Raw genomic sequence first — 288358 nt, forward strand, 5'->3', positions numbered from 1 at the left:
CACTTCCACCTATTCCGTGATCACGTAGTTACAGGGTACTAGTCACAGACCTTGATGGGAGGAGTGTCACAGAATTTTGAAATGTTTTAAACAGCCACAGTACTCTTCCTCATTCTTCAAGTAGCAGTTCCAATACCATCCCCTTTGAGAAGTTTCCTGCACTTCTTGGAAGAGTGCAAAATGCTCCTCCTTTGTATTTACCTACAGTGTGTAGAGAATTTCCTTTTTAAAATCAGCTTTACTGAGGCATAATTTACATACATAATATTCCCCTTTTGTAAGGCTATGGTTTGATCGGGTTTTGACGAATGTATACACCTGTGTAATCACCACCACAATCAAGACATAGAATATTTCCATTACGCTAAAAAGTTCCCTCCACCCGAAAGATTTCTTGAAGAGCTCTGTTGAGACTTTCGTTGTTCTTGTTTTTGCTGCTGCTCTTTTTTTGTTTATTTGGTTGGTTGGTTGGTTGGTTGGTTGGTTTGAGCTGTGCAAAGGGGAAGTGAAAGTTAAGAAAATCTATGATTAGAGTCTACTCTTCTGAATTAAGGGAAGTAGATGGAACGACACATTTGTCAGCTACTGTTAGCCACAAAAGTTTGGTAGTTCCAAGCATTGCTATGCTTTGCCTCACTAAGGAAGTTGGGTAAAGTGAGTAATGACAACTAAGTCCCCACCTCCACAGGCACAAGGCACATCATATCTCATTTCTGCCTAAGGTGCTCCAATGGCTTCATGCTGCCTTTAGAATGAAATTTAATCCCCTTGCCCCAGATGACACCACTGTGATATGGCCTCTGGGACTCTCTATGCTATGGTCACATGGCCTTCCTTCAGTTCCTCTAACTCAGTGTGTTCCTACCTCAGGGCCTTTGCACTAGCTGTTCCCCCTTTTTGGCAATCAGATAGATCTTTTCAATGTCACCTCCTCAGAGAAGCTGTCCCTAAATTCCTGACCCGAATACATTCCCTTGCGTATCACAATATCAATATGAAACCACTCCATATCTGAACAGGGAACGTAGAAAGATCTGGATCTCATGCCCCTTGTCTACAGTGTTCCTCTCCTGTGTGTTTTGGCAGTAAGCTGTATCTTAGGGCTAAGGATCCTTGGTGGCACTCTGTTAGTGAAATCAAATTTGTGACAAAACATGTGATTGTAGCTTTGATCATACAGTTTTTAAATTACTGATTTACTTGTCCACCTTAATTTCAGATGACATATCCCTTGGAGGACATGAACTGTTTCTTGTTTACCATGACCCTGGCACACCACAGATATGCTCATTAAATATATATTGAATGACTGAAGAAATAAATGAATAAAACTGTTGATACAAATAATCAATAATCGATCTATAATAAGGAACAGAAGAGAGTTTTATTTGAGCCAAACTGAGGACTATAGCCCTGGAGGCGGTCTTTCAGTAGCTCTGAGAAACTGCTCTGCTGAAGCATGGTTTTCAGCACAGTTTTATATCAGAACAAAGAACATACATCAAATGTGACAGGGGTACATTCCTTCAAGATTGCAAAAGAGATAGATTTGTAGGTACACAGAGGGTCAGTATGACCCTGGGGTCTGAGAAGCGAACCTTATCTTCAAGGGAACCCTAATATTGGATGCATAGGAAGGGAGTCATTTATTCTTATCTTCAAAGAGGAAATTCTTTACCTTAATGGTTAAGGCAGATGTGCAATGTATGTTTGACAGGACATAAGTCAGGCTGTTGAAGTTCACACAAAGTTCAGGCCAAATCATGTATAAGCCAGAATGACTTCCCCATACCTCAATATCTGAAAATTTCTTCCATCAAAACCTATAATTCTAAAACTGAGCAGTATAATGTGAGAAGCCACTGTCACTGATTGAGATTTTGAGTTACTTCCTAACAAGAATCTTTACAGTTTCCTTGCTGGTCTCTTACTCTAGTTGCTACACGTGATGGTTAATTTTATGTGTCAGTTTGACTGGGCTAAGGGATACCCAGATAGTTGGTAAGGTATTTTTTCATCTCTTAATAATCAATTTTTGGCCCCTTAGCCAGATATCTAAATATCTGGAAGTGGAATTATTGTGTGGTATGATAAACACGTTTAATTTTATGTGTATATATAATACTGCCAAGCTGTTTTCCAAAGTGGTTGTACCATTTTATACTCCCACCAGCAATATGTAAGAATCCAGTTGCTGCACAGACTCACCAACCCTTGGTATTGTGCATCTCTACTTTTTATTTGAAGTATAGTTGATTTACAATATTTCACATGTACAGCAAAGTGCTTCAGTTATACATATATGTATATATTCTTTTTCAGATTCTTTTCCACTATACGGTATTACAAGATATTGAATATAGTTCCCTGTGCTATAGAGTAGGTACTTGTTGTTTTCTGTATCTTTTACGTTTTCGACATTCTAGAGGGTATAAAATGACATCTTATCATGGTTCTGTGTGGCATTTCCCTGATGACCAACTATGTTGAGAACCTTTTCTTGTGTTTAAAGATCATTCTGAAACAGGCTGTACCTGGGACCTGAGACCCTTTGCTGCAGTGCTTGCACCTGGACAAATGTTTCCTTGAGCAACAAAATACAAAGAAACCATAGGGACTGAAAATAACTGCATACATTATCAATTGGGGCAAATTATGGACAACAAGATACAGAAAGACCAAAAAAGCCCAACAGCCAATTCTGAAGAGCCAGGAGAAAAACAGGGGCCTGGGAGCAAAAGCAGGGTACTGCATATGCACCCCGCACACACCACCACCAAAGGGGTTGGCAAGCCCCCTAAGCCGCCCCTCTGGCCTGACCTCTGGACCCGCCCCTACCCTCACCCCATATAAGGATTCAGCTCATCCCTCCTTGGGGAGCGAGCAAGGGAGCCTTTTACTTGTTTTCACTCCCTCCTGCTGCCACAGGTGTCCCAATAAAGCCTTGCCTGAATTTCTTGTCTGGCCTCTTATCAATTTCTATTAATTAAGGAGGCCAAGAACCCTGATGGGTAACAATTCCTAGGTGAAATGGGATATGTAAACTTCAACCCGAAGGCAAAAAAGGAACAAACAAGAAAACACAAGTTTCCAACTCGTGTCCCCGAAACCTCTAACCAATGGGTTTAAAGGTCACTTGCCTCTAATAGCTTCTCCCACTTCCTGAAGTTCAGAGGTGTGGTGAACCCCTTCCTGCTTCCGCCATTCTTAGAAATGACTGTGTATCTTCCACCATTCAGATAACACTATGGTACTGCTACGGTCCTGCACCCAAGTTGCTTAGCAAAATGAAACCAGATGTAGAGGAAACAACTCCCTTGTTCTTGTCCTGCTGCCTCACTACCATGTAGACCAAGACTTGAAAGCAACCTCTGGAGTTTGTCCCATTGATGTGGACGTTGTGAAAATACTTCACTAATTTTATTTCAGAAACTGATATCTTTTCTTGAGAGAAACTTAAGTGCTGAGATTTTTTTTTCATGTGCTTCTTGCATTTAATTGGCTGAAGATACATCCGAATTATTATTATTTATTTTTTAAGAGAAAAGAGAAAGGGTTTTCTTAAATCTGGAAAAACAAAGCACAGAGGAACCAACAATGTTTCAAACAGAAAGTCACAAAAATTATAATCATCCTCATCAGTTCATTCAGTCCCATGTAATTAATTTTTTTTCATCTTGATCTTTTGTTAGCACTTTTATGAATTCATCAGTTTTCCATTAGAGTTCTGAAAATGCTTATTTATTCAGTTCAGCAGTACAGTCAGTTACCAGAAACCTGTACTTGTCAGAGTCTTTTCCATGAATTCCTTGAAGATGAAACCCTTTTATAGGAACATTTTTGCAAAATCATCAGAGTACACCCAGAACTGTCTGTAAATGACAAAAGACGTAAGAATGACCACGGTTAAAGATTTGAAGATACATCTGAATTCTTAAGAAAAATTTCAAATGTCTTCAAAGAAGCGGGCTTTGGTTGGATTGATAGAAGAGAGGATACTTTTGTTACAGAAAGAGGAATGGTTATAAATCAACTAAACCAAAAGAAAACAGGAATTGCAACAGATTGATTCTTAACAGGAACTCCATGACTGCCAAATGTTGCAGGTTTTGGACAAACACAAGCCTGAGGCAGGAACCTGTGATGCAGAGCAAGTTATGGCACGATCAAACTTGCCATGTAATTGAACTTGATACATGCCTCACCTGAATGGATGCTTTGAGAGCTACCGTTTATTCCTGCCACAGGAATGACACATGCTAAATAGGGGCCACTCCTTCAGGCTGGGTCCAAGAATGGAAAGACACATCTGGCGGCAGTAGAGCCACCACTGACCTGCAACTGTTGTGGGTTGAATTGTGTCCCCTGAAAAGATAAGTCCTAGCCCCCTGTAACTGCAAATGGGACCTTATTTGGAGATAGGGTCTTTGCAGATGTAATTAGTTAAAATGAGGTCATACTAGATTAGGGTGTGCTGTCAACCCAATATGACCGCTGTCCTTATAAGAAGAAGAGAGAACACACAGAGACACACAGGGAAAAAGGCCATGTGACAAGAGAGGCAGAGGTTAGTGATGTAGCTACAAGATAAGAACTCCAAGGACTGCTGGCATCCATCGGAAGCCAGGAGAGGGGAACAGAATGGATTCTTCCTCAGTACCTCCAGAAGAAACCAACCCTATCAACATCTTGGTTTTAGACTTCTGGCCTCCAGAACCGTGAGAGAATACATTTATTGTTTAGCCACCCAGCTCGTGGTACTTTGTTTTGGTAGCTCTCTATAGCAGCCAATGTAAACATGAGCAAGTGAGTAACAAACCTTTGTTATTGGAAATCACTGAGATGTTGGCGTCATTTTTTAAATGGTTAAAAGGTAATATGTGCATTATGGAAAACTGAAAAACACAGGAAGCAAAGTATACAAACATCATCCACAATCATACTCACTTTATAGCTTGATGTGTCCTTCTAGGTCCTATGTTTGTATACATAGAACTAAGCAAATATTTTTATGTAGTTGAGATTATACAGTATGTATCATGCATTTCCACACATCATGATCATGCATATTTACCAATTCAAAGTCCAAAAACCATGAGTATTTTGATAACCAAAAATACCCTACACCAACTCAATCAGGAAAAAATAAAATCCTTATTCTCTTGGTGTGATGGTTAATTTTTTGTGTTAACTCGACTTGTCATGGGGTACCCAGACTAAACATTATTTCTGGAGCTAATTCTAATCAATCAATCCTACTGTTTCTGTTCCTCTGGAGAACCTTGACTAATACATTTGGGAACAAAAATGTCATAAAAGACAAAAATGGCAACAGGACTCTTACATAAAGATATTGAAAGAATTGTAATTAAAATACTACATTCCCTTATGCTCAATATTAAATGAGACAAAAAGTGATGAGTACAATGCTTTTAAGAGAATTTATTATCAGATATATTCTCTTAAAACATTATCAAGAAGGTATGTTTCCACTGAATTATTTAACAATACATTCCTACAGTACAGCCAAAAGAATTGTATATATACATAAATTGCTATCATCAAAATGTAAATATGAACACATTTGCCTACATCCCTCCCCACCAACAACCTAATGTACAAGTCCTGACATTCACTGCTCAGAGGTGGTTTAACAATGCCATGCCCAAGATGCTTCTTTTGTATTAATTACTTCTTTTAAGATATTTACAATTTGGTTAAATCACTAACTCTACTCTTTATCATACAGTGTTAGCTCAAGACATCCATAAAGCTTAGATAAACACAGGTGCTTTATAAAAAAATGCACATATAAAACTATGGATATAAGCCAAGACTATTTTCCAGATATGGAGACGCTAGCAGAGAGACCCCTCCCTCTCCCACCGTTTCAATGACCAAGTACAGAATGGTGGTAGCCAGATTGCTAGAGTGGGAGGTACAGACAAGCAAGGGGAGAAGGCTAGAATGTTCCATGTGATAATGATTACAGCAGGGGACATCAGTGTGAAATAATACTTAGCTTAATGCAAACACAGATGGTTACATACTGAAATATTTATAGATATGTGTATATATGTGAGTTAGTATACATATATATTTTCTTGTTCAGTCAGCTGAGAGGGTCTCTAAGGAATAAGAAACCAGTAGCAATCCAGCCCCCCAATCTTGGTTTCTAATACCATGCTCCAATAAAAGGAACCAGAGCTCTTCAGGGAAAAATGGCTAATTCTAGGGCAGGAAATATAAGATGAGCCTGGAATATCTTCTACTACCAGAAAGTATAGAAGAAGTACTCAAACAAAAACACAATAATGGGGTACATCAGGACACAGGAACCAGTTGAAAGTGCTCTATTTAATAACCAAGCTGAAACAATTTGAGCAACAAAATAAACAAGGTAGTATTGGACTATAAACAAAGTAAAAAATAACTAGCCATTAGTTCATATTGATATTAAACATTGACCGAGTTAACAAATAGACAAATCTCCTGTGCAGAATTCCTAATAGTATATGTGGATACTCCACCGTGAAGGAGGTGTAGCATAACTCCCCACTTTCTTCCAAAGGGTACAGTATGAAAACAGAGGAAAAAAGAATAATTTTGCAATGGAGAAAGTTGACCACATGACCTCAGGCACGTGATCGACAGTGATTCATCATCTGTTGAGAAATGAAAAGTCACGTGGAGAGCATTTACCCTGGTAAGACGTTACCAAATGACATTTTACCTCTGTGGTCTTTCTCCAAGAAAACAATTGCCCCAATATAATCACGAGAAAAACAGCAGACAATTCCCAAGTGAGGGACATTCTACAAAACACCTGTCTTGTACTCCTCAAAACCGAAAAGGTCATCAAAAACAAGGAAAGTCTGAGAAACTTTCACAGCCAAGGGGAGCCTAAGGAAACATGATGACTAAGTGAAATGTGGTATCCTGAAGCAGAATACCTGCATGGGGAAAAAAAAAAACCATGAGCAATCATCAAAAGACAAATGATATACCAGAAAATAATATTTTGTAACTCATATAAAAGACAAGCATTCGTATCCCTAATATACAAAGAGCTAACCAGACACTGAAAAAAAGAAAAAAGTCAGAAACCTAAGAGCAAAATGGGCAAAAGATATGAACAGATAGTTCCCAGAAATATAAAAACAAGACACCTTTTAGATGCATGAAAAAAATCTTCAACCTCTCTCATAGTTAAGATAATTACAGATGTAAACTACATAAAATACTAATTTTTACCTATCAGTTGCCAAAATCCAAAAGTGAACCACATATTTCTATGGGAGAAGCTATGGAGGAAAAGCACTCTCGTGCAGCACCAATGGAAATACAAAATGATACTATCTATAATCCCACCAAAAGGATCAAGTTTATGAATTGTATTCAACCCTTTGACCTGGCAATCTCACTTCTGGGAATTTATCTGATAGAATAAACCTACATGTACAAGGCTATTCATTAAAACATGGTTTGTAGTAGCAAAAGGTTGGAAATAGTTAATAACTAGTTTAATAAACTATGGAACATTCGCAATTGAAAAAAAAAAAAAGAAAGTAAATGAACAAAAAGCTTAATTACTAACTACTCTTTTTTTTTTTTCCTGTCTTCTTCCCACTTTCAGTAAACTATCTAGGGATTTTTTTTATTCAACCTTACAAACAAACAAACAAACAAACAAAAACAAAATATGATCAACCTGCAACATCTCTTGACAGGAGCATTATCTGGCTCTGAATGACACCTCTCTTGGCAGGATTTTAATACTAATTCCAAAAACTGTCAAGGAATGTCATTGGCTTGCTTTTACATAACTGATAAAGTATTGATTCGTGTTAGTAAACCAGAAGGCTTGAACTTAAGATGTGAGTTAATTGGGGTTATACTAACTCTACTCTTGTCATACACTAGCAACTTCTTTAACATCTAGAAAGACTAGATGTTATACAATTTTAACTTGTTTGTCCTTTATATACGCCATAGACACCACGAAATAAAGCCAGATGCACAGAGCGTAAGAGGATGATGGTTAATCTTGCCTAACTATAAACAGACTGGCTTCGAGCCCTTTGCCCTTTGTTCTCCTCCCTCCTCCCTGAACCAGCACAAACACCATGTGTTCTGCTCAGAGAAGTAGTTTGACCACTCCATTTACAAAATACATGATTTCAAATGAATTTTAACAAAAGGATATGTGCAAAATGTGTTATTTCACTACCTCCACTTTTAATAGATTTTATGTACTTCTAAACATCTAGAAAAGCCAGATGTTTCCAATAAGAACTTAAGTTTGTCCCTCATATACACAGTAGTGTGGAATAAATTATACTCGTGCAACAACAGTTGTATCTGAATGTGACTTCTGGTTAGGAACATTATAGTCTAGGATCCTTCATTTCTCTTGATTTCTTCTCTCCAAAAATGACCAGCTGAATGAGATGTGGTTTTATGATTTCATTCCCAAAGCCATTTTCAGAAGACAATCTTTCTCTGAATTTTAACACGAAGTGAACAATATGTGTTCATTTGCTAGCTCTACTTTTGTCACTGTTGGGGAAATATACTTAAGAACAAAATCTTCTCCCAACCCAGAAATCCTCTCCACAAATATAATAGAGAAAGAAAACAGTTTTATTATCGGATAAGGATTAAACCAGAATGTGATGCTCGTCACAGGGAAGCCACCAAGAGACTGGAAAGCCAGGAAGAAACCTCAGCCTTTCTTCAGGGCATCCTTCCTCATGCCAAGCAGATACAACCTATTACCCATGTTCTCAAGATAAGTGATCACTAGTGTGCAAGTGCAAGGACTTGACAGCACCATTCATCACACATCATCCATCTTAAGTTCACCTGGTAATTGAGGTAGATATCAGTGTTTGCTAATTGGCTTTATCCAAAGGAAAAATAAACTTATTTTGAGTATTCATGATGAAAGGTAGCTTTGCAACTTAGTAGGATCACACTGAACCTAGGCTCCTACTCCCTCACAGAAGCTGGGGGACAGGGGTTATATTCCTTGATAATTATACTTCAAAGAGATGGCTCCCATACCCTTGAAAAAGATATTCCTGGATTTATACACAGTACAGCTAAAGTTAAATGAAATGCACATAATATACCAGGCAATGTGTAATATGAAATCTTCCAGTACATGCCAGCAAAACACCTTTTGTAATTTTTTCCTCCCATCTCCTTCAACCCAATGAATGAGTACAAAAAGTATACTGTAGAGATGATTAACAATTCCATTTGCAAAGATGGTATTTCCCATAAATTTCTAAAAACCGTTTATATGGTAAAATATACATGTCATAAAATTTACCACTTAACCACTTTTAAGTCTACAGTTCAGTGGCATTAATTACATTCACATTCTTGTGCAACCATCACCACCATCCATCTCCAGAACTTTTTATCATCCCAAAGTGAAACTCTGTACCCATTAAACATTAACTCCACGTTAGAACACTCCCCCAAGCCCCTGATAACCAGTATTCTACCTTCTGTCTCTAAGAATTTGACTATTCTAAGTACCTCATATAAGTGGAGTCATACAATATTCCCATCAATTTTTAAAAGCTCTTTACAAAATGTCATTCTATCTCTAATTTTAGATATACCAAGCACTTCTAAACATCCTGAAAGATTAGAAATTTCAAATAAGAACTTAATTGTCTACTATATATACAATACTATTAAATAAAACTGCACACACACACACACATAGCACTGGTTATAATTGAGGTATCTTCTAAATATGACCATTTTGGCCTTGAACCATTCCCTCCTTACTTCCTTCTCTCTACCACAATACAGTGGGCAAGTATGGGCACATATAATGCTTAGAGGTGGTTGAACAAATTAATATTCAAAAGTCCCATATAGAAGGCAAGCTTTCCTATGAATTTCAACACGAACTGTGTAAAATATGATAATTTTTACTAACTCTATTTGTCATACATTGGCAACCTCTTAACCATCTAGAGACTTGATGTTATCAAATTAGGATTCATTTATCTATTATATACACTATATACACAGCAAAACAAAATGCATAAAGCTCACCAAAAGTGGTTTTGTCTGGAATTATGCAAATATGAACATATTACCATATTACCTTTTGCATTTCCTTCCCTCCCAGCTCCTCCAAACCATTGAACGATATAGACAGTAGTATACTTCTGACAAAGGAAAAATCAAAATGGAGTTGGTATTGCTAAGAGACCTCTCTAAAATGGAGCTGGGAGGCCATTGAAGAAGTGTGACTTACGTACATCCAGCCTGATGGAATCTGACCTTTGAACCACTTATTGTCTTAACGAAGGCTTCCAGAACATCTGCCCAATGTTCCAGAAACTCAAGATACTTATCAGACCCTCACCCAAAATAACTCATGATAGCCTATCTTTTAAGGACAATTATTTCCTTTCTTGTGTCAGAGTACAGCCTTTTGCCTTTATAAGCCCCTGATCCTTTCTCTTCCCTGGAACACTCTTTCAGTTTTACCCAAATCTGTGTCTTCCAAATTGCAAATTTTAAGACTCCAAATAAACTCTTTTCTTACATGCAGACTTCTGTGTTTTTTGGTTGACACTGCTCACAGAGGTGGTTTAGCAATTCCGTTTCCAAAAGACAGTACTTTCTATGAACTTTAGCACAAAGATATTTACAAAGTGATATTTCACTCCCTCTACTTTAAACATATGTCGGGCACTTCAAAACATCTAGATAGACTAGATGTTTCAAATAAGGACTTTGCCCACTATATACACAGTAGTCCTGAATAAACTGCACACATATGACAACAGTTATGATCTAAAAGTATCTTCTAAATATGAACATTCTGGCCTAGAAGCCTTCTTTCTTCTCTCTGTCCTCCACTGACCCAGTGAACTATAACACTCAAATTTTCAGGAGACAATCTTTCCTAGGAATTTTAACACAAAGCATACAAAATGTATTAATTTAACATCTATGTTTTTGTCATAAATTTGAGACAGGCTGGAACCTGGGACCTGGGACCCTTTGCTGCAGTGCTTGCACCTGGACAAACGTCTCCTTGACAACAAAATGCAAAGAAACTATAAGGGATTAAAAATAACTGCGTCACAATGGAATATTACTCAGAAATAAAAAGAAACGAAATCGAGTTATTTGTAGTGAGGTGGATGGACCTAGAGTCTGTCATACAGGGCTTCCCTGGTGGCGCAGTGGTTGAGAATCTGCCTGCCAGTGCAGGGGACACGGGTTCGGGCCCTGCTCTGGGAGGATCCCACATGCCGCGGAGCGTCTGGGCCCGTGAGCCACAACTACTGAGCCTGCGCGTCTGGAGCCTGTGCTCCGCAATAGGAGAGGCCGCGACAGTGGGAGGCCCACGCACCGTGATGAGGAGCGGCCCCCGCTTGGCACAACTGGAGAGAGCCCACGCGCAGAAACGAAGGCCCAATACAGCCAAAAATAAATAAATAAATAAATAAAGTGCAAAATTAAAAAAAAAGAAAGAAAGAAGAGTCTGTCATACAGAGTGAAGTAAGTCAGAAAGAGAAAAACAAATATGCATATACATGGAATCTAACACATATATATGGAATCTAAAAAAAAAAAATGGTACTGATGAACCTAGTTACAGGGCAGGAATAAAGACGTAGACATAGAGAATGGACTTGAGGACACGGGGTAGGAGGGGAAAGCTGTGGCGAAGTGAGAGTAGCATCGACATATATACACTATACACAAAATAGTTGGCTAGTGGGAAGCAGCAGCATAGCACAGGGAGATGGGCTCGGTGCTTTGCGATGACCTAGAGGGGTGGGATAGGGAGGAGGCGAGGGAGGCTCAAGAGGGAGGGGATATGGGGACATGTGTATGCATATGGCTGATTCACTTTGGTGTACAACAGAAGCTAACACAGTACTGTGAAGCAATTATACTCCAATAAAGATCTATTAAAAAAATAAATAAATAATAAGCCTGACCCTGGACCAACCCCCACCCTCACCCCATATAAAGAACCAGTTCGCTCCCCCTCAGGGAGCAAGCAGAGGAAACTATTATTTGTTTTTGCTCCCCTCTGCTGCAGCAGGAGCCCCAGTAAAGCCTTGCCTGAATTTCTTGTCTGGCCTCTTATCAACTTCTATTGACTAAGGAGGCCAAGAACCCTGGTCGGTAACAGACTGGCAACCTCTTTAACATCTAGAAAGACTAGATGCTGTAAACCAGGAATCATTTGTTCATTACATGCACTATTACATACACAGCAACGTAAAACTAAATATATGACCCTAGAGGACAATGGTTAATCTTGCCCAAGAATAAACACACTTGCTTAGACCCCTTTGCATTTGCATCTCCTCTCTCCTCCCCCAAACCAATGCACAAACACACACAATGTGTGCTCAAAGAAGTGGTTTGGCCATGCCAAACAAACAAGCAATATTTCTTGTTGATTTGAACAGAAAGATATTTATGAAATGTGTTATTTCACTACCTCTACTTTTAATATATATCAGGCACTTCAGAACATCTAGAAAGACTATATATTTCAAAAAAGCACTTAGCATTGTCAACTATATATAGTGAGGAATAAAATGCACACATGGAACAGTGGTTTTACTATGAAAATATCTTCTCAACGTGGCCGGTCTGGCATAGAAGCTTCTTCTCTTCCTCCTCATACCTTCTGCTCTATGTCCTCCAAACTACAGAACAAACATGGATGTGTGTGGCGCATGGTGTGGCTTCCAGAGGTCATCTAACAATTCCATTGCAACAGGTCATTCCGGAAGACATTCTAATGATTGTTTTAAACAAATGGTTCTGTACAAGTCATGTGATTTCGGGCAACTGCTTTACAGTCAGAAGGCCTAGATGTAGCAGAAGGTTTCCTTTGAAAGGTTGGGAGGGAAGTGAAGAGCAGCTTTTCCGTGATCTATGTACAAGCCTTCCATAAATGGCCAGCAAATCTTCCTCAAGCACGGTGGGCACTTCCTCTTGGCCCAATGTAGTACGTTATTCTACCATTTCTGGCTTCCAGTGTCAAGTCCTGAGGGCCACCGCCCCAACCTTAGTTGTCATGCGCTCCGTTCACTTCCCGGCCCTGACAGCATTCATCCACGTTGTTTGGGACCAATCGGTCGCGCCAGGTGCTGGATCTATGCGACAACTTGGCCTGACGCTGAGGTGGCCAAGCTCAGGCCAGCCTACACCAGCCTTCTCTGCCCTGCTTACCCTTTCATTGGTCACCGTTGCCCTTGCCCCACCATGCAAGCCACCCCAAGGCCACGCGTCCTCTGCAGCCTGGTGGGGGTTCACTGCGGCCCAACCCAGACAGGGCAGCCTGTATGGCTGGGGCCGGGCTCAGACAGGCCTACGGTCATCAGGTCATGGGGGTGGAGGGAGGAGGGATCACGGGGGTGGGGGGGTAGGGTAGGGGGAGAGTGGGGGGGTGGGAGGAGCTGTGGCTCTAGTTGTTGCCAGGCTTCTTACCTGTGGTCTGCCAGAAATTGGGGCAACAGTTTTCCTCCTTTTAAACCACAACAGAGCTAACACAATCAGCTGAGGTTGTTAGCACTAAATAACCTTGTGTTTCCACCTCAAAATTTCAGGTTACTCTGAATCCACAGGATCTTAGTCACGGCACTGGGGAGGTGAAAGGAAACACTATTTTGCAACTACTACGTTTTCCTAAATGTTTGGGCTACTTTGGGTTTTCTGTTATTTGCAAAATATCCGAACGGATAAAAGTCTCTCCTTTCTTCCTGGAACAACTTCCCTTCTAGACCAACTTCCCTGTGAAGCCACCATTTGGCAATTCGTATCAAAATCTGATATATAGATACCATTTAACAAAGTACTTTTTTCACTTCTGGTTCCTTAGTTTATAGAACTAGGGAACAAGACAGAAAGATATTCACTGCACAATGTTTATAAAAGAAAATAGGAAGGAACATCATGCTATGTCTTCCAGTTGGGAATTGGTTAAATAAGTTACTGTACATCTACACAACAGAACGTGGTGCAGTTTTTAAGAAGAATGAGCTGGGTCTATGCTCACATGGAAAGAGCTTCAAGATATTATGTCTTGATTGATAAAGAGAATGGTAGGATGGGCCCATTTGTGTAATAATAAAAACTCTAAAATTATACATGCATATGTATAGATGTGTGTGTATGTGTAAGTATATAGGAAAACGGCTGTAGAGTCATGGTAGGAAGGTTAGAGTGGGAGTATGGTTAAGTTTAGTTGTGAAGAGGGGATTTCAATTTTTACTGAGAAGAATATGCTTATATATGGTTTGTGTTTCATAAGGATGCATACAGATAATCATTGGGTACATTTAAAAAAATCAAAATCATTTAATGGATTGGTGGTGGTGGTTTTAAAATCAGTCCATAAATTCTAGAATATTCCTCCATTTAAGAGGTAAAATTTACGGACTTCCCAGGCTGTCCAGTGGTTAAGACTTCACCTTCCAATGCAGGGGGTGAGGGTTCGATCCCTGGTCAGGGAGCTAAGATCCCACATGCCTCCCAGCCAAAAAAACAAAATGTAAAACAGAAGCAATATTGCAACAGATTCAATAAAGACTTTAAAAATGGTCCACATCCAAAAAAAAAAAAAAAATCTTAAAAAAAAAAAGGTAAAATTTAATTCTCCCCCTCTTGAATGTGGGATGCTGCAGGTTAAGTTGTACTTTCCTGCTCAGAACTGGAATCAATTATTTTTCTAAGAAGCTCTAGTTTCTTGGAGTGGGAAATAACACGTAGACTGAACCCTGGGGGGGGTCCATTACCATTAGATTGGTTATTATTTCTTGGCTTTTTCAGTGGGTAAAGTTAGAAATACATATTTCTTTTGTTTTCAAAAGAGAAAATAGACTATGAATTCACAGTGTACGAAAAAAGAGTTATTTGGATTGCCTTTTTTAAATTTAGTTGCTAAGGACACACCATCAGATAATTTTTTCTTTTGGTAATGAATCTTCTATTTTAGTTAGAAAGACAGAAACAATTATCTTCTCTTTTTCTAATATAGTTACTTGTCTCTGAATCATTCAAATTAAATTGAGCTGTTGCATAACCAAAATTAGTATCTTTTTTGGTCTAGCTAAATATTTTTAAAATAATATTTTTGAGACAGAAAAGTAAAAAGAACAAAAATATTTTATAATCTCAGCCTTCAGAGGATTACTATTAATGTTTTTAATAAAAATTATACATATACATGTCAGAGTGTTACCTGCTCATGGATTGGAAGACTCAATATTGTCATGGTGCCAATTGTCTAGGTATGCAATACAGTCAAAATCAACATCACTGCAGTTTTTTTACGTAAAGTGACAAGTGGATTCTATAATTTATATGGAAACGAGAAGGACTAGAATAGGCAAAACAATTAGAAAAAGAAGAACAAAGTTGGAGGATTTATACCCTCTGAATTAGAGGCCTACTATAAAGCCACAGTAATCAAAGCCATGGAATATTGGCATGAGGATAAATATATAAATCAATAGAAACAAATAGTGAGTCCAGAAATAGATATGCATATGGTTAAATTGCTTTTTGATAAATATGCCAAGTAATTCAAAGAGGGAAAGAACTGTCTTTTCAACAAATGTTACTGAAACAAGAAAAACAGTATGAACAAAAAAATGAACCTTGATCCTAACTTCACACCACCTACCAAAATTAACTCAACATTGATCTAGACCTAAATATAAAAGCTATAGCTATAAAATGCCTAAAAGAAAACATGGGTGTGAATCATTGCAAAGTTGGTTGCCAGGGTTCAGCAAACAATGGGCTGCTGACCAAATCTGAGCCACTACCTGTTTTTGTGAATAAAGTTTATACAGACATGCTCGTTCAATTATGTATCACCTATGGTTGCTTTCATACTACAGTAGCTGACCTGAGTAACTGTAACAGAGACCCTATGGCCCACAAAGCCTAAATTATTTACTTTCTGGCGAGAGAAAACATATGCCAAGCCTTGAAGTTAAGCATATGCTTATTACGTGCCTTCCCAGGTGGAAGAGAAACATACGATCTCTGAAAGACTTCCGCACAAATGTTCAGAGCAACTTTATAGACATAATAGACAAAACTGGAAATAACCAAAATGCCCATCAGCAGGTGAATGGATAAACAAAGTGTGGTCCATCTATACAATAAAACTCTACTCCCCATTCAAAAGGAAAAAACTACTGAACACAAAGCAACATGAATGGATCTCAAAAACGCTGTGCTGAATGAAAGATATAAAAGAGCATATGCTGTATAATTCCATTTATATGAAATTCTAGAATAGGCACAACTAATATATCTTGATTAAAATCAGATCAGGAGTTTCTTGGGGCTGAGAACCAGAGGTTGGGGGTGATTACAAAGGGAACAGGGAATTTTGGGGGGGTGATCTTGACCATGGTGGTAGTTACATTACGCAGAACTCATTGTTTGCTTAAAACGTGTGCATTTTATTTTAGGCAATTTTTATACCCATGAAGTCGATTTCAAAGTAAAAAAGAAAATTATTTTTTTAGATGTTTATTTATTTATTTTATTATTTATTTGGCCGCACCAGGTCTTAGGTGTGGCACGCTGGATCTTCGTTGCCACGTGCTGGATCTTCATGGTGGCATACAGGATCTTGTTTCTTTTTTTTTTAGTTGTTACATGCAAACTCTTAGTTGCAGCATGAGGGATCTAGTTCCCTGGCTAGGGATCAAAACCGGGCCCCCTGTATTGGGAGCGTGGAGTCTTAGCCACTGGACCACAAGGGAAGTCCTGAAAAAGATTTTTAATGAATCAAACTTGAACTCATAAAATAGAAACAAATAGTAAAGCAAAGTCTCACTTTAGGACAATGTTGAAATAATCTCTGCAGAAATGGACCACAGGTTTGAAGCCTACTATTGACATAAGCACCTTGGAGACTAACCCTTGATCCCATTAAGTAAATGGTCAGGAATGTGCTGAGTTGGTTTGTGCTTGTTACCAACTGACAAGCATAAAATAATGTAAATGTGTTGCATTGCGCTGTATAGATTTCCCATCAACACGCTGGAGACCAGAGACTTGTGATAAGCATATGGTAAACGAGCAGATATATAATGTAAGTCTTCCCTCTACGGAGGGACCATAAATGTATACAGACCCTCAAATCAGGAGGGGGAAAAGCATCTGTAGCCTGCAGAGCCCTCACTCTAGTTGGGCCTTATCACCCACAGCCATACAACCACTGGGGACGTCCAGGGAACCAGATCCTAGTACCTTTACCTGTTTACATATTACCACCCTGTGGATGTTTCCATAAACTTTGTTACCAGAGTGTAGGTTCTTGTTTCATTACAGAAGGTATTCAGAGATAAGACATGGAGACCAAGTAGGCAAAGCAAGCATTTATTAACAGACGGAATGCTCTCAGGAGGGAGAGTGGGCAGGCTGAGTTCCTTCTGGCAAGCTGGTTATATGGGGTGTGAAAATGACTGGGCAGAATATTCACTGAGGAGGGTTTGGGGGGTAATTTCCTGGGTTTTGTCCCAGCTTCACCTTCCCGAGGGGAGGAGGAGTTTTTGTCCTTAGTCGGTCTTGCTCGGATCTGTCATGGTGTCAGTGCATGACGGGTACTGCTCTGGTTGCAATGTGAATTCTATTGAAATAAGGGCATAAAGAGCAAAAGGTTACTTTCCGATGCTAGAGATTCCCGCTGTTCTTTGTTTGCCTCTAGGACCCCTGTCATCACAAGATGTATGGTTTCCTGTCACATGACTCGTGCCTCCCTTCTCTGCGCATATCTGGCTAACTGCCTGCTCTACAATTTTGCCATCAATGACACCTTATATCCTGTAACACTATCTGTGGGCATCTTTTAACCACATCACAGTCCCCAAATCTGATACCCATGTGGTGTGAATCCCCCAAAACTAAGCCTTTGACAAAAGTGGAATAATTTCAGAGTTGGCGGACTGAGTGCATTCTAATGTATATTAGCTCTTAATATTTCAATTGTTAAACAGACACATCATCCTTTATCAAGATTAGACTTGAAACATGTATGCTTCCTTGTCTGCAAATTCGTCGGGAGAGCCTAAAGTAGGGCAATGTCATGGTCGTAATAGCCCTCACCAGCCTCTGTTTTCTCACAGTTCTGCAGGCTGGGAAGTCCAAGATCAAAGCACCAGAAGATTTGGTGTCTGGCAAAGTCCTGTTTCCTGGTTCATAGTTGGCTATCTTCTCACTGTATCCTTACAAAGCAGAAAGAGTGAGAGAGAGCCCTCTGGGGATTGTTATATAAATGCTCTTTATCATGTTGAGGATGTACTCTACTATTCCTAGTTTGTAAGAGTTTTTATGATGAGAGGGTGATGGATTTTTTTTCAAATGGCTTTTCTGCATCAATTAAGTGATCAAGTGGTTGTTTGTTTTTTCTTCATTCTGTAAATGTGATGCTTTACATTCACTGATTTTCTTATGCTGAACCATCTTTGCATTCCTGGGATAAATGCCAATTGGTTATGGTGTCTCATCCTTTCAATATGCTGCTAGATTTGGTTTGCTTCTATTTTGTTGAGGATTTTGCATTTACATTAATAAGGTATATCGGCCTGTAGTTTTATTTTCCTGTGCTGTCTTTATCTGGCTTTGGTATCACAGTAATTCTAGCTTAACATGAGTTAGAACATGTTCCACATCTATTTGGGGGGAAGGGTTTAAGAAAGATTGGTGTTAATTCTTCTTTAAATAACCAGTAGAATTCATCGCTGAATCTATCTAGTCCTGGTCTTTTCTCTTTTGGGAGGTTTTTGATTATCGATTCAATTTATTTACTTCTTATAGGCCTGTTCAGATTTTCTATTTCTTCTTGAGTCAGTTTTGGTAGTTTGTGGATTTCTATGAAGTTTTCCATTTCATCTAGGTTATCTAATTTGTTGGCATACAGTTTTTCATAGTGTTCTCTTATAATCCTTTTTATCTCTATGTGGACAAAGAATGTTGCCAGTCTTATCAGTAAACAAAGGATGTTGTGACCATCAAGCCATCAGCCACTACAGGCACCCCAGAAGGTGTACCCTGAGGGGGTTTAGGATGGAGAAAAATAGGATACTGGCCCTAGATAGTTAAGGTGGATATCAAAGGAATAATTTCATTAAGCCCAGACTCTTGCATCTTCCCATACTTGGAAAGTGCTAAATTCATTAACTTGAGCTGTCTGTTTTTTCCTTAATTAACAGTAATCTTTTGATGTTTGACTATTTGGTTTTTTGTAAAAACTCCTATGTATCCTGGCTCTTCCCTTACCTCTTTGGAAAAGTCCCCCAGAGCTACCTGAGAGGCTGTATCCAGGCTTAAGTCCTCAGTAAAGCTCCAAATAAAACATACTTCTCAACTTTCAGGTTGTACATTTTTTTCAGTTGACATCTGTAAGGGTAGTAGTAATGTTCCCACAATCATCCCTGACTTTAGTAATGTGAGTGTTCTCTATTTTTTCCTTGGTCAGTTTAGCTAAAGATTTGTCAATGTTGTTGATCTTTTCAAGTAACCAATTTTTTTTTACTCTGTTGATTTTCTCTATTTTCTGTTGGTTTTCTATTTTCTATTTCCTCTATCTCTGCTCCAATTTTTATTATTCCCTCCCTTCTGCTTGCTTTTGATTAGTTTTAGGAACTTTCTCTAGTTCCTTAAGGTATAAAGTTTGGTTATTTATTCAAAACATTTTATCTCTTTTAATATAGACATTTACAGCTATAGATATCTCTTGCAGCATTGTTTTTGCTGCCTCCCATAAGTTTTGGTATATAGTGTTTTCATTTTCATTTGTCTCAAAGTATTTTCTGATTTCCCTTGTGATTTCTTCTTTGGCCCACTGGTTGTTTAAGAACATGTTGTTTAAATTCAACATACTTCTGAATTTTCCAGTTTTCCTTCTGTTACTGATTTCTAATTTTATTCCATGTGTCCAGAGCATATACTTTCTGTGATTTCAATCTTTTTAAATGTTTTGAGACTTGTATTGTGGCCTAACATATGGTCTACTCTGGAGAATTGTTCCAGATGCACTTGAGAAAAACGTCTAGTCTGCTGTTTTGGTGGGAAATGTCCTGTATGTGTCTGTTAGATCTGGTTGGTTTATACTATGGTTCAAGTCCTCTATTTCCTCATTGCTTTTCAGATTAGTTGTTCTATCCATGTTGAAAGTGGGGTAGCAAAGCCTTCGACAATTATTGTAGAATTATCTGTTTCTTCCTTCAATACTGTCAATTTCTGCTTCATATATTTTTAGCTCTGTTGTTAGGTGTGAATATGTTTATAAATGTTATATATTCTTTAAGGATTGACCCTTCTGTCAATATACAATGGCCTTCTTTTTCTCTTGCAACAGTTTTTGACTTAAAAACTATTTGTCTGACATTAGTATAGCCACCCCAACTCTCTTTTGGTTACTATTGGCATGAAATATTTATTTTTATCTTTTTCATTTTCAACTTACTTGAGTCCTTGGATCTAAAGTGAGTCTCTTTTATTATTTTTTAAATTAATTAATTAATTTATTTTTGGCTGTGGTGGGTCTTTGTTGCGGTGTGCGGGCTTCTCTTGTTGCGGAGCACGGGCTCTAGGCATGCGGGCTTCAGTAGCTGTGGCATGCAGGCTCAGTAGTTGTGGTGCACAGGTTTAGTTGCTCCACAGCACGTGGGATCTTCCTGGACCAGGGCTCGAACCCATGTCTCCTGCATTGGCAGGCGGATTCTTAACCACTGCACCACCAGGGAAGTCCTAAAGTGAGTCTCTTATAGAGAGGATATAGTGAGATCATGGTTGTTGTTGTTATTTTTAATCTATTTTGTCACTCTCTGTTTTTAATTGAGAGTTTAATCCATTTACACTGAAAGTAGTTATTGATAAGGAACTCCTTACTCTATTATTTTGATATTTGTCTTCACTGTCTTTTTTTTTTCTGGTTGTGCCTCAATTTTTCCATTACTCCTTTCTTCTGTCTTTACTTTTTTTTTTTTTAATGGTGTACCATTTTTATTCCCTTCGCATTTCCTTTTCTGTGAAAATTTTAAAAGTTATTTTCTTAGTGGTTACCTTGAGGGATTACAATTAGACTCTTACCCTTATAACAATCTATTTTGTATTAATACCACTTTAACTTCAATGGTATACAGACACCCTGCTCTTTTACAGCTCTTTCCCTCCCCCTGTCTGTTGTTGTTATCACAAATTTCATCTTTACACACTGACTTCACTTAAAGTCAATTTATTTGTAGCTGTTAATCATATCTACAAAATACCTTCACAGGAACATCTTTTATAGTGTTTGACCAAACAACTGGGTACCATAGCCTTGCCAAGTTGACACATAAAATTTAAGCATCACAACAATCACACCAACAAAAAATTATTCAAGATAATAATAGTTGTATCATATAACTTAATGTTGTATTCATAATCAGCAATAATGTTTTAATCTGCCATTTTCCCTTAAATAAAATTTAGTTGTTCTGTTTTGATTTATGCTAACAGAAATGATACTATAAATGATATGCTGAAAAATTCCTTCTGAATGAATTCATTCATTTGCTTTCATTTTATGGACTTTAAATGAGCACTTATTATGTACCAGATAATGGAAATAGGAATATATAATGATAATGAGAGGGTGGCAATGATGATTTTATTAGTAATAGTAGTTTTAAACTTTTATTAAGTACATACTATGGGTCAGGCACATCTTATTTAATATAATACATAAAAGATCGGTCACTGATCTCAAGGTGCTCATAAGCAGTGGGAAAAGACAAATGAAAAAAGAGACAACACAGTATAATAAGCGTTATGCTGTAGATAAAGATGGAACCACCTGACAACATGTGAATAGACATTAGCCAGGTGAAGAAGAGGAAAAAGACTTTTCCAAATAGTTGGAGCAACTATGCAACAAATGCAAATTCCCAAGTCTTGATTTAATATGGTATTATTATCTCAATAATAATATAGCCTCTGGAAAGGCTGGAGATCAAGGGGATAGAAATAAGAATGGTTAGCTAGGCAGGGGTTACTTCCCTGGAAAGTTACCACAAAAGTCTTTTTTCTCTCTGCCATTGCAGGCTTCCAGACTTCTCCTATGGCTTTTGAAAAAGATCCAGTAAAGACTGGTATAAAATGAACTGTCGGGCTTTCCTGGTGGCGCAGTGGTTGAGAATCTGCTTGCCGATGCAGGGGACACGGGTTCGGGCCCTGGTCTGGGAGGATCCCACATGCCGCGGAGCAGCTGGGCCCGTGAGCCACAACTGCTGAGCCTGCGCGTCTGGAGCCTGTGCTCCGCAACGAGAGAGGCCGTGATGCTGGGAGGCCCGCGCATCGCGATGAAGAGTGGCCCCCGCTTGCCGCAACTAGAGAAAGCCCTCGCACAGAACGAAGACCCAACACAGCCATAAATAAATAAATAAATTAAAAAAAAAATTATTTGGAAAAAAAAAAAAACTGTCTAACCCCAGAGTTGTTTTTCACAGTTGGCAGTGCTGAGAACTATATATAATCCTGAGTTCTTATGTTATAAGGTACTTTGTGGCTGCTAAAACCCCTCAATAGGTAAAGTAGTGACAATGTGTATGTGTTTTCAAGATAGGAATGTTGATGATAGGTTTGGAAAAAGGTACAATAAATTGGCATTTGGTAGTGTCAATTTTGTTAATCATATGAATAACCCTTTAGATAAAATAGTAAAAAACATTTATTGAGCACATACTGTGTGTTCAATATTCAGCACTTAAAATGGATTTATCAATGTAATTTAATCCACACAGCAATTCTAAGAGGCTACTTTTTACTCTGTCATGCATTATTGGTAATTTCACTTTATAGATGAGGGAACTGAGGCATGGAGAAGTCTGTACGTGGGTTCAATCATGAAAATAGAAACTGCTCCAGGTATTTCAAGCATAATGGTATTTAGGACAGAGAATTAGGTGCTTAAAAGCCTTTGGAAGGGCTGAAGGAGCTAATGTCACATTAATTTTCATCTGTGCCACTGCTTCTATGGTTGGCCCAGAGAATAGAGAAGTTGCTGCTGCTGCCACCCAAAAGCCAGAAAAGTTCAGAAAAGCACTGTTGACTGTCTACTGAGGCAGAAACTGGCAGGCAAGCAAGCCAAAGCCCAAGCAAAAAACACCAAGCAATAATTTATGTCTTTCTGCCACTTTCCAGATCTCAGGAAATACATCCCACTTCACAAAATGTAAATGAATCCAGAACACTGGTGGTAAGGGCATCTGGGAAATGTAGTTCCCAGGATTCCAGTATGCCTTGGGGAGAGCTGAGAAGGATATGAGAATGAATGCTATTATTAGTTTTCTATTGTTGCCATAAAGTTACCACAAACTTAGTGGCTTAAAACAATACCCACGGGGCTTCCCTGGTGGCGCAGTGGTTGAGAATCTGCCTGCCAATGCAGGGGACACGGGTTCGAGCCCTGGTTTGGGAAGATCCCACATGCCGCGGAGCAACTGGGCCCGTGAGCTACAACTACTGAGCCTGAGCGTCTGGAGCCTTTGCCCCGCAACAAGAGAGGCCGCGATAGTGAGAGGCCCGCGCACCGCGACGAAGAGTGGCCCCCACTCGCCGCAACTGGAGAAAGCCCTCACACAGAAACGAAGACCCAACACAGCCAAAAATAAAAATAATAAATAAATAATAAATTAAAAATTAAAAAAAAAATACCCACTTATTATCTCACAGCTCTTTAAGTCAGAAGCCTAGTGGACTCAGCTGGGAGCACTGTTTAGGGTCTCATAAGACTGGAATCAAGGTGTCAGCCAGCCAACACTCTGGGGAAGAATCTGCTTCCAGGCTTGTTCCAGGTTGTGGGCGAATTCATTTCTTTAGTGTGGTTTTCATGTGGTTCCTTCCGTCTTCAATCCAGCACCCGTGGTTTGGGTCCTTCTTATGTATGAAATCTTTATGAATTTCCTTTCTGCTGCATCTCTCTGACCTGCTGTTTTGCCTTTAGGGGTTCATGTGATTATATTGGGTTCACCTGAAAAACCCAGGCTAATCCCTCCATCTTAAGGTGAGTTGATTAGTAAGCTTAATTATATTTGCAAAATCCCTTTTGCCAAAGATGTAACATAACCATGAGAGGAATACCAGGGGACAAAGATCATGGGAGTCAAAATTCTGCCTACCACAATTCTCACTGGAAGAAACTATCAACCAAAAAAAGTCCAACACAAAAGGCTAAGAGATTTGCTCAAGATCATCCATGTTATTCAGCTTTATCAATTTTAATAATAATACCTACAATGTACCAAGTGTCTACTATAAGTCTGGAAATATGCAAGGAGGTGTCTCCCTACTATCCCATGTATTTTTTTAAATCAAATATAGACAATATTTTATAAGAACTGTAAATGGAGTATAACCTTTAAAGATTGTGAATCACTATGTTGTACACCTGTAACATTTAATACTGTAAATCAACTATACGTCAATAATAATAAATAATATAAAAATCAAATAGCAAATTGAGAGACTTCATAGTACTTCATATATTGAGTTATGATAATTAATTTAAATAACATGGATAAGTGCTTTGTGCAGTGTCCGGGACAATTAAGAACTCAATAAATCCTTTGTTGTTATTATTCCCATTTTAGAGACAAGATCATTGTGGCTCTGAGAGGTGACCTAACTTGTCCAAGACTACATGGCTAATAAGTGACCCAGCACAATTTTGAATACAGATTGTCCAATTTCAAATGTGGAAATAAATGGGAAAAAATGCATGTAATGAACTTAATTGACATAATGCCCGGTAAATATCGATTGTTATTAAAATGGCACACTAGATACCCAATCACCCTAAATAGACATGATATTTCTAAAGGCTACTTACTCACTATTGACTGAATTAAGTCTAAATTCCTTATCTGGCTCCAATTTACTTGCCTCACACTCCCTCCCATACCATCCTTCTCTCTCAGCAACCCTATACATACCCTTCAATTATATTCAAAATTGTTATTTTCTCAAGAGATCAGATTTGTGGTTACGAGAGGTGTGGGGGGGGGGGCGCTGAGCACGGAGGGAAGCAGTGGAAATCAGATGAAGCCGGTCAAAAGGTGCAAACTTCCAGTTATAAGATTAATAAGTACTAGGAATGTAACATAACAACACGTTAAACACAGTTAACACTGCTGTACGTTATATGTGAACGTTAAGAGTGTAAATCCTAAGATTTCTCATTACACACAAAATTTTTTTTCTGCTTCTTTAACTTCGTATTTATATATGATGAATGTTCACTAAACTTACTGTGATAATCATTTCATGATGTATGTAAGTCAAATCATTATGCTGTACACCTTAAACTTAAACAGTGCTGTATGCCAATGATATCTCAGTAAAACTGGGAGAAAAAATTTTTATGAAACAAAAAAATTGTGCAAAGATTGGCAACATTTTACATTTTCCCTAGTGTTTGATGTAAAACAGCTGGATTCTCACATCTGTTTCTGCATTCAATCTGTTGCAAAAGACGTCAATTTTCTAGAAGCTTCTGGAAAATTCCATTGAACACTTGAGACTATAAGAATGAAAAAGGCCAATAACATCTTCCTATTGTTATGAAAATAGAGTGACCTTGTAGACCTCCAGGGATCCCTGGACCATATTTTGGGAACAGACTGGGTTAGAGTATGTTTTTCTGTTTATGACCTACTCCTAGATCGTCCGGCCTTGGCTCATTTTTCTAGTAGCCAGTAGTTACAAGCAGGCAGCTCCACCCTCCATGGTGAGGAGGCCTTAATCAAACTAGCTGATGGTGATATTTCCTGCACCGGCTACAGTGAGGGTACTTAACTATTCAACGAACGCAGGATAATCACCAAAAGTGTGGTTATTCGGTCGCAGAGTAGGTCTCATGAAGTCTGATGCAGCCTAGCGTGGCAGATCCCTGGGTCGATTTAGGAAACTCGAGAGAACACAATGGGGCCGTGACCACTCGCCTGGGTCGCAAAATTTAAGGCGTTGTCACAAACCTCCGAAACCAAGATCAATTATATTTTATTGTAGTGTTTTAAAAATTCAAATGGGCTAGCCAGTGCTTGCGGACGGGCCGCCTGTTTTTGTAAATACAGTTTTTTTAATAGTGATTTTCGGAAAACTTTCAGTCGCTCAACGGAGAGGCCCACTCAGGCGGTCAAAGGAAAGGCCCAGCTCAGGCGCTTGGTCGCGTGACCCGCTGGGTAGGTCTAACGGCCTGACAGAGAGTAGCGCGGAAATGCGAACTTTCCGCACCCCACAGCGGACTTCCACTTCCCCGCCGCGTTCTCCCCTCCCCCTCCACCCGGTCGTCTCTGATTGGCTGGGCTGCCGCAAGTGCGCGCTGCCATTGGCCGGAAGTCCATCGGGGCTGGGCGCAAGGGATACTTACCTCAGCTGGTCCGCGCGGAAGCGCTATTGTGATCGGCGGCAGCGTCCTCAAAGGTTGTGGAGAACGAAGCGGCCGGCGCGGCGCCGCTCTAGGTACGTTGGGGCCGGGCGAGAACCCCGCGCGAGCGACGGTTGGCCGGGACGGAGGTTTCTCGCGCGCCGGGCGCCTCTCTGAGGGCCGGCCCCCGGAGGCCTCGGAGCGCTGCGCGAGCCGGACGGTTGCGGCGGGGTTGATTCAAAGGTGTCCGCGGAGTCGTTGGGGCTCTGACCCGGCCGGCAAGACAACGGCGAAGGGCGAAAGGACGTGTCTCCGCCCGCTGTCCGAGCGGGCGGCGGGCGAAGCGGGAGTGGTGGGCGGCGGCGCGGGCGAGTCGGGGCCGCGGAGGGACGTTGCCTCAGGGTTTGGTACTCGCCGAGTAAGTAAGTGGAAGTGTGGGGCCCGACCGTACTGCTTTTACAAACTAACGGAGAATATGTAGTCCTCCCCTCAACTTTGGGATTCCGTCGCCAAATTTCCAGGAGTTTCAGTTATAATTTGTCTGAGGAAACCAGGTGCCAGAACAGTTAAGTGATCTTCATCAGGCGGTGGGGCGCTTTCCTTGATGTACATTTTATGCAGAAGGCACTAGAACATCAGGGAAAATAGAAAATTCCGAGCCTTTATGACCACATGCCTTTTTAAAGGAAAGCGCCTGGAGCACAAACGTGTAATGTACACCTGTGGAGCTCACCGGTGTAGGGATGCTCTGATTGAAGGATGAAAGCCGTGTACCGGCAGGCGTGGTTCTTTAACACAGTTTATTTTTGAGGAAGTTAAAAAAAAAACCATTTCCTGCTTGTCGCCCTTCCCCCACCTACTTTCAATTTTGGCAAGTTCAAGAATGTGTCCTGTACAGAGGAAGCAATTATTTTGCTTTGTCTCTCTGATTACAACCTTGCTGTGCTTGGAAAACTGACTTCCACCTTTCCGTGATACTGTGTTGAAGATGAAGTTTCCAACATTGTAAGCCAGCACATGTTGCTTGCTTTGTGACGAGCCGGTATTTACTGCTCTGAAGACTCATAGATGGTCAAGACCTAGAAAAAGATGATCGTACTGAGTAATTCATTAGGAATAAAATGTTAAAAAATAGAAGAATTATGTGAAACCCGCTTAAACGGGCTGTCACGCTAGATTGGAATTTAATACTCTTTTAATTATGATTTTGTCATATATTGTAGCCAGTAAATGACTGGCGACATAACTATTTGCAAAACAAATGGGGAAGAACATTCAAGATAAAAATAATTTATATCACAGGAAAGCTATTGAAAATACAAAATGAAGCGTCCGGCTGAAGGACTGATTACACTGAGTTCAGCTCATGTGAAGTATGTCTTCTTAGTTTGTTCATCCTTCAATACATTTTTGGAAATGTTGAGTCTGACCCTAATCAAATTAATCTACTTAACTCTCAGTCTTATCTGCAGATTTGTACAGACTACATCCTAAGATTGACTTCTGCCTCAACAGAAATGCATGAACAGTGTCTTAATAGAAATGATTTGCGTCTTTTAAGAACTGGTGTATCTAGGTGCATCTTGAATTTTCAGCTGTTTATCTTATTGACGCTTGTACTTCACCTCAACCTTCAGTTCTACTGTATTTCCTTGCTACTTAATATCTTGAATTCTGGTATGAAAATATTGCATGATCCCTGCATCTTTGCCTGTGCAAATCATGTAGTTCTCTTATAGTGGGTGTGTACAGATGTATTTCATTTGATATAATCAAATTTTAAATAATATATTGGATACTTGTTAAAAATAAAAATAAACTATGATTTTAAATGCACAAGAGTACTAGTTCTCATTAAGTTGAGTGAGATTATATTCAAATACAAAGAAACATATTCTTCTATCATACTTTGTCTCATATCCTTACATTGTTTAAATACTTATTCTGTTCTCTGAGGCTTAATTAAACCTTGACCCATACCTTTAAAATGCATTACTATAGACTCAGGTAATGTCGTATCCCTTTTTTATCTTTACCAATCTAAGTAGGACAGAAAGATTGTAGTCAGGCAATATCTAGAGGGAAGTAAACATAACTGTTTGGGTAGGGGAGATAACTGGATATAATGTGAAGTTTTGAACTTCTGATTAAATTTCTAGGGATATAAGGGGCATTTGTATACAGATCTTATTAAATTTAACCATTAATTATATTAGAGGCACTATATCTACTAAATGTGGTATCATTAGTATACCTTTGAGGTTCTACTGTGTATAGTGCTGCTGATATGAAATAGCTTATGTTAAAGCTATGGCAAAAATTGCTGAGGCCTGTTCTGGTACTCTTTATTAAGGAAAAAATAACCCTGGGTGGCTTTCCAGAGGTTCATTTTTATAAGTTGAGTATTCATTTAAGCAGCATTTAATAAAACTTCTACATGAAAAGCATCTCACTGAGGATATAAAAGTAAGACAAGTCTCTGCCCACAAATATCATGACTAAAATATAAATTTCTAATGGGAAATTCAGATAAGGAAGTAGTTCTCTTGGGGGAAGGCTTTCTCTGAAGAGATGATCTTTAAACGTGACCTTGAAGGAGTGGAGAATAAGGGAAAATGTTGGTATATGACCGTTCTGATGAATTTGAAAAAAAAGTGAAGGATAGGTTTATAGGAAATTTGGAGATAAAATTTGATAGCTTCAGGAAAAAGGAAATATAAAAAAGATAATGCAGTCGTGATTCTCTGGTTATGTATTTGCTTGTAACAACTCAAGTATTGATTTAATTACAAACGTGATGAAAAGGTGTATAGGGTATAGAAAAGAGCTAAATCCTCATCTGTATGTATAGGACCTTGATAGTGGCTAAAATTTGTAATTCAAGAAATACTACTGTGAATGTATTTTAAAGTACTGAGATTTTTTTAAAAAGTTAAAAATGATTGTTACTAGGCATTGAGTGTTGACGAGCAACTACTTTATTTCACTGTGAGCATTTTATGCTGCTTAATTTTATACCATTACATCGATAAAATTTTTTTAAGTGAAAGCAAAATTCTACTAGCACTTAGAAGATGCTAATGCTGCTGGTCCATGGACCACACTTAGAGTAGTAAGGATTAGTTCGTGCTCATTATAAGATTGTCACCTGGCATAAGTTGGTCATGTTTTGTCCTTTTGTTGACCACTATATATCCCTTAAAGGTAACCTTGTTACTTCATAATATCTGATTTGTACTTGTGATATGAGATTTCTTTGAGTCTTAAGATCCTGGGTTTAAATACTGGCTCTGAACTGTGTTTTTTTGAACAAGTTATACAACCTAGCTTAGGTTTGTTTTGGTGTAAATGTAAAATATAACAGGAATTGTGCTTTATTTAGTATTGATATTTATAATGTATTAAGGTAATATCTCAGCAACAAGCATCACTAGAGATAGAGATATTTTGTAATGAGAAAAACCAGTCCACCACCAGGAATAGAGAAAATAAACTCAGTCAGTATGTACCCATGGCTTCAAACTATATACTGTAAGGGGGGAGAGACAGTGATTCAGTTAAAAGAAATAGACAAGTTGTGGAATCATAGTGGATCACTCTGAACACACTCCTGTTTTACTAGCTGGAAGATTATAAACAGCTAAGAAATTTGAACTAGTTGGCGTCGACATAGAATAACACTGTACCCAACAGTGTTGGAATACAGGTTTTGCTCAAATACACATGGAGCTTTTGAAAAAATTGGCTGTGAAACTAGCCTCAACAGATAATACAGGATGGAAATTATTCAGAGGATATTCTCTGATTACAGTGGAATTAAATTAAGCTAACCTTCAACAACAAAACTGCAACTTGGAAATCTGCAATTGCCTGGAAATAAATGTATTTCTAAATAATGCACAGATTATAGAAGGAATTACAATGGAAATTAGAAAAGTATTTTGAACCAAGTAATAATCAAGAGGGCTTATCAGAATTTGTGAGACTTGACAAAGACAGGACTTAGAGGAAATTTTGTAGCTTTAAATGCAAAAAAACAAAAAAGGGACTGAAAGTTAAAGATTTGAGTTTTATCTCAAGCTGGAACAAAAATCAAGCCTGAAGAAAATTGAATCATAAAACTAACAGGAAGTGATGAAATAGAACACTACATACAATAGAGAGTCAGGAAAGTCAGAATGTCAGTGCTTTGACAGTATTGATTAAATGGATAAATTTCTAGTAAGAGTGACCAAGAGAAAGAAAAACAAAACACGTCAGTAATATCAAGAATAAAGAGAGACATCACTACAGATCCTGCATATATTACACATGTAATTAGAGAATATTATGAAGAACTTTATGAACTTGAAATTCTGTTAAATTTTGAAACTTTGTGTGAAAAAAAAACAAAAATAAAATATGAATGATTCCTGTATCTATTTTTAAAAATTCAATCATAATTGAAAACCTTTATCACTAAGTTAACTCCAAGCCCAGATGGCATAATGATGAATTATTTCTAACATTTAAGGAAGGAGTAATACTATTTGCAAACAAAAACTCTTCAGAGAATGGAAAAAGACTTTCCAGTTTTTTATATGAAGCCAGAATAACCCTGATTTCAAAACCTGATAAAGGAAAAGAATGACTCATCTTTCTCATAACATTGATACAAAGTCCTAAACGAAATGTTAGCAAGTTGAATACAGAAACATGAAGCAAAAAAAATGGGCATATTATGACTGACTGAAGTTTCTTTCAGAAATAAGCTAGGTTTAATATTTTAAGAGATCAACCAATATGATAGAAGTTAATTGAAAAAATGAGATTATATTATCATCTAAATATACATGAAAAGGATAAAATTGAAAATGCATTAATGATAAAATCTGGGAATAGAAGGGTATTTTATTAATCTAATATAGAGCATTTGTAAAACGTATAGCAAAAATCATACTTAGTTGTGTTAGTAAAACCCCACACCCCTTTCAAGATTGGTAATGAGTGAAGGATACCTGCTAACAGTATACCCATTCATAGCATACTGGAGGTTCTAACTAGTGCAATAAGAAAAATAAATAAGGATTAGCAAGAAAATTATGACACTACGTAGAAAGTTCAAAGGAACTTATTTGGTTTAATAAGTGAATTTAATGAATTAGTTGGAGATATGATCAATAAAAAAGCACTGATTGTATTTCTATATGATACTAGGCAGAAAAATGAAATTTTAAAGTGATACCACATAGAAAGTATTAAAAAATGAATACCTATGTCAGTAATGGAATAGAGGAACAAAAGACATGAAACATATAAAACAAACTAAAATGGTAGCCAGAAATCCAACTATATCAATATTAATGTCAAGTGTGAATGGATTAAACAATCCAGTCAAATACCAGATTGTCAGACCAGAGGAAAAATAGCATCCAGCTATATGCTGTCTGTAGGAGACACACGTAGATTGAAAGATACAATTATGTTGAAAGTAAAAGCATAGAAAAAATCATGTGAATAGCAACCATAAGAAAACTAGAGTGGCTCTACTAATTTTAGACAAAATAGACTTTAAATATTAGAGGTAAAGAAGGACATTTTTAAATAAAAGGTGCAGTCCCTTAGGAAGTTATAACAATTACAAACATGTCACTAACTAGCACCAAAATATATGAAGCAAATATTGACAAGAATTGAACAGAGAAATAGAAAATTTCAACAATAATAGTTGGGAGACTTCAATACAACACTTTCATAACGGAAAACTAGGTGAAAGATCAATTAGAAAAGACTTGAATAACACTGTAAATCAACTAGACCTAAGAAACATCTTTTGAACACTCAACCAAACAAAAGCAGATTATATTCTTCTTAAATGTACATAGAAGAATTTCCAAAATAGACATTATGCTAGGCCATAAAACAAACCTCAACACATTTTAAAGGACTGAAACCACAACAAACTACATTCTCTGACCACAGTGGAATGAAATTAGAACCTAAGAAGAAGAAATTTGAGAAATTCACAGCTATGTGGAAATTAACACACTCCTAAATGACGAAGAAGTCAAAGAAGAAATCATGAGGGAAGTTAGAAAATACTTTAACATTAATGGAAATGAAGACGTAACATACAAAACATTTTGGGTGCAGTTAAAGCTTTTCTTAGGAAATTTGTAGTGATAAATGCCTATATTTAAAAAGAAGACTTCAAATCAATAAACTGACTTTTAATCTTAATGCAGAAAGAGGAAACCTATGCAGAATGAAGGAAATAATAAGAATTAGAGTGGAAATGATTAATAAAATCAAGAAAGAAAAAGATAAAATAAATAAAATCAAAATTGTTTTTCAAAAAGATCAACAAAATTGACAAACCTTTACCTAGAGTGACCATGAAAAAGTCTCAAATTACTGAAATTTGGAATGAAAGGGTGCATTACTACTGATCTTGCAGAAGTTAAAAAGATAATAAGAGATCCTATAGATCGATTCACTTATATACCGATCAGTTTTGTAGATGAACTAGACAAATTCTTAAGAAGACCAAAATGAACAAAACGGACTCAGGAAGAAATAGAAAATCTGAAAGCAAGTAAAGAGATTGAATTAGAACACAAAGAAAAACTCAGATGGTTTTTATTGTTGAATTCTACCAAACGTGTAAAAATACCAATTTCTTACAAATTCTTCAGAGAAATAGAAGAGGAAGGCACACTGCCCTGATCATTCTGTGAGGCCAGTATTATCCTGGTAACAAAATCAAAGACACTGTAAGGAAATGATAGAACAATATCTCTTATGAATATAGGTGCAAAAATTGTCAACAAAATACTAGCAAGTTGAATCCAGCAATGTCATGACCATGTAGGGTTTATTCCAGGAATGCAAGGTTGGTTTCACATCCAAAAATATATTAATGAATGTACCATATCAATAGAATAGAGAACAAAGCCATATGGTCATGTTAATGCTGAAAAGGCATATTCTGACAAAAATCCAAGGTTCCTTCATGGTAAAAAAAAAAAAAAAAAAAATCAAAGAAGTAGGGTTAGTTGGGAAATTTTTTAACCTGATAAAAGGCACCTGTGAAAAATCCACAGTTAACATCATGCATAATGATTAAAGACTGAAGGTTTTCCTCCTAAATAGGGAGCAAGACAAGGATGTCCACTCTTGCCACTTCTAGTCTACATTGTACAGGAGGTTGTAGTTAGGACAATTAGGCAAGAAAATGGAATAGATTGGAAAGGAAGAAATAAAGCTATTGACAAATGACATGATTTTGTGTGGAGGAAATCCTAAAGAATCTGCAAAAAACTATTCTGAGATGAGAACAAGATCAATATAGTTGCAGGATACAAGATAAATATACAAAATTCTATTGTATTTCCATGTACTTGCAGTGAAAAATTTTGAAGTTTCATTAACAATAGTATCAAAAAGAAGTGTAAAACTTTAACTCTGAAAAGTAAACATTATTGAAAGAAATTAAATATCTAAATAAATGGAAAGACATCCCATGTTCATGGATCAGAACACTAGATAGAATGAAGGTAATTGCTCCCTAAGTTGATCTAAAGATTCAACACAATCCCTATTAAAGTCCCAGCTGGCTTCTTTGCAGAAATTGTTAATCTGGTCCTAAAATTCATATAGATATTCTGAGAACTCAGACTAGCCAAAACAGTCTTGAACATTGAGCACTCACACATCCTGAATTCAAAACTTAGAAAGCTATAGTAATCAAGACAGTGTGGTACTCGCATAAGGACATACCTATGTATCAGTGGGATAAAATTGAGAATCCAGAAATAAACCTTCACATTTATGTAGGCAATTGGTTTTTGATGAGAGAAACAAAACAATTCAATGGGGGAGAAGGAATGGCCTTTTCAAAAGGTGCTGGAGCAGCTCTGTGTCCACATGCAAAAGAATAAATGTGGACCTTCTCCCTCACTTTATTATTAACACACATAAAAATTAACTCCAAATGTATCCAAGAGGTAAAATGATAAAATTTTTAAACAGAGATAAATCTTCATGACCTTGGATTAGGCTGTGATTTTTTTTTTTTAGATATGACACCAAAAGCACAAGCAACAAATGAAAAAGTAAATTGGGCGTTATCAAAATTTAAAACTTTAGTTTCTCAGAGTATACCATCAAGAAATTGAAAAGACACCCACAAAATGTGAGGAAAAGTTTGGAAATCATGTCTATAGGGACTTAGATCTGGAATATATGAAGATCTCTTACAAGTCAACCATGAAAAGTCAGATAACCCAATTTTGAAGTGGACAGATGAGCTGAATAGTCATTTCTTCAAAAACAATATACCAGTGGCCAATAAGCTCATGAAATGATGCTCATCATCATTAGCCATAAGGGCAGTGCAAATTAAAATGACAGTGAAGTCATCACTCACACCAAGATGCAATACTAAAACAGACAGATGATAATGAGTATTGATGGTTGAAGAGGTGCTAAAATTGGATCCCTCATACTTTCCTGGTGTGAATGTAAATTGGTCCAGACCCTTTGGAAAACAGTCTATTTCTTAGAACATTAAATGTAGAGTTACTGTATGATCAGTAATTCCATCCTTGGGCATATATACCCAAGAGAAATGAAAACCTGTTCACACAAAAATTTATACGTGAATGTTCATAGCATTATTGATAATAGCGAAATCTGGTCCTTTAGCAAGATGTGAATATCCAAAGTTATTCTTGAAAGTACAGTTTACCCTTGAACAACATGAGTTTGAACTATGCAGATTCACTTATGTGGGTATTTTTCAATAGTAAATATTATAGTACTACATGATCTGCAGTTGTTGAATCTGCTGATGGAGAACTGTGGATATGAAAGCATCATAACCACATATGTGGAAGGCCAACTGTAAGTTATACGTGGCTTTTCAACTGCACGAAGAGTTGAACCCCAACCCCTGTGTTGTTCAAGGATCAACTGTGTGTGTGTGTGTGTGTGTGTGTGTGTGTAAATATAATGTAAGAGTAAAGTAAAACCTGGGATATAAAATTCTAAATTCAGTGAAAATAAATCTCTTGACCTCAGTTGTTAATGAAATGTTGGCTGAAAAATGCTTTTAGGGAATGTTTAAATATACTAGGCTCCACGGAATTGTAAAGCTTTTGTAGACCTTAAAAAATAGGACATTTTCATACTAAAATGACATGGAGATAAACATAATAACAAAATGTAAAACATAACAACAAGTTATAAAAATCAGGGGGCATAAAACCAAATGTAAACTAAAGCTTTAATGAGTTGTTTACAATAAATGTAATTGGATTAAATTCTCTTATTAAAAGACATTCATTAGTTTAAAATATTTTCAATAGGTTTTACAAGAGACATCTAAAAAAAGTTGGTGGGATGGACAACAGTATATTCAGCATGAGTTACATCACCAGATAAAATAGAATAAAAGGGACAGATTAGATTATGTTTTTAAAGTTTAAAATTAATAGGATGCTTTCAAACAATTACAGGCATACCTTGTTTCATTGCGCTTCTCTTTATTGTGCTTCGCAGATAGTGTGTTTTTTACAGATTGAAGGGTTGTGGCAGCCCTGTGTTGAGCAAGTCTGTGGGCAGCATTTATCTAACAGCCTTTGCTCATTTGTGTCTCTGTCACATTTTGGTAATTCTTACAATATTTCAAACCTTTTCATTATTATATTGCTATGGTGATCTGTGATCAGTGGTCTTTGACGTTCCTATTGGACTTGTTTTGGCATTTTTTGGACAATAAATTATTTTCAAATTAAGGTATGTACATTGTTTTTTTAGTCTGTTGTACACTACACTGCAGCATAAATAGCTTGTATATGCCCTGGGAACCAAAAAATTCATGTGATTCACTTTATTGTAATATTTGCAGTGTCTGGAACCTAACCTGCAGTATCTCCTAGGTATGCCAGTATACATCTGAGGGAAAGCAAAATTAGATCCCTTCCTATAACTATATCCTAAAATCTAGATGGATTGAGGATGTAAATTATAAATGACAAATCTTTAAGACTTGAGAAAATGTAGATGACCTGTCTTTCTGACCTTGTGCTGCAGGACAGTACCATGATTCCAAAGACCTCTGTGAAATGTGGCTTATTTGCAGCAAAGGATTCAAGCCTAAATGTCAGGATGGTGATGCCAGTGATCCCCCAATTAGACTGAGTTGTTGCTTTTTATGCTCCCAGTAATAAATTTCACTCACCCTCTCTACAACATGTAAATTATTTCTTCACCTTTTAGGCAGTTACCAGTACAGTTGACCCTTGGAATTATTCTCTCTTTTTTTTGTACTCTTTTATTTCTATAGCTCTTTTTTTTCAGACTTCATTTTTTTTAGAGTAGTTTTAAACTCACAGCAAAATTAAGAAGATACAGAGATTTCTCATATATCCCCTGACCCCCACATGCAAACCTCTCCCATTATGAATATCCCCCACCAGAGTGGTATATTTGTTATAATTGATGAATCTATGGATCATTCTCTTCTTGATCTTGATTCTGGTTAAATGGTTTGTGAAAATTCTTTTAACTGAACACATGATATGTGCACTTTTCTGTAGGTACTTCAATAAAACGTTTGAAAAAAAAAAAACCCAAAAAATAAAAAAATTAAAAATTGATCAACCTTGCTAGAGAAAAGATTTGGTTTGTCTTTGGGGAATATTACAAATATTGTATTCATGAAAAGGCTATCAAATATGTAGTCATATAGGGAAAATAGAGTTCTATCTTGTATCAGGCCCTTAATGAGAATGTGCTATTTTTCTGGATTTCCTGATTTTTATGTATACACGACAGGTTTTTGCAATTTGAGTTTGTGATTTTTTTTCTTCTTCTAAATAAATATTCACTCAGCCTTCAGGTCTAACAAATCCTGGAACTGTTCCTGATCAAATGATACAGTGAATGAAAAAAATACAGTAAATGAAAACTAAGTAAGAAAATAGATAAGGATAAATCAAATTATTCAGGTAGCTTTGACCAGGTTATTTGCACCTTAAAAGGTCTTAGATTCTGTCTTCGAGTTTAATAAGTGCTCTATAGTTTGTTAGGTAACTGGTCTATCATGTATTATATAATTTTTTTTTTTTTGCTTGTATTATACCTTTAATTGCCTTGTAATTTGGCAGTTTTTCTTTCTTTTAAACCATTTACTTACCTATGGTTCAGATCAGGCTTGATGTGGATACTGAGAGATAAATACTAAAATATTTTTCCCTGCTATGTAGTAGATTTTTCTTAAATTAACAGAAATAATTCAGAATTAAGGATGTATTGAAACCTAACTTGGCTTTCTTATTTGAACTAGCATCACGTTGTGTATTTTAGTGCTCATTTCATACTGATGATTGTTGAGAATTACTCGTGCAGTACCATTAATTTGGAAATTTGAACATTAGGAGGGCTTTAAAAAGATGCCACGGTATGTAGAAACTGGAGTATTCCACACAAAACATTGTTTTTTGTTTTTATGAAGAAATGCAACTTAATCTTTAGATTATCTAAAGTATGGCCTACTTGGATTATTTAAATCAGAACTTAATGGTTATAGTAGTGATGTGATATAACAAAAAGTGGCCAGATAAATTATCAGACTTAGTATCAAATAGAGGCTTACTGACAGTATAAATTTTGACTTTATATAGAGTTATAGAACAAAATTAAAATTATCAATGACAGATGAAAATGGGTATATTTTTCAATAAAAATAATTATCTAAATCTGGAAAGATTAGTCTCAACATTATTTTAATATTGTAAGTAAATGTTAACTTTTGTCTGCTAGAGATATTCATTTAAATATGGTATCTTAAATTCTAGGATATGAAAGATGGCAAGTCCAGATAGAAGTAAACGGAAGATTTTAAAGGCGAAAAAAACAATGCCTCCAAGTTGCCGGAAGCAAGCAGAGATCCTGAATAAGTCAAAGAATGTTGAAGCACTAAAAACAGCAGCAATTGGGAATAATGTATCAAGTGGTAATCAGAATTCAAGTACTGATGTCATAAGTAGCAAATGTAGACATTCTGAAAATGATGCTTCCTCTTTGGACTCTATCAAAAATTCAGTATGTGCACCAAAAAGTAAAGTATTTTCTCAGAATTTAATAAAACCACTAGAAATTGTTGATTCCAAAACAAGATTAGAATACACTGAAGAACAAGTTGTGTACCCTTATTCAAAGCCAAGTAAAACAGTAGTATCTCCCAGGAAACTCTTTACACAAGACGCAAAAGATTCACGAAACACTTCTGAAAACCATTTTGAATGTCAAGCAAGTGTAACACGATCCTTTTTTGAACATGAAGAGGATGGTAATCTGAAATCCATTTGCTCTCCATCCAGTGTATTGAGTGGTGTAGTTCAAATGTCAAAGTCTACAATAACCAATACCTTGGATGATAAGAGAATTGACAAGATAGTTTCCTATTTAGAAATAAACTCCAAATCTGAGTTACATGGTAAAAGACAAAATAACACTTTAATTTTAAGTTCAGATACCTCTTTTGTGCCTGTTGATAAAATACCTAAGTTGGTAAATTCAGTCATTTCTAGTAACTGTGCTACTGACATTTTGAAAAGTGAAGAATCCTGTAGAACCTGTCATTCCAGCATTTTAAGTTGTGAAAGTACAGATGCAAAGTGGCTGTCCTCATTTGACACTGATAGTAATAACAGTAAGTGCATACTTATGTATCTCTTGGAGAAGTTAAAATAGTTATTTTGCTTTGGGCGGTTTCATAATCTCAGAAACAGTAGAGTACACATAGACAGGAAAACAGTAAATGATAATTATTTCAGAGTATCTTATTTCTGAACCATTCTTGGCAGGGAGGGGGAATGGTATCCTCTATGTCCAAAGGGAAGTAAATTCTGGCAAAGAAGGAATCAATCACTTTCCCTTGAAAGTACAACAAAATCAAAAGGTGGTTTATAGAAATTGCTTGGTTTATTTCATTTACACCTTTTCTTTTTTTTGAAGTTTTATTAAGTTAATGAGGCTAGTTGAAAGAGAGAGTGGGTTTTTTAAATAGTTGGTGAACCCATTTCTTTCCATAGAATTGGCCTGTATATCACATGCCAAGTGTAAGCGGATAGATAATAAGAATACATACAGGTTTGTGTGTAGAGTGAGAAACACATCAAATAACCAATGAAGTTCTAGGGTTATAAAGTTATTAAAATAGCACAAGTAAATTTCATTAAAAGGGTGTTTTTGTAGGTTAATGAAATATAAGAAAAACTTGATTTACTAGGATAAATTGTGTTTGTTTTCTTGTGTATGCTACAGAGTGATCATTTAACAAGGTGAATTTTAAATTGCTTAAAAATAATAGTAGGATCACCTATTAAAAATATGTAGGACTGCCTAAGTAACTCTAAAAATAATGTAAGACCACCAAGTAAATAACTGTAAACAGAAGATCAAATGCTGTAATTTATTGTTTTTGGTAGTATTAAATAAGTATTAAATGTGTATTAAATACGGTGGAAGGAAAGTATATCTGAGACCAGGACTAAGATATTCTTCTTTTTAAGGATTAGTTTGTCAGAATTTTTTATACAATTACATTTTCTAAAAAATGCTGCCATGGTCACATTTTAGTTTTTTAATTTGCTTAGGGGTCCCTAAATTAGAGAATTCCCCTCTTTCCTTCATTAGAAGGAACATTTTTCTCTCTGATCTTTCCATCTCCCCAAGGCCATAATCAAAAGAAGAGGATGTTTTCAGAAAACAAAGAAAATGTTAAGCGTGTGAAAACTTCAGAGCAAATTAATGAAAATATTTCTCTAGCTCTGGGAAAGCAAACAGCATTGCTGGAACAGGTAAAATATTGGACTTAAATATTTGCTTCAGAAACTTTTACTTTTGATTAGTAAAAAATGGTAAAAGTTAATTGATCTAAACAATGAGTACAGATAACTTTCATGATGCAGGGCAGGTATATGAAAACTGAATTATTAGCAGGTGGAGGTATTAGGGAAAAATAATTGCTTACATCACCAAAACATCTCTAGATCCTTGAAAATGATCCTATGCAGTGTAACCTACAGAATCACGTGAAGGTAGAGTGCTGTGGTAGAAAGAGAATGGGCTTTTTAGTCAATATTATGCTCAAATCTCTTCAAGTCAGACACTACATGACCTTGAGCTTTGTGAACAATTCTGTCTCTTTTGTACTGGTTATGGGGTTCTTGATCTGCAGCTATAGCTGTTAATTATCACAATTGACCACTACTTCATAGACCCAGGCAACCCGGAAGTTCATTACAAAGTCCTGCTACATTCAGGTTTACTTGCCCTAATTTCCAAGAAATTAGGGAAAGGTTTACTTACCCTAATTTACACAGATATGGTGCATTATCTGACGTTTTGCTTTTATAGCGTCAAGTGTACTTTTCTTTTTGCCCCATTTCATCTCATTGTACTACAGTTTCCATTAATGTCTGATCAACTCTGAGTTTAAGTGTAATGAGCTTCAATTTTAGTAGGTCCTGTATCAGGACTTGTTTTGATGATCATGTTTTGCTATTTTATTACCACTGAAATGCCACAACTAAAAGTCATTATGTGATAGATTAATGTCTGTCGTCAGCTATAATGGACCAAAAAATGTCCCAATCCAAACTATCCTGCTGTTTCAGAAACAAAAACACTGTTTCTAAAACAGGCCACTACAATTACATAGTTACATGTTATATGAACATATATTCACATAATAAATGGAAACCATTGAAAGACTCATGCAGAATCAGCTTAAAAGGTGAGTCAACACTTCCCCTTTCTACCTCTTATTTTCTTCTGCAAGACCAAAGGAGACATTAATAAAAAATATGTAAATATTCTATTGTTTGCAGGATGGGGTAGCGGAATTATGTTAAGCATGGATCTAGCTTAAGAGGTTGGGGATTGCAGCTGTGTTACTCCCAGTGATTAGTAGCTGAATTCAGAAATAAGTTCTGATATTGACATATAAATACAAAATTTAATCTTTGAACATTTTAATTTCACTGGCACAGAAAAATCAGTGTTTTCATTCACTACTATTATGTACCTCACAAAATACTTGGTCCAAGTTGACGCAGAATATGGTCCTTCCCAGTGAGGTTTAAGGAATGCAGTTTATTTCTTATCCTCCCTCACCACTGCCACCAGAAGTTTCTTACATTGTCCGGTGACAGCGTGGGTTTTAGCTAATTCCTATCTTTTATCTATCTCTCAGTAACTAGCTCTCCCTCACTTGATATTTTAATTCCTGTCTGAATAGTTAACTCTCTAAACCACATCTGTTTGTTTTTCTTGTTTGAATCCCAGTGGAATAGGGCCTCCCATTCTGACATTGTTCTTCCCTACTGAGAGAGTCCCAGAGCTGTTGACTCTTTATCTTTTGAGGTTTCAGAAGGATCTTGGCCTGTTTGATTCCAATTAAATTACTGAAGTAGAGGGGTTTTTCTTCCGAAGTCCAAGTTGTTCACCCTACCCATCATTGCAGAAAGTTGAGGCAGATAGGGGAGATATGTATATATATATATATACACACACATACACACACACAGAATTTCCAGTTTTTCGCCAATCTTTAGGCCGCTTTGCCTACCATCTGCAAATTGTAGGTAGGACTTCATGTGATTCCATAATTTTTGACACATTCCCATCTGCAGAAGATATTTATGAGGTATTTGGTGGAGGTTATTGTGTCTTCCTTCTGTATGAAGAACATAACCACTAAATGAGAACAAATGTGTACTCTACACTAGAGGACTCATGCCTTGGTGGGCAGTTAGTCCAAAGTAACCAAGTTTTAAGAGTCTGCCTCCATCTGAATCACCAGGAGTACTTGTTTAAATTGTGGTGTCTTCAGCTCACTACTAATTGTTTTAAGGTTCTCTTTTCTCAGACTTAGCTGATAAGAATCATTAGTGGTGCCAGGCCTCTTGCCAGGCCTCTTTCCAGGCCTCTTTTCAGGAAATTGTTTGGTGAATCAGGGTAGGTCCTAGGAATTTGTGAATTTAACAAGTATTCCATATGATTCTTCCTTACCAGGGAAGTTTGACGAACACTGTATGGCTTTTGCTTCTTAGCAAAACAGTATTTCCATATTCAGAACAGTTAAGTATGTATTCCAAGATTCATCAGGGTATGAACTTCACGTATTGACCTCAGCCAGTGAACTGGCAAGCATGCAATAATCCATAAAAACACACATGGGGACAGGTAATGGCTGTCAGTAAAAATAGTATGATTTTCTGAGCACTTATTTACATAATACATATGTTTTGAGCAGTTATTAATCAGATATTTAAAAGTTGTGAGAGTACAAATGACAGTCATGTCTAATAATGTTGAGAAACCACTGAAGAAATGTTAATGAAGCGTTACAGAAGAAATCGAGTAGATGATAATGTTGAAGATCAAGAACAGTTGGGAATGAAAAGGAAAACCCTTGGGAATAATCAAATAAAATTACTGAATTTGACTAATCATCTAAGTGACATCAGTATAAAAGAGTTTAACATAGAAACTATGTGTTCCAGTTTTGAGCACTAAGAAACAAGATATTATGGGAAGATATAAATATTACTAATAAATACCTTAAATATATCATGACAGATTTTGTTATTAAGAGAGACTATGTACTGTGTTGTGAAGATTGCTAAAAGGGGCATATACATTGAGCAAACACCTGCAGTGGATATTTCTGAATGTATGGCTCAGCAGAGCCGTTCATATCAGTAGGCATTGAGATTAATTATGCTCCCTGAAAATAGGCCAACCTATTTTCTGAAAACTAGCCAGATAATGAAATTCATTAATGTTTCATGTGCTAACTACTATAATCTGATAGAATAGCATGCATTATGCCAGATAGCATTAGTCACATAATTGCTTTTTTCAATTTTAACAATAAGTCATCCCCTCCCCCTGCAAAAAAAAACTAAGTAAAGGAGATTATCTTGCATATTTATTTCTTTAATTTCAATTCAGTATTTTCCATTTTATGGAGCTCTTATGCATATTATCTTTTTATGTTCTTATGAAAATCCTATGAGCATCACTTTTTCAACATTGTATGACATCTGCCCATTTGTGGACCAGGCAAATGAAGCTCAGAGATGTTGTGACTTCCCGAAGGTCATATAGCTTGTTAATGGTGGGGTCAAGGCTCAAATTTTCATAATTTCCTTTCTGTCTACTACAGATCAACCAGCCATTTTCACTGGGCTCTGATTTTCAGATAAGTGGAGTCCGTTTTTATGGAATACTAGGTTTCAGTTACGGTCATTAAAAAGTATAAATGGGGTATATATATAGACTTTTACTATTCCTTTAATTTGTATTATGGAATTCAACCAAAACTGTAGGAAACTAAAATTAGCACTAGGAGAATAAATTTAATTTCTGACTTACCCATATATTTAAATATTAGATGTGTTCTGCTGAATTTGCTATTTAACTTTTATAAACCTTATTGACATAGTAATATAAATATATAATTAAAGTACCTTTTATTAGTTACACTAAATCCAGAAAAGAGCAAAGCTGTTTTTAAGAAGTAGAAAATAAAATTGCTTTTAAATTTGAAACGTGGAGTGTTTTGGTTTTTATTTTAAAATTCTAGGTCAGACATTTGATTCGACAGGAGATCTGTAGTATAAATTACAAACTATTTGATAACAAACTGAAAGAATTGACTGAACGCATTGGGAGGACACAGTGCAGGAGTAAACATGAAGCAATAGCTGATGAACTCTTTGTAAGTTTCTAATTTCATTTTATTTCGTTTGAGTCCCTTTAAAAAGTAGAATTTAATGATATTTTACATATTAGGAAAGGAAAACAGTAAAGGTGGACCCAAATCTGATCCCTGGCCACAACCCTCATATGCTATACCATCGGTAATATAAGTTATTATATCTCAGCTGTATTGGCCCTTGAGAAATACTTGTAGAACTATCAGCCATTCTGTGTCAGTTCAAAATATATTCTGTATTAGAGCTTGTATAACCTGTTTCAAACTTTCTTTAGGTTTTTTGTTTTGTTTTACTCTTCTAGGGTTACTTGCTAATTGGTGTTTCTACCAACATTAATTTTATTGTGAACCAATTAGAAGATTGATTTTTTTAATCTTCTATTCTTGAACATCTTATACTAGATCAAACCTGATTTAAATGTTTGGATTACATAAGAATTTCTCATTTATTTGGTGGATGCCTAAGTCTCACAAAACTACATTGGCAAATAGTTTTCTCTCCATCTCTATATGATATATTATTTGGTACTCTGGTTTTGTATTTATTTGTTTTTCTCTTCTAGACAAAAATAACAAAACTTCAAAGACGTATTAAAATGGTAATGTTACCTCAAAGGAATTGTGTGGAACCAAACGTGGTATCCAGCAATACAGCTTGTAAGGTTGGTATAAATGTATAGGAGTTTTAATAACTTACTTGCCCCACATTATAAGTAGTTGGATTGTAAGAGCAGAATATGCTTCCAACGAAGACACAGGTTTAAAAGACAGTAAATTTATACTTAGAATGTTCCTCTGACTCTATCTCTGGAGAAGATACCCTCAGATAGCCAAAAGTAAATGCCACCTGTATTTCTTTCATAAAGTGAGTAGAGAGGTGATTTGTGATTGCCTATACTGCCTCCCTCCCCACCATTTTATCATGATGAAAAATTTCAAACATACACAGAAAAACTGAGAGAATTTTACAGTGAACGCTTGTATAATCAACGTCTAACTTCTACTTTTACTATTTTAATATATTTATTTTTGTCATGTATCTGTCAGTCTATTCATCCCCTAAGCCATCTTTATATTTGGTACATTCATAAGTACTAATGTATTTTGTATCAAAATACACTTTGCAGTGTACACTTCCAAAATATTTCAGCATGGGTATCATTAAGTAGAGTTTAGTATCTGTTTATATTTTTTATGTAAAATTTAAAATAATCATAAGTATACATTCACTGAATTTTTTCTTGTGTCTTTATTCCCTTTAGTATCATATTTGCGCTAGCCTCAATAAATCAATTGGGAAGCATTTCCTTCCCTGTTTTCTGAAAGTTTGTGTAAGATTTTTATTACTTCCTTAAATGTTTGATAGAATCCACCTCTGAAAACTATCTGGGCAAGGACCTTTCTTTGTAGGAAGACTTTTTCCTGAAAATGTAATTCTTTCATAGGTATAAAGCAATTCAGATTTTCCTATTTTGTTTTGTGTATTAGTTTTGTAAGTTATCTTAGCAAGGAATTTGTCCATTTTATCTAAGTTGATGATTTTGTTGGCATAAAGTTATTGATAAAATTCCCTTGTCCTTTTAATCTTTGTAGATCTGTAGTGATATACTCTATTTCATTTCTGATACTAGTGTAATCTATGTTTTCTTTTTTTCTTGATCAGTCTGACTTTGGATGTAATTTGTTCTTCTTTTTCCAGCTTCTTAAGAGAGAAAGAGCATTAATTTTTAACCTTTTCTACTAGAAAACATTTAAAGGTATAAATTTTCTTCTAAGCACTGCTCTTTCTAAGCACCTTCTAAGCATCTTCTTAATGCTTATATTATGTACTTCTCAGTGTAGAGAGTATAATATAATCTGTATTATATTGTATTTTTGTTTTCCATCAGTTCAAAGTAATTTCCAGTTTCCCTTATGGTATTGTTCTTTGACCCATGGGTTATTTAGAAGGATATGTTTAATTTCCAAACATTTCTAGGTATCTTATTTTTATTGATATCTAATTTCATTTTTTTTAAAGGAATTCCTTTATTTTTATTTTTTATTTATTTATTTTTATTTTTGGCTGTGTTGGGTCTTCGTTTCTGTGCAAGGGCTTTCTCTAGTTGCGGCAAGCGGGGGCCACTCTTCATCGCAGTCCGCGGGCCTCTCACTATCGCGGCCTCTCTTGTTGCGGAGCCCAAGCTTCAGACGCGCAGGCTCGGTAGTTGTGGCTCACGGGCCTAGTTGCTCCGTGGCATGTGGGATCTTCCCAGACCAGGGCTCGAACCCGTGTCCCCTGCATTGGCAAGCAGATTCTCAACCACTGCGCCACCAGGGAAGCCCCTCTAATTTCATTTTGGTCGGAGAACATACTGTGTAAAATTGCAACATTGAGAGTTATTGACACTTATTTTATAGCCCAAGATATGCTTTCCCTTGGTGAATGTTTCATGTACACTTGAAAAGAATATTGGGTATAATATTCTATAAATGTCACTTCTGTGCTAATTGTGTCAAGATGGTTGATAGTGGTGAATCATGGCGCCCAAAAGATGTCCACGACCTAATCCCCAGAACCTGTGAGTATGTTACTTAATGTGCTAAAAGAAGCTTATAGATGGGAAGATTATCCTGGTGGGCTCAATATAATCACAAGGGTCCTTATAAAAAGGAGTCAAGAAGGTTAAAGACAGAAGATGGAAATGGGACAATGAAAGCAGAGGTTGGATGATTGCACTGAAGATTGAGGCAAGGGCTACAAGCCAAGGAATGCTGGCAGCTTCTAGAAGCTGGAAAAAAGGAAACAGATTTTTCCCCTGAAGCCTCCAGAAGGGATGCAGCCCTGCTAACAACTTGATCTTAATGAAACTGATTTCAAACTTCTGGCCTTCAGAAGTGTGACGGAATAAATTTCTGTTGTTTTAAACCACCCAGTTTGTGGTAATTTGTTATCGCAGCCTCGGGAAACTAATATAGAATGTGGTACCAGGAAGTATGGCATGCTGTTGTAACAAATACCTAAAAATGTGGAAGTGGATTTGGAATGGTAGAGGCTGGAAGAATATTAAGGAGCATGATTTTTCAAAAGCCTGGATTGCCTTGAACAGACTCTTAGTTTTATAGAAATATAGATGGTAAAGTCTGCAAGTGAGGGCTCAGGAGGAAATGAGGAACATCGTAGAGAAACCCTGTATAGTCTTAAGAGAATACCTAAATCTTCATAAACTGTTGGTAGAAATACGGACATTTAAAAGCACTGTTGGTGAGGACTCAAAGGAGGAACATGTTATTGGAAATTGGGGAGGGGAGGGGGTTCTTGTTACATAGTGGCAGGAAGCTTAGCTGAAATGTGACCTAAGTGATATGGAAAGCAGAATTTGTAAGTGATAAACTTGCATGTTTATTAGGCTGATGAGATTTTTGAGCAAAGTGTTGAAGGTTTGGCTTGGTTTCTTGCTTCTTACAGTAAAATGTGAGAGAGAAGAAATAAATTGAAGGAGAAACTGTTTAGCAAAAAGGAACCAGGATTTGATTTGGGAAATTCTTAGCCTATCCAAAACTCATCACCTAGAAGAGCAAGTTGGAAAATTGATTTATTTCTGGTCTTCACTCATATTAGAAATATAACAAAAGTAAAAGTTTCCTTGTTAAAGTCTAATGTTTATTAATTCCTAAAATTTAGTATAATAGGAATAAAATGTTGTCTAAGTACTTAGGTATTTGTTTCTCCTCCTTTTCGTTCAAGCTAGGAAGTTGATTTGTGCTGTCATTATTTTTATTTCTTTTGAAGTATTTTTTTAAATTCATTTTGGCAGAGTAACTGCAATCATGGTCATCAGCCATTGATATATATATAATTTAATATATGTTTTATTGTGTGTATGCAAGAATATTTTGAGAACACTTTCCAAGTGGAATTTTAACCTATTATCAATTTTGTTGGAAGAGCACAATTGGTAACCCTCCCCTCAACTGCTTTTTCCTCACCCAACTAACAGGTTGCAAATTCAGAGACTATGAATTTGGATAAGAATCCAGAGTCAGTTAATAGTCCACAGGAAAGAAAAACTTCTGTGAAGTCTGAACCTTCTAACCCTTCAGAAAAAGCAAGTGAAAAGATTAATTTGTCACGGGAACATAATGAGGCTGTTTCTGAAAGGTAGGCATTTCTATAAAAATGCATAAACTTACTTATCTAAATATGTTTGTAAATACATATACTCAATTAAGCATAAAATAGCTTAACGCTTCATATTTATATGAATGCTATTTTTGTCCATTATGAAGAAATTGGTTCTTAAAAGCTTTTATTGTTGTTTTAACTGTACTAAATAAAATTTTGAATTGGTTAGGTGATCAGGTTTTTCATTGTGATGCTTTCCATCGTTGGTATGGCAACTGGAGTGATCAGCTGGATCACTCCAGTAGTTTCCACTTCTACACATGGAAGAATCAAGGCCCTGTGAAACAGTGGTTTTAAAGAATTACACAGAGGAGTAAGACTAGGAGAAAAGTGTCTAAAATTAGTTCCCTGCATGTTGAAAGTAGTATCATGATAACTTCAAACTAGAGTGAATAGGTTAACTTATTTGTCTGATTGATCACAAAGCAGCTGAGACACCTGATCTCCAATCTAGTCTAATAGAAGATTTGGGGCTGGTAGGGAAGAAGTAATTTAGTTTAACAAAGACGCTTGATTGGTGATCCTGGCCTGCATTGATGTTCAAGGATAGGGGGATGGGGACATTTTAATGAATTCTCTTGACTGGTGATTCTCAACAGTTTTGGAGCTTTATAATATCATTTATTTATTCTTAACATTTCACTCCTTAAAATGTCCTATGGTTTTGCTTTTATATGTTAAATTATACGTCAGCTTTTAAAAAGAGGAAAATTTATAACCAAAAATAAGTGAATTAAATGATGGCCATTGTTTGAAGAACACCACTCTTTCCCCCAAATAACTATGCATACTCAAGGATGCTATAAAACGAAAGAGAAGCATTACAGAGCTACACCATTTACAGGAGATTCTTGGTATTTGGGAATTCACATGTAGTTCTGGCTCTTCAGAAGAAACCCTAATATTCCATGATATTGAGGCCTGCATTTTAGTTTTTTTGGTTTTTTTTTTTTAATTAATTTATTTTTGGCTGTGTTGGGTCTTTGTTTCTGTGCAAGGGCTTTCTCCAGTTGCGGTGAGCGGGGGCCACTCTTCATCGTGGTGCACGGGCCTCTCACTGTCGCGGCCTCTCCCATTGCGGAGCACAGGCTCCAGACGTGCAGGCTCAGTAGTTGTGGCTCACGGGCCTAGCCGCTCCGTGGCATGTGGGATCTTCCCAGACCGGGGCACGAACCCGTGTCCCCTGCATTGGCAGGCAGATTCCTAACCACTGTGCCACCAGGGAAGCCCCTGCATTTTAGTTTTGAGCCAGGAAGCTGCTGTGAAGAAGGCATTTATTTAGTTGACAAGGGAAAGAGTCACATTTCAGTGAGTGTTTGTTGTTACCACTTCTTGATGCCTATGCTGAAACTCAAAGTGACAAAAAAGAAAAATGCTGTTGATGGAAGTGAAAAAGTGAAGATGCCATTAAAATAACATTTTATAGACTGATATGTTAACTTTATCAGTGGCTTATACCCATGATATGAACAATTCACCTCATGCTCTATAATGAAGGAAGAATGTGCAATTAAGAAACTGTGTCAGGCAGCACTGTCAGCCCATGGTGAGTGTGAGAATAGGTGTAACAATTGTGTAACTTGACCCTGATGAGTAGGTTCAGTGGTGAATTTTATAAAACATTTAAGAAAGAATACCAGTTTTAAACAAACTATCCCAAAGAATAAAAAAAGAGGGAATATTCTTCATTTTATGAGACTAGATGCTGAAATTTGATATAACTCTGATACTTTGATAATAAAATCAATTTTAAAATTTTACAGAAATGGAAAATTACAGTTTACTTTTACCCACAAAATAGATGCAGATATCCTAAACAGAAACTAGTAAACCAAATTCAACAGTCTATAAAAGTTGAATTTGTTCCAGGAATGCTGCAACATTGGTTTAACAACAGCAAGTCAACTTACGTGATGTGCCAGGAGAATAGTCATCATTAGCTCAAAATAGATGTAGGATTTTAGAAAATATATGTTTAAAAGAAATTCTTGGAAAACTTGGGATAGGAGGTACCTTCCTTAATCTGATAAAGAGTATCTATAAAAACCCTAAAACAAATCTGATAGTGAAATATTGGAAATATTCCCTTTGAGATAAAAATAGAAGGATGCCTGCTGTTACCACTTTAAGGTTATACTGGATATCTTACCTAATGCAAAAATGCAAAAAAACAAAAGAAAGGAAAATATAAAAGATTCAAAAAGAAGAAACAATAAATATTATTACTATTCCTAGATGATTGGGGGTATATATGTAGGAAATCCAAAGGAATTTACAGATAATTTATTAGGATTAATGAGAGTTTAGCAAGATTGCTAAATTCAAACATATAAGAAATCAATTGTATTCCTATAAGATATAAAAAATTAGGAAATGAAAAATTTTTAAACATATAATAGTATTAAATGTATGAAGTACCTAGAAATACAATTAACGAGGCATGTAATAACTGAAGAAAATTACGAAACTTTGAGATATCGAAGAAGAATTCATTGGAGAAATGTACTATGTTTATGGTTTGGACAATACAGTATTATAAAATGCTTTTACTTTTGTTCAAAATAATTTATAGAGGACAGTTTCAATCACTTTCCCAGTGTGCAATTTTATGGAACTTGACAAGCTGATTTCACTCGAAAATGTATATATAAATGCAGTGGGTTAAGAGGCCAAGATACCCTTTAAGTAGAGAAACAGAATGGAAGGAATTTGCCATCAGATGTCAGGATTATGAAACTGCAGTAATTAGGATAATGTGATACTGGCAAATGCTAGACAATAAAGCTGTGTAACAGAGAGTCCGGAAACCTATACCTATATGTATATGTGATTTGTGTTGGAGATTGTATGGCAGATCATTTGGGAAATAATTGACTTTAGTAAATTCATATTGCTATTCATATTGTGAGAAATATAAAAGAAATTGGATCCCTGAGTCCAATCACTGTACATCAGTCTCAAGTGAATTAAGGAACTAAATATCTAAAGGAAAATTATGAAGCTTTTAGAAGGTAACATAAAATGTCTTCATGAACTTCGGATAAGGAAAGATATCTTAAGACACAAATACCCTTGCCATAAAAGGAAAAAAATGATCAATTTTACCACATTAAAGTTAGAAACTTCTTTTCTCAAAAGGCACTATAAAGATAGAAGACAGGCCGTCAAGTGGGAGAAGATACTCGCAGCACATATAACCTATAGAGGACACTAGTACCCAGAATATATATAAAGAACTTCAACAAATCAATGAGTAAAAGCCAGATAACGCAAAAGAAAAATGGGCAAAAGACTTGTACATCTACTTCACGAAAGAAGAATTCCAAATGGCCAATAAATATATGAAAAGGTGCTCATCTTCACTAGTAATCAGGGAAATGCAAATTAAAACCACAATGAGGGCTTCCCTGGTGGCGCAGTGGTTGGGAGTCCGCCTGCCAGTGCAGGGAACACGGGTTCGAGCCCTGGTCTGGGAGGATCCCACATGCCGCGGAGCAGCTGAGCCTGTGAGCCACAACTACTGAGCCTGTGCGTCTGGAGCCTGTCCTCCGGAACAGGAGAGGCCGCGACGGTAAGAGGCCCGTGCACCGCAATGAAGAGTGGCCCCCGCTCGCCTCAACTGGAGAAGGCCCTCGCACAGAAACGAAGACCCAACACAGCAAAAATAAATAATAAATAAAACCACAATGAGATACCATTTCATATCAGGTAAGGAAAAGTAACACATTTTAAAATCTGACAATACCAGGTATTGGTGAGGTTTTGAAATAAAGGGAATTGGTTTTATTTAATATTTTGTTGGGTGAGTAAATTGGTATAGTACTTTAGAAAAAATTTAGCATTATCTAGAAATATTGAAGATCTGAATATCCTTTTACCTAGCAGTCCTATCCCTTCGTATATACCCTAGCTAGAGACATGTTCACATGTGCAATAGGACATATCTAGAGGAATGTTTATTAGCAGCATTTTCCATAATAGCCAAAAACCAGAAGGAAAAAAGTCCATCTACAGCTGAAAAGAAAAATAATTGCTGTAAATCCATATGGTAGAATTTTGTACATTAATGAAAGTGAAGGAACTACAGTCACATGTAACAGTATGTTGCTCCCACAAAAAACATTGAAAGGCAGACACAAGAAATAGTATGATTCCATTCAAATGAAGTTCAAAAATAGCCAGCAAAAAGTACATTATTTATTCATTCAAAGCTAGATGGTAAATCTAAAGTGTAAAACAAGGGGATTAGTACCACAAATGCTATTTATGAAGGAGATTAATGATTCAGGATGGAGGCACGTGGGTTTCTGAAGTGCTGATAATTTAAAATGTATTTATCTGAGTAGTGGCTACATGGATGCTAGCTTTATAATTATTTATTAAGCTGAGCATGTATTTTTAATCCTATTTGAAAATAATTATTAATTGGAAATTTTAGATTATGTTTAATTAATCTTACTGATATATGTGGGTTCATAACTATAATCTTAATACTTGTTTTCTATTTGTCGCATTATTTTATGGTCCTTTTCCCTTATCTGTGTCTGTTTTTTCTCTACTTATTTTAGCCTTCTTTTAGATTTCTTTTTCCCATTCCCCATTACCTCATTAATTATACATCTTTCATTGCACCTTTTGAAGTTACCCTAAAGATCATGATATGGATTCTTGACTCTAACATTAGAGTCTAATATGAATTGCTACTTTTACCATTTTATAGGCAATGCTTGACCTTAGAACACTTTTAACTCCATTTAGTGCGCCCTCCCATTGTTTGTTTCACGCATTTAAGTTTTACATTATTTTAAATCTCATAAGACAATATCATTACTTTGTACAGTCATTCATTTAGAGTTAACCAAATACAGCTGACTCTTGAACAACAAGGGTTTGAACTACTCGAGTCTACTCGTATACATGGAGTTTTTTCAATAAATATAGTACCTATAAACAAATAATTTCTTTTTCACATTTTCTTTTCATTTTTGATGTCTAATGTTTGTCATACATATAACATCTATGGTATTTGTATCATTAGGACAATATTGATGTAGGTACTGACTGACAATTCATCTTGTAAACAGACAACATAAACTTACAGTATCAATAAATACAGGACACTACTGTAACTGTATTTTCCTTATGATTTTCTTAATTTTTTTTCTACCTTTATTGTAAGAACACAGTATATAATATATATAACATACAAAGTATGTGTTAATCGACTGTTTATGTTACCAGTAAGCCTTCTGGTCAACAGTAGGCTATTACTAGTTTTGGGGTGAGTCAAAAGTTATACTTGGATTTTCTAATGCCCTCATTGTGCAAGGGTCAAGTGTATTTACCCTTTCTGTTGCTCTTTATTTCTTCCTGTATTTCCATCTGGGATAATTTTTCATCTGCCTGAAGAATTCCATTTATTATTTATTTTTTAAATTCTGCTCAGGATAAACTGTTTGTTTTTATTTGTCTGGAAATAACTTCATTTTGTCTTTATTTTTAAAGGATATTTCAACATGGGTATTGAATTATAGGTTGGCAGTTATTTTTAGCACTTTCAAGATGTCATTACATTGTTTTCTGACTTATAATTTCTGTTGAAAAGTTAGATATCCATCTTCTTGTTCCTTCTTTGAGGATGGTGTCTATTTCTCTAGCTGCTTTCAAGATAGTCTATATATTTTTGTTTTTCATCAGTATATTCTATGATGCTGGTGGTGGGGGGGATTAATTTATCCTAATTGGGGCTCATAGTTTTTCTTGAATCTGTGACTTCATGTCTTTCATTATCTTTGGAAAATTCTTGGCTATTATCTTTTTAGATATTGCTTCTGCACCATTCTCTCTCTTCTCCCCTTCTGGTATTCCAATTATACTCTTCTGTGTACACTCCATCTATTTTGTTCTCCATGCTTTTGTCTGGATATTTTCTACAATTTTCTAGTTTATTCTCTCTTTAACTGTAACAAAGTGGCTGTTAAACTCTTGTATTTAGTTCTTAGTTTCAGTTTTTTTAATTTTCCAGTCTCCTCTTTTCATTGGATCCATTTCCTCTCCATTATTATAACTCTAGAGAAAGCCAGGAGGCTTTATAATTGTGTCTTCTGATACCCCAAGTGTTGAAGGAATTAGTGCCACTACTAACTTTCTATGTCTATAGTCATGGTTCGATTTAGAAGTTTAAGCATTTTCTTTTTAGAATGTGAAGAAAATAGGAAAGGCAGTAACAGCTGAGCTGAAGAAGCTCATAGAAGAGAAGGCCTGTGGACCAGAACACATATTTGATGAAGAAGGAACTTGCTTAAATAGAAAGAAAATGCTTTCATATGCAATCTTTTCCAAAGAGGAAAAGTAAGCATCAAGGTCTAAGGCACCCAAGAACAGACCACTTCACCAGTGTTGATGGAATGAAACATTAATATTGTCTGAAAAATAAGTCTTGCATTGAATTTCATGTGAAGAAATGTTTACAGAGATACAAAGGAGAAAAAAGTACTTACCAGCCATAGTATTATAAGAAATTTTCCACTGTTTTTCATGTGCTCCTTCCTACTCATTATTAACACTTATTTAATCTTATGTTTCTTACATATCCCTCTTTAACAGATCAGGAAACCAAGTTTCCTGCCCCCCAAACACTGAGCTAGTAAATGGCAGAGCCAGGATTTAGACCTAGACAGTTTTGTCTCCAGATCCCATGTATTGAACTATGTACTACATTATAACGTTACCTGGAGAATTTTAATTACTGATTTTAGACACAGAAGTTTTTCTCCAAGGTAGAATACAAGTAGAAATATAGGTGCATCTAGAAGACCATGAAAATCATCAGTGTCCTCAGTTTTCCTCCCAGATATGGTTCATTAAAAAAAGAGCCATCATTGGAAGCAGTCAGTGGAACAGTTTCATGAAAGTTACGTATCATTAAATGCTCGTGGAATTCCAATCTTTAGTGTGTAGATGTATAAATGAATTTCTCAGGATAAGCATTAGCAGCTTTACATACATACATACACAGACACATAATTTTTAAAATAAAGTCAATTGACCTATAATACCTACTGAAAACTGCACAAACAGTAAATGTATAGTCTGGTGAATTTTGACAAAGTAAACACATTTTGTAAATGTCACACAGATCAAAAAACAACACCAATGGCATCTGTTCTGCCTCATGCCAGTCACGAGTCCCACCCCTACCACACTGACTTCAGTAAACATCATCCTAACCTCTAACACCATAAGTTGTTTTTGTTTACTTTTCACCTTTATATAAATGGAATCATACTCAATGAACTCTGGTGTCTTGCCTCTTTAGCCCAACTTTATGTGTTGAGAGATTCATCCATGCTGTTGCTTAGCAACAATAATTTGATCATTCTCATTGCTATATAATGTCCATCATATGAATATACCACAACTTATTCCATTCACAACTGTTGATGGACATCTGAGTTATTTGCAGATTGGGGAAATTATGATTAGTGCTGCTATGAACATTCCTTTATGTGTTTGTTGGTGAATGTACATAGATACATTTCTGTTGGACCTTTGACTGGAAGTGGAATTGGTAGGTCATAGGGTATGTGTATTTTCAGGTTTAATAGATACTACTAAATACTTTACCAAAGAAGTTGTACCAAGTTACACTCCCAATGAGAGTATATGAGGTTTTTGTTATTCTGTATCCTTGCCAACACTTGGTATTACCTGCCTTTTTCACTTTAGCCACACTGGCGTGTTTATAGCATCACATACAGGCATGCCTTGTTTCTTAGTGCTTTGCTTTACTTTGCTTCACAGATATTGTGGTTTTATACAAATTGAAGGTTTATGGCAACCCTGCATCAGTTCTGTTGGCACCATTTTTCCAATAGCATTTGCTCACTTTGTGTCACAGTTTGGCAATTCTCACAGTATTTTTTTTTCCTCACAATATTTCAAACTTTTCCATTATGATTTGTCATGGTGATCTGTGATCAGTGATCTTTGATGTCACTATTGTATTTTTGGGGGGTTGCCACAAACCACACCCATATAAGATAGCAAACTTAATAAATGTGTGCATTCTGACTGCTCCACTGACCCCATCTGTGTCTCCCTTTCTTCAGGCCTCCCTGCTCCCTGAGACATAACAATATTGAAATTAGGCCAGTTAATAACCTTACAATGGTCTCTAAATGTTTAAGTGAAAGAAGACCTACATGTCTCTCACTTTAAGTCAAAAGCTAGAAATTAAGCTTAGTGAGGAGGGCATATTGAAAGCTGAGATAGGCCAAAAGCTAGGCCTTTTGCACCAAATAGTTAGCCAAGTTGTGAATGCAAAGGAAAAGTTCTTGAAGGAAATTAAAAGTGCTACTCCAGAACATGTGAATGATAAGAAAGCGAAATAGCCTTATTATTGATATAGAGGAAGTTTAAGGTCAAACCAGGCACAGCATTCCCTTAAGCCAAAGCTTAATCCAGAGCAAGGCTCTAACTCTTCAATTCTGTGAGGGCTTAGAGTGATGAGGAGGAAGCTGCTGAAAAAAAAGTTTGCAGGGGTTGGTTCATGAGGTTTAAGGTAAAAAGCCATCTCCATAACATAAAAGTGCAATGTAACGCAGCAAATGCTGATGTAGAAGCTGCAGCAAGCTATTCAGAAGATCTACCAAAGATAATTAATGAAAGTGGTTACATTAAACAAAAGATTTTTAGTGTAGAAGAAACAACCTTACATAGCAAGAAGATACCATCTAGGACTTTCATAGCTACATAGAAGTCAATGCCTGGCTTCAAAACTTCAAAGAACAGGCTGACTCTCTTTTTGAGGGCTAGTGCAGCTGGTGACTTTTAGGTTGAAGCCAGTACTCATTTACCATTCCAAAAATCTTAGGGCCCTTAAGAATTATGCTAAATCTACTTTGCCTGTGCTATATAAGTAGAACAACAATGCCTGGCTGACAGCATATCCAGGCTTGAATTACTGAATATTTTACTCAATTGAATGTTTGAGACCTACTGCTCAGAAAAAAGATTCCTCTCAAAATTTACTGCTCAAAGGGGACTTCCCTGGTGGCGCAGTGGTTAGGAATCCGCCTGCCAGTGCAGGGGACATGGGTTCGATCTCTGGTCTGGGAAGATCCCACATGCCACGGAGCAACTAAGCTCGTGTCCCGCAACTACTGAAGCCCGCGTGCCTAGAGCCCAGAGCCCATGCTCCGCAACAGAAGAAGCCACCGAAATGAGAAGACTGCACACCACAACGAAGAGTAGCCCCCACTTGCCACAACTAGAGAAAGCCCACGCACAGCAACAAAGACCCAATGCAGCCAAAAATAAATAAATTTATTTAAAAAAAAAATTTACTGCTCATTGACAATGCACCTGGCCACCCAAGAGCTCTGATGGAGATATACAATGAGATTATTGTTGTTTTCATGCCTGCTAACACAGCATCCTTTCTGCAGCCCATGGATCAAGGAGTAATTTCAACTTTCAAGCTTATTATTTTAAATACTTTGTAAAGCTGTTGCTGCCATAGATAGTGATTGCTTCAATGGATCTGAGCAAAGTAATTTGAAAACCTTCTGGAAAGGATTCACCATTCTAGATACATTAAGAACATTCATGATTTGTGGCAAAAGGTCAAAAGATAAACATTAACAGAAGTTTGGAAGAGGTTTACTCTAACCTTCATGGATGACTTTGAGAGGTTCAAGACTTCAGTGGAGGAAGTAACTGCAGATGTGGTAGAAATAGCAAGAGAACTAGAATTAGAAGTGGAGCCTGAAGGTGACTGAATTGCTGTAATCTCATGATAAACTTTAACGGATGAGCAAAGAAAGTGGTTTCTTGAGATGGAATCTATTCTTGATGAAGATCCTGTGAAGACTTGAAGTGACGACAGAGGATTTAGAACATTACATAAACTTAGTTGATAAAGCAGTGGTTGGGTTTAAGAAGATTGACTCCAACTCTGAAAGAAGTTTTACTGTGGGTAAAATGCTATCAAAGAGCATTGCATGCTGCAGAAAACCAATCACTTGTGAAAGGATGAGTTAATTCATGCAGCAAATTTCATTGTCTTATTTTAAGAAATGACCAGAGCCACCCCAGCCTTCAGCAACCACCACCCTGATCAGTCAGCAGCCATCAGCATCAACACAAGACCATCCGTCAACAAAAAGATTACAACTTACTGAAGGCTCAGATGATGGTTAGCATTTTTTAGCAATGAAATATTTTAAAATTAAGGTATGTATTGTTTTTTTAGACATAATGCTATTGCACACTTAATAGACTACTGTACAGTATACAGCACAGTATAGTATAGTAAACATAACTTTTATATGCACTGGGAAATCAAAAAATTCAAGTGATTCACTTTATTGACATATTCGCTTAATATTGTTGTGGTCTGGAATCAAACCTGCAATATCTCTGAGGTATGCCTGTATTTGTTTTAATTTGTTTCCTTCTAACAATGAAATTAAGCCCTTTTTTATATTTGTTAGTCATTTGGATATCTTCTTTCATAAAGTTTCTCTAAGACTTTTGCATGTTTTTCTTTTGAGTTGCCTGTCTTAAGTTTTTTATCAGATATATTGACCACAAGTATCTTTTCCCATTCAAAGTCTTTCCACTTTCATAATAGTGCCTTTATATGTATTGACTCTTCTTAATTTCAGTGTAATCTTTTTTTCATAGATTTTGCTTTTCTGATGAATGTTCCATCTGGTTTTGACTATTTTCTCCATCTTTCCTCAGTATTCTTAAAACTATTCATCATAGTTTTTTTTTTTTAATGTCCTTGTTTTATAACTCCAGTACCTCAGTCATCTGTACATATGTTTTTATTGTTTTTCTCTGTTCCTAGTCATTTGATTCTGTCTGTTAGTGTGCTTGATAGTTTCTGAAGAATTGGTGAGGCTCTGAATAATATCTTTCTATAGACAAGATTTATTCTGTTCTCTGGCAGGTAGAGTAGGGCCTGGTCACCTGATCTGCTCAGGTAATGATATAAATTCAGGCCTGTTGTTATTTTGGTAAGTCTCCTTCTATATCTACTTCACTCTGGCTTTTAAGATGTAGCCCTTAATGGATTCCAGCTGAAAGCTTGGAGTGTTCACCAGGGCCTCTCCGCCTTGGTGGCTTCTAAATCTTTACCTTACCTCCTCAGCCCAAAGTTCCAATGAGATTGCCAAAAATTTCACTCTGATTTGTAAAGTCTTTCTGCTTAATGTCTTAGACTCCTTAATAACATTATATTTGATATACTGTAGCAGCAAATAAAGATATTGAAAACATTAGAAATATTAAATGAAGAATTTTGAGATTGATAAGAGATTTTGACTATAGTGTAATGAAAAGAATTGCTTATAGTTGTCTTGTAGTTAAGCAGCAAAATAAATACAGCTATTAGTGTTTCATCCACTATATGACTATTATTGAATACTAGTAGAAGAAAGTATATACAAAATAAACTTTGTAAGTTGTGTTAAAGGCCAAAAATGAGTAGAAGAGTAAAATATTATTGATAAAATTTAGATCTGAACTTTTTTTTGTTAATTGAACTTAGAAATAATAGCTTTTGTCAGAATCTTTTATTGATAAATTTGATATTGAAAAAATTATTGAATTAAATCTGTTTAAAAGTGCACATGAAAAACAGTTGATTTCACAAAATGGAAATCAGTGTGTGGGAAATGTATCCTTCTGCTCATGAAGTATTAACTGCACAGGAATTGTTCTTTTGCTGTAAACAACCAGAAAACTAGACTAAAGAAAAGAAATTGTGTTTAGACATTGTTCAACAGGGAGCACACAATTATGATCCCTGTGAGAAAAGAAACAAAAGAAATGCACCCTACCATTGTGCCAGTTCTGCCTGGAGGCATTTCCCAAGTTGAAAAGCAGGGATGGGAGGAGCCCAAACAGCCTGGTGGTCTTGGTGCATTTAGATCAGATATTGGAGAATATGAATTATCTAGAATTTGTGAGGCAGAGCAATGAAGAGAGGTAATTGCATAAAGGTAGAGCTCTGGAGATCTGCAAAGGGAACCCCTTGAATCATTGGCTGAATACAGATCTATATGTGCAAAGCATGAAACTACAAGAGGCTGGGGCAAGAACCACTGAAAAGAAGAAGGCCATACATTTTTTGGGAGGTTGCACAGGGCTGGGAACATTTTGCTTTCTCACTGGCTATAATGAAGAGACTTAAAATGCACCAACAGGTAGAGTCCTTGGATGGGTATAGCTGTAGTGAGGCTAAATTAATTCTGGACTAAAAGACTCCAGTGGACCTACCCCAGAAAGCTAAAAGGACTCAAAGGAGTCAAAACTAATCATGGGTAATTTAACTGTATGCCAGAACAAAGTCCAGCACTCTGATGAAATGAAACATCATCCAACAGTGTGAATTTTACAATGTCTGACATCTAAAAAAAAATTACCAAGCATGCAAAATATGAAAAGTAACCCATAACAAGGAGAAAACCAAAATGATAGAAACAGACCTAGAATTAATATGGTTGTTGGACTTAGCAGACAACATAAAATAGCAATTATCAGTATATTCTTCATATCCAACAACATAGAGGAGAAGGTCAACATGATAGAAATGGAAGATGTAAAAAAAAAGACCCAAATTGTACTTCTAGAGATAAGAAAGACAATAAAGTGAAAAGTCGTTGGATAGGATTAATAACAGAATAATTACTGGCTTTTTAAATATCAGTGACATAGCAGAAACTGTTCAAACAAAAGCATGGGGAGAAAAAAGACTAACAAAAAAATGAATGGAGCATCAGAGACTTGTAGAACAGTATCAAGCAGTCTAATATATGTATATATCATTGAAGTCATCACTAGGCAGGGGGCAGGAAAATATGATATCTAAAATCTGTCCAATTCTAAACCCATAAATAGAAAGGAAGAAAGAAAGGTTAACAAAGCTAAGCAGAAGAAGCATAAAGGAAAAGCACATCATAACCAGATTGCTAAAAATCAATGCTGACAAGAAAATCTTAAAAACAGCCAGAGAGAAAAGACACATTACATAGAAAGGAACAAAAAATAAGATGAGAATTCTCACTGTAAACTATTCAAACTTTAGAGATGTCAAAAAGGAGACATCTCTAAAGTACTGAAATGGAGAGACATCTCTAAATTATTAAAAGAAGAACTGTCTACAGTTTCTGCAGTTCTACACTCAGTGAAAATATCTTTCAGACGTTTACAAGAAAACGGACTTTTTCATACTCAAAAAAAGTGAAAGAATACATCAGCAGCAAACTTGCACTACAGGGAATGCTAAAGGAGTTTCTTCAGGTAGAAGGAAAATAATATCAGATGGAAATTTGGATCTATGCAAAGGTAAAGTTATGAAGGGTGCTGGAAATTATAAATATGTGGATAAATATAAAATATTTTATTGTTTCTATATAGGGAATATATGTGTGTATATATCACACTATTCCTTTGTACTATGTGGTGTGTATATATATGTTATATATATAATACTGGTTGTCTATAGTATTTCTGTGTACAGGCAACAAACAGTTGGAATTTTAAATTAATACCATTTACAATAATATCAAAGAGTATGATATTCATAGGGGTAAATTACCAAAATACATATAAGACCTAACTTCAAAACTACAAAGTAGACTTAAGTTTTCTGGTCCAGCCTGTAAGGTGTCATCACTCCATACTAACAAGTAAAAGCTGAACAGACTGAAAAAAACCGCTCTTCTTTGATCCACCAGAGAAGTAAGGTCATAGAGCAAACTACTGCCACCCAAATTGGAGAGAGAAACAGGCGGAAACAGAATCAAAACGTCCTGGAAGTGGAGCAAAAACCTCCATGGCAACCACTGCTGGGGTAGGGAAACCTAAATTGTAATTGCTGGAGGCTCAGAGTAAATAAATCTCAGAGGCAAAAACTCCAAGGGGTGGGGGGCGGTCCAGGTAAGGGCAGGGCACAATTTTGTGAGTTTTCCCTCTAGAGCTCTACTGATCTTCACAGTGAATATTGAAGAAAAATCCTCTCATGCTTCCAGGAGGGCGCAAGGTAAAAAGAAGCTTTTGAAATACACCAGAGCACTGTGTTCTTAACAGGCCTGTCCTCCGGAGAAAGTATTACCAGAGATTCACCTACCTGGGAGAAAGGAAATATCTAATACCTATGCCCTCCAGCCTCCCACTTGGAGGAAGAGAAATACCCAACTCTAGCCCCCTCTAGCCATCCTGTCCCACCTAAGAGGGGTATGGGGACTGAGAGGCATTAGTGAATTTCATGCTCTAGGGGCACAGGCTCATTAAAAGACTGAGACCTAATCATAGGACTAGTAGAATGCTTCCCCTTCTGCCACATTTTACCACTGCATTACTCAAGGCCTGTTTACCATAGTTCCTTTTACCCAGTACGTCATGTCTACCTTTCAACAAAATGTTACAAGATACATTAAAAACCAGAAAACACAATTTGAAGAGACTGAGCAAGCATCAGAACCAGAGTCAGATATGGCAGGAATGTTCAAGGTACTAGACCAGGAATTTTTTTAAACTATGATTAATATGCTTTAATGGAAAAAGTAGACAGAATGTAAGAACTGTTAGGTAATGTTAAGAAGAGAGATGGAAATTCTAAGAAAAAGAAATGCTTGAGATCAAAACTACTAACAGAATGGAGAAAGCCTTTGATGGGCTCATTAGTAGAATAGACATGGCTGAGGAAAGAATCACCAACCTTAAGAATATGACAATAGAAACTTCCAAAATGGAAAAGCAAAGAGAAAATAAAAGACAAAACAAAAACAACCCAGAATATCCAAAAACTTAGGCCAACTACAAAGGGAGTTATATATGCATAATGGGAATTCCAGAAAGAAAAAAGAAAGGAACAAAAGCAATATTTGAAGTAACAGTGACTAAGAATTTCTCCCAAATTAACGTTAGACACCAAGCCACAGATCCAGGAAGCTCAGAGAACACCAAGTAGGATAAATACCCAAAAGAGTACACCTAGACATATCATATTTAAACTTCAGAAAATCAAAGCTAAAATCTTGAAAGAAGCCAAGGAAAAACACCATACCTGTAGAGGAGCAAAGGTAAGACTTACATGCAACTTCTCCTTAGAAACTATGCAAACAAGAATAAAGTAGAGTGAAATATTTGAAGTGTTGAGAGAACAAAACTTACCAACCTAAAATTCTTTACACTGTGAAATTATCTTTCAAAGGTGAAGGAAAAATAAAGACTTTCTCAGGCAAACAAAAATTTAGGATATTAGTTGCCAGTAGATCTGCCTTGCAGGAAATGTTAAAAATTCTTCATGGAGAAGGAAAATAGTATGTCAGAAAATCAGATCTACATAAAGAAAAGGAAGATCATCAGAGAAGGAATGAGTGAAGATAAAATAGAATGTTTTATCTTTCTTATTATTAATTGATTTAACTGACAAGAGTTTGTTCAAATTAATAGCAACAATGTATTTGATTATGTATGCTTTGTGTGTGTGTGTGTGTGTGTGTGTGCGCGTGCTGCATTCACGCACTTATATATAAGTGAAATGAATGGTAGCAATGATTGAAAAGGAACAGGAAAGAGGAATTAGGAATATTTTGTTATTATAAGGTACTTGTACTACTTGTGAAGCAGTATAGTATTATCTGACAATTGACTTGGATTAGTTATCAATGTATATTGCAAACTCTGGGGCAACCACTAAATACAGAAGTATAGTTTGCTAAGAAAGGAGAGAAAATGGAATCATATAAAATGTAGTTTTATTCATAATTGCCAAAACTTGGAAGCAACCAGGATGTCCTTCAGTAAGTGAATGGGTAAACAAATGTGGTAGAGGGTTGGCCAAAGTTTCCATCAGTTTTTAAGTAAAAATAAAAGAAACATTTTTCATATTCACCAAGAACTTTGTTGAACAACATATTCAGCGTTTTGTTCCACTACCTTCTGACATTTTTCAGGCAACTTCATAATTCCATCTTCCCAAAACTTGTTACCTTTTTGAGCAAAGAACTGTTCCAGGTGCCTTTTACAGTCTTCCAGGGAATTGAAATTTTTTCCATTAAGAGAATTTTGTAAAGACTGAAATAAATGGAAATCCAAAGGTGCAATGTCTGGTGAATACAGCAGATGAATCAGAACTTCCCAGCCAGGCTGTAACAGTTTTTGCCTGGTCATCAAAGAAACATGTGGACTTGCGTTACCCTGATGGAAGATTATGCATTTTCTGTTGACTAATTCCGGATGCTTTTCATCGAGTGCTGCTTTCATTTGGTCTAATTGGGAGCAGTACTTGTTGGAATTAATTGTTTGGTTTTCCAGAAGGAGCTCACAATAGAGGACTCCCTTCCAATCCTACCATATACACAACGTCACATTCTTTGGTTGAAGACTGGCCTTTGGTGTGGTTGGTCGTGGTTCATTTCATTTGCCCCATGATCTCTTCCATCCACATTGTTGTACAGTATCCACTTTTCATCACCCGTCACAGTTTGTTTTTAAAATGGAATGTTTTCATTATGTTTCAGTAGAGAATTGCATGTGGAAATGCGGTCAAGAAGTTTTTTTTTGCTTAACTTATGTGGAACCCAAACATCAAAGCGATTAACATAACCAAGCTGGTGCAAATGATTTTCAACGCTTGATATATTTTGAGTGTGTCGGCTATCTCTTGCCTGGCATAATGTTAATTATTCTCAATTAATGTCTTGATTTGATCTCTATCAACTTCAACTCGTCTACCCGACCGTGGAGCATCGTGCAGCAAGAAAATCTCCAGCACGAAACTTTGCAAACCACTTTTGACGTGTTCAATCAGTCATAGCACCTTCTCCATACACTGCACAAATCTTTTTTTGCATTTCAGTTGCAAATAATAAAGCATAATGTGTCGAAAATGTTGCTTTTTTCTTCCATCCTCAATATCAAAATGGCTTCACATAAATTTACCAATTTTGATAAGTTTTTTAAAAATCGTGCTGATATGGCAGCTGACACAATACAGTCTAACAAAATTGTTTTGAATGAAGTTAAAGACAGCTAAGCACTACTAGATCCATCTTACAGAAAAAAACGAACAAACGTTTTGGCCAACCCAGTACATTCAGGCAATGGAATACTGTTTAGTGCTAAAAAAAGAAATGAGCTATCAAGCTATGAAAAGACATGGAGGAAACTTAAATGCATATTATTAAGGGAAAGAAGCCAATCTGAGAAGGCTGTATACTGTATGATTTCAACTATATGACATTCTAGAAAAGGCAAAACTGTGGAAATAGTAAAAAGATCAAATGTTGCCAGAGGTTGGTGGGGAGGGATGAATAGGCAGAGCACTGGGGATTTTTAAGGCAGTGAAACTATTTTATATTATACTGTAATGGTGGATACATGTCATTACATGTTTGTCAAAATCCACAGAATGTCCTAACACTAAGAGTGAATGTTATTGTAAACTATGAACTTTGGGGGTAATGATTACCCCCAAATGATTGGGGGTTGTTAACGTAGTTTCATCAGTTGTAACAAGAGTACCCACTGGTAAAGGATTTTGTGGGAGGTTGTGTGTGGGAGGGATAGGGTGTATATGGGAAAACGCTGTAGTCAATTTTGCTGTAAACCTAAAGCTGCTGTAAAAAAAACCCCACTTATTTAATAATTTTTAAAAGTACAAAATATTGCTGAGAAAAATTAATGGAGATATAAATATATGGTGAGATATGCCATGTTTACAAATCAGAAAATTCATTGTTAATGTCACTTCACCCAAATTGTTCTGTATATTTAATGCACCCTTAAACAAAATCATGGCATCCTTTCTGTAGAAAGTAACAAACTGATCATAAACTTGTATGAAATGCAAAAGACCTAGAAGGTGAAAACAGTGTTATAAAAGAACAACGTTGGAAGACATACACTACCTGAGTTCAAGACTTACTATAAAAGCTATAGTAATTAAGAGAATGGTGTTGGCATAAGGATAGAAATATAAATCAATGGACAAATTAGAGAGTATATATAGAGTCCATTGGTTTTCAGCAAAGATGCCAAGGTAATTTAATGGGGAAGAGAGAGTTGTTTCAACAACTGTTGCTGGAATAACCAGAAGGGAAAAGTGAACCTCAACTCTTACACCATACACAAAAATAACTTGAAATGGATCATAGACCAAATACAAAGGCTAAAAATTAAAAACATCCATAAGAAAATGGTACAACCCTGTGTATAGAAAATTCATGTAGCAAATTAAATGGGCTTACTGAAATTTGTGTCAATGTTTTCTTAACAAAAATTCTGATTTTAAATGTCAAATTCAAAAAAGTGGAGTCGGGGTCAAATGGGAGCAAAAGACGGTCTCATGACTCAGAATATTCTGTAACCATAATCAGCATCATTTATCATCATTGCCTCAGTTTAGTAAATGCATAGTAAATATTGCTACTATAGTGATATAATGTAGAGTAGTGGCAGAATTAATTTTTTAATATCTTTATTTTTTATAGTTCTACATCAGTAACAAAGTTTTAATCAGTTTCTTTTATACATTGTTTCATTTTCAAGAAGGCAAGTATATGTGCTAGAGTGACTTTTGTATGTTTTGTACATTTATGTATGTTGAATACTTATAGTTCATACATTTGGATTTATTGTAAATGGATTTCTATTAAGTTTTTTTTTAATAAATTTATTTTATTTATTTTTGGCTGCATTGGGTCTTTCGTTGCTGTGCGCGGGCTTTCTCTAGTTGCGGCGAGTGGGGGCTACTCTTCGTTGCAGTGCACGGGCTTCTCATTGCAGTGGCTTCTCTTGTTGTGAAGCACGGGCTCTAGGTGTGCAGGCTTTCAGTAGCTGTGGCACATGGGCCTAGTTGCTCCGCAGCATGTGGAATCTTCCCGGACCAGGGCTCGAACCTGTGTCCCCTGCGTTGGCAGGTGGATTCTTAACCACTGCGCCACCAGGGAAGCCCTCTACTAAGTTTTAAGGGTCTGTGTTTATTGTATATCATGAACTTTTGGTCATATAAATAATTGGCTATACACAGGGTTTCTTGGGTACTTGGTTTTATCATTTTCATTCCACATCCTCCCCATTGTTAGATTAAAACATATCAGTTATGAAATGTTAAATTAGAAGAATTAAAACCATTGATTGCACGTCTCAGCATAATCACATTTATTTAATTAATTAATTTATTTATTTCAGTAATGATGATGTCATGTTGATTTCTGTGGAAGGTCCTAATTTGACAACTCCAATTACATCAGATCCAACAGGTATCTTAAAATATGACCTATCAAATCAGAAAGCCTCAAATCAGTATTTGTTTAAAATAGAGAATTGAATATTATCTTTTAATAAAAGTTTTAATTCTACTCTCAAAAATGTTTAATTTATATCTGTGATTAATATTACCTGAGTAAATCAGTGATTGCTTAATAAAATTGAGGTTTCTTATTAACCTTGTGTTTATCAATTTATGGCCTTTTGTTTCTTTACTGTGTTTAATGGCTTTGTAAATTATAAAACTACTTACCTTTCATATCCGTTATTTGTACTTGTTTACTCTGGTCTTGTTGCTGATAGTGATGGTTTATTTTTTGTTTGTCTTTTGTTTTATCGAGTTAAAGTCTACTTAAGATTTAAAGTTTGGCTAATCTTTAGTATCTTTGATTTTTTTAAACTTTTAAAAATAATACTTCTGTTACTCTTTAGAGTTTCTCATTACACTTAATGTAAAAATCTTTAACCTTAGATTTCCAATAAATTTCCTTTCCCTTAAAATAGCTATCTTTCTTGGCTCATAATTTCTCCTTCAAAATTCCCCATTTCCTTTTCATTTTTACTATATATTAGAGAGTTTAATTTGCATCTTAATTTCAGAAAGCTTTGTCTGCACTTATATAGCTACTTAATTGCCACCATGATTTGGGCTGTTAACATTGTAAATCAAATAGTTAAGAGATATTAAGCATTTATCTGAGGCTTTTACTGGTTCTGTGAAGAATCCTCCTCAGCCATCTCAGGTGGTCTAGTCTAAAGATACTATGAATAAAAAATGTGTAAATTTCCAAGTTATTTCCCCAAATGCTATAGTAGTTTACAGATAGATACTCAAAAAAGAGTTACTAATATAGCTGTAAAGTTACAGAACGAAAAAATCTTTTGAACCAAAATTAGAGTTTGCTTTTTTTGGACTGGTTCATTGGTTTTTGGAATAAGTAAAGTCGATTGAGTTACATTTTTTATGATTATATAATGGTTAATTAGCATCCCCATTATTATTGTTTCAGCATTCACATATTACAAAGTCCATAAATATTTAATAGTTAATAAACTTGTCAAATGTTCATATTTTAATAATTTTCTTTCAGATACTGGAAAAATTACATCAGGAAATTCTAACAGTTCACCTGATGCTGAAACTGAAGCTATGGTAGGTTCTAAATATTGTCTCTGAATATTGTTTATTTGAATATGTTAGTTCTAGGAACTTTAGTGTTGCTACCTGTTGGATGACTCATCTTTGTCATTCATTCTTTGGGAGATTCATTCTCTGAGAGATTAATGTCTCCTAGTTAGCGTGACCAGGTTCCAGTCCAGCTTAAACATTAAAAAGCAAACAGCTAATGATAAACATATTTCACAACCATATTTATTACCAAATTAACTCATTTAGACTCTGCTTAGTTATATTCACAGAAACCATATAGCATTTCACGAGCTTCTCTTTCATAGTAGAGTTAAATTAAGCTGTAAGACTTTTAGAATGTTCAGTCTCTAGCTTCTAAATGGTAATTTTAAATGATATGTGTTTTATTTTTAAAAAACATTTTCTGTTGAGGCAGTCTTATTTTTTTAACAACTTTTCAGGCTAAAGAGAAGAAGAAACTTGATTCTGTGATTGATCTAACGAACGAAGGCCTGTCAAACTGCGACACAGGTAAAGGATTTGTCTTTTTCAAGAAAGAGGGAAGGGTAACAACTCAAAATACATTTGACGCATTTATGAAGTTTTTTTGTGTGTTAGTGTGTGTATTTAGTAGCTCTATGCAGTTTTATCACGTGTGTAGATTTGTGTAACTGCCACCACACTCAAATTATACAACTGTCCTATCACTACAAGGTTCCCTCATGCTACCCCTTTATAGGATGTTTTTTAGAGTTTGCTCCCAGTCCCTAAACCCTGGCAACCACTAATCTGTTCTCCACTATTAATATGTTTTTTCATGGATGTTATATAAATGTGATATAATATGTATCCTTCTGATATTGGCTTCTTTCCCTTAGCTTAATTTCCCCCAAGGGTCATCCAAGTTGTTTAGTAACTATTCCTTTTTATTGCTGAGTAGCATTCCATGGTGTGGATGTGTAATAGTTTATCCATTCGCTCACTGAAAGACATCTGGGTTGCTTGGGACTATTAGAAATCTCTTTTCTACCTGTGAGACACACCTTTTTTCCTTAACCATAGCAATACTGGCTGTGACAGGATGCTAGGGCATAACATGAAAATGCAGAGGGAGAGTGACAGCAGTGCCCTCTTTCTCAGATTTAAACAAAAAGAAGTAAAATAGAGTCTTCTGGGGCTGGTAATCAATCATAAGGTTTCATCTCTTAATTGCACTTGAATGTTTATGGTACTCTTTTGATGAAATATTTGATTCCATTTATTAGCATTAGTAAATTAATATTAAAAATTACTACATTATTATTATTATTAAAGATTACTACAGGAACTATATAGTCCAGTTCATTCTCCGATCTCAGCTGTGGATCCAAACAAAGGTTGGAACCACTGGAATCTTTAGGCACCCCGTGATAGAATCAAAAAACCCTTCAGTTTCCAATTTCATGAAGATTAGAATGAATTAAAAAATGAAATTGGAGTCCATAATGAAGTATCATTAATGATTAACAATTTTAACATTAATTTTAAGGATTAAGATTACTAAATATTTTTTAAACTACACGATACAGGATTCGAGTTGCAGTAAAATAAAAACACAGATTCATTCAGTGCTTGATAAAATAAGTTACGCCTGTAATGGGGTTGGGGGGGGCTTCACTTTGAAATCGAGCAGTTGGAAAGGTAGATCATGCCAATTCATGATGTTAACTCACGATAATGTGAATGTGAATCTGTCTTGTAAAATGTTCAGTTCTGAATAAGGGTATAGTTAGTCAGATGAAACTTGGACTGTTTCTCATATTCCCAGGCTTGATGAATGGTATCACCAACTCATCCAGTTTCTCAAGCCAGAAGTAAGAGTCACTTTTGACTCATAGATATGCCTCATTCCACTATGTAGTCAGCTTTCAAGCTCATCAGTTGTCTCCCGAAAAGCTAACAGATGTAGTCCATATATTTCCTTATTTCAGAATTCTATTATCTTTAGTCTATTGCCATAACTTAATAACTAATATTTCTGCCCTAACTTACTGCTTTTAATGAATCTTCTAAGTTGACACTAAAATATTATTTCCTTATACAAATCTGGTTATGTTTTTGTCTTTAGGATAAAATCCAAATTCTTTAACAAGATATACAAAATTCTTAATGACTTAGACCCTGAAAACGTTTCTAGGTTTATCTTCTACAGATTCCTTACCTCTTCCTTAATGGCTTCTCAGTAGGTAGTGCTTCTTCTCTCCTTGCCATCACCACATATCCTCTTCTCTTTGCCAGGAATGCTCTCCCTTCTGTACCTCCCCAGGCTTGTCTGATGACCCCACTTCTCATCCTTCAATATTCAGTTTAGACACTTGTGACAAACTGTTCTGGCAGAAATTGTCATCTTTGCTCTCCTTACCCTTGGTATTTTGTGCATGCCTATATTATACCTTTATTTTATTGTTTCTGTACATATCTGTTTTCCTAAAAGGACTTGAAATTCGTTTCAGCAGCATTAATGTCTTTATTAATCTGTATGTTTTCATCTTTTTAGCACAGTGCTTGGCACACAACATAACATTCCAAAAAAAAAGGTTGAATTAATGCAGATTTTCTACTAAATAGTTTTAAAAGAAATGTAAATTTATATACTGTGAATGGGAGTGTAAATTAATCTTTCTGGAAGACATTCTGTCAATATCAAAACTTTACAAATATGCAAGCCTTGTGACTCAATTCTTTGAATAGTTACCTGAAGAAAATAAAGTATAGGGGAAATATGAAAATGTTCATTGCAGTACTATTCATGAAATATAAAACTTTGGAAACCCTTAAATTTCTAGGAATAAGGAATTAATTACAAAAATTAGATTTATATGGTACAACCATATTCAACCATTAAAAATAATGTTGAGGAAGTATATGTATTGATGTAAACATGTTAATAATATAACAAGAGAAGTTATAAAAGTATATATTTAGAGTCATGGTGGAGTAAATGGGCTCAGACTTAACTTTTCTTCAGTAAACAAGTAGAAGACTAAACAAGATATAAGAAAAAAATTTTTAGATATTGCAGTACAGGACTGCAGTCCCTGAGAGAAGGGAAATGCATGAGATGAGCCCTATGGGCTGCCCCAGCTTTCTTCCTAGATTGCGGTGCACTGATGGAGATCCCAAGCAGAGAATGGCTGTCTTGCTGAGGTAAGAGAGATTGGCATTCAGAGAGCCTGAGGCAACTGGAATGAGGGGAAGAGTACTATCAGATGAGGAAGCCACTCAGAGAAAGAGCTCCAAGAGGTTAGCATAGGAGTCCTTTTGAGTCTTTGCTGAAATATTAAGTCACACATGCAGAGTGAAATTGCATGAGTCTGGGCAAAGAATGACCAAGGACCTTTACACTAAACAATTTCCAGAGCTCAAACAGCAGTGGGAAATGTTTCAGGTCTGACCAGCCATCATGGTAGATTCTTACTGAATATACGGGTGTAAACTCATCTTAGAGCAAAGGCAACTCTAGCATTGCCCTAATAAAACCGAACTCAGAATTCAACTCACAACCATGTAAAATTCATAATATCCATCATCCAATTTTAAAAAGTCACTCGAGATATGAGGAAGAAAAATGGAATCCATAACCAGGAGAAAAATCAGTCAAAAGAAACAAACTTAGAAATGACAGATGACAGAATTAACAGACAAGGACCTTAAAAGAACTGATAGAAGTACACTCAGAGATTTAAAGGAAAACATGAACATAATAAGAGAAATAAAAGATATAAAAGAGAACCAAATGAAATAAAAATACTTGAAGTTCAGTGGATGGAATAAATAGCTTATTAAACACCAGAGAAAGAAAAACAAATTGGTATACTGGGATAAATAGTACCTGACCATATAATTTGGAAAGAAGCTATACAAATTAAAGAAAGAATATGAAAAGAAAAGAAAAAAGACTGGGAAAAAGGAATCGGACCTTTAGTAAACTGTGGGACAATATTAAGTGGTCTAACATAGATGTATGGTCAAAAGTTTTACAAATTTAATGAAAAGTACGAGCCCACCATAACCAAGAACTTCAGTACTCTGCATGCAGGATAAATACAAAGAAAACCATATCAAGGAACATCATAATCAGTTCCTGAAAACCAGTGATTAACAGCAACAACTTTAGAGCAATCAGAAAGACACCATATATATAGGATATATAGGGAAGAACAAAGAATGCACAGTTTTCTCAATTGGAACTATGCAAAACAAATCAAATGGCATTATTAAAAGGCTGGGGGAAAATAATTGTCAACCTAGAATTCTATATCCAGCTAATATATCTTACAAACATGAAAGCAAAATTAAGACTTCTGTTTATTAAGATAAACAAAAGTTGTTGCCAGCAGACCTTCACTGTCAAAAATAAAGGAAGTTCTTCAAGCAAAGGGAAAATATCAGATGGAAAGTGGATCTACACAGAGGAATGTAACAGTATGTTGTGGAGTTTATAATTTATGTAGAAGCTAATGTATGCCAACAGTAGTGTGAAAGATGGTCAGAGCAATGGAAGTATGCTGGCTATAAGGGTGTTACATCATGAGTAGTATAATGTTACTTGAGGATAGACTATACGTTATTAAAGATACTAGATACGTACATACGGCAGTGCCTAGAGCAATATTTTTTTAAGTGTAAGTATGGCTGATAGACCAATAGTGGAGGTAAAATGGAATTTTTAAAATACTCAATCCAAGAGAAGGTGCAAAGAACAAATGACACTAAATAGAGAACAAATTACAGGATGGTAGATTTAAACCCAACCATATTGATAGCTAGAATAAGTATAGAAGGGTCTAAACACTCCATTAAAAAGCACACATTGGGCTTCCCTGGTGGCACAGTGGTTGAGAGTCTGCCTGCCAATGCAGGGGACACGGGTTCGAGCCCAGGTCTGGGAAGATCCCACATGCCGCGGAGTGGCTGGGCTCGTGAGCCACAATTACTGAGCCTGCGTGTCTGGAGCCTGTGCTCCGCAACAGGAGAGGCCACTGCAGTGAGAGGCCCGCACACCGTGATGAGGAGTGGCCCCCGCTCGCCGCAACTGGAGAAAGCCCTCGCGCAGAAACGAAGACCCAACACAGCCAAAAATAAATTAATTAATTTAAAAAAAAAATTCTATGAGAACAAAGTTTAAAAAAAAAAAAAAGCACACATTGTTGGACTGGATAACAAAACAAGACCCAACCACATGACAACTACATGATGTACGTTAAATATAAATATATGGATAGGTTAAAGTTAAAAGGATGTAAGAAGATAAGCCATGCAAAAACATACAAACACTAATCATAAGAAAGCTAGAGTGACTATATTATCAGATAGACTTCAGAACAAGAAATATTACCAGGGATAAAGAAGGCTGTTTCATAACAGTAAAGCAATCATTTCATCAGAAAGACACACTAAACCTACGTTTATGCATATAATAGTAGAACTTCAAAATTCCTGATATAAAAACTGATCGGACTGAAATTATAAGTGGACAAACAATTACAATTGGAGGTTCCAACACTCCCTTCTCAGTAATCGATATAATATGTAGTCAGTAAAGTTTTGGAAGCCTGGGCAATACTATCAACCAACTTAACCTACTTGACATTTATAGAACACTCAAACCCAGCCACAGAAGAATACACATTCATTTTAAGTGCATATGAAACATATCAGGTTCTGGACCATAAAACTAGTCTCACTATATGTAAAAGTTTAGAGAACATACTCTGTATGATTACAGATACAATTAAATTAGTAATAACAGAAAGCTAGTTGGGAAATCCCTAGATATTTGGAAGCTAAAGATTACATTTCTAGATAACCCATGAGTCAAAGAAGAAATCAAAAGGAAAGTTTAAAAATATTTTGAACTGAATGAAAATGAAAACACAGCATATCAAAATCTGAGGAATGCAGCTAAAGCCGTGCTTAGAAGGCAATTGCTAGCATTAAATGTTTATAGTAGGAAAAGTGGAAAGTCTAAAATGAATAATCTAAGATTCTACATTAAGATGCTAGGATAAAAAGAACAAATTAAACCCAGAGCAAGTAGATGACACTTCACTAGAGAAGATATGGGGGTGGCAAATAAACACAAGACATCCTCAACATTGTTATTCATTAGGGAAGTTAAGACCACAATGAGATACCACAACACATCCACTAAAATGGCTAAAATGAAAACAACTGAAAATATACAAAGTGTCGGTGAGGATGTGGAGTGACCTGGAATTCTCATGTTTTGCTGGTAGGAGTGTAAAATGGTGAAACCACTTTGGAAGTGGTCTGGCAGTTTCTCAAAACATTAGCTATACTCTTAGCAAATGACACTATTATTCCACCTTTAGGTATTTATCCAAGACAAATGAAAACCTACATCTACACAAAGACTTTTACACAAATGTTCATAGCAACTTTATTCATAATAGCACTGAACTATAAACAGTCCAAATGTCCATCAATAGATAAATAGGTTGTGGCATATCTATCTCTACAGCTAAGTACTACTCAACAATAAAAATGAACAAAATATTATTATATGCAACAACATTGATGAATCTCAGAAACAAATGTTGGGCAAAAGAATTGTACATACTGTGTGATTTGCTTTATGTCAAATTCTAGAAAAGGCCGATCTAATCTTTAGTGACAACAGACCTGTGGTTTCATGGGGCCAGTGGTGAGAGAGGGATTGAGAATGTTACGAAGACCAAGTTCATACTGCTCGCTGCACAACAGGCCAATAAATCGAGACATGAGTTGTTGGGTCAAGGAATGGAGAAGATGGTGGACTAGTGTCCCAAAGAACCATCTTCTCAGAATTCGAATTCAGGCTCCTTTTATACTAAAAGAGGAAGGGTGTGTGGGTGGTTGCTGCAAACTTCTTGGGGCTGGAATCCTTTTTTCTTGGCAGCCAGCTGTCCACGTAGGTCATTTCACAATGTTGCTATAAACCTCCAACAAGACAAATGTTATTGTCTGTTCTACAACTTTTTATCTCTATTTAAATGGATAAGTGTTATACCTTTTAAGGTCAGGGCCTTGAGAATGAGCTATCCTGTGTATTTCAGGCTACCGGCAACATTTTTAACTTGTAGCAAAAGCAATAGAATACAAAGGTTAAAGTAAAACAAACAGATCCAATGTGGAGTCAGATTTGTTCTTCCATATTACCAGAAGGGACACTATTTGGGGTAATAAAAACATTCTGTCTTGATTTTGGTGGTGGTATCACAACTGTACATTTGTCAAAACCCAAAGAATGGCACATTTAAAATGGGTACATTTGGGGGACTTCCCTGGTGGTCCAGTGGTTAAGACTTCACCTTCCAATGCAGGGGGTGTGGGTTCGATCTCTGGTTGGGGAGCTAAGATCCCACATGCCTTGGGGCCAAAAAACCAAAACATAAAACAGAAGCAATATTGTAACAAATTCAATAAAGACTTTAAAAATTGTCCACATCATGGAAGCAACCTAAGTGTCCATCGACAGATGAATGGATAAAGATGTGGCACATATATACAATGGAATATTAGCCATAAAAAGAAACGAAATTGAGTTATTTGTAGTGAGGTGGATGGACCTAGAGTCTCATACAGAGTGAAGTAAGTCAGAAAGAGAAAAACAAATACCGCATGCTAACACATATATATGGAATCTAAAAAAAAACAAAAAATGGTTCTGAAGGAATTAGGGGCAAGACAGGAATAAAGATGCAGACGTAGAGAATGAACTTGAGGACATGGGGAGGGGGAAGGGTAAGCTGGGACAAAGTGAGAGAGTGGCATGGACATATATACACTACCAAATGTAAAATAGCTAGCTAGTGGGAAGCAGCCACATAGCACAGGGAGATCAGCTCGTTGCTTTGTGTCCACCTAGAGGGCTGGGATAGGGAGGGTGGGAGGGAGACAAAAGAGGGAGGAGATATGGGGATATATGTATATGTATAGCTGACTCACTTTGTTATACAGCAGAAACTAACACAACATTGTAAAGCAATTATACTCCAATAAAGATGTTAAAAAAAAAAAGGTCCACACCAAAAAAATCTAAAAAAATAAAATGGGTACATTTTATTGTATGTAAGTTATATCTGAATAGTTAATTTTTAAATACAAACTTTAAAAATCATGTCTATAATGTAAATATTTACATAAGTGAACGTGCGTCTACATGTGCATATACATGCAGCAAAGGATCTGAAAGGTCAAACACCGAAGTGGTAAGTTGAGACCAGAGGCCACAATTCTCACATAGCAGTTTAGTGAGGAGGAACCTTAAAATAATCGGGTACTGGCTCCTGTTGCTTTGAGAATACAAAGTGCTAAAGTAACCATTCCTGGGACTTCCCTGGTGGCGCAGTGGTTAAGAATCCACCTGCCAATGCTGGGGACACGGGTTCGATCCCTGGTCCGGGAAGATCCCACATTGCCACGGAGCAGCTAAGCCTGTGCACCACAACTACTGAGCCCGTGTTCTAGAGCCCGTGTTTCACAACTACTGAGCCCACGTGCTGCAGCTACTGAAGCCTGCACGCCTAGAGCCTGTGCTTCACAACAAGAGAAGCCTCCGTAATGAGAAGCCCGCGCACCACAACAAAGAGTAGCCCCCACTCGCTGCAACTAGAGAAAGCCTGCGTGCAGCAACCAAGACCCAACACAGCCAAAAAAATAAAATAAATTTTAAAAATGTAACAATTACTCATTTTTATATAGATAAGGATAAAAGCTGCAGAGTATTTACAAGACATTAACATTGGTGACACAAAGGATCTAAACGTAAACTGGTTTGGGATAAAAGTCCTGTTTTGTCTCTTATCATAAAGTTGAGTTTCTGTCTTAGCCTGTTTTAATTTGCCAAGGGCTTGTTGACTTACTACCTTGAAAGAAGGAATGTTAGTTATGGGAAGTTATATCTATTAGAATTTTTTTTTGTATGAAACTATTCACTTGAAAATTTAAGGGAGGTTATTTGTATCAGCTCTTGTGCATTGATTAACCTGCAGATTATGATTTCACAAATCTAGGTCTAATTAACAAACCAGTTTAAAAGGGTGTATAGATTCTCTTACAATTTGTAATTTTAAAAATTTATTTCTTATACAGCAGGTTCTTATTAGTTATCTGTTTTATACGTATTAGTGTATATATGTCAATCCCAATCTCCCAGTTCATCCCACCAGCCCCTCCCCCCCACTTTCCCCCCTTGGTGTCCATAGGTTTGTTCTCTACATCTGTGTCTCTATTTCTGTCTTGCAAACAGGTTCATCTGTACCATTTTTCTAGATTCCACATATATGCGTTAATATATGATATTTGTTTTTCTCTTTCTGACTTACTTCACTCTGTATGACAGTCTCTAGGTCCATCCATGTCTCTACAAATGACCCAATTTCATTCCTTTTTATGGCTGAGTAATATTCCATTGTATATATGTACCACATCTTCTTTATCCATTCATCTGTTGATGGGCATTTAGGTTGCTTCTGTGACCTGGCTATTGTAAATAGTGCTGCAATGAACATTGGGGTGCATGGGTCTTTTTGACTTATGGTTTTCTCTGGGTATATGCCCAGTAGTGGGATTGCTGGGTCATATGGTAATTCTATTTTTAGTTTTTTAAGGAACCTCCATATTGTTCTCCATAGTGGCTCTATCAATTTACATTCCCACCAACAGTGCAAGAGGGTTCCCTTTTCTCCACACCCTCTCCAGCATTTGTTGTTTGTAGATTTTCTGATGATGCCCATTCTAACTGGTGGAGGTGATACCTCACTGTAGTTTTGATTTGCATTTCTCTAATGATTAGTGATGTTGAGCAGCTTTTCATGTGCCTCTTGGCCATCTGTATGTCTTCTTTGAAGAGATGTCTATTTAGGTCTTCTGCCCATTTTTTTATTGGGTTGTTTGTTTTTTTAACATTGAGCTGCATGAGCTGTTTATATATTTTGGAGATTAATCCTTCGTCCGTTGGTTCGTTTTCAAATATTTTCTCCTACTCTGAGGGTTGTCTTTTCATTCTGTTTATCGTTCCCTTTGCTGTGCAAAAGCTTTTAAGTTTCATTAGGTCCCATTTGTTTATTTTTGTTTTTATTTCCATTACTCTAGGAAGTGGGTCAAAAAAGATCTTGCTGTGATTTATGTCAAAGAGTGTTCTTCCTATGTTTTCCTCTAAGAGTTTTATAGTGTCCAGTCTTACATTTAGGTCTTTAATCCATTTTGAGTTTAGTTTTGTGTATGGTGTTAGGCAGTGTTCTAATTTCATTCTTTTACGTGTAGCTGTCCAGTTTTCCCAGCACCACTTATTGAAGAGGCTGTCTTTTCTCCGTTGTATATCCTTGCCTCCTTTGTCATAGATTAGTTGACCATAGGTGCGTGGGTTTATCTCTGGGCTTTCTATCCTGTTCCATTGAACTATATTTCTGTTTTTGTGCCAGTACCATATTGTCTTGATTACTGTAGCTTTGTAGTATAATCTGAAGTCAGGGAGTCTGATTCCTCCTGCTACATTTTATTCCCTCAAGACTGCTTTGGCTATTCAGGGTCCTTTGTGTCTCCATACACATTTTAAGATTTTTTGTTCTAGTTCTGTAAAAAATGTCACTGGTAATTTGATAGGGATTGCATTGATTCTGTAGATTGCTTTGAGTAGTATAGTCATTTTCACACTATTGATTCTTCCAATCCAAGCACATGGTATATAGCTCTCCATCTGTTTGTGTCATCTTTGATTTCTTTCATCAGTGTCTTATAGTTTTCTGAGTACAGGTCTTTTACCTCCTTAGGTAGGTTTATTCCTAGGTATTTTATCCTTTTTGTTGCAATGGTGAACGGGATTGTTTCCTTAATTTCTCTTTCTGATCTCTTGTTGTTAGTGTATAGGAATGCAAGAGATTTCTTTGCATTAATTTTGTATCCTGCAACTTTACCAAATTCATTGATTAGCTCTAGTAGTTTTCTGGTGGCATCGTTAGGATTCTCTATGTTAGTATCATGTCATCTGCAGGCAGTGACAGTTTTACTTTTTTCTTCCAATTTGTATTCCTTTTATTTATTTTTCTTCTCTGATTGCTGTGTCTAGGACTTCCAAAACTATGTTGAATAATAGTGGCGAGAGTGGACATAAATTTCTTGTTCCTCATCTTAGAGGAAATGCTTTCAGTTTTTCACCACTGAGAATGACGTTTGCTGTGGGTTTGTTGTATATGGCCTTTATTATGTTGAGTTTCCTTCTATGCCCACTTTCTGGAGAGTTTTTATCATAAATGGGTGTTGAATTTTGTCAAAAGCTTTTTCTGCATCTATTGAGATCATATGGTTTTTATTCAATTTGTTAATACGGTGTATCACACTGGTTGATATGCCTATATTGAAGAATCCTTGCATCCCTGCGATAAATCCCACTTGATCATGGTGTATGATCCTTTTAATTTGTTGTTGGATTCTGTTTGCTAGTGTTTTGTTGAGGATTTTTGCATCTGTATTCATCAGTGATATTGGTGTGTAATTTTCCTTTTTTGTAGTATCTCTGGTTTTGGTATCAGGGTGATGGTGGCCTTGTAGAATGAGTTTGGGAGTGTTCCTTCCCCTGCAGTTTTTTGGAAGAGTTTGAGAAGGATGGGTCTTAGCTCTTCTCTAAATGTTGGATAGAATTCACCTGTGAAGCCATCTGGTCCTGGACAGTCCTGGACTTTGGTTTGTTGGAAGAGTTTTAATCACAGTTTCAATTTCATTACCTGTGATTGGTCTGTTCATATTTTCTATTTCTTACTGGTTCGGTTGTGGAAGGTTATATCTTTCTAAGAATTTGTCCATTTCTTCCACGTTGTCCATTTTATTGGCATAGAGTTGCTTGTAATAGTTGCTTATGATGCTTTATATTTCTGCGATGTCCGTTGTAACTTCTCCTTTTTCATTTCTAATTTTATTGATTTGAGTCCTCTCCCTCTTTTTCTTGTTGAGTCTGGCTAAAGGTTTATCAATTTTATTTATCTTCTCAAAGAACCAGCTTTTAGTTTTATTGATCTTTGCTATTGTTTTCTTTGTTTCTATTTCATTTATTTCTGCTCTGATCTTTATGATTTCTTTCCTTCTACTAATTTTGTGTTTTGTTTGTTCTTCTTTCTCTAGTTCCTTTAGGTGTAAGGTTAGATTGTTTGAGATTTTTCTTGTTTCTTGAGGTAGGATTGTATTGCTGTAAACTTCCCTCTTAGAACTGCTTTTGCTGCATCCCATAGGTTTTGGATCGTCGTGTTTTCATTGTCATTTGTCTCTAGGTAATTTTTGATTTCCTCTTTGATTTCTTCAGTGATCTCTTGGTTATTTAGTAACGTATTGTTTAGCCTCCATGTGTTTGTGTTATTTTACGTTTTTTTTCCCTGTAATTTATTTCTAATCTCAAAGCATTGTGGTTGGAAAAGATGTTTGATATGATTTCAGTTTTCTTAAATTTACTGAGCCTTGATTTGTGACCCAAGATGTCATCTATCCTGGAGAATGTTCCGTGTGCACTTGAGAAGAAAGTGTAATCTGCTATTTTTGGATGGAATGTCCTATAAATATCAATTAAATCTATCTGGTCTAATGTGTCATGTAAAGCTTGTGTTTCCTTATTAATTTTCTGTCTGGATTATCTGTCCATTGGTGTAAGTGAGGTGTTAAAGTCCCTCACTATTATTGTGTTACTGTCAATTTTCTCTTTTATAGGCGTTAGCAGTTGCCTTATGTATTGAGGTGCTCCTATGTTGGGTGCATATATATTTATAATTGTTATATCTTCTTCTTGGATTAATCCCTTGATCGTTATGTAGTGTCCTTCCTTGTCTCTTGTAACATTCTTTATTTTAAAGTCTGTTTTATCTGATATGAGTATTGCTGCTCCAGCTTTCTTTTGATTTCCATTTGCATGGAATATCTTTTTCCATCCCCTCACTTTCAGTCTGTATGTGTCCCTAGGTCTGAAGTGGGTCTCTTGTAGACAGCATATATATGGGTCTTGTCTTTGTATCCATTCAGTGAGCCTGTGTCTTTTGGTTGGAGCATTTAATCCATTCACGTTTAAGGTAATTATTGATATGTATGTTCCTATTACCATTTTCTTAATTGTTACGGGTTTGTTTTTGTAGGTCCTTTTCTTCTGTTGTGTTTCCCACTTAGAGAAGTTCCTTTAGCATTTGTTGTAGAGCTGGTTTGGTGGTGCTGAATTCTCTTAGCTTTTGCTTGTCTGTAAAGCTTTTGATTTCTCCATCGAATCTGAATGAGATCCTTGCCGGGTAGAGTAATCTTGGTTGTAGGTTCTTCCCTTTCATCACTTTAAATATATCATGCCACTCCCTTCTGGCTTGTAGAGTTTCTGCTGAGAAATCAGCTGTTAACCTTATGGGAGTTCCCTTGTATGTTATTTGTCATTTTTCCCTTGTTGCTTTCAATAATTTTTCTTTGTCTTTAATTTTTGTCAGTTTGATTACTATGTGTCTCAGCATGTTTCTCCTTGGGTCTATCCTGCCTGGGACTCTCTGTGCTTCCTGGACTTGGGTGGCTATTTCCTTTCCCATGTTAGGGAAGTTTTCGAATGTAATCTCTTCAAACAGTTTCTCGGGTCCTTTCTGTCTTCTCCTTCTGGGACCCCTATAATGCGAATGTTGGTGCATTTAATGTTGTCCCAGAGGTCTCTTAGGCTGTCTTCATTTCTTTTCATTCTTTTTTCTTTATTTTGTTCCATGGCAGTGAATTCCACCATTCGTCTCCCAGGTCACTTATCTGTTCTTCTGCCTCAGTTATTCTGCTATTGATTCTTTCTAGTTTAGTTTTCATTTCACTTATTGTATTGTTCATCTCTGTTTGTTCTTTAATTCTTCTAGGTCTTTATTAAACATTTCTTGCATCTTCTCGATCTTTGCCTCCATTCTTTTTCCGAGGTCCTGGATCATCTTCACTATCATTATTCTGAATTCTTTTTCTGGAAGGTTGCCTATCTCCACTTCATTTAGTTGTTTTTCTGGGGTTTTATCTTGTTTCTTCATCTGGTACATAGTCCTCTGCCTTTTCGTTTTGTCTGTCTTTCTGTGAATATGGTTTTCGTTCCACAGGCTGCTGAATTGTAATTCTTCTTTCTTCTGCTGTCTGCCCTCTGGTGGATGAGGCTATCTAAGAGGCTTGTGCAAGCTTCCTGATGGAAGGGACTGGTGGTGGGTAGAGCTGGGTGTTGCTCTGGTGGGCAGAGCTCAGTAAAACTTTAATCTGCTTGTCTGCTGATGGGTGGGGCCGGGTTTCCTCACTGTTGGTTGTTTGGCCTGAGGCAACCCAGCACTGGAGCCTACCCGGCTCTTTGATGGGGCTAATGGTGGACTCTGGGAGGGCTCATGCCAAGGAGTATTTCCCAGAACTTCTGCTGCCAGTGTCCTTGTCCCCACGGTGAGCCACAGCCACCCCCCGCCTCTCCAGGAGACCCTTCAACACTAGCAGGTAGGTCTAGTTCAGTCTTCTGTGGGGTCACTGCTCCTTCCCCTGGGTCCTGATGTGCACACTACTTTGTGTGTGCCCTCCAAGAGGGGAGTCTCTGTTTCCCCCAGTCCTGTTGAAGTTCTGCAATCAAATCCCACTAGCCTTCAAAGTCTGATTCTCTAGGAATTCCTCCTCCCATTGCCGGACCCCCAGGTTGGGAAGCCTGACGTGGGGCTCAGAACCTTCACTCCAGTGGGTGGTCTCCTGTGGTATAATTGTTCTCCAGTTTGTGAGTCACCCACCCAGCGGTTATGAGATTTGATTTTATTGTGATTGCGCCCCTCCTACCGTCTCATTGTGGCTTCTCCTTTGTCTTTGGATGTGGGGTATCTTTTTTGGTGAGTTCCAGTGTCTTTCTGTCGATGAGTGTTCAGCAGTTAGTTGTGATTCCGCTGCTCTCGCAAGAGGGAGTGAGCACACATCCTTCTACTCTGCCATCTTGAACCAATCTCTCATGCATCGATTCTCTTACAATTAAAAGCGTAAAATAATTACCTTTACAAAAATGTTTTTTAACACCAGTAAATAAAGCGATTAATAAGTTATCTTTGAAACACAGTGCAGAATTTAATTATCCTTGTCAGTTAAAAGAAAAATACAAATAAAAAATTTTATTGGGGGAGATTCATAAAGTATGTTAAACAGTTATATCACTGCACACACAGTGGATTAAAAATGATTTTTGTTGCTTGTTAGATATGTTCAAACTTCTGAAATTTTTAGCTGTCTGGCCCTATTACTTTCCAACATGGAGCCCCTTTTCTTACCACCCCCATGATACTTTCCCCAGTTGTCCTCAAACCATTCTTGCGCCTACTAAACCTTCTTTCTCTCCCTCACACCCACATTTTCTCTATTTTCCTCCTTTTCTTCTTCTAACCATCTCTCTTTCTTCCATTCTCTCTTCTGTCTCTCCTCCCTCCCCCTCCCTTTCAACAGTCCACAATTGATGTCTAATTCCCTCTAGGCTACCATGAGATACCTCCAACCCCAGCCTGCATGAGTTTTAGTTTGAATTCCCAGGCCTTGTTGGTATCACACATTCTTATAGGATTGTAAACAGTTCTGTGTTTGCAAACATCCTTGTTGACCTAACAGAGCAAAATCTGCCTCTGAGACTGCTAAGCAGGAATTCCCTCTCCCATGGGTAATTTTTCCTAGTTCCCAGTTGCATCATGACATTAGTGTTTACCTTAAGTGAGGAATTTTTGTCACATTAAAGAAAAATTCTCTATATTTGATACATTTGCATATCAAAAGTTGTCTTCTTATTTCACAGTTTTATAATTTTACTTCACATTTAATTACTACCCAAGATGTAAACTACTGTTTGCTCTAAAGGCTATGGGATTGATTATTGCAGATACATTTTACTTTTAAACCTTCTGTTGTTCACAGAAAGTCCAGTATCCACGCTTGAGTTACCTACGAAAGCTATTTCAATCTCAAAAGAGACAACCCCAGTGGCACAAAATGCAGCCCAGGTACTGATATGAAATGTTCTGTAAGGGATATTCATTCCAAATTGAGTGGAAGTACCCATTTTACTCATAAAGAAACATTTGGGTTACATTTCATCTTAGAAAGCACTTTAATATGCTTTTTTAAATGTGCTATTGTGAGTCTACTTATTTACTCAATTAAACTAATTTAATTGAATTTTCCAGAAGCTACAGAATTAAAACAACTACATTTTTTTAGGCCAACAACAAATTGGAAAAGATTTTTAAGAGTAATAACCATTGTTGATGAAGGTGGATGGAAATGGGTGTTCTCCTACACTCACACTTTTCATGTTTGGGAACACAGGTTTGGAAATGAGATGGAATATTTCTCCAGAATGTCTGGGACCTAACCCATTCTGGATTAGTGATATTCCAGAGTGTAGAGATCTTAACTCTAAAAGAAGCTTATGCTTGAAAGAAACTGGATCCAGCCTCACGTGTCCTTGAAGCATCCTTTTGTTCTTATGATTTTGATAAATGGATTGAGGAATGGGAAATATATATTGTAGAACAGCAGTTGACCACTTAAAAAAAATCAGACCCCACCGATTCAGCTTGCTAAACTTTTTATAAATGTGTTTTAGGTTCTTGAGTCCTTTGAGCACCTGCCACCTCTCCCAGAACCACCACCACTATTACCCGAACTGGTAGACAAAATCCGAGACACACTTCCTCCCCAGAAGCCTGAGCTCAGAGTAAAACGGGTGCTGAGACCCAGGGGCATTGCCCTGACTTGGAACGTAACCAAAATCAATCCCAAGTGTGCCCCCGTGGAAAGCTACCACCTCTTCCTGTGCCATGAGAACCCTGATAATAAGCTAATCTGGAAGAAAATTGGAGAAATTAAAGCTTTTCCACTCCCAATGGCCTGTACTTTATCTCAGTTTTTAGCTTCCAACAAATATTATTTTACTGTCCAGTCAAAAGACATTTTTGGGCGATATGGACCATTTTGTGATATAAAATCTGTTCCTGGGTTTTCTGAAAATCTTACCTAAAAGTATGAAAAGTATTTGATAATTATATATTGTAGTACATTTTGTTTTTTCATACTTCAGTTGTTTACAATGTTTCTCTAACGCTATTTGATGTCTTAAAGGGCCAGTTCAGATTGTGAACCCTTTATACGGGGACAGTCCTCTTCCCTGTGTTGTAAGTGGCCTGTAGTTTCATGAATTTCTGATTTGCATTCAATAAATACTTCCAATGGATATGTTCTAAGAAATACACTATCATGGACCCATGTCGCTAAGCTGTGTTAGGTACAATACGTTTGGTGACCGTGGAGCTACTGCTTCTATCAGAAGCCCTAGGATGTAAGCAACCACCATTTCCTCTCTTGAAAATCAGCTTTTGGTGACCTGCTTGTGGTCAGTATAGGTACAGGAAAATTCAGCTCTTTACTGAGGCCAGATCATCCTTGGGGTGCATCTCCACCAAGATTTTATGAAAATAGATGTCTTCCCATTCTGTTCAAATTCTAAGGGCTATTAATTTGTGCCCCTCCCTACTCCCCCCCCTTTTTTTTAGGCCATGTCAATCATTTAGGGAAATAGTCTAGGTTTTCCCGAAATCGGTTTGTATACTTACATACATAATAAAACTAGTTAAACGTTGTGTGCTGTGTACACAAATAATACAGTATCTCTTGTAAAATAAAAAATTACTCAACCTGCTATTTCAGTTGAGGAAAATGGAGTTGTCTGCCTTAGATTTAAGGCTTTAATTTGCTGATTCCCTAATGAGACCCTTTGCTTATTTCCTGGCTACCATCATTACTTACAACATAACACTAAGGGGCTCCCATAGATGTCCTGCTTACCTCTGTCTGAGGGAACACTGATGTGAGCTGTGGCTCCTACAAGTAGCCCAAGAAACTTGACGGGTGAGCAGACTGGGTAAGTGTAAGTCAGGCCCTGATGGGACAAACCGTGGATAAGTAATACTAGGACACTGAGAAAACAGAAAAATAACTGTTAGTGTGAACGTCTGTTCAAGAGAGGCATTCTTTTCTGGTATATAGTGAAAGTTCAGGCCTCAGAGGCTCTGAGATTTAAAAAATTGAACAGGAATGGCTTTCCTTGGCATTTTGTGAATGCTGTCACATCTTCAGTCATCAATGAAGATGTTATTCTTCAGTCTCCTGTGTCTACCTTTTAAAACACTATGACTGAAAGAGCCAAATTCTGAGCTGAATTTGCAGAGATGAGCCGCCCTCTGTGAGGCCCTGTTTCAGGCTCGGAGCCGTGGAGCGTGTTCTGCAGCACAGGACGAGGCTTCACTTGAGGACACCTGCACCCGTGGGCTGCCGTCAACTAGCCATTCACTCACTAAGCGAAGCCGAAAGCCTTGATGCCACAACAAGACTTCGGTGTACATCAGCAGAGCGAAACTGCATCCTAACCAGCAGATCTTCTGGAATGTTGGTAGGTACACAAGTCTTAAGCAAAAGAGCTCTTCACAATAGTAGAATGAGGAGGAATGCTGATAGCAAGCAAGCATCTCACAGCTGGTGGCCCAGAAAGCATTAATGTTTCTTGCCTTTTGGAGGGGCAGGAGCAAGATCTTCAACTGTTAACTATCAGGGACACCAGAAGAGAACCGGCCTGAGAACAAGACCCAGGACTGTACAGTTACATAGTACAAGGTGAACCCCCCACCTCCACCCAGGAAACGTTTCATGCGCTTTTGGTGGGAAACCTTTATGCCTCCTTTAAGCAACAGAACCAAACTCTTGATTGATGAGCTAAAATTGAATATATTGAGAAAAGCCTGTGGGGCGGTTCCTGGAATCAGCAGGGAGCTGAGAGACTCTCGCTTGGAAAACAGGAAAGGGGAAAAAAAGATACTTTGCAACAAATTCCCATGAGGATTCAAACCTGGGACAGCTTATGCAATTTATACCCCATAATGATATGTTAAGATATTTTCTGCCCATTTTAAAGATGTGGAAACAGGTCCAGGGAGCTTGGTTGGCTTGCCCGAGTCACAGAGACCCAGCCCATTCACACATGGCACCCTGGTCCTGGGTTCCGGCTGTACACACAGGCTGTGCGGCCTCGTGGGGACAATGGGCAGAACAGAAAGCCTTCCCCACTGTCCTTGCTGCCTTGTGGTTCCAGAATCAAAACCCAGACATCAGATTGGCTTATCCTAGGGCATGTGTCAAAGCTGCAAGGTGAACAAGAAAGCAAACCTCTGGCATTTTTGGTCAGTGAGAGGTATACTCCGCTACTCTTGACACTCAGGGTAGGTGTAGTGGCTTTGGATGATGTCCATGTCGCTAAGCTGGAACTACCTTTCCCAGGATGTCCTTCCCTGGCTGGTTCAAGTTTAGCGGTGGTCACGAGACACTGCGTGCAATTTGGAGCAGAAGCGAAACATCAGTTCTGTGTTTTATGTTCTGAAGATAGATACAGGGCATCAGAGCGTGGAGGCTTCCATGCTCTGCTGGCTCACAGACCCACAGCTCCTGCCAAGTGCCTGGCGAAGTGAAGGGCACCTCTGTTTGCTGCTCTGTGCCTTTCCTATAGGCCATGTTTCCTGTGGCTTCGAGGCTGGAGGTAGTCACACACAGACGTGCTTCCAGTTTGTACTTGCTCTTGTCCGCTTCCTTCCTTCCTTCCTGACGGCCACCTGGCTGACCTCGCGCGACTCCAGACTCAACACTAGACCCAGAGGGAACAGGTTGCATAGGCTTCTCCACCAGCTCTCCCACACTGGGCCGAGTCTAGCCCCTCTGATCAGTTCCAAGTTCTATAGTTTTGATGGCTTCCTCACCAAGACCACAGGGCCCCCAGACAGAGGAGGCGCATCCTCACCCCGGGAGTTGAGTATCAGGGCAGTAGCTTGTCCAACTGTCCTGGACACTGAATGTCTCATATGTTGTTCTCGTGGGATAAGGAATTCACAGACAGACCCTGAGTCTGAAAGCCAGTTCCAACACTTACTATGAGGTCGGCATCTCTCTGAGCCTCCTTTTTCTCAATGTGTAGAATGCAGTGCTGACTCCTTCCTTCTGCCTCTTTCTCCCTCTCTTTCCTTGTTTAACTGGTTCTGCTGCCTGAGCTCAAGAGCCCTGATTCAGGGTCATTGTAAGGAGTTAACGATGTAACATAGAATACCTAGGATGAAGCAAGTCCTTTATTAGTAAATGGTGGAAAGCAAAAACATAAAACCTTTGCTGGGGATGGGTAAATTAGAAATACCTTGTTTCCGAGGTAACTGCTAATTTACTGGGCCAAAGGGTCAGCAGGAGATGGCATGTCACTCAGAGGTGGCCATGGAGATAGAAGAAAATTCTTCTAAAAATCATAATGTGAACACGTTTCCAATATGGAGATAGAGGCAGAGATTGGAGTGATGCAGCCACAAGCCAAGGAACACTGGAGCCACCAGAAGCTGGAAGAGCCTCTGGAGGGAGCACAGCCCGGCCAACACCTGGATTTCAGACGTCTCTAGAGCTATGAGAAAATACATTTCTGTTGTTCTGAGCCACCAAGTTTGTGGTAATTTGTTACAACAGCCCTAGGGAAACTAACACAAGCACTCTTCCCTGGGACCACGATTTGTTCAAAACGTGGACACCTGGCCCTTACCCCATATGCTGCGGAGGTGGGGCCTCCTGTGTGTTCCTAGACACTCATGTTGGCCGGGGGGTGGTTTTATGCCCCCAACATGGAAGATGCAAAGCCTCTGCCAATCATTTCACAATGTCTTCTGTCAGTGAGATGTGCCCGACATCGTGAAATCAGATGGTGGCTTTAACTGGTAGATGGCAGCTGTTGAAGAATAATCAGTATCAAGGCTTCAGAGAACCAAGAACCTTATTTGGGGTCCTAAGAATTGCAATTCGGGAGTCACAGATTCAGGTAAAACCAAAAGACTGTTCTGGGGAAGAGGGAGTCAGGGGCTTATAAAGGCAAAAGCCACTAGATTATTGTCTGGCGAGAATTATGACTGACGCAAAAAGGAAATATTTGTCTTTAAGGGATAGGCTGAAACGAGTTATTTAGGGTAAGGGTCTAATAGGTATCTTGAGCTTCTGGAACATTGTGCAGATGTTCTGGATGCCCGCATTAAGATACTAAGTGGTCGAAGGTCAGATTCCACCCGGAATGAGAGGTGCGTGAGTCCCACTTCCTCAACAGCCTCCTGGCTTCTTTTCAGAGAGCTCTCTTAGCAATACTCACTCCATCTTATTTTCCTTTGACACAGCTGAAGTGGCAAATGCTCAGAGATAGATAGACTTACATTACCTGTTACCACAAATCCAGAGGATAGAGTTAAATCATTGAATTTTAAAAATCAGGAGTCCTATAATGCAGACAAATCTAATTCAGTCAGTTCCTACCTTTCAGCCTCCTGAGATTTTCTCGGGGAGGATGTGGCTATTTGATTTTTTTTATCCGTGTTGAAAGGGATCAGAACATGCCACCACAAAATATGCCACTTTGGCGTAAGGATTATGTTGAGCTGAACGCATTTGAGAAAACCGAAGACACAGGAAGAGCTCGCTTCACTCCCCCTTTCTGCCTAAAATCAAGGCATAAATTTCCACTTGTAAAGGTGACATAAATTTCCCTCTGTAAAGGGGTTTCCCTCTCCAGTACCTGGAAGACCTGAGATGAATCTGCATAACAAACCCTATTAAGCAAACCTTTATCTGCTATATATTTCCTAGTCAACTTCCCACAATTTACCACCTCTAGGAGCCCCAATCCCTTTCCTTTGTCACTTCCCCATAATTTAATCGCCCTTTGTTAAAGCCCTCCAGGTCTAACCACTTCTTTGGGGTTTCACATGTTTTCTCTGAAACCTCTGTGCATGTAAAAATATTAAAATTTGTATTCCTTTTCTCCTTTTAATCTGTCTTTTGTCAGTTTAATTCACAGGCTCCATTCATAGCCCCTAGAAGGGAAGAGGAAGTTTTCTTCCTCTACAGTGTGAACTATGGGTGGTAGAACTGTGTTGGGGTAAAGAGTCCCACCCACTGGGATCTAATCCTCCAAATGCACAAGCAAAGTCTTGAGACGACAGAGACCACAGGAATTACGATGGGTGGTGGGAGAACTTAATAGATTAGCTATTTAGATGGTGGAAAAGAACAAACATTAGTTAAAACTCAAACCATCACTGGTCAACAAGCAACAACTCTTAATACATAGACAATGAATTAATCATCCATATACCAGGATGTTTTTCTCAAATTTCTTTGAAAGGAAAATTTCTTACAATTTTAAAACTAGGGCCAGGGTTTTGTGAGATTGAAAGCGAGCAGGACCCTGCAGGGCCTTCCTGGTGGCAGATCCCTCTGTGTCTCCTGTTTCTTGTTTGTAGGAGAAAGGCTTCAGTCTCCTAGGCCTTCCCCAGGATCCAAAAAGCAGACTCAAGCAGTTACTAATTAGAGAAGTAAGGGAATGCAGAAACAAAGGAAAAGCAGTCCAGCAAGAAAAGTAATGATAGTTTAAACGATAGGTCAGCCATAAAACAGAGTCACAGGACCCCAGTTCCTCCTCAAGGGATATAGATAACAATCGGACACATATCCTTGAGTTGTTTTACAGAAACCAGGGCCTCACTGGATAGAAATTGCTGACCACAAGCACGTAGACCCCAGATTGGTTGGAGTCAGAAGGCTGATGGTTAAGATTGCCCAAACACCTCCCTGTTACCTCACCACCGACTAATCAGAAGAACATCCATGAGCTGATCATGTACCCTGCAACCCTCACCCCTAACGTTGCCTTTAAAAATCCTTCACTAAAAGCCATCGAAGAGCTTAGGTCTTTTGAGCATAAGCTGCCTGTTCTTCTTGCTTGGCACTGTGCAATGCACCACAACCTGGTGTCGGTAGATTGGCTTTGCTGTGTGTCTGGCAAGTGAACCCGAGTTCAGTTCAGTAACAAGATGGACAACTGTTTGTCAATGCCAGTGAAATAAAACACCTTAAAGATTGCAGTAAGTTGGATCAGTAAAGATGATATCAGAAAACATATCTGTAGATGCTATGACTAACCACAGGGGCAAAGACACCTGAAGTTTCTTTTCCTTACTTTGACAGAGGGAAGTGACGTCTGATGTATGAAGAAAATATTTCTACACTCAAGATTTATTTAAAACGATTTCTAACCCAATTATGTTTCCCTGGATTTTGGCTGTAGAGGAATATATTAAATGCAGTTGGACAGGTTCGGATGGAATTTGGGCCAAGATAGTACAAAAGGCAGATCATATTTGATTTTTGCCATACAGAGTTTTAACTATTCACATTAAAGAGAGTATTGAGTTTTGGGGGGTTCCTAAAGATCTGAGTAATCTGTGGGATGGATGTCCAGAGTGCCTGTGAAGGAAGGATACAGATGCAGCACAGCTGGTTCTGTAAAGATAGCAAACGGCCAATTCTGGCCATGGCAAACTCTGCCACCATGGAAACCACACATGGTGGTAAGGATCATGGGGAGTGTGAACTACCCACAAATTGCCCCCATCACCTCCACAGCTTGAGGTCAGTTCCTTTTGAGCTAATTGTACTTATCTACCACTTCTCTCTCCATGAAAAAAAATTATCCCTTAGCCTGGGGATACTCACCCATGTCTTGCTCACAGACTGGGACCCATGTGCAGCAAGCAGAGATATTTGGGGTAGTTTAAGAAGTAAGATTGAGGGCCCTGTTTCAGGCCACATAGGCTCTGTATAAATGCAATTTGGTAAATTTGTGGGCAGGGGTTATTCGTCTGAGCGAAACAGAGGCCAAGCTTAGGTAGGCTGGATTGTAGCCCAAGACACAGGAGAAATTCTTAGCAGCTGTGTTAAGAGGTTTACGACATGGTAAAAGTTTGGTAAAGACATCAGCCCCGGCAACCCAAAACTCTATTTTCACCCATTGGTTACAATTTCACAGTGAAATATTCATGTGTTCATTCATCAAGGGATCTACCAGATTCCAGACACCGTGCCAGGTGCTAACATGGAGAACAAGGCTTATCACTGTCTCTGCCCTCTTGGAGCTGACCTAGTGGGGGGCACAGGAGACAAATGGAAAGTACACACATGAGATTTTCAGGGAGCAATGTGATGTGGTCCATATGAAAATAAGGAGGGAGATATGATGGGGGCAGTGGGGTTATGTGAGACAGGCTGGTTAAGAAGAGCTTCCTGGACGAGGAAGCACTTAAGCTGAGGGATGATAAAGAGAAAGGCATGAGAGTGCCTAGGGGAAGGGCTTGTGCCTGACCAAGAAGATTAATGCACATGGGGAAAGTCCTCTGAAGAAAAAGGATTTGGGTGTAAGAGCGGATCCCACAGGACAATGAAATGCAATGCATGACCCACAGTGGATCCTGGATTTAGAGGATATTATTTGGACCTTGGTGAACTCTATGGATAATAGTGTTAAATCACCTGAAAGTGATCATCGTATTCATCGCATTGGGCTTACGTGGGAGGACAGTCTTGTTCTTAGGAGATACTGCCGACGTCCTTGGAGGCAAAGTGTCTTGATGTCTGCAGCTGACACGCAAATGGCTCATAAAATATTTATACACATACACACATACAAAGAGAAAGATAAAAGCAAATGTGACAAAAATGTTAATAGTCAGTGAATCTAAGTAATGTTATTCTTGCAACATTTCTGCAGGTTGAAAATTTTCAAAATAAGCAGTGGGGGGACAAAACAATGGATCATGGACTCTTAGAGTCCACGTAGGGTCAGGTGAGACTACCCTCTAGAAATCCTGATTTAGCTGAAATCTGCAGAATGGGTAGAACTCACCAGGTTAAGTACATAGGGAAGGACATTTGCAAGAGGCAGGTGGTTCTGGACAGTCTGGTTTGGGGCCTGTGGGAGGAGGCTAGACCTCCTAGTGCCTCCTAGGCCACTTGCCTCTCTCCCCTGCCTGGAGGTGGAGTCTCTCTCTCCACCTCCTTGATTCTGGGGAGATCTACGATTGCTTTGATCAATAGAATACAATGAAAGCAATGCTGGGCCAGCTCTGGGAGCCGGCCAGGCAGCTTCTACTTCCTGCCTCTTGGACACCAGCCACCACGTAAGAAGTGCAGCCACCCTAAGATTACCAGGCTGTGGGAAGCCCAGGCCATGAGACCCTGGAGGACAAGATGCCACATGGAGAGAGGGAGAAAGAAAGAGACAGGCCAGGGAGCACTAAGATGGCAGACCCGTGAGTGAAGAAACCATCTTTGGAGCAGATCCTGAATTGCAAATGCCCCAGCTGAAGCCACGTGGAGCAGACGAATAGCCCAACTGAGTCCTACCCAGATCTGGACCCACAAAACTGTAGGCAAAATAAGTTATTTTAAGCCACTATGTTTGGGGTTTGTTTATGAGGCAACAACAGCACCTGGGACACTGCTAGAGACTGTTGTCCATGTTAGGAAGTTTGGTCATCATCTTGGGAGTAACAGAGAGCCATTGAAGCCTTCAGGCCCGATGGGTGACAGGACCAGAGTGGAGGCTGTGGTCACTCTGGCTGCCACGTAGAAAATGGGCTGGGGGCTGGGGTGGGGGTGATGGGTAGGGGGGAACCAGGATGACAAATTACAAGTCCATCGCAATGGTCAGGGTGACACGACAGCAGCTGGGACTGGGTTTGTGGAAGTCATGTCCAGAGTCAGGGGAACTGAAGAACAAATCCTTTCCAGGGAAACATCAATGCACATACCAGCCCCAGACCCCAAGGTCCAGTTATTCTGTCCTGATGCCACTAAGGAAGCCAGAATAAATGTGCACACCCTTCTTCCTCCGGGAAAAAAATAACATGGCAGAAGGAAGTGTAGAATGACCACAAAAGGAATCACTGTAATGATTTCTCTTCTTTGGGGAATATCCGATTTGGGAAAAAAAAAAAAAAAAGATGGAAATTTTATCTGACCAGACCAAACCAAATTGTTTTGGTTTATGATTGGGATTGTAATTGAATATAGAAATGTATAATATCCAGGTCAGTAGCCAAATGTTGAGGCTTTGGAATGTTTGCGGTTTACTGCCTGCCTTCAACGTCACAAATTTCATCCCTACAAGACCTGAACGAACAGTTTGGAAAATTGGCCACCAGGTGGCAGTAATGCCCATTCTCCACCTTTCTGAAATTGAAAATAAACCTGCTTTTTGTCATGTTTGGTGTTGAAACCAATCGATTGTCACAAAACTACCAAACAACATATTTGAAATACGGTGCCAGTGTAGCGAGACTTTAGCTAATATTTAGGTATAGCACAGTCCTTTCTTCCCAGACCTCCACATTGATTCTCAGTTGATTTTGAGTCTTGAGTCAAAATTTTTAACTGGAATTGCTTCTCTAAACTTAGAGTCAGAAGCTCTTCCTTGACTGTGTTCTCTGCTCCAGAGCTTCAGTTCCATTTAGAAACAAAAGCCCTTGCAGGTGGATTTTATCATCCTCACTTCATTTCATCAAATTGGAATTGATGTAGATTAGAGGCAATTAGTTTAAGCTGAAAATCCAATGCAAGTCAAAAAAGACTCAGATCTCAATGAGACTTTGGAAGCAACTTACCCTTAGTTGTCTGTGATGAAAATGTAAAGCTTTTCTGAGGGACTGGATTGAAAGTGGCAAAATGTATAGCATAGAAACGACTCACATTACCACCCCATCTCTGCTCCTCCCCTCTCCCCATGACAAGTCAAAACAGGACAAAGCTTTCCAAAACTCTGCAGCAGCATGTGGACATAGATTAAGAGAGAGCCTGGGACTTCCCTGGTGGCGCAACGGTTAAGAATCCACCTGCCAATGCAGGGGACATGGGTTCGAGCCCTGGTCCGGGAAGATCCCACATGCTGCGAAGTAACTAAGCTCGTGAGCCACAACTACTGAAGCCCGCGCGCCTAGAGCCCGTGCTCCGCAACAAGAGAAGCCACCGCAATGAGAAGCCTGCGCACCGCAACGAGAAGTAGCCCCGCTCGCCGCAACGAGAGAAAGCCCGTGCACAGCAACAAAGACCCAATGCAGCCAAAAATAATTTAAAAAGAAGGCAAAATATTAGCATCTGTTTAAAAAAAAAAGAGAGAGAACCTTAGTTCCCAGAGTTGTCTAGTGGACCAGAATTTCAGCAGCAGGGGGGTTTATGGGAGGGGCCTGGGGTAGCCCACAGAATTGTGCTGTAGGCTAGAGAAGGCTCAGAAAGGGGCACAGAGAATAATCAAAGGGACAGGAGCTAATGGAGAGAATAAGATGCAGCTGCTTGAGGGCTGGGTTTTCCACCCTCACAAGCCTAGGAGAGAAATGTTGATTGACTTGGTTTGGGTCACGTGCCACCAGACACCCTGATGGATCGACCTGCCCACCCACTGGGAGGGAGAGATAATTCCAAAAGGAATTTGGGGTGTTGCTACCAAAGCAAGGGGAACTGCATATTAGGTGACCAGAAAGAAAGCAATCTGTGTCAACATGATTCACAGGTATTTTGAAAACCCGTAGACCATGAAGTGAGATTTCCTTTCTTTTTAAAATTTATCATTTTTGATTGGACTGCAGGTCACTGCATTTCCAAACCACCTCTGAGGTCTGTTTATCCTGCTCAGTGAGACAAAGAAGAGAACCAGCAGAGAAGAAAGGAAGTTCAGGTTGGATGGGCCAGGACCACCTCTTAATTTGGGCTGTCTGGCCTGGTTTTCAGTGTTAAGCATCCCATGAAATACTCCCAGCTGTGATCCACCAACATCGTTTGGTCCAAATCCCTGGAGAGCTCGATAAGATGGCCGATTCCAGGGCCCCACCCCTTGAGGGTCCCACTCCACAAGTCTGGGGTGTGACCCAGGAATCTGTATTCTCAACATGCTGCCCAGGGAATTCCAAGGCAGCAAGTCCTTGGACTAGACTTTAAGAATCAGCCCCCTACCCCACCCCTTCCCCACCAGCAAATTATAAAGACTTTTTCACGTACAAGGAGACAGAAATTTAGGCTGAATTTGAAATCAGTTGAGCTGCTGGCAAAATCTGGCAAATCACACATTTTGCTCACTGGCTCTCTGCCTCCTTTGCCAGAAAACAAGCCAAGCAAGACGGAGGCTGGAACTGGAGGCTGAGTCATCCATCCTTTAAATAAGCACTCTGGTTACTGCGTCAACTCAGCCAGGGGCAGGGAGGCTGCAGGCCACACCTTGCTAACAAGCGGAGGCAATTCTCCGAGGTTGGCTGTGTGCAGTTCACAGTGAAGGCTCCAGATCCCGGCTTGGAACTCCTATCAGCCCATCTCTCCCATTAATCCCTTGGGAAAGCCTTCCGCTCCAGCAGCTGCTCCGCATGTTGGGTCCACACTTTCCGCCTCTTCCTGGAAGAGCCTGGAGGCTCCTCCTCCAGGAAGCCCTTCTGATTCAGTCCCCCTGTTTTCAGCCTCTGCCCACCCTGGAGCCTTCAGCACTTCCCTGAACCACCCGTTTGAGCCTGTCTTTTTTTTTTTTTTTTAAGTTGTGGTAAAAAATTTTATTTTTTTCATGACATAACATGAGATTACCCTCTTAACAAAGTTTAAGTGTATGGAACTATACCGTTACTTATAAGGACTATATTGCACAGCCTCTCTAGAACTTTTCCATCTTGCAGGACTGAAACGCTGAACCCATTGAACAGCAACTCCCATCCCCCCTCCCCAAGCCCCTGGCAACCATCCTTCTACTTTCTGTTCCTATGAATTTGACCACTTTAAATACCTCTTGTAAGCGGTATCAGATGATGTGGAGAAAGAAATGACAGATGAGTGGAGAAAGAAAACGTGATACGTACATAGGATGGGATATTATTCAGGCACGAAGAAGAAGGAAATCCTGTTGCACGCTACAACGTGGATGGACATTATGTTCAGTGAGAGAAGCCAGCCCTGCGAGGTCAGCTTCTGCCTGAGCCTGAGTGTCGTTCACCTGAGTTATAAGGCGGCACATTAGAATCACCTGGAGACCCTCAACAATCTCCACACCTGGCTGCTCCCCAGACCAAGGAGATGGCAACCTCTGCAGGATCCAGCCTTCAGAAGCCTCCCAAGTGATTCCAGCATGTGGCAAGGTTGAGAACCCAAGATTTGGAGTCAGAAAATCTAATTTTAATCCTCAAGTTTGCCGCTTACTTGGTAGGTGGGCTGGGCCCAGTGACTTGATGATAATAAAAGATGAATAGCCCTCACCGAGCGCTGGGTGTAGGCCCCCTGCTGTTGCTGTCACAGCTGTTCCCATTTTACAGGCAGCAGAGCCCCAGAGAAGTCAAGCAGCTTGCCTGAGGTCACACAGCAGGAAAATGCCGAGACCTGGTTTGAAGGCAGCCAGCCAGCTCACCGGGAAGAGTTAGCCCTGGCGTGCAGGTCTCATTGGTCCTAGTGAGATATTTCCAGACATCACACCTTATTCTGAGAACGTCTGGGGACCTTTCAGGGTCCTTTTTCTCAGGACAAAAGACCATCCACCCCAGGAGACAGAGGGTAACAAAGAAGGAAAGCGGGCTTCAGGAAAATGCACACCTAAGCACAACTAAGAGGACAGAGGCATGGCGGCCACCTTGTTACACCCCGTTCCCCATCACCATCTCAGCGTCAGACTAGGCATGTGGGTGCTTTCCTGGCCGGGCTCTCCTCTCCAGCAGCACTCATCTCTGGACGAGGCAGCAGCACGTCATTGCAATTTGACTTCCCCTCCTGGCAAAAAAGAAAAAAAAAAAAGAAAGCTGTTATTTAAGGGAACCCTGTGCCAAGGTCAAGTCACACCTCTCTTTCCTCACATGTGTCCAAGTCCCCCGTGAAATTACACTGTTGTCCTTCTACAAACGCGGAGAGGCAAGTCTTTCCTGGTTCCTCCGGTCTCTGTTTGTTCTAGTTGATGACAAATATTGAGCTAATATGCAGTTTAAGCTTTGGACCAGGAACATCCTGTGCTGTTCAGAGACGGGCCAGGGGCCACGGTGGGGTGGGCTGGCACTGGCTTCTCCCTGTTTCCTCTCCCAGTGGCCTGACCTGCTCTGGACCCTAGTGGCCGCCTCATGGTTGCCAATCACCGTATTTCCTGGTATATAAAGCCCTACCAGTGGAGGTTCCCAGCTGCGGGCAATTTTGCCTCCCCTCCCCAGGGGACATCTGGCAATGTCTAGAGACATTTTGGGTTGCCACATTCGAGGGGTGCAGTTGGCATCTAGTGGGTGGAGGCCAGGATGCTGCTAAACATCCTGCAGTGCACAGGACAGCCCCCCACAGCTGAAAACTATCTGCCCCCCATGTCAATTGTGGCAGCGTTGAGAAACCCTGACAGATAATATGAAGCTCTTTCAAGGAAAAATTTTGAGAAAAAACGTTCACAAGTACTTTTCATAATACAATTATTCAAAATGCCTTCAAAGTGGTTTTGCACTTAAAATATATTCTTCTTCTCATGCAAGAATAGTAAATTCTACACTGACATCCAGCTGCAAACTGTAAATCCCTCTCAATGTTGTAATATTCTACTAGCTGAAAACAAGAGTACAAATTTTAAAACTGAGCTGAAAATTAATAAATTGAGCTCAATGAAAATAGCTACATAGCCATGTCTGTAGTAATAGATTAAACTGTAAAGCAGTGAGGAATAACTCACATTGGCTTTTATCAGCTGTCTTGTATTTGGCTGAATTGTATGTGAAAGAAAAAAATCTTTGCTACGGTGCTTTATTGCTCTGTTGTGTTGCCACACACCACCACTAGGAGGTGGTAGTATTACCTTCTATTTCACTCCCTGGCCACTTGGCCTGTCGATGCCCATAAAGCAAATGCATTGGAAGCAGGATAATTTTTGGACACATATGTTTTGGAGGGAGGAGTAGAGATTCATATTCATGTCTATACATAATATACTTCTTGTTCCAGTGTTTACCTCCAAATGTAAAATGAAAACCCATCTGTACATAGGTCTGATCCCTTAAAAATGGTTTGCAAACTTTTGTGATCATCAGAATAAACTGAAAGGCTTATAAAATTCAGATTCTGGGTCATGCCCTTAGAGATTTAACAGGTTTAAAATCTGCACTTTCACAAGTATTCCATCTGTGCCCTAAATGGTTCAACTGTTTCACACACACATGTACACACACACATTGTTCTCTATTGCATGGCCCTAATTGGAAGCCTGCAGTAATAGATTACATCAATGGCCCCAATCTGCTCCCACCCTCACCTCCCCATCTTCATCCTTGTATTCCTCTCACTGAAGGAGGGAGTTGATTTCCCCTCCTGTGAACCTGGGTAAGATTTGTAAACTGCTTGGCCAGTAGAAGGCAGAGAAGTAATGGTATCTTAATTGCAAGCCTAGCCCTTAAGAGGCCTTATGTTTCCACTTGCTCTCCTGCATCTCTGCCATCATATGAGACTATACCTGAGTCAGTCTGATACAGGACAGGAGACATATGAACAAGGTTGAGTTGCCCCAGCCACTTCAGTCAAGGGCATTATCAGCCAACACCCAGACCTGTGAGCACATCCAGCCAAGGTCAGCAGGGCTGCCCATCCAAACTCCAGCTGATCCCAAACACGTGAACAATGAACACTGATTGTTGTATGCCACCATGCATTGTGGCTATTTGTTACCCAGCAGTAGCTAACTCACCAGGTGCTGTCTTGCAAACATCTACTGTAGATCAAAGGAGGCGACTTTTGGGGATCCGAGATACCAAAGGAAAAGGCTTTGCCTCCTTGCTCTACTTAACCGTTCTTCCCATCACTTTCCCACCAATAAACTGGGCACACCAGTGTCTGCTCTCTCTATTTGGTGAGTGGTCATGAGAATCAAATTAAATGATACAATTCATATGAAGGTGCTTTGTAAACTGGAGTTCTGGGTATCTCTGGAAGCACAATGTTCCCTACGTGGTGCCAGGTCCTGTATATGCATTACCTTACTTAATCCTTACAACCGTGTATCCTAACTGGCCCTGCTGCCCAGTCCTTCCTGCCCTCAGCCCTCCTGATACAGGTCTTAGCTTAAACGTCATTTCATCAGTGACTCTGTCCCACATGGCCTAGGTTGCTCTCTTTACATGACAGTATTTCCTTCGCAGATTATATGCCAATTTGTAATTTTATTTATCTTTTTTCTTGCCTATTGTCTGCTCCTCTCCCCCACTATAATGTAAGCTCCGTGAGCACATGGGACTCTTCTGTCTGGTACATCTTTGTGTCTCTGGTGCCTAGCCCAATGTGTGGCACATAGTAGGTGCTCAACAAACATTGGGTGAAGGGGAGACCAATGGAGTAAGCATTACCCTGGTTTTGCAGACTAGGACACGACGTTTAAAGAGTCTAAGTAGCTTACTCAAGCCTCTTGGCTCCTAATTGCAGAGTTGGATTGGAACTGTGGTTTACACTGCCTCCCAGGGAGGGTTTGGTTGGTCGCAGAAGTCCTGGGTCACGGCCTTGGGTGGGGGCAAGAAAAGCAGCGATCAGAACAGAAAAAGGCAAATGAAAGCTCCTTCCCCCTGGGCGATGAGTCAGAAACCTCAGCTTCTTAAAGCCAGGCAGGCTCTGTAATTAGCGTGATCCAGACACCTGGCAGAGACGCCGCTGTGTGGGGTTACACAACGCACCTCATCCAGCCCCTTCCACCCGGGTCCCTGCAAGCCCAGAAGCTCAAGTGGGAATTGTGCTCAGAACGGGGTGAGAGGATGGGGCATGATGGGCTTTCTTGGAAGCTGGAAGCATCTGATGATACACCCAGGTGTGGCTAAACCAAAGTATATATTTCTAATCTCCTGTTGGATTGGGATGTCCTACAAGGTCATCTTGAGAGAGGAAACCCAGTTCAGAGAGACGAGACTCAGGGGAAATCTGACACGGGAGGAACGAAGCACACATGTGAATTCCCTTGCACCAGTGAGGACATCAGCGTTCACGCTTTCTTGTATTACATATATCCTCCCCCAATGCACCCATATAAGAAAGACAAGATTGGCGGGGGTTGTGGTAGGTGGAATCACGGCCCCCCGAGATGTCCATATTCTCATCCCCAGAAGCTGTGATGTGTTACTCTACATGGCAAAAGGACTTTGAAGATGTGATTAAGTTAAGAATCTTGAGATGGGAAGATTATCCTGGATCATCATGGTGAGCCCAGTGTAATCACAGGGCCCTTCTAACAGGGAGGCGGGAAGTCAGAGAGAAGATGCTTTGAAGATGGAAGGAGGGACCATACACCAAGGAATGTAGGTGGAAAAGGCACATACTCCCAAAGGAAAGAAATGAATTCTTCTCCTGGAGCCTGTAGAAGGAACCAGCCCTGCCAACGCCCAGTGAAACTAATCTGAGACTTCCAACCTGAAGAAATGTGAGATAATAAATTCACGTTGTTTTAAGCCACTGAGTTTGTGGTCATCTCTTAAAGCAGCATCAGGAAACCACTACAGGGTTAAAAGTAAACTGCAAGGCAAATACTCCCAGTGGTACCCAACTGATTCACGTGGTACCTGAAGTCATATCACGTAAGAGGAATATTAGCCATAAAAAGGAATGAAATTGGGTCATTTGTAGAGATGTGGATGGACCTAGAGTCTGTCATACAGAGTGAAGTAAGCCAGCAAGAGAAAAACAAATATTGCATATTAACGCATATATGTGGAATCTAGAAAAATGGTACAGATGAACCTATTTGCAGGACAGGAATAGAGACGTAGATGTAGAGAACAGACATGAGGACGTGGTGGGGAAGGGGAGGGTGGGACGAATTGGGAGAGTAGGGTTGACATTTATACACTACCATGTGTAAAATAGCTAGCTAGTGGGAACCTGCTATAAAGCATAGGAAGCTCAGCTCGGTGCTCTGTGACAACCTAGATGGGTGGGATGGCAGGGGGCGTGGGAGGGAGGTCCAAGAGGGAGGGGATATAGGTATACATATAGCTGATTCACTTCATTGTACCGCAGAAACTAACACAACATTGTAAAGCAATTATACTTCAATTAAAAAAAAAATGAGGAAGTGATCGTCTTCTCCGTTCTCTGACTAGCTTTCTGATTAGGTCAAGTACGTATGGTCCTGAGCATTTTTAACACCTACACATCTGCTACTAACCTCCTTTCTGAATTAAGAAAGAGCAGTCCTCAGGCTCAAAAAATCCTGCAAACAACCATTTACAATATGCATTTAATAACATTCTTGTCTTTAATCGTATCTCATTTTTAAACTGGGTCACTAATGACAACGGATGCTAATCTCCAACTTACTCTAGAACTCTGAAATTTCAAAAAATCATAAATTTAGTTTTTCTTCTGAATAAATGTACTTATATAAAAAGAGTTGATTTAAGGAAAAATATTCAGCGAATAATAATGTAGTATGTACATACATATGAGCAAAGAGCATGTGGATGGGATATGGATCAATAAAGTTTGGGAAGCACTAGCTTGGCTGTGGGTCAATAGGGAACTGGGCTTCTGATGGGATTTAGCAAGCATTGGCCTTTCTGTTTGCCCAGTATCTGAGTTTCCTTCCTTCGTTTGGGGCATTCCCTTCCTTCTGAGTCTCGGTGGGCTGCAGAACTTACCTCCCACTGTAGAAACTGAAGATGCTTGCTAATCATTCCCAGCCTCCCTTGCAGTAAAGCCATGGTCACGTGACCCAGCCTTCACCAATCAGATGCACCATATCCGGCTCTGAATCTAAAGAAGTAGGGGTAGCACAGATACTTTCCATAAGATCAAGTTCTTGGTGCAAGAACTTGGTGTCATGTTGTGGTGACAGCAGTGGTTTCCTCAGCAAACTGTGCTCTGTGGGGGGGATGGCTACCTGATTTCCTTTTAATGAATTCCTTTTCTATTTAAATCGACCAGTCGCTATTGCTTGCAACTAAGAACCCTGATTTATACAGAATGTGGTGCTACGAGCAACAGACACAGGTGGCAGAGCAGAGGGCAGCTGTGACCCGCTTCCCATGCTGGGAAGCAGTGGCCCTGACATTGCTATTGCAAAACTTTTGATTTACACCAAGGTTTGGCAAACTTTCTGTAAAGGTTCAGCTAGTAAATGTTTCATGCTTAGGTCATATGGTCTCTTCTGCCGCTACTCAGCTCTGCCTTTGAAAGCAGCCTTGAACAATATATAAATCAGTGGTTGTGGCTGTGTGCCAATAAACCTTTGTTTACAAAATCAGGTGGTGGGCTGGGTTTGGCCCTTGGGCCATGGTTTAACCCTGGTTTAAACTGTCACCTGTTTTACACCAACCATGTACCCATGGATGTTGTGAGCATCAGAAAAACTTGTAGAAACACATCAGGATGTTGCCATGTTCAGCTTCTTAGAGCCTTGAGTAAGTTCCTACAAGAAAAAGTCAATCTTGGGTCAAAGATGGTCCATTTAACAACAAAAATGGAAGAAAATATGGCTTTATTGAAACTCTTTCTGCCTGAGGCCTGCAATCTAAATTGGTGGAGAATCCAATGATTTGGAGATTTGCAGGGATAAGCAAGTCAAATTCTGAAGCAGGGGCTGGTAAACTTTATTTGTAGAGGGCCAGACAGTAAATATTTTAACTGTTACAGGCCACATAAGGTTTTTGTTGCATATTCTTCTTTGCATTTTTAAAAATAACTCTTAAAGAATGAAAAAGCATTCTTGGCTTGAGGGCCATAAAAAAGGCAGGGCTTTGGCTAGCAAGCCAGCAGTTTGCTAAGCCCTGCTCTAGACTAAGGGTCCATGGTGTGGAGGCAAAAAGCTTAGCAAAGACATATGGGATGACAGGAAAAGATATGCCAGATCCTCAAGCATTCTTCACCAGACAAAGGACAAGCCTGGGGACATAGCTTGGATCGAGGGCTTGAAGAGACAGAGTCATAAGACTGGGAGGCAGACAGAGAGAACAGACTTGTGGTTACCAAGGGAGAGGGGTGGGTGGGGGAGGGGTGGAGTGGGAGTTTGGGATTAGCAGATGCAAATAGTATATATAGGACGGATAAACAACAAGGTCCTACCCTGTAGCACATGGAACTATATGCAATACTCCGTGATAAATCATAATGGAAAAGAATATGAAAAGGAACGTATATATATGTATAACTAAATCATTTTGCTGTACAGCAGGAATTAACACAACATTGTAAATCAACTATACTTCAATAAAATAAATTAAAAAAAAAAAAAAAGACTGGGAGGCAGGAATTCTCAGGCTCAAAGATGAGGTCCACCTCATTCATATAAGACTGTAAAGCAAAACCACCCTAATACACTGCTACTGGATTCCTGACTGTCAAAATTCGTGTGAAGGGGCTTCCCTGGTGGCGCAGTGGTTGAGAATCTGCCTGCCAATGCAGGGGACAGGGGTTCGCGCCCTGGTCTGGGAAGATCCCACATGCCGCGGAGCAACTAGGCCCGTGAGCCACAATTACTGAGCCTGCACGTCTGGAACCTGTGCTCCGCAACAAGAGAGGTCACGATAGAGAGAGGCCCGCGCACCGCAATGAAGAGTGGCCCCCGCTTGCCGCAACTAGAGAAAGCCCTCGCACAGAAATGAAGACCCAACATAGCAATCAATCAATCAATCAATAAATCTTTAAAAAAAAAAAATTCGTGTGAAAATAAATGTTTGTTGTTTTAACAAAAAAAAAGTCCAGATAAGAGCTCTGGTTGGCTTGGCCTTCCATGGCCAAAGGAACCGAGAACCTCCTGTGACTATCCAACCCTGAGGTGCTTCTGAGACCCTAGGCTTCATGCCCACAGGAAGGAGGGAAGGGCGTCCTCCCCACTGCCCGTCTTAGATACAACCCTGGAGGACTGCGGACTAGAGAGATGGTCCCTCTGAGCGGAACCAAGGGCCCTGCATTGACCACGCCCGGATCTTACTCCCCACCAGGGAAGGGCGTTCTTGGTGTTGGTAACCAGCACTAAATGTGCGCCACTGGGCATTGATGTTCATTCTGCTCATCCGGTTTCCAAAGGGGAACATTTATGGTAGGGATCCTGTTCCTTTTCCTCCATTCTATATTGGGTGCCTTTGGGAGTATATGACAACTTTTACTCAGAGGTTGCTGGGCCATGAGGAGACACACTGGGCCTGATGAGAGGATATTAACACATCACCAAGTGACCCTGGAGTGCTTGTGACTTCAGGGTGTGTACCTCCCAGGAAGGGGTTGGTTCATTTCATGAATGTATAAGAATTTTTAAACCTCTTATAACGTTGTGCATGGATTTAGACAGCAAAGGGATGGACTTGAGCAGATAATTTGGTTGCCCAGCTCACAGTCAATCCCCTCTTTTCTTTCCTAATAGTGTGGTTCGTAAGTCTATCCCTCACTGAAGGAATCTGACCCCCAGCTCGGAGGCCAATGCTAAGCGTGGTAATTTAATTACCTCTGCCAGTGATTGGGTTAAGCGTGAAAACTGGAATCCTCAAGCCAATGACACCAGGGAGAGTTTGCTAAAGGGCTTCTGGGAAATCTCTTCTTGTTCCTAAAAAAAGACCTAGAAAAAAGACAGTTCCTTCTTACCTGATTAAACCAGGGGATGGATGGCAACATTTTCTACTAGCCAGAGAGTACTGAAGGCTTTGCAGGCCATGTGAATTGTGTGGTAACTCTGCCACTATAGCGTGAAGACATCCATACCCAGTATCTAAACAGACGCGTCTGTGTTCCAACAAAACCTTCTTTATGGACACTGACATTTCAATTGCATATAATTTTCATGTGTCACCAACTACTATTTTTCTTGTCACTTCTTTGGGGGGGAAATTGGGACTAAAATAGTCTAGATCAGAGCAGGGACTAAGTTTATCATGATGTACCTGACAACTAGCCCAGTGCTTATGCCATAATTTGTACACAAATGTTTGGTGAATAAATATTTACAAAATCCTTGTGATGAATTGACCCCTTTATCATTATAAATATTTATGTACCCAACATCGAAGCACCTATACAAAGCCAATATTAATAGATGTGAAGGGAGAAATTAGACAGCAATACACTAACAGTAGGGGACTTCCATACCCCACTTTCAACAATGGATAGATCATCTAGACAGAAAATCAATATGGAAACATTGGATTTGAGCTACACTTGAGAGCAAATGGACCTGATAGAACATTCCATCCCACAGCAGCAGGATACACTTTCCTCTCGAGTGTACATGGAACATTCTCCTGGATAAACCATATGTTATGCCACGAATATTTGGTGAATGAATGATAGGTTGATTTCCTGACTGGAAGAAACATAAAACTGAGTGCTCTGGGGTGAACAATATCCACTTGCCACATGGAAAAAAAACAAAAAAATTTAGAAACACGAAGAATATAGACAGCAACCCCTGTGTGGAGACAAGGAAATGTGGGTTCCCGAGATAGAGCGCTTTTACTACTTTGGGCATTCCTTAGGTTAAAATGAAAGCGCTCTCTCTCTGGTTGAATTTTTCTTCCTTCCTTCCTTCCTTCCTTCCTTCCTTCCTTCCTTCCTTCCTTCCTTCCTCTCTCTCTCTTTCTTTCTTTCTTTTTTCTGGAGAGTGCGCTATTACAATAGTCTTATTTTCATCATCACCAAACTCTTTAAAGCAAAAGTCTTACTAAATACAAACTGAAGAACAGGACCGGCTACATAACGTGCGGAGACCATCACAAAATGAAAATGTGGGGCTGTTTTTGTCCAAATATCATTAAGAATTTTAAGACAGGGCTAGCAGATCATTAACCAAGCATGGGGGCCCTTCAAGGTGTTGGCTCCTGTGCCACTGCCACTCATTCGTCCAGGAAGCTGGCCCATGAAAACCGCAGAGGGAGTGGGAAATTGTCCTATGACCAATCGTCAGACATCCCTGGCTCACTGTAAAAGCCACATGTTATGATCTTGAGGAGAAATCAAATGACCCCTTGCCACTCCAGACAGCAGCTTCTTCCTCTAGATACTGGCACCGCTGGGAACATTAGAGTCTGTTGCTCCGGGCAATTTGGTTTTAAACTTTATTTTTCAATGTACAGTTTCAGATTATACAAAACATAGAAAATGGACTACTTTAAAGGCACATTAAGTAGAAAGTATCTAACTACCCTAAAATCACATTTGTCCCCCGAACAAGATTCAAACTTAATCTCTACGCCTTTCCCTAGCATCTCCCCATCACCACTGCCCCCCAATATACAAAACTATCCAACTTGCTGTATTGCAAGTAACCTTTCAACTATTAGCAAGTTTAGTAATTCCCACCCAGGCAGATTTTAAATGATGCTACAGCTTCTATTCAAGCTACCGTGTTTAGTGTGCTTACGTATGGGCTTGGGGGTCTAGGTTTCTTCATCACCAGTGAATATAGAGCATCCTAGGACTTCAGCTTGATTAGGGATGCGCACAGGCACACAACCCATAGCACAGAGTGTGTGGCAGGGTGGGGGGATGTCTCCAATTTCCCTGTATTCGGGTATGCGCAACATTCACGCAGAGCAACAAATCAAGCATTCTCCAAACTCATTTGAACAGAGACCCGAAGTAATTTTAATGCAAGTAACAAAAATGAGTTAGTCTGTCTCCATCCATAGCCCCTCAATGAACGAATTACAGTACTTTATAAAAATGTCCTAAAATATGCAAACTATAGTTCCCTCAAATGCAGTTGTTACCAGTACTATATTTGGTCCTAATATTCGCTTCTTGGATGTCTTAGCTAATTGTCTTTGTTGTTGTCTGTGAATAACTGATCATAAGCACCAAGTAAGGGCTGAACCTACTGACGGGTAAGAAGGCTGGGTACTTTCTCACTCATGCCATCCCCTCTTTCCCACCTCCCCAGGGCACGTCACACCACAGGGGGAAAGGCAGCACTCCTGTTTCGCAAAAAGCCCCGGCATCACAGATGGACGTGGGCGCTGAATGCTAAACAGTAGTGGAGACCAGCCAGGAAAATCCATGGGTCATTTCAGATACCCACTCCCGAAGTTTTTTGGGGAAGGAAATTCATGCATTGCTTGGGGATAAGGCTTTCCAGATTTCTGGTTCTAAGGGGTTTTGTTTGTTTCCATTGTGACTACCAGGGAATTATAGAAAAGCCGCCTGAGCAGAAAGCTTGGGGCACTTAGACCCACCTTCCTCCACGAGGTATACGAAGCATCCTGCCAACCCCAGGGGTGTGACCCGCACTCCTACCCAAAACAGGACTAATGAGTTTTCCATTGAGGCAAGAAGTGACCATTTGTCCTGCCTCTGGCCCCATGTCCCCCTGTACTGTGCTGGTGGCCTCCCTGTGGGAGGGGCCCTGTCTCAGGCAAGATGTCTGGATTTGCTTGCCCCTGTGTTTTCAGAGCCTTGCACAGTGCTTGGAACACAGTAAGCATTTAATACTCTGTTGAAGCCGAATGAATGAATGAGTGAATGGGTAGATGGAGAGAAAACCCAGTCCTGCACTAAAGAGGTATCCACGGTGGCCCTAAACGACTCAAAGCAGGCATTTCCCCAGCTCCACTGGAACTGCACTGAGGGCAAACCACTGCCCCACGTAGCAGAAGGTCATTTACATGGTGCCAGTGCTGACATGCGCAGACGGGTCCCAGGCGCACCTCCCCACAGCAGGCTCACGACACACAAGGGAAAAGACAGTGAGGTGCAAAGAGCTTCTCCCGTAGGCACTTCCCGAGGCCCCCGCATTGCCACACACCTCACAGCACTGAGGACCAGCTCCCCAGAGCCCTACCCCTCAGTACAGTCTCTGAATCCCTGGCGGCACTTACCCAGACCCTAGCAGGCAGCATCTCCCGAGAGGCACTTGTACCCACTGAAGTTTGAGAACCACGGCAATCTGGGACCCTCCCAGGGCTTCGTTCGCTGTCAGGACCCTGGGCCCCTCCAGGGAAGGAAGTGTTCTCCGGGTGTAACGCACACAGCACCGCCCCATCAGTGCCACCTTGCTCGGGCTGAGTGGAGTGATATTTAGGCTGATCTAAATCCTAAATGCTTTTAACAGGCAGGCATAGGGCAGGTTCCCTCCCGCCCACCCCACGGGCCTCTCTTCTGAATCCTTGGTTGTGTTCTCTGCAGCCTTGACTGCTCTTTGTAATTCGTTTTCCTAATTGGTTTTTAATCTGTCTCCTCCGCTAGACAATGAGCCCCACGAGGAGAGAGACTGTCTCGACATGGTTTCCCCTGTGCCTGGCACAAGCATCCCATCATTTATGTTGACGGATGAACGAAGGAATGGTGAATGGTCCTCTGAGGCTCCAGAAATGGGGGTTAGTAGAGGCCAGGCAGTCTTGAAGGCAGGCCAGGGAGAGAAGGAAAAGGCCTTCTGAATTCGGGTAGGGAGGAGGCTGCACCCCCATCCCAGGGTGTCTGGCTATCGGGATCAAGGCCTGGGACTGGAGTTTGGGTGGTCCAGATGTGAGCAGCGGTGCAAGAGACAGTGAAGAATGAATAGCTGATGGAGGCCAAGGTTTGGGCCTCCAGTGGCGTCTAGACCCACCTCCCCATCTCGACATGATGAGATCTTTAACATTTGTGAGGCAGCTCTGCTCACCTGGCCCTGGGACCGTGGTCTTCAATCTTAAGGCACCTGAGCATCACCAAGGAGCTTGTTAGAAATGCAGGTTCCCCGGCCCCATCCCTGAAGACTGATTCTGTAGGTCTAGGGAGGGACCGTGATAGCCTGCATTTTACAAGGTGCCCTAGGGGTCACATGCTGAGATTAGGGTGAGCCTAAATCTGAAACCCAGGTTAAAACTCACCTTCCCTAAGGCAAGCAGGTGACTTTGTCAGCAAATCTGGTGGCACTTTCTGGACCCAGCCCATTACAGGAGGGTCGGGGCTCTGGTCTGGATGTAGACAGAACACCAGGGGCTATACCTGTTTCTCATGTAGAACGTGGCTAAACATCTGAGGAGGTTTCCTCCCTTACCTGGACCCCCCTCACTCCACCTTCTACCACTAACACAGAGAGATTCAGGAAGGGAAGCTGAGGTGAGGGGGGCTCAGCGTAGCCCAAACCTAGGGGAAGATGTCCCCCGAGACCTGGCTTTCTTGGCCTCTTGTCACATCACATGACATCCCCATGGTTAAGAAAGATCCTGCTGAACACTTTTGGATTTGAGCATTGCTGGATTTTTGGCTTTGTTGTGTTGAGTCTTTCGGATGGGCAGGATTTCTGAATTCCAGCCTTCATAGTCTATTCTCTGATCTCAAGAATGCAAAAATTCTTCTCTTCTTTTGGCTTTTAAAGGAAACAATGTGTTTGCTAGAAAAACCACAAAAAAAATTGATTATATACAAAACGGTTATCTGAACGTGGATTCTGTACGCAGCGAAAGCGACCCAGCTCCTGGGCTCTATTTGCGCTTCCTCAGTATCAGGTACATGAGGCCGCTGATGAAGGTGAAAGCAAATGCCACCCAGGCCAGGATGAAGGAGTAGCCATAGCTGCCGTCCGAGGTCAGGGCGTACAGTCTTGAGTTGTTCTTGTGAATGTCTTCGCGCTGGTCTGTATAAATGGAAGCTGCAATCATGACACACAGGCCTGTCGGAAGAAAGCCAGGGTCCAAATAAATCACAGACCACAGCATGCACCAGGGACCTGAGGGGACTATGGTCAGAGCTGAAGACAAACTTCAGTTTTTGTTATTAGTAGGTATTTATTTTAGTCTCTTGGAAAGATTACAACTAATATTTTGTAGCAGAATATTGCTGCCTACCCTGTAGCCATTTTGCTTCCCATTCTTGCTAGCTGAACTCAATGTTGTTTGGGCAGCCAGCTACCCAGCCCAGAGGGTCATAATTGGTCCAAGCCATCGGTCAGCCAGGCAGGAAGTAGTCTGCTTTGCAGGCCACGTACGGTCTCTGTTGCAACTACTCAACTCTGCTGTCACAGCGTGAAAGCAGCTATGGGTGATACATAAATGAGCGGGCGGGGCTGTGTTCCAATAACATTTTATTTGCGAAAACAGGCAGTGGGCCAGATTTGGCCCATGGGCCATAGTCTGCCAACCCCTCTTGGCAATCCTGTTCCTGTTTACTTGCTATAGTTTATGGTTCCATGTGTCCCAGTTCTGGCCACAGAAAATCCTTCAGTGAAAAATATAATACCCTTGGTGTCCATATGTCCATGGACACCAAGGGGGGAAAACTGCGGTGGGGTGGGGATGGTGGTGTGCTGAATTGGGCGATTGGGATTGACATGTATACACTGATGTGTATAAAATTGATGCCTAATAAGAACCTGCAGTATAAAAAAACAAACAAACAAAACAACTAATACTAAACTTTCATTGGGTTATTTGTATGGAAATATGTTAATATAAATGTTTCAGACATTACATGAAATTTCTAAAAATCTAAAAAAAAAAAAAAGAAAAATATAATACCCTGAAAAGAGGGAGATGTGGGAGGAGAAAGCATTTTTTTTGTTGCTGTTATTTTCCCTTGCTTACTGTTTTAGAAACTGTGAGGCCAGGATGAATGTCTGGAGCTGCAGCAGCCTTTTGGGGGCCATGAGGTCATCACTGACACTCTGAAGATGACAGCATGGAAGGATGGAAGGAGTGGGGCTTCTTGATGATGATGCTGAGCTGCCAAACCAACTCTGACACCTTCCACCTTTAAGCGATTTGTTATATAAAAAAAGTAAAGGTTTTTGTGGCCAAAGTCATTGTTACTGGATTTTTCTCTTACTTGCAGCCAAAAGCATCCTCACTGAATCACCAACACTAACAGATATTAGTGGTAGGATGAGGTTAAGTACCCAGATTTTCCTTGGGGGACCTATGCTTCTCTGTACCAAGACAGCAACTCCTACTTACCCTAGAGATCCCAGCTCAGGCTTCATGTCTTCAGGACGCCTTTCTTGACCCCCTAACTAAATCTGAAGTCTGAAGTATAAAACATCCCACCGTGGCACAGCTGCCAACCTCTCCTTTCCAAGTCCTCACCTGCCACACTCCTCCCGGCTTCTACTCATGATTGGCTGGGAAGAGAGTGTTTACTCCAGGAAGTCCATCATTTTACTTACATGACATAAGCTGGATGATGGAGGTTAAAACAAATCTCTCTCCCTGCTTGAGGCGGAAGAGCTGGAGCACGAAGATCAGAAAGGCAATGCAGCAGAGAATGGTGGACAGGATCATGGTGGCCTGGACTGCCTGCACTGTGGAGAATTCTGTGGGGAAAGGGCAAGAGCTCATGACTGAGGACCACAGACCACCCGGGCCCCTGGGGTGCACAGTGACAGCTCCAGAGCAGGGATGATGGGAAGCAAAAGGGCACCAGGCTTTCATCTGCACAGAATGAGCACAAGGGCAGCCAAGGAGTCTTCCTGACACCCCCTCCCTCCAGTGTCCATTTGTGCAATTGACCAGATGATCTCCAACATCCTTATCTGGAAAATGGAGCAAGAACCACCCACTCTGCAGTCTTCCTGCTTTGGGTATTGCCCCCAAGTGCCTGGCTCATGGTCAGGTTTTTTATTTAAAGTACAAATCCTCAGGTTCCAACCTGGCAGATTCTGGATCAAGAAGCTGGAATGGGATGGGTTGCGTCAGGATTGGGGGTCTGCACCGTATAAAGACCTCCAAAGGCATTCTTGGAGATACAGGGCTCATGGGGCTGAGGGACCTTCTGGAAGTGTTCTGTGGACACAAAATACCCTCTAAGAGAGTGAGCCTTGTGATTGTTATTTAGGAAAAGGGAAAGTGAGGGCTTTTTCAGATTAGCTTTAGTGAGTGGGGCATGAGAGCCTGGGGCTCAGCACCGGGAATTTTCAGGGAAGAAAGGAGCTGGTCTTGGGTGGAGGGCACTGCATGTGGGAAGGACACAGGTGAGGCTATGAAGGGGTCAAGTGCAGGGACTGGAGCCACCTTGTGTGGGTCTCAGTTTCCTCACCTGTAAAATGGGGATAGTAATAGCTCCCACCTCATCGGTGGGGGAACATGGAATGAACTCAACTATGTAAGGGTTTCAGGCAGTGCTAGCAAAAAGGGAGTCCTGTGTAAGGGCTGGATGTTATCACCAGGATGCAGCTAAGACAGGTGAGGGAACAGCGCCCAGAGCTGCAGAGGAAAACCTAAGGACAAATCCTCTTTTTTTCTTTTTTCAATTTTACCTGAAACTGACTGGAGGGAAGCATGATTTGTAAGTACTTAATCCAACATTTACAGCAATGGATCCTGGTCCATTGGATCTCTCAGAGAGCATCTAGCCCCCTCGCCATTCCCTACGGTGAGAACAGAAGCCAGACCCCCCCCCCCCACACACATACACACACATGATTTCATATGAAGCCCATGAGCAGGAGAGAGAGAACCATGGTGACAGAAGTCAGAAACCCTGTTCCTTGGGGCAGGGGGTGGTGGGAAGTGAGTGGAAAAGGGCTCGAGGAAACTTTCTGAGGTGATGGGAATGTTCTCTATCTTGCTTTGGATGATAGTTACATGGGTGTATATATAATTGTCAAAACTTTGAATTGAGCCCTTAACAAGTGTGCATTTCCTTGTTTGTAAATTATAGCTCCATTAAAAATAAAAATCCTGCAGGCTACCCTGAGGTGAAATACATCAGAATCTCTGGTGTTGGGATCAGACAAGAAGGGGGACAGGGCATGTAAAGTCCTCCAGGGAATTCCAACATGGGGCCAAGGTTGTGACCCTCTGGCTTAGAGCAGAGCTTCCCAACTTTGCCCAATCCCAGGAATCACCTAGGGGCTTCTTAAAATAGATTCCTGGGCCTCTTCCTCTGAGATTATGATACAGTCATTCTGGGATGGGCACCAGGAATCTGTATTTTTAGCAAGTACCCCAGGTGATGGGGCAAATATGGAAAACATGGCTGCTGCTGTAGACTGAATGTTTGTATCCCCCCCCAAATTCATATGTTGAAATCCTAACCCCCAATGGGATGGTATTAGGAGGTGGGGGCCTTTGGGAGGTGATTAGGTCATGAGGGTGGAGCCCTCATTAATGGGATGAGTGCCCTTATAAGAGACACAATAGCTTGTCTTGCTCTCTGCTCTCTGCATGGTGAGGACACAACAAGAAGGTGGCTGTGTGCAAACCAGGAAGGGAGGCCTCACAAGACACTGGATCTGCTGGCACCTTGTGAGAAATAAGTATCTGTTGTTCAAGCCACCCCATCTATGGTATTGTCTTAGCAGCCCGAATGGACTAAGACAAAGGCTTTAGAGAAAAAGATGGATTCATTTTTTTTAGAGCAGAGTTTCTCAAAGCTGGGGGGTGGGTGCAGCATGTACCACTGTTGGCTGATGAGATGAACGTAGGTGGAACCTAACCAGGTCACCGAACAACCAAACCTCACCTAAAGAGAGGAATGTTCCCTTTGATCGTGTTTAAATTCGTCCAAGGACCCCAAGGAGGAGGAGGAGCTCTATACCTGGTGCTTTTGCACTTTTGTAACACCTGCCAGTATCTGGGTGTTGGTGGTGGTTTTGGTTTTTAACCAGGAAAGAATCAGAAACAGATTCAAAGGCATCAAAAGGCAAGTGAATCTGTTCAGAATTTAATAACATCATTTGGTTTTCAATGTAGTTTTTTTTTTTTTTAATGTTTTCTTTCTTTTATGGTAAGTCATACCAGTGTATCACTTACAATAGGCAGATAAAGTTCCCTTTAAAATAAATTTATGTAGGGAAAAAGGAACTGTTTTAAAGCAGGTGTTGGCATGGTTTTTCTGTAAAGGCCAGACAGTAAATATTCTAGGCTTTGTGGCCATACAGTCCCTTGTTCATTGTCTTATTTTGGGGGTTTTTTTGCTTGTTTCTTTTTACAATGCTTTAAAAACATAAAAACCATTCTTAGCTCATTGGACTGAATCTGGCTGGTAGTTTGCCAGCTAGTTATTTTAAAGGAAAATAAGGGACTTCCCTGGTGGTCCAGTGGTTAGGACTCCGCGCTTCCACTGCAGGGGGCCCAGGTTCAACCCCTGCTCAGGGAACTGCAAGCCGCATGGCGCAGCCAAAAAAAAATTTTTTTCAATTTAAAAAAATAAAGAAAAATAAGAGGTAAGACATGCACATAGGGGATGTTGTATGCAAACGACAGAAGCTTGGAAACATGGCCTCAGAGCACAGCCAGTGCTCCCAGCTGACGAGGCACCCTGGCAACGATGGGGCTCCAACAGGGAAGAATGGCTGTTTCCAGGTTCAAGGGTTAGCACAGCAGAGAAACAGACCCAGAGCGGAGGTGGCGTGGATTGCATTATGTGTTTTAGAATGCAGGCTTCAGAGTTGGTCATGTCTAGACTGGAATCCTAACTCCATCATTTACTCCTGACTTTGTGAACTTGGGTTTCTTCTCTGTGTCTCAGTTTCCCCATCTTAAAACAGGGCCAACAGTCACTTATGTAAAGGACTTAGCCCAATGCCTCCCAGTAAACCTTCAATAAATGATGCCTTCTATTGGTATTTTTGCTTTTATTATGAATGTTGACATTGTTATTGATGGAATAGCGAGACTTTAGGACCCAGTGATCAAGGTCCCTTGCTCTCTAAATAGGATTCCAGGAAAAAATACGTAAAAACAGGATGCTCGTTAAATTTGAATATCAGGTAAACAAAAACTATTTTTTTAGTATAAGTATGCCCCATGTAATATTTGGGACATACTTATACTAAATTATTAGTTGTTTATGTGAGATATCAAATTTAACTGGGCATCCAGTATTTTATCAGGCACTGGGAGCCAAAATGCATCTTCTATCAGTTCTACAACAGAAAACCAACCCATTCACTCCACAGTGAAGGAGAGGGGTTGGCACGTTTTTAGGTGCGATTTTCTGTATTTGCAAAGCCCTTTTGTCTACTGTGGCTCCTGTACAGGGACAGGCATGGCAGGTGCATTGCTGTCACCTGCATGTACAGCTGAGGCTATTGAGAGTCTGAGCACTCACATGACCTGCCCAAGGTAAGGTCACATAGCTCTTAAAGGAGCCAGCTCTCAGGTTTCTGCCCATTAGGCTGCTCAGATGCAGGGAAGTAACACAGATGTCTCTGAGCCTATTTAGAGGTGTGGGGAGAAGATTTTAGATGAGGGCGGAAGCTGAGAAGGGGTGAGGGAGGGAAGCTCTGCTTGGCCAAGAAAGAGAGAAGAGAAGGGTGGGGCCCAGCATTCCTGGAGTTGGTGCCCTCTGGCCTCTGGCTTCCCCACCCCCTCCTGTCCCCAGCTTATGCTGACCCCTGCTCAGCATGCCCTGAGCAGCAGCCAGGCCCCTCTCTGCACAGGCTGTGTTGAAGGAGGGGTGAGGAGTCAGACAACAGGGAAGGCTTTCTCCCGAGGGATCTTTTGTCACTCAGTGCTTTCCCATCAGCTTCACACCCACCTTGAATGGAGTCATCGATTTCTGTACAATTCGTGTTGTTCACGCATACTCTCCAGATATCTGCAAAAAACTCCTCTCCTACCCACCAGGCCTGTAACACGAAATGGAAACACAGGGAAAGGCTGTTCGTTCATTATGAAAACACAAGCCCCTAATCAGGTGAGGCACAGGAGTAAATGAAAATTCGGGACCGGTGCTTCTCAACCTGCGGTGTGCACACAGGTCACCTGGGGATCTGGTTAGAATGCGGATTCTGATTCAAGAGGTCTGGGGTGGGGCTTGAGAGTCTGCATTTCTAACAGGCTCCCAGGTGACACCCATTCCACTAGTCTGCTGAAAGGGAAGGTCCAGGCCCTCCCAGGATGTGGGCGAGGAGGTGAGGCTCAGCTGGTGGTGCTAAGAGCAGCCAGTGGTGAATTCCACCAGAACTGCAGGGGCGATGCGGGAGGGGAGGAGGGAAAGGATGAGATCTAGCGGGCAGAGCCTGTTACGGGTGAAATAATCAGACAGAAGACCCCCCTGCTTTCCATCCAAAGGCTTCCGTTTCTCTCTGTGTTCCTGCCGCTCTTTTGCCCCCAGATGGGCCTCCTTCTGCTTTCCGTCCACCCGAAGACTGGAATCTCCCCCCGACCCCACGCCCATCCAGGCAACAGTCGGTCACTGAGCTCCCACTACGTGCCTAATGACAGTGCCAAGCGCAATTCCTAACTCACAACGAAGAACCGCATGACTCACCGAATGGCCAAAATGCCCACCTGTGTCTTCTCAGTAAGGGCCATGGTAACAGAAACACCCACAGGATTAGCTGGTGCTGTGGCTGATGGCTTTTCTGCCCTTAATGTTAATCTATCCCTTTCACTATGTCTGGGACCTTTTCAGGATCCCAAGGGACTAGATGAAAGCAATAGAAAAAGATTCTAAAAGAACATTCAAAACCACTTAGTTCACAGAGAGTGGGCCCTTTGGATAATGGTAGGTCCCCGGGACTTTAACTTACAGCATCAACGTGGTCCCTGCCCTGGCCACTCATGACAGCTCTTCTAGAACCTCCAGGAACCCAAACCCAATCACTGCACTCCTTACAGGATCCTTACAGGATGTAGAGCCAGGAGCCTCTGGAACGCTTCAAATCCCAGCTCTGCCACTTCCTGCCATGTCAATTCCAGCAGGCCCCCTAAACGCCCTGAGGCCCATTTTCCTCATCATAAAATAGTGCCAGGAGAGGACCTACCTTGTAGACCTGAGAGGGGGATCAGATGAGATGACGCACATAAAAGGGCCGCGCATACGCACTGCCAGAGTAAGTACTCCCTAAGTGACAGGTGTTGTCCTGGTCCGTGCTGTTGTTATTTTGATGATTAATTGACAGGAGTCTATATGTAGCCAGACTGGATGGTTGCTTGTAGGTGCACTTTTTGGCTTTCTGAGCAGACTTTCTGACTCTAAATGTCTCCACAATCTGAAACCATCAGGATTGAAGCCAGGCCTTTGGATCAGGGTGTGGGCCATAGGGCATCTCTGGTAAAAAGCTTCATTTCCTGCCAGGAGGGATGTTAATCTATGCCCATAGGTTATTTATCAAATGCTATACGGCTGTGAGCTGGACACTCAAGGAAAGAACTAAATTTTTCATGGGCTCATGGGCAGAATGGGGAAAGTTCCAAGCATGAGCTCTGCTGGGAAGGGCATGGCCGGGTGGGCTGGCAACAAGGGATCCTGTCAGTAAGGAGATGTCAGAGACAGGAGGGGGCAAAGATCACCTGGGATGGGTCATCTGGGAGATCTAGGGCAATGGTCCTCAACCAAGGGTGATTTTGCCTCCCATGGGACACTTGGCAATATCTGAAGACATTTTTGGGCATTACAACTAGGGGCTAGAGTGCTGCTGGCATCACGTGGGTAGAGACCGAGGATGCTGCTAAACATCTACAAAAAGAATGATCCAGCCCCAAATGACAACCGTGCCACGGTTAAGAAAATGACCTGCAGAGAGCTGAATTTAAGCCACATCCTCATAGGGCTTCCTACAGCCAAGGCATCTTCCCAGGCTCTGTGGGGGACTCAGGGATGAGAGGACCAAGGTCCCTGCCCGTCCAGACACATGTGATGCTTCGAACCGCCACACTTAGGCCAAGAGTCCTCGGGCCCGGGCTGAGGAGATGGGTGTGCTTGGTAGAGAGGATAACCCCAAATTATAATCACCTTGGGGGAGTTCTCAATCCTACTTCTACCGACTCTAGGATCCAGGGGTTCTGGGATGGTCAAAAGGAAAGGGAACTTACGTTGTCGATGGTGGCAATGAAAAGCAACGCCGCAGACGTGATGTGGAAGAGGATGATGAAAGCCAGAAGCACCAACATTTTCACGGGGCACGGTGGCGCACGGAGTAGCGTTTAAAGCCCAGAGGAGATGTGCTACAGAGGGTGAAAGAAATTCAAATTTGTCAGTGACAAAGCACGAGGAAAATGAAAAATAAGCAACTTTTCATGGGGTTTTAGACAATCTTAAACAGCTCTCCCCATCTTTCCTTTGCCTAGAGACTTTACTGGACAAAGTTTTGCAGGAGAAGCTCTTCTCTGTTGCATCCAGATGACAGATATTCCTTGTGGAGGAGAAGAGGTGAGGACCACTTAAAATCCCTCATTTAGAAAAGCATGGCAAGTCTTCGAAGCAGCACACGGCAGGCACCAGGGCAGGAAAGAGTAGCTGTGTGTGTGCTAAAATGCTGTTCCGGATCCCCCAGCCACCAGGCAGTGCCCTGGGGATTTCACAGCACCAGAGTAAGCCCACTGTCTGAGTAGTCATTAACACAGTCCCTGCTGCCCTGCCGCGTAACAAAGCAAACGTGATCAAACAGGAAAATATTTCCTAAGGATCTGACCATTTATAAAATTAATCCCAATGTAAGTTGGTGCAGCCACTATGGAAAACAGTATGGAGGTTCCTGAAAAAACTAAAAATAGAATTGCCATATGATCCAGCAATCCCAGCCCTGGGCATATATCCACAGAAAATTCTAATTTGAAAAGATACATGCACCCCAATGTTCATAGCAACACTATTCACAATAGCCAAGACATAGAATCAACCTAAATGTCCATTGACAGATGAACGGATAAAGAAGTTGTGGTATATATGTATACATAATGGAATACTACTCAGCCATAAAAAAGAATGAAATAATGCCATTTGCAGCAACATGGATTGACCTAGAGATTAACATACTGAGTGAAGTAAGTCAAAGACAAATATCATATGCTATCACTTAATGTGGAATCTAAAATATGACACAAATGAATTTATTTACAAAACAGGAAGACTCACAGACACAGAAAACAAACTTATGGTTACCAAAGGGGAAAGAGGGTGGGGGAGGGATAAATTAGGAGTTTGAGATTAGCAGATACAAACTACTACATATAAAATAGATAAACAACAAGGTATAGCACAGGGAACTACATTCATTATCCTGTAATAAACCATAGTGGAAAAGAATATGAAAAAGAAAATGTATGTATATGTGTGTGTGTGTGTATATATATATATATATATATATAAAACTGAATCACTTTGCTGTACACCAGAAACTAGCACAACACTGTAAATCAACTATACTTCAACAAAAAATTAAAAAATTAATCCCCACTCAAACACCCCTCAATATCTAACCCCATCTGAATAACATCCAACCACAAAAGGCAAACACAATGTGTGGCCGACAGCCGCAGTTTCATTTTCCTCTCTCTGCACATGAAAAGACTGCATTTCCCAGCCTCGCCTGCAGTTAGGTCGGAGCCTTGTGACTAATTCTGGCCAATGGGCTGTAAGCAACATTGGCTTATGTCATATCCAGGCTGAAGCATTTCCGGGCTGAAGAGCAGGTGTGAGTTCTCCATGCTCCATCTCCTTGATAAAGTAGCTGGGATGGTGGAGCCGTGATATGTTGAAGCCTCACACTTTGGACAGGTACTGTGATTGGGAAATAAGCCTTTGGAAGTTAAACCACTGAGATTCCAGGGTAAACTTTTTTTTACTATGGTTGGATAGTCTTAATCATAGAAAACAGAAAGCGATGACAAAGTGACATTGGAAATCTTGCAAAAGAACTAGGGTTGTATCAAGTTGATGAAAGTGACACTGAAGAACTGGTCAAAAGGCACCAAAGGGGTTAATACATGAAGACCTGTCCAAGCTGAACTAGTTAGCAATAAAAGAGGAAAAAGATAAACTTGAATGATGTGGAAGAAGAAGAAAAAGGAGAAGAAGAAGGAGGAGAAGAAGAAGAGGAAGAAAGCAAAGAAAGAAAGCATTCAAAAGAATGCTTTGAATATCAAAGGATAAACAGCGACACTTGGGAAAACTGATGAAGTCTTTGAACATTTTTGCAAAAATGACCATCGTCTTGGTCAAACGACATGCAAATGTCAAGCAAAAATGTCACATCAACCAATCCTGTTGGACGAGTGAATGCTATTAACTCCCCAAATCAACACTTGATTCATTCTTCTTTCATTCCAATAATTTGTGACCAGTTACTATTACTAAAATTTTGTGTAACATAAAATTAAGTTTTAGTTTCACTTTTGAAAACCAAATCAGACCTTGTTTTCACTATTTATGATAACATTATAGCACCAGTTTTAAGTGGATTGATTTTATTTGTTAACAGTCTCTTTCTCTCCCTCCAAATACTCCACTCCCCCACACACATTTTTTCTGAACCATTTGAGAGTAAGTTGCCTATGCCATAATTTATGTCTAAATATTTCTGTGTGCATCTCTGAAAAACAAGGACATTCCCGTACATAACCACAGCATGATAATCACAAAAATTTCACATTTTACAATATTTTATCTCACCTACAGTCCATATTCAAATTTCTCCAATAATCTCAGTAACGGCCTTAGCTATGTTTTTGGTCCAGGACAAATCCAAGATAATGCATTGCATTTTGTTATCACATCATATTAGATTCTAATCTAATCTAATCTAATCTAATCTAGAATGGTTCCTTAGCCTTTCTTGGCCTTTCCTGGCATTGATATTATGTAAGAGTACTGACCATTTATTTTGTAGAAAGTCCCTCCATTTGTTTAATGCTTCCTAACGATTAGATTCAGGGTATGCTTTCTTGACAAGAATACTCCATACTCATGTGTCCTTAGTGTGTCCCACCAAGGGGCATAGGATGTCAGGTTGTCCATTATTGGTGATGTTAACTTTGATTAACATCACCAGATTTCTCCATCGTGCATTTTTCCTTTGTAATTAAAAAGTAATCACTGGGGAGGTATTTTTTAAAGTGTGATAAAATGCACATAATTTTAAAATGTACTATTAATGACAATTAGTACATTCACAATGTTGTACATCCATCACCACTATCTAGTTCCAGAACACTTCCTCACCTTGAAAGGAAACCTTGTACTCATTAAGCAGACACTCCCCATTCCTCCCTCCACTCGGCCCCTGGCAACCACTAATCTGCTTTCCTTCTATGGATTTGCGTATTCTGGATATTTCATAGAAACGGAATGACACAAGATTTGTCCTTTTGTGTCTGCCTTCTTTTATTTAGCAGTGTTTTCAAGGTTCAGCACATGTAGGGAGATATTTTGAGATGATGTAAAGATCTAATCTCTCATCAAAATGTCACCCCAATAGTTTGAGCATCCACTGATATTTCTGAAATAGAATCATTTAAAAATAGACTTTTTGGACAAATACCATACGATACCACTTATATGTGGAATCCAAAATACGACACAAATGAACATATCTATGAAACAGAAACAGACTCACAGACATAGAGAACAGACTTGTGGTTGCCAAGGGGGTTGGTGGGGGAGGGACAGATTGGGAGTTTGGGATTAGCAGGTGCAAACTATAATGTACAGAATGGATAAACAACAAGGTCCTGCTGTATAGCACAGGGAACTATATTCAATATCCTGTGATAAACCATAGTGGAAAAGAATATGAAAAAGAATATATATATGTATGTATAACTGAATCACTTTGCTGTACAGCAGAATTTCACACAGCATTGTAAATCAACTATACTTCAATAAATTTTTTAAAAAAAGAATAAAATAGCCTTTTTCTGATACCAACTCTCCCACTTAGAGAGCTGCACTGCACAAACCCCTCCAAACCCTCCACCCTTTCTCTGACCAGGCTCACTCTCACTCGTGGGATGCATTATTCCCTCGTGAGACTGAACAAGGCTCGTGAGCTCACACAGGGGCCCCTCTTTGAGACCCAGGACTCATTAACCACGAGCCAGAAGCCATGTGGCTTCAGAGCTCAGCCTGGGCGGTCCCAGCCGCAATTCTGTGCATCATTTGGAAGAACCCAGTGAATCAGCTCAGAGATTCTTCCAATTCTTTTAAAAAGGACAAATTCCCCTTTGTTTAGGCCTGCATCATTCTTAGCTTCCATGCCATGCTGCCTCCAAATCGATGCGTTTCTGACCCTCACAAAAAAAGGTGCATTACCACACTGAATGCCACGTTACTTTAATATCAGCTGGAATGCCAAAGTGCCAGCATCACAGGCAGTGCCAATAACTACAGGGTGATAATAGCTTTACATATTGTCCAGCTCAGATGACACAAATACGTAAGGACACATAACTAAAACTTTCTAGAAAAGGAAAGAAAGGCTTTAACTAACTCTTTCCTAAAGTGTGGAATTCAAATGTTATAAGGCATGATTTTGGATGGTGCATTGATATGGCATTAAATAAGTGAACCACTGAACAGTGAACCACTGAACAGTGAACCACGTAGTAAGAAAGTCCCCATCCTAATCCTTCCAAGTCCATCAAGGAAAAAGACCCTGGGGTGCTCGACTGTCTCTAACACTTAGCAATTTTCTTTCAAACAAAAAGAAAAAGCAGAACTCTGGATGGGCCACAGTGCATAGCCAGAATTTAACAACGTTGTTTAGATTTTATTATATTTCTTTTTGAGGTTCTTTCTTTTTATAAGAAGTAATACCATTTATAGTAGTGATAGAAAGTCGCCTTTTAAAACAACTTTATTGAGGTTTTAAAAGTCATTTAAGAAAAATATTATGTAAATAAAAGGGCAGGTGGTCTTCAAGGTCAGCAAAAATCCTGAAGGTGGTTCTCAAGTGCCTAGTGTCTGGGCAACACTGCTTTCACACCTGGGAGTGATTTCAGTTGGAATTCCAGGCATTAGAAATAAACTCCTGCAGAGAAAAGAGTAAGTTTTTACAAGAGGTCAAGTAAGGTCTTGAGCCCAGTGTAAGAGAAAAGTCTGGAGGCATACAAGGGTGGCTATGGCTTGGTTTCAACCATTAGGAGTCCAGGAAAATTAGAGAAAACAGACATGTCACCTACTTAGTACTCTCCCATGTTGGTGTCTGGAATTCAGATCCCCAGTGAAAAACAAAATGAGGTAAATCAGTGACAGAACTTTCAGACCTAAGGCATTGCTTGGTAACCTCACCAGAGGCTTTGGAGTCAATCGTTCACAAATAGAGAAGACCCCATGAACTTTTAAGAGACTAAAAATGATCCTCTACCCTTGCATCTCTATGCCGAAAGAAGTTCCCCTTCAACACTATCCCTGACTCACTCTTCAAGTTCCTTTCCTTTAGTGACCCACTCTTCCCAGTTTCCTGTGCATTCTTCCAGAAATATTTGTTAGGTGGGAACACTTACTCCACACTCTTCAGGTTTCCATGTTGGGGGAGCTGCCCCAGGGGAACACTCCTGGCCTCAGGTCCCGCCCCTCACTCACTCCTTTGATCCTGATTGGAGGGTGCATCAGTGTCCACTTTCTGGATTGGTGGAGCTCAACCATTGAGAGGCCACCTTGCAGCGCTTTTTCTTTGTCCTTCCCCACACCTCCTCCCTAGACAGCGAGTGGGTGTGTCTGTCCCCCAGAGCCCCAATTTCCCTTGGCTTAGGGGTCCAGGGGCTCATGGGGGGCAGGGGTGTGGAGCTAAGAGCCCATCCTCCAGCCCAGCTTTTCTCACTTGATAATATCCCTAGAGATCATTCTTCTCCAGCATATGGATCCACCTCATTCTCGCAATGGTCGCCTGGTGTTCGGTTGGGCGGCTATGCCACCATCTACTCCACTAGGTCCCCACTGATGGCCATTTAGGGCGTTTCCAGACTTTTTGCTACTCCAAACTGCACTGCAGTGAGCATCCTTGCACTTATTTCTTTGCACGCTTGTGTTAGTATTTCTTTTTCTTTTTTTTTTAATTTATGGCTGTGTTGGGTCTTCGTTTCTGTGCGAGGGCTTTCTCTAGTTGCGGCGAGCGGGGGCCACTCTTCATCGCGGTGCGCGGGCCTCTCACTATCGCGGCCTCTCTTGTTGCGGAGCACAGGCTCCAGACGCGCAGGCTCAGTAGTTGTGGCTCACGGGCCTAGTTGCTCCGCGGCATGTGGGATCTTCCCAGACCAGGGCTCGAACCCGTGTCCCCTGCATTGGCAGGCAAACTCTCAACCACTGCGCCACCAGGGAAGCCCTGTGTTAGTATTTCTGAGGGGCAGATTCCAAGAAGTAGAGGTGCTGGGTCAAAGGATAAGTACATTTAATTTACTTTACTTTTAATTTTTCACTTCAATTCAAACTTAATTTACTGCAAAGCATACTGGACACTGTTAGTGCTGTGCCAGCCTTGATCTGCAGAGGGTTTTCAAAGGGTATAAAGTACTGGACCAACTGTTATGTACGGACTGGGTAGGTAGACAAGCCTTGATGTCATGTTTTTTGAGTTAATAACATCCCTTAGTTCCCCCAGAAGTATAATCCTGGCCTATACAGACTAGCCTCTGCCGTCCCCGAGGCTCTTCCCAGCGGTGCTCTCTCCTTCCCGTGTTTTCTCCTGCACTGGGACTCTGGGACTCTCCCTCTCTGGAGACACTGAAGAACAGACAGTTCCCTGGGCTATAGATGTTGCATGAAGGCCAGCCCAACAAACCCAGGGTGGCATCACATTCGTCTTTGCCATTCACAGAAATTTATTTTCCCTTCCAAAAATGTCATACTGAACGCTGATCCCTCTGGCCTCCCCTTGTCCCTGTGGGCTTCAGCGCTCTGCCAGCCAGGTCCGGCCTCAGCTCCTTGGAGCAGAGCTTCCGGAGCACCCTCAGCCGGCTCTCTCGCGCGCTGTCCGGGTCTCGACTCGAGCATCCCCTCCTCAGAGAAGCGGCCCTGATCACCCAGTAGCCGCGCCCCTCCGGTACTGTGTATCCCATCAGTATCTATCCCATCCCCCTGGCTTATTTTCTTTGGAAGATTTTCACTGTCAGAAAGCATCTTATTTGTTCACTTGATTATTATCCATTCCCCCTCTTTCTCTGCTGTGCTGGGTGCACAGAAAGCTATTTGCTGTCATTTCTAGTTCTAGGAATGTAGAACTATAAAGGCTCTGGGAAAACTCAAAGCCCTGATTGTCCAGAGGCAGGAACTGAGGCCAGAAACGGCCATGACACGCTCAGATCCCACAGCAAAGCGGGAGCAAGAGAAGGACTAGGGGGTCTCCTGGCCCCCACTCCAGTTGCCCTTTTGACCTCAGTGGGAGACCCCTCACAGGGTGCACAGCAACCTTTCAATAGTCAACAACCATTTCCCAAAAGCCTCTGTCACTTTCAAGCACAACTTTCACCGAGCAGTCCAAATCACGTTGTTTTTCCTTTGGTGATTTCTTCAGGGGCTGAGCAGGACATTCTGAGAGGCCACCTGGGTTGGGGTGTTTACCTGTCTGAAGGTGGGAGACTGTACTAGATGAGCTTTAAGTTCCTGTCGAGAAATCAAAGTCTTATGATTTGCAGAACTTCTCTTTTAAAAATATGTTTTGATCTACATAATACATGTGATGATTAAGAAAAAAGAAGGTAATAGAATCAAAGGCATATGATGAAAACCACAGCCTCTGCCCTACCCCAGTCCCGATCCCCGGAAGCAATCTCTCTTAACACTTTCAGCTGTTTATTTTCCCCGTAGTGCCAAATGTCCAAACAATATTCATACATTTCTCTTCCCTGATTCATCTGTTATAAACATTACTGACTTCCTGCCTAAGGAAGAGTTTCTTTCACCATCATCACCGTCATCTCCCTACTCCCACCATCCCAATACAGTCTTATCACACATCGATAATTCTCATTTACGCTATGACCATGCAAATGTTGCACACTGCAGGGCCAAATAGTGTGCTATGATTGCACTTTTTTCTTAAAAACTCTTCTCTTCCCTAGCATTACTAACTGTCTTTTCCCTGCTCTCTCTGTGGCTCTGTCTATTTTCCCCATTTCTTCGGTTCTCTCCAAACTTCTTATCACTCCAAGACTTCTATTGCAGAACCCCAGATGCAAAGCAATGCACAGTTTCAGTTGCCAGCCTGTAATTAGACTCCTCCTTTGCAGTGTACTGTCTCGAGCCAGAGTCCCTCTCTTCCAACTCTGTCCTCCCCTGCTCTCTGCCAGGCGCAGCCTCAGCAACTGCTGCTGTCACAGGACAAGCAAGACAAATATTCTTCAGGCAAGACCAGCAGATCTGCTCCTAACTGTGACCGGGGCACAGGATGCCAGCACAACCTCAAGACATGTAGGAGACAAAGCAGATCCCTGGGGAGGGGGTGTGCTCAGAGGGGGTTATCCCACATGAAATGAGACTCCTCATGCTTAAAGGTCGAGTTGCAGTTTACACAGCGTATCTTGTGTTGGATCTTCACGTCAACCCTGTGAAGCTGGCAGGGCAAGGTATCGTTATCCCCATTTTACAGATGAAAAACTGAGGCTCACAAAGGCATCACACGATTCGCCAAAGTTCACAGAGTTGGGACTCTAACCTCTGGTTTTCCAACTCCAAATCCAGGACATTTTTATACCACCCGCCTTCCTGCTCCCGTGCTTAGAGCCTAATGAAAATCAGGCGAGAGGGCACAGGCAGCATCAAGTCATCTTCGTATGCTTCACCTTTGGCTGCATTTCCCTCAAGCTTTGCACCAGGCAGGGGGGATTTGGGAAGGCAGCGTCTCTCTGCCCTGGCCATTAGCTAAAGTTGAGATATGACTGGGCTAATTAAGAGAGGACTTCATTAAAATCTATGCTTTAGTCATCATTTGTACCAAAAATAGAATTTCTTGCATTTTTAATCCTATTAGCTCACTGGCCCAGCTGAAGCATGTGTTGTCTTTATTTACTCTGAGATTGGTTTGGACTTTGGATAGAGTTTTTCCCTGATCACTAAAAGGATTTATTCAGACACAGTAGAATGGACTCAGTTCTGTTTTCTAAATTTATCACAATGAGCCCCCTTTCCACCCAGAAACTCAGGTGGATCTCGCCACCTTGATTTAAGTGCATTGTAGGAATCATGATAAAGACTGAAGGCCTCAATACTCCCTATTCTATAAAATACCCATAACAATAATCACATAAAATAATAGAGAACACAGAATATTAGAACTTAAGATTTCTTTTTAAGGCAGAAGAATCAGTAGCTGGAATAGAAGGAGCAACAAATGGGTTTCCTTGCGCAGGAGCAAGAATCCCCTGGGGCTCAGACCTGGAGCGAGTAGGGAGGGGGGGAGGAGGGGGCGAGGCACCGGGAGGTGTCAGTGGGGCTATGGAAATTCTGCACACAGAATGCAGTGTTCGTGGTTCAGTGAACTTCAAGTTCTAAAGGCTGATGGTTAAAAAAAAAAAGGCTGATGGTTTGGGATAAGGGATGGTACTCCCAGAAATGTCCATCCAGACCTCCGATGACAAATAGGATATGCCAAGAACTGGCATCTCCTCGCTGCCTCCTAAGTAGCGGTGCTGTCCTACTACACCTTGGTCCAATGTTTGCTTGAAATGTGTGTGCGCGCGTGTGTGTGTGCGTGTGTGTGCTGCACGTCTAGCACTGGGTGTGGAGAAAGTCCTGCTGGTGACTCACCGGCCCTCCCTCCCCCAGAAGCAACTTTTGATCTGTCGTTGATGGTGGGACTTCACCAGCAGGGTCTTCCAGGTGAAGAGAAGGCCAAGGGACCTTCCCACGGGTGATGTGAGTGTCCCCTCCTCTCCTTCCCTTCAGAAAAACACAAATCCCCACCACAGGGAGCCCCGGCCCCCGCCTGCTGTTGCGAAAAGGAAGCTGCTTTGGCCACGTTCCATTACGTGCCGTGCCGGGGAGCGAGAGAGCGAGCCAGCAGCTACCCGCGGCTGTTAGGATGACCGCTCGACCACCTGATCCTAACCCCACCCTCGGGAGTTCTCGCTACAACTTAAACCACGGCCCATTCTCAGCTGAGTCGGAGCCTCTTCCCGGAATTATAAGCGAAAGGACAATCCTGAGGTCTAGAACCTTTCAAAACAGACCTGAGATGTTTGGTGTCTGAGGTTTCCCCAGCCCAGAAGGGCTCCACCCACGGGCCCCGCTCAGAAGGCCAGGGAGGCTCTGGGCGCTGGGCCCCGGGGAAGGCCAGCTGGTAAGCAGTCTCCCGGGCCCCACGGCCAGAGGGACTCCAAGGCCCACTCTGGAGCTGGCGGTTCTGCCCCAGGCTGGCTGAGACCCCGCCCCTCCACCACATACCACCCACGGCACTCAGAAGGGACAGTGGCTTTGGCCTGTTTTCAGGAAGGCAGAGGTCAGCTCAGCCTCCTTCCTGCCCTGGTATCTGGACACCAACCAGCCCGAACGGCCAGGCGTCCAAGATGCCCTGGGGATGATGGAAGCCCTTCGCCCTGGGTGGCCCAGCTTTGTGCTCACTGGGTCTGGGGCTTCTAGGCACAGAGCCAACGCTTGCCTCTGTCCGGAAATGAACACTGGGATTTGGCAGTGCTCCAGGGCAGAAGCCACTGAGGACGATTCTGCCTGAGTCTTTCAATCCACTGTAATAATAATAACTACTATATCAGCAATAATGATAGCCAACATTTATTGCCTAGTATGTGCCAGGCACATGTATTAACTTATGCATTCCTCACAAAAACACTGTGCTATAGGTGCTATAATTAGCCTCATTTTATAGGTAAAGAAAATAAGGCTCAGAGAGGTTAAGCAACTTCTCTAAGATCACACAGCTAGTAAAGGCTGGAGCTGGGATTTGAAGTTAGACAATCTGCCATCCGAGAAGCCACCATGTTGCCCACCTTAAATCTGAATTTCTCTTCCCTTTTGGGATCCTGTCATCCTCCAGCCTGATCAGGAGATGGGTCCAAAGTCCTGGGGCCACGTGTGGCTTTGGATGCTGGCCATCATTACATGTCAGGCAACAAGCGTTCATTGAGCACCCACCGCTTACTGGTCCCTGGTGACACGCGGGTGAGTAAGGCAGGCTCCACGTCCCGTGGGAGCTGCCAGGTACATCAAGAACAAGGGCGTATAAATAAATAAACATGACGTGATGACATGCGTGCTATGAGAACGTAAAGGAAAGTGTGACTAGCCCCGTGCTGGGGTCGGGGCAGCATCAGAGGCTTCACAGAGGAAGCGACATCTGGGCTGGGTCTCAAACGATGGGCGGTTTGCCAGGCAGAGCCGTGGGGACAGGGTGTTGCAGGCAAAGGGAACGGGACGCTCCGAGGTACAGAAGCATTACCAGTGTGAGCAGGGGGTGAGCTGGGCAGGGCCCGGGGCTGAGCCAGAACTCTACGCCGGGTGAGAAGCTTGATGGGGCTTGGAAGTTTGAGTGTTATCCTGGGGGCAGTGGGGAGAGGGGGAAGGCTTTGAAGCAGGAAAGGAATAAGATCTGCCTCTAGAAGAAAAACATCCCACAATCAGGAGGACGGATTAGAAGGAGACGAATTGGGGGAAGTGTCAGAGAAGCCCTGGTGAGAAAAGGAGAGGGTCCAGATGAAGGTAAAAACTGGGAGGTGAGCAGAAGGGAGGGAGGGAGACTCTTCAGAAGGAGAATCAGCAGGACCCAGGGACGGGTGGGGCATCGGGCAAAGGATTCTGGGGGCTCAGAGCGGCCGCTGGTTCCACTCACGTGCTTGGCTTAGAGCAGGAGAAGCACATTTGAAGGGTGAGGGAAACAGTTCATCGGTGTTAGAAATGTCTGGTTACCAACGGCGGAGATGCTCCCGGGCAACTGGAAATATGGGCGGCACTGTCACCCAGGAGGAGACAGGAGCTGGGCACAGAAATCCCTGTGTCGTGGGTGTGTGGATGGGAGATACAGCCGCTAGTAACTATGAAACAGCACCAAGGAGAAAGGGCTGGGAGAGAGGAGGGGTCGGGGGAAAACCAAGAGCGGATGGTGGGACCCCAAAGCCGAGAGAGAGAGAGACAGAGTAGGAAAAAGGAATCAGGATGGAAAATTAGCTCACTGGCAAACTTGGTAATAACAATTTTAGTGAAGTAAACTAAAGCCCTTCCTTATTTTTCTCCTCTTAGCACCTCTCATGGCCCGATGTTATGTTGTAGTTGTCATTTGGGGGTTAACTTTCCCCCCGGCCACAGTGTCAGGCATCTGGCAGGTTCTGCAGGTCGGTATTCTCAGCACTAACAACAGTGTCTAGTTTATAGATGGTGCTCAACAAATGTGCTGAATGAATGAAGCAAAGAAAGAAGGAAGGAAAGAAGGGAGGGAGGAAAAGAGCCAGATTTCAAGGGGCTAAAGCGCTAAGAAGTCAAGAAATGTTAACGAACATTGTAAATCAACTATACTTCATTTTTTAAAAATATTGAAAAATAAATTAAAAAGGAGTCAAGAAATGGAGCCAGACTTTTCCTTCCAGTTTGGCAATACAAGAAGAAAGAAATATTTATCAAGGCTCTGGAGTCCCTTCCCAAAGAGAGAACTCCAGGCCCAGATGGCCTCACTGGTGAATTCTGCCAAACATTTAAGGAAGAATAATACCAACTCTACACACACTCTTCCAGAAAATCGAAGAGGAGGGAATGGCTCCCAACCCATCCTATGATCCTATGATCATCCTATGATCACCCTGATCCCCAAACCAGGCACGGCATTCCAAAGACAGGAAAAATACAGACCAGTAGTTCTTATATTCATACATGCAAAAGGTTTTAACAAAGTGTTATCAGCAAATCGAATCCTCTTATTAAGAAGTGGAATCTATTTCCCCACCCACTGAACCTGGCTGCCCTTGTGATTTCTTTTTATCAATAGAAGGCAGCAAAAGTGCCAATTCTGAGCCCAGGTCTCAGGAAGCCTCACACACTTCCTGTCTGCTCGGCTACCACGCAAATGAGCCCAGCCTGGCCTGCTGGATGGTAGGAGATTACATGGAGCATAGATGAGCTTTTCTCCAGCAAGGGCCACCTAAGACCAGCCAGCCCCCAGCTAACCCACCTGCTGGCCACAGAGACGTGAGAGAGACCAGCTGAGCCCAGCCCATATTGCCCACCTACAGAATCATGAACTAAATGTTTTCTCTTTTAAGCCATTACAGCCTCGGAGATACTGCAGGCTCAGTTCCAGACCACTGCAATAAAGCGAATATCACAATAAAGTGAGTCATGTGACTTTTTTGGTTTCCCAGTGCATATAAAAGTTATGTTTACACTACACTGTAGTCTATGAAGTGTGCAATAGCATTATGTCTAAAAAAACAATGTACATACCTTAATTTTAAAATACTTTACTATAAAAATTGCTAACCGTCATCTGAGCCTTCAGCAAATTGTAGTAGTAACATCAAAGACCACAGATCACATAACAAATATAATAATAATGAAAAAGTTTGAAATATTGTGAGAATTACCAAAATGTGACAGACATAAAGTGAGCAAACGCTGTCAGAAAAATGGTGCCAGTAGGCTTGCTTAACGCAGAGTAGCCACAAACCTTTAATTTGTAAAAAACGCAGTATCTGCAAAGTGCAATCAAGAGAAGGGCAATAAAACGAAATGTGCCTGTGCATTTCAGGATGGTTTGTTATACAGCAAGAGCTAACTGATACAGGGGAAACTCTGCATTGTTAGATTCAGAGTTCCTCAAAGACAGAAACCATGTCTTACTCATCCCCAGTGCCCAAGGTTACTCAGCAAACACTTGGTGAATGTCTGCTAGTTTGCACGGCTTTGGCGGAAGACCTAAAAACCGCCATTCTGCCAATGACTGCTGTCTGACCCCCTCAATTAAAGAGCTCCCTGATGGCTGCTGTCATCCAAGGAGCTCCCGATAATTATGCCACCCACTAAACCCACTAAACCCCAGGCCCAGAGAAGGCTGGGACCTGCAGGCACTCAACATGTCATTCAGATTAGGTGGCTGAGGTGAGGCAGGTGTCAGACTCAGGGTGTTTGCCATCCTCACAGCCATTAGGTTAGGAATGTTCTTCCCTTCACAGAGCATCTCGTATTAGTGACTTTCAAGTAACCTTCAGGAGATCAGTGGCACTCACTTTAGCAGCCTTTTCATCTTTCCTAAACTGTCATTTCTGTGGGTGAATTTTGTCAGCAAGTTAGGGACTGGGAATCACTGCCTACAACTCAGCCAGACCCAAGGAGCCCCAGGACCAGGAAGCCAGGCCTCCACCTCCAGGTAAGTTAACCCATGAAGGGGACAAAGGCGAGAAGACCAGCAGGAAGTAATACGTGCAAAACACAGAAGAGCACAGACAGAGCCAGACTGGACCGCAGTCTAGCAGCCTAACAACTCAGTGCCTCAGTTTCCTCATCTATACAATGGGGATGACAATGGTATGCCCACCTCCTAGGACCATTGGGAGATAACAGAGTGAAAGTGCTTAGAACAGCATCTGGCACAAAGCAAGTGCTTTGTACATGCACCGATCATGACCAGCATCACGGTCAAGGAGTTTCTTAGAACTGCCACCCCCAGACCTTTCCCCTCCCCACAGAGTTCTCTCCTTGTCCACTGCCACTTTCAGGTGGCAGTCATCAAGTGGAAATAAATCACCCAGCTGTCTCCAGAGGGGAAGAAGGGCAAACAGACAACCGGCAGCTCAAGGCATGTGGACAGTTAGGGGATATTTCAGGCACCACCCTCACTGTGCTTGTGTCAGTGTTCCCCCAATCAGCCATTCCTGCACCACCTGCAGAATCTCAGGTATATCCGTGTACCACCTGTGTTACTAGTAGCCTACTCACTTTTTAAACTTACATTTTTATAAAAAGAAACCTTATATCACAACCGAAATGGAAAGTTAGCAGTCGCCTGCCATAAATAGAGGGTGCTGGGAAGAAAGAAATACAAGGAAAACAGAACAATGTTATTCAATTCCAGCTAGAAACTGTTGCTGCTCAAGACTCTGAGTCCAAGGCCAGCTTCCTTTCCCTTTGCTGAAGCAGGATGTCACGTGTGTTTGGGAAGTTTTATTAAAGACATATTAGCACAAAACTGAGATTTTCTCCTTGGAGGGTTGGGAGGGAATTTAAAAGAGGATGATTTAAAAGGGATTCTATCTTACTTAATGCTGTGTATCTAGTCCACCTGAAGTATCTGTGATCGTTAATTTTCTGTGTCAGCTTGGCTGGGCCACAGAGTTTCTGTGAGGGTGTCTTTGTGGATGAGATGAAGATTTAAATCAGTGGGCTCTGAGTAAAGCAGATTGCCCTCCATAATGTGGGTGGGCCTCATCTGATCAGGTGAAGGTCCAAATAGAACAAAACACTGACATCCCCCTCACCCGTGAGCAGCCTTCGGACTTGAACTGCACCATCAGCTCTTCCCTGGGTCCCCAGCCTACCAGCCTAGCCTGCTGATTTTGGACTTGCTAGCCTTCATAACTGCGTGAGCCAATTCCTTAAAATAAACCTCTCTCTCTCTCTCTCTCTATAAACACACACACACACACACACACACACACACACACACACACACCCTATTGGTTCTATTTCTGGGAGAACCCTGACTAACACAGCATCTCTCCATTGGGGTACCCAGCCCATACAGACTCATTAACCTGAGAGCTGGCAGGTCATGTCCTTTAACTAGGGGTTTGGGGGCAATAACAGGAAGGGATGCCCTCTATTAAACACCCAAGATCAGGCAGATGCTGAGCCAGCTGGGGAACCATCTCCATGAACTTGAAGTGACACTCTAACATTTCCCCACCAGCATGACCCGGGGGACTGTGAGGTTGCCCTGCTGGAAAGAACGGCAGGCCCCCAAACCTCTTGCCCTTCCGACTGGGGAACCTCTGATGACGTGCGTCTGCAGCTATGACACAGTCCAGCCGTGGAGCTGGGAAACAGACCCCACACAATGAGAACTGCAGACTCATGCAGTCTTAGCTGAAAGGCGCTGTGTGATCATGCAGAACCACCCCTGCCCCAGCCTCTGCCTGGATTATTTTTATAGCAACCAGTTTCCATTTGTATGGGTCCCAGGAATGGAGACCTCACCACTTCCTGACACGGCACCTGATAATTGGGCCCTAAACATTGGAAGAAGGTTTTCCAAACTTCAGTCACTGGCTTACCTCCTTCCTGAGTACCACCGTGAGATTTTACTTCATATTTGTCCTTAAATAAACCCACTCTCTAACAGAAATACATGTATTTCAGGAAGAAATATTTTGCTCCTGGGAATGGAGAATCAGCATGACCTGCCACAGAGACTGATTGTGAAAATTAAGAGCCACCCCCCGCAAAAAAGTTCACAAGTTCTGGTTCAATGCTGTTGTCCACCAAAGGGCTGAGTGAAGACCTGCTCTGTCTGGTTAAAGGAGGAAAACTAGAGTCGAAGAGATGTCTTCTCCTTGATGGAATCCCTGGCGGCCAGTGGTTAGGACTCAGTGTTTTCACTGCCATGGACCTGGGTTCGATCCCTGGTCAGGGAACTAAGATCCCACAAGCCATGTGGCATGCCCCCGCCCCCACAAGAAAAAGGAAAAAAAACAACAGAGTGTGACAGCCATAAAATGGAATACTACTCAGCAATGAAAAAGGAACAAAAGGAACAACATACTACATGTACAACACCATGGATGATTCATAAAACCTTATGCTGAGTGAAAGACGCCAGACACAAAGAGTGCATACTGCCTGTGACATTGTGACTTATAATAAAAAATATAGCTTTAAAAAAAAAAAAAGAAAAAGGAAAACTAGAGTCGAAGAGGTATCTTCCCCTTGATGGAATCACAAGAGCTGAAAGACCATTGAAAAGGGAACCACTTTGTCATTGAGTGATTTAATGTCATTTAATGTCATATCCAGCAGCACCTAAAATCACTCTAGCATTGTGCAGAAAACAGCCTTATGGAGGGCTCTGCCTTCCACGGATTCCAATTCTCTCTCAGGTGGTCCCCATGTGCCCTTCAGTCCTTCCCACCATCCCCCAGCCTACTCAGGTGGGCCCAGCCTGTCCCAGACCTAGAAGCCTCGCTTAGCCCCAGGGGCCCTGGCCCCCAGCAACCTGCTCCAGATCTATAGGAATTTCACCAGTGGAAGTTTCTTAGGAGCCAGAAACTAGGACAGGACTGGACACTGAATTCAAACCTGGGGAAGCAGAGAAACTGGAGCCCTCGTCCACTGCTGCTGGGAGTGTAAAACGGTGCACCCACTTTGCGAAACAGTCTGGCCGGTCCTCAAACGATTAAACATAGAGTTATCATAGGAGCCAGCAATTCCACTCCTGGGTAAATACCCAAGAGAAATGAAAACACTCGCACAGAGAACTATACTCACTATCTTGTAATAACCTATAATGGAAAAGAATCTAAAAAATTATATATATATATATATATATATATATATACACACACACATATATATATATACAATAACTGAATCACTTTGCTATACACCTGAAACTAACACAACATTGTAAATCAACTATATTTCAATAAAAATTTTTTAAAAAGGAAATGAAAACACATGAGCAACAGAAACGTACAGGAATGTTTACAGCAGCGTTATTCACAATAGCCAAAGGGTGGAAACCACCAAAATGTCCATCAACTCATGAATGGATAAACCAAACGGGTTATATCCACACAACAGAGTATTATTAGGCCATAAAAAGAAATGAAGTACTGATAGACTCCACAACATGGATGAACCTTGAAGACATTATGCGAAGTCGAAGAAACCAGACCCAAAAGATCACCCAGAGTACGATTCCATTTATACAAAATGTCCAGAATAGGCAAATCAATAGAGACAGAAAGCAGATTTGTGGTTAATTAGGGCTGAGGGGGATGGGAAAATAGGAGGGTGATCTCTAAAGGGTATGGGGGGGTTCTTTTGGCCGTGGTGAAATGTTCCAAAATTGACCGTGTTGATGGTTGCACATATCTGTGGATATACTAATATACACTGAACTGTACACTTTTAAAAACTCATTAAGAAAGAGATTTTAAAAAACACAGTGAGAGAGCTCTGAGTTCACTGGAGGCTGGTATCTCAACACCCCCAACCCCCTGGGTCTGACACAAGGACACCTAAGAGCCCTCCGTGGCCCCTGAGGTGGGAGGGAGGGTAGAAACCATGGGTCAGGACCCCAGGCCTTGAGTTGGTCTGAGCGAGAAGTCCCGCCCCACCCACCATGGCGCCCAAAGTTGACCATCCCACACCTACAACTGACCACCCACCCCCTAGGGCTGGAACTGAGCCAGCCCCTCACTTTCCAGGACACCCCAAGAGGTGGGGAACATGTGACCCCATTTCCCAGCCATCTGTCCCGAGCATACAGTAGGTGCTACTCGAGGACATGAGGACATGGACCACTCACTCAGTCCTGACCCTCACAGAGCGCCCCAAAGAACCAGCGGGATGAGTCAGGACCCCAAGCTGTGCCCTTCCTTCCCCAAGGCGGGGGGGGGGGGGAAGAAGACTGAGCTTGCTTCCCCCCCACCCCGCACCCAGGGCACCAGGATGTTTGCACGAGCCGTTCCCTGTCTAGAAAGTTCTTAGATCCGGGGGTGAATGGCTCCTTCCCTTTATTCAGCCTCAACTCCAAAGACCTGTCCTCAGAGAAGCCTTCCGAGACCATCCAAGATAAGTGACCCCGTTTTATTTTCCTTAAATCACTGCACATCATCTGCTGTTTTCTTCTTGATCTCTAGTCCCTTCTTTTGTTCTGTCTCGTCCCTCTAGACTGCAGGCAGGGGCTTATGTCTGTTTTGTCCCTGCTGTGTTCCCAGTGCCCAGGACAGTGCCTGGCACGCGGTGGCTCGAGGGATGGTGCCCTGTCAGGCGCTCTCCTCTCGACTCAGGCCTCACCCGGAAGGCCCAGAGCAGCGAGGAGGTGACGACCGGGAGAGTGTCCGGTGCGGGGCCCTCACTGGTGATGACGGCTCAGCATCCTCCTATCCCTTGGGATTGTCACGGCCTCCGGCTCGCCTCTGAGTGCAGGAGCATGAAAATTCCAAGGCTCCTCTTCCCCTGCCTGGAAACTGTACAAAAAGCACCTGGGACAACACAGGTGAGGTTGAGAGGGGCTCAGGCCAGGCTCCGGGACACACCTGGGGCCATGAGCCCAGGGAATGGGGAGCATAACTTGCCAGGCATCTCCAGACTTCTCGAAATTCCTGGGGAGAAGGGGAAGCTGCGAGTCCTTAGCAGCCAATACTCACCGCAGCTGGGGGTGGGCACATCACCCAGTAAAGGGGACCTGGATGGGTCACCAATGGTGTCAACACCACCACCATCATTCTGCCCTGCGTCCCACCTGTACTATTCATGACCCACACTGTCTTTAAAACACGAGTCTCAGACTTTCCTGGTGGCACAGTGGTTAAGAATCTGCCTGCCAATGCGGGGGACACGGGTTCGATCCCTGGTCTGGGAAGATCCCATGCATGGAGCAACTGAGCCCATGTGCCGCAACTACTGAAGCCCGAGCGCCTAGAGCCTGTGCTTCGCAACAAGAGAAGCCACCGCAATGAGAAGCCCGCGCACCGCAACGAAGAGTAGCCCCCGCTGGCCGCAACTAGAGAAAGCCCACGCGCAGCAACGGAGACCCAATGCAGCCAAAAAAAAAAAACCACGAGTCTCACTTGATTAATTTTTCAATGTGTATTATACCATAAATGGAAAATCAGTATCACTTGCCAAGCGACTGACATTTTACTAATACACTTTAAAAAAAAATGAGCGTATTACAGTTTGTAACCTTGCCTGTATGCTACAGAAATCATCTCCAAATGCCTGTGGGCGTGCAGACCACACTCTGGGCGGGAGGATGATTAAGTCTCTTTTGGGTTCCGGCCTAGAAGAATGTGACCCGGTGTCACGCTGACATAAAGGGACGCTGACCATGCCACTTGGGCCTGATGCCCTCCAGGCAAGACCAACTGCAGGAGGGGGAGGGAGCCGCTGCCCGAGCCCTGAGCCCCTCTCGTCCCCCACTCCACCCCTGCCACCCGTCCCTGGGGTGGGCTAAAAAGCAGGAGGCCGGGAGGACACCCTCTCTCAGCTATTCATGCAACAGATTTATTGAGCACCTACGGCACACTTAGCTCTGTGCTGGATGCTGGTGTTACCCCAGGGAACTCAACAGATCTGGTCCCTCAAACAAAGACCATCAGAAGTAATGGAAGTGATTACCGATTAGACAGAGGGTTCCTGTCCAAAGCAGGGTTCCCAGAACACCCTTCTCCATTCCACACACATGTGAAATACAGGAATCAAGATGGTTTTGCCCAGGGGAGGGGTGGGCGTGGGTTCTGTTCTCTGTGATCAGGCTGTTAAGGGCACAGGACCCTCATGTGGTCCAGCACCCTTAGGACTGACAAAGCTGACTTGGAGGAAGAACACTGGTGTCCAAGACACCCACCGGCACATCTGCAGCAAAGGCACTTTGTTGGCCCAAAGGGGCAGGATTGTTTCAAGAGGACGCATATATCTGTATTGAAAAAGAGGGATGTTGATGGGCTATATCCATCCAATAGAGCAGGGTCTGTGGGGTCCATGAGACTTGGGTTCAATCCTAACCCCAAATTTTTAAGACTCCATTTCTTCATCTATAGGGCAGGGATAGTCCTTACCTCATAGGGTTGTTGTTCATCTTAAATGAGATAGAGGATGTAATGCACATGGCCCAAGCTACTCTGCACCCTATAAATGCTATACTGATAGCAATGGTAAATTATTGCTACTAAGACTGGCAAAATGAAAGTCATTTTCTCCTATTCTCAAACACCAACCTAAAGCACAGTTCCCGACCCAGGTCTTTATGTGTCTCTCTGAATTCTCTTCAAAGGCCCAGACTCCCATTCCCAACGGTCTCCTCGATACCTTTCCAGGGATCTCATAATGGCCCTATTAGCACACCTTAAATGTACCACGTTGCTCCCTCCCCAAACCACCACTTGTCTGTTAACAGCACCCAGACGGGAAACCCATCACGCCTGTGAGGGGGCCACAGAGGGATGTTTCAAGGGGCATGTTCCATGGGGGCTGGATGGCACACGTCCCGGTTACCTTGCCCCTGAATTACTGCACTGCTGCCACCCAGTCTGTCTACCATGCCCCCCCATCTCCTAAAGTTCCCCACCCCAAAACCTACAAAGCTCGCACTGCTTACTGAATTCAGGGAAGACTATTTCATCATTATTGAACTTCATGTACACACGTAACCCATGAATATATTCTCTCTGTTACAAACAAGACCGGAGTCCCGTGGCCCATTCCTTCCTCTCCCCTCTCCCCACGCCAGCCACACTGATCGATTCGGATGTATCCTTCCAGACACTTTTCTTGCATACATGTAATAGGTATGAGGCCATAAGAATGCAGCGACATTTATAAATAGCCTATTTTTCCATATATTGTTTTGCTACTTGCTCTTTTTTTTTTTTTAGCTCAATAGTGTCTTATAGATTTTTCTACATTGGTACACAGAGATGAACCTCGAGACTTTTTTCTCTGCGATCCAAATTTTTAAAAAAATTTTTATTGAAAATATAGTTGACATACGATATGTTAGTTTCAGGTGTGCTACATAGTGATTTGACATTTGCACACATTTTGAAATAATCTCCGTAAGTCTAGTAGTTCAATATATTACATCCCATGGCTTATTTAATAACTGGAGGCTTGTACCTCTTAATCTCCTTCACCTATTTTGCCCCTCCCACCCACCTTGAACCTTGTTCTTTTAAACTTCTGTAACATGACTGATGGATATTTAGTTGCTTCCAGGTTATTTCCACTTTTTTCCTTTTTCTCTCTCTTTTTCATCCCAACATTGCTGTGGGAACATCATCATGCCTGCCTCCCTAGCCAGGTTCATTGGGATGTGGAGGGAAGCCCCCTTCACCTTCGCCCTCCCAGCTCTACCCCCCAGCCCTGCCCTCCCTTCCAGCACCTTGCACTGCAGGCTAACTGGACGCTCAAGGCTTCTCAAGCAGGGCTCCTGCCTGCAACCTCTTTCCTTTTCTTTCCCTCCCTTCTGCAAACCCGGAACCATCAGTGCCCAGGGAAATTCTAGGGACTCTTCCAAGTCCATCTCCAGTCCTACAGCCTTAAGGAAACTCTTGAACACCACGACATGGGCTTCCCTGAAACCCCATCTCGTGACCCCGGTCCTGGTGCGTACACCCTTGGACCCACCATCCTCTTCGCTAGACTGTAACCTGCTTTGAAGAGAGGGAAATCCCCCTTTGCCTACACAGCTCACTGCCCAGAGTCACTTAACAACAGCCATCAAGATGAAAGTGGGCAAGCCAGCCCCTCCCTCGGCTTTCCTTTGGTTCAAGCAAACCACAAACATCTCAAGTCACTTCCATGTATAATACATCAACATACCGACTCCTCCAATCCCTGCAACAACCGGCCAAGGTCATCCAGGCGGCACGATGACCCTCATCAAAGATGGGGAGGACTCCCTTGGAAACTGAGTGGCGGGTTTGGTCTGAAGCTGAACATCGGGGCCTCTTTGCAGAAGACGAGCTTGGGTGGGGAGCTTACAGTTATTTCAGGTTTAGTCATGTCAAAAGGATGAACATCTCAGCCCCAGTTATGCGATCTCCCAAAAGGCAGTCACTCCTGCATTAAGATTTGTGCCAAATCCAAGGATCACCTGTGCTTATTAATTATATCCTTCCATTATTTAAAAAAATGCTTTAAAGTTTAAAATATCAACTCAAGTTTCACCCTGCACAGTACTGAAACTATGAGTCTGTGTGCTGTTTGTGTTTTTTTCCCAACTACCAACTGAGAAAAAGACATAATTACTCTTTTTCGTTTCATGTTCAGCTGTGAACTTTTAAAAACGATCTTGGTTACCGCCAGTGATAACACGCTTTGGGAAACGTTCATTAGAATAAGATGAATGAGACTTTGGGTCATATTTATTCACTGCAAAATTTTTAAACTAATTTCATTTTAAGGAAAGAGAGCCCTCCAGAGAAGTTTGTGATCAGAAGCACCAGAAAGAGAAATCTTCAAAGAGAGTTCTCTATCAGGCAAACTTACTTGGTCTTAGGCTACAAGCAGTTTTCACTGAGGGACTTAACTTGTCCCTCTCTGCATCCTGCAGGGTGATAGATGTTTCACATCCAAATTTCTCAGAACAATCTTGACGCCAAATATCACACCGGCGACCGCTCCCTCAGCTCTAGACCCAGGAGTGCTAGGAAGCTTCTAGAAGCTGATGTCATCCAACCTGTCCGAGGAGGGCAGGAAGCTGGGCAATCTCTTCACCCTCAGTTCCCTTTTGGATCAACAGAAACCCAGCCTCCCCAGGAAAGTGAGAGCCCTAGAAATTCAACTATTCAGGTCAACAACTCCTTGTTAAACCCTTGAGATACCATGTGAACAAACCAAGTGTCTTCAGACGGGAAGACGGTCCTCCTCCAGCCTCCGTCTTCCTACTCACCCCCACCCCCAGGATGGACGACATCCCCAGAGCCCGACAGCTGTGGCCGGGAGCGACCCAATGCCAGTGGGAAGTGACCCACTGCCTGAGCATGGCTCCTAGCCCACTTTTCTCTGATCAGCATCCCAGATGGATGACACATGCCATAAGGGTCCCTGACCCTGGGGACCTGGCCTGGAAACCCACTGACCACTCCCAGCCATCGAGCTCCTCAGCAGTGAGTCCCCAGACCCAGATCTCGTCCAGGTACTGCCGCCAACTTGCTGAGCGACCTCGGGTGAGTCACTCCACCTCTCTGAGCATCCTTAGCTGGCAAACTGGGACTTTCTAAGGCCCTTAGGTCCCTGAAAGTCTTAGTCCACGGCTTCCCTGAATGCAGAGCGCTCTCACCCCTCCCACCCTCTGCCCAAGGCTTCGCTGCCTGGAAGAGTCCCAGTGACCGGAGCAGAGCAGAGCTAGTGCTGCCGTGGGTGTTGGGTTACCAGGCCGGCACTCTCCCCGGGTAGCAGCTCTGCCTCGGATATTTTTAGACTCCCCCCTCGGCCTGTCCCTAACAAGAGCCAGATACATCTGACAACTCGCCCCATGGGTCAGTCCTGCCAAAACTGCACTTTTGGGTCACTCCTGCAGGGAGCCAGACTCCATCGCTCCTGGGGTGAGAAAGGGAGCCTCCTCTTCCCACCGCCCCTACCCCTACCCCCATCCTTCCCTGGACGAGATGAAGCCAACATCCAAGGGTCGGGCCCCAGTTCTGTCTAAGGTGCCAGCTGCCCTCGCTCCCTGTTCCAGCTGCTGCTGCCAATCGCCTACGCCCAGTAAGACGTCCCCGGAGCCCATCCTCCTGCACTGGAGTCCTGTCGCCGACCTTTAACTGCCTCTTCTGGAAGGACTCTGCTCCGCAGTCCCAACGCCTGGGACCTCACCGCACCTTTGGGGGATGACTGCCACCACCCCGTGGCTGGAGAGCCCACCCTCATCCCGCCTTAGCCCCCGAAGCCCATGTCAGAGGCCTCACTTGTCCACAGAGCTGGGCAGCGGCCGCATGTTGCGACACACACACACACACACAGCTATCTGCACCTCCCCAGGACAGTGGCTGCACTCCTGCCTTCCAGACAAATCCCGCCAAGCAGCCAGCAATCTACCGCCACCCCATCTGGCCTGGGAAGGCATTCATGTATTTTTGTCTCGACAGACTTCCCTTCCTGGTCATGTCTGGCAGAGTTTACTATGACAAAGAGGCGGCCTCAGCTGTGCCCCCGTCAACCAGGAAGGCCGCAGAGGGCAGGAGAGTCAGCACGGGCCTGGAATGAGAAATCAGCCTGTTGAGCCTCCCCGTGAATCACCTGTTGCTGGAAAATGGAGAGTCCGTGCGCACACGCTCGTGGTTTCAGCTCCTGCCCTGCAGATATTATGCACAGGGCAGAGAAAGGAAATCTAGGTGAAACACTCACTTCCATTCCAGTAACAAAGGGCCTTAGACATTACTTGTGTGTGCAGGGGAGTGGCGGGGAGGGCTGCATGGTTGTGCCCTGTATTTACAATCAGCGGCCACAGACCCCTCAGCCCCTCAAGAGCTGTGCCCTAAACTGGGGCCGGGAAGCCAGAAGAGGGCTCGGCCCCTCCCCTCTGGGTGGGGCAGTGCAGTGTCAGCCCCACCCGCTGGCCCTGCCCTCACCACCCCCCACCGTGGGACACCTCTGCGGCTTCCAACACGAACACCTGTCCCCAGATTTCAGGTGAATCTCAGTTTCCCCACTGGAGGGACAGAGGCGGCTACAGGCTATGCGGCCCACGCCCGGCCTCCCCTCCCCCATTCCCGGCGGGGCTGGAGGCAGCTGATCCTAAAACCCTCAGTGGGAAAACAGGTTCCCCACGCCCCTCCCTCTGCTGTGGCCTTGGTATCTGCCAAGGCCCCCGTGGGTGTCTGGGCCCTGATTTCCCCAGGAGGGTCTCCCCCTGACTCTCCAAAACCCACCAGGGCATCTCCGGGTGGAAAAAAGGGGAGGGCTTGCGGGGAAGCAGACGGAGGTTCAGAGCCTGGCTCTTGGCACTTAACTCGCTCAGGGACCTTGAGAAACTGACCTAAGGTCTCTGACCTGGCTCTCCCCACCTGCAGCCCAGGAGTGGGGATGGGCCGGCGCAGGGGGAGGCTTCCAGGAGCCCTGGAGGGCACGGGGCAGCGCGCTCCATCAGAGGCTGACGGAGAGTCAGCACGGGCCTGGGAAGAGAAATTGGCCAGTTGAGCCTCCCCGTGAATCACCTGTTGCTGGAAAATGGAGAGTCTGTGCGCACACGCTTGTGGTTTCAGCTCCTGCCCTGCAGATATCATGCGCAGGGCAGAGAAAGGAAATCTAGGTGAAACACTCACTTCCATTCCAGAAACAAAGGGCCTTAGACATTACCTTTGTGTGCAGGGGAGTGGCGGGGAGGGCTGGATGGTTGTGCCCTGTATTTACAATCAGCGGCCACAGACCCCTGTGGCACCTCCAGCAGCTGCGGCAGCTCTGTCAGAGGCTCCATCAGCTTCTCTTCCCTTCCTTGTCCCTTCCAGGCTCCTGGGGAAACCCGGCTCGTGTCCCTTCCTCATCCGCCGTCCACTTCCTTACTGAGGCCAAATTCTGGGGAGAGGTGGCCAGCAACCGTGAGCGGATTCTGGAATTTCTAACTGAATCACACTGAAGCACAGAGGAGGCTGCAGACTCTCTGTTTAATTGTGGTAAAATATACATCACAGGATACTGATCATTTTAACCACTTTTAAGTGTAGAATCCAGTGGCATTAAATACACTTACAGTGTCGTGGAACCATCACCACTCCCTATACCCAAAATGTTTCCATCCTCCCCAGCCCTGTACCCATTAGCAATAACTCCCCATCCCTCTCTGCCAGCCCCGGGTACCTCTGCTCCACTTTCTGTCCCTCTGAATTTGCCTATTCGAAGTGCTTCCTGTCAGTGAAATCATACAATATCGGGGCTACCGGCTTCTTAAGACCCTCTCCAAGCCCGTTACCTTACACCTCACTCTGCCTGGCACTTTTTAGACTGGCCTCTGCATTTCAGACACAACTCAGTTAAAAGATCGCCCCACCTCACCCCACATACACATCTTTGCAGCTCGGGATGGGGCACTGCCCCTTTTCCCAAACCTGAAACGGGGCTGTCATTCTTGTTCCAAAGCAAGAGGTGGGTCCTGTGGTCTGGAGGGAGGGCTTTGCTCTCTGTGGTCTCCCTCAGGCACAGGTGCCCCCAACTAACCCCCATTTACGAGCTTCCCATGTCAGTCCCAAATTAGGGCCTCCCCGGGGTATATTTAGGACGCTGGATTTGGGGAGAGTGTAGAGTCCTCCTGTATACGAGCTCTAGGCTCCCCCTTCTCCGGACCCATGGATGGGGCCCTCGTAGCCCCCCAAGCCCAACCGGAGTGGAGCGGGGACAGGCGTCATGCAAGCAGTGCCTCCAGCTCCTCCACTCGTCCAACCTAAGGCAGTTGCTCCCTGCCGCTGGGGGGCGCAACGGAGCCGCGGCCGGGGCCGAGAGGGACCCCAATGACCCAGCCAGGGCGCAGCGGGTCCCGCGCGCTCCGTGAGGCGGGGGACCGTGCGCCGAGGCGCCGGAGGCCTTCACACGACGAGAGGGGGGCTACCCGGGACTCCGAGAACCCTGGGAGTGGAGCTAGCGGGGGCGAGGGGAGTCGCCCTGACTCCTCCCCAAACTTTTCCCGCCCGCCTCGACGCAAAAGGCGAAGGAAGCAGTCCGGGGGTGGGGAGGTGGAATTCGGGGTCCCGAGCGAGGTCGGCGCAGGCGGGAAGTCCGCGCCCTCGCAATCTGGCAGAGGAACAGTGGATTTTCGGCAGGGAGGGGCCTCGGCCCCTCCCTGTCCCCCACCAATTGCAGGGACCTCTCTGGGTCCGGTACGTGCAGGGGCTGGCGACCCCGCTGCCCCGTCGCCCGCAGCCCGGAGCCCCCCGCTACCTGCGCGCGCCTCCCGGGCGAGACCCCGACTCACCGGACGCTGGCGGCTGGACAGACAGTCGGGCTGGGGCGCGAGGCGAGGCCGCCGGACTGTTTTGAAGCTCTGGACTGGGACTGCGCGCCCTCCCTCCTCCCTCTCCGTGGCGCCGAGCCGCCTCCCCACGTCCCCCCTCCTTCCCCGACCCCGCCTCCCGGGTCGTGATGTCAGGAGACCGGAGAGCAGAGTGGGAGGGGCCGCGGGAAGCGGGTGGGGGACACTGGGGAGAAAGGCCGGAGCCTGGGGAGCGCCCCCAGCCCCAGCCCGCCTCCCTGCGCTACTTTGGCCAAGTTTAGGGCAGAGCTGGTAGCGCAGTTCGGGGGAAAGAGGGAGAAATCCGAGCTTCCTCGCAGCTGGAAGGCTCTCCGCACTGCGCTCGCCCTTACGGGTTTCCAGCTCCCCCTCCTCTCCTGCCCTTCTTCTCCCCCGTTCTTCTCTTCCCTTCCGATAAGGGTTAAGGACGAGTGTTCTGGAATCCGACTGCCTACTTTAGAACCCCTTCCCTGGCACTTTTCTTAACTTAGTGATCTCCTTACTTTTGCCTGCCTCAGTATCCCCTTCTGGAAGTGGAAGTCACAATAGGACCTCTTTCCTTGGGTTGTTGTAAGACCTGAAAGTGTCATACCTGCGCAGTGCCTGGTACATAGTAAGTGCTCAGTTAATCTTAGCTACGGTTATTTTTATTTTCCGACATAGAGTCCCTGGCCTTGGTGACAGGGCAACCAGGGACGCAGTCTTAGGACTCCTCCAGAGTCTGCCTCGCACAAACCACCACCCATATCTTCTGACCCCGCAGCCCTGGAATTTACTGTCCCTGGCAATGACATCAAAAGACAAGGAACTGTCTTTCTCTCCGGCCTCAGTTTCCCCATCTGGGAACTGAGAGGGCTGATCTGCCCTGGAGGTTCTTATGGGATGGGGCAAAAGGCCAGAGGGGCCTGAGCCCCATCTGTGGGGCTGTGGAGTAGGGAGGGAGGATTTACTGTATTGAAACACTGAAGCAATTCCAAAACAGGACCACAGCATGTTACAGTATATTTTAAGCTTTTAACTGAACACATTAATGTTATTTGCACACACCCCGAAATGTAAGGCAATGGACTTGTGCCACTAACAAAAGAATTAGAAACCCTTTTAAGAAATGCTAACTTATTGTGCAGTAGCTGGTCTGGCTGGGACGCCATGCTTAAACTTTCTGATGCGTCTCTTTTCAATCCTGTTGGGGGAGTCTGCAAGGGGAGAGCCTCCTTGGGTCTAAATTAGAAATCCTTAGGCGATTTGAGGCCCCTTCCAAAGGGCCACCCCACACCCCGTCTTGAGGTTCCCCAGCTGGCCTAGTGTCTGACCTGCCACATCTCTTTTAATTTTGAAATTCTATGGCTAATCAAGACTTTCATCTCCCAAGCAAGAGATTCTTTGTAGGGCTGGAGAGGGGGTAGGAAGGTGTTCATTTGAACTGAGGTCCCACATAAAAGGGGAGGAGAGTGGGGTCTGGCTGCTGCCGAGGAGGGCCATGCAGGGCCCACCCACCAGCAGGGACAGTGACGCCTGCCTGTCCCATGGCCACCTGGAGGACAGAGAAAACCCAGAAGGCTCTCCCAGAACGGACAGTCCAGGTAGAGGCTGGAGCAGGTAGATTTCTGCCGTTTGCTGAGCCCTCACTCTGTGCCAGTTAGTTTACAACTACTGTCATCAATATAACACAACAGTCCATGAAGGAACTAAGTTTCAGAGAAGCTTCCTAAGTAACTCGCCCAAAGGCCCTATTCAAGGGATGGAGTGTGGATTTGAAGTCAGACTGACTGTAGCAAACCCTGCTCTCCTCCTCCCACTATATCCCTATTTACAAAATGCTCACCAGGGTCAAGCCATAATTTCTACCATACCCACTAGCCACCTGAACTAGTATTCACTTAATATTTTTCTTTAAATCAACTCTATTTATTTAACTATATTCATTTTTAAAAAGGAAGCCCTATATCATCACGGTAAACAGGAAACCAATTCCAACCACCAAAAATAGAAGACAAACTTACAAATATAAACACTACCCAGAGAAAACAGTGTGAGTACATTCTAACCAGATACTGTTGCTTGAAAGAGTCCATGAACCTGAGGTTTAGGATCTATTAAAAAGGGAGAGCAGCCAGTGTAAGATGGGTGTTAGACTCATGCTAGCACAGAAGGAGACTTTCTCCTTCTTCTAATCAGAACTATTGCAAGATCATTAGAAAAGGGAATTACTTTCTCACTCCATGATTCAAGGCTGGGCAATGCCTCCTCCTCCAAAAATCACCTCCCATTTGCCTTCTGGTGGGGCATGCCCCACACGAGGAAGAACCTGGCCAGACACCAAGATGCCTCTCTAGGACCCAGAGAAAGGAATGATTGATTGCATCTCTCATTTGTTTCCAAACCTTCTCCGGAGCCCCACCTACCTGTGCAATTCACCTGCTACTTGCACCTCTTAGTTTTTGCTCTTCAAATATACACCTGTCTCTCCAGGAAGATTGGAGGCAGAAACCTGCCTTATACCCACTGTATCCCCACTCCTGGTGTTTCAGTAATAAGTTTGAATCCTCAACATGGTGTGGGGGAAAAGTAAGAGTGTGTTCAACTGAGTTCTGGGTCCCAATTCTTCACCCCGCTATATAGTAGTATATATCCACACCGCAACTATAATCTCCTGGCTAGGAGAGCATACTTACCCCCTTGGCCTTGAGTTAAGCCATGTGACTGGTTTTGGCCAATGAGATATTAGCAGACTTGACCCATGCAAAGGCTGGGAATGTGCTTGAGCGGTAGGGCTTGCCCTCTCGTGCTTTTGCCACTTGTATAAGCAGAATAAACCTCCACTAGTCCATTGGCCCCAGAAAAATGAGACATGGGAGCAGAGCTTCCCTACATGACCCACGGAACTTCCATATGGGGCTCAGACTGCTCCAGCCAAGCTGCAGACACATGAGTAAGAAATGATGTCTATTCTTGCACGTCACTGAGGCATCACGGTTGTCTGTTTCACACCTGTAGCTGGTCGATAAAAGGATCATCTCATATGGGGAGAGAGAACTGTAAGGAAGGCATCTGAAGGCATGGGAGGCCATGGAGAAGGCTGGGGCGTTCGTTCAGGGTTGGAAAGAGAAGTTGGTTGAGAACTCAGTGATCTCTTGTGTGTCCTTTCCGGCTTGAACGTTTTAAGGTTCTGCCAGTTTCTTATAACCTATTCCTGTTGACTCTTTTCTGTTCTCAGAAGGAATGACTTGGGATGTCCATGCCTGGGGGCAAATCTGATCCCCAACCTCAAGGCAGCCCAGTAGAACTTGGAGTTGTAGAAGAAGAGCTGATGGAGAAGAATATGTGGGCTCTGGTCAAAAAGGATGGAGATCTAAAAGAAAATGTGACCTAAATTCATAGAGCGATGATGGGAGTGGATCAAATATGAATGTGATTCAACCAGCGAAAACTGCTTTTGGTTGGTGGGTCAGTTTCACAGATGACAAGGGTTTTACTAACTTCCATTTAATAACCATTTCCTTTGAAAACAAACTGGTAGATAAGATGGCCCCGTGGGATCTGCCACCTGGTGTTCACAGTCTTGTGTACGCTCCTCCTCCCTTGAGAGTGGGTGGGACGTAATGACTTTTCATGACTAGAATAAAATGAAAAAATGATGGGATGTCACTTCCATGGTTAGGCTATAAAAACTATGACTTCTGTGTCACCAGCACATTCTGTGGCCCTCTAGGCTTGCATGCTTTCATGAAGTACACTACCATGTTAGAGAGACCCACATGGCAAAGGACCAAGGGAATTTCTGGCCAACAGCTGGCCAGGTACAGAGATCTTCAGTCCAACAGCCCCCAAGGACCAGAATGCTGCCAACAACCATGTGATCTTGGAAGCAGATCCTTCCCCAGTTGATCCTTCCCCAGCTGTGGCCGACACCTTGATGGCCACACCCTCTGAAGCAGAGGGCCCAGTTAAGCCATGCCCAGCTTCCTGACTCACAAAATCTGTGTCAAATGTGTGTTGCTTTAAGCTGCTAAATTTGAGGGGGGTGGGGTTGGGTTCTATTGTAGACTTTGTATCAGTCAGGATAGGCTAGGTTATGGCATGATAACAAATGATCCCACGATCTTTGTGGCTTGCAACACAAGTATTGATATATCTTGCTCACAATATATGTCCATTATGGGTTGATTTTGACCATGTGTCCATATCATCTTTACTTCAGGAGGCAGGCTAGTGGAGCAGCCTCTATATGGACCATTGCTGGTCTCAGGGAATTAGGAAGATAAGATGATGAACCACTCACTGGCTATTAAAAGCTTCTGCATGCTCACATTTCATTGGCAAAGCAAGTCATGAAGCCAAGCAGCAAAAAAATCTCCCACTAGCCATGTTATCTTGGCAAGTCACTTCACCTCTCAGGGGCCAACACTATCTTTGCATTTTGCTTACCGTGCTAAGTGCTTCTGGGTGTAGGAATATAGCAAGCACATCTAAAGGCCTGGCAAGCAACATCTCCTCTTGGCTACTCTTCCAGATATGGAGCAGGATCCTCCAAACCAAAGGCCCTGCCATCAGCACTTCTAGACGGGGCTTAGCTGGTTTCCCATCTTGCCATCGAGAGACATCTGGGAAAGCCCTTAGTGCCTGCTGTATGGAGAGTCAAGAAATCTGAATTCCCAGAGTGGGAGCTGAGAAGTATGCTCTCTTGAGACCATTTCCTCCCTGTCGCCCACCTCCACAGATGGGGTCGGAGGGCAGGATGGAGACAATGGTTTCCAGCAGAGAAACGAGCCCTCGTGTCCTCCCACTTAATGCTTGGAGCCCTAGGTCTCACCGCTTCTCTCTGTCACAAAATTTCCTGCCAGTGCAAGAAGAATTCACAGCACAAATATTGTCCATTTGACTTATGACTGATCACCAAAGACAACAGCCACAGAATTTCCAAACCTCTGGAGATTCCAGCCATGCCCATGCTGTTTGGGGCTTTCACTTCTTTTTTTCCTCCCCCCTACCTCCCCCCACCCAGGTATGAACACAAGTGTACTGTGAGCAGAGCCTGAGGGGTGAGTCTGGGTTTTTCCCATTATAGAAATGTTTGGCATCGAGACCCAACACATCTGGCTGCTTGACTGCAGTTCTCAGTTTGCATCAGGAGTTTTGGCACCATAGGGACAGAGCTTCAGAGCACTCCCAGATTTGAATCTCCCTGAAATACAGTCAGAAAGAGTAACAGGAAGCGGGGAAGTTTGCTCCTACCACCAATGTCATTACCACCCAAACATCTGGCTCCCAGGATGGCCCATGGGATGTTCTTGGCAAGTCACAGAAGAAAGTCCCCAGGTGTCTCCCAGCACGCAAGGTGGATAGAGGCCAGTTCTCTTGGCCCATCTTCTGAAAAGATGGAGTCCAGTTTGGCACCGAGGAGGAGAAGGAGAAGAAAAAATTCCTGTTGTTAATAGTGTCCCAGGGTGTGCTCTTGTTTTCCTGGGATCTTAAGTACAATCATAAATATTATTCCTCCAGTCTATGAGAGCATCCTTTGTACTTTTCTAAATATTTTAAATTTTTCAAAGAAAGATCCTTTCCTTCCTTCCTTTCTGCCAAACAATTGCTCAGGGAAATAATAATTTTCCAATCATTCACTTAAAGTATACTTACTGGGACTCTTCTGGGTGACAGGCACTGGGGAAACAGCAGTGAACAAACTCGTGAAAAAACCTTTGCTCTCTGGAACTTACCAGCCACCACTGGTCAGTTCTACTCATTATCCTGCTTGATACTGATACAGGTTTTGTTTTGCTTTGCTTTCTAAGATTCCTGGATATGTTTGTGTATGTGGGTTGTCTCTTAGGCGATAAAACCAGGGAAACAACCCTCTAAGCTGAGTAAACTCTCAGTCCAGCCAGGCAGCCCCAGCCTCAGGACTCAGGCCAGACTCACAAACCCTTAGAATCTTTGGGTATAGGGAAATACGGATGTCTTCTATTTCCAATGGAAGACACACACACACACACACACACACACACACACACACACACACACACACAGACACACTACACTCATGGCCTCGCAGTTTAAAATTCAAAGAGTGACGGGGCAGGAGGAGACCCAGAAATTCCTGTCTGTTCTGTGCTTCTGGGCAAGAAGGTATTTAAACCATTCTGGGCATTTCTTGATCTTAAAGTCCTTATAATACCTGAACAGTCTGGAACTCCCTCCTTATATGGGATTAGAATCCTTTTGGACACAGCCCATTTCTGTTTGCTCCCCTGCACGACAGCCCCTGAGAGGTGGTAGCCCTGGATAAGGCAGCCTCAGCCTCCAGCGACCAGCACAGAGGAGGTGCTCAGAGGCAGGCCTTTTCTCCCGTCATGTTATTTACAATCTGTAATTATATTTGTTAATTTTTTATGTGTGTGCTTTCTCACTCATTGTCTTCACTCCCCAGTAGAACACAAGGTCCCCAAGAGCAGAGGCTGCCTCTGTCTCGCCGGGACTTTTTCATCCACGTCTGAGCCATAACAGGTGATCAGTCAGGGTTTCTGTCAGTCTTTAGGGTGCCTTTATCAAAATTAGAAAAACATACCCCTTCCGAACTCGTTATTCAGAAAAAAAAGCATCCTTTTAGTGCATACAGCTTGGTATAAAGATGGCACCTTCCTGCAAAGGAAAGAAAATGCCCCTTCCTCCAAGCAGACACAACCCCAAGCCAGGCGTATGGCTGGATGTCACCCCTTACCTCTGAGCTAGGAATTCTTGTGCCCAAACTATGTGACAAGAGACAGGAGCACAGGAATCAATAAATATTTGATGAATGAATTAACAAATGAAATTCAAGTCTTTGAGGATATGTGGTGTTTTTAAGACATGTCTGCAAATTCTTTGATACTCAGCCCACTGAGAGCTTGCGCTCATCAACTGGTGTCCAGTCGACCAGCAGGAAACGGTGGAAGTGATGCTATGTCACTTTCAAGGGTAGGTCATCAATAGCCAAGCAGGATCAGCCTCATTCTCTGGAGCCAGGTGCTGGGAATGCAAAGGTGAGCAGCGTCCTCGTGGGGTTTACAGCCTGGTGGGGTGGGTTATCATGTGGATGGCCATATAATTTATCATCCAAAGTAAGACATTCTTAAGAGTGAAAGGGGTGCTATTAATAGTTGCAGTGGGAAAATAATCATAAATAGGAACTGTCCCAGGGAAACTGGGGTGCACAAGCACCCTAACAATAGTGAATTAATGAATTAAGTAATCATTCAGCCAAATGTGACAAGTGTGCTATGAAGGACAAGGAAGCCGGTGCTCTTTGAGCCTGCAGTTACGGGATTTGACCCAGGCAGAGACATCAGGGAGGGCTTCCCTGAGGAGCTGGTGCTGAAGGATAGCTAAGAGTTGGCTTGGCAAAAGGGGAGGGAGGAAGCAGCATGTTCAAAGGCCCTGTGGGTGGGAACGTGGTGGGTAGGAAGGTCTGAAAGAAGCCAGTGTGACTGGGAAGGGAAGCGTGAGGACGAAGTTGGGGAAGGCAGTTGGGCTAAGTTAGGTTTGGGACTTCATTCCAAGAGTGATGGAGCACAGTTGAAGTTTTAAGGCCGTAGTGACATGGTCTGATAGACTGTCATGTGGGAAGGTTGGGAAGGGTGAGCGTGGGCTCAGGCAGAGAAATTAGGAGGTGAGAAATAATAGTAACTTGGAATTCAAGATTCTACTCACACTTTAGAATGATGCTGGGTCTGGGAGAAGAATAACCCAAAGGAGACTCAGAAGTCCCTTCAGGGAGAGGTGTAAAGGAAATAACCTTATACAGAGGTCTGAGGGCTCTGGGGCTCACTTGTAATGGACACCTTTCTTGACCCATTGTGAAGGGCTTGATTTGGTCCATTGGTGTGTCCGAGGGGGCCAATGTTTCCTAAAGAGCTGGGGATGTTTCCTAAAGATACAGGGACCAGTTGGCTCAATTCATGTATTAAGGAAGGGTCATTGGGCAGCTTCTGTGTGAGCTGTGCTTTGATGGTGGATTCATTGACAAGAAGAGCATCAAAGGGGCAGTGTGGTTCCCTAGGACACCCAGTAACATTTGAAGCCTCAAGTATTTACTTTACTATCTGACTCCCAAAGGGATTTAAGGCAGCTGACCATCGAAGACATGCACACAATAGAGCTGACACAAAAGGAAATAAAAACTACACAGACTGACAAGGAAGCAAATATATGAGCCCAGAGATTTTGAAAGGTGACAGCACATATGAATCACCTGGGAGAACCCATGAGCCATGCAAATTCCTGGGCTGCCCCTTCTAGAAGTGCTGGAACAGTAGGTCTGGGGTGGAACCCAAGAATCTGCATGTTTTTTCAAGTATTTAATTTATTTTTATTTTTTAAATTTTTTAATTAATTTTTATTGGAGTATAGTTGCTTTACAATGTTGTGTTAGTTTCTGCTGTGCAGCAAAGTGAATCAATTATACAGATACATATATCCTCTCTTTTTTAGATTTCCTTCCCATTTAGACCACCACAGAACATTGAATGGAGTTCCCTGTGCTGTACAGTAGGTTATCATTAGTTACCTGTTTTATACACAGCAGTGTATATATGTCAATCCCAATCTCCCAACACATCCTACCCCCCCTTCCCCCCTTGGTAACCATAAGTTCTCTACATGTGTGACTCTATTTCTGCTTTGCAAATAAGTTCACCTGTACCATTTTTCTAGGAATCTGCATATTTAACAAGCTCTTTCCCCAGCCCCCAACTGCCAAGTGTTTCTGATGCCGGTGGTGTGCGGACCACGTTTTGAGAAACACTGCATTAGTCCTTTAACCAAACGTGATTATAGTCATTGAACACTTAATTTAACATTGGATTTCCTGACACCCTAGGCACGTGTGAGTTGACATCCTTTTTTTTTGTTTGTTTGTTTGTTTTTTTAAATTAATTAATTAATTTATTTTTGGTTGTGTTGGGTCTTCGTTTCTGTGTGAGGGCTTTCTCTAGTTGTGGCAAACGGGGGCCACTCTTCATCGCGGTGTGCGGGCCTCTCACTCTCGCGGTCTCTTGTTGCGGAGCACAGGCTCCAGATGCGCAGGCTCAGTAGTTGTGGCTCACGGGCCTAGTTGCTCCGCGGCATGTGGGATCTTCCCAGACCAGGGCTCGAACCCTTGTCCCCTGCATTAGCAGGCAGATTCTCACCCACTGTGCCACCAGGGAAGCCCCTGACATCCTTTTGAGAAAGGTTTTCTTGGCTGCTGGAGGGCCATCTTATCTTCCCACAGAGGTGGGCCCCAGGAGAGCATCATTTGAACCACCGTGTCCTGCAGTTGCATCTGTCTGCTGCTAGAGAGCATTTTGTGAGAGTGCTTGGGTGGGTGGGGGACAGATATTGTCACCGAGACAATGTGGAGCACCCACCACTGGAATACCTAGGCCAGGGGTGTTATACTGCTGGGATATACATGGTGAACTTGGCTTTGAGAATGTTGACAAGCTGGTGAGGAAAGGTTTAAGTTTTCCAGCCCTGGAACAGCCTAGCTCCTTGCTGGGAGTGATCCTGGGCAGGCAGAGTGGGACCATCCTTGTCTAGCTCCCCCAGGTCTAGACAAACTGGGTCATGTAGGCTGCAACACCTCTGCAAGCCCAGTGTGCTATGCTCAGCTAAGCTTCTGCAGCACCATTAGTTCTGTGTTTCTTGCAATTTCTCCTACTTCTTTATTAATCCTTTCTTGGGTTTCAGTAGCCCCTTCCAGCTTCTCAAATGTTTGAGACCTCTCCTTGGGTACTGAGCAATGAGGAAGGGGACAGTGGATGGTGGGCTGGTTGGCTGATTAGGACAGACTTTCTCTAGGTCATTGCTACTTAGGGCTGGTCCACAGACCAGCATTCTCAGCATCCTTACATCTTCTGTGAAAAATGCAGACTCTTAGCTCCCCCCTACCCAGACTTATTGAATCAGAATCTGCATTTTAACAAAATCCCCAGGTGAATCACATGCATGTTAAAGTTCAGAAGCACTGGTCTCCTTGTTTCTTCAACAACTATTTATCGAGGGCCTCCCAAGCACCAGGATCTATGCAGTGCTGGGAGATGAATGAAATACAGATGAATGAAAATGACGTGGTCCCCAACCCAGTGGAGGGTACAATTTGGTGGAGGAGGTATGAGATAAATAAGTAAAGAAACAAACAAACATGTAATTACAAGTTGTGGCAATGGCTATTAAGGAAGTGAAAAAATATCAGTGATCACGGTATAAAAATGTTGTAAGACAGTCTGAAAACAGACTGGGGGAGGGAGTTGTAGCAGACAGAATAGTCACAGGGCTCAACAGAGGAAGGCCTCTCTGAAGAGGTATCTTTTGAGCTTGGAAGGTAAATGATCCTTGAGGAAGGAGCTGGAAGATTTTAGAATGCCCAAGTCTTGTCCAGAATCACATGGTGAATTGGAGACTAGAATGTCAGAGCTCAGGTTGTAAGATTCCTGGAGAAGAAGAAGGCATTGACCATTCATCAGTTGGTTCACCCCCTCCCCACGCAGCTATAGGGGCCTCCCCAACTCACCCCAATTCCGCATCACACTGCAGAGCCTAAGCCAAGTCTCCCGGGCTTACTCTTTGCTCCAGGATCATGAAAGTCTACCAGACACTGGTCCGATGGCTTAGAAACAGTTATCCCAGGACCTCCTTCATGGCAGATCCCAGATTTGGAGGCCAGAAAAGTGGCAAATGAGCCTTTGGCTAAAGATTAAGTAGGGAGATATTTTGGTTTTTCCTGAAATGGGCTCTAAACATTCCTGCTGTCGGGAAAACTAACCACCTCTCCAACCCCTGGCTTCCTAGGCATGGCGGGGACCACAGCGTCTGTTGAAGTCCTCCCCTGAGCCCAGCTCCTGAGTCACCCTCCCTCCCTGCCAGCAACGTCAGCATCGCCTGGGAGCTTGTTAGAAATGCAGCATCTTAGGCCCAGCCCAGACCTACTGAATCAGAATCTGCATTTTAACAGGATCCCCAGAAGGTGCACATGAACATTAAACTGAGAAGCCTGGCCCTACACCGTGAGGTCACAGAGGGGTCTGTCCGCATGTTGGGCTCCCAGAAGACGACTTAACGGTGGTCAAGTCCACGCAGAGCAGTAGAGCTAATTGCTGGCCTGGAGAATCTGAAGATGCTCAGCTATCCTGCAAAGGCCTGGGAGAGCTGACCGTGGGCAACTAGGGCCTATGGGTTGTCAGGGACCCAGGCTGGTCCTAACTGGTCCAGTTTATACTCCCCGAAGTGAGGGACATACACCCTGGCAGTCCTGGAGATGGTTTCAGCGGATACATGGGCATGTAATTAGTAACACTAAATCATGGATTAAGAATGCTCTTCTCGGGCTTCCCTGGCGGCGCAGTGGTTGAGAATCCGCCTGCCAATACAGGGGATACGGGTTCGAGCCCTGGTCTGGGAAGATCCCACATGCCGCAAAGCAACTGGGCCCGTGAGCCACAACTACTGAGCCTGCGCGCCTGGAGCCTGTGCTCCACAACAAGAGAGGCCGCGATAGTGAGAGGCCCGCGCACCGCGATGAAGAGTGGCCCCCGCTCGCCGCAACTAGAGAAAGCCCTGGCACAGAAACGAAGATCCAACACAGCCAAAAGTAAATAAATAAATAAATTAATTAATTAAAAAAAAAAAAAAAAAAAAAAGAATGCTCTTCTCTTTCCAAGTCCCATTCAGTCTCTCTGATGATCACAAGGAGAGAGGCTCATGTGGGTGCTAGGATGCCTTCAGCACCTCTGGATGGAGCTTGGTGATTGATAGGCATTCCAGGCTCTGCACCTCTGCGTTAGTCTGCTCAGGCTGCCATAACAAAGGAACACAGATGGGCAGCTTACACAACAGAAATTGACTGTCTCACAATTCTGGAAGCTGGAAGGTCCAAGATCAAGGTGTCGGCAGTGTTAGTCTCTTGTGAGGCTTTTCTCCTTGGCTTTTAGATGGACATCTTCTCCCTGTGTCCTCATACCATCTTCCCTCTGTATGTGTGTCCTAATCTTCTCTTCTTCTAAGAAAACTGAAAGACCTCATTTTTATTTTAATTACCTCTCTTAAGACCCCAACTCCAAATAGTCACATTCTGAGGTACTGGGGGTTAAGACTTCAACCTAACCTATATGAATTTGGGGAGAATACAATTTAGCTACTTGTGGAATTTTCACAAATTTCTCAACCTCTCTGTACCTCAGTTTGCCTATAAAAGAGGATGATGGTACCCACGCTATAGAGAGAGTTGAACAAATTAGTGCACATGAAATGCTTAGAACAATAGTTGGCACCAAGTAGGTCCCACAAGGAAAGATTCAACAATTACCTGTTGCATGAATGTGTCAGGGAAGAGGAAATTTTGCTCTATCCTTCTACATTCTTTTTGCTGGTCTAAGAATTAAACTGACATGAGACAGATTAACAGGAAAAAAATCAAACAAATGTTTAATAACATGTATACATGGGAGAGACCCAGAAAAACCATGTTACTCCCCAAAATGGCCAAAGCCCTCACTTGAAATACTGTTTTCAGCTAAAGACAAAAGAAGATGTTTAAGGTGGGGAGAGTCAGTGCTGGGAGGTGACCAGGAAAAGCACAGCAGACAAGAGTACGGTTGCTATGCAAATTCAAGTCATTGCTTTCTCCACTGATAAGAGTTTCTAGAGATTTGGTCATCCTCCTCTTCGAGATGCAGAGAGGGAGACACCCTTACAAACGAAAATTCCCCTTACAAATATAAACGTTTCTTGCAAAAGGGTAACACTTACTTTCCAGAGTTTCCCCCATGTTTGCGTTTTCACAGAAAATAACCAGCTTAAAATAATTAATATGCCAAAGAGACATATTTTATGGGGGCAAATTCTGCTACCCTACAGATGACAGTAATAGCCCTTGGCCCAGCACCTCCCTGGCTCCTGGAAGGATGCCAAGGAATCTTGAGGCTTCTTGAGTTGAGAGCCCCAAACCGAGAGTCAGTGCTGACGTGGTGCTGGAGAGACTGGGAGACGAGCTGTCTCCCTAGAGTTTACTGGCTGGCACCCTCACCGGCCCACACCCTACCCTCGCCCAACCAGTCAGACCACACGGCCCACATGCCAGCCGATGCGTTAGGACGGGCACAGGGCAGGACCCAGCCTGTCCGCCTCCTGTCCTCCCATCCTCCCGCCTCCCAGGTGCCTCAAGTCCAGGTGTTCAAAGGTTCCTCGGGCCACATGGGGATTCCCTGCCCTCGGGTGACTCTGCTTGTAATTGTGGGAAGTGACCTCAAAGCCCAAGGATCGAGGTGGAGAAATTCTGCTCCCACAGGGAAGGGAGAACAAGTTGAGTGAGTTCTGATGTGGCCACCTCTTCTCCTACTGTGCCCCAGTTTTCCCCTTTGAAAATAGGACAAAGAATTTCCTCACTGTCTCTCTCCTTGAAGTATTATTCCCTGTGAGGATTCCCTGGGGTTAGACTTAATCCAGTGTCCCATTCATTCATTTAAATGTTATTTACTGAGCACCAACCAAGTGCCTGGGGCTCTGCCAGGGGGGAGGCAGTGGGAGGTGAGACACTCAGAGAAGGACTCTCGTGGGGCTTATGTCAAGTGAGGGGAGGCAGAGAGAAATAAGCCAACAAGTAAATCAGCAAAATAACCTGAGCTATGATGATGTGCGTCATGAAGAAAACACAACAGGAGGTTGTGGTAGACACGGACCAGCTGTGTGGGTCAGGCTTCAGCCAGGTGTTCTTGGAAGGCCTCTCTGAGGACACTTCTGATGGAGGCTGAAATGACGAAAAGAAGCCAATCGTGCAGAGGAAGGTCTGGAGCTGAATGTTCCAAGCAGAGGGAACAGCAAGTGCAAATGTCCTGGGGTGAGAAGGAGTTTGCCTTGTCTGGGGAACAGAAAAGTGATGGTGTCGCAGGAATGTGGCAAGTGTTGCGGAAGTGGTAGGAAATGAGGTCAGACGGACAGGCAGGGGTTTCCGAGGAATATGAGTGTGGCAGGGGCTCCCCAGCCACGGAGGATGTGCACGCTTTGGGCAGAGTCTGGAATGGGCATCGCCTTCCTCCTTCCCTCCTGCTTCCCTGAGCTGGGACTCCCCAGGTTGGAGACGGGATTTGATTGGCTTCAGTTGGGTCACATGCCCACCCCATGGCCAGGAGAAGCCCGTGCACCTTGTTGGACAGCCCCCTCCCCCGGGCCAGGGCGTGGTTCCCAAAAGAGAATGGGTGCTGCTAGCAGAGGAAGGGGGCCTGGACACCGCGCAGGCAAAAACTGCAGGTGTGCGCTGCACTCCACCTCCCAGGTTCTGACCTAGATCCTCATGCTTGTCCCTGCCTCCTGCGCCCCACTCACTGTCATCTCCCCCGCCTGTCCCATCCTCTTTGCACTTTGGAAATGGGGAAACTACGTCTGGGGTGGCAGGAAGCAGTGGGGCTTCTGATTTACCCCACTATAGGATTCTTCTGCTTCTTTTAGGGAATCCCTCATTCCCCTGCCCCCTGCCCTCTGCAGCCGGATTACACCCACGTGGGGGTGGCCACATGTAGCGAAATGGATTTTCTCTGTCTTGTGCAACCCATCTAAGCAATTTGCATCACACCTCATGTTACCCCATAGATGGTAAGGCATAGAGAGCTGGTTATGTGCCTGGGTTTGACCAGCTGTGTGACCTTGGGCACGTCACTTAACATCTCTGTGCCTTCATTTTCTCATCTGTAAAATGTGAATAACACTTCTACTACCTACCTCATAGAGTTGTTGAAAGATAAGTGAGTTCATATACTTAAAGCATGTAGAACAATCCTTGGCGTGTATTCCATTTGGGATGGTGATGTATTCATTTCTAAACCACTATGTGCTTTGAAACTCTTTGTCTATTTCTTTCATTCATTCATTCAGCCAACACTTACTGAGCATTTGCCAGGCCCAGGAACTCACAGCAAACAGACCAGACAAGGTCCCTGTCCTTGAGGAACTTACTTTCTGGGGGCAGAGATAGACCATGAAGAAAAAAACCAACTCAATAAAGAAGACACTTTTAATAGTGATATATGTTGGGGAGAAATAAAACAGAGTGACAGAGACAGTGATGGGAGGGCTGTTTTAGGCAGGGTGATCGGGGAAGGTCTCTGTGAAGGGTAACAGGTAGAAGAGAAGACCGACCAGCCACGGGAATAAAGAGTAAGTGCAAAGGCCCCGGGGAGGAAAACGCTGAGTGTGTCTGAGTAAAGGAGCGGCTGTTGAGACCGGAATGAGCTGGGAGGGGGTGGGGGGGGGCGGGATCAGAGAGGCAGGGACCACACTGATCAGCTCTCACAGGACACGGTAGGAGTTTGAATTTGCTCTTCGGGTCGACAGGAAACCCATGAAAAGTTTCAGCAGGAGAGTGATTGATCCCACCCATGTTTTCCAAAGATCTTCTAGCCCCTGCGAGGAAGGTAAATTGCAGGGGCCAGGTTGGAAGGGGAGAGACCAGTTGTGAGGCTTTTGTTGAGGGACCCATCCTCAGGTCCCTGCAGAGCATTTAGACAGGTACCTGGGCAGCTGCCGTCGAAGAGCACGGCTCACCGGCCAGCAGGCTTGTCCTTATTTACAAGGCTGCGTTATTCCAAGACTGAAAGAGAACTCCCTACATCCCGGGTGCCCTGAGCAGACAGCTAGACCTACAGCAGCCCCGCCTGGAACTCTGGTCCTGAATCAGCCCAGGGCCAGTCAGCCCTGCAAGGGCCGCATCCTCTGGTCCTTCCCACCTCCGGGGAGTGCCCAGGGCAGAAATCCGGCCCTGCCCACCCTGGACATGCCCTGATGACCTCTGCGAAGGGGAAGCTGTTTGTTTAGAAGGAAATGGTGCAGAATGAGGCAGTGGCCACCCTGAAAATAGGGTTGGGGCCTGCTTCCAGGGCTGAGCTGAGAGCACAAGGGCTGAGATTCTAGTGGCAGAGGAATCGGGAGGCCTTCCCGGGGCGGGGGAGGTCTGATTCGGTCAGGCACCTGCTCCACCTTGCCCCATGGAGCCCCCAGGAGTTTTCATTATTACCATTTTTGGAGCAACTGTGCTCAGCAACCAGGGACATGATGGCTTTTTAACCCTCAATCCTGTGAAGGGGGCTCAGGAGGAAATCACGATCCCAAGGAGGGGTCTTCGGGGCTGACCCAGAATGCAGGTTTCCCCTCCCTGTCCCTCATTCCACCTTCATTCTGGCATTTTCTCACCTCCATCCCATCCAGTGTAAAGGGGGAGAAGACAGGATGTTGGAAATTACAATCGCGTGCCTGCACTTGGCAACCCCTGGGGAGATTTTAAAAGACGCAGCTACCAGGACCCCACCTCCAACCAATTCAGTTAGGCTCTGGGTTGGGGCCTGGGCACTGGGGATCCTAACGTGTCACCAGGGTTGAGAACCTCCACTTTAGAAAGTTTCCAATTCTGTGCTTCTCAGCACTGGCTGAGTCCTGACCCTCACAGCCAGGCTTCCCCCAAAGCACCAGGAACACCGGAAACTCCAAGAAGAGAGTGAGGATGAGGTTGGAGGTCTGTTGCCCAAGAGGCCAGGCAGACAGAACAGCCAGGGAGATGGTGCGACAGGTGGGCAGGGAGCACGGCCCTGCTGGCCCATCCCCGGTTCAGCGCATCTCAGAACTCACGTGGGCACGCGCTCAGGAATGCCATGATCTGCAGGTAGGAGGGGATGGCGTGGGGTTTGGGACAGATCAATACCATTCCATAGAACCCCCCCAAGGCCTTGGAGAGATCTGGGGACCCTGGAAATGTAACCCCCTTCGGGCAGAACGTCGCCTCCTCTTGCACTTCGAAGGTGGGAGCAGGTAGAGGGGATGCTCGCTTGCCCTGCCTGCACCCCTCCTGACAGAGGCGGCTGGGCCCCTCCAGCCTGTGAGCAAGCAGAGAGCCCAGGCTGACCTTGAACTTGGGCAGGGCAAAGCCCTCAGCACTCAGCTCCTCCCTTCTGTCCTTCTCTCTTTCCTTGAGGGTTTCTAGGATGACTCCTTGTGCCTGGTTAAGCTGTCTACAATCCCACCACCCCATTTAACATACTGCACCGCCCCCAAGCCCACCCCATCCACTCCCTATCACATCGTCCTGTTTTATTTCCACCTGAAATTGCCTGGTTTATCTACTGGTTTGTTCACTGTCAGTGCCACCAACACCTCCTGCAGCTGTGAGAGCTGGGGCTTTATCAATCTGGTGCCTGATGCAGCTCCTGGGGCAAAGCTGTGGGACTGAATGATGGCGTTACAGGGAGAGCCCCCATGAGGCTCCAGAGGGAGGGGAAGGGACTACTGGTAAGGAGGAGACCCCATAGCTAACTGCCTTCCGGGACATCCCCTCTGTATCCTGCCCCAGGCCCCCAGAGCGCAGCCTGGCTCCCCCAGACTTTAGCCGAGCCCTGCCCACTGCCTGCCCCCTGGGGGAAGCTCTGATGGCCCCGATACTCTCAGGGATCTGAGCTCAGAGAGACAAAGGGAAGGAGCGTGACGCTCATGGTCCTGCTGGCGCCCAGGGAGGCTTTCTACTGCTCTGCAGTTCCCGGAACTGGGTGCTTGTCAAATTCGTGGCGAGGGATCAGTTTGATGGCTTATTTTGGATTGCAGATTCATCCTGGGCCAATACTTTCATAACATGAGACAATAATCATCACGTGCCTGCAGGTTGCAGCTGTGTCTGGAAAGGTCTCTAAACCCTCACTCCCCGTGTCGGGCTCAGCTTTTCAAGGGAAGTGGGAACACGTTTCGGACCACACTCTGAGCTGCGTGGCTCTGGACGCACTGAGGACGGGATGCGTGGGTGGCTGTTGGCTGTTCTAAGGCTCCGGAGACCCACCAGGGACTCGGTGTTAGGGTGATGGGGGGCCAGCCAGGTGAGACCCTGGCATACACAGTCTGTGTCCCCGACAGAAGAGAGCTGGGGTGGGAACCAGGAGAAAACCGCAGCAGCAAGGAGGGCAGGGGTGGGGAGGACTCCCCCAGGCCAGGATCTATCTCCTGGGCCCTCCCACAGTTCAGGGGAACTTTCTGCAGGGGGAGAGAAGAGTTTTGCCCAGCTCTGCGCTCGTCATCACCACACCACCTTGGTCTGGGGTCCTTACACTTCTCTCGAGGTATTCGTTTTTTACCTTCTAGCTCAGATTCAAGCCCGAGAGGAATGCACAGTAACGATAGGGCCGAGGGACAGCTGGCTCCGGTCCGCAGGCGGCAGGCTCTGCTGCCAGGGTGGGGTGGCAGGAGATGCAGTCCCGGCCCAGCCTCCGAGGAGATGGCAGCTCCGACGGCCCCACCCTGCCCCTCTCCGAGCTCTCCAGAAGCCGGAGAGGCAGAGGAGAGGCCAGATCGAAACTCTCCCCACTCCTTCGAGCGCAGGCTGACCCTGAGCCCGTGGGCCGGCTGCCGCAGTTTCTGGGCAGGGAGCTCAGGAATGCCGCCCCCCCAGGTCTTGCACACAGTAGGCACTTGGAGTATTTGCGAAGGCCACTGCAGCTGGGCCTGGATGGAACCCTGCCCGGTTCCTGTCACCTCCCTGCTCTCAGCCCCTGGTGACAGATTGTTACGATTCCTCCAGGTTTGGAATGTCTCTGTTTACCATCAATGTCAACCTGGCTCGGAGAGCATCCAGCTCGGAGAGGCCTGTTGGCTCTAGGGAAGGGGGAGGGGGGCGGGGACGGGGCGGGGGACACGGGGCTGAGTGATGGGAGCAGGCCACACATGGAGCCCCAGGTCCCCTTCACAGTCCCCTGTGTTGGAGACCCCAACACAGGCATGTGGCCATTCTGGGCCCTGGAATCAAGTAACCTGATGGGTGTCAGGCAGCGGGAGTTCCATGCGTCCTCAGAGCTCTCTACCTAGACTCCCAGCCCCTCTCTCATTGCCCTTTTCAGCAGGATATGAGGAACGATGGGTCCTCCTCCAAGGAGCAGCCCTCTCCTCTGTGCCTTTGATCACACAGGTCTCTGCACCGGACATGACCTCTTCCACGGCCCATCTTCCCCTGTCCAAACCCTCCCTGTCCATATGAGAGCTCAGCCCTATAGTTAAACAGCTTGGATGTGAATCGGACCGCTACAATTTCTTAGCTGTGTTACCTTGGGGGGAGTCACTCAACTTCTCTGTGCCTCTGTTTTCTCATCTGTAAAGTGGAGGATTGGGGGCATTTTTCACATTTGTGGCTGCCCGTCATCTTCCAATTACCTTGTCTTTGGAGAAGTACACATGGTATGAGCCACACTCGTTAATGTAGGAATAGAACTCAGTTTTGCAAACAAACCAAAAAAAAAACCCCGAAAAACTCAGTTTTGCAGCCCCTTGTATCTAGGACCCAAACCCTGGATTATAAACCAGATGCAGCCATGTAAGATTTCCATGTGAATAGGGGTGTTCAACGGGGGCACTGTCTGCTTTTGATGCTCATGGTGGCAATGGCAACTGGATCTTTGGAGATGCGATGGCAGGGCTCGTGTGTCTGCAGGAGTTCTGGTGTCAGGGCAGTTGCGTGTTTGTTAAAGTACACCTCCCTCCATAGCATGTGTTATCTGTACCCATCTACCGTACAAACCCGGTTTTGTTTCCCACCCTGAATATAGAGAACAACCTAATATATTTTTTTTGTCAACACTTTATTGATTTAACCATACAGATTCTGTACATTTTATTGAAGTATAGCTGATTTACAATGTGTTAGTTTCAGGTGTACAGCACAGTGATTCAGTTATACATATATAGACATATCTATTCTTTTTCAAATTCTTTTTCCTTACAGGTTATTACAAAATATTGAGTATAGTTCCCTGTGCTATACAGTAGGTCCTTGTTGTTTATCTACCTAATATTTTTTTAAGAAAAAGATTTTCTAGTTAAGTTAGCCAGAGTAGATTCTGTTTTATGCAACCAAGACCTTTAATAAGTTCATGGGGTAATATTAACAGCTACCTCACAGGGTTGCTGTGAGGATTAAATACCCCTGCAGCCTTGGTGGGAATTCCAGAGGAAGCCAGCCCAGCAACTTGAGTGTCTTCCTTGTATCTGGGGTGTCCAGCTCCATGGTTTGGGGACAGTGTGCTATGCCTGTGTCCCCAAGCACACCTTCCTCACAGACGAGCTGGTTTCCCCAGCCCGAGCCTTTCTTCTCCCTTCAGAAACCCAAGAAACACACCAGGTCCCAGGGTCATTCTGAGCTACACTCACCTCCCAGAGATAAAACCTGGATGTCTGACCCACATGCCCCAGGGTCCCACTCTGAGTCCAGCATTGAAATATGACAGGTCTACCACAGGGATACTGGGACTCCTGCAGCCGGGAGCAACCCCTGTCCCCGTGGGGAGTTTGATGGAAGTTGGGCGGCATGGAGGCTCCTGACCCAGGGGCATGTCCCCAGCCCCTGAAACAGCTGACTAGTAATACTGGAGTAGATCTGGGATCCCTGGCTCCCAGCTAGTTAGTGACTCAGCCAGTCCTAGCTGTGATTCCCATGCCCTGGGTCACTTCCCCGGCTCAGCAAGCTCAGCCGTTGGGGGATTGGTGGGGGCAGGTCTCAGAACCCACTGCCTTGCAGTCCCAGAACTAATGTCTCCCAACTTTCCACTCATGGGGAGCTGCCCCCGCCCAGCCACTCTGGGGCAGGGCTGGCTTCCCCAGCATCCTGAGAGTAACCTATTGGTCACTCAAAGAATTGATACAAACCCACATCAGGGGCTGTGACCATGATGCGCTTCATTTGCCCCCCACTTTTGCCTACTTTAGTCATCAAGACAGGTCACCACGAAGAAGACCTCTTTTGCCCAATCGAGTAGGTCCCTGTACTGGAATGAACAGCACCCACACCTCCAATTCAGGTCTACCTGGAACCTCAGAATGTAATCTTATTAGGAAATAGGGTCTTTGCAGTTGTAAGTAATTAGTATTTAAGACGAGGTCACTCTGAAGTAAGGTGAGCCCCAATCCAATGGCTGGTGTCCTTATAAGAAAAGGGAAAGTTTGGACACGCACACAGAAGGGGGAAGGCCATGTGATGATGAAAGCAGATTGGAGTGATGCAGCTGCAAGCTGACGAATGCCAAGGAAGCTGGCCACCCCCAGAGGCTGGGAACAGATTCTCCCTCAGAGCCTCAAAGGAAACCACCCCTGCAGACACCTTGATTTCTGACTTCCACCTTTATTCTCTTCTGATGGGACAATAAATTGCTGTAGCTTTAAGCCACCCAGATTGTGGTAACTTGTTATGGTAGCCTTAGGAGACTAATACGGTTCCTTTTTTTATTAATATGGTTATGAGCAGAAAAGAGGGGATGAGAGAGAGAGTGCTAGTGATATTTTTCTGAGTTGGGCTCTGTAGGCAAATGAAGATGTCACCCATCTCTTCCTTCCGTGGTGATTGTAATTGAAAGGTGGCTAGGATACAGTTAGGAAATTTTGATAAAAGATACAGGGGCCTTCTGAATGGGAAACAATTGAGACACTGTCCAGTGAAAATAAAACAGGAGTCATATATATACTTTTATATTGTCTAGTAGCCACATTTTTAAAAAATGGAGAAACAGATGAGTGTAATCTTAATATTTTCTTTAACCTAGTATTTCAAATATTATCATTGCAGCATGCAGTCAAGATAAAACAGATGAATAAAGATATTTTACACCCCCCCCTTTTGTATTACATCTTCAAAACCTGGTGTGTAACGTATGGACACCAAGGGGGGAAAGCGGGGTTGGGGGAAGGGGGGAGGGATGAATGGGGAGATTGGGATTGACATATATGCACTAATATGTATAACACAGATAACTAAAAGAACCTGCTGTATAGCACAGGGAACTCCACTTCACTGTACAGTAGAAACTAACACAACATTGTAAAACAACTACACCCCAATTTAAAAAAAAAATAAATAATAATAAACAACCTGGTGTGTATTTTACACTTAGAGCCCATCTCAGTTCCCACCAGCCACACTTCAGGCGCTCAGTGGCCACCTCTGGCCTGTGGCCCTGTATTGGACAGTGCAGCTGCCATCTTGTTAAGTTCAATGTTACTCACACCTGCTGAGACGTACAGGGCGGTTTGACCAATTCTGGGTGTCCAGGAGGAGAATGAGTCTCACTGAGACACAAAAGAGTCTCCATTCCTTTAATTAAAGAGCCAGCGCCACCCGCTGCGGGGCCTCTGGTGAGCTCTGAGCCTCCACTTCCTCGTCCTGAGACGAGGCTAACTGCACTCTCTCGGGATGCTTACGTGGGGATTCGGATTAGGTGGAACTTGGGTATTGAGCACTAAGGAGCAGAACGCATGTGGTTTATTTGCGGTGGGATTTATGCCTGCCCATGCGGAGCAGCCAGAGTGAGAGAAGCGCTAAGGAGATGTGGCCCTATGATACCGTCATTCTCCTTCGCAGCTGGTGGCCAAAACACACGCCCGGGAGAGCACTTCCTCATCCACAGAGGCTTTTCTCTTGGTGACGGGTGGTGACCGCATGCCGGGACCTTGATGCCGAGGGCTGATCTGGACCTTTAGGGAGCACGTTGTGTGTGAGAGCCCTGCCCGACCTCTCAGGGAGTTGGCAGTACGCGATCCCTCGGCTCAATTTGATTCCTTGTTGTAAACGCAGTGTGTTTTGTCCAGGGGTGAATGGGACAATTCCCTTACCCATTGCTTGTCTACGGGATCACCCCAGCTGCCGGGGGGGTGGGGGCCGGCTGGTAAGTGTGACTGCTTATCTGCAAGCCTTTGTACGTGATCACACACCAGCCCTTTGTGTCGTTAGACGTTGGAGCACTCTGTAGCCAGGCCCCCTCCTCTAAAACCCATCCCACCCCAAAGCCTGTTTCATCCAAACCTGTACAATGAGAAGGGGAACAGGATCCACAGGGACCTGGCACCTTCAGCTGTAGGTGGGAGGACAGGGAGGGGCTGAGGAGCCCTTAAAGCCCGAAAATGCAAGTGTGTGAGCCTGGACGGGACGGTCCACGAAGAGAAGCCCCATGTACGGCCCTGGTGTTAGAAGACATTTTTCACTGAGTAAGCTGAAGGTGGATTTGTCCATGGTCACTCAGGATAAAACCTGAGCCTTTGGACTCCTGTATGCTAGTGTGCCATCCAGTAATTCTGAGTGCCCAGGGACTAAAGCAACGTTTCTCTAAGTATGGTCCCAGGATCACCCCTGAGGGAATCCCTCAGTGTGTGGCAGGGGTGGGGTGGGTGCTGCTTGTTAGAACGTAGATTCCTGGACCTCCCGGAAGACTTAATGAATCACAACCTCTGGGGAAGCGGCTGAGGAGGAATCTGCATTTTAATACTTCCCCAAGTGATTTTTATAGACAATGACATTTCACATACGAAAATGCATAGATTCTGTGTCATTTTTTTAAAAAAAATGAAGTATAGTTGATGTACAATATTATATTAGTTTCAGGTGTAAAACATAGTAATTTGATATTTTTATAGAATATTCTCCATACAAAGTTATTACAAAATATTGACTTCATTCCCTGTGCTGTACACTACATCCTTGTCACTTATTTTATACCCAGGAGTTTGTACCTCTTAATTCCTTTCACCTATTGTGCCCCTCCTCCACCTCTCTCTCATCTGGTAACCACTAGTTTGTTCTCTGTACCTGTGGGTCTATTTCTGTTTTGTTATATTCATTTGTTTTGTTTTTTTAGATTCCACATGTAAGTGAAAGCATACAGTATTTATCTTTCTCTGTCTGACTTATATGACTAAGCATAATACCCTCCAGGTTGATTCTAGTTATCACAAATGGCAAAACTTCATTCATTTTTTATGACTGAGTAATATTCCATTGTGTATATAAACCATACCTTCTTTATCCATTCATCTGCTGATGGACACTTGGGTTGTTTCCGTATCTTGGCTATTGTAAGTAATGCTGCTATGACCATTGGGGTGCATATATCTTTAAGAATTAGTATTTTCATTTTCTTCAGATAAATAACCAGGAGCGGGATTCCTGGGTCATATGGTAGTTTTAGTTTTAATATTTTGAGAAACCTCCATACTGTTTTCCATAGTGGCTGCACCAAGTTACATTCCTACCAACAGTACATGAGGGCTCCCTTTTCTCCACATCATTACTAACACTTATTACTTCTTGTTTTTTTGATAATAGCCATTCTGAAGGTGTGAGGTGATATCTCATTGTGGTTTTGATTTGCATTTCCCTGATGATTAGGAATGTTGAGCATCTTTTCACGTGCCTGTTGGCCATCTGTATGTCTTTTAGATTCTGTGTAATTTGCTATGTGACCATGGGTGGTTGCCTTCCAGCGACTCAGTTTCCATGTATGTAAAACAAAGGTGTTGAAGGCAATTTCTGAAGGTCTTTCTAATACTACTTTTTATGGCTACATTTGTTGGGGGGGTGGGGAGGGAAACTCAACGCCCCCCCCCCCGGGGTAGGCAGCCACCCTGAGTATGGGACCAGGCAGCGTGCAGCCAGTGGGGGAAGACCTTTCCAGCAGCTGTTCTGCCTGACAACAGCGGCCATGCGGGAATGTGGGCCCAGGGTGCCAGCACTTCCAATTTTCCGAGAGGGAGCCAGGAGCCAGATTTTTCTAGAAATCTCTCCATTGTAATACTGCATCCAATTTCTAAATTTTAAAGCTTAGTGTGGAAAAACTGGAGATGCTAGTTTGCACTCTTGAATTTTTATGAAGCATTTGGCCCAAAATTGATGGTATGACTGTTTCCAAGCCGTAGGGAGCTTTTCTCATCTGTACCGAGCAAAAGGCCCCCTTTCTCTTTTATTTGAGCAGTTCAACCTGTGACCTTGGGCAAGTGACTTAGCCGCTTTGTGCCTCAGTTTCCTCATCTGTAAAACAGAGATAATAGTTCCTACCTCAAGGGTTGCTGTGAACATTAAATGAGTGAATCTTGTAAAGTGTGCATGGAGTAGGCACTTGGTAAATACTTGCTCTATTATTATTGTTGTTGTTGTTGCTAGCAGCTTGAAGGAGGGGACTCTGTGTCTCCTGATGTGGCCAATTTAGCCCACTCTGAGTCCCTGGGTTTTCCTCCACCCCCCCACCCACCCCCGTCTGGAGGCTCAGCCAGAGGAGACCCTTCTTCCTGACCCACCGCCACAGTAGCATTTGTGGGGAGCCCAGCAAGGCATGCACAGTCCTTGTAAAGACAGAGATTACATCCAGCTTTCGGTGTGGTCAGGACACAGCCTTCCCAGACTCTGTGCCCAGAAGTCGTGTTTGCAAAGCGATTGTTCAAGACTAATGATTGGGAGGCTGAACTGTTCAGAGCGGTTCAGGCTAAACAATAGATGAGAGGGCCCCTGGCTTCCTAGAGGAAGGGAAGAAAGGACTGTGAGTGAGTTAGAGGCATGGCAGGGACCAGAGAGTGGGCTTGGCCTGGAGCCCACTGGCCATTGTGGTGAATATAGGAAAATCATCCTTCCACTCTCTTGCTTGACACCATTCAATAACTCCTGGAGCGCTCAGGTTAAGTCCACATTCCTTAGCATTCAGGACCTTCCTGGACTGCTGTCTCCTTTCCCTTGCCACTTCTGTCCCCCGGCTTTGAACTTGACACTTAGAGCCCCCATCACAAGACACCCCATCTCATGATGCCCACCAGCTTGCACCTCCTGTTCTCTCTGCTTGGAAAGCTCTTCCCCAACCTCTCCACCTGGCTAGGATTCTTGTGCTCCTTACCATGCCTCCTCCAGGAAGCCTTCCTGACCCTCCCCAGTGAGGTCAGCACTCTTCTATGCTGAGGGGACAGTTTCTGTTCACATGGCCGTTTCCCCCATCTCGGCCATCAGCACTACATGGGGTACTGTCAGGGTGGACCTGGAGGGCCCTGAGGGGCATCTTCTATCCTCTACTCCCCAGTCATCCCCCTTTACCAAAGGTTATCTGAGGATCTCTGCTGTGAACCAAGCCTGTGAGAGGTACAGGGAAAAGAGGCTCTTCCTGCCTTTGAGGGGTGTTATGAGCTGAATTGTGGCCCCCTGAATTCCTAACCCCCAGTACCTCAAAGTGTGACTGTATTTGGAGATGGGGTCTTTGAAGAGGTGATTAAGTTAAAATGAGGTCATGTGGGTGGGTCCTAATTCCAATATGACTAGTGTCTTTATGAGAAGAGGAAGTTAGGACACAGACACATACAGAGGGAAGACCATGTGAAGACACAGGGAGAAGACAGACACAGGGAGAAGACAGCCACCTGTGGTCTTCAGCCACAGACTGAAGACAGTCAAGGAGAGAGGCCTCAGAAGAAACTAACCCTGATGACCCCTTGATCTTGCACTTCCAGCCTCTAGAACTTGAGAAGATAAATTTCTCTTGTTTAAGCCTCCCAGCCTGTGATACTTTGTTGCGGCAGCTGGAACAGACTAATACAAGGGGCTTATAGTTCTGCTTCTGCCTTCATAAAATGGAGATAATAATGGTCCCTACCTCATAAGGTAGTTGGGAGGACTGAATAACTTAAATGCACGTGAAGCAGAAATCGACAAATGCTAGCTTGTTTATTGTTGCTATCACCATCATCATCCAGTTGGGACAGACAGGACTTAGCAGTGAGAAAGAGGAGAATGCAACAGCCAGGGAGAACCAAAGGATCCCTGAATTTAAAAATCTGGAAAGGCCACTTGGTGTCCCCCTCCCTTGTTTGATGAATAAGGAAACCCCAAAGAGAGAAGGAACTTGCCTAAGGTCTCATGGTAATGGGAGAGCATCATGACTAGAACAGAGCCTCCGGGCTACACTGTCCTGCTGGTTGTAGGTTTCAATTATTAAGCAAAATTCATGCCAGTTCTTGGTTGCCAGGCTTGCATCAGGCAAGCCCACTCTGGGGTACAGGGTTGACTCTTCCCCGATGAGACACAGACCTTGAGGAGGAAGCTGTCTGGCCACTGGGGCAAAGGAAACAGCTGCTCCCAGCTTCGAATCTGCTAAGATACTTACTCCAAGGGCCTCTCCATGCATCCAGTAACCAAGAGCTCCCGCTCACATGGGAGCTTTGCCCAGGATCTGGGCCTGAGCTGAGAGCCTGAGGGGGCCTCCCTCTAGACAGTGTCTGGGAGCAGGGAGAAAAGGGGACCTCATGGGCTGACCTTGAGCTGGTCCAAGCCACAAGGATGCAGAAGGCAGGCAGGGCCCCGTCCTTCCTCCGGCCAGTGGCTGCCCCTGAGCCAACAGAGTGTCCTGCTGGCCTCCTGTTTGCAAGAGCTGAGCCCTGCAGTGTGGGAGTGACGGCTGCTTTCCAGGCCACCTCCAGACAGACCGTCAGCTGCCTGCCAGCCAGGCGCCCAGCTGCAGCCCCAGAAGCCCCTCGGTGACTAGGAGACTCAGGCTGCAGAAACCCACAAGTCCCCAACTCTGAAGTTATCGTGTGCCGCCCCTACTTCCCCATCACTCATCCTCAGCTTGAATCCCTCTCAGGATGGGAAACTCACCACTCGACCAAGCATTGTATCCCACTGTTGCAGAGTTCTAAATCAGTGCTATCCAACAGAAATATAACATGAGTACATTCATATTATTTTTAAAAGCAATAATAATAATAATAATAATTTAAATCATATATTTCCTTTAACTCAATATATCCAAATATGATATCAGCATGTAATCAACATTAAACAATTTAGTGAGATGTTTCATATTCTTTTTTTTTTTTTGCACCAAGTCCTGGAAATCCAGTGTGTATTTTACACTTCACCATTTCTCCGTCGGACTAGCTACTTCTATGCTCCATGGCCACATGGGGCTAGTGGCTATAGGACTGGACAGTGCAGCTCTCAACCCTGGAGTTTTTTCTTATGCTGAATTCAAATCCAACACCCTGCCATTTTTTATTTATTTATTTATTACTATTTTATTTATTTATTTATTTTATTTTTGTCTGCGTTGGGTCTTCGTTGCGGTGCGCGGGCTTCTCATTACGGTGGCTTCTCTTTTTGCGGGGCATGGGCTCTAGGCACGTGGGCTTCAGTAGTTGTGGCTCGCAGGCTCTAGAGCGCAGGCTCAGTAGCTGTGGTACACGGGCTTAGTTGCTCCGAGGCATGTGGGATCTTCCCGGACCACGGCTCGAACCGTGTCCCCTGCCTTGGCAGGCGGATTCTTAACCACTGCGCCACCAGAGAAGTCCCCACCCTGCCATTTTTACACATTGGCTTTTGTTTTGTCCACCGTGCTTACAGAGTTATCAGCTATTGGTTAATAGTTAGTAACTACAAGGGAGCCGCAAGAGGGAGGAGATATGGGGATATATATATAAATATATAGCTGATCCACTATGTTATAAAGCAGAAACTAACACACCATTGTAAAGCAATTATACTCCAATAAAGATGTTAAAAAAAAAAAGAAAAACAATAATTAGTAACTACAAATAAACAACTTTGCTATGCTCTTAACTCTGTGCCAGCCAGTGAGCCGAATGCCTTATGTGGATTCCGTTTAAAACCCACACAGCCCGTAGTGCCATTCTTCAAATGAAGACAGGGGAGATCAAAAAGTTCACACAGCCAGAAAATGAGAAAACCAGGACGTGGCCCGAAGCCTGCGGTCCATTCTCTCAGCCTCTAACACTGTGCTGTTCAATATGGTAGCTGCCAACCATTTGTAACTACTGAGCACTTGAAATGTAGCTGGCTGGAGCAGAGGTGCACTGCACAAGCATCCCTCAGAGATGTGGCAGGTTCAGTTCCAGACCATCACAATAAAGCGAGTCACACAAATTTTTGGTTTCCTAGTGCATGTAAAAATTATATTTACACGACACTGTACTCTGTGAAGTGTGCAATGGCATATGTCTAAAAAAGCAATTTAATACCTTAGTTTAAAACACACTTTATTGCTAAAAATAACGTTAACCATCATCTGAGCCTTCAGTGAATTGTGGGAGTAACATCAAAGATCATCCATCACAGATCACCATAACAAATAAAATTGTAATGAAAAAGTTTGAAGCATTGTAAGAATTACCAAAATGTGACAAAGAGACAAAAAGTGAGCAAATGCTGTTGGAAAAGTGGCACCAAATTTGCTTACCGCAGGGTGGCCCCAACCCTTCAATCTGTTAAACACACACACACACACGCAATAACTGCAAAGCACAATAAAATGAGGTATGCCTATAAGTGTAAAATACACACCAGATTTCTAAGGCTTAGTACCAAAAATCAATAAATAATTTTTATCTTGATTACATGTTGAAATGACACTATTTTGGTTAAGAAAAATACATTATTAAAATAATTTCACCTGTTTCTTTTTGCTTTTTTAAAAGTGGCTATCGAAAATTTTAAATTTCATATGCGGCTGGCATTATATTTTATTGGACAGTGCTGCCCTCACCTATTTCCTTCTGGGCTAAATATTCTCCCTGCCTTCAACCGTTCACGCATGACGTCATTTCTAACCCCTTCCAGGAGGTGCCCCTTTTGATCAGTGCTTCTAGGAGTGAACACTGTCTGGCTGACTGTTCTCCTGTGATTTGCTTGTTCGCGTCCTTTGCCGGGTTTGGGTTTGAGTGGTTTTTCCTTTTGTCCCACTGTCAGACCTCTTTGTAATTAGAGGTATTTATATATATTTGTTGCAATGTTGCAAAATTTTCTCCCCGTCATTGTCAGTCTTTCAACTTTTTCTGTTGTATCTTTGACTATACAGGCTCTGTTTTCATGCAGCCAATCCACAAACAGTTTCCTTTTGGGGTTTCTGGATTTTGTGTCACACTAAGGAAGATTTTGCCCACTCCCAAATGTCTGAAAAAGTATTATTTTCTTCCACTACATTCACTTTTTAATACTTCCTTATTTCATCCAACTGGTATCTGTTTCTGTCTGTGATATGTGGAAGGGATCTGATTTAGTTTTCCCCTAAATGTGTAGCCAATTGTCCCATTTAGTGAACAATTCATTCTTTCCCCACCACTTTGAAATGCCATTTAAAAAATCATCTTTAGGCTCTGTTTTCCCTCTGTTGCCTGGCAACTCAGCCACCAGGTCCAAACTTACATCTGACCAGCTCAAGAAGCTCAGTATTGGGCGATTGGGATTGACATGTATACACTGATGTGTATAAAATTGATGACTAATACGAATCTGATGTATAAAAAAATAAAATTAAATTAAAAAATTAAAAAAAAAAAAAGAAGCTCAGTAAATAGAGGTCTCCTCTTCTCCACCTGTCCCAGGAAAACCCCAGGGCTGACTCTCAGTGGGCAGCTTGAACCAGCACGGCAGCGGGGAGTGCGCTGACTGGCCAGGGCTGACCCACTTGTCTCCTTCTGGAAGAGGAGGGTACGGTCACTTGAGAAAGTGGGGAGGGCGTTTCCTCAAAGGGAAATTGGAATGCTGGTCAGACAAACAGTTGTCTACCATAGTGTATACCCTCCTAGCCTGTCCCTGAGTGACCCACTGCTCCAGCTCTGTAGGCATTTGGGAAGAGGGGTCCTCAATCCCCTCTGTTCTAGCCTGCTTCCCCCTCAAAAGACCAGCTAGGGTTGTGTCTGCCCCAGGAATTCAGATCTGACTCCAGGTGCCCTTGTAGGGGGATTCCCGGTGGCCTGGGAAATCAGCCCAGCAAGGCTGGGGAGGACTGTCCTGCCCACTCCTACCCCAGGACCCTTGGCCAGATTTCACCTCCCTGCCAAAGGAGGGAGAGCTGGGGGGCGGGGTTGGAGGAGGAAGGAAGGATGCCCGCGGGGCGGGCATAGCTGCTGTTTACAAACAGAAAGTGCTCCTTCCTGCCCGCCCCTGAGAATGGGGCTGTCTGGGCTGGCTCGGACAATGGAGCTCCTGCAGGGAGGGTCCCCAAAATGCCTCTTCTGGCCTCCCTCCGAAGGCCACCAGGGAACAGCCTGAGAATCCAGAGACTAGGCTCTTCTGTGAAGAGGTTTTGCAGCACAAACCAGAATATTGACCTTGGGGAGCTGATGACCATGTTTCTACATAACATCTTCTCCCAGCCCTCGCACCTCAGCCACAAGGCGGCACTGCAAGCCCCTCCCTCTCGCTCTAAGCCTGCAGGGAGCGGGGTGTGATTTGTGGTGGAGTCAATGGATGAGGCCTGAACCCCAGTTCTCTTTTGGTGGCTCCCCATCTCCAAAGCCCCCCATAATAATAATACACTGACCAGAACAATAGTAAATGAAAACACCATAGCAAACAAGAATAAATGTCTCTTTAGAAAACTTGGCTGCATTGTTCGACATGGAATAGAACAACTAAAGGAAAGCAGGCTGCTTGCCACATACAGCGAGGACGGCTGTGTTCAAAGCTCAGCTCTGCCGCTCACTGGCTGTGACCTGGGCAACGTTAAACATTCGTGCCTTTGTCGACACCTCTGTATAATGTGGCTGAGGACACTCCTCCCCACACCTTACAAAGTCATTATGAGGATTCAAGAAACAAATAACTGCAATAAATGCCCAATAACAGCAGCAACGTGTTCAGTGATTGTAGCACCTGGATCAGGGAAATGAGTGGCAGCCACATTGTAAAGGAGAGGAGGGAGAAATTGGGAAAACTCTCTGAAGTTGTGTAGTGCTATTTGAAAGTGGACTTAGATTAGTTGTGATGGATACTGTAAAGCCTCAAGGGCAACCACTAAAGTTTTTTAAAATATAATTGATCGACTGACAGAGGAGAAGAAATAGAATCATATAAAACATTTAAAAGCAGAAGGCATAAAGAGAGGGGAAGATGTTTTTTAAAAAGGAACAAGTATGCTGAATACAGTTATAAACATGGTAGATATCAATGCAACTATATCATTATATTAAATGTGAATGGTATAAATACACCAATGAAAAAACAGAGACTGTCAGAGTAGAATGAAAAAACAAGACTCAACCACATGTCTACAAGAAACCCACTTTAAATATGAACGAGTGGGAGCTCTAGCAGAAGGTGAAAGGCCGTGGAGCCAAACTGCCCAGGATTGATTGGGCTGCTGCTTTAAACTTGCTGAGACTCAGTTTTTCCTTCTGTAAAATGGGGACAGTATTAGTTATGATTGTATAGAGGTGTTGTGAGAATTCAATGAGTTAATTCATATAAAGCATTTAGAATAGTGACTGGCACACAGTAAGCACAATAAGAGCATGCTGTTTTTGTTGTTGTTGTTGTTGTTATTATCAAGTGTAGCTTCAGGACAAGTTGCTCAGCTCTTAACTTCCAATCAGCTTTTCACTTCCAAGCTTTCCCTAAATAGAAACTCTAGAACCACCACTTTTTCCTTGAGTTTTAAGCCAAGATCACCTACATAATTTTCAAGGTCCAGTGCAAAATGAAAGTGCAGGACCCCCTATTCAAAATATTTAAGAACTCCAAGTAGGTCCTGGCAGAGAATTAAATCAAAGGCAGGGCACTTCTGTGTGACCGCACAGGCCTCACGTCCATGAAGCTGGCTCTGCCGAAGATCCACAGACCGAGAGGGCTAGGTCAGAATCCAGGAGGCCAACCATGCCGCCCCTCCCCCTCCCCTGCCCCAGCCTGCTCCCCCTGACAGGTCAGAAACACTGTGACCTCCTGGCTGTGAGCACCTCACTCCTCCAGACTGATGGAACCCTGGCCCAGATGTGCTCCTTGCCAAAGAAACACTTTGCTGCCTGCTTTCTTTTGAAATCCTAAACCCAGGATTCCTAAGGGGCCTCCTTCCTAGACCCACCGGAGCAGAGCTGGGGCCCAGGTTTGGGAAGGGGGATTGCGGAGCTAATACTGATTCTGGGAAGCCTTGCTCAGGGGTGGGCTGAGTGTTCCTGGTTTCAGGGGGACGCCTGCTCCAGGGAGCCCTGGGAAAGAACACGTCCTGGCCTGTCCACGCACTCCCCACCCCCCAGTCACCCAGTTGGACATGCACAGCCCTCTGCCCTCTCCAGGGGGGTGAGGCTGGTGGAGACTTCAGAGGTTTTTGCCTCTCAGGGGCTCTGTTTACCAGGCCTGGTAAAGTCCATGGGCTCCAGCGCACTCTGGTCCTTGCCTACCCTGCCCCGAGGGTCACCACCCAGAGGCCCTTGCCCTCTGGGGCACTTGGAGCTGCCCCCAGAGATGCAGGGGTACAGGCCGGGCGTGGGAGGGGGCGGAGCCACTGGCACAGGCAGTGCGTAAGCGGCAGCCCCGGGGTGGCCAGTCATGCAGGCGACTCCCAGCCAGCGTGGGCAGCAGGCAAACAAGCCTTCAGTGTCAGCACAGCCCACCCAGCTCTGAAACACGTCTTTCTGTCTTCTGGGGGTGGGGCCTGATAGTAACCCCTCAGGGCCCAGTGACTGGAGGGTACCCGCCACCTCCCACCCCTAGTTTACATACCCATCCATCCTCTGCTTCATCAAGGGGGAGGGATTCGCCGCAGACCTGGGTGCAGGCCAGCTGGTTCTTTATCTCAAATATCCTGTCCATCCCAGCCTGGGCAGGGCCTGGGGAAAGCCTCTGGCTCCTCCCACCCTCTCCTTCCATCTCCTGCCCCCCTCAGAAATGAACCTCGCAGGCGTCCTGCCAAACTCAAAATCTTGAAACGCAAGCCGCTGCCTCGTGGGTGCCCAGCTTCGGGCTGGGAAGAGCTGGGGTGAGGCTGGCTCCTTCTGCGGCGCCCGATCCCCCTCCCCTAACCCCTACACTCTCCACTCTTGCCTCTCTCCCCACCACGACCCACACCCCGGCTCTAGGGCGGTGGCGATGTTTCCAGAACCCGAAAGCAAGAGCGTGGTGTTAGAGGCAGACACGCTTGCATGGAGAGATTGGGGGGGGGGGGGAGGGGGGCTGTTTGAAATCCCGGACCCGCCTGGGTGGAAGGAGGGATGATGGATCTCTTCCAATTCAGAGCTTAACACTTGGTGGGAGTTGAGGGGGTGGAAAGGGAGAGGAAGAGGGTGCAGGGTGGGAAATCAAGGTACCGGCTCTGCCCAAACAGCTACCAGATTGCATGAGCTAACTTGTGTAATCTCAGAGCAGGGCTAGCATTACAAGGATGCCAAAAATGCGTACCTTACTTATTATTATTACTATTGCTGCTGTTCTTGTTGTCACTCTGTCCTCTCTCTGGGGCCTCAGTTCCCCACAGGTGTACACAGTGTCTCTGCCTCCACCTGTACTGGGGGGACGTTGCCTTCCCAGAGAAGGGGGTGGGTTTAGCTGCCTTAGGATGGTCTCCAGGACACTTCTGTCCTCTGCTCGGGGCTCACAGCACAGGCAGGGTCCCCACCTTGGCTTTATTCTTATCCTGTTCACTCAGTTCAGGGACATGTCAATCCATCTTGGGATTCTCCTGGTGTGCTGGTCTTGTGTAGGCAGGGAAATAAATACACTTGGAATTGAATTAAAGTTAGTCACTGGAACTAATTCTATTCATTCTATAGTCATCCATTCATTTAATAAATATTTCTTGAGGCCTATCGTGTGCCAGATGCCGTGCCGGAGGTAGGGTCGCAAGAGTAAAGAGGATGGTGCCCACTTCCAGGCACTCAGAGCCGAGCAGGGGTGGGTGCACATCTATCAGCCGCCCACCCACCCGTGGTGAGGGAAGAATCACCTGAGGGGCTCATTAAACAGCGCCCAGCCCCCTCTCCTGGGCTTTCTGACTCTAAGGCTGGGAAGTGCCCAGGAACCTGCATTTTAAAAAAGAACTTCACATGGTTCTTATTATCAAGGGAGTTTGGAAACATTGCCCTAAGGGATAGGATTTATACCCAGAGCTGGGAAGGAAAGGAAGCTGATAGGACCCTTCAGAGAGATCAGGTAAGGCCTTCCTAGGGAACTGACTGAGAGCGGTGAACTAAAGCACACAGCTGTTCACTGGGTGCAGAAGGGACTCATGTTCCTGGAACAAGAACAGCACGTGCGAAGGTCCTGCAGCGGGAAGTGAAAGTCCAGTGTGGCTGGAGCACAGAAGGGAAGGGAGCTTCAGAGGTGGGTCAGAGCTAAAGCCGGGCTGGAGGCTGCCCTAGGAGCCAGGGCCCTGCGGAGCCCTGGAAGGGTTTTGTGCAAGAGGGGCTGTCATGATTGCTGCTTTGAAAAGATTTTTCATTCTTCAGATACACACACTGAGCCTTACAGGTCCATCCAGCTTCTGGCAGAATCAGGCTTCTCACCCAGCTGCCTCCTTCGTGACGCCCTGGCAGAGGGAGGAGAGAGAGCACAGGTAGCCTGGAGGCCCACCTCGGCAGACAGGAGGCTCTGGACTTGGTTTCTGCTCTCATGAGCTGTGCCCACCTCTGCATCCCCTAGGGCCCAGCAGCCAGGGGCAGCTCCGGGGGGAGGGAAGCTGTTTTCCAGCCCCGCTGCCAAGATCGACCTCTGGCTTCCTTGCCCTTCAGAATGTGGTACCAGGACCCATTCTTCCCCCCTCCCCACCATTCCACCCACCTCCTCTGCCCTCTGGGGTCACCTGCCAAGGTGCTAACAGATGGGAGCAAGAGAGTGCAGAAGAGCAGACATTCAGGCCCTCAGGGGACTCTCCTCCCCTCCCCAGCACCTGAGTGAGCCATTCTCCCACCACCCACACGCCCTGAAGTCTGGCTGGCAGAGGAGGAGAGGAGGGTTCTCAGCCTCTCCTCAGTCCCGCAGAGGTTGTGGGTAGGAGGCAGTGGGAGAAGGTAGGCAGTGCCCACGGGGGTTGAGCTGCCAATCACGCTTGGCACGGAGTTGCCTTGGTGCCCTGACATCAGCTCAGGGGCTTGGGGGGCGGGGCACGGCTCATGGGGCGGGGCTACAAACTCGGCCTTCTTTGCATACAACCATGAGGGGTGGGGCCAGGCAGCTGGCATAATTCTTGATGCCATCTCCCCACCTCCACAGTGGCCAGGCCCACCGCCCCCATAACCTGGGGGACACTGTCACCCACACACCCAGTGTCTTTATCTCCTCTTTGACTGGATTTAAAGCTCCTGGACCAGTTCCTGGTATCCAGGGAGGGTGGAGGGGAGAAAAGACGCACATCCTTCAAACTGATGAAAATGCTCCTGGGAAGATTTCTGGGAAAAACTAAGCCCACTGGGGTTTATGAGAAACCAGGATGGGGAGGCGGGGTGAAGCTGAACCAGCCTTTTCTGCATCCTTCCATTCCAAGGGTGATGCATCCCCTTCATTTCCCTCCTGGGGGCCTCAAACTCTCTCCCCCTCCTTTGTTCTGGGGCAGCATGAGGACCCCAGTCACCAAGCTCACTCCACGATTTATTAAGTCGGCGTGTGGATCAGCGAGTCCTAGGCTAGCCAGGCCTCTGAAGGGTCTCCCTGGCCTGCAGCTCTCTGCCTGGCTGAGGTCCCTAACAGATACTGGGCAAGCAGGACCCCATTAACAATCCCCACCAGCTAGGTGTCCCTGCTGTGCTCCACTCTCTGTGGCCTGCATTTCATAGACGTTACCCCAGATAACTCACTAAGCCCCCCGTAAGTAGAAACTATTATTGTTGTTCCCATTTTACAGATGAGGAAACCGAGGCTCAGAACAGTTAAATGAGTTGTCCACAGTCACCTAGAGAGTGAGCTGCAGTGCCTGGATTTAAACCCCTGCAGAGGGGCTTCAGACCCCTCACAATGGGTGATTTTAACCCTCATGCTGACCCACAGAGAAGGTGAAAGTTGTCCTCCTCACCTGTACCCAAAGGGAAAAGTGGTGACAGGAGACAGAAGCCCAGAGCACCTCAGGAAGTGACTGCGGGCGGGACCAGGACAGGTAAGGCAAGCGAGGAGCAAACATGAGGAAGCCCTTGGGCTCCTGGGAGTGTGGGCCCTGTACTCGCAGGCACCTGAGCGGGAGGGCCCCCTTACATGTCTGTGTATTGATTTATTATGTAAGATTTCAAGATATTTTCCAGTTTTTCAATTAATATGTTTTCTTGTATATAAAGGAAATGTTCCAGAGTCCACACAGATATTTACTTAGGTACGAGAATAAGGTTGGAAGAAGGAGGGAATGGGTTGGGCCATGCCAGTTGTAGCTGATTTGCTTTTTCTTTTCTTTTCTTTTCCTTTTTTAAATTGAGGTGAAATCCACATAACATAAAATTAACCATTTAAAGGTGTACAATTCAGTGGTGTTTAGTACATTTACAATGTTGTGCAGCCATCACTTTTCTAGTTTCAAAAAGGAGAACATATACCCATTAAGCACTCACTCACTCCGCCTCCCCTCCTCCCCCCGGACCCTTAAAAAGTAACGTGAACCTGAGCGGGTGCACCTCCTCATGGCCCCGTCCTGCTAGGGCATGAGGGCTCACTGGCCTGCTTGCGGTTCCCTATCAGGATGACCCCTTATCAGGACAGGAGGCCAGACACCCCTTGGAAAGGCCAGTTCTCTGACTCACATCCTCCGCTGATGGGTCTCCTTCATCTTCTGAGACCACCAGCAGCCTGGGGCTGAGCTGTGGGCGCTGCAGAGACCCCCTCCCAAGACACACACATGCACACACACACACCCTGCCAGGCTCAAACCCACTAGGCATGTGGCAGGGGAGGGGCCGTGCCAGCAGCCTCTCGGACACCCCCAACCCAGGCTATCCTGGGCTCTACTCCGCATGGGTGCCCACACCCGGGCCTGCCCGCGGAGGAGCGCCAGGAATTCCAAGCAGCATAGCTGGGCGGGGAGGAGGGAAGGACCAGCTGTCTCTGCGACACAGAGACTTCCTCCACGGAGCCTGTCTGCGGTCACAAGGGACCAAAGAAGGTGCAGCAAAAGGCTCAAAGCCCAGCCCCCAGCCCAATACAGAGACCAAGAATGTTTTTTGTGTTTTCAGGGGAGGAATAGAAGGACTCTTCATAGTTCCTTAGGAATTTGAATTGTATGCCTTGAACCTGCCTCCCATTCCTGCCCCACCCCCCTCAGCCTGTGTGAGGGGACACTTGTCAAGAGCACCCGGGAGCCACAGGAGCAAACAGCCAGGACTTTGTGTGATGGTGACGCACTGACATTTCTGGGCAAGGCAAAAAATGCAGCCGCCTCCCTCCCAGCGCCTTGTGGCCTGACGCTGGCTGGGGGAGAGGGGGGGATGGGGGGGAGCCACCTGGGGGTCAATGCCAGCTCATCCTAGCTGTGCCACTGTGGACACTCCGTAACACTGTGGTTGGAAGCATGAACTCTGAGCCTACTGCCTGGGTGTGAATCCTGGTTCCACCATCTCTGTAACCTCGGACAACCTCCTAAGCCTCCCCGTGCCTCAGTTTCCTCATCTGTAAAATGGGGATAGGCACAGCAGCTACTTCAAAGGAGGAGTGTGGGATCACCTGAGAAAGAGGGTAAAGCACTTGGCATCTCACAAGCTTTCAAGATGTTATCTCCTATTATTATTATTATTATTATTATTATTATTATTATTATTGCTATTTGTTAGCAGAGAACAGAGAAGTGCTGTCCCCCCAGGTCAGCTGCTTGGTGAGTAAGGCTATGGAGTCCTCTGTTCCTTTAGACAACCCTGAGGTGGGGGGGACTTGCTGATGGATTAAATGTAGGGTGTGAGAGAGGAGGAGCCAAAGATGACCCCCAGGTTGGGGGCAGTGAGTGGGGGTGGTTTACTTAGGGAAGGACAGGTGGTGGCACTATTTCCGGACAAATGAACCTGCAGATGTTGTCAGGCAGGGACACAGGAGTCTGGGGTTGGGAGACAGGAATCTGGGGGTCAGTAGGGGGTGAATGTAATTAAAGGAGGTATCTAGGTGAGATTGCCACAGAAAAGGTGCGTAAGAGGGAGGAGACGGCAGCCCCAGGGCCTGCTGCTGTCAGAGGCTGGGAAAGTGTCTGAAGAGACTCTAAATATCTGGGGTCCCTGTTCCCCAAGTGGTTGGCTTCGGCCCCCAGAGTGGGCAGTGAGTCTTTTCACGTTGACTGATACCTGTGTGGGCCACGAGGTGGGCATCATCAAACCTACAGCTGAGGGAGAGTTGGAGGGGTGAGGGTCCAAGGAAACGGATCCTGGAGGCACAAGGGTCGCACTTCTGGGATCATCTCAATGGAATGAAGCCAGGCCTTTGGAGTATAAGATGGCAAGCAGTAGGAGTGAATAAAGCCCTAGAGCTGGGCTTGAGTCTGGGGAGGGTTCTGCTCTTTAGTTATTGCTTCCTGAAGTGGGAATTAAATGCACTACCTGGCTCAAGTCTGGACATCTAAGTAGATGTTCTGAGGTTTCTTCAAACTCTGTAGTTGATGGATAATTTTGTCTTTGTCTGGAGTTTTTAACCTACACCTAAGCATCATGACAGAAATGGGTTGTTTATAGTTTCATTCATTCATTCATCCTGCTCTTGTGGATTTCAGGTGGTGATAAGTTCTGTGAAGTATGTAAAACAAGGTAACGGGACAGTCACAGAGATGGGAGGTGAGGTAGAGTAGTCACGGCAGGCTTCACGGAGGAGGTGGTATTTGGGTTCAGACCTGAACAACAAGCTGGAGCCACACACACACAGAGTATTCCAGGAAGTGGGGACAGTGAGTGCAAAGGTCCTGGGGCAGGCAGAGCTTGGTGTGTTGAGGAATGGAGAAAAATAGAGGACGGTCAGCGCATAGTGAGTGGAGAAATGAGGAGGAGCTGAGGCTGTGGAGGGGAGCAGAGGGCATACGGTGCAGGCTTGTGCAACGCCAGTCAGAGGCCTGGGTTTTATTCAGATCACAATGGGAAAGACAGTGGGCTACTCAACAATACAAAGGAACCAACTATTGATGCATGCGACAACATGGACGAGTCTCAGAACAAATATGCTGAGTGTAAGAAGCAAGACAAAAAAAGGGGTGCATGGTGTATGATTCCATTTATATGAAATTCTAGAAACCACGAACTAATCAGTGTTTGCCTGGTTGAGGGAGGGATGACCAAGGGGGCGAGGAAATTTTGGGGGTGATGGGTTCATTCACTGTCTTGATTGGTGGCTGTGGTTTCTTGGGTGGACACAAATGTTAAAACTGATCATACCGTACTTCTTAGAAATATCGCTTACATGTCAGTGAAGCTGGGAAAGATTTGGGAAGCCTCTAGTGGATTTCAGCGGTGAGGGGACATGATGTGGTTCAGCGAACAGACCTGGGGCAGAAGCCTGGGTTGCAGCAGGGCCTGGGGAAGCTGCTCAGGCAGAGAGGAGGGTGGAGGGGTCCCCGTGGAGCAGGCGGAGGTCAGCTTCAGGGAATTCAGACCCCGGTACCTCTTCTGATCCAGCTATCGAGTAAAAGAAGACCTTGCAAATTCACCTTTTCAAGAGATGAGTATACATTTGAAGCCCATTTTTAAAAGTCTCATTTGACTCCTCAGTGAAACAGAATTGTTTTCCCTGGGTTGTTTGACAGACAGCTGTGGCTGTGAGTTCCGTGAAGGCAGGACTCAGTCAGGCAGAGTCCCTGCTGGGGCCACAGTGCCCAGCACAGGAGTTGGCATGTGCCCGGTGCTCGGTGAATATTTCAAATGAAGACATGAATGAATGAATGAAAGCTTATATCGAGTAAGGCAGCTTCAAAGGGCAACCCTCCTGTGTGTCCTAATCCATAGTCGCCTTCATTTCCAGACCAGATGGTACAGCTCTCGGCCCTTCAAAGTCATCGACAGCAAAGACAGGCTCAGTGTGACCCCTCAGCTCTCCTTAACCAGGGGGAGAAAGTGGGCTGAGGGTTTCCTGCAACAGGCCTGGAAGTTCTGAAGAGAACAGGGTACCGGCTCCACCTCTAACTTGCTGTGTGACTGTGAGCAAGTCACTGTGCCTCTCTGGGCCTTCTCTTCTGAAAAAATGGGGGGTTGAAAGTATCACCTCCTGAGGCCCTCATGAGCTCCATCTATTCCTTCATCCATTCACTCAAGAAACATCCTGTGATTCTAAAGGTTAAAACCAAAAAAAAGGACCTCCAGATCACCCTTGTTAACCAGAAAGTAAAAAATCCCCAATGCTTTCACATTCCTAGAGCATTGCTGTTGAGGTTTTACTATACTTTTCCTGGACTCAGTTTTGCTGAATTAGTGAAATGGAATTGGGAAAGAGAATACAATAGCATTCAAATTAATGTGTCCTGGCCCCCAATGGCTCCAGCCTTTATGTCTCAGACCCTATGCCCCTTCTTTTATTTTTCTTTAAATTTTTAAATTTTTAAGTTTTTGTTTTTGCCCCTTGTTTTAGTGCACCCCTACTGGGGAGTAGACTGACAGCAAGGTCAGAGAGTCACTTTTGGTGTTAGGTATGATAATAAATTCTGAAAAATTCACACAAGGAGAAGCCTGGGGTCATAGGAAGTCAACCAGAGAGGAGTCAAGCAAACTGGTCCCCATCCCAAATCTGCCTGCTCTGTAGTCAGGTGACCCCACTTGAAATGCGACCCCTTCTCCTCCGCAACCCCTGGGCCTCAATTTTCTAGGCTGGATCTTCTAGAGGGCCTTTCAGGAGCCTCAACAAGGCAGAGTGACAAAATCAGCTGCCTAAAGGGTCAGCAGGCGTTATTTGTGAATGAAGCAGGACTAGTGTGAGACAATAGGGAGTGGTGGGGACTGTGGCAAAATGAACGCTGCAAGCTCAGTATATCAGCTATAGGGGGAGTGTGCACGCAGGGTAGCCAGATAATCCCATCTTTAAGAGAAGCCAAATGTGTGTGTGTGCACAGAATGTATTCTTTAGTTGTTAGCAATTAATTCAATTCAATACATTTTTGAAGGCTTCCTACTAGTCAAGACTCAGGTCCATGCCCATCAGCCTTACATTTTCAACTCTATCTCCTTTCTTGTGGTTTCTCACTTTTTCTCCAAAGCCTGCTGGATTTCTAGCACAGGTCTGGTCTTCTGAGAAATGCTAAAATGCTGGGTGAGGCCATGGAGGCAGGAAAGGATACAAGTGTGAGCACATGCTTGTGCGCGCGCACACACACACACACACACACACACGCACCCTGCTTAGGGCGTGGTGTGTTCCCTGGAGCCAGCTGGACAGCATCCCTCGTGAGCCCACAGGGAAAGCAAGTCAACTGGGAGATCCTCCAACTTCTCCCAATTTGTTCTCAGGCCTGGCAGGGAACCAGCACTTGGGGTTGTCTCTAGGATTTCCTGCCTGGGCTGCAGCAGGGGAGACATCCTGTAAGGCTGTGGTCAGCGTGCCAGCTTCTGAGAGCCACAGTGGGAATCACACACTGGTCCCTCAGTTGTAAACAGCAGATAGGAGGCTTACCTTCCCCACATCATAATGCAACTACACCCTTTTCCTCCTAAAACTCAGAAATCATCCCTCCTGTCCAAGATGGATATACATGCATTTGTATATATTTGTTTGTCTATTTACTATGTGCCCAATAAAGTGTTTATGGGACACCCACTGTGTACAGGGACTGAGGGTACAGAGCTGACTAAAATCTCAGGGCATCCCCATTCCCTCCACTTTGCTTTCTTCCCCCATCACTCTGCCAAAACCAATTTTTACAGTTCATCCAAAGCCTCCTGGGGACTAAACCCAATAATCTGTTTTTCTTATTAAAATTTTTTCTTAACAATGAGCACATCCAATATCATTAGGGAAATGCAAATCAAAACTACCATCTCACAGACACCATCTCACACCCATTAGGATGGCTACTATAAAAAAGAAAAAACAGAAAATAACAAGTTTTGACGAGCATATAAAGAAATAGGACCTCTTTTTGGTGGGAATAGTATGGTGGTTCCTCAAAAAATTACAAACAGAATTATCGTATTATCTAGCAATTCCTTTTCTGGGTATATGCTCAAAATATTTGAAAGTAGCGTCTCAAAGAGATATTTGTCTGCCTGTGTTCATTGTAACATTATTCATAATAGCTAAAATGTGGAAGCAAACTGAGTGCCCATTGATAGGTGAATGGATAAGCAAAATGCAGTACAGTGCAATATTATTCAGCTTTAAAAAGGGAAAGAGTTTTGCAATATACTACAACATGGATGAGCCTTGAGGACATTATGCTAAGTGAAATAAGCCAGTCACAAAGAGAAGAGACAAATACTGTGTGATTCCACTTATATGAGGTACTTAGAATACTCAAAAATCATAGAGACAGAAAGTAGAATGGAGTTAGCATGGGGAAATATGGGGAGTTATTGTTTAATGGATACAGACTTTTAGTTTTATAAGATGAAAAGAATTATGGTGATGGATGGTGGTGATGGCTGCACAATATTATGAATGTATTTATTACCAATGAACTGTACACCTAAAAATGGTTAAGATGATAAATTTTACATTACATGGATTTTACCACAATAAGAAAAACTGAAAATAAATCTTAATAATGAGCACCCCCAGCACCCAGACTTCGGTTTCTAAATACCATTCTCCAATAAAAGGAAACAGGGCTCTTTGGAGAAATGGCTGATTCTAAGGCTGGAGCAGAAAAAAAATTCAAGATGAGGCTTGAATTTTATCTGGCATCTTATAGGGCCAGAAAGTAAGGAAGTACTCAAAAAACAAAAGGATGGGGGGTGTCAAAGAGACACAGGAACCAACCCAAAAGAGCTCCCAATGCCCAAAGCTGGAACAATTTGAGTAACACAATAAATAATGTAATATTGGATTATAATCCAAAGTATAAAATATATATCCATGAGTAATATTGACGCAAATAAATGATAGAATAAATAAGGGTGAAGAGACATATTTTTCTTAGAGGAGAATTACAAAATACTCCCCTTCTAAGAGGTGGAGCTTAATCCCCCCATCCTCGAGTGTGGGCTGGACTAATGACTCACTTCTAAAGAATGGAGTATGGAAAGAGAAGAGCAATAGCTGTACAAAGGAGAAGCCTGGCAGATGCCACCTTAACCACGTGATCAGTTTTACACCAGCAGGGATGTCATGCTGGCATCATGAATGCCCTCATAGGAAGGGACGAGAAGGGTACTTCACCTCTGGTCTTCCCTGCCAAAACTGTAACCCCAGACTAGTCATGAGAAAAACATCAGACAAACCCAAGTTCAGGGACATTTAACAAACACCAACAAATACAGAGACTCAAAACTGTCAAGGTCATGAAAAACAAGGAAAGATGGAGAAATGGTCATAGACAGAGGAGGCTGATCGCTAAGTGCAGCGTGGTACCCTGGATTGGATCTTAGAACAGATAAACCGGAAAAACAAACAAATTCTGGAGTTTAGTTAATAGTAATGCACAAATGTTAAATTCCTTAGTTTTGACAAATGTACCATAACAAGCAGTTATATAAGATGTTAACATTAGGGGGAGGTGGGTGAAGGGTACATGGGAACTCTCCGTGTTGTCTTTGCAACTTTTCTGTGAATCTAAACCTATTGCATAATAAAAAGTCTATTTAACAAAGCATTTCCTCCTGATTAAAAAGGAACACAGGTTCACTGTAGATAATTCATAATATAAACAAATAAGAAACCAGCAGTTACTTACCATCAACTCTGTTAACATTCCGGTGTATTTCAATGCAATCTTTTTTCCTGTGCACAATTTTATTCTCTGCACTTTTTTTTTTTTAATTGAAGTATAGTTGATTTACAACGTGGTGCTAATTTCTGTTGTACAGCAAAGTGATTCAGTTATACAGGTATGTACATTCTTTTTAATAGTCTTTTCCATTATGGTTTATCACAGGATATGGAATATACAGTAGGACCTTGTTGTTTATCCATTCTATATATACTAGTTTGCATCTGCTAACCCCAAATTCCCACTCCATCCCTCCTCCATCCCCCTACCCCTTGACAACCACAGGTCTGTTTTCTCTATGTGAGTCAGTTTCTGTTTTGTAGATAAGTTCATTTGTGCCATATTTTAGATTCCACATATAAGTGATATCATAAGGTATTTGTCTTTCTCTTTCTGACTTACTTCACGTAGTATGATAATCTCTACTTCCATCCATGTTGCTGCAAATGGCATTATTTCGTTCTCTTTTATGCCTGATGTACTCTGCACTTTTAGCCTTACGAGCATATTCCTTCAGCACTCAAGCATTTGGCGAGCATCATTTTGGTAGCTACTTAATATTCCATGACTTGGTTGTGCTATATTTTACTTAGCTGCTCTCCCTGCTGTTGGACATAACTTTCAGAGGTTTCCTTTGATAACTAACTCTTTAGTGCTTAATCTGAGTCTGCGTTTGGGATAGTTTTCTAATGATAGAGTCTTAAGGAAGACATTTATAAGTTGAAGGGTGTGGATATTTTTAAGGCTCTTGACACTTATTGCCAATTTGCTTTCCAAAAGTGTACACCCATGGGTATCCAGGTCCATGGTGTGTTTAGGATGCCTGCTTCCAAAGGGCTTTCCTTATTCTTCATCTGAATATCCTCACTCTTGCACCTCTTTCTGCAGTCCCCTTGACGTTGCTTCTTCTGGGCTGTTTGCCTCTCTCTGTGCTCTCTCTGTTCCCTCCTGGGTCCTCTGTTCACCCCAGCATCACATTCCTCCAGTGAACCTCTTTCATGCTTCAGCATCTCCTGCACCAGTCCATCTATTACTGAGGCTTCGGATATCTCCTGCATCCCCAGGCACAGCCTCACTAGCCTCTCTCTTGAGCTCTCAGTTCACATTTCCACTCTCCTTTCAGATAGTTCCACCAGGACATCCCTTAGGCGATGATTCAAACGCCATGCATGAAAGGGAAGTTGTCTACATTTCCTCTGCCTCTATCCATCACCCCCCTCGCTCCACTGCTCAAGGGCACAGCATCCCCAAGCATCAGCCACTCAAGCCAGCCATCTCTGCCCCATCCCAGTCTCCCACTTGCCCTTTTCAGTCCATACTCAACCACATGAGTGTTCCTCACGCACCTGTCCTGATCCAGACCCTCTGCATCCTGTGCCTGAAATTCTAACAGCTTGGTCTCCCCACCTCCCTCCAGCATCCCTCTGCTCCTCATGAGGCATTATTTCTGAAACACTAACCTGGTCATTTTCACATCCCCACTTTAAAGATCCTATGGGTCCCCTACTGCCCATCAGCATGACTCCTTGGGTGCAATGCATTCAACTCACACAATAGCATTGCCACTCATTTGTAGGAAAACTGATTCTTCTATCCTCTGTGCAAAATTTCCTCAAGCACAGAGTTTCTTTGGATGCTAAGTAGCCTTTAACACCTCTTTAAGACTCTCTGATCTCCCTTTTGAACCAAAGAAGACTTCAGACAATATTACCTTGGGCAGACAATATTACCTAAACAGACACCATTAGCAATATATTTTTTTTCAACTCCTGGCAAATCAGGTTTCCTGTTTGCAGTCACGCTATAAATCTGCCTTTTAAAATAAATTTGTCTTTTTTTTAAAGTGCAACAATCTAAAAGATTGAGTGAATAATAGTAAAGATGGTATAGACATACCTCGGAGATACCATGGGTTCAGTTCCAGACCATTGCAATAAAGCCAATATCGCAATAAAGCGAGTCATGTGAATTTTTTTGGTTTCCCAGTGCATATCAAAGTTATGTTCACATTATACTGTAGTTTATTAAGTGTGTGAGTGCTATGTCTTTTAAAAAGTATATACCTTATTTTAAAAACACCTTGTTGCTAAAAAATGCTAACCATCATCTGAGCCTTCAGCAAGCCGTAGTAGTAACGTCAAAGATCACTGATCACAGGTCACCAAAACAAATATAATAATAATGAAAAAGTTTGAAGTATTGTGAGAATTACTACAATGTGACACAGAGACACAAAGTGAGCAAATGCTATTGGAAAAATGGCACCAATAGACTTGCTCAATGCAGGGTGGCCACAAACCCTCGATTTATAAAAAACGTATTATCGGCGAACCACAATAAAGCAAAGTGTAATAAAACAAGGGATGCCTGTACTTGGTCATGGCAAAAGTTGTGGAGGTGTTATTTGCTGCTCAGAATCTGGTCCCTAGACTATCAGCATCGTCAGGGAGCTTGTTAGAAGTTCAGAATCTCAGGCTCCACCCGAGACCTACTGACTCAGAATCTGCATTTTAACAGGATCGCCAGGTGATCCGCACATGCTTTTTAAGGGTTGGGAAGCACCGATGTGAATAGTGAAGCCTGGGAAACACTGACCTCAGCAAAAAGTCAAATCTATTTGTCCTTCACGATCTGCCCTCATCCAGTCCTTCTAGACGATTCACAGCCTCTCCAAGGGCTTCTCCATCCAGGGCGAAACTTCCTGCCTTAACCCGCGCTATTCCTCTCACCAGAAATACTGCCCTCTTCTGCCTCAACCTTATCATTCAGGACTCAGCTCTAATAGTAAGTTCTTTTTTCTGTTGTTTGAGATGAATTTCACGTAACATAAAGTTAACCACCTAAAGTGAACCCTTCTATGGCATTTAGCCCATTGACAATGTTGTCCAGCCACTTCTACCTAGTCCCAAACGTTCTCGCCACCCCAAAATAAAACTCTGTACCCACTAAGCAGTCACTTTAATCCCCTCTTCCTGGCAACCGTCCATCTGCTATTTCTATGGAGGTGCCTATTCTGGGCATTTCATATCAATGGAATCATACAATATGTGGCCTTTTGTGTCTGGTTTCTTTCACTGAGTATGATGTCTTCAGGGTTTATCCGGGTTGTAGCAGGTATCAGTGCTTTGTTCATTTTTAATGACTGAATAATATTCTATTGTGTGGGTAGACCACATTTTGTTTATCTGTGAACCCACTGATGGACATTTGGGTTGTTTCTGCCTTGTAACTATTGTGATTAGTGCTGCTATGAACTTTCGTGGACAAGTATTTATCTGTTTTCAATGCTCTTGGTTGTATAACCAGGAGTAGAATGGCTGGGTCGTATGGTGTTTAAATTTCTGAAGTAATGTCCCTTCTTCACAGAGCTTTCCCTCAACCCTGACCTGCTTCCTCCTGCCCCACCACGGAATGAATTTTGCTGCCCCCTTCTCCCACTGCAATTTCTAAAAATGTCTAGCAAGGCCAGGATTCAAACCCAGGACTTTTGACTTCAAATCCTATTTTTTTTTGCACGGCCCCACATGGCTGACAGTCACTTCCACCTCAGACTGACCACGTTTTATAGAACAGGTTCAGGCTGGGAGCTTGTTCAAGGCCACTCGGCTCCTGAGTGACAGCTGGTCTCTGGACTCTCAGCTCCGATGTCCAATCTTTGGACACCATGGTCTCTACTGTGCTCCTAAATGGACAAACAGGTTTAGAAAAGGTGGCCTCTTCCATTCCTGGGGAGGCTGACAACCTTACGATGCTCCGTCACTGAGAGGGGTCACAGTCTGTCTCCTCCTGGGATCAGCCAGGAAGCTGGTTCTGCAACAAGGAACGAGCTCCAGGATCTCTGGTATGGCACATTTATTTAAGCTCTTTATATATATATATATATATATTTTTTCCATGATAGGAGGAAAGGAAGAAAATGACTCTTTTATTTTGTTTTTCTGACTTTGCAAATTCTATGCTATGTAAGGAACGTGCATGGAGCAGGGCACCAGGGGCACCAGGGGCAGCGGCGGCTCAGGGGCAGGTCCCCAGGCAGGCGGTGCTGGGGAAGGTCTTCCTCATGCCCATGCACTTCTCCTTGTCAATGCACAGGGTGTTGGCCTTCACGGCCAGCTCGTGCTCCAGTCGGCACTTGGTCATGACCAGCAGCTGCAGCGTGTCCTGCGTCTCCCGCAGCCTCAGCTTGAGGGTCTGCAGGGTGTCGTCGATGGTGACCACCTCGTTCACGAGCCTGGGGAGAGAGCAGAGGGGAAGGCGCGGTTCAGCCAGCCGCGCAGCACAGGTCTCCCGTGTGCCAGGAGCCAGGTGGGCGGGGCTCGGCTGGCAGGGAAGACAGAGGCGGAGCAAGCAGACAGGTGAACACACAGCAGAGCTGCTGAGGGCGATGAGTGCAAAGGGAGAAGTAGATGGGATGCTCAGGAAAACAATCTGGCAGTTCCTCAGTTAAACATAGACTCGCCAAAGGACCCAGCAATTCCACTCCTGGGTAGGTACCCACAAGAACTAAAAACAGACACTCAAATACTTGCACAAATACTCGTGGAGTGCTAATAACAAGAGTCAACAGGTAGACACAGCCCAAATGTCCATCGACAGATGAATGGATACACAAAATATGGTCTATCCCCACACTAGGATATTATTCAGATGTAATGAAAAGGAATGGAGCAGCGGTACGTGCTCCAACATGGATGGACCTTGAAGACACGATGCTGAGTGAAAGATACTGACACCAAAGCTTATATATTGTCCGATTCCATCTATACGAAATGTCCAGAATAGGCAAATCCATAAAAAGAGGTAGTAGATTAGGGGTTGCCAGGGGCTGAAGGGAGAGGGATAGGGAGTGACTGCTAATGAGGATAGGACTTCCTTTTGGGTCAAATGAATGAAAATGTTCTGGAGCTAGCTGCACATTGTAAATGCACTAGGTGTCACTAATGGTATGTGATTTTATGTTGTGCGTATTTTATCACAATTTTTTTAAAAACCCAGATAACAGGGCCTGACTCATGTAGCTAAGATGGTCAGGTGTGATGTCTGCTCTTGGCACCCATCTCAGGTCCCACCTGTGCCCCGGCTGCTGGGAGTGTTGGCTGCTGATGGCTCCTAGGGCCACACGTCTCCAGGGAAGCCAACGGCTCACCAAGGGGGGTGGGTACAAAAGGCCATCCCCTGCCTCAGGGCGGAACCAGCTCCGTGGTGTAATTCATGCTCCAGAGTTCCCCGTGGGATCAGGCTGAAGCAGGGCTCCCCTATCCTGAAGCTCTGCTTCTGTGGGACCTTCCCAAGGCACCAGGAAAAGCCTTTCTGAGGAGGGAACGTTCGAACTGAGAAAAAAGATGCGAATGAGCTGGCTGTGTAAAGATCAAGAGGGAAGCACTCTACAGCCGGTGATCTAGAGAACTCTGTGCGATGCTGGTAATGTTCTAGATCCGCACTGCTGGATCCGGCAGCCACTAGCCATGTGGAGCTCATGAGTAATTGCAATGCAGCAAGATCAACTGAGGAGCTGGATTTTTTCATCGTTTTTCACTTTAAGTCATTTAAATGTAATTGGAAGAGCCACCCCCAGCTGATGGCTACTGAATTGGACAGTGTGGCTCTCCAGAGAAGAGCACATGCAAAATTGATTGGTCTGGATTTTGTTCTCAGTGCGATGGCAAGGCGTTGGTGGGGCGGTGGGCGCTGAAATGGGGAATGATGTGCTGATTCAGATTTGGGATAACCTCCAGGCTGCTGGGTAAAGATTAGATTGGACGGGGATAAGAGTGGAGGCGGGAGAGAGATTAGGGTTATTTCAATATCCAGACTGAGTGGGTTGAAGAGTGTCCCCCAAAAGATATGTCCAAGTCTGAACCCCAGTACCTGTGAACGTGATGCTCTTTGGAAGAAGGGGTTTTTGTAGATGTAACTGAGTTAAGGATCTTGAGAAGAAATCATCCTCGATTTAGGATGGGCCCTAAATCCAATGACTGGTCTTGTAAGAGAAAGGAGGGGGAGATTTGAGACACAGAGACACACAGGGACGAAGGCCATGTGAAGACGGAGGCAGATGCAGTGATGCAGCTACAAGCCAAGGACCGCCAGCCACCACCAGAAGCCAGGAGAGGGGCCGGGAAAGGATGCTCTCTCAGAGCCCCCAGAGAGAACCAACCCTGTTGGTACCTTGATTTCAGATGCTTGGCCTCCGCAAGTTTGAGAGAATAAATTTCTGTTGCTGTAAGCCACCCAGTTTTGGTAATTGGTCACAGCAGCCCTAAGACAGGAGTATACCTGGTGAGCTGTGACGGTGGGTTGGTTTGGGGGCTGTGCCCTGGGACCCACTGAGGGACAGTGAAACTGTGCTCAGGACTGAAGGACACGCTGCTGGGAGGACTTGGGTTGATATCCCAAGGATGAGCATCCCCACGACACGCCTGAGCTAGAGAGAGGCGACAGAAGCAGCCTGGAGACCCTTCTTCCCTCGGGGCTCTCTTGAGCCGTGCTGTCCAGCGATGGAAATATTCTGTTCCGTGTCCCCAGCCGCACGTGGCTCCTGACCACTTGATATGCAGTTTGTGTGAATTAGGACCTGAATTTTAAATTTTATTTCATTTGAACTAATTTAAATGCAAATCTATAGAGACTTTCATTCTGAGGAATGGAGGACTGGACATGGAAGGGACCTGCATGCTCAGAGAGGGTCAGGAGAAGAGGGGCCACCTGTAGGAGGAAGAGGAGAAGGACCCAGAGGTGGTAAGGGAGGGGATGGAGGGACAAAGAACGTAATGCGTGGACGGGGCAATTCAGCTGCTGCAGAAGGCAGACAGCTTGAGTGCTGTTGTCCGCTCGGTTCCCAACACACGTACGTATAGTTGTGCACACATACACACACATAGTACACACACATGTGCACACACACACATACACATACACTGCCCAGGACTCTTGAGCCAAACACGCCTCACCCATGCTCTCTGTCTGCACCCCTTGGTGGCGCAGTTGGTGGACGGGGAGGCAGGGAGCGCGTCCCAGAGCAGGAAGTTCCCCGGGACAACATCTGGTCCCTCCCCTTAAAGCTCGGTTGTGTGTAAGCCTCCCTGGGGTGGACAAATGGGTGATCAGAGCCTCTGCCCCAGGGTTGCTGGAGCCCAACCTGAGCATCTAAGGCGCAGGGGCAGGTGGAGGAGGGGTCAGGAGAGCTTCCCCAACCCCTCACCCAGGACCTGGACCCCACCCAGCCCAGGTGGGGCAGGACCCTGGCCACACGGCACCCACTTCTGGAGTGAAGACCTTCCAGGGCAGCAGCGGGCTGAGCAGGTAGCCAGGCCTTCAAGCTCGAAGCCAGGCGTCGCTTTGCACCCCACCCCCGACACAGCCGGCTTTTCTGTCTCCCACAAGGTTATCTCAGGCAGTAACCGAGGCCGTGCAAACCTCAGCGCGTGGAACCACCTGGCGTCTTCTCTCCAAATACTTTCCCTCCTCCTTACTTCTCCAGCGCTCTTCTCCACATCTCAGCTCAGAAGGAAGACAAGCCACTGAGTTGTGGGGGGATTTGTTATGCAGCAAGAGTGAATGAAGACAGTGCCCCCAGCATGGCGGGAACAGAGCAGCCAAGTGACCAGCCCCAAGTCACACAGCATGTTCATGGGAAGCTAATCCCCCATGTCCAACGACCACTTCCTTCCTTGCCCGGTCACCATCCCATTCCAAACCCCTCCCCCAGACTCACAAATCCTGTCTCTGGGGCTGCGTGAGTGTTTTGCCCCTCTCCTGTGAGGAGGCCCTTTGTCAACAGAAGCAGCCCTCCTTAGCTAAGCAGGACAGGCAGGGTTAGGCTATTCCGAGGGCTCTCAGCTGAGAACTTCACAGAAAGGGCGGCGGAGGATGACTGAGGTGTGGGCTGGGCGCCTCTTTTCTGGGAGCCTGGAGAGAGAGAGGGCGACGCCCGCAAGGGGAAGGGCCACATCTCTGGGCTGGGCACCTCCCTCTTGCTGCTTTTAGGGGACAGCTGGAGGGTTCCCGGAGCAGAACGGAGCTACGAAACCATCCTCACTTAGATGAGAGGGCTGCAGTGCGGGGGGGTGGTCTTCGCGGTGGGGGGGCCATCAAGGGCACCCCCAGAGCCCCAGGCCCCCACCCAGTGCCCTGTGGCGTTGTGGGCCTGGACGTCCTGACTGATGGAGGGTCCGTTTTCCAGACCCAGGCTTCCTGGCAGCTCCAGAGACCCACCCCTCCCCCGCCGGCCTCCACCACTCACTTGAACTGGGGCATGTCCCTGCACAGCTCCACGCTGGGCCGCCGGGTCCGGCACTCCAGCCTTGTCTGCGCCACCTTCAGTGGGCACTCCTTGGCCATGATGGACCTTTCCAGCAGCATGATGGTGTTCTCCGTCTGGAAGATCTCCTGCAGCGTCTGCAGAGAACATTTGCGGTATTAGAAGGAAACTGATCTTGAACTCAGCCAACCATAAGTACCCCCAGAACCGAGTGTTCTCAATAGATGTCACCTCACTGTGGGTGAAACATGCGTTCTCCTCCCTCTCATCACTGGATGCCCTAGATCTGTGAGCAGTTCTAGTTTTCATGGTGCCCCTCCCCTGCGAGAAGACTCTTTGTGGGTGGGCTGTGCTAACACCCCTCTCAGACTCAGCAGGGCCCAGTGGCAGGGCCCAATGGCGAGGTGACATGTGCTCTGTTCCTGACAAGCTGAGAAGCTGTACCCTGCCATGGTGCCCCCCAACATCCTTCCTTTGGCTAATCTATTCGTTTGCTGTCTATTTCCCTCACTAGCATGTAAGCTCCCAGAGGTCAGGGGCTTTGCCTCGTCCATTGCTGTATCCCCCATTGCCAGGAACAGAGCTTGGTGTAGAGTGAGGGCTATCAGATAAAATACAGGATGCCCAGTTAAATGTGAATTTCAGACTCACAGCAAAGCATTTTTTATCGTATGTCTCAACTACTGCCTGAGACATAGTTACACTAAAAAATCATTTGTCGTTGATTTGAAATTCAAGTTTAACTGGACATCCTGCATTTTTATTTGCTAAATCTGGCAACGCATAGTAGGAGCTCAATAAATATTCATTGAATGAATGAATGAATGAATGAATGAATGAATCACAGTGGGATCCAGAAGTCTAGATTTTTAGCTAGCTCCCCAATGGTCCTTATGCACACTGAAGTTTGGGAACAGTGTGCCCTGAATCTTATATGGTCCTGTCCATCTCAGATTTTAATACGGGGAGCAGTACTTACACGTGAGTATGCCAGCGCTCCTGAATGGAGCGGGCACTGCAAGTCTAAAAGACCCCGTCTCGCCTTCAGGGACTTTACAGTCATGTTGTTTTTCTCTTTGCCATGGGCTATGAAATATTCACAAATCATAACAGGTACTGGGATGCCTATTTTAGCTGGATTGGGCCCATATTCTATGGGCAACAAGAAAATTGCTTAAAAGATGATTTTTTTCCAAAGAATTAAAGTCCTGGCTTCCCTATTACCTTAAGAAAAAAAGCCTACAAGGAGAGCATTTCTCTACTTCAAGAGAAGAAAAGGATGTCCTTTTCTTCCTGGGGGTGAGATGGAGGCAGAGTTACCTGAGGGCAGGAGGCTGCACTGCCTCTTTCAAAGCCCACCGAGGAGGAAGGCTGACCCCTCACCTGGTCCTCAGTGAGCCACCCAGACCAGAGCGAGGCCAGCCACACGCTGGTTAAACATTATCCCATGAGAATGTTCTGTGCCCGACACGTGGGAAGGTAAACACTCCAGTGAGTGGGGGGAACACCCCTCTTAGAAGCCCTGGGGATTTCCCTCAGAAACCTGCCCTTTGGGTATGCAGCTATGCAGAGCTCAGAAAGCACCACCCCAGCGTACTGTGGAAGAAAATTGAGCCTTCTAAACAGGAGAAATGCTTCTCAGCACCACACTGCCCCACATGGAAACAGCCCCCCGACCTACTACCTCGATGGCCCTATTGGGGGGTACCGACTGCTGGGGTTCAGTGAGGGGGACATTACTGAGGTTTGGGCTGCTGGTGGTGCCCAGCCCAGGATGCTTCTCTTTTTCTCGCCAGTAAGGCTGCTGCCGGTGGAACCGAAGCCAGTGGCCTGTGGCTGCGCCTACCTTGGCTTCTCCTGTTTGTTCTCTCCCCTGCCCCTCTGGCCCCCAGCTCAGGGCCTGAAATGCTACCAAAGGCCTAGCTCTCTGTTTTTAAAAAAAATTTTATTGAAGTACAGCTGATTTATAATGTTGTGTTAGTTTCAGGTCTGCAGCAAAGCGATTTAGTTAAGTATATTCTTTTTCATATTCTTTTCCATTATGGTTTATTACAGGATATTGAATATAGTGTCCTGTGCATACAATAGGACCTTGTTGTTTATCTATTTTACATATAGTAGTGTGTATCTGCTAATCCCAAACTCCTTATTTATCCCTCCCCCCACTCCCTTTCCCCTTTGGTAACCAAAAGTTTGTTTTCTATGCCTATGAGTCGGTTTCTCTTTTGTAAATAAGTTCATTTGTGTCATATTTTAGATTCCACATATAAGTGATATCATATGGTATTTGTCTTTCTCTGTCTGGCCTACTTCACTCTCTAGGTCCATCCATGTTGCTGCAAATGGCATTATTTCATTCTTTTTTATGGCTGAGTAGTATTCCACTGTATATGTGTACCACATCTTCTTTATCCATTCATCTGTTGATGGACACTTAGGTTGTTTCCCTGTCTTGACTATTGCGAATAGTGCTGCTATGAACATAGGGGTGCATGTATCTTTTTGAATTAGAGTTTTCTCCGGGTATATGCCCAGGAGTGGGATTGCTGGATCATACGGTAACTCCATTTTTAGTTTTTTAAGGAACCTCCATACTGTTCTCCACAGTGACTGCACCAATTTACATTCCCACCAACAGTGCAGGAGGGTTCCCTTTTCTCCACACCCTCTCCAGCATGTATGACTTGTAGACTTTTTAATGATGAAAAGGTCTATCTCTTGAGTCTAAAAAAGGGGCTGACATTCATTCACACGCTCAATCATTTCTTCATCCACTCATTAATTTACAGATGCATTGATTCGCTTGTTGACTTCACTGCCGACTAGGCACCTACTGGGTGCTAAGCGCTGTTCTAGGCAGTGGACACAGCAGCGCACAGAACAGGCAGAAAAACCCATCTTCACGGAGTTACATCCCAGTGGATTATTCACCCATTCCTTTGCTCCTGTATGCAACGTTTACTCAGCACCCACAAGCCCTTACTATTGTACAACTGCAACCATCTTTACCATCACAGAAGTTCAAGTTCCTTCCTGTCTGTTAAAAACACGTACTGGACGCCTTTAGTGTGCAGGACATTAGGCTTCCAATACATTTCAGTGTCCCGGGAACGCTCGTGTGAGCACAGCAGAGGGACAGGGACACAGCAACACAACAAACGGCAGCTCCTGGAGCACTAAAACCTACTAATTATTTTCCAAACCTGCTGACCACTTCCAGGAGCGTGAGCACCGCCTCCCAGCACTTGCTCCTCCCCCTTGATTGACAAAGAGCAGCTGGGAAATCCAGAGACTTCTGCCGGCCGCAGGCTCCAGTTACATTTGAACAAGCCTGCTCTGCCTTCCTTATATGTATCTTTCTAGCCACCCTCTACTTCTGGCAAGTGCTGTTGGTTTTCCAGCTGTAGAAGTAATAGACATTTTAAACAACTTGATTGAAACAGAAGTATAAAGTAAACAACAGCCCAGGTGGCACCGGGGTAAAATCGGGAAGGCCGCCCAGGAGTGAGTGAATTTGGAAAACCCTGTATCATACTGTGTGTCCCCCACTGGGCACCTAAATACAGCAGGTGAGAGAACTGAGAGGGAGCTGCGGAGCTTGGGGGCGGTGATGGTGGAAGGAGGGTGGTAAGGGGCAGGGCCCACTGTGCAGCCCCCTGCCCCCCATCTCCTCCTCGGGGCTGCCTTCTGGAGGTGCTGGGGGAGGCGGGGTGGCTGGAACCAACTCTTGGTGTTTCTTCACCACCCCCTGTCCCCACTGGCATTTCTTGGGCGGGCCTGCCTGTGGATTTTCCAGAACAGTAGGGGTTTTCCAGAATTGGCTGCTCTAGAACCCACTGATGACTCACACCCAAGGCAAATCTGCCCAGCTGGGTCTATACTGTGACATAAAGGTTCTCTGGAACCTCCTGTCCAACCTCTGTCTCTCACTGTCAGGGTCCTCTTCATTGGAAGGGAGAAAAAAGACACACACACACACACACACACACACACACACTCCGTCATGGCGGCAGCCCCTGATGCCCACCTCAGTCCTGCCAGCCTGTGAACCTCCAAAAGCCCTGGGGGCAGTGAGTCAGCCTCCAGAAGCTTGAGGAGTGTGACCCCAAGGGCCAGGAGGCAGAGACCACGTGGGCTGACCAGAGGCAGGGGCTGGAGACAGAATAGCCTTGACCTTCATGCTCAGGAGGAAGCTAAAGTGCCAACACCGAGCTCTGAGCTCCAGGACAGCCTGGTCCCTAGACCCCAAATCCCATGATAGCCCCTAGGAGAAGAGCCTGAAGTCTAAGAGGGTGACCCACACATCCCAGCATGTCCACTCCCGGTATATACCGTAGGAGCCCAGGACCACTAAAGAATACACATGTCAGGAAGGTTCAGTGAGCGGGCAGCATCTGGGTGCCCATGACCATGGAGACAGACACATTAAAAAACGGTAAATGAACAGATGGAGGATTTCGGCAGCCAACAGATGGAGAGCATTAACCTCACATGGGAACAACGGCAGGTCTTTAAAATGATGCAAGGTGAGAAAGCCAGTAAACAATGAGCTATTTTATACAATCCCTTTTGAGAAAACTAAAAATCCATGCACATACAACGGTCATCCACATTTTGTAAGAACACATTTAAATCAACAGGTCCATATTCATTCAATTAAAGAGGTCATATTCACTCCTTTAATGACCATTCATTAAAATGGTCATCTATGGAAAGTCATCTATGGGAGAAAGGGAGTGACCACAAAGAGTGGGGATAAAAGGGAGTAAAGAAACGAGGGGCTTTGTACAAACATATGTGCCAGGAACCAAGGAGTATGATAAGCTCACCTCTCTTCAACAGGGTCAAAAGGGAAGAAAATCCCCGCAATCCTACCAGATCTAAGGTTTCCTTTTAAAATAACTTTTTTAGTTTTTTTTAAGGGAGCAATTCAATTAAGGACAAAATACTATCTAATAGTAAAGGGTATTAATTCTTAAATTTGTTTGCGCATTAGCATTACCTTGAGAGTTTTTAAAACTGTGGATGCCCGCCCCCTGCAAAAGGTTCAGATTTCATTGGTCTGGGGTGCAGCCTGGGTGTCAGGCTCATTCTTTCACTCCCTTCCGGTTGTGGCTAAAATGCTCAGAAGGCCTTCCCTGATCATTTCCTTTAAAATTATAACCCCCAGGAATTCCCTGGCAGTCCAGTGGTTAGGACTCCACGCTTTCACTCCCAAGGGCCCGGGTTTAATCCCTGGTTGGGGAAGTAAGATCCCACAAGCCTCGTGGCGCGGCCAAAAAAAACCCCTAAAATTACAACCCCCAAACCGGCCAGCACTCCCAATTGTCCAAACCCTGCTTTATTTTCTTTATAGTCCTTACACCTTCTGACATACTGAGCTTTACTCATTAATGTTGTTTATCACCCCCACTAGAGAGTAAGCTCCACGTGGGGAGGGATTTTTGTTTTACTCACTGCTGAATCCCCAGTGCCTAAACCTATCAATGCCTGGGACACAGTAATAATAATAATAATAATAACAACAACAACAACAATATCATCTAACACTTAAAATAGTGTTTACTGTGTGCCAGGCATTTTGCTAAGGGCTTTGCGTATATAGACCAATTAGTAGGTGCTTAATGAACACTTCCTCCCTGGATGGACCAGTACACACCACGGGGTGTTTGGTTAAGAAGAGAGCACAGACGTTGGCACTAGATGGCCTGAGTCTCTCCAAATCCCAGCCCCAGCACATCCAAGCTGGGTGACCTTAGGCGTGTCCTAGGCTCTCTGAGCCTTTCTAATAAAACGGGGATCATAGCCATTCCCACTCCATAGAGTAGAGGTGAGGCCATTAGTGCCAGGCCTGGGAGAAGGAGCTCTTAGCAAGTGTATAAACCCCTTCACTGCGGGCACACAAAGCTGGTGACACTCACACTCATTTGCAGTAACTTGAAAAGCATTGGTACCAAGTCCTGCTCTTCCCAAAGCAAGCGTGTACCTGTGTGTGTGTGTGTGTGTTTCTCCCACAAACACACCCTGGAAAGTGCCACGAGGAAGTCATCCTGCCCCTTCTCCCATCTTTCCTTGGCCAGCTGGAGATCTCTTTCCCTCCTTCCCTCTCTTCCTCTCTCTCCAGTCCCTAAGCTGGGGAAGGGCTGCCCTGAGCCTCAGAAGCCCCCTCTCCCAGAGTCCCCAGGGATGTTAGCCTTTCTGCTCCCACAAAACTAAGGAAGTAGGGGGAAAGCGGCTCCTGGGGCAGGGCGCAGGCTGGCTCACCGGAGCAGCTGGGCGGGCCGCTGTGGGATTGGCCCAGGGGGTCACCCCACGGGAGGAGTGTCAGCAGCCTTGGCCGGAAGCTGGAACTCAGTTGGGAAGGAGGGGGTGGGAGTGGAAGGGTCACCTCACTCCCCTCCCCAGGCCTTAGCTCTGGGCCCTGTGTGCTGCAGGCTGCCTGCCAGTCAAGGCTGTGAGACTGTTCTAAGCCTCCCACATGCCGTGCATTGGGGGGCGGGGAGGGCAGGTCACTTCAGCTCACTGAGTCCCTCTGTGATCACACAGCTCTAGGTTCAAATTCCAGCTCGTGCTTTTCCCCGCTGTGTGACCTTCAATGGGTCACTTAACCTCTCTGTGCCTCATGCAATCACGCATTCAATATCCACTGAGCCCTTCACTCAGTAGCCCCTTCTATGGGGCCAGACACTGTGCAGGGCGCTTGTTCTTGTGTCTGTAAAGCCAGTACGACAATAACAACTCACCCAGGTTGCTATGCGGATTAAATGAAATAACGTGTATGAAGTGCTTAGTCCGGTGCTGGCATATGCCATGGGCTGTCCTGCCTCCCCACCCTACCCCCAACTCCCATCCTGCAATGTTCAGTCTGTTAGGAGATTTTTCCTCTGTGATCATTGGTCTTTTTTTTTTTTTTAATGTCAGGCAATCTGAAGAAACTCAGTTTCGTTTGACAGAATTTGTCTTTGCAGGCAGCTTCAGTTCCCTCAGACCTCCCGTCCAGGGCTCAGGGTCAACCTCCATCAACCCACTTCTTTGGGCTAAGGGGTCAAGGCAGGGGTCACCTGCGCAATCGAGGAGGACCGTCCTCTTTCTCAGCCTCTGGAATGGGGCTCAGAGGGGAGTCAGCTCAAGGCAGAAGGTGGGCCACATCCCCCCATCCCCCCACCGGCCTGGGGAACCAAAGATCTTTCTGTTAACAAACCCCTACCCTCTCTGCTCCAGGCAGATTCCCAGCCACAGCGCCTCCATGCAGGCTCTTGGAGGTAAGAGCCCTTGGCAGGAAGTCAGGAGACTAGGGTCCTGTCTAAGCCCCAGCGCAAACCAGCTGTGGCGCTCACACCCCACTCAGAGCCCTGGGCTGTGGGGAGGGGCCCAACTTCCTCATCCAGTGAATGAGGACACGAGGCCTGTCCTCCTCACTGGCTAGGGCACTTCAGGTGCTCCTGGACCACATACATGTTCTAACCCATCACCCATCAGCCCCGCGTGCCCGGAGCCACTGCCTCTGAGATCCGGCCTGAGAGCTATCAGCCGCAGGTATGGCTGTGTGTGTGTGTGTGTGTGTGTGTGTGTGTGTGTGTGTGATTTTGTTTTTAAGTCTTCAAGTCAACCCCCCTCAGATGGCTGGGAGTCCCAAACACGCAGCCTTCCGGAGCCTTTTGAAGATGCTGTAGACAGTGGACACGTTTTTCTGTAAAGGTCTGGGTGGTAGAGATTTAGGCTTTAGGAGCCGTATGGTTTCTGTCACAGTGGCTCAACTTGGCCACCGCAGTGCAGAAGTAGCCCCGGACAATACATAAATGTATGGGGGGATCTGTGTTCCAGTAAAACTTTATTTACAAAAACAGGCGGGGGTGGGGTTCAGATTTGGCCCTGGGGCTGGTAGTTTGGGGCCCCTGCTGTAGTCCCTCACAGAGGAAGTCCTGACCCCGCTAAGCAGCCCATCACACACAAGGCTGCAGCTCCTCCGAGCTCTCCCACATTCAGAGAGAACAGTTTCTCTAGCTCCTTGCTACTCAGGGTGTGGTCCGTAGACCAGCATCACTGGATTCTGAGCGCTTGGCAGAAATGCAGACTCCCAGGCCCTACCCCAGACCTACGAAGGTCCTGTGCATTTTGACAAAACGTTCAGGTGATCACAGGCACATTAAAGTTTTAAAGCAGAAGGACATGGTCATGTTTGTAGTTTGAGGCAAATCTCTCCGGCTGCCATTTGGAGGGTGGACAGAGGGGACAGAGGAGGGAAGAAGATGGCCAGTGAGGACCTGAGAGGCAGGAGGGCCCACACCAAGGCAGGATGGGGAGACACAGAAGGAACGAGTTCACAGGAGTATACAAATGGCAAAATGGGGAGCACTGGCTGGAGTGTACCAAGGGAGGAGGGGCCAGCCCCTAAAATCAGGAGGAGCCACCAGCCTGTGCTCAAGTGCCAGCACCACAGGACTGAGCATGTGGCCTTGGCAAATTGCCAAGCCTTTCTGAGCCTCAGTTTCCCCATCTGTATAATGGAGATAAAAACAGTATCTACCTCAGAGGGTGACTGCAAGGATTGATTTAGGTACCCCATGTTTAGCACACTGGCTGGCACCTAACAGGCACTCTATAGACCTCAGCACTTTCTATCCATCCATCTATCCATCCATCCATCCATCCATCCATCTATCCATCCATCCATCCATCCATGTATCCATCCATATACCTCTTCTACCTTTTATCCTTTCTTTTTTTTTTTAAGTCAAACCTTAATGCCAGGAGACCAAGGCTTCTCAGTCTTGGCACTATTGACATTTGGGGCTGGGTTATTCTCTACTGTGGGGCTGTCCCATGCACTGTAGGATGTTTAGCTGCATCCCTGGCCTCTACCCACTAGATGCCAGTAGCACCCCCTACCAAGCTGTAATAACCAAAAATGTCTATAGATGTTATCAGATGTCCTCGGGGTATAAAACTGCCCGTTGGAAGGCCACCGATCTAGTGGTTATTATTATTGTTGTTGTTGTTAGGCTGTGGGGGTGGGAATGGGGGAGATGTTCACATTAACTTAAAGAATGAACTCTAGAGCAGAACACCTAGATTCAAATCCTGGCTCTGCCATTTACTTGCTGCGGTGGGTGGGGGTGGGGGGCTTTAGGAAAATACTTGTCTTCAGTTTCCTCATCTGTAAAATGGGGCTAATAGTAATCCCTTCTTCATGGGGTTGTAGGAGGGAAGAGTTAATGTTAGAAAAGCACTTAGAACTCTGCCTGCACAGAGTAAGGTTAATGTGTCTTTTGTGGTGATGGCGAATTTTTTTTCTCTCTCCTGCTACTTGTAATCGGATGGCAAACTAGATCGTGATCATCCACCCTCAGACCTTGTTGGGGTCCCCAGTGTGGGGAAAGGGTAGGGTCTGAGCTGGAAATGGTCTGTGGTCTTGAATTGGGTGTGAAAAGCACTTGCCAGGTCTGCCTCGGACGAAACCAACCTCAGCTCAGTGGAAAAGGGCGCTGATATTCCTGGCTGGAGTAGAAATCCACCCAAAGCCTTTGAAAGGGGGAATGTGTTTGGCAGAGTTGTTGGCCGTGTAAAACTATCTGCCTGCATCTTGTCTTGTGACAGTAGAGAAAGCTTCTAGGCTTTCTCTAGGGCCAGGAAATTATTTTTGATGTGGAGGGAAAAAACAGATTTAGCAGTTCCAGCCGGCTTTGGGCTTCTGGATGCTTTGTGCAACCTTGCAAATTTATTGTTTTCCAAATTGCATGAAGCCAAGGGGTTTCCAAGGAGATGCCTGGCTCAGTGCGGCTCCCCCAGCTTAGGAAGGCAGCTTGGAATCCTTTTTTTTGGTCAAACGGTGGAAGATTTTCAAGCGCAGCCAAGCCCAGGGGCAAGAACTAGTTGAGGAGGGCTCCAGAGGGACTTGGCCAGAAATGCAGGGCGTGAGAGTGCCAGAGCATTTTTTTTAACCATTTTTATAGTTAATAGTCAAACTCGGCACACTCCTGACATTTGGGGCCACAACTTCTTTGTTGCGGGAGGCTGTCTCGTGTATTGCGGTGTTTAGCAGCGTCCCTGGGCTCTACCCACCATCTATCTGGTAGCAGCACGCTGCCCCCCGCAAGTTGTAACAAACAAGATGTCTCCAGACATCGGCAAGTGCCACCGGGGAGTAAATTCAGCCCGGGTGAGGATTACAGCTCTGGAGGAGAGATGTTGAGTCAACCCTGCTCGCAGTTGTTTCCGTCCAGAGGCGGCCAGCTGCCCTCAGACAAGGCAGGGCCAATACAAACATCAGCCGCTCAGAGGCCATCTGGGGTCAGGGGTCCTGAAAGTCCTGGAGGGCTCTGGAAAGTCCTTGAGGGGTGGGGGCTCCCTGCTAGAGAGGACACTTGTATGATTCTGTGAAAATTCATGGAAATCCACTAGCTCAGGCCCCCGGGGCTCTTCTTCTTAATGCTTATCACAATTTTTAATTAATCATGTATTTACTTATTTTTTTTAAAATTGGTCTCTCCCACTAGAACATAAGCCCCCCTGAGGGCAGGGATCATTGTACCCCCAGCTCCTAATTCAGAGTCTAGCACACAGGATGTGCTTAGTAAATACCTCTCAGGGAGGGAGGGAGGAGGGAGGAGATTAGAAAACATTTGTTGCACGTCTACACCTGGGAGGCACATCCGGAGAACTGGTTAAAACTCGGATGGCTGGACCCTAGAGTTTCTGATTCAGAAGGTCCAGGATGGGGCCCAAGGACGTGCACTTCTAACAAGTTCCCAGGTGATGCTGACGCTGCTTGAGACCAGGGACCACAACTTGAGAACCACTGGTCTGAACTCTGAAACTTTAGTTCTCAACCTTGGCTGGGGAGTTTAAAATGTTGGATGCCCAGGCCACACCCCAACCAATTAAATCAGAATCTCTAGAGATCGGGGTGATTCCAATGTGCGAGGGTTGAGAACTGCTTAGCTGTACCTTTTCTTTCAATCCTCGCAGGATTATTCCTCTCTCAGAGATTAGGAAACCAAGAATCAGAGGAGTTACTTTACCAAATTCAACCCTGGTCTTTTGATTCCAGAGGCCATATTCTTTCAGTCATTTTGCTTGTCCCTCCCCATCAGCAGGTTATAAATCAGACCACAGTTTTGTTTTTTGGGTGGTTGTTGTTGTTGTTGGTTTGTTGTTTTTTTTTTTTACCATTTTTATAGTTAATAGTCATTGAGCACTTACAAGGTGACCAGTCCAGTGTGGATGCTCTTATTCTCAGAGCAAATATTTGCCAACCATTATTGCTCCCATTTGACAGAGGGAGAAACTGAGGTACAGAGAGGTGGGGCAATCTGATCTTGGTCACGTGGCCAGGAAATGCTAGAGCCAGAATTGAACTCAGCCATCTGCACTGCACTATGGGGCTCACATGTGGGAGAAGAGTGTCAAGATGGAAGAGGAATCTGGACCAGGATGAGGCAAGCATATGTGAAAGCCAGGAGTATAGGTGAGGCTGGGCAGCAGGTCCTGAGTAGGCAAGGAGCTGAGGACCCAAAAGTGAACAAGTCACAAATTGGAAGAAACTAGGAGACTGCTGGGACACACCCATACCCAGGAGGTGCCAAGGCAACCCTCTGCCTCCGCCAGGCTTGCATCTTATATTCTTCTTGTCTCAGCAGCAACCAGTCCCGGCGATTGCCCCACCCAGGGCTTCCAAAGCATATGATTGGCTAACACCAACTGCAGAGGGCAGTAATAGCTTCCTTGAGTATCAGTGGTTCACAAAGTGAGCTCCAAACTACCTCATTTGCACTGTCCTCAGCTCCTACCCGGGCCATGCTGACCCACGCTCATTTTCGGCCCCCTCTGCCGTCTGGTCCCTCCAGCATCCTGCATTTGTTGGCTGTCTTCCCAGCTCTGGACCTTGGCCCTGTTTCCCTGATCCCAGCCGTTCCTCTCTCATTTGGCACAGTGTCACTGCGGACAGACAGCGGTGACCCAGCACCCCCGCCCCATCATCTCGCCATTTCACAGCCCTCAGAACTGCCCGTATCTGAGCTCTCGTGGACCCCTCAACCGGGTGTCCCCAGGCCCATACCTCCCAAGTACAGTGATGAGACCTGAGCCGCCATGACACCAGGGAGCCTTTGATTCCTCTTGGTACTAAGGTGAGCATCAGGCAGAGAGACCTACTGAACACAGCCCCGAGGCCTTTCCTGAGGGTTACCTTGGAAACCCTCTACATACCCACATACCCAAGCATGTCTGATCAATTATTTAGTCTACTTCTTTAAATCAACTCCCTTTTCAGCCTTGAACAAATGTATTTGAAATGGCATCTTTATATCATTGCCACACGTGGAAAATGAGTATCTCTTGCCATTGATAGAAAGTACCATCACAGTAGAGAAGATGGAAAGAAAGACCTTGATTCTAAGTTCTGTTGTCTTTCAAAGGTTCAGTGCCAGCTTGAGGCTTGAGGTCTGGCCGGAAAGGGGGATTCCCAAACAAAAGAGAGATGGCAAAGACAGATTAGCGTCACATCAAGCCTTGTTCCTCGACACTAGTGGAAGGATTGATGGAGGGAACTTGAAACAAGAACTTTCTCACTAGGATGCAATGGTGTTTAAGCCCTGGCCCGGCCCCTCCTCACCAGAGGCAGGCGGGCTGGCTCCACATCCCCTGGGCTGGGCTGGTTTTAGAAACGAGCCGTCAGGAGCTTGTCTGCGGGCACTGGTGCTGGAAGGGATCCGGCTGCTTGCAAAGCACAAAAGCTTTTCCCACTCCACCACGGGTTCCAGGCCTCGCTGGACAAACAGAGGGGCTGGCGGCAGGCGCTGGGGCCCTCAGATGGCGACTGCGGGCCCTCACCCCACAGACACACGCCTTCCTGCCCTGGCGCTGCCTCCTGGGGCAGGAGAGGTTCTGCTGGTGTTAATGACCAATTGGAAGTCGAAACCCCAAAGAAACTTCAGAGTAAAAGCAAAACCTTTCAAGGGGAAAACTCAGAGCCCCTCTGGGTTCTCTACAATCCTTTCCAGGCCTGGCTGCTTTCTTGCATTTCCTCCAACGCACAGAGCAGAACATGCCAAGGTACAAGCCTGCTGGGACCAGGCAGGTGATGCAAATGTGCAAAGGGGGCTGTGAGGGAAGACGGTGGGGACTGAGCCAATCGGAGAGCCCGGGCCCTGTCCAACGAGGGGCTGTGGCCATTCAACTCCTGTTTGCTGCTCCCCTGTAGGAAAGTGGGCTCGGAGTTGCTAGAGCCACCCATTTTTCCAGAGATTCTAGAAATCTGAACTTCTACATAAAATCTCCACTTTTTACTAAGATATTAAAAAAAAAAAAACCCTGAGAATGCATAGAGAGGTATGTATGTGAATGTTCATAGTAGCTTTATTGGTAACAGCCCCAAACTGGAAACAACCCTAATGTCCATCGACAAGTGAATGGATAAACAAATTGTGGTGTGTGGATACGATACATACCAGGGGTGTATACGTACAATACGGTATCCATACAAGACATACAAGACACAGGAATAAGAAGGAACGAACTAGGAATCTCGACTACGCTGAGTGAAAGAAGACTAATGAAAAAAGAATGGCTAGGGTATGGTGCCCTTCATGTAATTATTCTAGAAAATGCAAACTAATCTGCAGTGACAGCAGATCAGTGGCTGTGTTGGAAATGCGGGAGGGAGAGATGACAAAAGACATAAGGAAACCTTTTCATATGTTCACTACCTTGATTGAGGTGGTGGCTTCACGACATATATGTGTTAAAGCTTCTCAGATTCTACACTTGAAATACGTACAGTTAATTATGTGTCAAGTAAAAATAGAGCTGTTAAAAGACAAATGTGAGAGGCCAAATAATATGTGGGTCAAGTTTAACCCCTGGACTACAAGTGTTTATCCCCTGATTTAAAAACCAGTCCGTCTGCATTACCTTAGACTTCACTGAGCACCATGCATTTTGGGAGGCGCTGCCACTGCAAAGGTGAGGGGTGCCGAGAAATTCTCATGACAGCAGTGGTGCAGACAGGCCTGGCCACGGTGAAGATGGTGATCCAGGGACACCAGCAGAGAGAGCCTGTCACCTGCATTCTCCAGCTAAACTCTCAAGGTTTTCTGAAAAATCTAAAGCAATTGAACTTTTTCTCTCTGTCAATCTAGTCGGCCTATTCAAGTATCGAATGCCCTCTCAACAAGCTTCCAGCTAAACAGTTGGCTACATCAAAAGCAAACAGAGCCATTAGGAGAACACAGCAATGGTCCAGGCAAGAGATGGTGGAGGCCTGGGGCAGGGCAGAAGCAGAGGAGGGAATGGGGAGTGAGGAGATTCTGAAAGAACCAACAGGATTTGCTGGTGGAGGGGATGTGAGGTGGGAGAGAAAGAGGAACATCCAAGTGGACTCCAGAATTTGGGATTGAGCCCCTGGAAGCTTCTGGAAGCATCTGGAAGTGAGAGCCACCAACTGAGATGGGGGTGGAGCTCCAGGTGAAGGAGGCAGGAGGGTGAAAGTTGGCTCCTGTTTGCTAAAGAAAGCCTACAGCTTGCAGGGGGCGGTGTGCTGTTGAGAGGAAGAAGAGAAATCCGACTCATCTCTCCAACAACCCAGTCGAGGCCGCGCTTCTGGCTTATCCTCCCCAGCTCCTAACGTCATTTGCCCCGACCACATTAATAACCAAGATGGAAAAATGAGACTTTGATTCAAGGGCACGCACCCAGGAGGGGCGGCAGAAATCCCAGAGGGGTGTTTGCATCTTCGAATTCGGGGCAAGATCTGTGCGATGGGCCGAGCAGGTCTGATCCCTCGAGGGAGGAATGGCTGGGCTTGGCTGGGAAGCTTGGAAGCAAAATGCAATTAGAGAAAATCTGATTAGAATTGGATGACTGTGGCTTGCCTTTTTGAAGGATTTGGTTCCCCCAGTATTTTGAGTTTGGAAGAGAGAGGCAGGAAGAAGGAGGGAAAAAAGAGAAGGAGACAGCTTCTTTGTCAAAGCCAACTCGCTTTACAACCTGCACTCTGCCTTACCTCCCACCAGTGGTATTGGCAACTTCCTGAGGCTGTTCAACATGCATATGCTCAGGCCCAACCCCAGACCTGCTCAATCAGAATCTGCATTTCGATGCAATCTCCAGGTAACATGGGTGATTACTGCACACAAAGTAATATTTGAGATGCACAGGTCTACTTTGCTCTTCTCCAACAGTCAGGTTTTCACCTACCATCCTTACCATTATGGCCACATCCCCTCACACCACTTGTGACATGATTAACAATCTTTTCAAGTCAATTGGCTTTTTAAAAAACAAAAAAACCAAAAAAAAACCTTAAATGCATTTGTTTAAAAATAAAACTTTATATCACTATTATCAGTGGAAAATCAGCATCATTTGCCATAATGGAAATAACCATAAAAATGCACAAACAAGACGAAAGTAAAACCATGTGATTGAAACTCTGGCTGGATACAGCTGCCTGCCCAAAGCTCTCAGCCTGAGGCCGGCGCTCTCTGTTTAAAAGGGAGAGCAGACAGGGTTAAAGAGGTGAGGAAGGCAGTCTAGTATCCGATCAAGACTTTCCTCTTGAGAGCATCACAAGGATTGAAAAAGGACTGAAGAAGGAATAACTTTCTCACTGTGTGATTCGGTGATATTAACGCTGCGTCCGTGTAACACACCTACTGTCATTTCCCCTGCTGGGGCCTCGTTCCCACAAGTGTAGAATAAGCGCTGTGCTATAGCAGCATCCCTGCCCCCATGCCCCCTCCCCCCAGGTCCTTGCATCTTGCTCTCCACATTGAGTCTTCCGCTAAAAGGCACCTTGGACTGGGCAATTGGATGCAGGGTGCTTATGCTTATCTGGAGACACGTCCGTCCCCCACCTCCCACCCCCCCACTGGGCCCCTGGTTCTCAGGAGCCACCCACTCTGTGGCCATCAACTGCTTCAGCCCAAAGAGGTCACCAGCCCTTCTTTAAGCGGTGGTCAATATGACTGGTCGATACCCCAAGGCCCCAAAGTGTTAGGACACAGGACAAGTTACAAGGCTTGGGGCATGGCCTTGGGGATAGAACCCCAGGATCATGGTGAACATGACCAAGACAGCCAAGGCTGTCTACGCAGCCCTAAACCACTGGGGCATTCAAAGTCTGCATGGGGAACTGTGGAGACCTGGCCTTTCAAAGTGGATTCCTATGACCACCTGGGCAATAATTGCTTTGCAGCACAGGTAGGGATGGGGGCCGAGAATTTTCCAGAAATGCCTCTTGCCAAGGGGAATCAGGCCAAGCTCAACAATTAACAGTTGAAATTTTAAAGAGAGCATTTCAAATCCTCCAGCTAAAGCAAACTGTTGAAAGGTGAAATGGTTGCTGTATATTTATTTTCATTATATCAACTCTTTCCTTTACTATCTTAGAAAAAGACTATGTGATATGGTCACCAACCAGAAGACAAGTGAAATGTCAGTCGTGTCATGTTGGGGTCTGGTGTATTTCAAATGGGTGCTCACTTATTTGCAAAGCAGCTGGTTATTAAATAATGACTATTAATAAAAATCCACGTGGTAGCAAAAACTCTGTGATCAGCAGTGATGAAGCTGGTAGTAATAATTCAAAACTTCCGTGGAGAAATGTGGATAGGGAAAAGGGTATGCGCCCCACCCCACCCAGAAGATCCGTTTTCTCTCCATCAGTAATATTAATACTTAGGTACCTTTTACTGAGTGTTTACTGTGTGCCAAGCACTCCACAGAGATCAACTCACTAATCCTTACACTATCGTCACCAAGTAGGAATTCTTACTCCTTGTTTCACAGATGAGAAACCAGCCACCAAGTCCCACCAAAGGATTTGCAAAGGAGTTTCCACGTCACCTCCAGGCCTCAGACTCATGTGGTAAAACTTGACAATGAACTGTATTTGATCCACTGTAGGAAATGCCTCATTAAAAGAAAACACTTGCACAACAGCCAAAAGGCGAAAGCAATCCAAGCGTCTATCGAGGAATGAATGGATACACGGTATATACATCCACGGAATATCGTTCAGCCTTACAAAGGAAGGACATTCTGATGCAATCTACAACATGGATGAACCTTAAAGACATTGTGCTAAGTAAAATAAGCCAGACACAAAAGGACAAATACTGTATGATTCCACTTATATGAGGTACCTAGTCAATTCAGAGACAGAAAGTAGAACTGGTGGTTGCCAGGGGAGAGGGGAATGAGGAGTCATTGTTTAATGGGTACAAAGTTTAAACACAGGGTTCTTTTCACTTTGGGAAGATGAAAAATTTTTCTAGAGATGGATGGTGGTGACATTTGTGCCACATGTGAAGATACATAACACAGAACTCTACACTTAATAATGGTTGCTATGGACTGAATGTCCGTGTCCCCCCAAATTCAGATACTGACACCCAATCCCCATTGTGACAGTATTAGGAGGTGGGGGTCTAAGGGAGGTGATTAGGTCATCAGCTCATCAATGGGATTAGTGCCCTTATGAAAGAGACCTCAGAGAGCTCCCACACCTCTCTGCCATGTGAGGACACAGGGAGAGGACATCAGCATCCATGAACCAAGAAGCGGGTTCTCACCAGACACCACGTCTCCCCGCACCTCGATCCTGGACTTCCCAGTCCTCAGAAGTGTGAGAAATAAATTTCCGTTGTTTATAAGTCACCCAGTCTATGGTATTTTTGTTATAGCAGCGCAAACGGACTAAGAAATGGCAAATGTTTCGTTATGTATATTTTATCACAATAATAGAATGATTTTTTCAAGGAAAGGAAGAAAGAAAGAAGGAAGGAAGGAAAGGGAAGGAGGGAAGGGAAGGGAGGAAAGGATGGAAGGAAGGAAAGGAAGGAAGGAAGGGAGGGAGGGAGAGAGAGAGAGAGAGAGAAAGAAAGGGAGGAAGAAAGGAGGGAAGAAAGAAAGAAAGAACCCGCAGGAGGTCCCTGTGCTTGCTCCTTCCTCCAGCCTCCTCCCACATTCATCCTCTTGGGAACACTCGCCCCACCCCGTCCTCTGGCTGCCTAACTCCTTATCCATCAGCTCTTAATGTAAATGTCACCTGCCTGTCTGATCTACCTGGTGTAAGAACTCCAGGAGAATCTCTGGCGAATCTCCTTGCTTCCTCTCTCATTAACACTTATCACAACCTTGCAATTATTTTAGAGAAACTTCTGTCTTTTCTGTTTCTCCATACCCCAGGCCAAAGGGTGGCCTATGTGGGTGGGCTTAGACTGCCCCTGTAACTTCCATTAAACCCTGCCTGCAGCCCACTAAACCTCCCCAAATATATATACAGTAAAAAGGGGTACTGTTTTGCAAGTTCAGGTTCAAGACTAGTCCCCTGTCTCCCCACCCCCTTCCAACCAGATTGTCATCCCTAAGTCCTTCCTGCATATAAATTTTGCAGCCACCACTGCTCCCCGACCAGAACATAAATCCCCTGAGGACAGGGACCAGGGGACTGTTTGTGTGACTCCTCTTTTCATTCCAGTCCCTAGCACAGCATCTGGCACCCAGTAGGTGCTCTAAATTGAGCAGAGAGTATAAATTGCATGCAGAGAGGACTCCCCCAGGGGTGGGAAACAGCATGACGTGTTCAAATACAGGAGCAGGAAAAGGGCACGTCAGTGTGGGAACAGCAGGATTTGGTGGCAGGATTAGGCTGTCCTTCCCGCTCCTCAAATTCAAAAAGCACTCCACCCCTCCTGATGCTCTTGAAGCCTTTGAAGGTCAAGAGGTTACATTTCCAAAGATGCTGATGTGGGCACATAAGACCTGCTCAGACCCATTTCCTGGGGCTCCGATATTGGCACCCACCCTCGTCGGTCACGCTTGGCCACATGCGCTCAGATGGAGAAAAGAGACGTGGGGGCCATCGGCAACACCTTTGAGTGTTGCTGTGACAGCCAGGCCAAGCTCCAAGCTCCATCATCCAGTGAGCAAGGAAGATTTACCTCCAAGACGCTGGAATCCCCCAAAGGAAGCTCACAGCCTCTGCCCCCTTTTGGGTGGACAGGCTCATAGACCGTGGGTTGCTGGGACCATTTCAGCAGCAGCAGCGGGGCGGGCAGCTTGACCAGAAGCTGCTGAGACCCAAGGGCGAGGGCCGGGGGCCTCATGGACGGTGGTCCCCACAGGCACCTCGCTTACCTTAGCCAGCTGCGTCTGCAGCTTGTTCTTCACGTCTGTCACCTCGGCGATGCGGGCATTGAAGGCCAGATTGGTGTTGGTAAACTGCTTCCACATCTGATCCAACAACACGTCGAAGAGGTTCTGGGCCTCCTCCCGCAGCCGGACAGAGTTGGCCCGCATGTTCTGCGAGTGCCTGATGTTGTCGTTACTGAACTTGGCCCATGTCTCGGGCACGGAGATCCTGCAAGAGGCAAGAGCGCGAACTTACCAGGCGAGGAGTCGGGGGTCTCTGGCAGGCTTGGAGATCGCTGAATCCGGGGGTTCCCAACCTTGGCACTTCTGACATTTGGGTCAGGATAATTCTCTGCTGGAGGGGGCTGTCCTGTGCACTGTAGGATGTTTAACAGCATCCCTGGCCTCTACCCACTAGATGCCAGTAGTAACGCTTCTCCAGTTGTGACAATCAAAAATGTCTCTAGACGTTACCAAATGTCCCTTGGGGGAGGGGGCACAATTGCCCCCAGTTGAGAGCCACTGAGCTGATCCAAACACCTCATTCACAGATGAGGCAACTGCAGACTAGCTGGTTTCCCGAAAGGGCACTTGCTGAGTTGTAGGAGAGGAGAGATTCCCCAAAAGAGCTCTTTTCTCTAACACTCCCTCCACCATCACCAAAAACACAGAGACAGGCCCAGAAGTGGGCATCGGGCATGATGCTGGCTGCAGGGCTCCTTCAATTCAGGGACGAGCCTGTGGCCATGCTGCTTGCACTTATTCCTTCAACAAATGTTCTCTGAACACCTACCACATGCCGAGCCTTGTTCTAGGCACTTGGGATGGAGCCGGCAACATCCCCGTCCTCATAGTGATAAATTTCTGAGGGAGGCGGGGGAGATAGACAATAAAGAAGATGTTCACACATTGTGTTATGTTCTATGAAAGAATTTAGACGCAGGATGTTGGAAGAGAGACAAATGGAGTGGATCATTACGTGTCAGTCAGGGCCATAAAAGGAAATAAATGGAATTTATTCTCAGATAGCGCCGAGGTGCTCATAGACTAGCAAATGCACGAAGTTGTCACCACCCCAGGTGTGAAAGGCAAGAGAGAGAGCCATGTCGAATAAATCCCCAATGTCTTTCTCCTCCATCTCCTGTTGGTGACCCTCCTATTGGCTGAACCCACCTGGGAACCAGATGGCAAAGACCCAGGAGGGGCAGTTTGTAGAGGGCAGCCTCCTCTATAGGACTCACAGCAGGACAGCTACAGAATGGATCTGGGAGGGCAAATGGAGCTCAGGCTATATTGGAAAGGGCAAACTAGGGAAAGGGCAGACTGGAAAGGCTTCTTGGAGGCAGTGACACAAAAGGGATTCAGTTTAGGGAACAGAAAGTTCTTCCTGGCCGAGTATGTAAATTCAGGCAATAAGCAATCAACTATTGGACAGGAGTTTTCTCCTCTGGGAACCCTTTGAGAAACAGAGACACATGCTTCTCTGAGCTGACTTCAGTCTCCGGATAAACCAGATTAGATAACTTTTCAAGGTCTTTTCTAGCCGGGAAGTCTCCAGTTCTTAAAATAAAGCAGATTTTTATTCTCAGGCAGTAGGAAAAAAAAGAGATTCAATCATCTGAAATAGAAGTCTCTTTTAGGACATTTTAAAGCACACTTAGATTGCATAGTGAATAGAAATATTTTTAAAAACATACAAAATGTGGTTGTTTTGTCTGGCTTTTGCAGGAGTTAAAATCAAGCCTCTGGAGAGGTCTTGGGGTTCTAAAGATGTGAGAGGGCCCTGAGTCTGATCCAGAGCTTTCATCCAACAAAGACCTGAGGCTCAGGGAGGTGAAGTGTCTTCTTTTCCAAGGTCACACAGCTACTCACCATCAATAGAGGAAGGAGGAAGCACCAAGGACAGCAGAGAGTGACCTGCAGATTTACTCTGAGGGTACCTCCCACTGCTCAATGGGACACTTGTCAGTGTCAAGGGCAGCAGCCGCTAAGCCCTCCCCTGGAGCAGACAGCTGAGCTCCCCAGGGAAAATAACCTGCTTAATCACACTCTCCCTGGGGGAATTTGCCGAGGCAGCCTGTCTCCTCACAGGTGATGTGCCTCAGTAGGGGGAACGTGCTTTCTGGAGCCTGTGTCCTCTAAAACCATAGGACCCAGCAGGCTTTGCTGGGGAGGCAGGAAGGCGCTATGGTAAAACACAGGCCCAGTGTCCAACGTGGGCTCAGATTGTGGCTCTGCCACTCGCTGTGTGAGCTTGGACCAGTCACTGCACCTCTCTGAGTCTTAGTCTCCTCTGTAAAATGGGGCTAAAAATGGTACCTACCCCCAGGGTTGTTGACCAACTGTGAAACCCCTATCGCGGCACCTGACAATAGTAAGCACTTGATAAATGTTTATTATTCACGAGACCGTGGAAACACTCAGCACAGTGCCCAGCCTATAGCAAACAGCAGGTAAAAGGCATCAGCTCTCATCCTCATCCTCATCATCAGTGGTTAATCCGTGGCAATGAGACCTTCGGTGAACAGAGATACGGCAACGCAGTCTTCAAACGTCCTGTTACCTGCCCAGCCATGGCCCCGCTTTAAGAAAACCTCACATACAAAGCCCTGAGCTAGCACATCTGGGGAGCAATTAGTCACAAATGGCAGCTCTGGCTTTCCAGCTGGAGTCGCTGGATGGAGGACTGTAAACTGCAGACCCCTCCTGGGCACGGAAATCGGAGTCTATGCCAGCCAGCCTGGCTGCCCGGCTTTCAGAAAGGCATCTGTTTGGGAAGGAAGCTTCCAGACTCCCTGTCCAGGTGGGCAGCCGTGGCTGAGAGGACTAGGCCCCCTGGAGGTCTTGCTCACTTCGCCAGCGCCGTGGGCAGTCAACCTTGTCAGGAGGAGGAGAAGGGTCCCCAGGAGCGGTCACTGAAGGAAACCCCAAAGGGTCCTTTCAACACCTGCATATTTACTACGATCCAGAAAGTGACCCTGGTGTGGGCCAAGAAGACCTTCCCTTTCCTTCTCTCCTCTCCCTCCCTTCCCCCTTTCATTCATTCTTTCATTCAAGAAATATTTATTGCACACCTACTATGTACCAAGCACAATGCTATGTGCTAGAGATTTTTTTTAAAGGGACCAAGATAGACCCCACCCTCTGCATGTACCCAGAGCATCTCTCTCCAGCCCTCATTATCCCAGACCTCAGACTGCCGATGGGGAAAGCATGCCTTCGTTCTGCACGCAATTCCGTGATGCTAGGACGTGCCCATGGCAGTGCCAGGCAGACAGGAGGTGCCATCCTCATAGCTGTTGTGACGAGAAAATGAGGTCACACAGCAAGCACTCAATAAATGTTAGCCGTCGTCATTCCCCGACACGAGGCTCTGTGCCTAGCACTTCACACGCCCACCTTTCCACACTCACAGCGACTCTGGGAGGTGGGTGCTATTTTTATCCCAGTGGTAGAGGTGACGAAACGGGGCCCAGAGAAATTAAGTCCTTTGTCCCGAGGGTTAATGTGGAGGCTGGATTGGAAGCCAGACAGCCTGTCTCCAGAATCCACTCTTAAGCCACTGCCAGCATGGGCAGGCATCAGTTGGCTCTCCCAGCCAAACTTGAATTCCTCCTCCTTCTGGCTACAGCCATTTTGTTCTGGAATTTGTTTGATGGACTTGCCAATCCAGGTGCCTCAGCAGCAGCAGCTGTGGGACCCTCACAAGCCAATATCTTGCTGGAATTTGGACCTTGGGTGAAGCGGGGCCAGCGTGGAAAGGCAGTGGTGCTCCAACAACAAGGCCGATGAGCTCTCTCTCGCTGGCTCCTTCAGGCTGCCAGAACCTCCCCTCCAGCCTTCCCCTGGAGCCTGTGGCTGCCCAACAGCCTTCCAGTAAATTCCATCTTAAGTTAGCCAGAATCGGATTCTGTAGCTTGCAACCCAGGATCCCCACTCAACCACACGGCCTCACACTTGACTGGTGCACGACGCCCCTTTACGTGTCCTTAGCAGGATCAGACCCCGAAACCCCTGCTGCCCTCGGGCACGGCCAGGCGAGGACTGACAGCCCGGTACTTACGTGCCATCAATTTTCTCCACGCCGTGGAAGAAGCTGATGCAATCTGATGTGTTCCGTAGGTTAAGGCACTTCCCGTCGATGAACTCGGCTGAGTTTTTGTCCTCGAGGTCCCTCTCCAGGGCATGCTGAGCGTCCCGGTTATCCCTGTGGGGGCAAGGACATGTCCCCGAATTGTGCACGCACCCAGCGTCCCTCACCCAAGGTCACAGGGGAGGTCGGTGCAGAGCCCCTGCTGGAAGCCAAGTCTCTGGACCCCCAGGAGGGTGCTCTGCCCACCCCCCGTGGCTTCCAGCCCTCTTCCCACCTTGATGCCCCCCCCCACACACCCAGGGCCTCCCTACACTACCCCACCCTCCCCGCAATCCAAGCAGACCTGTTGTCACTTAGAAACCATTTACTGTAAACGGTCAAATACTACATATTTTAGGTTTTGTGGGTCATATGGTCTCTCTTGCAACTACTCAACTACGTAGGAAAACAAGCATAGATAATGTGTAAATGAATGGTGTGGCTGTGTTCCAATAAAACTTTATTTACAAAAACAGGTGGTGGGCCAGATTTGGCCCTCCAGCTGTAGTTTGCTGACCTAATATAGTAGATATGAATTCACACTTTGGACAAAGCCAGGTTTCAATTTAAATTGGTTCACAAATCCTTGTGTCTGATGCTATGCCAGGCACAGAGGGAAAAGACATGAATAAGCCTCAGTCACTACCTTCAAGTTGCTCACAGATTTGTGTAAATAAATACAGTAAAAAATAAAGAAAGAATGAAAAGAGCAACAGTGCAGGTTCAGAAAGGCTACACAGTAACACAGAGGAGGAAGCCATTAATGCTGGGTGAGGGGTGGTCAGGGAAGGCTTCCCCAGAAAGTGTCTGAGCTGGGTTTTCATAACAATAGGAGTAGATATTATGGACAAAGTTGGGTTGGGGGGGGATGAGAATTCCAAGCTGAGGATACCACATGTGCAAAAGCAGAGAAACTAGAGACATCCAGGTATTTAGGGACCCATAAGCAGCTCAAAAGGCTGGCAGAATCAGGGAATGGGTGGAGACAGAGACTGGGCAGAGTCACGGCCTGGGCAGGGTCAAGGAGTGGGCAGAGCCAGGGAGTGGGTGGAGTCTGGGACTAAGCCAGGTGAGGAGAACACAATGGGGCAGGGCCAGGACTTGAGCCTGAAGGGCTGGTATTTGGCTGAGAAGTTTAGACTTAAATGTCACTGTTTGCCAAGACCCCAGACATTGGAGACCCACTTTCATGATTCTTGCCATATTCCCAAAGTACCTGTATTATTATTTACCTGCTAATTTTCTTTTTTCAATCATAAATAAATAAAATACATAAATAAATGCATTTCTAATTCAAAAAGAGTCATGTACCACAATGCTCATTGCAGCTCTATTTACAATAACCAGGACATGGAACCAACCTAAGTGTCCATCAACAGATGAATGGATAAAGAAGATGTGGCACATATATACAATGGAATATTACTCAGCCATAAACAGAAACAAGATTGAGTTATTTGTAGTGAGGTGGATGGACCTAGAGTCTGTCATACAGAGTGAAGTAAGTCAGAAAGGGAAAAACAAATACCGTATGCTAACACATATATATGGAATCTAAACAAAAAAAATGGTTCTGAAGAACCTAGGGACAAGACAGGAATAAAGACACAGACGTAGAGAATGGACTTGAAGACATGGGGAGGGGAAAGGGTAAGCTGGGATGAAGTGAGAGAGTGGCATGGACATATACACACTACCAAATGTAAAATAGCTAGCTAGTGGGAAGCAGCCACATAGCACAGGGAGATCAGTTCGGTGCTTTGTGACCACCTAGAGGGGTGGGATAGGGAGGGTGGGAGGGAGACGAAAGAGGGAGGAGATATGGGGATATATGCATATGCATAGCTGATTCACTTTGTTATAAAGCAGAAACTAACACACCATTGTAAAGCAATTATACTCCAATAAAGATGTTTAAAAAATAAATAAATAAATAAATGTATTTCAAAAGGAAAAATCTACATCACTGTCTTTAAAAGAAAACCAGTAACTGTTTCCAAACCTAAATGCAAAGTAAACACTAACAGAATGCTAGCTAGAATCTGTTGTCTCCAGCAGGTTCTAAGCCTGAAACTTTTTCTGTTTCTTTTTTGGTTGAAAAAAGGAAATTAAAGACGTGTAAGCATTGATTGAGAGTTTTGCCTTGATGTCTTCTTTTTTTCTTTTTTTTAAAAATTTATTATTTTTTTAAAATTTTTATTCGAGTGTAGATGATTTACAATGTTGTATTAGTTTCTGCTATACAGCAAAGTGAATCAGTTAAACATATAGATATATCCACTCTTTTTTAAATTCTTTTCCCATACAGGTCATTACAGAGTACTGAGCAGAGTTCCCTGTGCTATACAGTAGGTCTTTACTAGTTATCTAGTTTATATATAGTAGTGTGTATATGTCAGTCCCAATTTCCCAATTTATCCCTCCCTCCCTTTCCCCCCTGGTAACCATAAGTTTGTTTTTCATCTGTGACTCTATTTCTGTTTTGTAAATAAGTTCATTTGTACCATTTATTTATTTATTTATTTTTATTAGGCTCTAGTTTCTCTCTTACTTTCTTTTTAAAAAATTTTTTAATTTTTTAATTTATTTTATTTTTGGCTGCATTGGGTCTTCACTGCTATGCGCGAGCTTTCTCTAGTTGCGGCGAGCGGGGGCTACTCTTCGTTGCGGTATGCAGGCTTCTCATTGCAGGGGCTTCTCTTGTTGCAGAGCATGGGCTGTAGGTGCAGGGGCTTCCATAGTTGTGGCACGCAGGCTCAGTAGTTGTGGCGCACGGGCTTAGTTGCTCTGCGGCATGTGGGATCTTCCCGGACCAGGGCTCGAACCCATGTCCCTTGCATTGGCAGGAGGATTCTTAACCATTGCGCCACCAGGGAAGTCCTGTACCATTTTTTTAGATTCCCTTGATGTCTTAAAGGAATTGAAAGAGACTGGAGAAGGGAATAACTTTGAGCAGTTTGATGTCCAGACGCAACTAAAGTGATTGGTGCACGTCTCACGTCGGTCTCTCTCTTTCCCCTCCTGCATCTAATTTTCTCCCTCCCTTTCTCTCCCTTCCTCTCCCTGTCTCTGTCCCTCTGTCTCTCTCATCTTTATCTCCTTCTGCCTCCTCTTGCTTGGTTTCTCTCTGTCTCGGGGCCTCAGTGTGTCTCTCTCTACCTCTCCCTTGCCTGTCTCTATCTTTCTGCCACGTTCTTTTTCTGCTATGGATACTGAAAGCTGGTGAGAGGTTTCAAACAGGCCAGGAGCAAAGAAATTAAATCCTCATGCTGGGTCTGCACCCATCAGGATGCACAGAGGGTCATGTTGGAGCAAGGAGAGCCATCCCGGGGCCCTTATGGCCTTTGGAATTGGCAGAGCCATGGGGAAATGGGGCCCCATCCTGCCTCATGAGATGGAGTGTGAAGAAAGACCAGAATGCAGAAGAGAAACGTGCCAGAGCATCAGAGGGGAACCTGGGGCCTCAGAATCCTGGGGCAGCTGGTCCAGCCTCCTGGCCCTGGCTAATGAGGCCCGGGGAGGGAGACGACAGTCCCATCTCCCCCAGATGGAGAGCCTGGCCAGTGTCAAGACTCGCCCAGCTGTCAGCCCACAAGGAAAATCCTGAACCTGGCTCCTGCACAGTCAGGAAAGCCTTTTCTGCTTTGCTGGGGCACCTGGTGAGGTGAGGACTCGGCTCTGCGCAGATGCAGGCCTCAAGCCTCACCTAGAAAACCTCGAGTCAACAGCCCATCAGCTGCCCGGGGCCGGGGCGGCCACCCTAGCAGGTGAGCGGCAGAGCTTCCCCAAGGGCAAGGTCGCACTGAGTTCTGCCCTGTTGATGAGGCTCTGGCCAATTCTAGGTTAATTCGGCTACCCCGGCTTCCTCCCTGCAAGATGACAGGTGTCCTCTGAAAAGGGGCCGCTGCCCAAGGTCAAAGGGTCTCTCTCCAGGGTGACTGGGCCTCTGGTCCTGGCAAAGAGGAGAGTCCCTCCCACCCGCTCTCATCCCCTCCCCACCCACACTGCCTCCGCTGCTTTCCTCCCAGCCTCTCCTGCTCTCTTTTCCTCTTTCTCTGTATCTGTCCCTTTCCATCTCTTCATCTCTCTCACCTCTTGATTTCTCTCTCTGTCTGGCATGTCTGTGTCCCTCTCTGTCCCTCTGTCTCTCTGCTCATCTCTCTCTGTTTACGGCTTCGGGTCTTTCTCTTTCTGTCTCTTTTTCCCTCTGACATCAGAGTTCACTGTGCCTCTCATTCTGTGTCTCCCAGTCGATGAGACCGTCTTGGTCTTTCTACTTTTCCTGCACAAGCAGCGCTCCACCCACCCCAGTTTCAAGATTTCCCTTCCGGGTCCAGGTCCCCAATTTCAAGTCTGGGCTTTTGTTCACTCTTCTGGCTCAAACTGTCCCATTTCAAACTGTCAGCCCTCCTGTCACTCTAACACCAAGTTTTGTCACAGCCTCATGTCAACCACAAATGGAAAACCATGTTCTTTTGCCAAAAAATAGGTGATTGTAAACATAGGGCAAGAAAAATACAATAAAGGCCTTTGCCTGCCCGAAGAACTCTCTTTGTTAAAACGTTCCTGTTTAAGTACAAGTATCGAAGGGTTTTTTTAAGTGGATTAATGTATAGACGAATATTAGGCAAACATAGTCCAAGTGGTAGGTCGAAATGTCAGAAGTCAAGCCAGAGGCACATAATGATGGAATTCAACCGTGCTTTCATCCATTCAACTGTCACTTCAGTCACTGCTGTATTTGCATCTCATTTCGACTTTTCTTCACCTCTGATGTCTCCCTGGGTTTTCCCGACTCGTCTGCCCCTGACCACACCTTTAGGTCTGCAGGCAGCTTTTCAACACTGTCCTGGATGCTGTTTATTTTATTTTCACAGGATAATTCTCTCCTACCTCTGCCACCCATTCTTACAGCCTCAGTGGAGTTGAGGGGCTGCTGTGTGTGTGTGTGTGTGTGTGTGTGTGTGTGTGAGGTAGGGGCGACTGCTGTTTCTGGGGTAGAACAAACCAGGGCACCAAGCCCCCAGACCCTCTCTGCAAGCTTCCTCACCCCTTAGCATCCCATGCAAGCTGCCTACGTCCTCCACACAGCGGGAAGGGGCAGCCCTGGCCAGGTTGCCAGCCCGTCTCTTGTTAGCTATATCTGAGTAAACAAGAAGGAGTAACCAGCAGAGCAGCCTGCCTGCAAGAGTTAAAGGCAAGTGCCCAGCTCAAGGGCCAGGCGGGAAGGCTGTTGCCTCCGGGGGAGCTGGGTGCCAAGGGCTCATCTATGGGTCCCAAGCCCGGTAAAACTCAAGCCTCCCTTTAATTATGGGGGAGCCTCCTGCCTTGTCATGATACCAGTTACATAATCTTCCAAGAACAAAAAGCTGATTCCTTTGAAGACTAAAAGGAACAGTGGCTCAAGGTGGCCACCAGCTCCCCTCTGGAGAGGCCCGGGCCTCTCACCTTGATGCCCAATGCCACCCACTCTCTGCCATGTCCCAAAGTTCAGGACTCGCATGGGGAAGCCACAGGCTAAGAGGAGCCTCAGTGAGGCCAATTTCTTTTGCCAAGGCTCTCACTGCAAACAAGAACCACCAATGCTGTGCTGACTCATGAAAATCAATCCTGTGCATCTCAGTAACATATTGATAGACTGAGATCAGCCATGGTGGTAGCACTTACATCACTGAAACTGACAAACGCGACAGATCAGGACTTCTTTCTTTTCCTGGAGAGCTGGTTGTTAAAAGCTTACCAGTACACCACTGATCAAAAGAACCACCTGGAGACACGGGACCCCTGAAACCTGGGAGACCCAAAACAAACTCCAAGAAAAGGGAGAGAAAGCAGCTCTTACCTCATCTGGATGTCAATCCTTTGAGCTAGTTTTCTCATCTGTTCTTGGCAACATTTTAGCAAATCTACTTCCTGCAATGAAAGATGTCAGAAAGAGCGCGGGCCCCTTAGAAACTCACAGCCTCCTGTCTCCCAGGCCAGAGCTCCACCCCTCACCTCTCACTGCCCAACCTCCATCCCACAAGGTGAAATGTCAGGGTGGGGTCCATTTCCTGACTCGACCAGCATGATCCCCGGGCCAGCCACCTGAGGGTCGGCTGTGGAAGCTGCATATTCTTTGCCCTACTGTCCTTTCTTTTTATATACTTCCAGAGTGAAAGAAAATGCAGCACCTACTATGCACCAAGGGTTCATTCATAGACCCTTTATTTATCATAAAATATGATACATTCATATTTTATCATTGAATTAAATAATGCATATGAAGTGATACAGTGTGTGGCATATAGCAGGTGCTCAATAAACACTGGCTGTTACTTTTGTTATTTATTGGTATTACTATTATGATGTCCGTTTTGGAGAGGAAAAGACTGAGGGTCAAATGACCTCCTTTCTCACTGGTTCTAAATTGCAGCCTAGGCCCCCACTCACGCTTTCTGAGCCCTAATTTTGCATCGGGTGACACATGTGGCTTCTGCTCCTGACAGGCAGCTCAGAAACCTCTCTGACCAGCTGGACTTCCCTCCTCCCTCAGGGGGCTGGCCAGACCCAGGGGGCATCTTACCCGGATAAGATTTTTCTCCACGTTGTCATGGACCAAGTCAATCCCGATCCTTTTCTCTCGCTGGTACTGACACTCCAGGGCCACCTGTAGGGGGCGTGGGGAATCATGTATTCTCCCTGCAGCTGTATGTAGACCCTGAGCAGAATTGACTCACATCTACCTTTGCCGTGGTCTGTTTCATTCCTGGGAAACCTGGATGCTTCATGTGGCCCCATCACTGTGCGTTTGGGTGGGCTTCTGCCTCCCCTTCTCCATCAGTGAGGGCTGTGGGATGCTGAGATGGTAGATGGGTGCAAAATCGGTGCACATCTCAAGCTGGCCATGCTAGTTAAGTCAGTTTGACAAATGTAAAGTGCTTAGAATACTGTGTATAAGAATTACCTGTGAATATATATGAACACCCTTTTTTTGAGATCTCTAAATGGGGGAAGAGCTTTGGAAAGGGACATAGGCCAAGTGAGACCCAGGCAACCCTGCCACATGGACCTAACAACCGTCATGGGGACATGAACAGAGCAGAACAGAAGCCAGGGGAGCGGCTGCTCAGTGGAGCTCCTGCAGCAGCAGACTGTCAAAGAATTGTGATGGGTCACTGGCCTGTGATGTCACAAGGAGCAGCGGCAGTGAGAAGGAGGCAGGGGAGCACGGCACCTGGTGTTGGGACGCAAATGTATCCGGGAACTCAGAAAGGAGGGGGAGCACTTGATGCCACAAGAATTCACTGCCCCCTTCTCTGTGTCACACTCCATCAAGGCACTGGGGACACTGCAGTGAACTAAACGGTCCCTGCTCTTACGGAGTTCTAACAGAAGAGAGAGAACACACACAAATGAACATAGAAAGAAACCCAATCGTTTCTGACTGTGATAAGGGCTGTGATGAAAATAGCAAGCTGTGGGTGGGTGGGGAATAACCAGCAGGGTGGTCAGGGAGGACTTCTCTAAGGACGTGGCAGACCGAGACCTGAATTATGAGAAGCAGCAGAAATGAATGGGAATAATGCACCAGGAAGAGGGAACAGCCAGTGCAAAGGCCCTGGGGTAGGAGAAGCAGCAGACAGGAAGCCATTGGACCTGTGACAAGGAACTCAGATGTCAACTAGGATGCATTAGGAAGCCATTGAGGGGGTTTTAGCGGGGAGGTGCAGAGATCTAGTTTAATATTTAAAACCATCCCTCTGGCTGCTGTCTGGAAATGCGTTGGAGGGGCCAGAGGTCAGGAGGCCAGGAAGGAGGCCGTCACCATTGTCCACTGAGAGGCAGCTGGACTGAGGTGGTAACCTTGGAGTTGGAGACAAGTGGATGGAAGTGAGATGCCTCTGGTCCCTGTGCCCCCATGTGTCTGTCACAGGGGGGCCACGTGATGGGGCAGAGCTGGGCTTTCCAGACAGGCTGGGGGAGTGAGGAGAGAGTCTGGGAGAGGGGAGGAGCACTAGATTTCAGATTCTGCTTTGGGTCTCTGAGCAGCAGCCCTGCCCACTGTCCTGCCGGGGGGGAACCTGGGGGCATAGGGAAACAGTAGGGACCCCCATCCCATAGTGGTCAGAACCTGTGCCTTGTCTCCGGGGGAAACATGGAGGCAGGGCCTCTCCTACAGAAGCCCCCACGCCTGCCATGGAGCAGGCACGGCTGCAGGAGGTTTGCAGGCAGGGTTTCTGCATTCGCACACACTCCAGAGAGCAGCAGAACATCATGTTGTGTGGCCACGATGATCTCCCACAGCAAAGGCAGATAATGCCAGTTCCTCAGCCAGTGTCCACTCCAGGACCCAGTGATAAATGCTCACTTACCCAGACTCCGTTGCACCCAGGGAGCCCACGTGAGTTCTAGCAAATGGGCTAAAAATGGACTCACATAACGGACCTTCTGGAAAAGTGATATTCCCTGATAAAAAGGGACAGACACAGTTGGCATTTTGCCCCTTCCCTACCCCATCCTCCTGCCTCGACTGAGAATATCCAAATGCTCCTGGCAAGCGGGAGTTTGCAATATGAGATCTGAAACGTCCTTGAAAGTAGTAGGACAAAAGCCCCGTGTTAAGGATGGCCAAGCAGACAGGAGGCTGGGTCCCTTCTGGTAACACGTGGAGGCTGCAGCGTCCTCCTCTCTTTTCCTCTGGAATTCTCATAACAGAAAATGAAACTCCTATTTGGCTGAGCTGCTGTAGTCAGATAGCTGTTTACATGCAGCCTAAAGCTATCCTAACTGCTCCAGGATATGGCTGGAGACTGGGAAACCAAAGTGTGGAGGATGTCCACATTCAGATATTTATTCATTTATTCAACAAATACTTCTTGAGTGCCTGCTGTGTGCCACACACTGTGCCAGGATGGGAAGACACTCAGAACATTGGTCTAGATGACAGGCAATCAGCACAGACACTGCTCGCTGAGGACCAGCATAGACATACTGGTCCCCCACAGCTGCATAGCAGTCCTTGGTGAAAAAGCAGACAGAAATCCCTGCCATCATGGTGCCTATATTCTAGTGTGTGGAGCAAAACAATAAGTAAATTGTACAGTATGTTAGCAGGTCTTAAGGGCTACAGAGAAAAATAGAGCAGTTACTTGAAGCACATCTTCTAAAGACCATCACATACACACACACGCTTGTGATGTCTTTATGAAATCCCTGTGATTTCGATGTAACCCCAAGGAGAAAAGGAAATTCCATTCAGTCTGAGGAACCCTGATTGGACTGGGATTATTGTCAATTGACTAAGTTATATATATATATATATATATATATATATTTTTTTTTTTAGCTTAAAGCTGATTATAGATGATAATGCAGCTCAAACTGAGCTGCACGGCGCCCGTCACCTTGACCTTCACTCAAGGGGAGTGTGGGGGGCTGCGCTGCAGGGGTGGTATCCCAGCGGCCGTCGGGCCCCCCTCCGCACGCCACCCTCACCTGCAGTGGACAGTTCAGTTCCTCCGCCATGCACTCCAGCCGCCTCTTGACTGCGTCCAGGCTGTGGTTCTCGTTCAGAAGCCTCTCCAGCTCATAGCTCAGCTCCGACTTCCAGAAGCCGATGTCCGACAGCCTCTGGCCCAGGTTCCGGCGGGTCCCCTCCTGCATCTGGCGCGTCAGCTGGTCCTTGTCCTGCATGAGCCGCATGGAGTCGCCCATCAGCCGGCCGGCCCACAGGCGCGAGGCCTCGGCCGCGCGGATCTGCAGCTGGTTGGACTGGTCCCAGTCATGGGGGCTGTAGCGACAGAAGAGCGCTGAGCGGACGGCCGGCAGGATGGTGGGCGGCCGCAGGGCGCTGCGGCACGTGGCTCCCTCGTCCAGGCAGGTCTGGGTGTTGGAGACCTTGTAGAAGAGGCTGGGTCTCCATGAGTTCAGGTAGCGGTACCCAGGCAGGTAATAGGGCTGGTAACACTCCTGGATCACCGGGGCCGGCGCAACAGGGGGCAGCGCGCTGATGCCGCAGGCTTTCTTGGGGCCACAGTAACTGGCAGTCTGAGTGGTTCCAAGAAACTCCATCTTCCCCCGTCAGCTCCGCTAGGGCAAAACTGTGCCTAAGGGGGCCAAGGCACCACAGGAAGGGGAAGGGGCTTCTCTGAGGGGCGGGCAGGACCTCTATGACTCAGCACTGTTGTCATAAAGCCTGGGGGAGTGGGGCCTTACTGGGACCCCTGCTCACTTGCCCCAGCTGGGGCCATAGCATCACAATCAAAACACAGACCAAGGGCTTCCCTGGTGGCGCAGTGGTTGAGAGTCTGCCTGCCAATGCAGGGGACACGGGTTCGAGCCCTGGTCTGGGAAGATCCCACATGCCGCGGAGCAACTGGGCCCGTGAGCCACAACTACTGAGCCTGCGCGTCTGGAGCCTGTGCTCCGCAACAAGAGGCCGCGATAGTGAGAGGCCCGCGCACCGCGATGAAGAGCGGCCCCCGCTTGCTGCAAGTAGAGAAAGCCCTTGCACAGAAACGAAGACCCAACACAGCCATAAATAAATTAATTAATTAATTAAAAAAAAAAAAAAACACACAGACCAAAAAAATCAACAGAATTAATGAGTTTTTCAATCTACAGAGTTGGAGGTGCAAGAAATGGCATTTATGTATTTCTCATAATAATCGAATCTGCCTTTCCAAACTTAACTCTGCCTGTGGGAGAAAATTTAATGTGATCCACTGCAGTAAACCCAATCAGCTCAGGGCCAATTTGGTCAAGGTTAGTTGTTTTCCTTCTCTCTTTGTCCCCAGGATGGCACCCAAGTGGTCCATGCACAGCATGGGCTACTACTCAGCAGTAAAGAAGAATGAGCTCTTGGCACGCAAAACAGCAGGAATGAATCTCAAATGCATTAAGCTAAATGGAAGCACCTAGACTCATACGTCCTGTATGAGTCCATCTAGATGACATTCTGGATGTCATCTGGATGACTTTCAGGCAGATCCATATGGCCAGAAGGCAGGTCAGTGGTTGCCAGGGCTGGGGGTAGGAGAAAGATTGACCACAAAGGAGCAGGAGAAAATTTGGGAATGGCGACAGCACTGCTCTGTGTCTTGATGGTTGCAGGGGTTACACAACTATCTGTATTTGTCAAAACCCATAGAACTGTCCACTAAAAGGGGGACGTTTACTGTACATAAACCATACTTCAATGAAGCTGAACGTAATAAGGAAGCAGGGTGGGGGAATTGTGAGCTCCATGTGGGGCTGCTCCACTGTGTCCATTTGGCTTCACCGTTAAGTCCCAGCACCCGGCACAGTACTGAAGGGGTGAACAGGTGTCTAGACTGAAGGTTTCATTATTCCAGAAAAAGTGTTCAACCCTCTATTCTATACCAATATTTTTAACCCAACAAGAAACTTCCTCCCCTCCTTGGCTGGTGGGAGTGGCAATAAAGTATCAAGGTATTCAACAAGTGGGATGCTTGATTTGTGGGCTCCTTTCCCCCTTTTTGAAATGGCAAAGAAAATACTCTAACCCTCAAATGGTCCTTGTTAGTGGAGCAAGATGGCTAATGTGAATTTTCTCCCCAATTGCCTAAAACCAGGGCTGCAAAATGGAGTGGGTATGAGGGGGATAAGGCAGAGAGAAATAACATGTATTAAGCACCTTCTGTATACCCGAGGCTTTACCTATACTCATCTATTTAATTTCCACAGCAAACCTATAAAGAAAGCTTGACCTCCCCACCTTGTAGGGTGGGCTCTGGGCCCCTCTGTACCTACAATGCTCACCTTGCTGGATCACTGAAGATGGGACATCCTACACAGGAAGTGCTTGCACATTGGAGCAGCCAAGAAATGGTCTGGAAAGACTCAGGGTATTTCTTAAGCACTAAATGTTCATAGTAAAAATATTAATGTGGTATCTAAGGGTATAAAGTAAAATTTAGATTTTCTCATTACTCCTAGCTACTTCCAGTCTTCACAGACATAACTCCAATGAACAGGTTTTTGTATTTTTCTAGAGACATTCTATGCACATACAAGCTTATATCAATCTATATCTTTTTTACATAAATGGTAAACACTATACCCACCATTTTCCACATAACTGTAACTCTTGGAGATCATCTCATTTCGGTCCATAAACATCTCTCTCTTCCATTTAGTAGCTGTGCAGTGCTGCATTATATGGAGGTGTATTATTTATTTGATCATTCTCTACGACTGGGCATTTAAGTTGTTTCCAGTCTTTTGTTAGTACAAACATCGCTGCAATAAATGTCTTGCCACTTGCATTTATTTAAGTCAGGTTCGCAGAGGTACAATTTTCACACAGTGGAATTAACCCTCTCGGTGCAGTCCTGTGCGTGCTGATGAAGGCACACAGGCCCGCCGCCACCACCAGGATGAGATCATCCCCATCACCCAGGAAGACCTCTGTGCTCTTCCCTCTGCCTCTAACCCGGCAACCACCAGCGGGCCCTCTGTCCCCACAGAATGCCATACAAACAAGGTCACGTAGAATTCAGTCCTTTAAGCCCGACCTCTCTCCCTTAGTAGTTCTGCATAAATGCAATCAGCATCTTTCCACATATATTTCTGGGCATGTCTGAGCATAACTTCTAGAAGAAGTTACAGGATGGAAGAGCATCCATTTTTTTTACTTGAATATATATTGTCTTGAAGGCTTTCCGCCTCCTGTGGGCCTCTGGATATATACTTTATATATATTATTTATATGCATGTATATTGTCCTGAAGATTTTCCCAACCGTGGGGCTCTGAGGCCATGGCTTCCGATTCAGACACCAACGGACATCAGTCAGAAACTCCTGTTATTGGTAGAGCCGAGTTCAGGACATTGGACCACCAGAGACCTCCAGGCCCCACATAATATCAATTGGCGAGGGCTCTCCCAGAGATCTCTGTCTCAACGCTAAGACCCAGCTCCACTCAACGACCAGCAAGTTACAGTGCTGGACACCTCATGCCAAACAACTAGCAAGACAGGAACACAACCCCACCCATTAGCAGAGAGGCTGCCTAAAATCATAATAAGTTCACAGACACCCCGAAACATACCACTGGATGTGGTCCTGCCCACCAGAAAGACAAGATCCAGCCTCATCCACCAGAACACAGGCACCAGTCCCCTCTACCAGGAAGCCTACACAACCCACTGAACCAACCGTACCCACTCGGGGCAGACACCAAAAACAACGGGAACTACAAACCTGCAGCCTGCAAAAAGGAGACCCCAAACACAGTAAGTTAAGCAAAATGAGAAGACGGAGAAATACGCAGCAGATGAAGGAGCAAGGTAAAAACCCACCAGACCAAACAAATGAAGAGGAAATAAGCAGTCTACCTGAAAAAGAATTCAGAGTAATGTTAGTAAAGATGATCTAAAATCTTGGAAATAGAATGGAGAAAATACAAAAAACGTTTAACAAGGACCTAGAAGAACTAAAGAGCAAACAAACAATGATGAACAACACAATAAATGAAATTTAAAATTCTCTAGAAGGAATCAATAGCAGAATAACTGAGGCAGAAGAATGGATAAGTGACCTGGAAGATAAAATAGTGGAAATAACTACTGCAGAGCAGAATAAAGAAAAAAGAATGAAAAGAATTGAGGACAGTCTCAGAGACCTCTGGGCTAACATTAAACGCACCAACATTCAAATTATAAGGGTCCCAGAAGAAGAAGAGAAAAAGAAAGGGACTGAGAAAATATTTGAAGAGATTATAGTTGAAAACTTCCCTAATATGGAAAAGGAAATAGTCAATCAAGTCCAGGAAGCGCAGAGAGTCCCATACAGGATAAGTCCAAGGAGAAACACGTCAAGACACAAATTAATCAAACTATCAAAAATTAAATACAAAGAAAAAATATTAAAAGCAGCAAGGGAAAAGCAACAAGTAACATACAAGAGAATCCCCATAAGGTTAACAGCTGATCTTTCAGCAGAAACTCTGCAAGCCAGAAAGGAGTGGCAGGACATATTTAAAGTGATGAAAGGGAAAAACCTACAACCAAGATTACTCTACCCATCAAGGATCTCATTCAGATTCAATGGAGAAATAAAAACCCTTACAGACAAGCAAAAGCTAAGAGAATTCAGCACCACCAAACCAGCTCTACAACAAATGCTAAAGGAACTTCTCTAGGCAGAAGACACAAGAGAAGGAAAAGACCTACAATAACAAACCCAAAACAATTAAGAAAATGGTAATAGGAACATACATATCGATAATTACCTTAAATGTAAATGGATTAAATGCTCCAGCCAAAAGACATAGACTAGCTGAATGGATACAAAAACAAGACCCATATATATGCTGTCAACAAGAGACCCACTTCAGACCTAGGGACACATACAGACTGAAACTGAGGGGATGGAAAATGATATTCTATGCAAATGGAAATCAGAAGAAAGCTGGAATAGCAATTCTCATATTAGACAAAATAGACTTTAAAATAAAGACTATTACAGGAGACAAAGAAGGACACTACATAATGATCAAGGGATCAATCCAAGAAAAAAAACAGCGATTGTAAATATTTATGCACCCAGCATAGGAGCACCTCAATACATAAGGCAAATGCTAACAGCCATAAAAGGGGAAAACGACAGTAACACAATAATAGTAGAGGACTTTAACACCCCACTTTCACCAATGGACAGATCAACCAAAATGAAATTAAGACGGACTTAATTGATATTTATAGGACATTCCATCCAAAAACAACAGAATACACTTTCTTCCCAAGTGCTCATGGAACATTTACCAGGATAGATCATATCTTGGGTCACAAATCAAGCCTTGGTAAATTTAAGAAAATTGAAATCATATCAAGTATCTTTTCCAACCACAATGCTGTAAGACTAGATATCAATTACAGGAAAAATACTGTAAAAATTACAAACACATGGAGGCTAAACAATACACTACTAAATAACCAAGAGATCACTGAAGAAATCAAAGAGGAAATTTAAAAATACCTAGAAACAAATGACAATGAAAACACAATGATGTTTAAAAAAAAAAAAAAGAAAAGAAAAGAAACTCCTGTTCTAGGAGCCTGGTGCTGTAGGTGTGAGGGAGCCCAGGCATGAATGCCACAGCCCCCCGCCTGGCACCGGTTACAGGGCTGCTGTGCAAGGGGGTGGGGCCTTAGGAAAACCCAGAGGGCGGCCAAAAATCCCTTGGTGATCTCCAGGATGGACAGCTCGCTGCAGGCTGAGGTCCTCTGGGGTCCTGCTCACCTGGGCTCCAGGTCAGTTGCTTGAATGATGTGGGGAGATGTTCCAGGACAAACCCCGATGAAAATCCACAAAGTGAAACTGTCACCAGAGAAACTGACCCGCCTGCCTTTCAGCCATTTGGGGCTCTGGCTTGATTTTCCTAAGCAAGGCGGGGCTCCTTGAATATATCTATATTATCGTATATATATGACCCATGTGCATTTTTTCTGCTATAAAGAGATAGAAGAATCTATGTCAGGGCGTAACCGAGCAGGACCCTATGGGGCCTTCCCGGGACAGCCTTCCCCCATATCCTCTGCTTCAGCTCCTCTCTGAAGTACCTAGATAACAGTTTGATGCACATTTTCTGAGTTGTTTCACAGATGTGAAAACCCCCCACCAAATGAAAGATATTGACTACAGTACTTGATGACCACGAGCACACAGCCCCCAGGCCTCCTGGAGCCTAAGGACTGATAATGTTAACCCCTGTGACACCACCCTGCTAGCTCACCATCAACCAGAGAATTGTGCACGAGCTGATCACATACCTTGCGAACCCCCTCCCTCATCTGGCTTTTAAAAATTCTTTGCGGAAAATTTTCGGAGAGCTCGGGGTTTTTTTTGGGGCCTGAGCCACCTGTCTCCTTGAATGGCCCTGCAGTAAACCTTTCTCTGCTCCAAACTCCAACGTTTCGGTTTGTTCGGCCTCACTGTGCATGGGGCACACAAACTTGTGCTAACAGGTGCTAATCTGCACCTCTCTGAGCCTCAGTTCGCCCCCCCGTAAAATGAGGGCTCGAATAACGCCCACCTCCAGGCGTGAGCAAAAGGATTACATGAAATGATGTGGCAAAGTGTAGTCTAATAATAAGAGTAACACCAATAACAACTGTTGATCACCCACTAGGTGCTAAGTACCTTGTTCTGCCTTTACTTGATTCTCACAGCGTCCGAGGGAGGCACAATCCCCGGCCTTTTCCAGGCTGGGAGAGGGGTCGGAGCTGGGATTCCACTCGAGGGAAAGGCCTCTTCTGCCCTGAGAATTGCTTTTCCCAAGGTCTTGTTTATTTATGATGCATTTGTTTTAAGTTCTGAAAACAATACTGTGTGTGTCTCACCTGGACTCTAGTTCCCATCTAGTCCTTTCAGTCTGCACCTCTCACACGTGAAGGTGTCCACCAATCACCTGAGGATTGGATTAAAATGCATATTCTGATTGAGTAGAGCTGGGGCCAGGGCTGGAGGTGCTGCTTTTCCTACAAGCTCCCAGGTGAGGCTGGTCCACAGACCACACCTGGGGTAGTGGGGCCCTGAAATAAGTTCTATGAGAGAAAGGACCTTATTTGATTTTGCTTGTATTTGTATCCACAGCACTGAGAATAATACCTGGAATATAGTAGGTGCACAATTTGCGTTTGTTAAATGAATAAAAAAAATGGATGGATAGATGGATGGGTGTATGGCTAGGTGGGTAGATGGATGGATGGATGGATGGATGGATGGATGGATGGATGGATGGATAGATGAAGTGACAGAATTTCAGATGCCATTAAATGAGAAAGGTAAATTCAAAACAGTTGGACATGGTTCAACCAAAACTCAGCAAAAAGGAATAGTAAAACCTAACAACTCAGTCCAAAAGACTCAAGGAATCACCTTCTAAAAATTTAGAAAGTGAAAATACTCAAATACTTTGTGTGTGACTGTTAGAGAACTCCTGAGCAGTGTCTTCCAAAGCATGGGGCAGTGGAGTTTTTAGGGTTCATTCATGGTGAAGCAGGTGTCAGTACTTCGTTCCCTTTTATGGCTGAATACTATCCCAATCACATGTCTAGACCACATTTCGTTTAGCCATTCATCCGTTGATGAACATTTGGGTTGTTTCCACTTTTTGGCTGTTATGAATAATATTGCTGTGAACATTTCTGTACAGGTTTTTGTGTGGACATAAGTTTTCAATTTTCTTGAATAGTTCCCAAAGAGTTGAATTGCTGGGCCCTATGGTAATTCTGTTTTGATTACTGTTGAGTTTTAATAAAATGTAAATCAGCACATTTTGTTACTTAGTTTTTAGATAAATAAAGTATTATCCATAGAAGTTAATTCAAGGAACTCCCAACTACACAGTCAGCCACCGCACACACAGGCTGGGCCACACGTGTTTGGTTGGACAGTAAGTTCCTAACGCCTGGGAATCGTTGACTCTCTCTTTGGGCTCAGTTAGTGTCTCCAAGCCCTTGGGGTGCTTTGCACCCCTGCATCCAAACAGTAGACTCAACAAACACAAGGTTAGCCGCGATGGGAAGATGAAACCAGAACACGGACTGCTTCCATTCTGTCATTCTATGTGACCCTGGGAGTTTTTATTTGTGTCTAGGATGTAAAACAGTGAAACAGAGTGTGACCTGCAAGGTGTAATATTTTTGTTTGGAACTTGGACATTTTAATTCATGCATGAAATCTTTTACTGAACTCAGTATCTTTAAAATTGAAATGTAATCTTTGTATCTGTCAACTGTATCAAAACTAAGAAAGTAACCAGGAATATAATTATTACTGGGAATATTATTGTATAGAGGAGGAAGGTGTTAAAAAAAATTGTCTACTCTGGGTGTTGAATATACCACGCACGCCACTGCTTAGAGATCCCTCATCCACCACTAAAAGATGTTTTTTTCAATATCTTGTAAAAGAGATTCTTTCAATCTCTTTCCGGCTGATGGAAAACTCATTCAATTTCTGAAATCCCTATGGGAATGGACTAGGAGAGGCTGGGGAGATGGGGGAGAGGAGACCCGACTGACCCCCGGAATGGGGTTCGCAATCCTCCACCCCAGCTCCGCCTCCCGATCACTGGGGACCCCCGGCCCAGCATCGCACTAACTCTATTTTATTGCCATCTCTGCCTGCAGCTGCGGCATTGAGATGGCTGCCTGACTTCCACAGGCTGTGAAGGGACAGCTCCACGTCTGTGAATTTAATGTGAAATCCATCCGCCTGCAGAATAAAGGCCTGGAGAGACCGTCTTAGGTGAAGGCTGGAGCAGCGCTGTCCAGTGATAGAACTTTTCTGCAGCGATCAACTCAACAAGTCAGCAAGCGTTCCTTGGGCGCCCCCTGCAGGTAGATAGGAATCTGTCACTTGTCCTTCCCCGCAGCCAAAATCTGTGACTGGAGGTGACTCCAAGCAGTGCTTAGAAAACTGGAAAAATAGGGTCACACACAGGAAAGAGAGAAAAAAATCCAGGAAGAAGCTGCTTTCAATTCAACATCCGTGTCAGTTTGTATCATTCAAAAACTAAAGTTATATTTTACAATATAGCTTTTTTTTTTCACTTTGAATTTCGGAAGATATATATATATTTTTTAAAATAAATCTTAACCACTTTTTATTATTATTTATTTATTTATTTATGGCTGTGTTGGGTCTTCGTTTCTGTGCGAGGCGTTTCTCTAGTTGCGGCAAGCGGGGTCCACTCTTCATCGCGGTGCGGGGGCCTCTCACTGTCGCGGCCTCTCTTGTTGCGGAGCACAGGCTCCAGACGCGCAGGCTCAGTAATTGTGGCTCACGGGCCCAGTTGCTCCGCGGCACGCGGGATCCTCCCAGACCAGGGCTCGAACCCGTGTCCCCTGCATTGGCAGGCAGATTCTCAACCACTGCGCCACCAGGGAAGCCCCGGAAGATATCTTTTTGGTGCTTAGAGCACTGGCCCTGGCTGGTGTCCAACGACTCAGCAATCTCTCTGGAAATCTACCTGCGAATACACACATACGTGTGTGCTAAAACACACACGTATATGTGCTCACTGCTGCATTGATTGTAGCAGGGAAAAAGTGCAGCTAACCGAATGGCCCTCAGTACAGGGTGGCTAAATAAAATATACGACACTTATTCTATGGAGAACTCTGCAGCATAAAAAGAAGTTAGGCCTGTATTTGCCGATATGAAAAGATTTCTGAGATATCAATGCAAGTGAAAAAAGCAAGGTATAGAAGAGTATATACCCTATGGTACCACTTGAGCAGATATGTAGGTAATTGTATACAAACAAACACTTCTGGAAGGATACACAGGAACCAGTGCCTGAGTGATTACCTTTGGACAAGGACAGGAATGGAACCGAGGCACAGGGGGAGACTTTTATTTTTTGATTAAGCCTTCCATACTGCTCTATATACACAGTCGACCCTGGAACAACGTGGGGGGTAGGGGCGCCGACACTCAACACGGTCGAAAATCCGAGTATAATTTATAGTCGGCCCTCTTTATCCACCATTCCACATCTCAACCAACTGTAGGTTGTGTAGAAATGTTGTATTTATTATTGAAAAAAATCCAGGTATAAGTGGACACGTGCAGTTCAAACCCATGTTGTTCAAGGGTCAACTGTAATTTTTCTTAGTATATATGTAATATATGCAATATATATAGTATAATTAGCATACTATATATGTAATATATTCACATGTATAACCTAATAGGACATCTACTTCCCGCCAAGATTGGGTAATAGGGATTAGCTGTACCCTCCCATCTGAAGCTACTCAAAAAACACTCAAAATATATGAAATGATGATTTTCAAGACACTGGACATCAGGCATGAAGGACAGTCCTCCCTGTGAGACGGGAAACAAATGAGGTGAGTCCTCCAACCACCACAGCTCACTGCCTGGGCAGAGTTTCCAGGCCATGGTGCAGGGAGGGGGACTGTCTCCAGTTAAGGGAGCCGGGCAGGTGGGACACCAATGTGTCTAGAGTCTGAAGGACAGAGCTTGAAGGAGGACGGAGCTGCCCAGAGAGAGCTCTGTAGACTTGTAGATGGTTCCCTTGGTGTCCAGCTGAGCAGGATCAGTGCACACCTGTGAGGAAATGACCCCGGGCTGGGGAAGAACCACCCCAAAGCATCAGAGGGAACAATCCCAGAGCCCCCCCAGGCTGGGAATAGTTCCCCATCCCACCAGCCACAGTAGATTTCATCATCTGTGCAGCATCAAGTCAAATAGCCAGAGGGTTTTGCTTAAGTATTAGGGCAAAATTAGTCCCAGACTCATTACCACTCTGGTCCTGCCTAACAAAGCTTAAAAGCAGTACCCCAAAGATTAAAATGTTTTCAGTCCGTTTGCTGATGTCCCAGAAAAAAATCGAGAATATTTGTAAAAATACAAACATTTTCAGCACTCAGTAAAGTAAAATTCACAGTATCTGGCATCCAGTAAAAAGTTGGATTGCAATTTAAAAAACTGCAAAGAAGTAGGAAACGAAGACCCATAATGGGAGGGGGGGGGGTGGATCAATCTAATGAACCCAAACCAGAAATGATACAGATAATAGAATTAGTAGACAAGAACATTTAAAAAGTTATCATAACTACATCAGTGTGTTCAAGAAGACAGAGGAAAAATTGGCCACATTAAGTGGAGACTTGGAGGATATTAAAAAACAAAACAAAATACCTGAATTGAACTTCTAGAGAGGAAAAGCACAATGTCTGAGATGAAAAATATACAAGATGAGATTAAAGGTATGTTTTAGTCGACCAAGGCTGCCATACAAAATACCATAAACTGACACAAAATACTCTAAGTACCAGAAATTTATGTCTCACAGTTCTGGAAGCTGAAAGTCCGAGATTGGGGCCAGCATGGTCGGGTTCTGGTGAGGTCTCTCTAGTTGGCTTACAGACAGCCGCCTTCTCACTCACTGTGTTCCCACATGGCCTTTCCTTGTGTGGAGAGAGAGCGAGCTAAGTGTCTCCTCTTATAAAGACACTAATCCCATCATGAGGACTCCCTCTCCTCTCCATGACCTCATCACCTCCCAAAGGCCCACCTTCCAATACCATCACATTGGGAGTTAGGGCTTCAACATATGAATTGGGGTGTGCAGAGTGGGGTAACACAAACATTCAGTCTATAATAAGGCAGATTAAATACTGCAGAAGAAAAGATTAGTGAAGTTGAAGATAGAGCAACAGAGACTACCCAAAATGAAACAGAGAAAAAAAAAAAGACCGAGAAACAGAACTATAGAATAGTGCTGAGAGAAATCTAGAAGGACCTAAATAGAGAGATAAATCATGTGTGTGGACTAGGAGACTCAATATTGTTGAGGTCAGTTCTTCCCAAACTGAAGGTTAGATTCAATGCAAATCCAACCAAAATCCCAGCAGGCTTTTTGGGGTAGAAATTAATTAACTGATTCTAAAATTCAAATGGAAATTCAAAGGATCTAAATAGCCAAAACAACTTTGAAAAGAAAAACAAAGTTGGAGGATTTGAGGTCTCTGACTTCAAGACGTATTATAAAGCTACAGTATGGTATTGGCACAAAGACAGACAAAGATCTTATTCTGAATAAAGAATCCAGATATATGTCCACATATTCATGGTCAGTTGACTTTCAGCAAAGGTACAAAGTTAATTGTGTGGAGAAAAAATAGTATTTTCAACAAAAGATGCTGGAACAATTGGAGATATATATGTGTGTGTATATATATATCCATATCTATATCTATATATATCTCAACCCATACCTTGCACTATATACAAAAATTACATACAAAAATAATTAACTCCAAATGAGTCATAGACCTAAATTTAAGGTCTAAAACTATAAAAATTCTAGAAAGAAACATAGGAGAAAATATTTGTGACCTTGTGTAAGGCAAATTTCTTAGGTATGTTTTCTAAAACACAATACATAAAAGAAAAAAACTGATAAACTGGACCTCATCAAAATTAAGAGCGGCTCTTCAAAAGACATTCACAAGAGAATTTTCAATCTCAAGCCACAGACTAGGAGAAATATTTGCCAAACATATAACTGATAAGGAACCTGTATCCAGAACATATACAGTATTCTCAAAACTCAATACTTGGGCTTCCCTGGTGGCGCAGTGGTTGAGAATCTGCCTGCCAATTCCAGGCACACGGGTTCGAGCCCTGGTCTGGGAAGATCCCACATGCCGCGGAGCAGCTCGGCAGCAAGAGAGGCCGCGATAGTGAGAGGCCCACGCACCGCGATGAAGAGTGGCCCACGCTTGCCGCAACTAGAGAAAGCCCTCGCACAGAAACGAAGACCCAACACAGCCATAAATAAATAAAAATTTAAAAAAACTCAAGCAACCAAAATTTTTTTAAACGGGCTTAAAATTTGAACACTTTGGCAAAGAAGATATGCTGATGGCAAATGAACACCTGAAAAGATGGCAACATAATTTCTCACTAGGGAAATGCAAATTAAAACCACAATAAGATACCACTATACACCTATTAGAATGCCCAAAACCCAAAAGACGGGTTACACTCGCTGTTGGCAACAATATGGGGCAACTAAAACGCTCAGACGCTGCAGGTGGGGATGGACAGCCACTCTGGAGAACACGTCACCAGTTTCCTACCATCCCACTCCTAGGTGCTAACTCCAGAGAAATGACAGTGTGTGTCATTATGAAGCTTGTACAACAATGCTCGCAGCAGCTTTATTTGTAACACCCGCAGGCTGGAAGCAATCCAAATGTCCATCTACAGGTAAGTGGATTAACAAGCTGTGGTGTACTCATACAATGAAATACTTCACCGAAGCCAGAAGAAATGAACTTCACACACTCAACAACATGGATGAACCTGAAATAAACATGCTGAAGGAAGCCAGATGAAAAGGAGCACACACCGTATGATTCCACTGATAAAAAATTCTAGAAAATCCACACTCATTTATGGAGGCAGGAAACAGGGCAGTGACTGCCGGCGGGGATCAGGGGCAGGTTTGCAAAGGTCATGAGGAAACTTTGGGGGATGATCTGTGTGTTCACTATCTTGATTGCGGTGATGGTTTCACAGGTACAGTATATATAAGTCAAAACTTAACCAACTGTACGCTTTAAATATGTGCAGTCTGTTTATCAGTTATCCATCAATAAAGCTGTTTGTTTAAGAAATTAACAATTGCTAACACCTATATACTGCACAAATGTGTGAGGAATTTTTTAAAAACTTGTTTTACTCATATTAACTTATTTAATCCTTCCAACAATAATCCTCTGAGGGAGTTAATATTATCGTTGCCATTTTACAGGGGAGGAAACTAAGGCCTGAAGAAAAGATTTGAAAGCTGGTAAATGGGAGGCTGGAATTTGAACGCAGACGGCTGGCATTCAAAAATCCACGTTCCTAACCAGCAAACGAGTCAACTTCTCCATATATAATGGATCTGAACCTTATTTTTCGACTCAGTTATATATCAAGCACCTGCAGTGTATTCGACTCAGTTATATATCAAGTGCCTGTATACACTGCAGGCGCTTGATATATAACTGATATCTGATATCTAATATCTTCGTTAGATATTTTTGCTGGGTCCAAGGGAAGAGGTAGGAAATTCTCTACTCCAGAACTTAAAATTTTTTCCACGTCCTGACTTTGGTCATAGATGGGGTAGGAGCGCCACCTGGTGGTACAATGTGGAACTTCATGCATCTCCTGTGCATTTCACAGGGTAGCGTTTTCACCACCTGCAGTGTGTTTAAGATGCTCCAGTCCTGCTAGATCACCATCTAAATTCTTAACCTGATTGACCCAGGTGCTAGTCTTGTTTCATTCACTAACCTGCTATGTGATTAGGGACAATTTTCTCTGTCTAGGCCTCAGTTCCCCCATCTGTAAACAAGGGTACGGGATCTCACCTCTGCAACTCTCACCTACAACCCCAAGTTTACTTAAACACAACTCTGTATCACACATCCCAACCATGGAAGTCTGTAGTGCCATCGCTAGAAACCCTGAGGAGTTTTTTAAACATGCGGTGATATTATGATTTATAATAAGAAACATATGTTTGGTCTTTTTTCCCGTGTCTGGCACAGAGCTCCTAAAATCCTTGGAATTTCCTAAGGGCGGAGAGCAATAAAGGTGTCTCTTGTTATGTTAATAAACCTCACTTAAGGATGGGGGCTGGTTGCCAGGGGAACCAACCTAGCCATAGGAGGGTTGGAACTTTCAGTCCCACCTCCCCAGCTTGGGGCTGAACCAATCGCTGATGACTTACTCAGTCGTGACGGGGTAATGAAGCCTCCATTAAAAGGACAGGTTTCAGTGAAAACTTGGAGATTTGGGGAGAGAGGTGCGCTTGGAGAGGGCTTGGACTCTCTGAGCCCTTTCCTCATGCCTTGCCCTGTGCATCTCTTCCATCTGGCTGTTCCTGAGTTATAATCTTTTAGGATAAACCGGTGTCCAGTAAGTAAAATGTTTCTCTGATTTCTGTGAGCTACTCTAGCAAATTAATTGAATCCAAAGCAGGAGGAGGTCATGGGTACCTCTGATTTATAGTCAGTCAGTCAGTCAGAAGCACAGGTAACAACCTGGGCTTGCAACTGGCATCTTGGGGAGGAGGGCAGTCTTGTAAGATTGAGGCCTTAACCTGTGGAATCTGACACTAACTCCAATAGCATCAAAATTGTTGAATTGTAGGACACCCATCTGGTGTCCAGGGCATTTTTCGTTGGCATGGGAAACCCCACACACACACCTCCCACCCACATTGGAAACTGGGTTCAGAACCTCTTTATAGGCCCAGGCCCCATGCACAAGTTTCTGATTTAATTGATGTGGAGGAGGAGAACCGGCCCATAAAATACCCCAGGTGATTATAATGTGTAGCCAGGCTGAGAAACCCTGCTGTCAAAAGAATATATCCAGTGTCCCATCAGTCTCAGTGCAGATTTAAGCTCTAATAATTTCAGAAGTATAAACAAATTTTGTTTCTAGAGCAGTTTTAGGCGTACAGAAAAAAAACTTTCAGAAAGTTCAGAGAGTTCTGATATATTCCCCCCACCCCGTTGCCCCCATTATTATTAACATCTTGCATTGGTGTGGTATATTTGTTGTCATTGGTGAACCAATATTGATACATTATTATTAACTAAAGTCCATAGTTTAAGTTAGGGTTCACTCTTAATGTTGTACCTTCTATGAGATTTGATAAATGCATAACGTAATGTCCTGTGGCCACCATTACAGTATCCCACAGAATAGTTTTCATGCCCTGAAGTCCCCTGTGCTTTTCATCCCTCCCACTCCTAACCCCTCCCCCAAATCCTGGCAATCACTAATCTTTTCACTGTCTCTAGTTTTTACAAACTTATTTTTCAAATCATTAAAAAATTTAGCTATTTGAATCTACAGCAACACGTTTTTCAACTTTAATTTTGTTGTTTCTTTTTGGCCGTGCCACACAGCTTGCAGAATCTCAGTTCCCCGAACAGGGATTGAACCCAGGCCCCGGCAGTGAGAGCCCAGAATCCTAACTACTCGGCCACCAGGGAACTCCCTAAATTTTCATTTTGTTGTTTTAGTCATCATGGCCATCTACCATCAGAGGGACTGAAATAAAAAATTTTAAGCCTATTGTTTCAAACTCAGGAAGTGAAATAAGTGTAAAGGAAATGTAAACTTTCAAATGCCAGATTTTGTAAGTTTGTTCATACTTCAAAAGTTCCTAAAGGAGAAAACTGGGCTCAGACTTTTGGAACATGCTGTACTCGAGAAAGGAGAACCAGTTGCTTCCACAGGCCAGGAACAGCATCTGTGAGAAGATCGTGCTCAGGGGTCTCCCACGGGGGACTGGGTAATGGCCGGACAGGCAAGGGCTGGGGGAGGGGCGGGCAGCGGGGACATTCCTGGCAGAAGGACCTCTGTGAGCAACAGAGTAATGGGCTGGGGTCCCCGGGGATGTGCCAGCTGTTCAGTGGTTAGGGCCCAGCCTTCACACTGGCCCAGGGCAAGAAATGAGCCTGGATGGGGATATATGTTTATGTATAGCTGATTCACTTTGTTATACAGCAGAAACTAGCACACCATTGTAAAGCAATTATACTCCAATAAAGATGTTTTAAAAAAAAAGAAAAGAAAAGAAAGAAATAAGCCTGGAGTGGTCAGATGGTCACCGAGGCCACTGAAAACCATGCGAAGATTGGATGTTAGCCTGTGGGCCATAGGGAGCCATTGAAGGTTTAAGAGTAGCAGAGCAACACCGTGTGATCTGCGTGGGGAAAGGTCAAGAGCAGAGAAGCCCTGCGAGGAACTACAGGGGACAGTCCAGGGCCCACTCCCTATGCCTCTCTGGGTATGACCATGGGACTCAATCTCACCAGGGAAAGTGAGCAAATAGGTGTCACATCTGGGGGGACGCATTTAAGCGGCAGCGTACAATTCACGCTCTCCACCTTTGAAGCCCTGTGTTCAGATGGCTGCAACGTAAGATGACAGTGCCTCTGTCTGTATCCCTGAGCTACAGTGAGCAGGGGCCTCTGCCGAGAAGCTGTATATGAGCAGGAACAAAAAATAGACCTTGCTGCCTTGAGCTTGTGCAGCCTGGGGGATGTTTGTCTGGCAGCATAGCCTGGCCTGACACAGAAACTATTGCAGGCCCAGGAGGACAAAGGCCTGAGCCAAGGCAGTAGGGATGATGGAAGTTGTGGCCTGGGACTTGTATATCGCCACCCCAAACACAGTGGTTTAAAGCAGTGTTTATTTAGCTCATGAGTCTTTGGGTTGGCTGGGTGGCTCTTGTGGACTCGGCTGGACTCACTCATACATCTGTTGTCATCTGTGGGTCTGCAGCTCTTGGTCCTGTGTGTCTCAGGGTCACTGGTTTGGGATGGCCTTGGCTGGGATCACTGGGGAGGGGGTGCTCGGCCCATCTCCATGTCTTACCTTGATCAGGCTAGGCCAGAGATATCCTCACAGCCATGGCAGAGGGGCAGGAGAGGGAAGTGAAAACAGGCAAGGGCTTTTATGAGGTTTTTCTTAGATCCCGTTTGCTAACATTTCATTAGCAAAATAAGTCACATGCCTGAGCCCAGAGTCAAGGATAGAACAGAATGTACTGCAAAGCTAGATAGCAAAGAGCACAGATAAAGAGGGGGGCGAAGAATCAGGCCACTTGTGCAGCCAGGCCCCCACAGCCCCCATTGGGGAAGCTACAGGACTTGATGATTGGCTGTAAAGGGAGATACTGCGGATGTCTCCAACAGTGGCCACCAACGCTTACCCCCATGTCTGTACCCGCCTGCCACTCCACCCATCAAGATATGGTGTCTGTTTCCCCACCCCTTGAACCTGGGCTGCTCTTGTGACTTACTCTGACCAACAGAATGTGAGAGAGTAACCCTGTGCCAGTTCTCAGCCGTGCCCAGCTGCAATGGAAAGGTGCTCAGGCTGGACCACTGAATGATGAGAGGCCACATGGTGGGGAGAGGTCATGTGGAGGGAAATGCAGGCAGACACAAGTGAGAATCTTAGATCTTCTAGTCAACTCCTGCCTGAATGAAGCCACATGAGTGAGCTTGGATAAAACCAGAGGAGTCATGAGAAATAATAAACCATTGTTGTCTTAACTACTAGGTATCAGGGTAATTTGTTACACAGCAATTGATAACTGATACAGAGGAGATGGAGACAACTAAGCAAGGCTGGTGCTCAGATTGATGACTTGAGTTCTTCGGCAGTGGTGGTGTCAGTCTCTGAGATGAGAACTCCAGAGGCAGGAACTGGTTTGAGGAGAAAGTTGTGGACATGAGTTTTATGCTCATAGGACATCAGTGCAGTAAAACCCAATAAGCATCGACTGAGATACATGTGTCTGAACTTAGGGAGAGATAGGGGCTGGAGACTGGGGAATGTTTCATATGGAATAACGGAGGATGCCGTGGACATAATGCTGCTCATGGTGGGGAGGATGTGGAAAGTGTGACTAAAAGTGGGCCAAGAACAGTCTTGAGGAGTGCTCATCGTAAGAAGTGGTTCTCAAACTTTAGTGGATGTAATTACTATCCTGTGAGAATGTGAAGATACAGATTCCCTGGCCCAGCCCTCCAGTTTCTGAGTCAGGAGGTCAGGGATGGGCCTGGGAATCTGCTTTGCCACCTGGCTCCCACCCTTCTGCTCCCAAATACAACAGGTGGAAAGTTCCATCCCAGGTGAGACAGGAGTTTGGCTGGGAGAGTAGGAGAGAGACCTGGAGCAAAGTTGAGAGGTTTGTTTGATTTTGTTTGATTTCACCATCATTCTTACAGCCTTGTGGGGAGGAGCGAGTCGAGAGAGGAAGGCTGAAGAACAGTAGACTTTTTCCTCCCTGCCACTGAGCAAAGACCCACTGAGTGCTGAGTGGGAGAGCCCTGTACAATTAGGGACAAAAGAGCTCTGAAGTGGCCCTGCCGCTGAGAACAGCTAAGGGGAACGTGCATGAAATGTCTTAGGGGACATCAGGAAGGAACACCTGAAGTGGGCTGGCCTGAGGCTTCTGCAGTGTGACTGGGAGAAAAAGAGCCTGTGCTCAGAAGAATTCAGCGGAGCCTGCTGGCTGTGAGACCCTAGACAAGACTCTCTGAGCCTCAGCGAAAGGAGCATAATTTGCATCCTGCCTCCCAGTGTACAGCAGAGTGGTTAAAAGCCCAGGCCCTATACCAGACTTTGTTGGAGTCCCAGCTCTGCCACTTACTGGCCCTAAGACCCTGGGCAAGTCATTCTCTGTGACCCAGTCTTCTGACCTGCAAAACAGAAATCACAATACTCCCTGCCTCATAAGGGAACTCCTCTGACCTCCAGGCTTTGCTCAGGCTGTTTGATCAGTTTGAAACCGCTACTTGCCTCCACCCTACCCTGCCCCAATCTGGGTGTCTCCTACTCAGGAATTCTTTCCTGACCCCTATCACTCTGATCCTCTTCTGTCGTAGCACTTATCACATCGCAATTACGTGCTTCAGCATCTGTTGTCCCAACCAAGTTGGGCTCCAGGAAGACAGGAACTAGATCAGTTTGGTATCGCTAGCACCGTATGTTATGGATGAGAGTTCAGGCTCCGGGGCCAGACAGCCGAAGTTCATCAGTCTGGCTCCCTCGCTATTATCTGTGTGACCTTAGGAAAGTAGTTTAATCATTGTGAAAGGCAGTTTTCTCATCCAAAAATAGAGATAGTAGGACCTAGAGGACAGGATTGATGAAGAGCATAAATTAGGTAATTCACATAAAAGCACCAGGTAATAGCTGGTGAATAGTAAGCATTCCACAAATGCTAGCTATAATTGGTGGCAGGGATAGGCAACTAATACATTATTTTTAATGAGTTTCTATATCCTTAGTGCCTGAGGCTGGGGAAAGTTTGTTCACTCATTAAAATTTGTCCCAAACCTGTAAGCAATGATACTCCAGTAGCAATGAGCAAATAGCGTCCACATCTTGGATGGTTTCTAAAGACAATTCTCCAGGAAAAGCAACCAGGGGTCCTTGGAGATATAGCTGTAGCAAAGAAAATAGGAGGAGAGCCTGGAACATCCTATTGTCAGAAAGCAAGAAAGTGCTCAAAGGGGTTTGATTAATGTCCAAGACACAGAAGCTTGACGAGCCTTCAATGGCCACATTTTGGGGAAAAATTGATCAGAAAGAATAATGATAATTTATTATTAAATACAGAATTTTTTAAAAACCCATGAGTCCATAGTGATTCTCAAAAAAAGGGCGGGAGGGAAACTTATTTACTGAGGAATGCCAATTAATTAATTGAGATAAGGATAAAGGACTGGGAAAAAGCGCAATTTTGCGAACACTTATGTAACTGATCCAGGCAAGAAGGATGTTAAAACCACTGAGTGAAGGCTGATCGAGAACAGGATATTCATATGATCTCAATGTGTCTCCCCAGAGAGTCTGTATTAATTACAAATGGAAAATGGTGCCATTCCCTAGAGAAACAGGACACACACCATATTTATCAAGTGATCAAGCTCTCACATCACCAATAATGGACCCAACTGGCATTACGTGCTTCCTGCTGTGACAACGGTAAGTGCATTCTGCTAAAAACTTTAACCTGGGGACTTCCCTGGTGGTGCAGTGGTTAAGAATCTGCCTGCCACTGCAGGGGACACAGGTTCGAGCCCTGGTCCAGGAAGATCCCACATCTTCCCGGACCAGGGCAGATCTTTCCGGACCAGGGTTTAGGCACGGAGCAACTAAGCCCATGTGCCACAACTACTGAAGCCCGCGCACCTAGAGCCCAGGCTCTGCAACAAGAGAAGCCACTGCAATGAGAAGCCCGCGCACCGCAACGAAGAGTAGACCCCGCTCACCGCAACTAAAGAAAGCCCGTGCACAGCAACGAAGACCCAAAGGAGCCCAAAATAAAATTAATTAATTAATTTTAAAAAACCTTGAATCTAATCAAGGGGGGTTGGGGGAGCAGGGAGCTCTTCCTTAACCTGAATATAAAGTGAATATTAGCTAACAGTTTTGCATTAATGTTAAATCTCGGATATGAAAATGGTATTGAAGTCATGTAGGACAAAGTCTTTGATCCTAGGAGATACATGCTAAAGTATTTATGATAGATATCTGCAACTCAGTTTTAAAAGGAACAGAAAGAGAACAGCCTGAAACTCCCACCACAAGGTTCGCGCGTGCGCACAGCCCTCTTTCCGAGACACGATTTCGCGCAGCTGGAGGGTCAGATTGGGCGCCACGAGGCGGAAATACGTAACGGCGGTTTCCGGTGACCGCGTACGCGTCCAAGGCAGCGGGATGGAGGAGGTGCCTCACGGTGAGCGCGCGGAGGGGGCGTGGGGGGCGGGCCTGAAAGGACAGGAGCCACTCTAACTGTGATCTTGTCTCCGCGCAGACTGTCCCGGGGTCAGCAGCGCCCAAGCAGGTCGAGGGGCCTCATGTCAGGGGTGCCCCAACCAGGGGCTCTGCGCTTCTGGAGCTGGTGCCGCTCCGGACCCGGGTGAGGAAGGGGCAAGGCTTCAACGGGAAGTGAGAAGCGCTGTCCTGGAAGAGGCGGGACGTGGGCGGGGTGTGGATGGTGTTGGGATAGGGGCCTTAAGGAGGAGGGGCAGGGGCCCAGAGGAGGCGGGTCGTCCTGTCGTCTTCAGGATAAGGGGCGGGGCTTGACGGATGAGTGACAGGAGCGGGGCCCAGAGGGGCAGGGCTTTTAAAAGACTAGGAGAGGAGAAAATTGGCGGGGTGGGGGCGGAGCCTGAACCCGTGACTGGCGTGGAGTCAAAAGGAGTCTCAGGAGGGGCGGGGCATGGGAGAAAGTCGTGGGAGGTGAGGGGTGGGACCAGCGGTTTGAGTGACAGTAACTGGAAGTGGTTGGGAGGAGGCGGGCACCAGAGGGAATAGGGTATAAACTTTGAAGTCAGGGAGCTTAGGCTTAAATCCTAGCTCCGCCAGCTGTTTTCTTTGGACAAAATTTCCTTCCTTTTGAGGAGCGATTCTCTCATTAATTCAACAGAAGTATGTATTGATCACTTGCAGGCACAGTGCTCTGTGCTGGGGATACAGCTATGAATGAGACAGATGAGGTGATTAAAAAGCCTTAACCTCTCTGAGTCTCCGTTTCCTCATCAAAAATGGGGGAAAAATAGTTACAGTGTTGTTTTAGGGATTTGAACTAGGATGAAATATTGAAAGCATAGTAAATGTGTAATAGTGATAGTTATCAGTGACAGGTAACTAAGTGCCTGCAGTTTGTCAGTTTCTCACTCTTGGCACTACTGACCCTCAGGGTTGGATAATTCTTTGTGGTGGGGATGTCTGCCCTGTTTCTCTGCCCTGAACATTTAGCAGCATCCCTGACCTCTACCCACTACATGTCAGCCACACTCCTTCCTGTGACAACCAAAAATGTCCCGAGACATTGCCAGATGTGCCCTGGTGGGGTTTGCCCGCAGATTGGGAATCATTGCTGTATTGAAAGCTCTGTTCTGGAACTGGGAATATAGTGTGAACACTTCAGAGTTCCCCCCTTCATGGACTTTATATTCTAGTAGGGGAGACAAACAAGTAAACCGATAAATAAGGAAATGTCAGATGTACTCGTAGCCTTGGGGTTTTTTTTGTTTGGTTTTGGTTTGGGGTTTTTTAGTAGCACTTATTACTACCATTGCTGAGGTGCTGTTTCACTCACGATCCCTTGAAATAGCCCAAGGACTTAGCTTCCTCCAGCCCATTGGAAGAGTGACATTCAGAGAGGGACAAATATCATATGATATCGCTTCTATGTAGAATCTAAAAAAATGGTACAAATGAACTTATTTACAAAACAGAAATAGAGTCACAAATGAGAAATAGAGAAAACAAACTTATGGTTACCATGGGGGAAAGGAGGGGGAGGGATAAATTGGGAGATTGGGATTGACATATACACACTACTATATATAAAATAGATGACTAATAAGGACCCACTGTATAGCACAGAGAACTCGACTCAATACTCTGTTATGGCCTATGTGGGAAAATAATCTAAAAAAGAGTGGATATATGTATAACTGATTCACTTTGCTGTACACCTGAAACTAACACAACATTGTAAATCAACTATACTCCAATAAAAATTTTAAAAAAAATAAAAAAAGATTGAGTCAGGGGCTTGGTCATCTGAATTGCTTTCTTTGCAGCCATAGAGGAAATCAAAGAAAAAATGAAGACCGTGAAACACAAGATCTTGGTGTTGTCTGGGAAAGGCGGCGTTGGGAAAAGCACATTCAGTGCCCACCTGGCCCACGGCCTAGCAGAAGATGAAAACACACAGGTGGGACCTTAAGGAAAAACTGGGAGAGGCTCATGTCTGAGGGCTCATGACGGCTCGTAGGGAGCTGATTCGTTAATGTCAGTTTATCTGGCCTCTTTGGAATCTAGATCCCTGCAGAGAGAACGAGGAAATGCAAGGCAGTCGAGCAATGAAATGAATATTTCATTGGATTCTCTAGCCATGAACATGGCTAGCAGGTGTACATTTCTCTTGGCTTGCTGATTATTTATTATGTTAAGTTCAGGCTTCTTTCTCTTTATGAACCCCTTCTGCCTTTTTCTAGGTCAGGGGTCTACCAACGATAGCCTGTGGTCAAATCCAGCCCATCTCCTGTCTTTTTATGGCCTGTGAGCTATGAATGTTTTTTACATTTATAAATGGTTGCTTTTACAGTGTTACATTAGTACTTCTGAATCCTTGATTTTGCCCACAAAGCCTAAAATACTTTCCGTTTGGCCCTTGAAGAAAACGCTTGCCAACCCCTACACTAGGCCATTCACTTACACCCACGTACACAGAGGAGCTTGAAAACTCAAATTCCCCAGTACTGCTCTCAGGATTTCAGCTTTAATAAAAGGTGTGGTAGGGTGAGGAAGAAAAAAATTACTTTTACCAAAAAGATCAAATGGAAATTTGCAGTACCTGTGATTTAAAAAATACAGGTTATTCATTGGGACTCATGATGGTTTTGCACTGATCTTAGGAAATGATCCCAATATTCACTTTGATTACAATTTTATACCTAATGAAACCATGAATGCTGCGGGGTTATTTATTTTTATTTTTTTAACACAGAACACGTTCCACCATTTGGTTTTGCCAAAATGAAATTATGTTCACAATTCTAATTGAAAAATATATATATATACATGCCAGAACTGCTAGAGAAGCATCGGTGTCTCTTAGACACCACTGCCCAACACGTTGAGCCCTGAAACAAGAGCCGTGGTGAGGACTTGTGTGTTGGTGCTGTGTGTGCACTGGGTGAGAGAGCCCACTACACACTCTGTGTGGGTCACCAACTCTGCTGTTTTTCCGTCAGAGCGCTGTTTGGGGCCTGCAGAGGAGTTCCGTGTAACATGGAAACAATTTTATTGTGTTCATGTTGAAAGCCATTCCCAACCATTCCAGTTCTTTCCTTGGTCTTGGTGCGTGCCTTCTTTCCGTACACTGATATATTTTTGAAAATTAGTTTTGTCTTTGTGCATTTTGAATGTTGAAATTTATTTTTATATAAACAAGGGCTAACTTTCAGTTCACATTTCTTTTATAACTGGCAAATGACCTTTCACTTCGGTTTGGCTTTTTTTTTTTTAAAGATAGTGCTAGTGGGGAGTGTAAAGGTATGTTTAATATTGACATTTCAAAACTGCCACATATTGCCAGTTATTTTTTTTAAACTCTAATAACTGGATAAATTTCATACTTTCTACTTGTGTGAGATAAACCATTCTATTCCAGTATGAAATAGCACCCTAAGTTCTTAATAAAATAAAGGCTTTATTTCCTCCACAGAAAAACCCAGTAAAGGTAGCTACCGTGGGCAGGGGGATCAAGCCCACCATTCCGACCTGCCCTCAGTATGCTCGAGCGCGTGCGCGCGCGCACACACACACGCGCACATGCACACACGCACGCACACACACGCACACACACACACAGATAAACAGTGGCCTCTCAGATACCTCACCGAAGGCTCCAGGAATATATTTTTTTAAATCATTGGGTTAAGAAAGTTGAGTTTACTTCAGGGGTCAGCAGACTTTTTATATAAAGAGCCAGATGGTAAATATTTTAGGCTTTGTAGGCTATACAGTTTCTGTAGCAGCTATTCACTTCTGCCCTTGAACATGAAAGCAGCCGTAGACAACCTGTGAACAAATGAGTGTGGCTGTGTTCTAATAAAACTTCGAATTTCGTATAATTTGAATTTCATAATTTTCATGCTGTCATGAAATAAATGTATACTTCTGATTTTCTTTTTCCCCCCAACTCTAAAAACATAATAGCCATTCTTAGCTATGGGCTGTACAGAAACAGGTGGCATTCTGGGTTTGGCCCCTGGGTTGTAGTTTGCCAGCCCCTGGTTTGGTTTGTAGCTCCAGAAGCACTAGTGCTGGCTGGGGAAGAACTTCTTTGGGGGAGGATTGAAACCTTGGGAAGGCCGTGGCCTTCTTGGGACAGTGCAGAGGCTGGACTAGGGGACCTGTAAAGCTTGGTGTTTCTCTCACTAGGGCTTTGAATCCTGCTTATAACTCATTTCTCTTTGGATCATTTTATGATGTGTGGATCTGCTTTTGTTGGCCTACATGACTGACGTGGGCTTCTCTGGAATCTGGTATCTGTCACCCAAGATGTGCTCTAGGCATCTGGGGAAAGGGAGAAGTGACTGGCAGGGGACAGCTGGGCAGGCTCGTGGGAGAAGGCGGCCTTGGACTCTGATGGCGGCTGATGGGATGTGGCGGGAGGAGGTGGAGGCAGAGGCGCAGAGCTGGGACCGCCGGGGCAGACAGGCTGGGCAGGCAGGGCTGCTGCTGCTGCAGCAGAGGGGCCGAGGGTGAGGCTCAGCCTGAGCCAGACCTGGGAGGCTTTAACGCCCTGGGAGGATGTTCCAGTGGGAAAGAGGCATGGTTTGAGGGTTGCTATAGCAGCAGCCGAGTGTGTGATCGAGTGTCGTCAGAGGGTGACGGTAAACCAGCGGGAGGTGTTGCTCTTGTCTCCATGAGAGGCCACGAGGACACAACCGGGGCAGTGCTGGAACCAACGGCAGGAACAAACGGAGCAGCAGGGCCTCCAACTCTTGGAGAAGAGGGTCAGAAGTCTAGCTGAGCGTTTGGGGCAGGAGGTGGGTGCAGTTTAGTGGGGTGGCCAAGAACACAGGCTCTGGAGTCGGTCTGCCCACGATCACATCCCAGTGCCGCCGATACCACTGCTGTGGCCTTGGGCAGGTTATCAGACCGTCTCTGCCTCAGTTTTCTCATCTGTAAAATGGGACTCAGGACCGAGTGAGATGATGCACGTAACTGTAAAATGCTTAACACGATGCCTGATGCATAGGAAGTGCTCAATAAATGTCCCTGATAGAATATGGAGGGGAGAAGACTATTTCTGCTTTGGTGATAATGAGTTTGTAGCCCACCCAGAGTCAAGTGCCAAGCAGGTTCAAATATACTCGCCCATCTGTATTTCTGTTAGTCAACAGTCTCTTGCTGTCTGAGGGTCAAGTTTGTATTGGCCAGTTGGCCAGCCAAGAAATCTGTTTTCTGTGATGATCCATGTTGCCCAGAATAATCTCTGCTTTCAGAAGCTGTCAGGCATCTTCTTAAACAACTGTCTGGAAATGTGCTTTAACCAGGCCAGCTACAAGGAACCACTTGTGAATAGACAGCTGTTTACATAGAATCACGCTTCCGTGTTGTTACGTTCTGAAGTCCCACTGCGCACACGTTGAAACTTTGCAGTAGACTGAAGGGAAGCTCACCAGCTGTGTGGAAACATGGCTAGATGAGCTGGATTTTTTTTTTGCAGTGGTGCTTAAAAAAAAAAGTCAGCACTTAAGAAAGTCTGTCTCCCCTCAGGCAGACCTACTGGTGGCAGAAAACATCACTGTCTCCAAAGGGTGCCCGGCGTGGGCACAGAGTACACACCGAGTGTCTTGTTGACTAAAGTCAAGTAGCTCACACCCCTCCCTGCCCTAAATTCAACAGGATGGTGAGGACCGCCCTGTCCTTTTCTGCCTGCCGCCTGGTGGCAGCTCATTACTGACTGCGAGCAAGGCTGTTCCATGATAGCACTTGGGCAGGCAGGTGTCTGATGGTTTGCAGAGGGCCTTGAATCGCGGGGTAGCCCCTGACTAATCACAGGTGGGCCGGGGAATGTGCAGGTTGGGGTGAAGGGAGGAGGAGGAGCCTCTGTGGTGCAGACCTGAGCCGTGAGACATCCAAGTATCACGTGCCTTCTTTCCACCGCAAGAGTCAGCAGCTCCCGTCAGTCACCAGCTCATCCTCCTGCCTTGTGATCTGAAAGGCAAACTGTGTCATTAAAAGGCCCAGGCTATAGTGTCTGAGGCCCTCTCGGCAGCTTGTAGACTCGAGGGCTGGAAGGAGCCTAATGATCTCCCGAAACACTGGTTTCGCAGATCAGAAGCTCAGACAGATCGGGGAGGAGAAGCAGCTTGTGCGAGGCGACACGGCCTCAGAGTGCCAGGAGTTAGGACTGAGCCCGCTTCCCGTGACCTCTTCTTAAGTGGAAGTGTGGGGCGCTGGGTAGGGAACGCTGTGGATCCTGACAGCCCTGCAGCGCCCACTCCACCACTTCCTAGCTGGGAGAGCTGTGGCAAAGCCTCCTCTTCCCATCAGCCTTCTAGCACCTTCCACAGACCCTGTGAGGATTAATGCAGGCGTGTTTCTTCCAGCTGGGGTTCTCTGGTGTAACTGGGGCAGAAAGGGGATTAATTGGAGGGCTATGGGGGTAGCGGCAGGGTCAGCAGGATGTCTGAAGTGGGCAGGACGCGCCACTGGAGAGCTGGCTAGCAGGAAAGTGCCACAGCCTTTCCGGGTACCGCCGCAGAGGGAGTGCATGTGATCTCTTCCTTGTATCATTTCACTCAGGATACCCACTTGGTTGTGGGGAAGAGGGGGTGTAATGCCTCAAAAGGAAACTGATTAAACTGTTCCCAAAAGAGAGCGAGATTTTCTAGACCAAGTGGCTAGAAACTCGAGATTATTGACGAAAGTCTCCGTTAGGGTCGTAGCGATGGTATAATTTCCCAAGTCGTGAGGCTCTGATGTAAAACGTCTGGATCATTAACCACACATCAGCGTGAAGCATCAAGAAGGCCAAGGAAGTCAGGTCTTCAGGATGACGTCTTCACCCTGATGGGTCTTCAGGGTGAGCGTTGTTCTGTTGCGTTCTTCTTGAGGTCCAGCAGAGGGCGCGTGAGGCAAGCGACTATCCAGTGTATGAACGAACCGCGCTCCTGACCTAGTGTGAAGTCATGTGAGGATCGTAGGAGGTTGTCGAGAGGATTGAAGAGGAAAGCAAGAAACGAATTCGGGGCAAGTTACAAAGTTACCCAGAGGTGCTCTACTTTGGATCTAAGATGTGAGAGCTTTCAAGATGAACACGGCCCTGCTCTTTAGAAGGTTTCTGAGGGCTGTCTCAGACCTTTTCACGAATCAGATGGGGAAAGTAGGGCGTTTGGGGTAGAAGGAGTCCTCCAAGGCTGCACGTATCACTAGCAAAGAACTTCTGTAGATTTCCTTATTTTCACTTTCTTTTTTAGAAGTTGAGCCTAAGCCATCATTAACCTTCAGCATCACAGGAAAACGGGGCTTGGTCAGAGCTCAGCTAGAGGGTCCACTCTGGCCCTCCTTGCCAGGCCCCCGGGGTGGTGGGAAGAGCCCTGGCGTTGGAGTCCAGAGGCCTCAGTTCATGTCCCAGCTGTGCTTCTTGCTCGTTGAACAAGTCTGTGGGCCTCTCTGAATCTCTGTTTCCTCTTCTGTAAAGCAGAGATAATGACCCCTAACACACAGACAGGCGCGCGCACACACACACACACACACACACACACACACACACACACACACCCAATACATGGTAAGGGCCACGAAAACAGTGGCTGGGCCTGAATCTTCAAGCGGCCTGATGCCCTGGACCATAAGCTCAGCCTGAAAATAGGCCACACTGAGGGTGGCTGGGGTGCGGCAGGGGCGTGGGCGGAGCACGGGGGTGTTGGTGTACTTTGTACGTTCTTGTTAGGAGTTTCGTCTGTGTCTCTGTGGCCCGGAAAATAAATGTTGTAACTCTCCCTCGTGAGATTCCGCTCGGTCCAAGTTCAACCCAGTTTTTCTTCACCTTCTCCCCTCCCTCCTTTTCCTGGAAGCCCGTCCCCTCCCGATTGTGCACATCTGGAGGACTGTACATCGGCTTACATCACGTCTCCTCTTTTCCCCAGGTGGCTCTTCTAGACATTGATATATGCGGGCCGTCAATTCCCAAGATCATGGGATTGGAAGGAGAACAGGTAATAATGACAAGACAAAACGCAGGGAAGTATTTTCTTACGGTAAACTATAGCGCCAAGCTGCTAAACCTAAGCCAGGGGGTCAGCAGAGCCCATGCATTTTTACCTGGACGTGACGAGATCAGGTAAATGTTCACTAGACCGCCTGTCTGCTTTTAACAACAGCCGTGAGTTTGGGGGCGGTGTGGATTATATTTAAGTTCATCCAAACCTTCTGAGAATTGTTAGTTCGATGCCTTCTTAGAGGGGAAGGGAAACAATACGTCAAATGCAGAAGTAAGACACAGAAACTTAGCCCTGGCTGGGAAAGCTAGACCAGGGCTGGCTAGGGTTCTGTACTCTGGAAGCAAGGGAATATCTCTGCTCCTGTGGTCACCAGAGGGGAAGTGAGACTGCGAGGCCGGCGAAGAATATGGGCGGGGGCGGGGGTGGGGCAGCAGGTGCTGCCCCCTCCCTTCTGGGTGGCACAGAGCCATCCAAGAAAGGGTTCCCCTGGGGGGTGCATTGAAGCCGGGCTGGAGGACTAGGCTTTTCCTGGGCTGTTGGGATCGGTACATTCTTTACTGAAGCGCCGGGTGCTGGGGTTCAGAGGCGAACAAGGCAGATAAAGACCCCACCTTTGTGGGAGGGGCAGGTGATAATAGGACACTAAGCAGGGTAAGGGGACAGACATGGCAGGGCAGGGCGGCCAGGGGAGCTGCTCTTCGGGAGGGGGTGGTCAAGGGCTCCCTGCTCAGAGAACCCAGAGAAGGGTGCGCTGGGATGGGGAGCACATGCAGGAGCCCGGATGCAGGGGTGTCCTCGTGTCCTCGGCAAAGTGGCCCACGGGGATGGGGCAGAGTGACGGGGCGGCAGAGAGTAGCCAGAGGCAGATGGAGCCAGTCCCTGGGGACTCTGCTCAGGGCTTGGGACTTGCTTCTGCCGTGCTGGGAAGCAGCAGGAATCACAGCTCTGACCACGTACCGGTAAGCAGCAAGCTCTGGAGCACATGCCCCCCAGCACGGGGGTCCATTACCGTCAGTCACATGCATGTACTACTCACTGGGCCAGGACACAAGTAGTTACAAAAATTGAAAATTTTAAATGGTGAGATAAAACAGCAGTTCTACTATTTTCTCCTCCTGTGCTATTGGATCATCGTGTTTACCCCTCTTTCAAAACCAGTGACTTAGAGAATTAGTATTAATAGGAATCAATGGGTTTTTTTTTTTAAGTATGACTTCAAAGCCGGTGACAAAGGACCCCATGTTATCTGATTGCAGTTCTGTGAAATGTCGGCAGCAGGCACATCTGTAGACACAGTAGATCCGTGGTCAGCTAGGACTGGGGGGAAGTGTGGGGGTCGGGGGTGACACTTAAGGGGTGCAGGGTATCTTCTAAGAGTAACGAAAGTGTTCTAACATTGATTGTGGTGATGGAGGTACAATTCTGTGAGTATCCTGAAGCCATTTAATTGTACACTTTAAATGGGTGAGTTGTGTGGTATGTGAATTATATCTCAAAAGACTGTTTAAAAAAGTAAGAATTCATCAGGAAAAATGGGCTTTCTGTTTTGGGTCCAACGTTACTTGAAGCGTAAATCTAAGATTGATGTGTGGTTGGAAGTTGCGTAAGTTCCCGTTTCACAGTAAAGCGTCGATGCGGACTTGAGCCCTGGCAGTTAGTGAACACCTACTGCGAGGAAAGGGTCTGGGTCTTGAAGTAGCCCGAGCTTCCCGCCGACACGACACCGCTTCCCCATCGTTGTCCCCTGGGGGCAGCAGCTCAGCCCCGAAGTTCACGCCACTGAGGGGAGGGTTCTGTGTCTGCTGTTTCACCAAAGGTCATCCCTCCACTCCTGGACTTGTACAGAGACCGCCTCGCTGCTCCAAAGTTACCTGCATCTTCTCAGCAACCCCCAACTGATTTCTGTCACCCTTTTAAAATATCCCAAATTATATTTGGACTCCAGTAACATCGGTCCCCTGACCAGATATCTAAGCAGTTTCCAAATAACCCAACCTGGGAGGGAAAGAGCAAATGAATTCTATCATCCATAACCCAGCCTCTGACCCCGCTCTGTTCACTCCCTATTAAGAATTTAGTGGTAGCATTTAAGACAATGAATTGTAATTTATAAAACTGCCTTCTTACTGTGTAAACTTTGTCTGCAAGAGAAGCGTGACCAGGGTGTATAATTTCTCACAAATAAGTATGGGCTTCTGTTCCTGCAGGTTCACCAGAGTGGCTCGGGCTGGTCTCCAGTGGTGAGTGCTAACCCCCTTTTCTTCAGGGTCTCTTGTCATATGTGTACATAAAGGGTGTAACTGTTTATCGTCAACAGCTATTTATTGAGGCACTTTCCTAGGCACAGGGAATCCAGTTCCAACCTGGGATTGGCACACTTTTTCTGTAAAGGCTCAGAGAGTAAATATTTCTAGTTTGTGGGCCATACAGTTGCCACCGTCATAGCTGGAAAGTAGTGATAAGCAAATGAATGACCGTGGCCGTTTTCCAATAACACTTTATGCAAAACCAGAAGTGGGGCCATAGTTTGCCAACCCAGGTTAAGATAGTAAAGGAGACGAGGTTTGTTTATTTCAGCTGAGTTCGCTGTCATTGCCGCATAGGGCCGTATGGTGACTCTTTCAATCCCCCCAATATGGTAAACTTTAATTAATTAATTAATTTATTTATTTATTTTTGGCTGTGTTGGGTCTTCGTTTCTGTGCAAGGGCTTTCTCTAGTTGCGGCAAGCGGGGGCCACTCTTCATCGCGGTGCGCGGGCCTCTCACTATCGCGGCCTCTCTTGTTGCGGAGCACAGGCTCCAGATGCACAGGCTCAGTAGTTGTGGCACACGGGCTTAGTTGCTCCGCGGCATGTGGGATCTTCCCAGACCAGGGCTCGAACCCGTGTCCCCTGCATTGGCAGGCAGATTCTCAACCACTGCGCCACCAGGGAAGCCCCAAGTAACCTTTTTTTTTAATGATTTTTTTCAAAAAAAAGAAAAGAAAAGATTTAAGGATTCAAAGAGTGAATATATTCACAGATCACATAGTAATTTTGTCCCCCCAATTTTTTCAGCCAGAGCTCAGACAAAAGACATAGGGAAGTGCCTTGCACTGTGGTTTTAAGTAAAATGTTTCTTGCATCATCCTTTCTAGTTCCTGGAAGACAACTTGGGGGTGATGTCCGTGGGTTTCTTGCTCAGCAGCCCCGATGATGCCGTTATCTGGAGGGGACCAAAGAAAAATGGTTTGCCACTCTGCTTTCTGTCTCTTATCACGTCCTTCCAAGGGCAGAATTGCATCCCGTTCTGTCAGGATGGCCTCAGGCTCATCCTGCTGGGCTTCATAGCATATTATTTTTATGCATCTGGTTGCCTCTTCACTGGTTGAAGAGAGCCAATAGAAATACCAATTTTATTTAACGAAATGTTATAATTTTTAAAATCTATTGGGGGTTTTTGTCTCCTGAAAATCTACCTAACCCTGAAATTATTCCTAAGGTGGTCTGTGTTCTTATTTGTGTCAAAGAGAGAAGTATGTGAGGTCAAATCAGTAGCAGGTTGACTAGGCACTGAGGCTGCAGGTAATGATGGGAAAGTGCCCATCTGGGCAAGGTTCCTCAGCCTCGGTGCTGTTGGCGTTCTGAGCCAGGTAATTCCTTGTTTGGGGAGGGTGGGCTGTCTGTCCTCCGCATCACGGGGGTTAGCAGTACCCTGGCGTCTGTGCGCCAGAGGCGAGTAGAACTCCCACCCTAGTCATTGACAAGCAGACGTGTCCCCAGACGTTGCCAAACACCACTGATTGAGAGCACAGGTGATCCGTTCGTAAAGGTCACGAGCTGTGCTCTGTAAAGAGAGTCAGAAGGACGGGAGCGAGGAGGCATCCCCGCGGCTCCTCCTTGCAGGCATGATCAAGCAGTTCCTCCGAGATGTCGACTGGGGCGAGGTGGACTACCTCATCGTGGACACCCCGCCCGGGACGTCGGATGAACACCTGTCGGCCGTGCAGTACCTGGCCGCAGCGCACATCGATGGGGCGGTGATCATCACCACGCCGCAGGTGAGCCAGGGCCCCCCACCCGGAGGGCCTCTTTCTCCGACAGCCCGAGACCCTGGGCTCTGCAGCACACCCTGACTGGGATCCGTAGAAGCCTTACGTTGACCTTCGGTCCAGCTATTGTCCGCGGACAGGGAGGCATTAGGTGGCGGAGGCGGGGGTGGGCCTGGGTGAGGGGCGCCTGGCCCGAGGATGGCGCTGGAGAGAAGACGAATTTGTCGTTAGGGATGTTTCCTACTGAATTTTTAAAGAGAGGCTGGGGCCCACCCTTAGACCAGCAGTGCTCTCAAGAGTAGGTCCCAAAGAAATGACCCATGAGAACAGTGGCGTGGGGACGTCCGCTCTGATGCGGGTGCTGACGGTGGGCGGGGCTTTCCACGTGGGGCAGGGGCACATGGGAACTCTGTGCTTTCTATGAAGCTAAAACCGCTCTAAAAGTCAAGTCTAAAGCAACAGCAACAATCGAGTTGACACAAGGATGGCCTCTCCGATACCATATTTACTGTGAAGGAAAGAGAGTCCGCTTGGGTTCAGGAGGAGGGGAGTGGACCAAGCAGATGCCGGCCCTTCTCCAGGAAGCCTGGGGGGGATGCCCCGTGTTTGTGCACCTCTGTATGTAACTTCTCTAGAAAACGTGGCTTCAGGCTGGGGACGCGCACTTTCTCGGAGCCCTGCACATCCAGCAGCTGCCTTTCTTTAGGGGTCATTTTTCTTTTTTTTAATTTCTTTTTTTTTTTTTGTGAGAACTGCATTTTTTAAAAATTAATTAATTTATTTATTTTAACATCTTTATTGGAGTATAATTGCTTTACAGTGGTGTGTTAGTTTCTGGGGGTCATTTTTGACAAAGCAGGGCTTGTAGAGGATACCAGGGAGAGAACCACGGCTGCACTGAGGTGAGACGCTTAGTAACAGCCAGTTTACTTTCTAGCTAAATGCCCTTCTGTCTGTACCCCAGCCTCAAAGGGCTCGAGGGCCAAACGTGGGCCTCAGGAGAATAGAGGACTCAAAGCCAGGACCCTTTGGAGGCCTGTGACCGTTAAAGCCACAGATGTTAAGGAGTAGCCGTATTTGACAGCCATGACCCTTGGACACGTGTCTGCAGTAAAATTAAATGGGGGACTGGGGTGGGTACTAAGCCCGGATTATCCACAGTCCTCACGCTGTAAGATACACATTCAGAGTCCAGAAGTGAATCTGAAGGGATCCAAACCTGGTAATAGTCCTTATTTTCTTTTTGTGCATAAAGTTGTTTGGGTTCATGATACCCAGGATCAGAGGTTGGTGTACTTTTTCTGTGAAGGACTGGAGAGTAACTGTTTCAGGCTTTTCAGGTCACACAGTCTCTGTCACGGCCCTTTAGCTGTACCATTGTGGGGCGAAAGCGGCCCGAGATACTGTGCAGAAGAGTGGGCCGGGCTGTGTTCCAGAAGAACTTTATTTATGAAACTAGGCAGCCAGACGAGCCCACAGGCTGCCCCTGACCTGGAAAGCTGTGCCCACTCGGGCTCAGCCTAGTACACTGACGGGAAAGTGGAACACGGAGGTGGGTTAAAGGGTCACTTTCCTGTAGATTCGTTGTACATTGGACATTTGCCTGTTCAGGTTTATCCTTTGAGCTTTGTGGGAAGTAAGTAGCACCTGGAACAGGGCTCACACGTGGTCGGCATGAAACAAATACGGAACACGGGGCACAGTCTCTAACGCCTCATGGTGGTGATGCCACGGCCCTGCAGCCATCCCTCCACCAGGCGGATGTTCTCTTTTTATGCTTTGACTTTGACACAACTGGACTTCTTGAACCTTGGCAGGAGGTGTCGCTCCAGGACGTCCGGAAAGAGATCAACTTCTGCCACAAGGTGAAGCTGCCCATCATCGGGGTGGTGGAGAACATGAGCGGCTTCACCTGCCCCAAGTGCCAGGTGAGAGCACGTCCAACCAGGTCCCGTCCTCCTGCCTGAGGAAGTCGTAGGGGTGGATCTCTGGGAAACCGTTTCTGTTTTCCCCATTGTTTCGGGAAGTGGAATCAGTTAAAACCCTCCGTTGCTGATTTAATGAAAATTCTTTTCACATTCAAAATAGCCATTTTTTAAAGTTGCTTTAAAATGTGGTCCATTCGTATGATTCTGAAACGAAATCAGGATTCCTCCCCCTTTAATTTGCCTCCCAGAAGGAGTCTCAGATATTCCCGCCGACGACTGGGGGTGCGGAGGTCATGTGCCAGGACCTGAAGGTCCCGCTTCTCGGCAAAGTGCCTCTGGATCCACGCATAGGTGGGTGAGTCCCTGGAGCCTGCACGCCCTCCAGCCGAGAGGAGCAGTGAGACCCGTGGCGGCCTGTGGCCGAGGGAGCAGGGGAACTTTGGGGGGGCGGGAGGGGCCTGGAAGAGGAGAAGAGAGCAGGGGGCGGGAGGAAAGAAAGTCACTGAGGAGAGGGGCCAGACCAGCGTAACCTGGGGAGGCGGCCAGGGGCGTGCGTTCGAGTCTTCTCTTACCCAGGAATTAGGTTCTAACTGAAAGTCAGGTACAGAATTAGCCTTGAAAACTCCCGAGGAAGGTGCCCCGCATGTCCCGTCCACAGGGAAGCGCGGCGCAGCCCTCCTCGCGCCCGGCTTCTCTCGGCGAGCGCGAGGGGAAGTCGCTGGCCTGCCTCCAGGGCGCGCGCTCCTCTCTGGGTACCAGAGTCCTCCGGGGAGCCCACACTCACTCCGGGGCGTCGGCTCGCTGGGTGGGGCGGCGAGGACAGCCGCCGCCAGATTTGCTTCCCCACAGTAGCAGGAGCTGACCTTGCTGAAGTCAGGTGTGACCGCCCCCCACCACGAGGAAGTGGGACAGTTAGGTTACGCAGGGGTGCCCGGGCCTGAGGGAGGCCGACAGACTGACGGGGCTCGGGCCCCAGTTGTTCGGAAGTGAGAGCCTTGGGAGGGTGGGCGCCGTGTGCGCTTAGAGGCCGAGGCCGCGGCGGCTGCGCTGGCAGGAGAACCGGGAGGTGGTTAGGGCTGGGCTGGGTCCTGAGCGTTGCCAGGGAGAGGGGGACACACAGAGGGGAAGTGCCAGGATTTGAGAGGTGTCACGGACGTCCGTGCTGCCCAGTGTGAGCCACGGGGAGACGGGGACAGCCCCCGGAACCGGCGAGCGCAGGAGGCGCCATCCAGGCACTGGCGGCTCCCTCCTGGTGCTGTGTGGAGGCGGCCGAGGCCTTGGCTTTGTCAGCGGGCGGGGAGAGGGGTCAGGGCTGGAGGGGGACGCGCCCGCGACCGGGTGGGAGGTGCAGAGAGGCGGGGCCGAGAGCGCAGCTTGGAGGCCTGCCCTGAGGAGGTGGACGGGAAGAGCCCCAGAGAAGCCCGGGGACCCGAGGTGCAGTCCTGAGACCGCACCTCGCCCGTTTCCACGCCCAGCAGCGCTCCTGGCATGTGGTTTCCCCGAGAAACAGAGGACTCCGGCTGCTTTTCCAGCCTTCCCCGGCGCTGTAAACTGTCTTCGCGTTGACCAGAGCTTCCCTCTGGGCCGTAGGAGCAGGTGCCTCCCCTCAAAGGCCTCCGGAGGCGGGCGGCCCACATGACGCCGTGGGGGCCGGTGAGCCGTGGCAGCCTGAGCGGTCACCGCCACCCGCTCCCGGCTGCGCTGCCGCCCTAGTCCTCAGGGCAGCTCACAGGAGGGAGCCCGGTGCAGCCTCCGATTCAGTGCCGTCTAGCGGGCACGGTCCTGTGTGACAAGGTACATGTCCCCAGACCTCACCTCCGGTTGTAGCTGCAGAGAGCTGGGCCAGCGCCGGGAAGGACAGGCGGTTAATGCCGTGACGTGCTGCGGCGAGGCGGGCAGGGCCCAGTGAGGTCACTGTGACCTTCCGGAGCCGCTTTTGTCCGGTGAGGGAACAGCCGCGTTACCAGGAACAGACGAGGCCGTGAAGGACGCGCTCAGCCCCTGTGGGAACGTGCGGCAGAGGAGCGGCCGGGCTCTGGCGCCGTGATGCTCGGCCTCCCCAGCCCCGCACGCCTGAGGGTCACGCGGAAGCACCTCTGGGGCCGGGCGCCCGGGCCTGGATCCGCACTGCCCCAGCGCTGGCTGCGGGCTCCGGCGGGTCCTTGCCAGGCGTTGGGCCTCAGGCCGCACCTGCGAGGTGGCGACGGTGATGGAGCCACTGCCGGGGGCTGCGCGGATGGAAGGAGGGCCACGAGGGGAGCCTTGGACAGGGCAGTGCCCAAGGGGTGCCGCCTGCAGGCGACAGGCAGGAGAGGGGGAGGTTTGTGGAGATGGGGAACCGACCAGAGCGCATCTGTAAGGGGACAGGCGGGTCCTCTGGGGAAGGGAGGACGAGGAGTGAGAGGACGCGGGGTGAGAATCAGAAGGAAGTGGCCCCACGAGCCTGTTGTGGGACCTGTGACTTCCCAGACCCGGTCCAGCGGCCGTGAACTCGGAGGCTACCCTAGCTGCTTCCGCCACAGTTCACGGTGCCCGGGTCACGTGGGGGCCCACTCTGCCCCCCGTCTCGGGTGTCCCTGTCCCACCGGGCAACGTGCTGGGGAGCTGAGGCGACGACTGCTCCACGGTTGGCCTGGCCAGGATCCCCCCAGGAGGCTGGGGAGCGGCTGTGGGTCGTGGAACCACTGACCCTGCTTCTCCAGCAGGGGGGGCGGGGGCAGAGGAGCTGGCAGCGGGGTCTACCCAGGACCAGATGGGAGGGGAGCATGCCGCCTGCCCAAGGTCCCGCCCCGTGCTCACCTGGATGCGAGACCACCTGTGTGTCCCGAGGAGGCGCTGCAGTACACAGAGCAGGTGGACTGATGCCAACCTGGAGTGACCTTCAAGATAAAGTACACATGGAGAAAGCAATGGGCAGAATATGTGTGTCATACACTCCCAAGCATTTTTTTAAAATACATGAGTGTGTATATGTATATATATGCCACGTTTATATACATATATTTCTAGAAGGATACTTGAAACACTGGTAGCCTCCTTTGAACTCATTCTTCGTGGTATAACCTTTTGTATTCCATACTCTTACTGCGTGCCTTTATTATCTTTTTACTGAAAGAACGAATTGGTCTTTTAAATGCAGGTTCCTGGGCCTGCCTAGGAGCTGCTGTATCTGATCATAATGGGGGCCCCGGAACCTGCATTTGCTGCACATGACCCAGATGACTCGCAGGCACACACACTAAACAAACACCATCGGCCAGGTACGGGTCAGAGCTGCGAGGAAACGCTAGCCAGGGTCCCTGCTGGATGGAGGCGGGGAAGGCGAGGTCCTCGAGACCCCGACATTCTGTCTCAGCTTTGATCTTCATTACAAGTGAGGTGGGCTCGATCTTCAGTGTCACGGGCACAGAAAGAGCCCCAGGTTCACATCACCGCTGTGCTTTCTTCATGGATTTTCTTTCTTTTGTTTCTTTAAGGTAAGAGTTGTGACAAAGGAGAGTCTTTTTTTGCTGAAGCACCGGATTCACCAGCCACTTTAGCCTACAGAAGTATAATTCAGAGTAAGTGTTTAAGTGAATCTTGAGACTCCAGATGGCACGGGGCCAGGAAGTGACATAAGTGAGCAGAGTGGGCTGGGTGTGAAAAGGTCCCCTTCAGGATCATAAATGGTCACTGCAGCCATAAGTGGCCACACAGCTTCAGTGGGGACACTGGGGTAGTGAGGTCTGGGATGACCCCGTCAGCCCAGGAAGCCAGGAGTCTTGAAAAATCTTCCAGTACATCAGTGTTGTGAACTAAGTCATAGTTTAAAAAACATGGTGAAGTTTATGGTATAGGAAATACACCTCAATAAAGCTGTAAAAAGAAATTAAGAAGAAAAAAAAAGCACAGTGAGCCAAACCAAACCCACGTGCAGGCCTGATTCAGTCAACAGGTAGCTGTCAGAGGCGTTGAATTTAAGGCAGAGGTGTCGTCAGTAGTTAAAGCTTTAGGCTCCCGGCTTGTGGCTGAGTTCTTTTGACCTAGTGAAATGGTGTTGAGGGTAAATCACGTCATTTCCGGGATTCTTGATCTGTAGAATGGGCCGGCGTGAGGCCTCCAGCCGTGGTTATAACCACAGATGGGCAGTGGGCAGTATTGGGCTCACTTTCAGAGATTCAGGGCATCAGCCGAAATGGGACTATTGGGAGAATTAAAACACCTGGGGACTCCACCCCATCTAGACACGGCCTCGCCAGCACAGGGCAGGGCCACCAAGAGCCGCCACTGCTTCCTCGCCTGCCGTCTGTTTTCTAGGAATCCAGGAGTCCTGTAGTCTGCGTCAGCCAAAAGGGGAGAACCTCGTCGGCTCCTGAAACAGGAGGACGTTAGGGACACAGGCGGCACGTCCCATCACACCTGACCAGCTGGGTGACAGAGCAGGGGTCACAGGCAGAGAGGGACCAGCCCCAGGCATGGTGTGAAGTCCCTTTTTCAGAGACACTTTAATCATCTAACACTTGTACACTTTTCTTTAGAACATATGTAAAGGGCATTCTTTACAGATGTGCCGTTTGAAAAATAAAAACATCTCCTCAAACCTCTGCCCCAAGGCCTGCTTCATGTAAAAAACCAGCGGCTTGTGGGTCATGGAATTTTCTTCTCTGTCGGAAGCTGTTCCATTACAGAACCTCTCACTTGAGCCTTCGCTGCCTCGGAAAATAAGCCTGAAAAAGAACCAAAGGGATAAAGGGGTGAATGTGTGGCTTCGCTGCAGATATTCAGTCACAGTTTCAGACAGCATAGTGCAAACGCTGTTCCTCAGGCGGAGAAAAAATTACAGCAGTGATTGATAGACCCTCCTGCTGGGGCTTATCCTGAGGTCAGAGCACACCACACGGCTGGGCATAGTCAAAAAACCCTCGGATCACCCACAGGAGAACAGATTTGGGGGTCAGTGTCGACACCCTGTATAGGAATGTGTGTTCACTATATCCAGCAATTTCCAGTGTCAGACAATTTACAGGGTTTTTTAACATTACATAAAAAGGAGAGAGATGCAAACTCCAAGAAGATCCTCGTTGCCATGAGACGCTCACTCTGAAAGACACACAGGACCTGAGCACAGCTGAGGGAAGAGTGAATTCCCAGTTCCCATCTTCCTCCAGGCGTGGAAGTGGAAGGGGGGCAAGTCCCCTTGTTCCTTCCCTCCCCTTCTCTCGTCACCTGCCCCGCTTGCCTGCATAGGGTCAAATCTGCACCTGTTCAAGGTGAGGAAGGTGGGACCCCTCTAAAGGGCCCACCCAGACCACAGGCCCAGCTGAGCCCAGGGGAGCTGCGCTTCCACGGGAGCCCCCGGCCCCGCACCGTCCAGGCCGCCACCTCGATCCCACCTCTTACCTAATACTTGTGAATCTCCAGCCCCTCAAGGCCAGGCTTCTGGAAGTCTCTTGGACAGGCCTGCAAGGGGAAGAGGCTGCCCTGGCTTTGTGTCTCACATGTGTGTGGCCTGATCCTGCTGATTCAAGGCCAGAGCAAACCCACAGTGAACTGAAAGCCCATAGGGCTGGTTGCTCAAGGTCTTGGTGTGAAGCTGCACTGTTCACATTTAAGATGGTTCAGACCATTTCAGGAAGAGCCTGGTCAAACTTAGAAGATCTATTTCTCTCCTAGAACTAAGGCTAGGTTTAAAGAAAAAAATACGTTATGGTTCTTAATTCTGTCGTTTAAAGAAATCACTCAAAACCGACAATGGCAGTCACAAAAAGACAAGTGCTGTATGATTCCACTTACGTGAGGTCCCTAGATTCGTCAGATGCATGGGGACAGGAAGTAGGTGGTTGCCAGGAGCTTGCTGGTGGGGGGCAGGGTGGGGAATGGGGAGTTAAACATTTAGTGGGTACAGAGTTTCGGTTTGTGAAGATCAGAGTTGTGGTGACATGATGATGTGGGTACACTGAACTGTACACTTTTTTTTAAAGGACTCTGCCATCTTTTTTTTTTTTTTTTTTTGGCTGTGTTGGGTCTTCGTTGCTGCGCGCAGGTTTTCTCTAGTTGCGGTGAGCAGGGGCTACTCTTCATTGCGACGCGCAGGCTTCTTATTGTGGTGGCTTCTCTTGTTGCGGAGCACGGGCTCTAGGCACGCGTGCTTCAGTAGTTGTGGCACGCGGGCTCTAGAGTGCAGGCTCAGTAGTTGTGACGCACGGGCTTAGTTGCTCCGCGGCATGTGGGATCTTCCTGGACCAGGGCTCGAACCCGTGTCCCCTGCATTGGCAGGCGGATTCTTAACCACTGCGCCACCAGGGAAGCCCTGAACTGTACACTTAAAAATGGTTAAAAGGGTAAATTTTGTTGGGTATGTTTTAACCACACACACAAAAAAACAACTAACCGTGGCGGCCTGGCTGATATGGAAAACATCAAAACCTGCCGTTGCCAACAGGATTCCTTGACTTTTAAGTATTTGGAGATTAGGGGTCCAGGAATCAGACTTCAGTAACTCACCGTCTGGAACACCGTCTGGGACAGAAAACTGGCTGTGACTTTGCTGATGTCACTCTCGCCTCCCATCTTACAAAGGACATAGCCATACAGGTTAGCGGCTTGGAGAGAAATCCCAGCTATCACGAGGGCCTGCGCTCAGATAAAGCAAATGTAATTCTCCTAAGAGCATGTACTGAAATGTTCCTCCCAAAGCAAGTAGGACTGGCTCTGGCCCACACCTGCTAGTAATAGCCAACCTCTATGGAGTGCTTACAAATACTCATGGACACCTTTTAATCACCAGGAACCCGAGAGGTTGGGGCCATTATCATCCCATTTTATAGGGAGGACATGGAAGCCCAGGGAAGCTAAAGTTGCCTGAGGTCGCAGAGCTGGAGTGAGGCTGAGCCGGGATCCAGACTCCAGAACCCACACTTCTTTATGCCGTTGCTCAGACTGTCCATAGATATTTTGTTTCCTCACTGAATGAATCAGATCATGGCAATGCAACATGATAACTCTGAAATAAAACTGCAGAACCCCAAGGCTAGCTTATTCCTACTGAGGAAGGGTTCCCTATCCAAGGTAGGATGTCATCCACTTTTTCTAAAAGCTCCTCTCTCAGCAGCGTTATTCAGAGCCAAAAGCTGGAAACAAATAACCATTGATTATCTCACTGATGGATAAATGGATAAACAAAATGTGGTCTAATACCATGGAATAGTATGCATCCATAAGAAAGCAAGCAGTACTGACACCTGCTACAACAGGGATGAACCCTGAAAACAATGTTAAGTGAAAGGGCTCAGTCACACAAGACCACATATTATATGATTCTTTTACAGAAAATGTCCAGAATAGCCAAATCTGTAGAAACAGAGAAATCAGTGCGTGGCAGGGGCTGGGGGGACAGGTGTATGGGGAGGGTGATGGCTGAAGGGCTCAAGGTTTCCTTCTGGGGTGATGAAAATACCCTAAAACTGATTGTGGTGATGGTTGCACAACCCTGTGAATAGACTAGAAGCCCCTGAATTGTACACACTAACGGGTGCACTGCCTGGTATGTGAATTCTATCTCAAAGTTGTTTCGATTGATCGGTTGATCAATAGCAAAAACCCCCTCCTGCAACCACTGGTTCTATACAGATGTTTCAGCAAATGTTGCCTTACCAGCCACTTGAGCTTCAAGGAAAATAAGGAGCTAAAAAAGAACACGATCCAAATCATGGGGCAGATGATAAGGCCGAGCCAGAAGACCCGAGCTTCCGCCTCTGTGGCAGCCACGGTATTTGGAGAGACCTGTGGCGGGAAAGTGATTCGATTTCAATACTAGCAAAAATGGTTGCAAAGGAGTGTGCTATGATTTTTGTTCATGTCACGTGCTTCTGCCACATGTGACTCTGAACGGAGCGCCAGCAGCAGTGGGCTTTGTGTACGGCGGGGATCAGATCCCACAAAGCTCAAAAGGAACCCATGGGAACTTTCCACAGCCGTTTTCCCGGTTCTAGCTTGACACGTATTGGAGAGTACCTTTCTGGCTTCAAAAATCCAGTGGCTTTTCCCATCTTCGTCGATCTGGTTCCACCAGCGAAGGCCCACCATGAGTCGTCCGGTTACATTCTGAGGAAAATGGACAGAATGTCTCCAAGCAGGCCACGGGTCATTCATTGATGAATAAAAGTCACCAATTCATGCCAAACTTGCACCATGAGAAGGAGGAGAGGGGAACTGAACTGTGGGGCTTTCTCAAAATCAGTTTTGAGGCCTCTAATTCTTAACTAAGCTTACCTTAAAAAGCAACCTAAATGTCCATCGACAGAAGAATGGACAAAGAAGATGTACATATAAAAAATGGAATATTACTCAGCCATAAAAAAGAATGAAATAATGCCATTTGCAGCAACATGGATGGACCTAGAGATTGTCATACTGAGTGAAGTAAGTCAGAAAGAGAAGGACAAATATCATATGATATTGCTTATATGTGGAATCTAAAAATGTGGTACAAATGAACTTATTAATGAAACAGAAATAGAGTCACAGATGTAGAAAACAATCTTATGGTTACCAGTGGGGAAGGGGAGGGAGGGATAAATTGGGAGATTGGGATTGACATATACACACTACTATATATAAAATAGATAATTAATAAGGACCTACTGTATAGCACAAGGAACTCTACTCAATATTCTGTAATGACCTATATGGGAAAAGAATCTAAAAAAGAGTGGATATATGTATATGTATAACTGACTCACTTTGCTATACAGCAGAAAGTAACACAACATTGTAAATCAACTATACTCCAATAAAAATTTTAAAAACAAAGTTTCATTCATGAAATAAAAGGACTCCCCAGACACACACACACACATATATTCATATTATATAGAATTTTAAAATATTTATAATATTGTGTCATATGTAAAATTTACAAAAAATCCAAAGCCCTATGGAGTTGTCACCCTCATATACTATATGTTTGCAAGCATGACAGAAGCCATTTATTCAACTAAGCAATGTATTTTTTCTCTAATTTTAAGTGACAGTATTCGGCTCAGTATTCTTAAGTGCATATCAGCAGTTTAAAGCAAAGTGCCTCTGAGCCCAGATCAGCCACATAACATCACAACTGTGAGCATCTGGAAACGCAGCCACGTGTTTCAGGAGCGAGGCTGCCACAGGTGAGGGGGCCTTACCTTCACAGACCAGAAGTCGAAGGACAGGAGGAGAAGCACGGTGACAAAACAGCCCACGAAGCTTCTGCTGAACCAGTCACAGCCCACGTAGGTGATGATGGCACTTACTCGGAAAAACAGGTGGAAAAACGTGGCCACCGGGTGCCTAGGAAAGAACCCAGAGCCCCCTCACTCCAGGGCCCAAAGGGCAGTGGCTGAACTCACTCTGTGGTTTCCACATCCCACGTGTTCCCCGTGCATTTAAACCCAAACTCATTCAGGCTGCAGCTCTAACCTAGAAGGCTCGAAACAGTCCTCATCACACCAGCATTTTTTCCCCACCCTCTTGAAGAATCCAGTACTTTCCCCTAATGTGACTCCAAATATCACTTGCCCTCTTTGAAAATGGGTCACCTTTGAAGTGAACTGTGTCGGTGACAGTGATCACCACCTTCCCACCTAGCAGCGACAGTGACCAATTCCCCAAAGGGAAATGTTGGGTTATTCCGCCAGTAACTGAACAGCGCGGCCACGTGCAGCCCACGGGTGCAGAAGCCTCACATCAGCGGGGCCCTTGTGCTCCTGATGGAGGGAAGCGAGCACGACGTGCACAGGTCGGCGCCAGCTCCCGGCCGCTTGTGAGGAGCTGCATTTCAGCGCTGGAGCCAGAAAGCAGCCGTGCGCAAGGAGGAGGGGGTGGGGGAGGGAGGGACTGGGAGTTTGGGATTAGCAGGTGCAAACTATTATACACAGGATGGATAAACAGCAAGGTCCTACTGTACAGTACAGGGAACTGTATTCAATATCCTGTGATAGACCATAATGGAAAACAATATGAAAGAGAATGTATATAGGGACTTCCCTGGTGGTCCAGTGGTTAAGAATCTGCCTTCCAATGCAGAGGACACTGGTTCCATCCCTGGTTGGGGAACTAAGATCCCACATGCCACGGGGCAACTAAGCCCGTGTGCCCAACTACTGAGCCCTTGCGCCTCAACTAGAGAGAAGCCCGCGCACCACAACGAGGAGCCCGAGCGCCGCAACTAAGACCCGATGCAGCCAAAAAATAAAAATAAGAATTTTTAAAAATCATCATTAAAAATAAAGAATGTATATATATGTATAACTGAGTCACTCTGCTGTACAGCAGTAATTAACACAACACTGTAAATCAACTATACTCTAATAAAAATTTTTTTAAAAAACTTCTATACAATTAAAAAGAAACTATCTTTAAAAAAAAAAAAAGCAACCCTGCGAGCCCCATGACGGGTGACAATTCATTGCTGGGCGGGGAGGGCAGGCGACTCTACTCAGCAAACCTCACCTGGTACTGCCAGATCCGATATCTTCACGGGAAGCCAGAAACCCAGACTTTTCATGGGAAATGAGATTTTTACACAAAGGCCACTCATTATGTTAACAAAATGCCACAGGCTGTGTTGCACACTGGCCTGTGAGCCGCCAGCTTGCCACATCGTGGGGAGCAGAGGTAGCCAGCAGGCCTGTGGGGGACAAGCCTGCTTGACCTTCCGAGAAGGAAGGTGGTCAGGGTAAGCACCCGGGAGGCTCCTATAGAACCGTGGGCTTCTGACGCCCAAGGGAGCATCAGCTAAGATTCAGAGGCAGGATGTGTAATGACATCTGCATTTACTCCTCACATTCCAAAGGAAGAAGGGGCTGTGCCCGAACCCCAGCTGTCCTCCAGAATGTTCTCACCTGTGTCTTTCAGATGCTGAGCTCTCCTGGCGACCGTACCTGGCCTTTAAGAATTAGACATGATCACGTAGCACTTCCAAACCTGGAATGTTCCAGAAGATAAGACCCTTGGGAGTCTCTTATACCCTTTTCGCCTTAAACCTTATTGAGGATCTTTCAACTAATTGTCTTAGTACAATTTTGCCCCCTTCACTCCAAGATAAATGAGTCCTCTTCCAATAACTGAACATCCTTCGAGGGCAGAGACCATGTTTTCAATAATTTTATATCCCCAAGAGCACCTGGCATTAAGATTCTCGGCAAATATTTGTCGTGTTGAACCTTATAATCCAGTCCCTTCAGGCTCACTGGGGACATCTGTCCTTTTTGTAGAACAGCGGTTCCCAACCTTTTTGGCACCAGGGACAGATTTCATGGAAGACAATTTTTCCGTGGACGAGGCGGGGGTGGGGTGTGCTGGGTGGGGGAATGGTTCGGGCGGTAATGCGAGCGATGGGGCGCGAGCGGCAGATGAAGCTTTGCTCGCTCACCTGCTGCTGTGTGGCCTGGTTCCTAACAGGCCACGGACTGGTACCGGTCTGTGGCCTGGGGGTTGGGGACCTCTGTTGTAGAACAATACAGGCTTAAAAGGTTTACAAGAGACCCAAGTGTGCACTGGTCCAGGGTGAAACCTGGAAGTTATGCATTCAAATAAATCCCCTGCCCACCCACTGTTTTTCTATTTTTGATTGTGGTTTCCTGAAATAAAATGCAGGAAAAATTCCACTTGTTGGAAGGTTCTGTTTATTTAGTTGAGTCCTGGTTGACTGATTCCTTAACTTGAATGGAAGGTATTATTATTGTTGTTGTTGCTGTTGTTATAATTATGCAAAGCAAGTAGAAAAAGATGCCCATTATACTTCCAAACATTGTTTTTATCCTGTTTTACACGGGTTGTTCTCTGGGCAACCCTCCAAACCCTCACTCTGTCCACCTCTGCAGTTTGCCCAGTCTGTGCCCCACCCCCGCCGCTAACATGAATGTGGTCTCAGATCAGCTTTCTAGTTTGGAGAGTTTTGAAGGCCATGGCTTGAGCCTGCCCACCCTTCCCTGACATGGGGTCCTCCATCCCCCCAGCCTTCTCTCCTGCCACCTCCGCAGCCACGGAGCACACACGCGCCAACAGTCGCCTCCACCTCTCAATGCCACCGGCTTCCAACTTCCCCCTCCCAGGCACCCACCTGGTCACCCCCTTGAGAGACAAACAGTACAGAGGCACCTGACTGCCAGGGTCCAAATCCTGGCTCCAACCTCTGAGTAGCTCCTCGGCTGTCCCTAAGCTACGGAACCTCTCACCGCCTCAGTCTCCACTTCTGTAAAATGGGAATGCCCACAGGAGCCACTGCCGAGGGTATTCGATTAAAAAGATCAAGTGAAGGTAGCAGGTATATAGTGCCTGAAACACACACCACGCTCAGTCATTGTGAACAGCTGACAATCTCACTGTCACTCAAAACTGTTCCAAGGAGCCAAACTGTAAAATTCCCCCTCTGACCACAACTTTTTCTCTCTCACTCCCCAGGGGCTGACTTTTCATCTGTGCAGGGATCCCCCAAGACTCCTGATCTCCCCATATTCCCCCAGCCCCTCCACTTTCACCAAGGAAACTTCCTTATCCTCAATGGGAGTATTTTCTGGTCAGTATCCATCACGCTTCCTCCACCCGCCAGGCAGAAGCCTCTTATCTCAAGAGGAGGAGGAGAGAATGACTGATGGTGAAAGGAGAAATGAGATTACCTAAGTCAAGGTGGGGAGGGTCTAGCTGGGCTTTTGTTTAAATTTAAATCCACTTTCACAGTTCTGGGCCCAGGACATGCCTTGTTCCCCCCGCCCCCTTGGAGGGAAACCCAGTAGGTTCTCATGGAATGTGCTTGAAAGTTACCCGAGGAGGCCTTAAAATGCACGCAACGCTGCCCTGGTCCCGGGACATGCGGATTCAGATTTGGAGTGGGGCCTGGACATGAACTTTGCAAAGGAAAAGCACTGTTCTACCCTGGATTCACAAACTCCAGCCCAAGGGCCAAATCTTGCCCACTTCCTGTTTCTGTAAATAAAGTTTTATTAGAACGCAGCCACGCTCACTCAATCGCTGGCAAAGTTGAAAATATTTACCCAGAACTTGTGCCAATCCCTGCTCTGGATGGGCAAGAAGAATTTGGTGATAAAATTAGGCTCCATTCAAAACAAATCAAAATGAAGCAAACTGTCACTAACGGCCTCTTCTCCCCACCCGCACCCCCAAAAAATCCCCTTTCCAAAGCTGCAGGGTGGGAGCTGCCCAACTGGCAGAAACAATGGATTGTGCTAGAGGTCAGAGGAGTGTTATCTCTGGGGATGGTAGAGGGCCAGCAACTGGGAAGGCGCACAAGGGGGCTTCCAATACTGGAGATGCTCCGCATCTTGACCTGTGTGGGCATGTGTATAAAAATTCATCCAACTGTACATTTAGGATTAGTGCACTTTACTGTATGTATGCTACACCTCAGTAAAAATTCTGATTGAAGCCATTGACCAAAGAAAAATCTCTGCAAGTCACCCTAAAATTTCTACATGAGCTACAGCCCAGCAACTGCACTCCTATTTACCCAAATGAGTTGAAAACTTACGTCCGCACAAAAACCAGCACACAGATGTTTCTAGCACCTTTAGTCATAATTGCCCCAGATCGGAACCAACTAAGATGTCCTTCAATAGGTGAATGGATACATCACAGTACATCCACACAATGGAATATTATTCAGCACGAAAAAGTAATGAGCTCCCAAGCCATGAAAAGACATGGAGGAACCTTAATGCATATTACACAGTAAAAGAAGCCGGGCTGAAAAGACTACATACTGCATGATTCTAACTCTATGACATTTTGGAAAAGACTTAGCTATAGAGATAGTAAAAAGGTCAGTGGTTGCCAGGGGTTAGGGGAGAGGGAGGATGAATAGTTGGAGCCCAGGGGATGTTTAGGGCAGTGAAACTAGTCTGTATGATACTGTAATGGTGGATACATGTCATTATACATTTGTCAAAGCCTGTGGAAGGTACAATACCAAGAGTGGACCCTGATGGAAACTATGGACTTTAGTTAATAATAATGTACTGGTTCATCATAACAAATGGATGACACTAATGCAAGATGTTAATAATAGGGGGAACTTTGTGGTGGGGAGGGGCTTATGGGAATTCTCTGTACTTTTTGCTCAGTTTTTCTGTAAACCTAAAACCGCTCTAAAAAATGGACACAGGTTGGGGGCGGTGCTCTGTCTAGACAGAGTAAAGTCGGTGGTGGGCGTGGGGAGGACTGCATCCCACAGGCACCATACGCATCCCCCTTCCCACAAACTTCTAAAGCACGTTTGATTTGGGGCCGGGTGGGGGAAGGTTGATTTAATCCTCAATTCAGCAGTGATCGAACAGTCTCTTTAAAAGTTGCCCTTGGGCTTCCCTGGTGGCGCAGTGGTTGAGAATCTGCCTGCCAATGCAGGGGACACGGGTTCGAGCCCTGGTCTGGGAAGATCCCACATGCCGCGGAGCAACTAGGCCCGTGAGCCACAACTACTGAGCCTGCGCGTCTGGAGCCTGTACTCCGCAACAAGAGAGGCCGCGATAGTGAGAGGCCCGCGCGCCGCGATGAAGAGTGGCCCCCACTTGCCGCAACTAGAGAAAGCCCTAGCACAGAAACGAAGACCCAACATAGCAATCAATCAATCAATCAATTAATCAATAAATCTTAAAAAAAAAAAAAGTTGCCCTTTATTGGTTTCAAATACTTTGAAAACTGAATTCCTCATCAGACGTCCTATTTTAAATTCTCTTTCAGACACTCTGCAAAGCCTTCTGCTTTTCACTGTGGCAAAGGTCTGAGGAAAGATGGTATCTTTTCTCCTTGCTTCACTTTGCTACGAAAATAGCATCTGGGATGATGTCTAGAATTTGCTTCAAGATAATTCGGGGGTGGGGAGTGCATGGGGGTGAAGATGAAACAGGCTGGCCACGTGCTGATCATGACTGAGCAGGGCAAAGGGAATACCAGTGTCACTGTTCTCTGTACTTTTATGTAAATTTGAATTAAAATATAGAAAAACAAAGAAATGATCAGAGGCAGCCTCAACTTTGCATTGAGGCAAGATGCGTTTCAGAAAAAAACAAGCCCATTGATATTCTGGGGGCCATCCGTGGTCCAAATAAAAAAAATATTCAGACCTAAAAATCCCCAGTTGAGTAATTGGCCATTACAGTTGGATGTGTGCGAAAATTCCAGAAAGCAAGTCCTTTCGTCTGGGCTTACCAGTCCCTATGCAAAAAAAAGGGCCACCACTCTCTGCGGAGTAAAAATGCCCACTCTGGCCCCTACCTGGACAGGGGTACAGTGAAAGCCAGAGAGCCCTGACCCACATTCATGCTCCATCCTTGCTGCATACATGGTCCTGGACAGGGCACTAAACCACTCAGAGCCTCAGTTTACTCATCTGTAAAATGGGAGAGTAACATTTAACCTCAGATGTCCAAGGCTTCTGGGATGAAAAATACCTACGATGCCAGACCAGGGGGGACCTCAGGTCGCTGTGGTTAATATCACTCTATTTATTGTTTGACTCCTTCATGATCGAGATTTTTGAGAACAGGAGAAAGTGAGAAAAAGCCTCGGCAGGCGATGATCTTTTTGGATGTCTTCCGTTAGATGTTTTTCCCTGTTGTTGAAAAGAAGTAGGATGCTGCTATTTATTTCTTCAGCCCCGACACCCACTTAGAGTTAGGTGGCTCTTCTGCTAACCGCAGCGTACCACCAGGAAGACGTGGGAGGAAGGGGACCCCGAGGTGTGACAGAGAGGCAGCTGAGACCACATCTGCCCAGCCCTCGGCCCGTCCACCTGCTCCCCACGTGCCCTGGAGCTCGTTAGAAGCGCAGGGTCAGCAGCCCCACCCCAGGCCCCCTGAGCCTGAATCTCCATTTTTAACAAGACCCCAGCTGATCTGTGTGCCCGCTGCCATCCAGCAGCCCTCCTTTGTTCCATTTTCAAGGTAAACTCAGTTCGGGGAACAAAGCAGGAAGGAAGGAAACCACAACTAAATAAAGCAGAGGACCCTATGAGCCTTCAGAAACCGTGTGGGCCTGGCTAACCCAGGGCGTGCGCCGTGGGGGCTGGACTGTTCTTCTCTAGAAGGCTCCAGATGCAACATTAGCTCCGTCAGCCTTCAGGCTCCACCTTCTTGCTTCAAACGACAGCACATCCTCCTCCTCCCCCGACATCTGGGCCCGGGATGGGCAGGTTTAAGGCTGTTGGATGTCTGAGCAGATGCTGATTGCTAAGTCCTCATAGCTTTGATTCAAAGGTCAGCACAATAGAGGTTTGAGTGTGGAAGCGAATAAAAGAACAGACTTCCCTCTGGTCACTAAGTCTTCCCTCTAGCTTCTGTTCTTTATTTCTTTTTAGAGAGACATCCCAACTTTATTGGCTGGGTATGCGTGGCAGCAAAATGCCAGCGGGCCCCTGGCCGCTCGGCCCTGGATGGGCCCTGTGCAAGGACCCTCACCTCTCCCCTGGGGGCACCCAGGCCAATTCCCCTACCTCCACCCCAGCTACTGCGCACTGCCCCCTGCTGCTGCTGCTGGAACCACGGACCAAATTCCTTAAAGACCCAGAGTTTTCAAAAGAAATGGGAAAACAAAAGAGCTGAAAACAAGCCTTCAAACAAAAACGTGTACACACATGTCCACGGCAGCAACATTCACCATTACCGAAAGGTGGAAACCACCCAGACGTCCATCAGCGGACAAGCAGATGAGCAAAACGTGGCCTGTCCAAGCAATGGGATGTCACTCAGCCATAAAAAGGAATGAAGCACTGATACCTGCTACAATGTGGGCGAACCTTGAAAACCTTAGGCTCGGGGAAAGAAGCCAGATACAAAAGCACAGATACTGTATGATTCCACTTACCTAAGCTACCCAGAAAAGGCAAAATCATAGAGACAGAAAGTAGAATAGAGGCTACTGGAGGCTGGTGGGAGGAGGAAATGGGGAGTGATTGCTCCATGGACACAAGCTCTCAGTTTAGGGTGACGAAGGGGTTCTAGAGATGGATGGTGGTGACGGTGACACAACAGCGTGAATGGACTTACTGCCACTGAGTTGAAAATGGTTAAAATGGTAGATTTTTTTTGCTATGCATATTTAACCACAGCTAAAAAAAAAAACATGAAAAAAATTATTGGAGTACTGATGCGTGCGACAACATGGAGGAACCTTGAAAACATACTAAGTGAAAGAAGCCAGACATAAAAGGTCCCATATTGTAGGATTCCATTCTTAAAATATCCAGAATAGGCCAGTTCATAGAGACAGAAAGCAGAATAGTGGTTGCCGGGGGCTTGGGGGAACAGGGAGTGACTGCTTAATAGCTATGGGGTTTCCTTTTGGGGTGATAAAAATATTCTGGAATGGAATAGTGATGATGGTTGCATAACATTGTGAATGTCCTAAATGCCATTGAATCGTTCACTTTAAAATGGTTAAGGGACTTCCCAGCAGTCCAGTGTTTAGGACTCAGTGCTTTCACTGCCAAGGGCCCAGGTTCGATCCGTGGTCGGGGAACTAAGATCCCACAAGCCGCGCAACGCAGCCAAAAAATAAATAAATAAAATAAAATGGTTAAAAACGTCACTTTGACGCTATGTGTATTTTACAATTTAAAAGAGAGAAGAAATGGCGGGAGAAAAGACGCTGCCTTCACTGGCTCTCCTTTAGAGAGAGGGGTTGGGCTGTGAGTAGAGGGTCCCGGGGACAAGTTCAGAGACAAATTAGCAGATTCAAATCCCAGCTCCACCACTGAGGACCTGTGTGACCTTGAGCAAGTGACTTAACCTTGCTGTGTGTCCCAGTTTCCTCATCTATAAAATGGGATAATAAGAGTCAGGGCTGCTGAGCTGCACAACACCAGGGGGCGTCATTCAATCATAGTCGGTGTGAATCGCGTTCCCTGGAGTACCGCAGTGCACACATCGGGAAGTACCAACTGCACGGAGCTGCCAGGAAGATTACATGAGAATCATAATGTACATAACGGGCTTGGGATACTGCCTGGTGGGCAGCGAGAGTTCAATACCAACTATGAACGGAAATAATTGTGCATTTGCCCTGCGGGCTAATCATTCCGCCACCCTCCTATTATATAATGCAGTGCTTCCCCACATACAAACCACCTGGCTCTCTTGTTAAATGCAGACTCTGATTCAGGAGGTCTGGGATGGGGCCTGAGAGTGCATTTTAATGAGCACCTAGATGATCCTGAGGCTGTGGGTCCATGGACCACCCTCGGAGTAGCAGGGAACAGGGGAAAGCAGTCACGGCTGTATCCATTTCCCAGGGCTGCTGTAACAAAGCACAGCAAACTGGGCAACTTAAAACACCAAAATCACGTTGTCTTAAAACCTGCCTTTTCACTGTGCTCAAAAAAACAAAGCAAAACGAAACAAACACCAAAATCTCTGTCTGCAGGGTTGGTTCCTTCTGGGGGATAATCTATCCCAGGACTCTCTCCTACCCTCTGATGACAGCTGGCACCCTTGGCCTTCCTTGGCTTGTAGCTGCATCACTCCAACCTCTGCCTGCGTTGTCACATGGCCTTCTCCACGTGTTTGTCTTCACATGGCCATCTTTTTGTAAGGACACCAGTCATATAGGACTAGGGGCCCACCCTACTCCAGGATGACCTCATCTTAACTAATTACATCTGCAAAAACTCTATTTCCAAATGAAGTCACGTTTTGAGGTACTGCAGGTTAGGACGTCCATATTATCTCTTTTGGGGAGGATACAAGTCAACCCATAACACCCGCCTGGGGACAAATGAGCCCAAAGAAAATAAGCGAGGTTGGAAAGGGACAGAGAGCCATTTTGCAGATGAGGAGTCGGGAGCTCAGGGAGGTGAAGTGAACTGCCCCAGGGTCAGAGCAAAGAAGCAATTGCCCAGGTGATGCGCTGCTGGAATCAGGTGCATGCTCTGCTCTCCAGTTGCAGGCAGTTGCAGTTCTCTGGAGGGAACTGTCTGCCCATGGAAGGGCCATCCTTTCTGATTTGCACGGAGGCGCCCTATGGGCGAGCAGCTGCTCTGAGTGGCAGAATCAGCCACACTCAATCTCAGCCCAGAGTTTCATAGCTGCCCCACTGTCGGCTGCCCCGATGGACTGCAGATCAAATGAAAGGGACACGTGCTTGGTGACAACAGTGAATCCCCAAAATACGTCCACTAAGAGATGCTATCAGCCCTGCTTGATGCACTTCCTAGCCACAGAGCCAGAGAGCTGGCACAGGAGACGAACCCAGACTGTGGCTTCTAAACTCCATTCTCCAAAGGAGCCAGGGCTCCTTGGAGAAATGGCAATTCCAGGCCATCCCAGCCTGATGAGGCTGGCATATCGGAACATCCCAGGTTGCAAGGAAGCTGTCAAAGACCATGAGAGCCAGGTCAAAAGACTCAGAGGCCAACGGGTAGAGCCTCCCACTGGCCAAAGATGGAACAACTTGAGCAGCAATAAGAATGCTGTAATCCGTGAGTCATGTGATACTTAATCAAAACCCTCAGTGGTCACTTATGAGGGATGCTGGGGAAAAAACTCATCACTAGAAAACAGAAAAATGAAGAGCAAGCATCAAACGTTTATTATGTCTTTTCTCTGTAAAGTGTATCTTGCAATGACTAAATATTTGAAGAGGGGGAGTTTCTCGTTCTGGATTCCTTCGGCTTACAAACGGAGACAGAATGATAGCGTTAGAATGCCACCATGCTGCAGCCCCTAATGCATTCAAGAGCAGTGGCTGAGGACAACCAGGCATTGGGAGCCCCTGATGGAAGAACTCAACCCCTCCTTTGAAGTCAGCTGTGCCCCAAAATATCACACCTGAATCTCATCAAGCTCAGGAAACATAGGGAACAAAGGCAAAGATTAAAGGACACATCAGGGTTGCAATCAGCAATTTTCCAGACTGTGAGAAGCTCTACAGAACAACAAATCAATTGCAAAGGGGGAAAAAAATGAGAGAGAGCAAGGAGAGGACTGGGAAATCTACAGACGAAAAGGGACCTAAGAAATCCAGCCACCAAATGCAAAATGTGGAAGATATTCAATTGTGGTTCCAACAAATAATAAAGTTACGAGACGATCAAGGGAATTTGGACCCTGGATATTTCTTGATTGAAATATCATGGGAATTGTTAACTATTTTTAAAGTGAGAAAATGCTATTGTGGTTTTGCTTTTAAAAACAAATTCTTGTCTTTTAGAGATAACATCACAATATTTATGTTTGAAGTGATGTAATGTCTGGGGTTTGTTTCAAAATAATCAGGGGGAGGGGGAGAGGCAGGGTATAAATGAAAGAAGATTGTTCAGGAGTTGACATTTCTGAAGCTGTGTGATGGCCACATGGGGCTCATTTATATTATTCTATTTGGTATACATTTGGAACTCTTTAATAATTTTTTTTTTAAGGAAGCAGACTACTGCCTTTCAAATTCCAGTTCTGTCACTTACTGTGTGACCTTAGACCTGTGACTCAACCTTTCTGGTTCAGTTTCCTCACCTGTAAAATGGGGATAATCACATCTACCTAATAACAGGGCCTGGAGTACAGTGGGTACTCTGTAGACACACATGCATTTGTTCCTTTTTTGGGCTGAGATCTGTAAGTAGCCAGCCTCTGAATTGGCCCCCATGATCCCAACCTCCTGGTATTTATACCCTTGTACAGTCCCCTCCAACAATGAATCACTGGGGCTGGTCTGCATGACTGATAGGACACATTAGAAGTAATTGTATATCATACCTGATATTAGGTCATAAAAGACACTGTGGCTTCTGTCTTGGTCACTCTCTTTTGCTCTCTCCCTTGCTTTCCCTGGGGGAAACCAGCTGCCAC

At 44.7% G+C, this 288358-nt stretch overlaps 5 protein-coding genes and 1 long non-coding RNA gene across 17 annotated transcripts in view; 2 read left to right on the top strand and 4 right to left on the bottom strand.

Moving 5' to 3' along the window:
• The first annotated feature begins 26438 nt into the window (after positions 1–26438).
• On the top strand, positions 26439–105361 carry ATF7IP2 (activating transcription factor 7 interacting protein 2). Of its 2 annotated transcripts, XM_082360100.1 has the most exons (11): positions 26439–26541; positions 38287–39143; positions 40169–40293; positions 44088–44222; positions 44783–44881; positions 48200–48360; positions 67597–67667; positions 68766–68827; positions 69265–69334; positions 84734–84819; positions 85425–105361. In XM_082360100.1, exons 2-11 carry the CDS (start codon positions 38297–38299, stop codon positions 85836–85838), a joined length of 2070 nt encoding a protein of 689 aa, XP_082216226.1. In that variant the 5' UTR covers positions 26439–26541; positions 38287–38296; the 3' UTR covers positions 85839–105361. The 2 variants fall into 2 exon arrangements, with proteins under 2 accessions (XP_082216226.1, XP_082216227.1); XM_082360101.1 differs by lacking the exon at positions 44088–44222 and having other exon boundaries at positions 26464–26541.
• A 2382-nt stretch (positions 105362–107743) lies between these two features.
• Positions 107744–146985, bottom strand: EMP2 (epithelial membrane protein 2). 3 transcript variants are annotated; one of them, XM_082360103.1, is made up of 7 exons: positions 146850–146971; positions 145244–145459; positions 119386–119517; positions 117104–117194; positions 112788–112934; positions 112210–112375; positions 107744–111299 (listed from the first exon to the last, which is right to left on the bottom strand). In XM_082360103.1, the coding sequence occupies exons 3-7, from the start codon at positions 119461–119463 to the stop codon at positions 110945–110947; spliced, it is 837 nt and encodes a 278-aa protein (XP_082216229.1). In that variant the 5' UTR covers positions 119464–119517; positions 145244–145459; positions 146850–146971; the 3' UTR covers positions 107744–110944. The 3 variants fall into 3 exon arrangements, with proteins under 3 accessions (XP_082216229.1, XP_082216228.1, XP_082216230.1); XM_082360102.1 differs by lacking the exon at positions 145244–145459 and having other exon boundaries at positions 146850–146985; XM_082360104.1 differs by lacking the exons at positions 112210–112375; positions 145244–145459 and having other exon boundaries at positions 110970–111299; positions 146850–146985.
• Positions 146986–147879: 894 nt separating this feature from the next.
• Positions 147880–153448, bottom strand: LOC309613202. Of its 4 annotated transcripts, none has more exons than XR_014235581.1 (3): positions 152523–153448; positions 151314–152255; positions 147880–150501 (listed from the first exon to the last, which is right to left on the bottom strand). It is a non-coding gene; the product is annotated as an uncharacterized lncRNA (long non-coding RNA). The 4 variants fall into 4 exon arrangements; XR_014235582.1 differs by lacking the exon at positions 152523–153448 and having other exon boundaries at positions 151314–151511; positions 152121–152520; XR_014235583.1 differs by lacking the exon at positions 152523–153448 and having other exon boundaries at positions 151314–151511; positions 151598–152520.
• Positions 153449–193274: 39826 nt separating this feature from the next.
• On the bottom strand, positions 193275–232996 carry TEKT5 (tektin 5). The gene is made up of 7 exons (XM_082361650.1): positions 232222–232996; positions 229310–229393; positions 228587–228657; positions 222676–222819; positions 218619–218841; positions 199461–199615; positions 193275–195449 (listed from the first exon to the last, which is right to left on the bottom strand). The coding sequence occupies exons 1-7, from the start codon at positions 232795–232797 to the stop codon at positions 195233–195235; spliced, it is 1470 nt and encodes a 489-aa protein (XP_082217776.1). The 5' UTR covers positions 232798–232996; the 3' UTR covers positions 193275–195232.
• Positions 232997–253371: 20375 nt separating this feature from the next.
• Positions 253372–282164, top strand: NUBP1 (NUBP iron-sulfur cluster assembly factor 1, cytosolic). 3 transcript variants are annotated; one of them, XM_082358761.1, is made up of 11 exons: positions 253372–253565; positions 253644–253748; positions 255424–255557; positions 261514–261582; positions 263796–263828; positions 264727–264817; positions 265475–265629; positions 267438–267548; positions 267797–267899; positions 271025–271108; positions 278421–282164. In XM_082358761.1, the coding sequence occupies exons 1-11, from the start codon at positions 253547–253549 to the stop codon at positions 278462–278464; spliced, it is 948 nt and encodes a 315-aa protein (XP_082214887.1). In that variant the 5' UTR covers positions 253372–253546; the 3' UTR covers positions 278465–282164. The 3 variants fall into 3 exon arrangements, with proteins under 3 accessions (XP_082214887.1, XP_082214886.1, XP_082214885.1); XM_082358760.1 differs by lacking the exon at positions 278421–282164 and adding an exon at positions 271845–272127 and having other exon boundaries at positions 253375–253565; positions 267800–267899; XM_082358759.1 differs by lacking the exon at positions 278421–282164 and adding an exon at positions 271845–272127 and having other exon boundaries at positions 253381–253565.
• TVP23A (trans-golgi network vesicle protein 23 homolog A) overlaps positions 272004–288358 on the bottom strand; it is a 33201-nt gene continuing 16846 nt past the window's right edge. Inside the window, exons 3-9 of one of the 4 annotated variants that reach the window (XR_014235357.1) lie at positions 276710–276854; positions 275541–275630; positions 275181–275309; positions 274032–274160; positions 272928–272987; positions 272570–272627; positions 272004–272254 (exon numbers count right to left, since the gene is read on the bottom strand). Coding sequence is in view for 3 of the 4 variants with exons in the window: in XM_082358763.1 (XP_082214889.1) it covers positions 272928–272987; positions 274032–274160; positions 275181–275309; positions 275541–275630; positions 276710–276854 (553 nt within the window). In the remaining variant the exon portion in view is untranslated. Of the gene's footprint in view, positions 272628–272927; positions 272988–274031; positions 274161–275180; positions 275310–275540; positions 275631–276709; positions 276855–288358 lie in introns of all 4 variants that reach the window. The other 3 variants (XM_082358763.1, XM_082358762.1, XM_082358764.1) reach the window with 3 other exon arrangements.

This window comes from Balaenoptera borealis (assembly GCF_965194805.1).
Source record: "Balaenoptera borealis genome assembly, chromosome: 16".
Classification (NCBI taxonomy): domain Eukaryota; kingdom Metazoa; phylum Chordata; class Mammalia; order Artiodactyla; family Balaenopteridae; genus Balaenoptera; species Balaenoptera borealis.

Coding starts and splice junctions, on each gene's coding strand:
- ATF7IP2 (XM_082360100.1), top strand. CDS start 38,297: ATGGCAAGTCCAGATAGAAGTAAACGGAAGATTTTAAAGGCGAAAAAA. Junction 40,294..44,087: donor AAACAGCATTGCTGGAACAG/GTAAAATATTGG, acceptor TTAAAATTCTAG/GTCAGACATTTGATTCGACA. Junction 84,820..85,424: donor TGGCACAAAATGCAGCCCAG/GTACTGATATGA, acceptor AATGTGTTTTAG/GTTCTTGAGTCCTTTGAGCA.
- EMP2 (XM_082360102.1), bottom strand. CDS start 119,463: ATGTTGGTGCTTCTGGCTTTCATCATCCTCTTCCACATCACGTCTGCG. Junction 112,935..117,103: donor AATCGATGACTCCATTCAAG/GTGGGTGTGAAG, acceptor CTTTCCCCACAG/AATTCTCCACAGTGCAGGCA. Junction 111,300..112,209: donor GCCTCACAGTTTCTAAAACA/GTAAGCAAGGGA, acceptor TTCTTCCGACAG/GCCTGTGTGTCATGATTGCA.
- TEKT5 (XM_082361650.1), bottom strand. CDS start 232,797: ATGGAGTTTCTTGGAACCACTCAGACTGCCAGTTACTGTGGCCCCAAG. Junction 229,394..232,221: donor AACTGAACTGTCCACTGCAG/GTGAGGGTGGCG, acceptor CGCCCCCTACAG/GTGGCCCTGGAGTGTCAGTA. Junction 199,616..218,618: donor TGCAGACGCAGCTGGCTAAG/GTAAGCGAGGTG, acceptor TGTTCTCTGCAG/ACGCTGCAGGAGATCTTCCA.
- NUBP1 (XM_082358759.1), top strand. Junction 264,818..265,474: donor GAGGGGACCAAAGAAAAATG/GTTTGCCACTCT, acceptor TCCTCCTTGCAG/GCATGATCAAGCAGTTCCTC. Junction 265,630..267,437: donor TGATCATCACCACGCCGCAG/GTGAGCCAGGGC, acceptor GAACCTTGGCAG/GAGGTGTCGCTCCAGGACGT.